General features: G+C 45.4%; 18 protein-coding genes and 2 long non-coding RNA genes across 49 annotated transcripts; 11 read left to right on the top strand and 9 right to left on the bottom strand.

Moving 5' to 3' along the window:
• Positions 1-4,994: 4,994 nt before the first annotated feature.
• mbnl2 (muscleblind-like splicing regulator 2) lies at positions 4,995-68,071 on the top strand. Of its 17 annotated transcripts, XM_084004193.1 has the most exons (11): positions 8,203-8,488; positions 13,395-14,201; positions 31,421-31,585; positions 32,300-32,503; positions 33,564-33,824; positions 36,622-36,675; positions 37,104-37,248; positions 38,493-38,528; positions 39,667-39,719; positions 42,441-42,490; positions 68,062-68,071. In XM_084004193.1, the coding sequence occupies exons 2-10, from the start codon at positions 14,028-14,030 to the stop codon at positions 42,453-42,455; spliced, it is 1,107 nt and encodes a 368-aa protein (XP_083860319.1). In that variant the 5' UTR covers positions 8,203-8,488; positions 13,395-14,027; the 3' UTR covers positions 42,456-42,490; positions 68,062-68,071. The 17 variants fall into 17 exon arrangements, with proteins under 17 accessions (XP_083860326.1, XP_083860327.1, XP_083860329.1 ...); XM_084004202.1 differs by lacking the exons at positions 39,667-39,719; positions 68,062-68,071 and having other exon boundaries at positions 8,202-8,488; positions 13,395-13,581; positions 13,943-14,201; positions 42,441-43,833; XM_084004192.1 differs by lacking the exon at positions 68,062-68,071 and having other exon boundaries at positions 42,441-43,833.
• Positions 47,818-54,541, top strand: LOC311009958 (ras-related protein Rap-2a-like). The gene is made up of 2 exons (XM_084004414.1): positions 47,818-48,216; positions 53,325-54,541. Exons 1-2 carry the CDS (start codon positions 47,903-47,905, stop codon positions 53,560-53,562), a joined length of 552 nt encoding a protein of 183 aa, XP_083860540.1. The 5' UTR covers positions 47,818-47,902; the 3' UTR covers positions 53,563-54,541.
• Positions 55,351-60,085, top strand: mrpl39 (mitochondrial ribosomal protein L39). Its single transcript, XM_084004098.1, has 10 exons — positions 55,351-55,514; positions 56,223-56,429; positions 56,558-56,697; positions 56,778-56,877; positions 56,996-57,063; positions 57,516-57,628; positions 57,754-57,819; positions 57,909-58,062; positions 58,376-58,423; positions 59,945-60,085. The coding sequence occupies exons 1-10, from the start codon at positions 55,478-55,480 to the stop codon at positions 60,017-60,019; spliced, it is 1,008 nt and encodes a 335-aa protein (XP_083860224.1). The 5' UTR covers positions 55,351-55,477; the 3' UTR covers positions 60,020-60,085.
• jam2a (junctional adhesion molecule 2a) lies at positions 62,111-72,286 on the top strand. 3 transcript variants are annotated; one of them, XM_084004209.1, is made up of 11 exons: positions 62,111-62,362; positions 67,463-67,528; positions 67,709-67,819; positions 68,296-68,445; positions 68,560-68,747; positions 68,848-68,947; positions 69,315-69,422; positions 69,549-69,564; positions 70,801-70,872; positions 71,185-71,218; positions 71,311-72,286. In XM_084004209.1, the coding sequence occupies exons 1-11, from the start codon at positions 62,314-62,316 to the stop codon at positions 71,347-71,349; spliced, it is 933 nt and encodes a 310-aa protein (XP_083860335.1). In that variant the 5' UTR covers positions 62,111-62,313; the 3' UTR covers positions 71,350-72,286. The 3 variants fall into 3 exon arrangements, with proteins under 3 accessions (XP_083860335.1, XP_083860336.1, XP_083860337.1); XM_084004210.1 differs by lacking the exon at positions 70,801-70,872 and having other exon boundaries at positions 62,113-62,362; positions 71,311-72,285; XM_084004211.1 differs by lacking the exon at positions 70,801-70,872 and having other exon boundaries at positions 62,113-62,362; positions 69,552-69,564; positions 71,311-72,285.
• Positions 72,287-72,847: 561 nt separating this feature from the next.
• Positions 72,848-73,634, top strand: LOC311009883. The gene is made up of 3 exons (XR_014596704.1): positions 72,848-73,092; positions 73,172-73,342; positions 73,576-73,634. It is a non-coding gene; the product is annotated as an uncharacterized lncRNA (long non-coding RNA).
• Positions 73,635-80,928: 7,294 nt separating this feature from the next.
• LOC311009798 (voltage-dependent L-type calcium channel subunit beta-4-like) lies at positions 80,929-94,106 on the bottom strand. Of its 6 annotated transcripts, none has more exons than XM_084004190.1 (14): positions 93,924-94,106; positions 92,626-92,734; positions 87,751-87,921; positions 87,494-87,616; positions 87,266-87,393; positions 85,690-85,766; positions 85,236-85,255; positions 84,741-84,821; positions 83,963-84,021; positions 83,630-83,739; positions 83,392-83,543; positions 82,534-82,629; positions 82,180-82,365; positions 80,929-82,052 (listed from the first exon to the last, which is right to left on the bottom strand). In XM_084004190.1, exons 1-14 carry the CDS (start codon positions 93,998-94,000, stop codon positions 81,789-81,791), a joined length of 1,653 nt encoding a protein of 550 aa, XP_083860316.1. In that variant the 5' UTR covers positions 94,001-94,106; the 3' UTR covers positions 80,929-81,788. The 6 variants fall into 6 exon arrangements, with proteins under 6 accessions (XP_083860316.1, XP_083860312.1, XP_083860311.1 ...); XM_084004186.1 differs by having other exon boundaries at positions 80,929-82,049; positions 92,626-92,709; positions 93,924-94,103; XM_084004185.1 differs by having other exon boundaries at positions 92,626-92,709; positions 93,924-94,102.
• A 3,820-nt stretch (positions 94,107-97,926) lies between these two features.
• LOC311010112 (semaphorin-5B-like) lies at positions 97,927-114,967 on the bottom strand. Its single transcript, XM_084004627.1, has 22 exons — positions 114,913-114,967; positions 108,967-109,155; positions 107,966-108,065; positions 107,841-107,886; positions 107,681-107,743; positions 107,471-107,569; positions 107,045-107,258; positions 106,667-106,952; positions 106,254-106,389; positions 105,458-105,665; positions 105,161-105,368; positions 104,480-104,597; positions 104,110-104,294; positions 103,880-104,023; positions 103,639-103,786; positions 102,538-102,763; positions 101,623-101,844; positions 101,378-101,548; positions 100,299-100,448; positions 99,952-99,987; positions 99,020-99,231; positions 97,927-98,937 (listed from the first exon to the last, which is right to left on the bottom strand). Exons 2-22 carry the CDS (start codon positions 109,109-109,111, stop codon positions 98,776-98,778), a joined length of 3,279 nt encoding a protein of 1,092 aa, XP_083860753.1. The 5' UTR covers positions 109,112-109,155; positions 114,913-114,967; the 3' UTR covers positions 97,927-98,775.
• Positions 114,968-120,408: 5,441 nt separating this feature from the next.
• On the top strand, positions 120,409-129,766 carry kpnb3 (karyopherin (importin) beta 3). The gene is made up of 25 exons (XM_084004814.1): positions 120,409-120,574; positions 122,443-122,523; positions 123,139-123,331; positions 123,506-123,608; positions 123,716-123,812; positions 123,903-124,007; positions 124,317-124,439; positions 124,581-124,701; positions 124,780-124,867; positions 124,978-125,084; positions 125,191-125,315; positions 125,440-125,529; positions 125,634-125,807; positions 125,896-126,114; positions 126,199-126,282; positions 126,376-126,508; positions 126,592-126,713; positions 126,868-126,964; positions 127,057-127,229; positions 127,317-127,428; positions 127,522-127,700; positions 127,828-128,047; positions 128,137-128,365; positions 128,453-128,594; positions 128,677-129,766. The coding sequence occupies exons 1-25, from the start codon at positions 120,494-120,496 to the stop codon at positions 128,761-128,763; spliced, it is 3,285 nt and encodes a 1,094-aa protein (XP_083860940.1). The 5' UTR covers positions 120,409-120,493; the 3' UTR covers positions 128,764-129,766.
• A 126-nt stretch (positions 129,767-129,892) lies between these two features.
• On the bottom strand, positions 129,893-136,079 carry atg13 (ATG13 autophagy related 13 homolog). 2 transcript variants are annotated; one of them, XM_084004815.1, is made up of 18 exons: positions 135,921-136,079; positions 135,057-135,137; positions 134,829-134,909; positions 134,551-134,670; positions 134,309-134,355; positions 133,869-134,009; positions 133,727-133,767; positions 133,539-133,635; positions 133,314-133,421; positions 133,036-133,129; positions 132,760-132,858; positions 132,349-132,426; positions 132,099-132,211; positions 131,855-131,993; positions 131,680-131,757; positions 131,487-131,594; positions 131,239-131,367; positions 129,893-131,127 (listed from the first exon to the last, which is right to left on the bottom strand). In XM_084004815.1, the coding sequence occupies exons 2-18, from the start codon at positions 135,123-135,125 to the stop codon at positions 131,050-131,052; spliced, it is 1,620 nt and encodes a 539-aa protein (XP_083860941.1). In that variant the 5' UTR covers positions 135,126-135,137; positions 135,921-136,079; the 3' UTR covers positions 129,893-131,049. The 2 variants fall into 2 exon arrangements, with proteins under 2 accessions (XP_083860941.1, XP_083860942.1); XM_084004816.1 differs by lacking the exon at positions 132,760-132,858.
• Positions 136,080-136,290: 211 nt separating this feature from the next.
• harbi1 (harbinger transposase derived 1) lies at positions 136,291-138,846 on the top strand. Its single transcript, XM_084003892.1, has 7 exons — positions 136,291-136,352; positions 136,882-137,047; positions 137,127-137,329; positions 137,408-137,483; positions 137,564-137,771; positions 137,857-138,032; positions 138,128-138,846. The coding sequence occupies exons 2-7, from the start codon at positions 136,883-136,885 to the stop codon at positions 138,326-138,328; spliced, it is 1,029 nt and encodes a 342-aa protein (XP_083860018.1). The 5' UTR covers positions 136,291-136,352; position 136,882; the 3' UTR covers positions 138,329-138,846.
• On the bottom strand, positions 138,421-156,082 carry creb3l1 (cAMP responsive element binding protein 3-like 1). Of its 2 annotated transcripts, XM_084003890.1 has the most exons (13): positions 155,527-156,079; positions 150,281-150,416; positions 149,521-149,607; positions 145,381-145,535; positions 145,195-145,276; positions 144,875-145,080; positions 144,381-144,527; positions 144,229-144,287; positions 143,419-143,487; positions 141,925-142,027; positions 141,670-141,832; positions 141,032-141,191; positions 138,421-140,907 (listed from the first exon to the last, which is right to left on the bottom strand). In XM_084003890.1, exons 1-13 carry the CDS (start codon positions 155,635-155,637, stop codon positions 140,871-140,873), a joined length of 1,515 nt encoding a protein of 504 aa, XP_083860016.1. In that variant the 5' UTR covers positions 155,638-156,079; the 3' UTR covers positions 138,421-140,870. The 2 variants fall into 2 exon arrangements, with proteins under 2 accessions (XP_083860016.1, XP_083860017.1); XM_084003891.1 differs by lacking the exon at positions 149,521-149,607 and having other exon boundaries at positions 155,527-156,082.
• Positions 156,083-159,626: 3,544 nt separating this feature from the next.
• On the bottom strand, positions 159,627-161,828 carry LOC311009607 (ras-related and estrogen-regulated growth inhibitor). The gene is made up of 8 exons (XM_084003893.1): positions 161,773-161,828; positions 161,594-161,674; positions 160,939-160,995; positions 160,774-160,847; positions 160,550-160,688; positions 160,051-160,144; positions 159,856-159,927; positions 159,627-159,748 (listed from the first exon to the last, which is right to left on the bottom strand). Exons 2-8 carry the CDS (start codon positions 161,643-161,645, stop codon positions 159,640-159,642), a joined length of 597 nt encoding a protein of 198 aa, XP_083860019.1. The 5' UTR covers positions 161,646-161,674; positions 161,773-161,828; the 3' UTR covers positions 159,627-159,639.
• Positions 161,829-162,067: 239 nt separating this feature from the next.
• On the bottom strand, positions 162,068-167,083 carry LOC311010189 (NADH-ubiquinone oxidoreductase 75 kDa subunit, mitochondrial-like). The gene is made up of 19 exons (XM_084004775.1): positions 166,996-167,083; positions 166,092-166,168; positions 165,736-165,827; positions 165,520-165,627; positions 165,309-165,385; positions 165,148-165,229; positions 164,940-165,070; positions 164,639-164,824; positions 164,385-164,519; positions 164,192-164,306; positions 163,957-164,102; positions 163,741-163,869; positions 163,525-163,654; positions 163,272-163,432; positions 163,028-163,182; positions 162,771-162,946; positions 162,543-162,677; positions 162,393-162,465; positions 162,068-162,296 (listed from the first exon to the last, which is right to left on the bottom strand). Exons 2-19 carry the CDS (start codon positions 166,162-166,164, stop codon positions 162,205-162,207), a joined length of 2,196 nt encoding a protein of 731 aa, XP_083860901.1. The 5' UTR covers positions 166,165-166,168; positions 166,996-167,083; the 3' UTR covers positions 162,068-162,204.
• A 376-nt stretch (positions 167,084-167,459) lies between these two features.
• On the top strand, positions 167,460-170,085 carry unc50 (unc-50 homolog (C. elegans)). Its single transcript, XM_084004830.1, has 6 exons — positions 167,460-167,564; positions 168,365-168,636; positions 168,720-168,840; positions 168,934-169,073; positions 169,189-169,296; positions 169,411-170,085. Exons 2-6 carry the CDS (start codon positions 168,369-168,371, stop codon positions 169,545-169,547), a joined length of 774 nt encoding a protein of 257 aa, XP_083860956.1. The 5' UTR covers positions 167,460-167,564; positions 168,365-168,368; the 3' UTR covers positions 169,548-170,085.
• A 155-nt stretch (positions 170,086-170,240) lies between these two features.
• On the bottom strand, positions 170,241-171,924 carry LOC311010217 (inosine-uridine preferring nucleoside hydrolase-like). The gene is made up of 7 exons (XM_084004829.1): positions 171,710-171,924; positions 171,457-171,636; positions 171,261-171,372; positions 171,026-171,162; positions 170,856-170,933; positions 170,646-170,762; positions 170,241-170,560 (listed from the first exon to the last, which is right to left on the bottom strand). Exons 1-7 carry the CDS (start codon positions 171,902-171,904, stop codon positions 170,408-170,410), a joined length of 972 nt encoding a protein of 323 aa, XP_083860955.1. The 5' UTR covers positions 171,905-171,924; the 3' UTR covers positions 170,241-170,407.
• Positions 171,925-173,687: 1,763 nt separating this feature from the next.
• On the bottom strand, positions 173,688-180,850 carry LOC311009852 (protein-tyrosine kinase 2-beta-like). 2 transcript variants are annotated; one of them, XM_084004278.1, is made up of 29 exons: positions 180,533-180,850; positions 179,786-179,964; positions 179,613-179,700; positions 179,451-179,530; positions 179,308-179,370; positions 179,165-179,219; positions 178,946-179,086; positions 178,798-178,869; positions 178,613-178,714; positions 178,371-178,488; positions 178,193-178,232; positions 178,093-178,112; positions 177,954-178,001; positions 177,791-177,885; positions 177,507-177,588; positions 176,682-176,782; positions 176,472-176,587; positions 176,276-176,376; positions 176,099-176,188; positions 175,817-176,021; positions 175,619-175,721; positions 175,458-175,505; positions 175,116-175,241; positions 174,875-174,907; positions 174,722-174,746; positions 174,503-174,543; positions 174,283-174,417; positions 174,123-174,203; positions 173,688-174,049 (listed from the first exon to the last, which is right to left on the bottom strand). In XM_084004278.1, exons 1-29 carry the CDS (start codon positions 180,734-180,736, stop codon positions 173,822-173,824), a joined length of 2,820 nt encoding a protein of 939 aa, XP_083860404.1. In that variant the 5' UTR covers positions 180,737-180,850; the 3' UTR covers positions 173,688-173,821. The 2 variants fall into 2 exon arrangements, with proteins under 2 accessions (XP_083860404.1, XP_083860403.1); XM_084004277.1 differs by having other exon boundaries at positions 178,081-178,112.
• Positions 180,851-181,703: 853 nt separating this feature from the next.
• Positions 181,704-189,207, bottom strand: LOC311009910 (protein-tyrosine kinase 2-beta-like). 3 transcript variants are annotated; one of them, XM_084004354.1, is made up of 30 exons: positions 189,022-189,207; positions 188,576-188,931; positions 187,810-187,988; positions 187,637-187,724; positions 187,475-187,554; positions 187,332-187,394; positions 187,190-187,244; positions 186,971-187,111; positions 186,834-186,905; positions 186,649-186,750; positions 186,407-186,524; positions 186,228-186,267; positions 186,128-186,147; positions 185,989-186,036; positions 185,826-185,920; positions 185,555-185,636; positions 184,743-184,843; positions 184,527-184,642; positions 184,335-184,435; positions 184,158-184,247; positions 183,876-184,080; positions 183,678-183,780; positions 183,517-183,564; positions 183,161-183,286; positions 182,914-182,946; positions 182,761-182,785; positions 182,542-182,582; positions 182,330-182,464; positions 182,166-182,246; positions 181,704-182,092 (listed from the first exon to the last, which is right to left on the bottom strand). In XM_084004354.1, exons 2-30 carry the CDS (start codon positions 188,777-188,779, stop codon positions 181,865-181,867), a joined length of 2,820 nt encoding a protein of 939 aa, XP_083860480.1. In that variant the 5' UTR covers positions 188,780-188,931; positions 189,022-189,207; the 3' UTR covers positions 181,704-181,864. The 3 variants fall into 3 exon arrangements, with proteins under 3 accessions (XP_083860480.1, XP_083860478.1, XP_083860479.1); XM_084004352.1 differs by having other exon boundaries at positions 186,116-186,147; XM_084004353.1 differs by having other exon boundaries at positions 186,116-186,147; positions 188,576-189,207.
• Positions 189,208-191,536: 2,329 nt separating this feature from the next.
• On the top strand, positions 191,537-204,206 carry arhgef7b (Rho guanine nucleotide exchange factor (GEF) 7b). 2 transcript variants are annotated; one of them, XM_084004446.1, is made up of 22 exons: positions 191,537-191,863; positions 192,819-192,902; positions 195,684-195,768; positions 195,863-195,987; positions 196,138-196,342; positions 197,311-197,402; positions 198,475-198,569; positions 198,743-198,838; positions 199,253-199,375; positions 199,482-199,620; positions 199,764-199,823; positions 199,966-200,112; positions 200,196-200,282; positions 200,355-200,433; positions 200,661-200,797; positions 200,891-201,115; positions 201,205-201,298; positions 201,494-201,583; positions 202,026-202,184; positions 202,425-202,521; positions 202,744-202,798; positions 203,033-204,206. In XM_084004446.1, exons 1-22 carry the CDS (start codon positions 191,699-191,701, stop codon positions 203,153-203,155), a joined length of 2,562 nt encoding a protein of 853 aa, XP_083860572.1. In that variant the 5' UTR covers positions 191,537-191,698; the 3' UTR covers positions 203,156-204,206. The 2 variants fall into 2 exon arrangements, with proteins under 2 accessions (XP_083860572.1, XP_083860573.1); XM_084004447.1 differs by lacking the exon at positions 202,026-202,184 and having other exon boundaries at positions 191,538-191,863.
• A 45,521-nt stretch (positions 204,207-249,727) lies between these two features.
• On the top strand, positions 249,728-251,041 carry LOC311009743. Its single transcript, XR_014596689.1, has 3 exons — positions 249,728-249,792; positions 250,782-250,840; positions 250,928-251,041. It is a non-coding gene; the product is annotated as an uncharacterized lncRNA (long non-coding RNA).
• A 7,345-nt stretch (positions 251,042-258,386) lies between these two features.
• On the top strand, positions 258,387-260,102 carry sox1b (SRY-box transcription factor 1b). The gene is made up of 2 exons (XM_084004603.1): positions 258,387-259,562; positions 259,758-260,102. The coding sequence occupies exons 1-2, from the start codon at positions 258,543-258,545 to the stop codon at positions 259,758-259,760; spliced, it is 1,023 nt and encodes a 340-aa protein (XP_083860729.1). The 5' UTR covers positions 258,387-258,542; the 3' UTR covers positions 259,761-260,102.
• Positions 260,103-278,838: the final 18,736 nt, after the last annotated feature.

Genomic DNA, 278,838 nt, shown 5'->3' on the forward strand with positions numbered 1-278,838 from the left:
ATAATTAAGTAATTTTTAATATCTACCTATTCGTCTCCATCTGAATCAATACATAGAGATGCTTTTATTGCCAGAAAGAACCAACTTGACCTTCATGGCCCAATGAAAAAGCATTAATATTGTTATTTTACAGCATATTGCATATTCTTTATAGTTCATATGTGATACACTTCTTATCTGGATTATAGTCAGTACTCATCCTATAGCTCAGATGTCATGGTGTGTGTGTGGGTGTACGTGTGTGTGTGTGCACGCGCGCTTGTGAGGTTTGTAATTGATCTACACACACACACACGCACGCTGATCTTCCGCCCACTCCCCTCCATAAATACATTTCCATTGCAAATCACACAGCAAATAAATCACCATGGTTACAGTAATATAATAATTGCCGCACACTCGCAGGAGGCTCTCGCTGATGATGCTTGCAAGGCCACTTAGAAATCAATCATTGCAGAGAAAATACGGCGTTTCACTCGGCAGGAGGATGCATGCTGGGATGCCTGTTTGATCCACCGAGCAGGATGCCGTGAGAACGTAATATTTCCTCATCTTGAGGGCCTGAAACTGTAGGAGGCTCTTTATTATTTCAGTGTTGTTTGTGCAAACACGGTGTATTCTTGCAGAATAAAATGCCTGATTAACCAAAGATGAATGTACACAGGGAGCGGGAGCGACAAACGACCCCCCAAGTGCGTTAATTCAGACGTGAAAATCAAATTGTGCAAAGTTAATCACAATTATGTCAGATATACAAATATATCAAAGGAAGCAAGTAGAGGTGTCATATCGACTGGGGTATTTTTGCATATGTTAATGGAGGATTTGTGTTTGTGTGCATGCGTGACAGTTCAGTGTGAGGTGTGACCCCAAAGGTCAAATTTTCAAATTCGCACACCACCTGAACGCACCATCGGCCTCAAAATAAATGCAAATTCTAACATTCTAACATCATATTCATGAAAAAAAGGGAGACAGACAGGCAGACAGACAGACAGGTCACGCCCAGGCGGAGGCGGGATGTTCACGGTTAAGCTTCGGAGGTCACCATGTCTTTGCTAATGGAGGGGTTGCCTGCCTGCTATGAGGCGTTGGCAGTGTCCTTGTAACCTGCTGCAGCAGCCAGCAGCCTCGCAGCCGACGCATCAATATTTCAACCTGATGGCTCGCCTTGACTTGGGTTATTATCGTCTCGCATGCCCAAACACACAAGAAGTCGTATCCGCCATGCTTTCCTGGAAGTGGAAGACGGCACGCGGCATCACCGGCGGAAAAAAATCCAAACGCTCGCCTTCATTTATCATTCACAGAAAATCCCACCGTCATGGCGGCCAGTCAGAGTGGAAATTGCTTAATTGCTACCTCCAGCTTCAGCCTGCGTGTGTGTGTGTGTGTGTGTAGGAGAGAAACAGAAAGTGTGTGTGTGTGAAGATAATTAGCTGACTTCCCTCAGATCCTTAATGCATTATTGAATATTTCAAAGGAGTCTCAATCCTCTGGGCTAAGCGAGTGCCAAGCCCCGGATCACAGGGCCGGTTCGGTCGTGATGAAGGGCGGTTCAGCCATTAAGGAGTCTGGGCCAGGCTGCTGGCCTTGTGCGAACCCGGGAGCTCATGAATAATATAAATACCTCTACTGTATTTGGAGGCACTTTGGTTTGTGGAGCGGGGCGAGCTGATGACATTGATTTTTTTTGTTGGGGGGGCGTGCAATTTCAGGGAACAATTCAATTTTTAGTGGCAAATCGTGGGTTGTAGACAAATAAGAGGATTTATTGCGATCGCTCCTGGTGGAGAACAACAGTCATTGTCTGCTTCCATTGCAGCGCAACCTTGACAAGAAAATAGCCGAGTTGTCATGGTAATATGCCATTTTTCTCCTGACATTTACGAGATTTTCATCTCCCACAATTACTGCCCGTCCGTTTGCTTTTCCGCACCGCCGCCGTTGGTTTATTGGACGGACTCCGCCGTGGGGCGAGATCTTCTTAAGGTGCTAATAACAATGGGCCACTGTTTGTTCAATCGATGCAGGAAACCAGCCGTGGAAGGTATAGCGAAGGGGGGATCTTCTCACTACACTTACAGCTGCGCTAATCAGTATTTCTATAATGCCTTCATCAACAGGTTGCTAGGCAACCCAGCCTCCACTAAGCCACTGCGCTCGACTGAGACATAGTCCATCATAACCCCCCGATAAAACTACAACTTGTAGCTTTTACTCTTTACTTGGGAGTTATTTCCCAATGTTTCCAGTCTTTACGCTAAGCTAAGCTAAGCTAAGCTAAGCTAACAGGCGATATTGCTCCACCTGGTCGCTTGTCCCATGATTGTGAAATGCAACAGTGCAGTGCGGTAACAGAGTGAGTCATACTCTTTTGATGAAGCTCTCCTGGTACAGCGAGAGCGTTCACACATTTCTGGCGATCGGCTGGTTTGATGATGGCGGGGGCCATCTTCAATCCATCAGCGCTTATCGGCCTCGCGATTAGCAAAATGCTCATCACGGTCCTAGTGGGAGTAAAAATGCCCATGTGATCTCCTCCCCCCCCACAATCAATCAAATTGATGAAAACACAATGAGAGCACACACACACACACACACACACACACACTGTCTACTGAGCTTTGTGTCAGCCATAAGCTTTCCATTAAAACCTGCGCTGCATTAAGCATCTGGGTTAAAAGCTTTCATAATCAGGTGTGTTCTCATTTGAGATTTCCCAAGATCAATACTGTCCTTGACACGAGAGCTTTGCCCACTGTGTGTGTGTGTAGGTGTGTGTGTGTAGGTGTGTGTAGCAGAAGGCCCTCAGAGTCAGAGCTTTGGCCCCTGTGTGTGTGTGTGTGTGTGTGTGTTCACATATTTGCTCTTGTGAGTGTGTGTGTTTACCGTCTTCCGTCCGCGGGGTCCGAGCGGTCTGCTGCCTCTATCCTGTGTTTGAGGGGAGCTGACGGTGCTGCTGCGGTTGTTTTTCTGCCTGACGCCCCCTCAGTTGATCCCAAGTCCACTCCACAGACTGCAACTTCAACAAGCGCGGAGTCAAATCACGCTAATGAGCACGCACGCACAGGCATCTGCTCTGGTTCCTTTTTTTTCTCCTTTTGCTCGGATGTGAATGTTTGAAATAAATGTGCTTTTTCTTTTTTTTTTTTTTTTTTTTAGAAAGATGGTCCAAAATAAGTATGCTGTTTAAATTGTCTCGTACAGAGCGGGGAGGGGAAATGACCCAAATGATTCCACCCTCCGCCTACCTCGATGAACCAATCTCAAAACTTCATTTCAAAAAAAGTCCTGTTAAATTGATATTTCTGTGTGTATTCGTGGGTTTTTCATGAGCCCAGTGTGTGTGTGTTTGTGTGGGCGAAGTATGCCGGCAGCAGCGTTTTTTGGTTCTTTTTTTTTTTTTTTTTTACAAATGCCTCCCCTGCACTGAGATCAATACATCAGGCCTTGGGGGATGAGCTTGACCCATGTGAGCAGTTTTTCATAATCACTTAGGTCTTGAAAAGACAGTTGTTTTTCTCCACTGTGGCCTCGGCTGTGTTGTCTTTGCTGTCTGCGTACTTATTTGGATGGAAAACCCAGCATGCCATGTGGTTAGATAAAAAAAGACTAATGGCTGTGATATTTTTTGCGCAGGCTGGGATAACATCAGCATTCACAGAAAAAAAAAAAGGAGAGACTTATTGGTACTGTTAGTCAGAAGCAAAAACTGAACTACGATGCATCAAACGTCATAATAACGTTATGACACATGGAAGCAACACATGTCAGTGGTTAGCATCACCCGTCTTCAACATGACGGAGTGTCCGTGCTTCAAACAACTGTCGTTTTTCCTCGTGAAATATTGCAGTCAAACATCAAACCACTGCCCGACTAATAACGTCTTCATCCCTGACACCGCCACTGGCCTGTGTCCTGTCAAACAGCGATGCCTTCATCCCCAGTAGCATTCCACTGAAGCAGGCCTTGGACCTGACAGAGCAGTCTGTGATGGCTATGTTCATTGTTCGTGTGCTCAATAGGGCAGCACATGGCGTGGGCAGCAGTCAGTGGGGCTAAATTTGTGCCCCTCTGCTCATTCCGGGGATATTTGTGACTTGCTCCTTGTTGACTCGTCGCGCTTCTTGCTGACAACGGGTCTCTGTGTGTCACGGACCGCTAAAGCCAGCCAGCTGCGTGCAATTAGGCTGCAAAATGCCGGGGATGTGCATGCTCCTCTGCAAAGCATCGCCGTGGTGATGATGTGATGATTTAGAGCCTTTGATCTGCTAATAAATCTCAATGTCTTCGTTTTCTCTTCTCTTAATTATGATGATTATAAGATTTTAGGCATATCATGGATAATGAGGCTAGAAGATTATTTTAGCTAAATCACTTTTTTAAAAATCAACATTAAAATAATATAGAAATAATATAAAATAATATATTGATCTAGGAAATCATGTCTTAGAGGGGATTACTGCACATCAGACAAATGAAAGTGTTATAAATAATGGGAAATAATACATTATCTCACAAAATAAATTGCAATTTGTTTTGTCAAATGTGTGTAATGTTTTCATCTTGTCGATGGAAGGCTATTTTGACAGACAGACAGGCACTGCTACATAAATCTGTGGCCACATCTTTCCCCCCCGAGGGAGATTCACTGTTGTTTCCTAGGTAACAAGCACCCCCTCCCTCCCTCCCTTTACCCTTGGTTCCTCTGGACTGTACCACTCTCACTGTAGGGTGGGGAATGTGTTCGTTGTCGAATAGAAGTAGATTTACGCGTTTAAATCGAACGATATGTAGCAAAACATTATCATTTCAAGTGTATTTATCTCTCAGTCGCAGTTACAGTATGTCTAACCGTTGGAAATAAACGCGTCATTAATATTTAAACCTCACTACTTACCCCCTCGCGGAGCACATTCAACATTTCCTCAACTGTCAAAATCGCTTGTTGCTTCCTTCCCTAGCCTTAAAAGTAGTTAGCGAGCTAGCGTGTAGCATGTAATAGCTCACTTCTGTCACTCTGCTGATACGCCGTATTTCGAAAAGCGGAAAAAAGTTTGCAGCTGGAAAGAAAAAAAAAGGCGAGAACCCCCCCTCCCCGTCGAAGACCAACATTTTTTTTTTTGCCGTCCTGTTGCTACGGTCCGTAGGTCCCGTCACAGCCGAAATAGCGCTCCCGAGAAGCGGCGGCGGCGGTTGAAGTGCAGCTGGATGTGACAGGTTCGTCATCAGGTAAGCTGCAGGTAGTTAGCTTAGCTGCTAGCACCTCTCGCCTCTGGCGGTTCTTTGCGCACTTGTTACGGCGGCACGGGTGGATATAACGGTTCTTTAGACGGCGTGTTGCCGGCTGAAACGGTGGTAACGATGCTACTACAGTGTCATAAACATGCTGCGCTGGTGTCCGGACTGCTATGCTAGCTCAACAATCACTGCCCCAGACAGCTAATGAAAAACAAGTGAAAGCAGCTCCATGAAAAAAACCCCAAAAAATCAAATCAGCATGCACTTCCTGCGTGTCTCTCCTGCGCGGCTCAATGTAAACGCTTTCCGGGACGTGTTGTCTGTTAGTAACCAATGACGTGATGAAGTCACTCGGGAATAGGTTTTATAATAACTAATTTACTATCGATTGCGTTTGAGCAATGACGTCATTGTAAGAAGGTGCAATTCAAATGTGGAAAAAAACGTAATAAACTCAATTAAGGCCCCATTAATGCATTGCTAGATTGTAATTGCTGTGCATTAGAAATGAATAAAACAGGTATAGTGAGACTTAAAAGTGGAGGCTCATTTGAATCTGCTGCAGGTTGGCTTCACTCCACCGGGTTAATAAGTTGTAAATGCAAAGAATTGCACCACTTGAAGCAAATTAATATCAGTATAATAATATTTTTTTTTCATGGAATATAATGTGCATAAACTAAGGCTATTGTAGCACAAGTGTTTTATGATCATTCAGAAATGATCTTCATATAATCAGCAGTATGATTAATGCAATATTTTTCATAGGGTGAAATTAGAATTGGATACACAAAATAGATTATGTTTGATTCAGTTGGAATTCTAATGTAGAGAATGGAGCATTTCCTGGATAATCTTTTGCACACAGCCTTCACTGCTCAGCCTTGACGGTCCAAAACAAACTGGTTTAGCCATTTGCCCACGCATCCATTAGGCACTTGTTTATTCTCCATCATCATGTGGACTTGTGTGACAGACTTACCAGAATGGGTTTCAAGCGGAAGGAAGCACAACTCTCATGCCGCTTGATATTTGATTACGGCTAATAATAGAAAAAGACAGCTGCCTTTTCATTGATCTGTCTTCGGTGCCCTATTTCCGAGCCCTGTTTTTTTTTTTCTCTCTCTCTGTCGTGTTTAACTATCCAGTAGTACCGCCGGATTCAGCGTTCTGCACCGGGAAGCATTTTTCAAGCAGGTTAAAAGGCGTCAATTTGCTGTAATTAGCCACTGTTTGGAAATGCTCCTTTTTGTATTTGAAAACGAAGCAGCTTTGAGCCACAGAATCCTAAATCTGGTTGTGTGTGTGTGTGTGTGAGCCAAGCCGTTTGGGGTCAAACAGGACAGGGATAATAACAGGGGAGGGGATACCATGTGGGAAGGAAGTGGCTCAGCTTGTTTGTCTGCCAGCCCTTTGTTTGTTTTCCTGTCGGACCAATCTGTTTAGACGGTAGGCTATCTGAGGTCCACCGATGGAAAGTAGCTACAAGCAGGCTTGTTTTTCATTTAATGTCAGTTTTTCCAGTAATGTTTGGTATTGAGAAGTCAGCTTGCAGCTTAATGAGACATTGATAAGATTCCAGCTGGCGTCCCTGATAACATATTGAGTTGTGTGATTTTTCTGGACATAACAATCAAGTTTCATCCTGCAGTACTCGACAGTGTATTGCCGCCTAGTAGCATTCCTGCTCCTTCAATCTGCTGCATCTGTGTAAAAGTACAGCGAGACTACATTCATGGAAAGGTGTAAGGTGACACTTCTGCTTTTGACAAAGGCTGACATCCCCCCACCTCCCGGTGCATATAATGGCAGAGCGCTTGTCTGTGTTATTTCATTACAGGTGCTCGGATGCCTGAGATGACGTCAGCGTTCAGTGTCATTTGCTGAGGGAGACAATTTTTCATGCTGGAGAGATTAATACTCCCAACCCCCCATCTCCCCCTAAACCAGTTGACAACTCCGTTTCCTGTGGCGCATCAGACTATGAAAGCGTAATCAGACGGTAAATAGGTTTGTTTATCGTGGAATTGTAAGGCATGTTTAGCCTCATTGATGTCAACGAAACACCCAGGCTGCTGCGTCATTCACAGCCTTTGTTTGAGACAGAGACACACAGAGAGAGAGAGAGAGAGACACACACAGGAGAGAGACAGACGCTACAGCTGTTCTATTGAATCTGGATCGAAAAGTCATGAAGCTGGATCTCTGACTCATCAGTTCTGTGACGCTCCGGCTTCACGGCTCATAGGATGCCAACCGGCGTGTCATCAGCTGGGTGGAGGGGAGAGTACGAGTGCAGGGAGGAAACAGACCCAAGACTTTCACATCTCCCCCCCTCCCAACAGAAACGTACAATTTTCCACTCTGGTGAAATTGAGCTCTGAAAAAGCGGGGAACGTGCACAGGTGAGGGATGGAGATGGGATGTGTGAGGGGAGGGGAGGAGTGTGTGGATCGTGGATGAGTTTAGAGGACGGATGCTGAGGTAGAGGAGAGTCGGGAAGGGGAGGCGGTGCTCCTGTTTCATAGGGGGATGGTGTTAAATTTGATGCTGGAACATAGACAAGGTCATTATGAAACGACTTTGTTTACCGCACCGAGGTTGTTTTCTATTAGAAAGGCTGAAAGGATGGAGAAAAATAAATAATGTAATAGCTGCTTGAGCAGGGCATGAAATTGGGGAAATACCTTACTAGATCAGCATTCAGTGGCTGTTACTGTAAGCACAGTTTTCACCCTATCACTTATTCCACTCTGTTCCAATGGAGAGCCAAGGAAAGCTGTGATTCAGTGCAGCTGTCTTCCTATTGGCTGTAGCTGTGAAGGGGCAGGGCCTTGCCAGAGGCTGGTGGGCAGGAAGGGGCTGGCTTTAGGGGTGTTGGGGGGCGGGGGCGGGGGTTTGGCTGGAAGTGTTTCAGCCAGATAGTTGGAGTAGACACTCTTCTGCTTCCTGCCTGCCTGCCTGCCCGCCTGCCTGCCTCGCTCGCTCGCTTGCTCCCCGGCTGAGAGAGAGAGACACACACACATCGAGAGAAAATCCCTGTCTAGGCATGGACCTCCGGCTGCAGCACTCGGCAGCTCGCGAGGAATGACAACAGTTCACATGGTCATTAACTCCAGTCGCTGAGGCTGAAGGGAAAGCTGTACTGTAGCTCAGTGTCACAGAAGCACCGGGTGCCTCCTATGTTCAGGACAGCAGAGAGACAGAGGCACACGGCAGAGCTACGGGACCCCGTGAAACCAGGTGGGAAACAACCGTCACATTGGCTGGCTTTTTTCTTTTTCTTTTTTTCTCCCAAAGATTTTTTTTTTCAGGAGTTTTGCTGCAGTGTGCTGCATACCGGTCTGGGTGGGGAGGGAGGAGAGGGAATGTTTTCTCTGTGCGAGAGGCTGAAAATGAGGGGAGAGAGGGGGGAAGAAATATAGCGTGTGTGGGATAGATGCACAGTAGTAGTGGGAGCTCGTAGCCACGCAGTCACTAAACGTATTGCAGTTTCCAGCACTGTAATGGACTTTCTCTTCCGACTCCTGAGAGGCATTATCGCAGCAGTTGACTTGTCCCTTTCTCAGTGCAAATGTCAGGAGCGTTTTCTTCTTCTTTGCCACATGGGCTGCATACTTTTAGCTCTCGAGAGAAAAAAACTTGTGTTTTGTGGCATCTGCGCTGCCTTCTGCGGGTTCTCACAAAGTTTTTCTCTCCATATGGTAACTCTTGGTGTGCCAGCTTTCCAAAAACAAGGGCAAAGATTGCTTGTTCAGAACAGGATCCGGTGTTTTGACACTCTTGACACAAATAGCTGCCTGGATAAGCTGGAACTTCACAGTTCTAATAAGGCGCACATGATAATTAACCTTTTGTGTTGGATGAGGCATGGTTGGCGTGTCCCTAGCTTTTCGCTGTCTGTCTAGATTTAGCTTTGTTCTAGACGCTGGGCCTGGAGCAGTTCAGCGGCGGACATCATCGGCTGTATGGAAAAGGCCAGGGTGGTGTCATACATCTGGCTCTGGATCAAGGGGAAGTGGGTGTTTTCTAAAATGGAACATCAGTTCAGCCCTTCCTGTTGAGCAAAGAATGGGATAAGTCTCAGACAAGTACCGCGTCCTTACAGCAGCACCCTGTCAGCCAGAAATCCCCTTTCTCGGAATTGACTCTCATGCAAATTGCACCTCGAGATGGCATTAAACGGATTTAGCGGTTGTTAGGTTTTTCAGACGTTTTCTGCATGACAGAGGGAGGCTTGATTGCTCTGTGACACGAGGGTAAGTTTGCTGAATCATTCTGCACTTATGTGTTCAAGTGCTATAATTTGGAAGCTTAAGATTTCAGCTCGTTTGATGTGCGTTCACTTAATATTTCAAGGTACAAGAGCTTTAATCTAAAGTAGTATTTTTTTATCCTTGACTTCAGGTATAAAAAAAATTATATAGCTACTGTAGGTGCAGTGCTTCTGCAATTTTCCCATCAGGCTTTTACATGAAGTAAGCTCGGGTATCCTGTTAATCATCATGTTTATCTGAATGGCACTGTTCAACTCTGGCTGCCAACTATACTGTAATTAGCTGGTGACTTGCCTCAGTCCGGCAGCTAAGCACGGAGTAGATGGCACTCACACAGTAAACAAGGCCATTAATAGAGTGCAGGGGTTGATATCCATCACAGATGCTCACACTCACTCCTTGTATTAAAAACTTGCTTGGGGAAGGAACATCGTCTGTTGTGTGTTATGAAACGGGCCACCGGTCAGGAGAGGAATGCGCGGTCCCATATCATGAGCAGGGCCATTCGGGTCATTGTGGTTTAGCTAAGGCTATTATGATATGGGGCACATCTATCTGCTGACTCCGTGAAATGCTTCTTGTTGTGTAGCTTAGCGCTGGTACAGCCTCTGCTGAGCTCACTCACCCGTCCTTATCGCTAATGGTTGATGATATTGAACTCAAGCAGCCTTAGCTTATGCCAGAGACAATTTCATAAGCATCATAATGTCCGTAGTATTAAACAGGAATTAGGCTGCAGGGTATAGCCCGTCTCTGATCCTCTGTGGGGGTAAAGGAACGTTTTTGCAAAGCTGGTGATGTCACGTTGAAAAGCTAGGTGAGGTTGGTTCGGGACACTTTGATAAAACCTTTACTGTGAGGCCTCACTCCTTTTCCATTACTCACTGGAAACTGAACATTTTCCCATTTCACTCCAACAATGAGGCTCTCTCTCCACAGCCTTAAACAACATTGACCACTTGTTCCCCTTGGCCATGCAAATGATCACAGGAGTGTGGTTTCGCCAGCATAAAATGGTAATAAATGGAAATGCAGCCGCTCAGGTACCCGGCTCGTGTTTGCTCGTCTGTCACAGCCATTTGTATTTCAACTTTATTTTCGCTGGCAACACCTGGCTGATGCCACAGTAAACGTTGTCGCAAGGCTTACGACCAATGAAAACCCGGTAGCTTATCATCTCTGCTGAACAAATACAAGCGGCCGAGATAAACTGCACCGCCCAGACAGGCCGCAGAGATACCAGACTAATGGGTTACATGCGTGGTATTCAGAGGTCAAGCCAATGACTTTCACTCGAGACGCCCCGGTCCCACTGACTCTCATTCAATTAAGCGGACTGACCAAGATAATGCCCCTGCCAGCTGGCCTTAGTAAGCGTCAGTAATCCATAAAGTCTAGTAGTCTGCAGCGCTTTTCTTCACATCTCCGCTGGGCTTTATCAGGTCACCCTGTCTGTCCACTGTTTGTACTGAGACAACAGAGGGGACAAAGCCTTCTCGCAGGAACTCAGGAACTAAAGATAAACAGGATACACGCTGAGGTGCAGGATTTGGCTCCTTGGCTTTAATGTAATATGTGGTCCTGTATAGCTGAAGCAACACTGTCAGTGTCACTGTCATTATGGTTTCACAACTGTACACCTGTGTCAGTCAAGGTGTACAGGTCAAAATTGGATTGATTAATCACAATCGTCACTGATTGATTGCCTTCTCGATTTAATTGAAGAATTGATTGAGGCCTCCCCTCAATGCAGATTTAGTGCACAACAACAAAGTGCTTGGACAGCTGTTAGATTTGCTTGCCATATTGCACAAACAGAGGAGTCTATAAACAGTCCTGCAGCAGACATGCCGTCATGCTACCGCGTGACCGTTATCATACCGTTTCCCCATGTGACGGCCTTTTTGATCTTCGCTCCTCGCCGTTTATGACAAAGACATTGTTTGAATGTTGCCCGTGAACTTTTCCAACCAACCCTTATCCACACTGTAAGCCCACTCTATTTGATGAAAAGCTTTTTCGCTGCTGTACCACCTCCGCTTTCTCCACAGCAAAAAAAATAAAAAATGGCACGCGGCCGTGCTTCCCTGACCATTTTAGCACATCTCCCTCCATCATTCGAGGCCAAGTCGTTTCACAGAGAAACGGCGCCATCGTTCCTTCGGAAAAAGTAGGTTAGCTTGATCACAGACTTGTTATGGCCTCTAAAAATAAGACGGGATTAATTGTTAAAGGTCAGATCTGACATGATTCTCTTACCTGACTTTCTCTGCTGCAGCGATTGGCTCTCTCCCTCGGGAGATGGTGTGGAATTAAATCCTGCCTTGGAGAGTGGAGCCCGGGCGTCGGGTACCATCGGGCGAGGAAGCTTCTCATCTCATTTCACATGATCAGCACTAAAGTGGGACAATATCATTAGCTAGACAATGGTCCGGATTCATAGGCTTGGAACAGTGGGTGAAGCATCTGAGCGTCTGCCTGCCGCTTGTTGTCTAAGGAAAATCTACCTGTCTTTATGACCGGCGGGGAGGAAAAAATCCATCACAGTCTGGAAAATATTTTATTCATAAGCAAGGGAATATCGTCTTGTCCTTATGGTCTTTTTGAGCTTCTCGCTTTTGATATATCAGACTTCAAAACAAAACCACAAACAGAATTCACAAGTTTCCACTTAGAGACCAACTTTCAGACTTTGACGCAGGAGGATTTACGTGTACAGGACAGCAGGGCAAAAACCCAAATCACCTGAAAGACACCTGCGTGACGGCCGTGTAGCGTTTCTATCTGAAGGGATATTCTTCCCCCCTTAACAGTAGCGTAGATGGTTGAGGTACAAGTCTCAACTTGCCTTCATTAAAACCAAGTATGCCTTTAGAGGTCGTTAAGATATTGTTCTCGTAGTGTTTTGCTCTTGTTGGTTTTCCGTGGACACGTTTATATATTTAGAACAGCAAAAGGGGGAATCTTTTAACCAGAGCTGTGTGTGTGTTTTTTTTTTTTTACAACCCTTCTCCTCCCTCAGTCTGGTGTCCTCAACCCCCCTTTGTCCCGCCCCCAGTTTGCAGAAAAACATTTCCAGATGTGCCAAGAAAGGAGCTCCTTGCGCAGTAGCTTATTAATGGATTTCGTATGCTCAGGCGAAAGGTCACTTCCTCAGATTGTTGCTCCGCCTATTGTCCCCCTTTGTCTCCCCTGACAACAGAGACACAGAGGCCAGTACCTTTACTGGAGGAGACAGCATACACACATTCCCCCCATGAATGTAAATGGACAGGCCGCTGTCAATGAGACTGTATCTAATTTGGATGGTGGGAGACCAGTGAATATTGTGGGACACTGGACAGCGTCATAATCGTGTCTGGCACTCGCGTATGCATCTGTCTCGGTCCCTCTGTGGCTGCTGGACGGCTGCCCGGAATAGTGCTGTGCTTCGCGGTTTTCTATTGGCTGCAGCATCCCGCCGTGCATGGCTCTACATGGTGGGTTGGACCCCGGGGCTTGTTTTTTTTTCTTTTTCGAAATTCTGACTAGATGCTCTTGTCCATCGTCTCATAGCGTGGTCACTTTTGCGTGTATGTTGGAGAGCCGGTGGGCTTGTAGTCACTTCGTACAATAGTGCACAGCAGTGATTTTGGGGACTTAAACTCAAGTGGCTTGTGAATAACCTCACAGCTGCCTTTTCTATGGTTCATCAGCACTGTACTCCTTAGAGCTAGCACCCCTCTGGGCCAGTATGCACACAGATTCAGATTGACATGCATACACAAACACTGTTAACGCCTGCCAAAGCCCATTACGTAAATACTTGCCCATCATCTTTATAAAAGTTTTTTGTCTCACTCTGTTTCCCCTCTTTTTCTTCTCCATTTCAGACAATTGACAGAAAGTGCCTTGTGAGACAACGTTCTTACTTGAAGATCCCTGGGCGTTCCAGATTATCCCCGCCGTCTGCAGTCGTGACCTGTTTGTTTGTCCTCCACTCGTGCTCAGTGTGAGGAAACCTCAAGTGAAGCGGCGGAGCTACTGCACTGCTGGCCAAGGTGCCAAAGCTCCGAGAGAGTAGGTAGTGAAGAAACAACAGAAAGCCACAAACTTTGTGTTCTAAGCTGTGCCATCGCACCTCAGAATAATACCAACATTGCACCCATACAAAGGTTATTTTGGGGGACTCTGAGCATGCCCCCTCTGCCTTGTCAGAGGCCTGCACCTTTCTGATTGATGAACAATTAGCTGTGTGACTGACAATCTCCACAACAGCAGTGCAGTCCCATGCTCCAGTCACAGAGACTTTGCCAGTCCATTACCTCCACTTTCCTGTCCACAAGGACGAACCTAATCCGCTGACCTGACGCACATCATTTATAGCTGCATGGTCCATCAGTTTTAGTTTGTTGTGCGTTTCATTTCTTTACTGGAACAGTGTGAAACGCCTGCCCAGAGGATAGCCTCCTCCTACAACCGAGTGGCTCCACTCCACCCCCGGCTCCACAGCCAGTGCTGCTGACATGGCTCTAAACATTGCCTCCATGCGGGACACAAAATGGCTGACCCTGGAAGTGTGCCGGCAGTTTCAGAGAGGGACTTGTTCACGCAGTGATGAGGAATGCAAATTCGCCCACCCACCCAAAAGCTGCCAGGTGGAAAACGGGAGGGTGATCGCCTGTTTTGACTCGTTAAAGGTAAGGACTTTTAAAACAGCAGGTAACTGCTGTGTTCTTGCTGGGATCTGTCCTTTTATATTTTCCCTCCAGAGTATTATTTACATTACATTAATATGAAACCTCTTCAGTCCTTTTTCATGAGGTTAACCTGTACTTCGTTCTCTGTCAAACAATGCAAAGCAAATGTGGCTAATTGGATCTCATCTCCGCCGCACCAAATATAGTATCTGACATGAAAAAAACGTTTTGTGGTCCCTGATGGTCGGTGGGTGTAGGTTGTCTGCTCAAATTAGCTTGTGTGTCAGGTCTCCATGCTGCGCTGCAGTTAGCAGACCAGCCTGACCTATGAAGCTAAAGGCCAGAGAGGTCTGTTGTCGTGTTCACCGTCACCACAGGTGTGTGCGCCTGTAGTTTCTTTTTAATGCGGTAAGTTCCTCTCGTGTTACCGCGCCGCGTCCATCATCTGTACATGTGGGCCAACATCTGATCGCCGCAAGTCATTCCGGGGCTTCTATTCCTGGGTGCATGTCAGCTGTTACACACAACCAACGTAAACAGCCAGAGCTCATTTTGTGATGTTTGGTTCTCACAGATAGATGGATGGAAATGTTAAAATCGCTTTGATTTATATGGAAATACGTGCCAAGTATTCATTCCTTTTAAATGAAGACCTTTGGTTAATTTGGAGTCTTGCCTACTCAACAGCAACCCTTTATTTTCAAGCTGCGTGGAAGTAAAATAAAATAAGAAAGCCAGCAGTGACAATGATAAATAGCCAAAGAAACTAGAGCAGAACACAGAAACTATCAGGAGTTAGTCTCTTTCTAAGTATGAACTATTGCTTCATATACAGCAGTGCAGTGTGTGGTTTGTGCAATTCCCATTTTTTAAGGTCGTGAATGAGGTCAATGACAAAGGAAACAAGCAACGAGCTGTTCCCCAATCTGATGTGGTACGTTTTTTTTTTCCCCTGTTTCTGAAAACTGCGACCATGTCGTCCTCGAAACGCATGGTAACATTTCAGACTTGAAATCCATTAAGATCTTTGGAGTATGTAAATGATCCTCCGTTTCAAGTCGCTCATGGTCAATTACTTTTTCAACACCATGAAAACCAGCTGTGTTTGCGGTGCCATCAGCTGTTTTCTTGGCTAAAATGGTAAGGCGAGCTAACGCTCACAGCCTGTCATTGACTGACATTCCTCCCTTTCCATTTTGCGAGCCGTTACGCCGTCATGGTCTAACGAGCAAACAGCTGACTCCGGTTGGGATCGATTTGTCGCCGCGCCATGCAGGGGCCGGCCTGACATGATGATTTCGCTGTTCCTTGAGAAACGAAGCTTAATGACCAGAGCACTCAACCTCATATTAGTGCCTCCTTCCATTGAGACAAATGGTGGCTTTGAGGAAATCCACTGAAAAACCGTGCATCATTCTGGACCGTAATATACAGAATGAAGGGAAAGTCTTTCACAGGAAGCCGTAGAGTCACTTATCCCGTGACCCCTGTTCTCTGATTACATGACTCAGGCTTCTTTCAAAACGCCCAAAGCTTCTATGTCAGCACTCCTGTTGTTATTGGCAATCTTTATGCTAGTATCAATAGAACTTCTGCAGGCTAGACATCAGCTGACACTCCTTTTTTTAATCCTTGTATCTTGTATATTAGGCATGGGATGATATGACAATTCGATGTCACGATCATCCTGGATGAGCTCAAATCTTCATGCAGCTGTACCGTAACATGTACGGACAGATCTGGTCTCGTTCTCTGTCACACTCCCTGTCTCCCTCTTTTCACCACACGACCCAGTGACAGGACGAGAATACAGGATTCTCCAACTCCCCCCCCCCCCTTCCCACAAAGACTTTCCTCGTGACAGCTGAGAGAATGAATGCTTTATTATGCATTAGGAAATGTGTTTCGCTCCACGGCGGGCTGATTTCCACCCCATTACGCCGGTATCGTCTTCCTGGTTGTGTGCTGCCAGGCGGGACTTGGCCAATGATCAGAAGGGGTCTTTTTTTTGTTTTTCCCTAAACATGTGAAAGGTCCGGCTCAGGAGAGGAGTAGAGTAGTCGAGTAGTTGTCAGGCAACTGTAGGTGAGCAAATCAGTGGAGGATTTGAAACTGAGTGTTGTTTTCAGAGTTGGGGCTTCATCCTGTTAAACGCTCCTGTATCCAAATCTCAAATTTTGAAAATATAATCATTTGTTTTGACATGAGCGTGTCTGTCTGCTACTGTGTGCCATCCATCCTTATCCTTTGAGATATCAGAGTTCAGGAGTGAGTTCCAGCGACCTAAAAAACCTGATTTTGCATTTTTTTGCGGCGACGAGGCATCGTCCCTGCAGCATCCTTCTCTCAGCGCGTCTATAGTGTCGCCTCTAGGGAATTCTGTTTTGCCCTCCTGCTCTACGCTGTGGGCTTTAGAAATAGTCTCTCTGTGGCACATTTGTCATCTCTCAAAATAGGACAAGCTTCTTCATCCCTGTCCAACTAAACCTCTGTTCACATAGGTTGACATGGCCAGGTATCATTCATCTCCAGTGAGACGTGAACAGTTACGGGAGAAACGCTGGGAAAAGTCTTTTTAAATCCGTATGGTTTGTCCGTCTCAACTTTTGGAATTAGGGAAATCCGTGCAGACGTAACTTGATTTAGTCTGGGGACTGAAATATCATTCAACTTTGACCTTTAATCATTCACCGCAGAAGGCGATGGCCAATCAATAGAGGCAGAACTGCGTCGTGGGTCGAAGCCATTTCCTTGAAGCTCTTTGATACTTGCGGTGTGACCATGGAAACCAAGACATGGCGGTGGCGTCGGGGAGGGAACGGGGGCTGTGGGAAATGAGCGAGAATGTTAATGGAGTAAATGCAATCACACCAGTCATGTGATGATGTCACATTGGCTCTGACAGTAGCCCTTTGTTGGCGCTTATTCCTCTTTTCCATGTTTTTTTGCCTGTGTAGCACTGTCTCTGACCCTGCTAACTGAGTTACATTTTAATTCCTGCACAGTTAAAGAGAGTTTGTATTCATTTATTATTAATTTATTTATGTGTCATTGCACATATGTGACATAATGCACATGGGCTATATTTTAACCTTTATTTTCTAGAGAGAGTGTTCAAGTCTGTTAAGATTCTTTCTTTTTGTACCAGTCAGATTTTACCAGGTGACCTCCATGCCTGACTGAGCTTCAATAGTCTGAGAGGCGCTATCATGTTTCCTCAAGTTGCGGTTGTCATAAAGAAAGTGGCGACGCAGGAGAAACAATAGGGGCTACTTTTAGGGTATTTTTCTCATCTGTGTCACAGACTGGAAGCACTCCCCCTGGGGCTGAGGTGCCCTGGTTTCCCTCACTTTGTAACAACATCTTAATCCGGACTTTGCTTCAAAAGAGCATAAGTGTTTTTTGGGGGGGGGCGTGGGATGGCCGAAGCCTGTAAATAAAGAAGCGAGAGAACAGGGCAAGGTGTGAAATAAGTGACAAGTCTAGCCAGGTGGGAACACGAGCAACATTTTTAAACCGCTTATCAAATATCGCAATCAAGATGGAGGAGGAAAGTTACTCCATCGCTACCAGTCCAGACAGAAACCAGACGGTGAAACTTGAACGCTAATGGATTTATTTTTTTTTACTTTCCAGATTCCTCTGATTTATCTGTAGCTTCCTCCCTCTGGGCTTATTGCATTTGCATGTTTTTGGGAGATCCTTAGGAAGCCTCAGTGAACATGAACTTAATGCCCATGGCCTCGGCTCCCCCCCCCCCCCACTTTCCCTGTCTTGTTTTAAAAGATGGGCTCGGCTGCATTCCTCAGCGTAATCCTCTTGAACCGGGCCACACCCTGGGCAGAGCAAACATGTGGAGGGGAATGCATGCGGCGCAGCAGGAGTTGGTGTTCCCCCACGGTCATTCACACAGACACAATGAGGCACTGACTTGAGCTTAAAGTGGGGCTGCAGCGGACACGGCATGCTTTGATGAGCCCCCCCGGAGACCCCCAGCCGCTGCCGATCCTTAAACAGGCCCCTCCGTACACAGACGCATGCACGCACACTCCCCGTCCTCCCTGGGCTAACCCATGCCAAATTTCATTTGATCCATGTGATTTCACCCACCGAGGCCACAGCCTGGCTGATCTGAAAACAAGCTCCAGAGATAGTAGGAGATGAGAGAGAGGGAGGGAGGCAGTCCCATGACCCAGGTCTGTCCTCCTTCATGTAGTAAAGGTCTCATTATAAAGTTAGGATACGAGTAAGAGACACATTCATTTTGTGTCAATGCATTTGAACCTGAGTTAACCTCAGTAATTTACTTGAGTCACGTTAGAATGGCAACGTTTATAATTAATCTAACGCACCTTTTTGCTGCTAAATTAAATCAGGCTCAAAGTCTGAATCCTGTCTAAACCAACATGTCTAAATCCACCTTTTTCCTCCCCATGATCTTACTGTTTGACTCTTATCTTTTAATGTTCTGTCTGCTAGTCGGTTGTATTTTTCTTTTAACTTTGGGATAAACATTCATAGAGGTTATTGCCGTTACGACCAACTACAGTATTGCACTCTATTGCTGTTGATCAGGGAAGCTGATACAGTAGGGTACATTTTAATTGGGCCACTGCTCTGACCCGTGTGTGTGTGTGTGTGTGTGTGTGTGTGTGTGTGTGTGTGTGTGTGTGTGTGTGTGTGTGTGTGTGTGTGTGTGTGTGTGTGTGTGTGTGTGTGTTGTGTGTGCGTGTGTGTGTGTGTGTGTGTGTGCGTGCGTGTGTGTGTGTGTGTGTGTGTGTGTGTGTGTGTGTGTGTGTGTGTGTGTGTGTGCGTGCGTGTGTGTGTGTGTGTGTGTGTGTGTGTGTGTGCGTGCGTGTGTGTGTGTTTGTGTGTAGCTGCAGAATCAGTAGAATCTCGTATTCTTAGGATATTCAGACATTTCAGGGAATGAATCAAACACTTTTGTGATCATCTTTTTTTAACTCTCTTAAAAATCAGTTATATATTTTTTTATTTCAATGGTTTTATTCAATACTTGATTTCAACCGTGCATTACTGTGGTCTGTTATTTCTCTACGGCAGACCACTGCTATGAATAACAGACTGTTGCCATGGACGCAGTTCTGATCTCAGCGAGCGGACCGTTTTTCTTTCAGCGGAAGCAGTAAAATAATTTGCATCGGGGTCCCGCTCATCCTTCCGGGGCTAATTCCGCAATAACGAGCGACTCGCCGAACATTATCTCTCACTTTGTTTCCTGTTTTTTGAAGCGCTTTATTGTTTGCGTGGAATCACAGTCCATGGTTTACAGCTTTCACTTTTGAAACAGTTTCGCCGTCGACTGTCGAGCCAAATATAATATGAACACCTGAGAATAGTTAGGCGTGAAGGTGTGGGAAAAGCGCATTTGTTATATCATAGGCTGAACTTGATGACAGCATAGCTTCTCCATAAAACAGAAAATGTATGGCAGCGCTGCTGGTCATGTCAGATTGAAGAGTAGGTGTTTGTCACCCAGTGAGCCTCCTGCAATCATGATGGAGAGACTGAGTGCTGAGAATCTGCCCATCTGCTCTACCAGTGTCTCACCTGGTCTCAATCCGCCCACCATCTCTGAGTCATCCTCTTTTCCATCTCTCTCTGCTGCCCACAGTGCTGATAAAGTACTAGATTCTCTGCACTCGTTTTCTCTTTGTGAACCCCCCCAAACTTAAATCAGCGCTGCAGAATCAATGCCATCCTCACATTTGGAGATTTCACAGCCAGCTGGACTCAAACGCGCTTACTGCTGCAGTAGCCGTCGCTGTTGTGAGCGCCGCTGCAGCAAAGCAGGAAGGCAGATCTATGGCGAGTCGGGCAGGAGGCTTGACCTTTAGTATCGGCCGCATTAATTATTGATAGGTAGTTTCACCATCACTCATCAGGGGCAGACTCAGGTTGTCCTCATCTAATTTCTACTGCGAGTCCCGTTTTTTTTTTTGTCTGCTTCATTCCATCGTCTCCCGTCGTACGTGATTCCGTTTAAAAATGCATATCATGCTTGGAAAATCAATAGCTTTTTCCCTAGAAAGACCATAGGTGCTGGCCTCAGTATATTCCTTGTGTTGCCTGCATACAGTACAGAAGCATATGGCATTTTCTCCAGGCTTTTTTTAATTCTCCTCCGATTATAAAATGGGCAAACTTACAAAGACAAAGAGCTCAAGATGCTCCACAACTCCCACCCATCCACCGCCAGCACACACACACACACACACACACACACACACACACACACATGCACCAAGGGAGCTACAAGCAGTTAGACAGACAGCCCCAGCTGTCTCCCAGGGGCCAGCCTTTATAATGAGACAGAGATCTTCTTAATTGGCTCTATCTAATGAGGCAACAGAAATGCGATCTTAAGGGGCGCTCCACTTTTTTGGACTAAATGACTTTTACTCTGTGTCAAACAGGCTGTTGTGGCTTGACATCTTAATCCCATGTGACGAAGATGTCTACCCTTATGTATTGCAAAAATGGATATAAATTGGTGCAGCTTTAAATTCTGACTTGCACCCTCGCCACACCGATAATGAAGAGGCACTTCATTAGACGGAGGCTAAAGATCGAATCAGAGGGATGAAATAGTGTAGGTGTCTGAAAATGGCCGATTACCTCAAAACTATGCTGCTGTTGCAGTCGTTTGGTGCCGTGTGGCTACAGTAGGCGGTTTATTCAGGGCCAATCTGAATCCCCTCAGAGACATCAGGTTTAATAGGCTTGAGCGTAGCTGCTCCAAATTGGGGTAATCTGACAGAGCGTTGCCTGGATGAAAGTCTTGGAGTTGTAAATGGGTCTCGTGTTCGTGAATGAAAGTCTTCCAGCTGTCGAGTGAGAGGGAGTGCCAGGTTTGTAAATGTTTTCATACCAATACGCACTAATTCAGCTTTGATGCCGGTGTCTTAAATGATGCTTTATTGATGCTGAGCTCAGTGTGCGTTCCCACAACAACAATAGAGCTGGAGTTCTATTATTAAAGCATAAATCACAGTTTTCCTATCGGGAACAACATACAAGTTTATTTCTGAGATCCAGGAACGCGGCGATGTCGCCACAGAGAATAAGAACACAAGCTGTCAAAGCTTTGCAATCTTTTGATGCCCCAAAACATGCATGGTAATTTGTACTATTCTGAGTAGGGATTGTTTTTTAATACCCAGTCCAAGCAGGAGGTATTATTTGTATCACACCCTTCTCCCCTCGCCCCTAACCACACAGGGTGGCCATACCATAAAGGTCAACTTTAGGTCACAGCAGCACGTCTGGGCCCATGCATGTGTGTGGACAGACAGTCGGGGGGGGCATGCGAAGTTCACGGGCGAAAGTGAGATGGCACGGTTTCACACCCAGCACATGCCTGCACCAGTGACCCGCAGCGACAGGTGGGGGTCACTAATTGGCAGCGTGCACCTTCGCAGAGGCGGGTGGACCCATGGTGGGTGAGGAAATGAGGGTTGCAAGCCGTCAACGCATCCATGACAGGAAATGCGTCGGGTTTAAGGATCACACACGACGCTGGTAGCAGTTTATTCTTTCTTTTTTTAACCATAGAGAAAACAGTAAAAGAGCAGGGTGATGACACGGGTGACAAGTGAGATTAATATGTTTACCTGCATCCCTACATTTAAGCTCAAATGCTGTTTGAGTCAGCGTACCCTGGTTTATTAATCCAATCTCTTCAACCGAGGGGGCCACTTCATATAAACACTCTCTACCTCGCTGTTCTCAACCTTGTGAGGCTTGTTTTTCATCCTCTCCACTTGGGCGTAGGGTCCCCTCAGCCCATGGGGAGAGAGCGTCCTCGGAGGCCTCATCACCACAACCAACAAACAACATGCCGATCCATATTCCCCCGCGGTCGCACGCGGCAAACACTAAATTGCGTTTGATTGCAAAGACGTTTGTGGGTTTTTTTGCGGGATCTGTTTCAGCGTTAAAACCAGCACACTGTGACGTTTAAATAACTCGATTGTAATCACTCGCTGGCTTCCAGTGGAGTTATGTTTCAGTACGTCAGGGAGAGACGGCATGACTCCTCTTGTGATGTATGCTAGGCTATGAATAACTCAGGCATTTCATCCAAGAAATGATCAAAGACCAGATAAGATTCATAACAGGAATACTAGTGTGCTTCTTAATTCTCACTTGAATAACCGGGCTCTCCAGTTTCTCTCTCTCTCGTATGAATTATAGACCTACACCTCTCAACTTTTGTTTTTTTTTTGTAAGCAAGCAACCAAAGCTTTAATCTCCAAACTGGAGGGTAAGCAGCCACCCAACATTTTTGCCCTTATCTGCTGAGTGTGTTCGAAAGAGGCTTTGATGAATCTGCTCTCTCCCTTCCATCTCATTATCCTCCTTCATCTGTTTTATGGATTTACACAACTCCTCAACGCGCTCTGACACGCGGTCGATGGTGTCACCGGGGGAAGAAGATGTGGGCTCGCCTGTTCCTTTTGTTCCCCCCCGTCATGTTATCTGTTTAATTTTTATTGTCATTAGCGTTTGTCGTGGGTTTGTGTTATTCTTAGAACGCTGCAGCTTTTGATCGCTAAGGGAGTGATTGAATCTGAGGTATCTGTTAGCAAATGTAACATCAGGAAATTAATATAAGGCCCGTTTCCTCTTGGGGCTGTGCCACAGTTCTTCTCGAACTAGGGCATCCGCATCAGATAACCTATTTCTATGAAACCCCTTCGCTAGCATGGCTAGCTTGGGCTCCACACGTGTACAGGACTGCTGTCATACCAGCGCAAAGCTGACGAGATCCGTCTTCTGAGCATAGACAGCTTGTGGAAAGCAGGCTAGTGCCTCAGTCGTTTAGCTGTGACTCACCTGTCAACAGACTGAGAGGTGGCGTTGTCATAGCTGAGCTGTGTGTGTGTTTGTGGCAGAGTGAGAGTTGGGACACTTCCCCCCTTCAGAATGCGCTGTACACATGTGTGTTTGTGTTTGTGTGGCAGATTAGAGGAGCTGGAGAGGGTGGGTTTCATGTCTCAGCAGGTCACAGATGATCAGATTAACTGAAGCAGGGCTCCAGCCTCCTGCCGGATTAGCAGCAGGGACCTGGACTCTGCAGGTGCCTCGCGACGGCAGCCACAGAACAGTCCGAACAGTGGTACACGCCTTAGCCGTCACCTGAACGCCGATAATGGACTTTTAAATTGCCGTTGCCTTTTGTTTCCCTACTGGAAGTTGACATTACAGCTTCTTTGTTCGGATGAAGAAACGTTTTTTTTCATAACCTCCATGAAGTATATATCGCAGCTTTCAGAGGAATATAGTCTCTGCATATTTAGGCACAGCAGTGCAGAGCTGAATAAAGCAAAATAAGTTAATTGATTGCCCTGGACTCTTCAGGGTCCTTCGATTGAGGCTGTGCTGTAAAAAAAAAGAATAAATCTCCCCCGTAACTTTATTTTTCTCTCCCATGTGTAAAATGTACATACAGCCCAATTGGAAAGAATCACTTTGTGTGTCGACACACAGCTTTTTTTAGCTAACTGATCACCAGCTGCACTGCCAGTGCTGCATAGTGTCACAGTAGCATGTGATTTTTCAGCTGATAGCACAACCACTATTTTGAGACACCATAATTGTTTACAAGGTGATGCCAATGTGAGCCAAAGGAACGGCATGAATCTGAATCGATAAAGAGGCACATTCGGCCTTTATACCCCCGTCCCTTCCCAGCCCTCCTCGTCTCTCTCTTCTTGGGTAATCTGAGGTGCGTCAGCAGCAGTGCGACTCCCTCCATCTGTGGGATTACAGCTGGTGAAACAAAGACTCTTAATTACTGCTGAGGCAGCATAGTCTGCATGTGTGCCTATTGTGTCTATATAACCTGGTCTCTGTCCTTTTTATCATCTGCATTCACTCACATTATCACTAGCCAGGTCAAATATACCTGATCGCAGTGTAATCAGTGGTGTTACCTCTGCAGTTCTACATTGAAATTCCCCGCGGTTCCCCATTGATTCGTGCTCTCCATTACCCGCCCAAATGTAGGCAAAAAGCCTTTGGCTATCATTTCATAATGGATTTTCAGTGTTTCCTGGTGTCCCGGAGCCTAACTGCTTCAAACAGATCCATTAGTCCAAACGGATCCATTAGAGCCCCCAAAACAAAACAGGATCCTTAAGAGGGAGCATTCTCTGTGTTTGAGGATGAAGGGAAGCCCTGTCCATGTGCATCCAGCGCCTCGCTACTTTACCGGGTGCTAGGATCATTGGGTCGGCACTTCTGAGCACTGCGGTGCCTGTCCTGATGGTGTCTTATAGCCGGGTGTGGGGGGGTGGGTACTTTCACAAGAGTGGTCTCCTTGTGAACCCATGACCAGCAGTTAGTGCCCCCTGGAAAAACAACAACTCAAAAACAAGTGAACAAGCAGAACGACAGTGTCACTTCCTGGAACTGCTCATTCCAGGATCCGCTCCAGGAAGTTGGTGCAAGCCAAGAAATGCTCTTATTTGGGTATTTCTAGGCACAAACGTGCATATCTGTAAACCAAACATGCTGTCAGAGGATTGAGCGTGTATCTTCACAATGTAAATGAAATGGCATAAAAGGCAGGATGTTAATGCGACACTGAGGGGGGAAAGCAAAGAAAGAGATATGAGGGAACATCCACCCCCCACCTTCAGTGGTCAGTGGGGACACAACAGGTTCTTCGACTATGCTCTAAGGGGATTACACATATCACAGGCTTCATGTCAGAAAAATTAGTGTCAGTTCCTCACAGCGGCCCTCCTCCTCTCACGCTGAGAAGGACAATCGGATGAAGACTCTGCTACAGCGTCTCTGATTGCTGCTTTATTCTCCACCGTTGTGCCACTGTGCTGCTGACCCTACCAAGTTCCCCCCCTGACTGGATTCCAGTCTGCCGATACTGCCAGTCACGCAGCCATCGATCACGTCAGCTAGCGCTGTGCCAGCATCAGATAGACGTCGCGAGGGCTCAGATATGTGAAGTCTACCGAGCTTCTCTAGGGGGGGAAAAAAGTGGGTGGGGCTCAATGGAGAAAGGCATGCACAAAATGCATTCCCAGGACTCGGCACTACGTGATTCATCAATATTGTTATTGAGGTGTGGGAAAGAAAAGCAATGGCTCATTGTGAGTGTATCCATCTTGGACAAGCAGCAAGGCACTAGCCTCCCTATTAAGGGGTGTAGTCTAACGTCACCTTTATGAGGACATTTACAGCTCCTCTGTCGGCTGCAGCCTATAGGCAGCCACTCTCTGTCGCCAGCGGGCCCGGAGGATAGAGCGCCCATTGAGGGCGAAATGCAAATGTTACAGTGGTGAACGGAGGGGCCCACAACTGAAGCGCTATTCTGCAGAGGGGGTGGAAGACTGGCCCTCTGTGTCTGTGCCACCCACAGACACACAACGGTCATCACTCTGACCATTCAGCCCGGCTGATGAAGGAGGTGGGGGGTCTCGGGTTGGGGGGGGAGGGTTTCTGCCACTGACGGAGATGGCAACGTTAAGCCCAGGCAGGGGATGCCAGTTATAAATGGAGCATTTGGGCCTGTGTTATATTCTGGGGGCGCTCATTATGTTTCAGAATCGGGGCCAGTTCCATGAGGGATTGTGGTTTAATAATGGCTCTTGTTTGAATGTATTGACAGTGGTATTAATCATAGGAATGACATTCAAATGCTTTGGATTTTAACAGATTTTTCTTCCTTTAAAGGGAATATCGCAGCTCTATCAACCCCTTAAATAGGCACCGACAGGGTCCTGATGTCTGAGTCTGGTTAACAATATTTATTTATTTTACAGTGCTGGCAGTGGAATGACATCAACACACTGAAAACATTACTAGATGCAAACAAAAAGTACAAGCACGGGGTCACAGGCAGTTCACAATGTATACAGCCAGAGGATGGAGTGTTTTTCTGTCTGCTTAGTTGCCATAGTTGGAGCGCTGCAGCATGATAGTTATGTTGTGTTTGGACAGGAGAAATGCTGCACCGTCCTCAGCACCCTGTCACTGGGTTTGGATGGATTGGGGTTTTTTACTGCTGTGAAAGTTTTTTTTTTACTCTCCCTCTCTCTTTCTGCTAAAGATTTATCCACTGGGATGGCATGCTGAGAGAATATATATGTATGTAACATTAGCGGACTAACCCCGCATTTAGTTCATGGTCATATCCAGTAGAGCTGTACATGCACATGTCATAATAAAAGCATGATTAAATTGCAGAATTAAAGCCTATTTTACAGATACAAAATAAGCAGTGGATTTCCAGAAGTAATTACTAACTAAACACATTGAAAGAATTTCACAGTGTGAAGTGAGTGTAATCCTAATCTGTTTATGAAATTAGCCCTCCTTGAATCAACCCTGATGTGAAACACATTTTAATTTATGTCACCACTTTATGGAAACTGGGAAAACAATAAGTGCTCTCTTGTCGTCTCTGAAACAGCGGATCTATTTCACGTGAAAACGACGGATAATTTATCTCTGATCTCTCCGTCACGGTTTGATTGTTTTTCACTGCGACGCCAGGAGATAATTATCCATTCTGAATCAAAGCAGCTATTAGTGCGTCCCAAAGCATGGATCATCGCATCTCATACGCGGAGGGTGCTACGGCGCAGCCCACAATGAAAGTTGCCATGTGAGAGACCCTCCTGAAAGGTGTAATTTCAGCGTGTAGCCATGGCTACACACACCGGCGGCTGCTGCGCGCATCACAGAGGTGCCTTGGTGCTTTCAAAAGATCCTTTTCATAGACGGCCGCTCGGAGGCAATGCCCCTGATGAATGGATTTCTGCTCCGCTCTGAGTGGGTGGCTTCGACAGAAGGCACAGTATGTGTGTCTTTCCGTGTGGATGCTTTGCGTGTGTCTGCCACCCTCTTAAAAACAAAACGCTCTGAAGCCAGATGATGCCGCTGCATTGTCGTCACGCTGCTTTTTAAGCACCGTCATGGCTGCGCCGGTGGACCAGTTCCCCGCTCAAACCGTCAGCCTCTTTTTTTTTTTTTTTTTTTTTTTAATATGTGATGCAGTGTCGCCTCCCGACGAAGCTTACCTCATCGTATGTGCTTTGAATCCCCGAGCGCGTCGTCCCAGACTGCAGCCGGGGACCTTTCACTGACGACCATTAGTCTTAATCGCTCACACAAAACGTAATTGCTATGTATAACCATCACTGTGCCCTTCTTGAAATTGGCCTTAGTGTGTTTTATTAAAGCAAGAATTGCTTCTGCCATAAAGCAGATGTTAGATTTTCACCCTTACTCAGAGCTAATCAGGGAGAAGTGACGTGGGTGAAAGCTTTTTAACTGCTGTGCACGCTACCAATAAATTAACACCTCCCTGGGTTTTTAATGAAAGCACCATAATACGTGTGTGGGGGCGTGTGTGTTTTTATCAGCACTGTTCCTTGATGACAACTCTGGATGCCAGGATGTCTTTTCAACGATGGGATTAGCCCAGATTATAGCTTTTGGACTACCTGACCTCTTATCTCCAGTCTGAAATTCCTCTAAATGAACCTCTTTTGTGTGCAACCTAATGATCTAACACCCCCCTAAAGGATCTCAGCCATGTTGATGCCCTTTAACCGTATTTATAGAAAATCCATATCCTCTTCACTGTTCGGCGCTGAGACTTCCAGGTGCCTCGGCTAGTAAAAGACACTGTGAATAACGGCGTGCAGGATGTGACATGTTAAAAGAAAGGCTATGTTCACACCGGGTATAGAAATGTACAGTCCAGGTAGTAACATGAGGGGGCAACACTGCTCTTAACCACCAATAATCAAGACTGAAGACAAAAGGATGGTCACTTTCCTCGGTTGTAAAAGTCTGTTTTAGTATTTTACACCAGACTTCCTGGGTCATAGTTCACCGTTTCATGTCTACTTGTAGTAACCATGAATCATGACCCTTGTGTTGCTTTAACGCACTGCTATTTCTAGTCTAACCTTTCACTCATTAATTCTTACCTACTCCACAGTATAATATCTCCCCTAATCCATATCAAATTCATATCAGTACTAACTTTATTGATTGATAGATATGACACAAGGCAAAACATTGTAAATACTGGAGACGTGGATATTTAGTTATTCTTCTTGTATGAGCTTTTGAGGTCATTCGATTTATTGCACTGCACTGATTCCTCTCTTTTTTTAAACAGTGTTGGAAATGTCATTACCATGACAGCCCTCGCAAAGTCGCTGAATTTATTTGCTGCTTCCACCTCCAAACGCGACAAAAAAGGAGACAAACCTGATTTATGCAAAGACCTGGCACGCTGCTGTGGTAGATCGTGAATACATCAGTGAGGAATGGCTCCCCAACTAAGTTTGACGGGATGAAAGGAGGTGGTTTTTTTACGAGTCCGACGCTCGCACTTAGTGCGGCCGCGCCTGCACGTTATGAAGCACTCTCCCAAGTAGCCTCACCGCCGTTTATCTCATCACTTTAAATGGGGAATGATGATGAGCAATTGCGAGAAAAGCGTGTGTCACTCACAGGTTATGGATGAACCGAATGCGGAGCAAAAGGGAAGGTAATGGCTTCGCTCTCGGTCCGCGTGAGTGACAAAGTGAGCGGCGTGGGTCCGCGGCGTGGGTCCGCGCGGGGCCTTTATGTGTGCCCGTCTGTGTCTGTGATCCCTGCGGGGAGCGCTGGTGATGCTGCGCTTCCCTGCAGGACTCGATTTGGGATGCTGTCCAGGGCTCAGCTTCAGCACCGGCTCCCTCTCTCTCTGACACACAGTCACACCCGCCCACACAGTTTCTCCTGCACACACATGCACTGTTACACCTGCCTACGCATTCTCTCTTGTGGATGCACCTTGCTGGTGTCCGCGGCGGTGCATAAGGCTCCAATTAGTTCCAACACCTTTGAGGTTTCAGCGCCGTTCCTCTGGTCCGGACTGGGTTTCACAGAGCCGGGCGCTTTGTGTGCAGCAGTGCATTTGTCTATGCGCTTGTTTGCTGGTGCGTGTGGGCGACGCTTGTTGTGATTCTGTGATTTAGTATGCATATGTGTGGGCAGGTGTGATTCTGCGTGTGTGTGTGTGTGTGTGTGTGTGTGTGTGTGTGTGTGTGTGTGTACCGTTGTGAAGGTATCACTGGGTCGTTGCAGCTATAACACCAAGGAAGCCGGTCCCCGTCAGGCACGTGGCTCCGGGTTCTCTCTGTGAATGTCAAACCCACTATCTGACACGCACCACAAAAGACCTTAAATCTTATCGTTGTATGTTTATTAATGTGAAAACAAAAATTACAAACCGCAGCTCTCTCAGCCGAGAGAAAAGTAACAAGATCAATAATGTGTTTGATGTTCTTTAATATCTGTCCTGAAGAAACGGAGAGCCAGGTTTTATTAGTTTTTTCCCCTTTGATGAGACTGAAGATTATTTGTTATGTACACTGGCAGCCAGGCTAGATTAAAAGTTCTTCTGTGTTTTTCTGCCCACCTTACATACAAAAAAACAAAGCTGTATAGAAGTTGAACTGGTTGCTGCTTCAAATCCCCGTAGCACGGCGAGTGGCACTCAAGCCTTTGTGTGAGCAAAGATAATCCATACCGTGCTTTTATTCACAACCCAAGGGATGCGTGCCAGATCCTAGACTTTACTAAGAATAGTACGAAAATGTATTTATTGTATGTTTTTTCAGGTTCAACTGGCAATGCTGAATAAAAACAAATGTTTTTGCCATTAACGATATTGTGTCAATAAATTAGGGATTATTTCTTCCATATTGATGCATTTGTTGTATTTTATTTACAGCATAATTAGGCAGCACTAATTGTCAAGCAACTGCCTAATGAAAAATAAAATACAATCTATTTAAATAGAATTAAATGTGACACAGAATATATAGCTACAGGGCAGACAGCAGATATATTAGTATGCCTTGGCAACAACAAAAAAGGCCCAGGTGTAATAATAAAAATAGGCAATCAGACAGCATGCACAATACCAGGACCCTGGAGCTGCCACGTCTGAATTTAATACCGCCGTCGTTAATGTTATTGATTCCACCTGCACGTTTCCTGTTATGACGGGAAGAACCGAGCACCTTTAGGATCATCAGAGAGCATCGTGTTGTCTTATTGCAGCCTCTGACTCCATGTACTAGCTGACTGCTCTCTATTTAATAACAAGTGTGTTCTTGTTTCATATTGTCTGGTGGCTTGTTGTCATTCTGAATGTTTTATTCAGGACTTAAACGCTGTTTGAGCACAGCTCTTGAGTAGTTAAACAGCTCGTCATCGCTGCGTCGGCAGAGCTGTCATATTTTTCTTGTGAGGGGGAAATTAGAGGAATAATTGCACAGCATAGCTACGGTGCGGTGGCTCGTTCTTGTACGGGGCGTCCGCATGCTAAACGGAACCTCTGAACCTCCGCCCTGCTTCACATTCACCAAGACGTGCCGTGTCAGGCCGGCCATGTCATCTCCTCTCCCTTTGTCTTCTTGGCCTTTCCCTGTTCTCTCCCCTTTCCCCTCTGTGCTAATTCACATCACTCCACTCTGCCCACATCTTTTCCACCTCACCTCTACTTTCCATCTTCCCCTCCGTCTCTTCTCCCACTACCGTAGTCCGGCCTCCACTATGTCGCTCCCTCCTGACCTCCTCTCCTCCATCCTTCCACCCACTCTCGCCGCAACGAGGCTCCATATTGGTTTATTGCGTTTGCCATTAGCCTCTGGGTTGACAGTGTAATTGCCTTCATCCACCAGGGCATCTGTAAGCCTGACCCCTGCACACCCGCATTTGCATCTCCACAGAGAACGCCGGCTGACCTGTGCGTCAAAAAGCCACAAAGTTATAGTCGCGGTGAATCGCCACTCGAGCCCGGCTGTTGGTCCACCTTTCCTTGTTTCCATGTCAGTGTGTGGACGGTACAGGCGGAGACCTGAGTCTTTCGTAATTATTTTTCTACTCAGAGCCCAGAGCAACTAGCTACACCCACTGGATGAGCACAAACATGTATGTTTCACTCCCTCCAAGTATGAATATGGATGCTGCCTTCAAGCACTCTGCATTCCCCGTCAAAATCTATGCCCACAAAGGCCAAGTCCTCCAGGCAGAGACGCAACCTGTTCTTCGTCTGGTTCATTTTCAAAAAGGGCAGCTTTTTCAGTTCATTCTGTTGATCAGAAGACGTGAAGTCAAGACTGTTAATGACCTCGTTTGTTTGTTTCTCCACCGCTCAGGGCCGTTGCACGCGAGAGAACTGCAAATACCTCCACCCGCCCGCTCACCTGAAGACCCAGCTGGAGATCAACGGGCGAAACAATCTGATCCAGCAGAAGACAGCGGCCGCCATGTTGGCTCAACAGATGCAGTTCATGATCCCCGGCACCACCATGCAACCTGTGGTAAGTGCTGGCATCGCTGCTGTGGGAGTCGACTGCCACGGAGTGACTCACTATGAAAACAGTTTCTTCAAACCTCCATGACATATCAGGTTAATCATTCGGTATGTTTCTCTTTTGAGTGTCACGGTTTTGGCGCCAGCTGTAACTGTGGAGCAGGTTATGATTGAGGAAATGTGCATTCTTTCAGACACGTTGCTGTCATCATCCCTCTCAGATTACCCCCGTATTCAGATAAGATTTGTTCTCACAATAGTTATTGAGAGGGGCTTTGATCGAAGCACAAAACGTCTACTTAAACCGGGCTCTGGGAGCCGCTCTGCAGTCGGAAGTAGACTCCGGCTGCACTGGGCAGCTGCCAGGTGTGTTTAACTGCATCAATGCGCGGCTGGGTGTTGCTGAAAAAGAACATGCTGGCTCAGCAAAATCTTCCCAGGATACATAGAGGTTAAAAAAAAAAAAAAAAAAAACCTGCCTCCTCTTGTTTCTACCCTTGCATCCCTCTCTTGTTCTTTTTATCTGAAACCTATCCTCTCTCTACCTGTCAGACCCGCTCTCCCCCTCCGCCCATCTGTCTCATGTGTCTCTTTCCCCGAACTCTTTTTTTTTTGTATCTGCCTTTCATCCTCCAACGTCCGTCCCTTCATTCCTCATCTTTCATCCCCCCTGACTGCTCAAAGTAAGTGTCTCTGAACCGTCGTTCTCTCCCGTTCGCAGCAGACGTTTCCCATCAGCCAGGGTCTGGGTTCCAGTGCAGGTTTGAGCTACGCCCCCTACCTGACTCCCATGACCCACAGCATGGGCCTGGTGCCCACAGACATCCTGCCCAGCTCCCCCTGCATCGTCCCCGGCAGCCCGCCCATCTCCGTCACCGGCGGCTCTTCCTCCAACCAGAAACTGCTGCGCACTGACAAGCTGGAGGTGACCCACCCAAACACGCTTTCTCACACGGGTGGCTAGTCATACCTATTGTGGTGTCTCGCGGTTGTGAAGTATAATTATGGAAACGCCTTGCTGTGATTATGGGTGTCAAAGCGACGCAAAAGATACATGCTGTTAATAACAAGCTCTGATTTTTGTTTTGATCAAATAGTCACAAATGCATGCGTAATGTTTGAAAATATTTCCCTCATACTGTGCTGCCGGAGAACAACACTCAAAAATACTATCTCCGTGGTTACCACAGTAGTTGGCATAGCAACGAATAAAATACACACACGTATGGACTACATCTTTAGCCTTTGATTGAACCTTTCAGTTGCAGCTGCCTGGTGTATAAATTGCCGGAGACAAGGAGCTGACAGGATAAACAAGTTTTCTGTTTCATAAGCAAGCAATGTATGACTTACATGAATACGTTTTGAAGTTGAATTATTAAAAAGTGCTACTTATAGTGTCACAATGTAATTAAAATGCAGTAGCTGTTTATACCAGCATGTTATATGTAGCTGTTCAGTGTGAATTATTATTATTATTATTATTAATCAGCCTCCTTACTTGACAGTACCTCCATGTTATCCTTGCATATATGTATAAGTCGATGTTGTGAGATAACAGTAATTTAATCTGCAACACTGAATGACAAAAGCTTGGTGATCGACAAGTGTTTTTATTTTTTTCACTACATTTTTTTAAAGATAAACAAAAATCTCCCACCTAGAGGTGATGCGTAGGCGTGTGCCTGTATGTGTTTTTCTCCAGGAGAGCTATCACTTAGCAACCGAATGAAGTTGGCACTAATGAAACAGTATCCCTGTGAGACACGTATACACACCCACGCAGAACTAGCATGTGTGTGTGGAGCGCACCAGTGTTTTGCATACAAGCCGCTCTCCATGTGATCACACGCAAACCTCTGAACTGTTGACTCATCGTCACTCACAATCATTTGGGTTCGGCACACATTGAACGTCGGTGAGAGAAAGGTTTTCACGTCCCCGTGTGTTTTTCCCGTGTGCCCCCGTCCGTGTGCTGTTCCCAGGTCTGCCGTGAGTTCCAGCGGGGCAACTGCGCCCGCGGGGAGACCGACTGCCGCTTCGCTCACCCGAGCGACAGCCCCATGATCGACACCAGCGACAACACGGTCACCGTCTGCATGGACTACATCAAGAGCCGCTGCTCCCGCGAGAAGTGCAAGTACTTCCACCCCCCGGCCCACCTGCAGGCCAAGATCAAGGCCGCCCAACACCAGGCCAACCAGACAGCTGTGGCCGCGCAAGCCGCCGCCACAGCTGCAGCCATGGTGAGAGCACGGCACTACAGCTTACCTACTGTACCCTGATGCAACACAGTGGTAGAGCAGGAAACACACACACACACTTGTCCTTGCAGTAAGCAAACACAGTGCTGATAGTGTCCATCAAGGCCTTACAAGCTCTTAGTTAACTGTAATTGTAATATCCAGGGAGACACCTAATAAACAAGTCATAAATGGAGGTTTAATGGTTGTGGAAGAGCAAGTAAACACAATATATACAGTATTATTCACACTGAATAACCTTCATATTAGCCCCGGAGCTGCATAGGCACTGCTAGGTACTTCCGACAAAGCACAGATTGTTGTATTTCAGAGAAAACATCCTGTTGCTTTTAGTCGTTTTGCGGCAATTAAAACACACGTAACTCACACGTAGGCCTTCACGATATGAAAACACATGCTGTCAACAACGAGACCCACAGTAGCATAAAATGTGGAGCACTGCTTTATTACTGTATAAAACATACCCACCTCTGCTGGTTTATTCTAGTGGACAATAAACAGGGTTTAGGCAGAACTAAATGCATGAGCATAATGCCGCAAGAACAATCCGTTATTATCTCACCGCAGTCCGCCTTTATTTTCCAATGCCCTTGGTTCATACAGAGACAATGTGCTGGCTCACCCTCCATCCCACTCCCCCCCCCTTGCTCTCAATGATAAGTGCGGCTCTCTGCAGATCAGTGTAAATTGAATCGGGGATGGATGAGGATGTAGCCTCGCTGGGTGGGGGGTTTACATTCCTCTGCCTGTAGTTGCTAAAATCCCCCCAACAAGACAGACGGATGGAGATGCAGGCAGACAGACAGCGGGAAGGGTTTGGCAGTGTGTCTTGTCTGTGCCTCACCCTCCCCCAGGCTTTGAGTGGCTTCTTTTGAATGGTCCTTTTGGCTGCTGCACTTGCACACCTTGTTCTGCGCCAGTGTGCCGGCTGACTGTTTTTTTCCCTCCGCGGCATGGGCATGCTCTAGGCGTTGCACAATAGCGCTCTCATTGGCTGGCTCCATCGCTGCTTGCTCTCTTCGCCCTCGCTGCGTGTCGAAGTTCGAGCCGTCGACCGCGAGCTCAGGTTAGTTCGTGAAAACGGCGAGGGGATTGGAACATGTATAAATCACAGAGAGCCCAAGGCGCTATAACCCGATGTTGCCCCGTCAGCGCTGTTCTTCTTACAGGCACGCTGAGTAGCTTAGCTCAACAACCTGCCCCGTCAGGTACACAGTGCTTCGTCAAACAAGAACATTGACTTTATCTTCTTCGTGCATTCTCTTTACAATCTCATACTCCTCCCATGTGCCTCCTATGCCCCAGTTTATCAACTTTATGACCCAATTCCCAATTACCCTCAGCAGTTACAAGCCGTGCTGTAGGTGAGCAGGGTTAACCTTAGGACAATGAGTTGTTTAGTCAGCACCTTTAATCCAATTTTCTTTTAGCCCCTAGCCTAAGCTGAAGCGCTTTTATCGCAGCACCCATAAAACTCGTATTGCTGCACCGCTGCAAATAGGTACTATCATTATCCATAACTCACTTTTTTTTTTCTTTTTTCTTTTTTTTAGCAAAAGCAAATAGGCTTAACTGTACCGTAGACGAGGTTGCACATTAACTGATACAGTAACAGTAACGAGATCCTCTTATTGAGATTATGTTGTTTTTACTGTGCCACATTATGTGTTTGCTTGCCATGCTGCGATCTCCTTCCTCATTGCCAGTCGAATGCGGCCATCTTTGCTTTTCATGTCACTTTAATAGACCATCTTGCATTTTGAACTAACCACAGAGTCTGAGCATCAGCAGTGCCTTGTCCATTATATATTGTTGCACACTGTTAGAGAATCCAAATACGTGAAGCAGGAGGCTTGTGCATGGACCCCTTAACCGCTGTGCTCATCACACCCATGTCATCTTTTTTCCCCCCTCCCAGCAGTGACGTTTTTTAATCAATTAACAAGTGGAAACAAAACGATTTATCATCACCTCGTTAGGTTGGCTTCGCACTAAATAACACATTAGTTAAAGTCCAGGTTTTAAGATATTTGCTGCATCTCGGAGGGATGTGAGAATAAACAGAGCTCCACATTCTGTGATTGAACGATAACACGCATTGTATCACCTCCCCTGTCCCAAGATCTGTAGTTTAAACCTGCAAAGGTGTGCAGTTTTGAGGGCAGAGTTCACTAATTTGAGGGGCTTTGACCAGAGCTCACTCACTTGGTGTTTTTAGACATTTCTCAGGCCCCAAACCACCTCCAGGAGCCCTGTAATTACTGTGTGACTGTAGCACTTCTTAGAAAACTGCAAAGAACCTGTGTTCAGATCTCACATCAAATGTCAGCCCAGTATTTGTAGTCTGAATGTTTGCTGCATTTTTTTCTCTCGTAGAAATTACAACAAAAAAGGATGATTTACTTGTTCAGAAATAGCTGACGTTACTACTAAATGCTTTCCCAGTAGTTATGAAATACATCATAGAATCTTGCTTTTTTTTTTTTAACCAAAGGATAATGTAGATGCTTTTTTTTTTGCTTTTGTACTAATTCAAAAAAACGTAGCAATGTTTCTTTTAAAGTAAACAAAACAGTTTTTTGTTTATGTGCATGCCTATTGTTTTGTATGTGGTATACTTGCATTCAGATTATTTTTGTTTTTGTTTTTTTCCTTCTCACCTATCCACAATGCAATGCTGTCCCCCATGACGCACCTCTGCTTGCTGTTACCTGTATGTTAATACGCTTGAATCCCATTGGCCCACTGCCATCATGTGCTCGCTGCCTGCTAATTAAAGACTCAGTCGACTGCCAAAGCAATGAAGCGACCCCTCGAGGCAACTGTAGACCTGGTACTTTGACCTTTCACCTTTTGCTTTGCATGTAGCTTCTTTAATTGTACTGTAGCCACTCACAAAAATTTAAGTTGGCTCTTTTTGTGTTCTGTGAAACCCTGTAAGAAAGTATAAATATTTATCATTTATGATCACCAGTGGCAATTCTAGATTGTACTGTTCCATTTCTTAAACCGTAATGTTAAGAATAATTCCAGTTATCACTGTTTTTTCTTTAATGTGTTGTTGATTGCCATGGTGTAGTTTCACATTGTCCTTGTGATAGTTACAGCAAGTTTTTTCCATTTTTGTTGTGCTGTGCGTAGACAAGTAACATTTACAAACATGAGTGGTCGTGTGTAAGTACGCGGATCAAATCTACTGTGCTTCTCTGTGTGTGTGTGTCTGTGTGTGTGTGGGTGTGTGTGTGTGTTTTCGGTGTGTAGGCGTTCCCGCACGGCGTCCTCCAGCCCCTACCAAAGAGACAAGCACTTGAGAAGAGCAATGGCTCCCTGTTCAACCACAGTGTTTTGCACTACCAGCAGGCGCTGGCCAACGCACAGCTCCAGCAGCCCGCTTTCTTTCCCACAGGTAAGAGCTGCCAGTCGAACAACACACACACGCACACACACACACCGCTCATAGGTATGCAGAGCATGCAAACACACAGAATGTGCTCAGCTAATCTTCTACTCATCACAAACGTGTCTTCTATTTGGGTGGGGGGGGGGCTCCATGGCTGACGTGACATCGTCAGATTCGTCTTGTAGTTTCTTTTGAAAGGCGAGGCATGTAAGGAGCCCTGCTGCGCCGCTGTTTTCTATTCAATATATCGTTATTAACTATTCACCGTGCCATCCCCAAACTTTGATGTGGCGCCTGCCAACATAAACACGTAATCGCTGCCAGATTGAAGGGCAGCGTGGGGCTTTGATCAGCGCGATGCAGGATATGATATATTAGCAAGCCTCCCTCAACTGTAACGCATACAAAAGAGCCAAACTAGTCCTGTTGTTTCCATCACAAAGGCTGTGTTTAGGCTGCAAAACTATAAAGAGGATGAGAGTCCCATCCTTCACTCTTCTTTTTACCTGCTTGTTTCTTTCCCTGTGGTGTGAGATGCCTGACAGCCTCCCCCCCCCCCCCCCCTCTGTATCTGTGCGTGGGAAGTAACCCCGGATGGGTGGGGTTTAGACGGAAACACCAGCACCCATAAATTTGAAATTGACTTACCTGAGTGGGAACCCATCATCCATCATCACTCTCTTTTTCTAGATATTTAGATTGCTCATTATTCTTTCCTCAAACCCTTTTAGCATAATACCTTAATTAATTGTACTAGTTGCAGCTATTTAGTTGCAGGGGTTTAATTGCAGTGGTTACAAATATTGTCTCCGTCTTCTAACTGAGATACTGATATGGAAACGGACACCATTTTTAAATCAATAGCTGACCGATTATCTATCGTTTCCTTTCTTCATGCCTGCAAACTATTGATTCATTCAGCTTTGCATCACTTTGCCACGATTTCGTAACCTAAACCGAATACGTTTGCTTTGTTGTTTAGCTGCCGCTGTATATAAACGGTATTTTCTCACTAATGCCATAACTGAATAAGGGAGCTCCTCTGCATGCTACTGATAACTGCATTCATAACTGGCTGGCAGCACCACTGTAGCAGTAGTTTGTGTGTTTTGTCGTGTCTAACCTTGTTGTTCTCCTCCCTCTCAATTAACCCATTTATTTCCTCCTCTGTCTCTCTCTCTCTCCCTCTCTGCCTCCCCCCCTCCTCCCTTCTCCCTCCCTCTCTGTCTTTCTCTGCATGACCACAACAGGGTCAGTCTTGTGCATGACTCCTGCTAGCAGTCTTGGTAGGTCCTGACCTTCCCTTTGCTCTCTCACAGACACTATTTCATGTTGAAGATTAGGCCGTATCTGTAGCTCTTGCAGGTTTGATGAAATGTGGTGGAGATGGAGGAACTTGCCATCAAACGATGATATAAAAACACATTTTTACGTCCTTTTTGTGTCACCTGAAAGAGTTTCAGTCTCGAGCCTTCAGTTCCTGTTTCCCGACTGACTTACTGACTAATGAATGTGTGTTTATGATGAAGATGGTAGATTCAGTAGCTCAGACGTATCTGTTCTTAAGCTGTAGGATAGCTCCTGTCTGTTTGCTGTGCTGTGTTGATCAGGACATTTTGAATCTGTTTCCCAGAGAACTGATGTCGGCCACAGAGCTGGAGAGTTTGTCTCTGCTTAAAGGGTATGGGAATTAACAAAAAGTCCCAGTTGGCTAATCAGCAGGTCCCACATTAATGAATGGATAAATAATGATTTTTAAACACGCTATTACAAATATACCTGAGTAGAAGTAGCCACCTGGGTTTTTGGTGTCTTCCTGCTGTTCAACTTGTCAGCCCACTTGAATTTGGAAAAAATGAAATTCCCATCCCTGCTGCCAATGTTACTGATTCTTTGTAATTGGTGTCTCGTGCCTGCCAGCTTCTCTGGGAAAAAAAAAAAAGCAAGCTGATTTTCCGTGTGAATTTCCTTACCTGTGATTGTAATCAGCTTCTCTCCTCTTGTTTTTGTTTTTTTTTTGTTTGTTATTTTTCTCCCATTCTCTCCTTTTTCTTTCTTTCTTTCTGTCTTTCTCTCTTTCTCTCCTTCCTCCGTGCTTTGCATTGTGAATGGTTGCATGCCATCTGCCGGTGTAACCCTAACGATGGCTTGCTGGCTTTCTGTAACATCCACCACCACCACCACCACCATCAACTACTACAACAACAACAACAACAACAACAAACGAAACCGCCGACACACACGCATCACAACCGTTGCCATGGTTACCATAACGCTCCACCTACCTGTCCATCGCTGCCACCTCCTCCCCTCTCCCCCATTCCTCCTCCTCCTCCTCCTCCCCCCTCCCCTCACCTCCCCTTTCCCACCCTCAAAACAAAGTCCCAATGATGTACAGTGCTACGCCTGCTACTGTCTCTGCAGCAACAACTCCTGCCACAAGTGTCCCCTACGCAGCAACAGCACCAGCCAATCAGGTTTGCTCCTTTTAAAGCTTTCTTTCATCAGTCCCCGGAGCTCTGAATAAGTACTGCCGTCTATTAGTGTGCTGCAATAACCGGCAGCTGAGCCTTACTCACGCCCAGCCCCTCCCCATCCATCCATCCGTCTGCACTGGGCCGGCTCACGCTGGCATGAGCGCCTAAGTGGGTATTTTCCATAGAATTTCAAGCAGAGGGGGCACCTGAGCAAGCGGGTGCCAGCGTGCACTGAACCGTAATTCGCTCCGGGACGAGCACTTCTTCAGAGCTCCCACATTTGCAAAGTAGTAATTGTGTTGTGTTGCACTACTTCCTGGTTTTGTTTTTTGCATGTTCTGTTTTATTTTCCACTTTTCTTGTTGTCGTCAAATCAGCCTCTCCATCTGCAACAGGGGGCGTCATCTGTACCGCTTGTGTGCTACGCAAACACACACACACTCCAGCCAAACACATACGTGGACTTTGTGCAGCACTTACAACTGCTGCTGTGTTGGATTTCCTTTCTTTTTTTTCTTGTTTCCACCCATCTCAGTTTCACCTTTTTACCGTCTGGCCGCGGGATAAAAGGGAGAATAACTCCTGTGAGGAAACAGTTAAGGGCCGCACTTGTCAGGGTGGGACGGACACAGGGAAAATGATCGCAGGAGCCGTCTAAAAATGGCCTGCAATCGGCGGCTCTCCTGTTGCTGCGTGTCAGCAGGAGTCGGGGAAGCGGGGCCAGGTTTGAATGCCAGAGTGACGCATGTGTGCCCCATTTTAAACCTGGAAATTTCAGCACAATGCTGGCACTCTGGCCTCGGGCAGATGGTAATCATTTACTAGTCCAGCACAGAATAAGTGTCAGTGCCCTGAGGACACAGCAATTATTGTTCCACAGGTAGAAATGTACTGGAAGTGGAACAATCAATGTTCAGTGGGTTCAAAATCGTCCCCATTATTATTGTTAGAACTAGTTTCTTTTTTCTTGCTGTGCCAATCCACAAAGACAAGGCGTTTACACCAATGTGAGTGAATGGACACCTTCAAATTCGACAATAATACTACACAGTACCTTGTGCTTTATTGCTCCTCGTAGGCCAGGAGTGTGTGCACTTCCTGTGAGTCACCGTCTCTTCCTGTAATTGGCATGCAGCAGCAGTAGCAGCAGGAAGCGGCGCTGCTCTTTAAAGATGCATGTGGAACGAGGAGCCGGAGAAACACTGACGTCAGCCCTCGCTGTCTGTCTCCGTCTGCCCCCCCCCACTCCCCTCCGCCCTGCATGACGATCCCTATAGCCAGGACACAGCTCGCACGTATAACACGCCTTTTTTACCGCAGTCACCCCCGACATCTGGGAGGCCAATGTCTCAGCCCGAAACTGTGAGCTGCATCACCCTCTTTAATGTACATGTGGTTTCCTCAAGACAACGTGGACAGAGCATATTGATAATCATATGCCTGTTGTGTGGGGACTTAAATGATATACACGTGGAGTAATACGCGTGCATGGAGGGACAGGATGCTGCAGACGCTGAGAGGTTCAGAGTCTGGTCATCTCCTGACCGTCTGAACTGTCATTGTGACATGACGAGCAGGAACCAATCACATCGTTCCATGTGACGCCGTGCATTAACCACGTGCTCCCAGCGCTGATGTCTCTGGTAACGTCTCACTGGGAATTGTGAGGTTGCAGCGCCCTCGGCTGCCCGAATACGGCATTACATCACATCCGAGACAGGCTGCCTCAGGATCGAAAGAAAGATAAGTTGTTGTAATTAAATAGAGCTTGTTATATCGAGCACCTCTTCAGCTTATAGCAGGGTTCAAACTCTCACTTCCCCGTGCTATAATTATTATCACACAAATTAACAGACAATCTGATGCAATTACAATAATAATCTATTAATCTGGAGAAAAAGAAACGCCACGATGCTTCTGCAACGCATATTTTATTATCCAACCATCATCATCCGCCAGTCTGCAACATGCTGCCGCTGCTGCTGCTGCAACACAGGACCTGCAAACAACTCTGGGTGTTTGTTTCGCTCGCCCGCGGTGCCAGACAGGTGGGGCGTACCATCCGACATGTGGCTGATCCCACCCGTCTGCCACACGGTAATATTCCTCCACTTTCCTCGTAGCGCGCCGTGGAGCGGCCGGTGCACATCACACGCTCTGTGACCAGTGGCTTCTGTCCTTTGCTGGCTGTCTATTGTATATTAACAAGCACCACGCTGCTTTGTACTGTGTTAGCTTGTTGCCAGTGGCAACCACGTGATGGCAGCCAGCAGCTCTTCTTCTCTTTCTCCCCCTCTCTCCCTCTCTCTCTCTTTCTCTTTGTTGTGTGTCGGATCAGTCTGTATCTCCCGAAGAGAGAACACACACAGAGGAGACCAGATCTGAGTCAAATGCTATTTTGCTGATCATTTGCATGAAACACGAAGCTCAGCCACTAAGACAGGGAAGTGCTATTCAACGTCTCAGAATGGTAGAGCAACATATATATGGGATAAATATATTGTAGACCTTCTTCTTCTTGTGTTTGCTTTCTCCAGAGAACTTGAAGCACATTGACGGCATAATTAGGCGGAAATAAAGGCAAATAGTGTTTGACCCAGATCACACCAAAACGCGATAAATGTTTTTATAATAATTAACACATTTTCTCTCTTCCAGGTCCACTAAATGTGCCTTTTTGTCCTCCCCTTCCTCTCCTCCGCCCCTGTCTCTCTCCTCCAGATCATCCTGAAGTAAGTTTCAGGAAGGAGTCGGAGTGTCACGAAGCTGCACTAGGAAACCCAAAACAGCCCCCGTGTACATACTACCTTTCCTCTCTCATAGAGGTCCAGCAACCTGCATGCTAAGAGTGTAACACTTCAATTTAACGTAAGAACTGCAGTGCCGGTGTATCACACACACACACACACACACACACATTAAAACAAAAAGATATATACTGTATGTATTGCTAGGAAAAAAAACTATTAACAGGAAAAAGTCAGAAATACTCTTATGTATAGTACTACATACACACATAGCAGACACACTATAGAGGTCATTTTAACAACCGTTCTCCCAAAGTACCGTGGATCCCCTCTTTCATATTTATTCTACAAACCGCTGCACAATGTTCATCCCTTTGATTAGTAAAACAAAAACAAAAACAAAAGACGCTTGATTTGCACTGTATGAGACATATAGTGCTTAATGTTTAAGTGGGAAACAGGAAGAGGCGTAGGAGAAGAAAAAACCAGTGCACAACCGCATCGGCACACTCGAGAGCTTTTTCGTCTCGCGGTCTTTTTGCTTTTCGAGGTTGAATGTCCTTGGAGGGGAGGGGGGGGGCAAGCTCATGTGTAGTTAATGTGACTGTTTCTGCGAAGGAGCCTCTGTGACCCCCAGATGCTGTTAAGATCCCCCCCCCCCCTGCCAACATTTCATCTCTGGAAACATCTTGCCAAAGCGGAAGAGGTCGGTGGATTCAACCTGCCAGAAAGCAGAGCCACATTCTGAGAAACACCTCTTTTTCTCTCTCTCTCTCTCTCTTTTGCCATTTGCGAAAGTTGCTCACAGCGCACCCTTTATTTGTTCCCGCCGCCGGGTTCAGTTCTACGTTCGGAATAAGATTGTGCACGGTTTTTTTTCGCATGCAGTCCGGACAGGGGAGGACAGCGCCCCCGTGTTGACAGGTGACAGTCGTGGCCATTACCGAAAAAAAGCCTAAAGGCTCGAGTCCGAGTGCCAAGGGCTTAACGGAGCTCGGGGGTTCAGACGCACCGAGCCTTGCATGCGTGTTCGTATCTGGAGACTGATGGTCTGCCGGCAGACTGGGACTTGAAGCGAGGTCTAGCAGGTGATGACAACACCAGGTTGGAGAGAGGGTTTTTTGGGGGGGGGTGGGGGGTGAGGGACTAAAGTGCTAAGACTAAACAAAAACAAAAAAAAAACGGTGCATTTGACGACGCTCGTCACGCAAAAGATGACTTGAACTTGGACCGGAGGGCTATCTGTGACCGTCGGTTGTCCTGTCCAACCCTACTATCACCGATAATCCTGTTCCATTTTAGAAAAACTGTAGAAGTGCCTAAAAAATGCTCATCAACAACCAATTCATCCAGAGTGTATCACTAAAAAGTCACAGACACCACGCACCGGCTGTCAGGAGCTAAAATGGGACTTTTTCGGGAAAGACATCGCATTTCACCGAGCGTTACCGGGAACTATGGTAACCGTTCATCGACATCACAAGTGACTTTATCGAGACAAAAAGAAGTTAAAGAAACGACAAATCAAAAAAAAAAAAAAAAAAGAATAGCTTTGTAGAATGTTTGGTGACTTTCACGGCGTCCCATCGTTTCTTACCGTGGTTTGAGTAGTTTACATGAGGAACGTGAGTGAGGGGGGAAAATGTATTGTAAACTGTGTAATGTATGTAAAGTGTCTCTTATTTTGAGAGTTTCTATTCATGGTTCTAGAAATGTTTTCAAAGTTATTTAAAAAAAAAAACAGAATTTGTGTTGTTGTCTACTATCAAGGTGTTTTTGAACCCCTCCCAAACCCTCCACCGTCTCCACCCACAACAATCATTTGTCTTATTTTTAGACCAACCCTCTCATTCATTCTTTTTATTTGTTGGCATATTTTTAATAGCGCGTTTTTAAGTTCAGACTAAATCTTATTCCTCCATATGTCCAACATTCTGATGTAATTGCATGGTGCTTGATTAACATTGGCAATCCACAATCATACCAACGAGCTCCACTCTGGTTTCACCTTTCTGGTCTCATTCACTCTGATTGTCTCCATATGCATTATGATTTGTGTGTAATATTTGTGGAAGGTGGTTTTTTCTTTCTGTTGTAATTTATCTTATGTTACTCTCGGTCAAATTTTAGTCAGAAACAATGTCTGTTAACTATTCTATTTTGAAAAATGAATGTAATTTATTGAGCTGTGCTACGTTCTGCACGGTTGGTCATTTCAAGGTTTCGCCTGTCAGCTCAGCGAATGAGAAGTCAGAGGGGCGGGGTTTTAAACGCCAGCCCACCAATGGAAAGCTACAGGATCTTTCTTGCCTTCTCATCGATTGAAAAAAAGATTTGTCGCAGTAACAAGCGTAGTTGTAGAGTTGCCTGTGTTGTTGGGGGGGGGGGAGGGGGGGATGTTTATTGTATAGATGAAATTTTACCAAAAAAAAAAAAACGAAGAAAATTTCAAAAAAGATGTACTTTTCACTCTAGTATAATAGTATTTCATAACAATATTAAGTTGTTGCTGTGGCAACCAAATGTTGCGATTACTAAAGTTGGGTATTTTTGTAAATGACATTAAGTTGATTTTTTGTTTTTGTTTTGTTTCTTTTTGCTAGTACACTGTACACAAGGTAGATTGTAAAGGAGATATGAACATTTCTTATTCTTCACTGAGATTATGACAATGACCTAATATTTTCATTAGCAAATAACAGCCCGTATAGCGCTGTGACTGTAACACTTAACTAGATTTAAAGTCATCAATGTTACATAGATTATATATATAAATATATAAAAATATATATATATAAGATCTAAATAATCTATAAATGAATAAGTTCAGATGTACAACTCTTTCCCCCGACAAAGGACCTTTAGGTTCCACACTGAGACGTTTTATTCGAGGCGTATGTATCACTAGAGTTAAGGATTGCACTTTTCGTATCGTTTAAAGTCTTTCATTCCCCTTTAAGGGTTTTAGAGGTTTCCCCCCATGTTGCATGAGAAAACAATATTTTCTTTTCTTACTAAAAATGTATTGAATGTTTCTAGAGGAACAAAAAAAGAAAAAAGTCTGTACACAAAATGTCCTCATTCAGTGACCCACGATGCCCCTGTGTATGGATCCTCTTGAGGTGTGTTTTTTTTGTTTGTTTTTAAACGTGTTGGCAATGATTGACTGATGGGGTGGGGAGGGGAGGGGGGTGTAAGCACTTTCTGAGCAGTTGGTCAACTGAGCAGACTCAGCTTATCCAAACACTTTGCCTTATCTTGAGTCCATCGTGCTTAAGGTTTTATGTTTTTCAGAGCTCTTATACAAATTTTATGAAGGAGACTTGACCGGGTCTCTTTCCTCAAAATCCCTTCTCAGTTTCATTTCAAATATGTATCTTTATACCTTTTAAAACAATATTTTTTAGGGTTTTAATGTGCACATCACACGGCCAAACGGTGGGGGCTGCAACCAACAGTCACTGATTTATTTTTTTCTTCTTCTTCTGGCCTCCCAAATCTGTACCGAGCTCTTTTTGTCCCATTACAATGGGACTGTTTGGAGCTTGTAATACACCGCTTTAGCCAGCAGAGGGCACTACACTGGAGGATAACGACCGACTGTGCCATCATTGTTGCAGTGTGCCCCGCCAACAAAGACATAAAGACAAATTGACAGGAAGACCCTCATTGGATTTATAGTTTCGATGTAATCATTTTTTTAAATGTATTATTTTTTTCTTTTTCTTTTTTCTTTTTTTTTGCATATATTTTGTGCTATTTTATGTTTCTATAGTCAAACGTTTCTTTGATTCCGGCAAGATAGTGTAAAATCTATTGAAAGAAAGAAATAAAGAAAATCAAAGAAATGCTTCGTCTGGATCTCTTATTCGTGTCATGTGAAGGTCCAGAACCGGGACCTCTCAAAGACCGCCTGCTGGTCCCTGAAGTCCACTTTGGGGGGACGACGGCCATAGAAGGCAGAGCACAGGCTCAGTTGAAGAACACTGAAGGTAATGCTGCTTTCATTGAACCGGGGCGAGGAGCCCAGAAATCTAACCGTGTTGCCAAAGGTGATGAACGTAGCGTTGAGGCCTTCGACCAAGCAGACTCTTTCATTTGTTTCCTGTGTCGTTTCCTGTTGCTGCAGTGGAGTAAAGAAAAACAGATCCGTATGAGAGGTCGATAATACCACTATTTTAGTGACTTAGTCTAGAAGCTAACTTTGTGTCTGACGGCGGGGAGACTCGACGGACTCAAGGTGAGTGTCATGTGACCGACGGAGGAAGCTGAAGGCGTCCAGAGTTTAAAACGGAGGACATGTTGTTACTGTGGCAACCCCCGGTTCTGAAAAGTGAAGCTGAAGTGCCTTAAACTTGCATTCTCTCTGCTGGCCATCAGGGGGCGACTCCTGTGGTTGCAAAAAGTAGTCGGATTGTATTAAAGTCTGAGGAAATGACCCCACTTCTCACTTGATTTAATACCTTATGCTCTCAATCTCTAGTTTCAAGTCTTCAATAGAGAATGATTTAGTCAATTATAGTCCATTTAAAGTAGCCATTAAGCAGGATATGCTTTAAGGCGGGGAACCTTGTGATTGACAGGTCGCTACCACTGCCGATTGTATTCCTCAGAATAATTTGCTCACTTCCTTCACGGGTTGCGAAAAGACGCCAAAGGCCAAAATGCAAGATGGTGAACTTGAGGCTTCAAAACCATGATTGTGACCAGGTCTTACACCAGGGGTCTCCAATCTTGTCCCAGAGGGGCCGGCGTGGCTTGGATAAGTGTCTTACTACTAGTTTGGCTCCCAAACATTCTTCACATTAGTTTTATTTTGATGAAACATGAGTGTCATTTCCAAAAGAAGCTTTTTTTTGGGGACAGCCTATCAAAAATTCCGCACATCTTCCCGCTCTCCTTCCGCTGTTGCTATGTGGCACTGATCACCTCCCATACCTTCCAGGAAGCAGCAACATCCAGTGATGCACCGACTCCAGAGGCGTGGATTCCCAGCAGGACCGTCGCCTTCCTCGGGATAAAAAAGGGGGCTCTTCGCCTTTCACTGAGCGGGGGGAGAAATGTAGTGTTAGCCTGCTGTTTTTTTTTATCGGCACACGCAGAAGATGTGCCATCTCCTCGCGTCTAATAATAGCCGAGCCTTTTTTGGGGGGGTTGTTGCCACGCCGACGCCTTATTGCATTATGGATGCGTCTGGAGATAGCGTGGGAATCCGCCAGTAGAGAGCTGCTCCTCCCGGGGCTGAATGCTCCAGCATCCCGCGTCAGGATCCTGCTAAACCCCCGTGTCATGGTGGTGCGAGTCTAGACTGCTGTGCGCGCTGAGGAGGGGTGGTGGTGCTGGTGGTGGAGGTGGAGGAGGGGGGGGATGCGCTTCTCGTGTCCGCTGCTGTTCACTTTATTCTCTGCATGCCGGATCTAAACCCGCAGGAGCGCGATGCGGGAGTATAAGGTGGTGGTGCTCGGCAGCGGCGGGGTGGGGAAGTCCGCCCTCACGGTCCAGTTCGTCACCGGGACCTTCATAGAGAAGTACGACCCGACCATCGAGGATTTCTACAGGAAGGAGATCGAGGTGGACTCGTCCCCGTCGGTGCTGGAGATCCTGGACACGGCCGGGACCGAGCAGTTCGCCTCCATGAGGGACCTCTACATCAGGAACGGCCAGGGCTTCATCCTGGTCTACAGTCTGGTCAACCAGCAAAGTTTTCAGGACATCAAGCCCATGAGAGACCAGATCATCAGGGTGAAAAGGTGAGACCCTCTATTATATTATTATACTGCAGATTGAGGTCATTCATCCTGTTTTAGGCCCCTTTATTCAGGAAAAAGTTGTGTTTGGGAGGGGGCACTCATTCCTGGACATCCCCTCCTTCATAAATCAATTTAAACAATCCCTCATCTCCTGAGTACCCCCCCCCCTACAGGAATCCCCCGAGGGCCCCTGAATCCCATAATGTTCGATCATTCCGCCCCCCTCCTCTTCCTCCCCGCCTGGATCCATCTCCGGCTCATATGGTCCTCATAAGAGGCCCCAGCTGCGGCTCACCTGTCATACATCAACCCGCTGAACCCTCACCATCGGGTTTAGATGTCCTCCGCCCCCCCCCCCCCCCCAACACACACACAAAACTGACTCTGGATGGCTTTGATCAGTCCAGTCCATTACTCAACAAATCCACTGAGCTCATCCAGCTTCCGGTGGTGACACATCGTTTGGGGTTTTTGTAGGTCTTCCAGCTTAAAGGCGGCGACATGCGAGTTCACAAAAGTGTATCATGTATAAATAACCCCCAACAAAGGTGGAATGTAAGAATGAAAGAGGCCTGTATGGGGACCTATGGGGGGGCCCTAAACTCGAGGGCCGCTCTCACGTCTAAATGCTAATCTTAGCTTAGCATAAGGACTGGTAAAAATGTTTATGTACTCACACTTTATTGCATCTAATCTGACGGAAATGGGAGGAGTTGTGCGCTAGATTATTTCCTAGTGGCGCCGATGGAATCTTGTCATCATCACGAGTTGCCAGGCAACCAGCTGACACTTCAGGAAGTCACTGCTCAGGCCCAAGAACTAGTCCAGCACAAAGCCCCCTCCCAAAAAAACCCAACTTTGTGTGTTTTTTTTGCAGATTAAAACGTGATAAAAGCCACAGAGGCAACCAAACCCGTGCTAGTGTCTCATCACAATCACATGTATTTCTGTGACTGCATGTTGTGTCATTCATAATTCAACCTGCATGGTTTGGTGCAGTCCTTGTCACCTTCACCCCCCCCCTCCTCCACGAACCCGATGCTCCCGTGGAACAGACGTCACAGGCCGAGTGGAAGCGTCGGAGGGGGAACAGCACCGACGAGGGAACTCCTCCAGAAATGAAAAATAAAATGGATAAGCCGCTGCTGCCTCCGCTGTCCTCAAGTGTATGCCTATAAATATTTCAGACTTTTATTTCACACTGCTCTGGCTTTGAAGCAGGGATTTGTGTCTTATTTCTGAGCATGCAATGGGACACATTTATATATCGTAGATACATTTCTATCAGTTCGTAAGTGTCCACATTTAAAACAGCAGCACAATAAGCTCACGGCCCTCATTAGCTGGGAGATCCTCCTCCTCCCTCCTCCCAACCTTCCTGCTGAGCCAGCAGCAACAGCGAGCACGGAGATACAGTGCGTGCCCACTCACCAGAACTTAATGGGATTGTGTTGGGTTGGAAGCCAAGAAGACATCAGGCCTCCATTAGGGAGACATATAAACCATCAGGGGGGGGGGGGGGGGGGGGGATCTTCTATGTTATGTGCTCCATGGGGTCCAGGTGTGGTGAGGCCCCCTGCTGTCCACGTATGGCCTCCGAGGTGCAGCAAGCAGGAAATACTTTATTCTTTTGTTTCCACAAGTGAAGTGAGAAGATGTGTCAAAATGTACACTTTTTATGCTAAGCTACGCTAGCATGCTGCAGTTACCTAAGTGGTGCTTTTTTTCCCCTTCCCAGCACAAAGGCTATTTAAGGGAATCAGTACGAGACGCTCCGCCATGATTAAATCATGTGCTTTTCATTACATATGTGCAGGATTGATGCATATTTCAGCCGGGACGCGCCGTCTCTGGCACACTTTGTGGAGTCCAGCGCCGCGTGGGCTAAGCAAATAAACAACATCTGGGTGCAGCCCTCCTCCTCCTCCTCCTCCTCCCCGGCTAATGATCCCCTCGCTTGCATGTGAAGGTTTGTTGTCGTGTCGGCCCCAGGAGGAGGAGGAGGAGGAGGAGGAGGAGGCGCGTTCAAAGGGCCCGGGCTGCGTTTTCACGCTGCACTGATGCTGTGTCTAATAGCAGGAGGTGATGAGCATCGTGCGTCGCCGAGTGGGACCACAACTACATCTCCCAGGGGGCACTTTGGTGAAGGTACAAAGTGACTTCCTGACCTCAGGTTTTTTTAGTGGGAGAGAGTCGGAGAGTGCTCGTTGTCGCTCTGCTTTCACCATTTTCAACCTTAGACTGTTTTTAAGCAAATAGTGTAATTAATAGCAGAAATATGCAACATTTGTGCAGCAGATTGTGTTTTTTCTTTCTTACTTCCTTCCTGTTAGTCATCGTTTGGCCCCCTGAGGAAAACAGCACATTGCTTTGAGTTGGGATTTCCCACATTTAGATGATTATCGCTTTTTTAAACCAGACGGACAGAAACCAGAGATGAATTGTGATAGCAATGTTTACAAAGTGACAAAACCAGTGTGTTTTTTTGTTGTTGTCGGTATAACAGGAAGTTGACAAGGGGCTGGGTCCTCTGTAGCCGTTACAGGCTGATCCCAGACCCTCTGAAACGCACCTTTATTTCTCACTCTATGATAATAAAAGGAATTAGTGCCTTCTAGAGGAGCTGAGGCACTAACGATGGAAATGAAAGAGCGTCTCCATCTGCTGTGCAGGCTCTTCTCTTTGTCTCAGGAATGTTTTGCGTGTTTGTTGCATCCTTGCTTTCCTTCGCCGCGTGGCGAGGTGGATCTTTGTTCTCCGTGGACGCCACAGGTTCTGTGACTCTCCTCTCCCGAGCGGCGGGTCGGCTGTCACCGTGGCGGAGCTGCCCCGGCTGCTAATTAACAGCAGATGCAGAGAGAAAAAAGGGGCGGGCTGCGGGGGCGGAGATGCCTGACTGTAATTTGTATTGTGTGTTTGCCGCCGTGGGGCTTGTGAAACAGGTAAGTGAAGTCACTGGCTATTTAGCACAGCAGGTAGCCTTAATAAGGCTGTTGTAGCCCTGAGGCTAAGTGGAAACAGTGCATCTTATTTTAATAAACACTGATCCTCTGTGTGTGGGAGGGCTCATGTGTTTGCATTTATCCCCCCCCCCAAAAAGTGGGAACTTTCTGTGCATCTGAGCATCTTTTCATGCAGAGCTCAGCACTTTTCCTGTGTGAACGCCAGTCTTGGAGCGATCAATCCACATTCAAACGTCCCCGTGTGATTTCATTAGGCGCCTTTAATCCGACTGTGTTTTCTCCACAGACGGAGGAATCAATTTAAAATCTCATTATATATAATTTACTATTATTGTATGATCAGCATTAAAGCTGTCATTTTTGGCCACTTGGGGGCAGCAGAGCAAGCTGAAACCCCAACACTGACATATTACCTTCTTTTTCAATCGATTTGGTACAAGTGTCGGCAAACAGTTGCCTGTTTATGAACTCCAGATAGTTGCAGGACACGTCACGGCTGATGATATCAGCCCGTAAACCCCCACGAGGCAACTTCTGCTGTTGCTGCACATCGAGCGGTCGGGAGTTTCTCGAGGAGGGAGCGGCAATGTCGATGCTGCAACAAACAATCTCCATGCAGACCCCCCCCCCCCCTGCAGAAGCTGGCTCTCCCTGTGTCTTTGTGGTTATATATAGTTTCTCCTGCGAGGCTGTCAGATTGCATTTGTCTGCGTGGTGCTCTCCTTGTTCACACTTCACACCCTCTAGACTCAGGCATCCCAAACACACCAGGCCGGGCGAGATGCTTGTCCTGCTGAGGTCAGCTGCTGTGTGTGTGTGTGTGTGTGTGTGTGTGTGTGTGTGTGTGTGTGTGTGTGTGTGTGTGAGGGAAAATGCCACACCGCAGGGAAGTCTTTGACATTTGAATTTTTCCGAGCAGAGTTTTCCTCCCGCTTCACAGCAGTTTTTTTCTGTCGTTCGATCCGGACCACTCTCACCCGTTTGCTGTCTGATTTCCATCTGCGAGGTCAGAGGTCGAGCCTCATCCTCGGACCCCCAGCGAGGCGTTCCCGAGGACTCTTCAGCGGGGGCTCACGCTCCGGCTCTTCTCCTCTCCCAGCTGAGCAACGTGGCAGCAGGCCACCAATTTGGATATAAGAGCCCATTTCTGCACAGCACCAGTGGATCAATAAGCCGGGCTTCTGAACGCACTTAGGAATGACTGATTGGTCGAGGCTATTAGGTGGTGGGTGCCATTGTTGTGAGAATACATACGCTTTCCTAATTGACATTCTGCAGTTATTCCATCGGAGAAAACATGAAGGACATCTTGCTGAAATAAAATACTGAGCACCTGAACAAAACACCCTTCAGTGGACGAACACAAGTATGTTTACATATGTTTATACATAAGTCGCCCTCATGCTAGTCACATATTATTTCCTGTAAAACACTCCATGGTAATACGGCGACGTGCTGTTTTAAATGAAGGGGCACACAAGAGCTAAAGCTAAATCGAAAAATAGTTATTTTCCACGGAAGGAAGCTGACGTCGCCCCCCCTCCAATGTGAGAGCAGCACATTAGCGTCATTCAATTATTCAATAACCTACACCATTACTCTCCCCCAGCCTGGTTTCCTCGTATTGATGGATGCAAGAGGGCCGCGATCGTCAGCCGCACGCTGGGGGGAAGAAAGCTTTTGATCCGCTAAGACGTGCTTAGTGCACGATGGAGATGATGCAAAGTGGAGAGCTAACGATTTTAAACAAGAAACAAGCCATTAAATGTAGCGCTTGCATGCCACACTACTGCATATATATATATATATATATGTTCTGAATCCAGGAACAAATGGAGCTCACACCGTTGAAACGAGGCAGTTATTTTTTCCTGTTGACAGTTTTCTAATGGGACCCCCCACTGATATCAGACACCCAGGGCGGGATGGAGGCCTCCTGGGAAGCTGGAACCTAACGTAGCCGTGTTTATCCCTCTCCTCTTGTGCATTGTATAAACCCCTTATTGTTTAGGCATCTAACAAATACGGTATGTAGGCCAACGACACACACACAGTTTGGTCTCCCTCTCCCACATCTCCCTTTGGTATCCTGTCGTAGAACCCATTCCAGATGTACGCTGATGTTCAATCCTCTCTGGTTTCCAGGTATCAGCAGGTGCCGGTGGTGCTGGTGGGCAACAAGGTGGACCTGGAGGAGGAGAGGGAAGTGTCCCCCAGCGAGGGCCAGGCTCTGGCCGAGGACTGGGGCTGCCCCTTCATGGAGACGTCGGCCAAGAGCAAGACCATGGTGGACGAGCTCTTCGCCGAGATCGTGAGGCAGATGGACTTCTGCCCTCTGCCGGACCGGAGAGAGGCCTGCTGCCCCGCCTGCAGCGTACAGTAGCAGCCTGCCGGAGGGGTGATGGACGGGAGGGGGTTAGAAATTAGGATGCAAATGAATTTTGTCTTAGATAGATTGATGGAGGGATTTAAAGGGAAAATCCACTCTTTCTACAGCTGTTTCTACTCGCTTTCTGTACCTAGCAGTTTAGGCCTGTGCTTTGATTGAGACGGCATTGTGGGAAATGTAGGCAGGAGTAGACAAATTAATTTTTCAGCATACATCACTCCTCGGACACAGGGTGGATTTTTCCCTTGAGAGAGAAAGAAACAACAACACTTGACCTCCCGCGTTCATCGGCGTCCTCCTGATGAAGAGGAGCAAATGTTCAGGGTTTTCCCAAAGGCAGCACGGTGCCAAAACCATCTTAAAAGCCATCCACAAAAGAGGATCATAGTGCTGAACGCTTATTCGGGGAAACCAGCCCAAAACGGGGATGGCAGTTTTTGTCGGTCCTCTTTTCTTCTGCTTGTGGTTTTTTGTTTTTTTTGGCACTTTCGGGACCTTTTTTTGAGCGCAAAGACCGAATCACCGAGTATCCCAACGGATGTCAAGTAACACCACTGTGAAGGAGTCATACTGGACGTTAATCTCACAGCAGGCCCGCCTGAACTAGGATGAATGGACTGATGAGTGAATGTTTAAGAACAAAAAAAAAAAAAGCAACCGCACCTTTGGGGAAATTCGTTCGGAAGATCCCAAATGTTGACAATACTGTGGATGACGTGTGCATGACGTCGTGCTGTCACACCGACATTGAGTACAATCAACCTCACCCAAAGAGACAATAATCAATCGATCGACCGATCAAATCAATCAATCGGACACTTGTCTTTACAACTTACAGATGATACAAATGCCTTGTTACATTGTGAACATCGGTGTCAGTGTATAGTTCATTTATCTTATGGTCACATCGGATATGTTTGTGGTTCAACGTGAGAAACACTTATTTTCAACAAAGAAAAAAATAAATCTTTATGCACAATCGTGTCACGTTTTAATTGTATTCTTATATACTTTGAAGTTCTCTCCTCTTTAACTTTAAACCCTCCAGAGGTCATTGGATTTCTCTCTGTGAAAATGTCCTTTCAGTTTGGTTTATTTGGCGGTGATCTGGCTCCCTTTCGTCCTGCGTCGAGTTGATTTACGATGTGTTGGTCCTGCGGCTGCGTTCCCTGGCCGGGAGTCTTTGCTGCTCCAGCTGCTGCCATTAGTGCCAGCGCGTATACTGCTGATTCTGGCCCTGAAAAGAATCCAAACATTTGTCAAATCTGAATACCATTAGAGTCCATTAGAGGATGAAGTTGGGGACATGTGAGGCTAGAGACTGGAGCCAAGATCATAACTTTGGATTCCATCCATTCAGCGTGAGAGGAATAGTCCTTCATCACTTAGGAGAGAAACAAATTGTTGAGGGATGTCATGAATATCAAAACTATTGTACAAATGCCCACAGGAATAACAAATAAGAATTATTATTATTATTATTAATATGTTGTTGTTGTTGTTGTTGTTGTTAGGGTCTGTTGGTAAATTATGTATCTCTCTGAATATATATATATATATATATATATATAAACACACACAATATTATATAAACTGTATATATCAATATATCATACAGTTTATATAATTCAAAACAAGTATTGCAGGGTGTCCTTTACATAAGCCGCATTGAAACGATTGCCAACAGCGACACCTGCTGTCGCAAACCATAACAGCACTTAGTCCTCCAGCTCACGCGGACCTTACCGGCGTCCGACTTCAGTTCCTACCCGGACCTCTATGTTTGATGGACACGAAACAGACATGGCGTCCTTCAGTCAGCGGCGCAAGTGACATACGTTTATCCATTTGTCCTTTCGTACACATTTGACCTTTGTCTTTTTATGTGGATGTGTAAAAACTATCCAAAATGGTGACCGGAGCTGCGCGTCAAGTTCTACAGCGCGGTGAGTAACGTCAACTGGTAGCTAGCGTTAATAGCATTAGCATGCGAGCTAGCTAGGTTGAAACGCTAGTTTCTCGCTGTTCCAGGTAGCCAGCCACCCCCCCTCCAAATTGAAGGACAGCCATAATTAATATGATTGACATGCTATAATATCTTCCGTTAAAAGTGGGTCTACTACCAAGCTTTTGTACAACACGGTTATCATACAGCTTCAATGCCGCAAAGTTAGCAGCAGACACCTTATTGTAGGTTAGCAAGTGGGATGCTCTGAAGACACCGGTGCCTACATTTCCCACAATGCAACTCAGTTTTGTTCGGTTCATGTTGATGGTCTATGTGAGTGCAGAAGCAACCAGGAGACTGTAGAGCATGTAATGCGACACTGTTCCCTTAATCACCAGCAAAGAAGAATATTTATATCACAGTTAAAGAAAGAAAAGCTCTCCTTACATGTTAAAGAAATCCTACAAAGGGATTCTGGTCACATTTGTTTTGGTTTTGTTTTTCCAGTTCCTAAAATCTATGGGTTTATTTGTTAGAATGTAGCTCTAGTTAATTCAGACTCACACTCCAGTTCAGTAGGTGGCGGTAATGCACCACAAGTTGTTTGCCAACCGCCAATAAAAAGAAGAAGAAGAAGAACCAAGGCTTCCTATTAGGAATTGTAGTCTGAATTTTCAAGTTAATTCATCCCCTCTCCCCTCCGTAGGCTTTGCATCCGCCGCAGCGGCTCCACGTCTACCGGCCGCCGAGGTCCGCAGCCAGCGCAGCGCCGTGTTCTCCAGAGAGCAGGCCCGACAGAGAGCCCTGTACCCCCGCGTCGAGAAGGTCGAGGTGACCGTGCAGGGCCCGGGGCTCGATGGCACGCTGCTCGTCATGAACAGAGGGATGTCCACTCCCTTGAGCTGTGCCAGACGTGAGTGTGATTGAAATTCCCATGTTTTGTATGTTATACAAACTGTGAGAATGTAAACGGCTTAATTTGTATCCCTACATGTTTCTCTATAAATAAATGCTTCTTTTTTGTGCTCTGTTTCCTGACAGACCTGACGGAGCATCATGTGACCAACTCGGCTCTGGCCCTGGTGGACGGGGAACCGTGGTCCCTCCACCGGCCCCTCACCCACTCCTGTTCACTCACTCTGCTCACGTTCAAAGACAGTGATCCAACACTGGTCAACCAGGTACTTAAACAACAAAAAAACGTTGTATTTATCCTTTAAATAGCAACTTAATAGTAAGGCGTCCTCTCGTTCCCCCTCAGGCCTATTGGCGTTCCTGCGCTGCCTTGCTCGGCGAGGTGCTGGAGACCGCGTTCAAAGACGATTTTGCCGTGGAGCTCCTCAGCCTGCCAGAAGTGCCAGGTAGAGTGTTTTCTTCATGTCTGCTCACGTGACTCGCCGACAGAGACCTGTAGAATGTGAACTCTGGTGAGAGGTCGTGTTGTGCTCATTTGTTTCACTGTCGTTCGTTTCCATGTAGTCACTTCAGGGGCTTTCTGCTGTGATGTGGTGCTCGACCCTCAGCTGGACTCATGGACTCCCTCTGAGGTGTGTGTGTTTGTTTCTAAGCAAACATGTCCCGGCATCCTTATAAGATGTAAATGTATTTGATGTGTTTTGCTGGTGTCCTTTTGTAACTTAATGCAAGGCTGCAAGCCGTTATTTCTGTTGCATCTGTAAGCATCAACATCACTGCAGCAGGATGATCACTTTAACCATTAGAGGTCAGCAAAAACAACAAATTCCAGCTGATAAGTTAAGTTTCAACCCTAACCCTCCTTTAATAATAATATATAGCCTTGCTGAGTGTTTACAGTATCTCTTAAGGGTTTGTCTTTATTTAATCATCTGTTTGTGTGTGAGGTAAATAGACTAGAGCACTATTATTTTACTTTTTGAAGTGAAGTCTCTATTTCTCCGGTTGCAGGGGAGGAATGATTTTTTTTCTTCTTATTTTTTGCTTAATGCCTTGGATTTAAAAACTCTTATGTCTCTTCCAGGAGTCGCTGCGGTCTCTGACCCGAAGGGCCCAGCAGCTGATCCACCAGGACCTGGCCTGGGAGCCTCTAGAGGTGACGCCCCCTGTGGCGCTGGAGGTCTTCTCGCACAGCAGGTAGATTGAGCAGAAGTACTTCATACCTTCGTCCTTTTTATCTCCTTTTTTTATTGTCTTTCTTTCTTTCCTAAACATTGTCAAACATTCAACATGTGATGACCTGCTTTTTGTCTGTCTTCCAGGTGTAAACAGGAAGAGGTGGAACAGAAGGCAGCACAGAATCCCAAAGGCACGGTGATGCTACACAGGTGACTTTTCATGCACACATTTTGGTGTTTCTGTTTTTTGTGCGCTTGCTAATGTCACATAATCATTTCCCTTTTTTCTTTATTTGTAGGTGTGGTGATCATGTACTGCTGAGTGCGGGCCCCCTGGTGGCCAGGACAGGTCTGTGCTCCCAATACGAGGTGACGGCCCTCCACAGTCTGGGACAGGGACCCTGGGGCCTCCACCGTAGAGCACAGGGCCTCTCCCTGCCTCTGCAGCTGCAGGTAGGGATGCATAAACAGGGACATAATTAAACACTTCCAAGACAGATGTTTTCATATTTTTACTTATTTTTTTACTCTACATCCAACCCACTTAAAAATGTGTGAAAAATGATTATGCCTACATTTTTGTTGCATAGAAATGTCATCTGTTGCCACCTTTTGCTTTAGATAATCACAGGTTTTAATTACAGTGTCCCTCAAGATTATGAATAAAACCACTGTGCCATCGAAGCTTGTCCTCTGTACAGCGCAGTAAGAGTGCTTTAACTGTGTCCACTTGTGTCTGCTAGTCATGGTGTCTTCCTCTCTGCAGGCTCATCACACAGTCTGGAGGAAACTGAGGCAGCGGGCAGAGAATCTGGTAAGAACAACAAATATATATGTGATTTTATTTTAACCTCACGCAGCAGTGACTTGAAAGCTGAAGCTCTGAGGCCAAATCTGAGACAGCGGTCTGTCCTAGATGATGGATTCTTGGCCACATAAATGCTTGTTCCACATTCAGCCAACCCCATCCCTGGCTGCGGCCATCATTTCAGATTTCACAAAGTAGCCAGGGGTTAGGATTTAACATGGCTATTTTTATTGCTTCTGCATTTATATTTTGGCCACAAAAAGAAGCGGCGAGGCAGAGTGGGCGGAAAGCAGGTCTCATCCTCCTCATGAAGGACAAACTGCTTTTTCTTTTCTGAACTCGGCATCAAAGACACAGACGCTAACACAAGATCCAAGAAGGAAGTATTTATAAATCTCTCCAGGTTCAAGGCTCCTTTTCTAGACGTCGTACAACGTGACACTCGGGTTGATACGAAGTAGAATCGGCTCCAAGTTTGACTCTAAAAGAGCTGCATAAATTCTTCAAATTCAAACTAGGCTACGAGTTAATTTTGGATGGAGCCATCTAGGCGAAATACATTTTGCTGCAGCCTTTCTGGCGTTCTCTGTGCATCACCGGTTGCGTAATGAAGGGAAAAAAAAGTGTTCTCATTAATAGACACACTTGATTTGGCAACCGATGACATACTGTGCTCCGTGGCCTACATTTTATTTTCACACGTGGTTAAATATCTTTATTAAAGACGGAGGATGTTTGTCTTTCTGGTGTTTTTACAAGCCGGGGATTAGCATGCAGACACATCACTCTTGTTGTGTTGGAGGACGACACGTAATTCGCCGTGCGTGCTCGTGACGTGTCCAGAGAGCACGCCGTCCTGTCCTCTTTGTCCCGCGCGTTAACAGAGAATCACTACCGCTAATCAGCGGAGGAGCTATAAACTCCAGCGGCTCCTCGACGTCTCTGAAGGACATTTCTGCTGCAGTATTTTGGCGTGTGTAGGCAAACAGAGGCCGAAGCACATCCTCCTCTTCAGCCGCTCACACTGTGGCAGAGGAAGGTCATCATGTGGATGTTTTCACTCCTTTAAAACCACAGGAACACCAGCTCTCGTCCTGCAGTCGAAATGCTTAAGTCTCTGCTGTTAAATGAATGTATTTAGAAGAAGAGGAAGAGGGTACATTTGTGTGCCGTGCAGCCTCCCTGCAGGAATGTACAAGATAAACCTCATATGGAAAAGCTGGCTTCATATCAGGTATTCAAACACCACATTGACATAGTTTAATGCTGCAGATTACAGCCAGTTACAGTGTAGTCGTACTTTTCTGGGAGGAAGTTCACGTTGTCGGTCAGGTTGTAAACAAGCCGACAGTTTAGCCAGATTATCTTATAATATTAACTTGGCTTAATAAGTTTCTTTTCCTCTAACATCCTGTAGAAGTGTCCTTTTTAAAGATTATTTGTAGGCTCCTCCAGGAATAAAGGGGGTTATAGATGGGATGTTTAAATTATTAACATCATTACGTGTTTTGTTTTTGGTTTGAACAGGTTGAGGTGCCAACACTCAAAGAAGTGGCTCCGCCGTCTCCTCCTGATTCAACTCCGCCTCCGACCAGCCAGTAACGGCCTCCACACCCCCCTCCACACGTTCACATGTCTCCCGTTGTAGTATTTGTTCAATAAATGTGTAAAAATACGTGACGAATCCCGTTTGTCTCGTTCTTATGTGAAGTGAATAACTTCCCTCGAGGGAGGGAAGGTGCTTTACTTTTGAGAGTGGAAATGGATAGGCGTGGATGTGCCCTTCCGTGTGTGTCAGCAGTTTGCGTAACAACAAAAGTGAAGCGTGTGTGTGTGTGTCTGTGTGTGTGTCTGACTGAAGGTCAGGCAGCAGTGCAGCTGTTGCGTCCATCACTCGTCAAACAGGTGGCTCTCAATCCTCAGAGTGTGTTCGGAGGCAATTGTGAGAAAGTGTGAGCGAGCCTGATGATCGGAGCCATGAGGCACGTTCTCTTTGCTTTCTCTTTTTTTTTTTTTTTACCCAGGATTCCAGGCGTTTTGACACATTAGACACTCCAATAACCCCCGCTCTTCATCCGCCAAAATCTGCGTGATAGAAATGCTGTAATGTGACATATTTGTAATCTTTGCACACTGTTATCAGGACTCGATACGATCCATATTAATGGCTTCTAGCTCATCTAGAATTAGCAAATCGGTCATTAAAGGAATAATTCAACATTTTTGGGAATTTGCAAGCCCATTTCCCTCAAACTGTTCCTTGAATGTTTTATTAAACGGCCTGAAAGTGATTCCCATCGTTTTTAAAATCGAGTGAATGACAGTTTGCATTATTTATGTTCAGACTATCAAAGTGTTTTGGAACTTTTTATGACCACCCCCCCCTCAACTGTATCAATCCCCGTCAGGAGACTGCTGGAGGGGATTGAGCAAAGCCTCAAGCCGGGAAACTTAGCCGCTGAGCAGCTGTTGCTCCCACTCAAGCATTCTCCTGCCCCCCCCCCCCCTGCACCAACACACACTGACAACGTGTGAGACACACCCAAGGACATATGCCTCGGCCTCGGAGCACAGTCGCACCATCGGCACCGATCTGAGATGTTTGAACGTGTGCCCTGAATTCCTGCTGCCTGAGAGACGTTTAAGATTAAGAGCTGCTCAAGCATTAAAGTTGAAGAGCTACTAAAAGGAATGCATTCCTAGAAAAATGAATTGATAATGTGTTGATGTTCTCCCATTTTGTGCCGAAAGAGGTCAAGGACTGGAAAGCAGTGGAAGTGTCGCCTTCCACTCCACACTGAGATCGCTTTTCTCATCTCCAATGTTGAAAAACGCAAATAAAACATCCCATAATTAAGCTGTAACAGATGAGGAAGGTGGAGGGAAAGTAGCAGCAATAAGAAGCAAACAATTATTCAGGGAATAATCATGACTCCCATCACTTTTGCTTATGAGCTCAGCGTCTGGATCCACTTGTTTTGATCATCTCTCTCCTCCCCGAGATTGAAGTCAATCTTTAATTTCATAAGGGAAGGCTGTTATTGGATGATTTGATTTAATTTACAGAAGCTTGTCCAGACGCTATGGTCCATATATCAAACGCATCATCCTCACAACCTGGCAACCCAAAAGTTGTTTTATGAATGCCATGTAATTGATCCATAAGTTGTCAATTGTTTGACTAAAGCCATTAATTCTAAGCTATAAAGCCTGGAGAGGGTTCATTATAACTAGAATGACATTAATGGACTGTAATATTCAGCAGGCCACCTTAATTATTAGGAAAGGGGCGTTTAATATTTATTATGCCTTTCAAATCCACCAATATTAACAGGTCCCTTTCGGGTCAAACCGGGTCGCTGGTCTGATGCGCGCCACACCTTGTTGCCATGCCCAGTTGCCACAGTCCGCCGGTGCAGTGCGCGTCTTGGACACGGCGCTGCGCTCTCGGCGCGCCGCCGCTCCAGTCGTCTGAAAGCACACACACCCCGCCTCCCCTCCTCCTCCTCCTCCTCCCCCCACCTCCATCTCCACCTCCACCAGCGCCGAAACCGCACAACAAGAGCGAGGACGTCCATCCGCGTCGCTCATAGTAACCGAGGCACCGCGTCCCCCATCCCAGCACGACTTCTCCGCCAGGGCGCCGGCGTCTCCCACCGATCAGCCCCCGGAGGTGCGTCCCGCTCCTCCGCAGCCGCTCCGCGCCCCCGTTCCGTTCCGCTCCGCGCCAGGCCGGTCCGATCGCTTCCCCCCTGGAGAGCGGCTGATCCCCCCCCTGGAAGCTGGATGAATTATTGGAGAGTTGCGAACAAGTGCGTGAAGAAAGCTGAGGCTCGAGATCCGCGTCGTCGCTCCGTCCAGCGAAGACGAGACTCCGCCGGAGTTAGACGCGGAGAATGGAGGGGACGTCCCTGTATCTGCCCTTTGTGATTTTACTGATGCAATGTAAGTGAGTCATGTGTTCATTAGGACTGTAACTCATCTGCTTACTTCCTATTCAGGATCATGGAGTTTTTATTCTTACGGTGCTTAAAATTAATTTAAATTCTTAAAACTTAATCCTTTCAAAAGTGGAGAGATGCTTATTATTATTTATTTAAATTACAATCAACAAATCTTATTATTTCAGTTTTCTGAATAAAAATTTAAATTTTAGTGCATGAATTTAAAAAAAATATAGTTTTTTTCTCTTGTTTATATCTAAATATATTGTTTTTCCTCAGGTTTTGTTGTTTCGTGATATCCCTCGTGTTTGTCCACCTCAGATTAAAGTCCCTCTGTGTGAGTGGGCCGTGGCCACAGTCCAGCCAGGCTGGGGGTCCCTGAAAGTTGGCCCTACAGTTGTATTTGGCGTGGTGCCACCTCGGGGTGTGGGCGGGCACGGCGGCGGCAGGTGGGCACCCGTGTTGGCAGAGGAGGTGGTGGATCCGTGGGTGAGGTCAACCGTTGGACCGCCACCAGAGACTCGAGGCAATGAGGCGTTCTCTTACTTCCTGTTTATGTCCAGGAAAACACAAAGTGGAGATGTTTGTTTAAATGGCAAAAAGGCCCCAACTTTATCCTGATGGGGGGGGGGAATGGAAAGCAGTGCAAGAAGTCCAGGGGAGCCGTGTGACATAGATGTGAGGAGACAGTGAGAGTGACGCAGATTATAGTCTGTGTTGTCCACATTTTGCCACCTGTCAGGTCACAAGTTCAGAGGTGTGTGTGTGTGTGTGTGTGTGTGTGTCGTGTCACGCTGTGGAGACAATCTGACAGAAATCACTCATCGTCCAGGCGCTCAGATAGATGTCAACGTTTCAAACAAAGCAGCTTCAGGTCCAGCGAACGCCTGTGGAGTGTTTTTGTTAAAAAGAAAGGAAATGTTTTGGGTGTGTTTCAGTGGTCACCCCCCCTTTCCTCCCACACACACACACACACACACACACACACACACACACACACACACACACACACACACACCGTGTCTGTCCGAGACAGCTGTTGCTCACAGGGCAACAGTCATACAGAGAGGCTTTGTTCAATGAAGAACACACACGGCCGGTCCTCCCTGCTCCCCCACAGCCTTGAGACGCTGTTTATCTACAGGTGCTGGTCAACGAATTAGAATAATTTGAAATAGTGCAATCATTAAATTCTTTGAATGCATTTTTTGTGCAGAAAGCAAATCAGGTGTTCACCGCACCTGTCCTACTCGTTAGACTAATCACAGAACTCGTTACCTGTAAAAAATTTGCTCAGCTGAGCTTTCCAAAAGGCCCATTTAGGCCATTTAACTGTGACACTGTTGTTTTATTGAATTAGAATAATGGAGAAACCGTTTCATTGAATTAGAATAAATGCTCGAATTTTTGTTTTCTGTGAAGAGTGTTCACTGTGCAGTATAAAGTCAGGGTTGAGTAGAATTTCTAAGTTGTAAAATCAATCATGGGTAAGCAGCGCGACCTCTCAACCGGAATAGTGGCTCAAATTCAAGCCCTTCGCCAACAAGGCTTGACCCAAACTAAAATTGCTGAGCAGCTCGGCATCAGCCAGTCTTCCGTCTGCAAAGCTCTCAAGAAAAACTGCAGCAAGCGCACCAACTGTTCCGGCGTCCGAAAAACTTCTGCTCGCGACAACAAGCAGCTGAGAAAGATCGCAGTCAGCAACCGGTTCAAGTCCACTTCCGAGCTCACCGACTTGTGGAACAAGCAGACCGGCGCTGACGTCTCCAGATCAACCACTTACCGTCGTCTGCGCGAACTCGGCTTCAAATCTCGCGTTCCAGCAGTAAAACCGATGCTGAACAAGAAACAAATGGAGAAACGGCTGAAGTGGGCCAAAGAACACGTCGAGTGGACTGCTGAAGACTGGCAGAAAGTGGTCTTCAGTGACGAATCACGCTTCTGCATCTCCTTCGGTGACCAAGGTCCTCGTGTCTGGCGTCGTGGTGGCGAAACCTACAACCACGAGTGCATGAAAAGATCCGTCAAGTTTCCCCAGAGCGTTATGGTCTGGGGATGCATGTCCGCTCGAGGTGTAGGGAGACTCTGCTTCCTCAAGACGACTGTCAATGCTGCCGTATATCAAGATGTTCTGGAAACGTTCCTGATTCCGACTGTTGAGGAACAGTTCGGCGAAGAAGACTTCATATTTCAACAGGATCTTGCACCGGCTCATGCGGCAAAGTCGACCAAAGATTGGTTCACTAAAAAACAGCTTGAAGTTTTGGCATGGCCGGCCAACTCGCCTGACCTCAATGTCATTGAAAACCTTTGGGCCATCGTCAAGCGGAAAATTCGCGACAGAAAGCCTACTACGCTGGACCAACTGAAGCAGAACATCGCCACTGCCTGGGAAGCTGTGAGTGCGGAAACTTGCGACAAGCTGGTCAAATCGATGCCGCGGAGACTTCAGGCAGTCCTACAAGCCAAGGGGGCAGCCACAAAATACTGAGAAAGTGATGATTCTAATTATAATAAAAATTATTCTAATTCAATGAAACGGTTTCTCCATTATTCTAATTCAATAAAACAACAGTGTCACAGTTAAATGGCCTAAATGGGCCTTTTGGAAAGCTCAGCTGAGCAAAATTTTTACAGGTAACGAGTTCTGTGATTAGTCTAACGAGTAGGACAGGTGCGGTGAACACCTGATTTGCTTTCTGCACAAAAAATGCATTCAAAGAATTTAATGATTGCACTATTTCAAATTATTCTAATTCGTTGACCAGCACCTGTATATCACAATACGTCTCGGAGCTCCGTCTCCCGTCGTCCGTCTTTGTTAATTCGAACAAGTGCCTTGATAACCGCCGCGCCCCACTTCCTGATGACCTCGCCGCCGCCCTGGCAACACCCGCCTCCCGCCCCTGTAACACTCTGCACGGACGCCGTAATGAGAGGGCCGCCGCGTGCCAAGGAGCGAGCGTGCCATCTTTTTCTATTTTTTGCTCAGGCGAGAGGATGGCTGTCGCAGTTGATGTCGATGCCACGCAGTGTGTGTGTGTGTGTGTGTGTGTGTGTGTGTGTGTGTGTGTGTGTGTGTGTGTGGGCGCCTTTTGTCTCGATGTTTCTCTGCATCATGTCCCTCAGTGGCCGTCTCTGATGCCATGTTGGAGGAGCATCAGAGACCCGCTGCTACAGAGACTCCTCTCAACACTCGGCAGTTTCAGTTTGTGCTTCGTACTCGTTAGAGTGATTATATTTTCGGTGCTGTAAAACGCTGTTAGAGCACTGATTTCTGGGAGATACTCGGGGGGTCAAAGGTTGCTGGACTCACTTCTGAGAGTGACGTCTAACCAGACTCTTATTTATTCTCATTGATTTCCTGGACAGTCTGCCTTTTATTTAAGAAGCAGCCTCGCCCGTTACCCACCATGCAGTTGTGAAACCATCTGAAACCAGCCATGTGTTCGCCGTCCGCCTCGCCGCCTCCCTGGTTAATTGAGGCCATTGAAGCCGACAGCGTTCATAGCAGTGGAGTACAGCGGAGCGGCGGGGCCTCACAAAGCGGAGCCCCGTTGCTCACTTCCTGGAAGCGTGTCTTCCTCGCGTGTCGTCGTGTGAAGTGCGGCCTCGTTGTCGGCTACGTTTGTGTTTTTTTTTTTTTCTCAAAGAGGCCTCTTGTCTGGACCGGGCCTGGTCTCACACTGTGACAAGACCGTCTCCCGTTCACGGCGCTACTGTCTGGGAGGATCTCCCTCGCCTTCAATCCCACGCTCTCTGTTATTCATGCTTCTGCGGGTCCCCACCACCACCAGGGCCCTGTCTCCCCCCTCTCACCTCCACCCTTCATCCACTTCATTTGTATGCTATTCTTAGGGACGCTCATCTCTCCTTTGTGGCGCCCCCTCGTCCCTTTTTTAATCTCATTGTATCTCCCTCCTCCGCCTCGTTCATCCTTCAGCGAGACGACTCCTCGGAGGGTGTCGAGGCAACGCGGGGCGGAGGGAGGGGAGAGGTGGGAGCGTTTTAATTCACTTAGCCCAATGTAAGTGAAGCCGGGGTAAACGGAGCCAGCTTTTTAAAAAAAAAAAACCTTTCTGCTGCATTTGGCAGATGACATTATTATTGTATAGGCTCATTTAAAAATAGCTGTTGTCGTGTAAATAAGAACGAGAGAGAACGTCGAGTCTGACGATGAACGCTGGTTCTTTTCCTCACTTCCTGTCTTTTGTCTTGGTTCTCCCGAGTCACCGCCCCCCCCCTCTCTCTTTCCTAGCTCATGGTATTCCAGTAACAATGGGCGCAGCACAGGAAGTGACTGACCAACAGGAAACAGGCCGCCATAATTTCAGTATCATGTCTGATGCCATTTGCAGAAACAATGGCAGGAAAAGTGTGTGTTTTGTGGAAAGTAATGACCTCATTACACCACATTAAAAGTTTGTTTTTAAGGCCCCGTGGTTCTGGCTAAGTACTCCTGAAAGCCATCCAACATTTATCATGTAATTTCAAAAATGCATGTCCTCCGGTCCGAGATATATATATATTTTTTTCTCTTAAATCTCAGACTTTTTGGGGAGATGTTAAAAGCTTTTCAGAGTGTTTGCTGTTGTCGGGTAACCTTCACCGACCTGTATTTAGCAACAGGATGACCAGAGAGTAATCCGCGCCGGTAAACCAATCAGCACACAGGAAGGGGAGCCGCTTCCTCTTCCTGTTTGGACGCAGAGAATCAAACAAACACGGGGCGGTCCGCCGTCCGCCTCTTCGTTAATGCCACCATTCATCAGGTTAATCAGCTTAATCTCCACCGCCCTTCTCTCAACCTGCGCGTTGGTCAACATATGGCGGGCTGCACTTTGACCCCGCTGGATTACAGTAGAAGGGGGGGGGGGGGGGGGGGATAATCCTGCCGTTACCTCAGATCTCCTGGAGGGAGAAAGTGTTCTCCTCAGACAGTCGACCAAAGACGGCCATTAAGCATTCTCCTCTCGCAGTTGGCGAAGCACTTTACGCGATTCACCTTGCCCCCTAATGGATGACGAGCGATATTGCCTTCTGAAAATGTTCTGACCCCTCTTTATTTTTTTTAATCTCTCTCCCTCTCCACCCCCACCAGGTTCCCCCTCCGTCCCCGTCACCGTGACGACCGACAAACCCAAGGTGGAGGTGCGGGAGTTCTTAGGTAAGGCAGCGAAAGCAGCCGTCATTCTCCCCCCCTCAAGAGCTGCTGCTTTATTAGACTCTCTGACAGAATAAATCATGAGGCTATAAATAGACAGTTTAAAAAAAAAAAAAAAGAGAGAAAACATCTGATTGAAGGCTTCTCTTCTTCTGCCATAAATATCTCATTCTCCCCCTCCAGACGCGGTGCTGTCCTGCACGTTCCGCACAGAGAAGGACCACAGCCCACGCATCGAGTGGAAGAAGAGGGGGAAGGACGTGTCCTTCGTGTACTTCGACGGACACTTCAAAGGTGACGAGGCAGCCGGTTTGCCGTTGATCCCCCCCGAGTGACAAAGAGGGCATTTGTTTTAATCAGCTTGCAGCACCAGCTGGAAGGAGTTTGCCTCGTGGGAGGAGGAGGAAACACCAGCTGGGGACTGAGAGATGGGAGTCATCATAAACTAGGGGAGAGATATTGCTGTGGGTTGTAGGCAGGCTTCCTCCAAGTTACCTGGTTCCTGGAGGTCTGTGGTGCTGTTGTCTTTGGCCTAGAACCCAAAACGCTGCACTTCCTCCAGCTGATTCAGAGTAAAAGACAACCACGTCTCTTAGTTGGAGGGCTTTAATGTATATGTTTAATAAGCACATATGTTGTTTTAAAGAATTCACTTTTATTGCCAGTTAATTGTTGTTTTATTGTGTTTTGATATGAATGTAGTCTCATATTGACGAGAGCGTAATGTGGATTTAAATGCAGACATTCCTTCTTTCCGTCCGTTCTCTCAGGTCCCTTTGAGGGCCGGGCGACCATTGAAGGGGCCACCGTGACGCTGCGAAGGGTCACCCAGGACGACGCCGGCGAGTACCGCTGCGAGATCAGCGCTCCCCACGACTCCGTCAACCTGGGCGAGACCAACATCACGCTCAAAGTCCTCGGTACGACGAGGAAGGAAATCAATGATTCAGAAAGCAAAAGGAGAAAAGCGCTGAGATGTCGTCCAGGGTTTCCGCCTTATGTTTCTTTAATGCTTCCCGTGTCCCGTCCTGCAGTGCCCCCGCAAACCCCGGCCTGCGAGATCCCCAGCGGGGCGGTGACGGGCTCCGTGGTGCAGCTGCGCTGTAGGGACCAGCAGAGCATCCCGCCCGCGACGTACTCCTGGTTCAAGGACGACGAGGCCATCAGCCCGCCGCGGCACGCCAACGCCACCTATCTGATCAACCCACACACGGGCGTGCTGGTGCGTGTGTGTGTGTGTGTGTGTGTGTGTGTGTGTCTCCTTGCATTATCTTCCTGAAGAAAGAGGACTCTGCTGAAGTCTCCTTCCGTCTCTCCTGCAGGAGTTTAAAGCCGTGGCCAAAGAGGACAGCGGTCGATACAGCTGCCAGGCCTCCAACAGGGTGGGATCCAAGATGTGCCAGGGGAAGCACATGACCATAGGTGTGTGTGTGTGTGTGTGTGTGTGTTTCCACATTCCTTCCTGCCTCTGGCCCACACCTTTCAGCACAGGAGACCATCAGGGGTGCAGTGGAGGGGAAAAGCCCTCTCTCTCACCCTGCTTCTCAAACCTGAAACCCCTTTAGGAAGCAGCCAAACGCCACGCCGCTTTCTTCTGATGTTACAGCAAACAACCATTCCATGCACTTAATAAATCACAGGAAACCTTCCTGTTTACGCGTGCAGATTTAACGTCCACCACCGTTCATATATTTCCCCCCCGTCTCAATTAAACGGATAGCTTTTCCCTCCGTCCACTCACGTATGGAAAGCAGACCATAACTCTCGGGTGCTTTTCTCGCCTCCCCAGAGGACGTCAACGTGACGGCGGTGGTGGCGGCCGTGCTGGTGGTCTGCCTGCTCTTCCTGGTCTGTGGATGCGGGGGGTTCCTCTTGCACCGCAACGGGTTCTTCAGCCGTGAGTTTTTGTCTCTTTTAGAGTTGAGTCGCTGACCGCTTCGTCTGCGTGCGTCGGAATGAAAACGTTCTCTTCTCCCCCCCCCCACCCTTTTTTCTCTTGCATGACTCCCGACTCGTCCGTCAGCAGGACACAGAGGAAGGTAAGAGCTCTGTGATTGCATTAACATTGATGTGAACCAACACGGGCTAATACCCTGCACACTTCAGAGGAGGGGGAGGGGGTTTGTTGTTGCACTTAGACTGTGTGTGAGTGTGCTGAGTCAGGACTGGAGTGACAGCTGTGTGTGTGTGTGTGTGTGTTTCTACTCATCTCCTGATTGGCAACAACAGAAGTGTGTTGTGTATTATCCGTTGAACATGTGTGAAAACACCCTAAAACTGCAGAGATTAAACAGTGGGAAGAAGCGATCAGCGCAGCATAATGATGGACTAATTAACGAGGAGGCGGTGGAAAGATTTCCAAGCAGTTAAACAGTAAATTGGAGTATTTCTAGTGAAGAGGGACACTGAGAGGCCTCTTCTGATGGTTGACTGGCTGCTCAGTGAATTAGGCCACGTGGACATGCATCCATGTCTCCGTGGTTTGTGGTTATTTGATTACCGGCTTGGAGCTGGTTGTGATGGAGAGTCATGGCGGAGCTCTCCTTGAGGCCCGACGCGAAGGCCTCTTTGTCTGGGTTAAAGTCTGATGCTTATCCCAGCGAGCTAAACGGAGCTGTCAGTGTGAACGCCCTATTTATAGACGCGGCCGCCTCACAAAGACTCCGAGACAATGTGACACGGGTTTCTGACGCACCAATGGCAGCGCGTGCTAACGAGGCGGGGGGACGCGGATCCGGAGCGTGGAGCCGCGTTTCAGGGGAGAAAATGAACGTATCGTTAGAGATATTTATAGTGACGTTTGGATCCAAATCCTGTCGTAGGAAAGCAAATAAATTAGAAAATCGTTAAAAAAATCAAAATAAAATAGTATATAAGGGTGTTGGATTGCTGCATGTGACTGGCTCACCACTCGACCGGCTCACACCAGCGTTTCTCTCACGACCTTGTGTCAGTAAAGGGTCGCCACGGTAACCCCAGTTGTGTAAACCCTTCGCATACAATTTCTATATGGATTTGTGTATCATAACCATTATAATTAAACACTATTTTATATTTTATTTTATTTTATTTTATACTGACACATTACCATTACAGAAATTATATGCACAAGTTTACACAACACATCAATGAGTTCATACTAATGAACCCCCCCCCACCCACTCACCCATTACAGCATGGTGTGTAGCGTCCCTCCCAAATGCCCCCTCCTGTGAACCCTTTCTAAAGCCAACACGATGCCCCCCCCCCCCCCCCCCCATCCCCATCCCCAACAGGTCATTTTGGATCTCCCAGTGTCCCGGTGCGGCCCACATCAGCAGCCAAACCCTGCACCGAAGCGAGGACACGTGAGTGTGAGCCCCGAGGCCGAACACGCCGCAGAGAGCAGCCGTTTGAATCCACACTTTAACCACAAATGTAAAGTTAGACACTTCCTGAAAGTCAGCTTTATCGCAGGATTCGACACTTCCGATCCCATAATATGCTGCTTTGTCGCCGAGAGTCTTCCCTTTGACCCAGTGGGAGGGTTGCCATGCATGATGTGCATTATTAATGCAGGCGGATATGACTCAGAATCCAGCTGTCCGCCCCGGGTCTCGTCTCGTCTCTGTGACTGTGTCAAACTGTCCAATGTGCTTACCCACGTCTTTGTCTTTCAGGTCCAATGTCAACTACATCCCCCCGCCCCAAGAAGTAAGTGTTTTAATCCCGTCCTCCTCCTCCCTACCGAACGCTGCCGTGGTTTCCTGATTGACACGCCTCTCTCCCCCTGTGTCCCCCCCCAGCCCCAGGACTTCAAACACACCCAGTCATTCATGCTCTGAGAAGCTGGACTTCCCTTTTTGAGACCTCATCGCCTTCGTGACAAGGTGCCAAACACTGGATCCCGATGTGTTTCCTGTCTGAAGGAGATCCCGATCGTCCTGAACACGCTCATTTACAATCTTCCCCCTCACACTTTCTGTTTGACGGCAGGAACATTTGAAAGCTTTTCCTGTTGCTCTCTTGCTTTTGCACTGTGTGGCTCGCCTCCCGTCGTCGATGTTGTACATTTTCATGGCGCTCTGCCGCCCTCTGGTGGGCAGATGTTGAAATTCCAATTGATCTTTTCTGAATGATCCAGGGACTTTCTTTTTTTTACCAAAGACTGTTTAATTTAAGCTTTAAAATATTAAACCACCACAAGGGAATTCTGCTTAAAGCCATAGAGAAAGCATTGACTTCAATCTACTCAGTTTACCGCAGCGTCTGCCAATGTCATGTCTCCTGTGTCTCCGGGTCCCAGAGCCACAGGAGACAGACAGGATCTTAGTAAGACCATGAAACCATATATCATACATACATGATTAAAACCAGACAAAGCCAGGCTGAACAGGAAGCAACTCCAGCCAATTATATAGAGACCAACCCCATTCCATCCTAATGTGCCTGCATGGTCTTTTTATACACACACACATATATAGATATATAAATATATATATATATATATACCTTGTGCCTTTTTAATTTGTCATATTTATCTATGGATCACACTTTTTTGTAAAGAACTTGCCTTACTCTTTCTGTCTTATATTTTTGTGCCACTGATTATTCAACGTTTCTCAAAGAACGGCGTGTCTGGTTTTAGACTGTGTGTGTGTGTGTGTGTGTGTGTGTGTGTGTGTGTGTGTGTGTGTGTGTGTGTGAGAATGGATTGTTGAGAGTTTTATTTGAATGGTGTCTGTGTAATAAAATGTTTTTCTATTCAAACCCCCTACTGGATGATATTATTGTGATCAGACCAGCGTGGATGGAACAGGAAGTACATTCAGAGAGGTAACATGTTCATACAGAAACCCCTTCAAATGGCAAAGCAATGTGTGTTTTTATATTTATTAAAAGGGAAAACCTGAAGGATCAAACATAGGTTTTCAGACCTTTTGCTGAGACAAACATTGTTCTCTTCTTTTCCCCCAAAAAAGATGGTAATTCAACATATTTATTGGTGATTGTTTTGGAACGCCCTCTAGTGGACAGGAAGTAAAACAGCCACATTTTCTGATAATGAATGATGTAATAAAATAGTGTAGTAAAGTAAATAATAACTTTGAGGTGTAAATATGAAACATAATACTTTAGATTGAGGTGCCATCCCACAGGAGCACCCTAAGGTGTCATTTATGTGGTTTATGAAATCATATTAATCACATCAGAAAGCAACATGAGCTGCAACACAGAAATGCCCTTAAATATCTCTCTCATGCTCTGAAATGAGAGGGAAAACCGTCTATGACGTCATCACACGAGGCTGCCTCCATACTGATTGGCCGCAGCTGGTCAGGAAAAGGGGCGGAGATAGGTTCAATGGAGGTCGCGCGCACCTGGCAACCAATTAAGCAATCAGGCCGCGCGCTCGTTGCCATTGGTGGACGCTCCACGTGGTTTGGTTTAAATAGGGTGTGTGTGTTGTCCTTGCTCTTCCGTTCCTGACTCATTTCCGGTTCAGACTGGACCCTCGTCGGCCAAATGTTTGCTGCAGACCAGAACCTGGTCCTCTGTTCGGAGCTTCCCGCCGCCAGCAGCTGAAGGTTTGTCTCTGCTGTGTAATATAGTTCTGTTTAAAATGGCGTTTCCTTGATTTAACACAACCTTGTTGTTTGGATGCAGATGGTGGTCGGAGTGCATCGGCCTCGTGCTCGGAGCTGCACGAGGACATCAGCTGAGGATCGTTCATCTGTCGCCGTTTGTTTGCGTGGATTTAATGTTTGTTTCATTGATTCAGGAGGAGTCGCTGCTTGGATGTTTAATCTCTAAGACTGAGATTAAACTCATCCAAAGGTGAGACGCTTTGACTAATGTGTATTTTCAACACTATTTAGCCTTTTATCTCGTGAGTTGATTAGGTTTTTTTTATGTTTTATTTTGTAGGAGCCACGTATCCTGGGACTGGAGGAGCTAGTTTAATCTCCAACACTGAGATGAAATGCTTTGACTGTATTTTCAACAATATTTTTAGCCATTTTATGGTGTGAGGTGATTTTATTTTTTTGACAGTTTGTTTTATTTTGTAGGAGCTTTGTTTGGTGAAACCACGTGTCTGTGCTGAGGAGCCTGGACTAAGATGGTGACCTGCTTTGTGGTAGAGTTGACTCATTCCTCTGGACATGTTTGAATGTAGGTTAATGTTCCACATTGTGATCCAAGACTCTGCTCTTTCTCCCCATGCAGACCCAGACCTGATGTCCCTGAGGAGGCTGCATTGACTAGTTATACCTGGATGTCTTGTTTAATAAAAGTACTGAAGTATTTCATAGTTAGTGTCTTCTATTGTGAGCATGTTGTAGAGAGCTGTCCAGGTTTATAAGGACCTCAAATATCTTCCAGCCACTTGGTTTTTGAAACTTATCTTTAATAATGTGATGCATGTCTCTATCTGGAAAACTAAGCTTGTTGGACCTGAAAATCTAATGTGGACTTATTTATTGAAACCACTGTTTTCTAATGTCACCCCCCCTGAAAATAATTCAATAAGGTGAAAAGTTTTACCTAGAAATTTGAAGCTTCATTACAAATTAGTTGTGTTTTGGAAAAAAAAGTGTGAAATTTTGAGGTGTCCCCCTGTTTTTGGATGTGTATCACAGTGTAATGGCCATGTTGTAAATGCTTAGGTAAGCTTTAAATTGTACATGAAAGCAAAAAAGGTTTCCAGCTGTCCCACTATATGAGGTTACCACTTAGGTAATATTTAAAATTGTACTTATTCATGAATTGAAAAAAGTTTTAGCTGGGTCCCACTGTAGGGTGAGAATTTGCTGAAGTACAGCTGGAAAATGCTACCCTCTTCTGCATAACCCCTTGTATTCTCCTGTTTGGTCCCCCGTAGGCAGGCTGAGAGAAGTGCCTGCTTCCAGGGAGTTCTGACACTGGGTCCGGACATGGTGTGATGAGTGCTTGTCCATCTGTGGGATTTGAAGTCATGCCTTGTCTGTGGCCCTCTGTCACCTTCAGAGACATTCTTCAATTCTCTCTCTGATACCTTCTCCTTGGCCCTCCAATACCTGCTGGACTCGAACCCTCGACCTCTCTGATACCTTGTCTGTGGCCCTCCGATACCTGCGGGAACGTTACCATCACACCACCAGTGCCTCTCACACACGTTAGTGTTTGGAACTCCTATTTATCCTCGTCGTGTGGGAACGTCGGGCTTTAAAATCCAGAGTGCCGGCCCGGATTTGAACAGGAGACCTTCTGGTCTCGAGACCTGCACTCATCTCACTGGGCTACCTGGTGACACGCAATAATGTGTTGATTTGTTCCCTTTGACATCAGGACTCAGCACAGCACCATAGGAGGAACGACCAAGAGCAGCCGGGACTTGAACCCTGCTGCTCTCGACACCTTGTTGTCGGGTTCATTGCCTCCGCTCCACCAGCCGGCACGTCAGAAACAGTGGGAAACTTCTATTTATCCTCTTCGTTTGGAAATAACCACCTCAAAATTCACTGAGCAGGCTACTGAGACAGCTGGGACTCAAACCTACAACCTTCAGGTCTGCAGCCCTTTGTTCACCCAGCTGAGCTACACAGAGACACTTTAAATAAAGCTGGTTTGTCCAGTTTGACATCATCATTACAGTTTTTAGACCAAAAGAAAAAAAAATAGATAGATAGATAGATAGTTTTTTTTGTGGTATATATATATATATATATATATATGTATTCCAGCTGCAGGTTGACTTTCCACCTCAAAATGATGACACGATACTACGTTACAGTTCCACACACTTTATTTGAAAACCACGCTGCTGGATCTGGACAGGGAAGAAAACACGTTTACTTTGTGGATCCTGATTTTCACCAAACCGCTGCATTGAGTGGAACGTGTACGTTTCAGTGGAAAGCTTTGTTTCTACGCTCCTTTAACGGGTGAATACGTCACCTGTGGATCAGCTGATCACTCCACTGGTGATCTCTTGCCTCTTTCTCACAGACCGGGACCATCGGTTAGAGATCAGGCCAGAAAGCTGAGGATGCGTTTGGGAACGTTGGACCAGATGTTTCCAGGAGGAGCTTCATTTGGTGAAGATGGCAGAGCGTCCGGTGTTGCTGGATTCACTGGGACAAGCGAAGAGAAGGGAGACTGGTTCCTGGATCTGTCTGTTCATTTAGTTTCTTCCATGTTTGTTTACGTCCCCTCATGTCTGCTTCTTCTTCTTCCTGCCACATTTTAAAACATGTCTGTAGAGAGTTCTCTCATTATTATTTGGATTCTATCATTACGTTGATTTTTGAGTCATACGCCTATGAACTGACTGTCAATATGTCTGTTAACTCAATGTAGAATTACTGTTTTGTTGCATCGTCTTGGCTCTAATATTAGACCACAGACAGCTAGAGGAGACCACGGACAGCTAGAGGAGACCACAGACAGACAGCTACAGAGACCACGGACAGCTAGAGGAGACCACAGACAGCTACAGAGACCACAGACAGCTAGAGGAGACCACGGACAGCTAGAGGAGACCACAGACAGCTACAGAGACCACAGACAGCTAGAGGAGACCACGGACAGCTAGAGGAGACCACAGACAGCTACAGAGACCACAGACAGACAGCTAGAGGAGACCACAGACAGCTAGAGGAGACCACGGACAGCGAGAGGAGACCACAGACAGCTAGAGGAGACCACAGACAGCTAGAGGAGACCACAGACAGACAGCTACAGAGACCACAGACAGCTAGAGGAGACCACGGACAGCTAGAGGAGACCACAGACAGCTACAGAGACCACAGACAGCTAGAGGAGACCACGGACAGCTAGAGGAGACCACGGACAGCTAGAGGAGACCACAGACAGCTACAGAGACCACGGACAGCTAGAGGAGACCACAGACAGACAGCTACAGAGACCACAGACAGACAGCTACAGAGACCACGGACAGCTAGAGGAGACCACAGACAGCTAGAGGAGACCACAGACAGCTACAGAGACCACGGACAGCTGGAGGAGACCACAGACAGCTAGAGGAGACCACAGACAGCTAGAGGAGACCACAGACAGCTACAGAGACCACAGACAGCTAGAGGAGACCACGGACAGCTAGAGGAGACCACAGACAGCTACAGAGACCACAGACAGCTAGAGGAGACCACAGACAGCTACAGAGACCACAGACAGCTAGAGGAGACCACAGACAGCTAGAGGAGACCACGGACAGCTAGAGGAGACGACAGACAGCTACAGAGACCACGGACAGCTACCACAGACCCCTACAAAGACCACAGATACATCTGTGATAAAAAGGGGACTGGCAGTGAATTTTACTATTAAACAAAAATACAAATAATGCAGATAAAATGCTTGGTTTTATTTTTAAAAACAACAATCAGTTTAAAACCTAGACATCAGAGTTATGTAGGGGGGTTCGGGTATCTGATCCTCTGTATATTAATATGACTCCAATTATCAATTAGCTAAACGGTTTTACCGTCGTTAATAGAACTGTTTAACTTAACGGAAAAGACCAGGATGTAAAGATAACGTCTTCCTTACCTCCCGCTACTTCCGGTCCGTTAGCTAGCGTCCCAGGCCTCTGGACGTTTCCCCTAAGATGATAAATGCACTTCGTTTGTCAGAAACGAATAAAAGACAGCGTCGGTGCTCGTAGATGAAGAGTTTACCTGGTTAGACGTCGCTCTCTGTTGTATCCGCCGGAATTCAACCTGAAACGAATCAAAACATTGCCCTAATAATGACTCTACGCTGTCCTCCGGTGGACACGGCGCGTAATTACACCGTGTTCTCTTTTATTTTGAAGGATTTAACCGGAGGTAGTGCTTGTATGTAATTTATCTACCTTGGTCATACCGCTGCTGTACTTAATGCCTGTGGCCGCCAGAGGGCGTTAAAACAAACTCATGACTCTACACTGCCCTCCGGTGGACATGGTGCGTAATTACACCTCGCTGACTTCTTTTTCAGATGATTCACCCGGAGGTAGTGCTTGTAGGTAATTCTCGACCTTGAGAATACCGCGGGTGTACTTAATGGCTGTGTTCACCACAGGGCGTTACAGCCAACGACTCGACACTGCCCTCCGGTGGATACGGTGCGTAATTACACCATGTTGACCTTTCTTTTCAATTATTCAACCAGAGGTCGCCTACGGTCCGTGTACGTTGCTGTTGCTGATGTCGACAAAAAGAAAACTGATAACGAGTCGTTTCCCGTTTTTCACTTCAAAATAAAAGGACAAAAAAAAGGGAAAAATGACTCGTATCCCATTATTCGTTTTAAAAACGAGAAACGGAAAACGACTCGTTAATCATCGTTTATCATCCAGTGATAGTAAACTGTTAACATGAACTGTCAATAGCTCATCCGGCTTACTTTTTATGGCGTCAATTTGCCCACATTTAAATAAATTAAACTACAGAGCTGACTCCAACAAGAGGTAGCAGTACCTGCTTTTCAACGCTAGAGGTCAGACTTTACACAGGTTTGATGTGATTCTGCCAAAATGCTCCCAACATTTCTGTCCATTTCCTCATCGATGAGTTGAAACTCAAGCCAATAAAAACTGTAAAAAAAAGTAAATACTGTTTACAACTTTAGAACGACTCTTTTATTTTGAAAAAGAAATGTTTTAAGTCACTTGTAGCTTTGCCTTAAACACAATCACCTCCATTTTCATGTATTTTTTCTTTAATTCCTTTTTATAAATTAGAATGGAATATTATGCATGCAATACCGCATTAGCCGCTTAGGTTTTCATCTTCCACAGAAAAAAAAAAAGAGGTAAAACACAAAAAATCCCTTAAAAGTCCAGATGAAGCTGCTTGGAAAAGGGTGGTTGGAGAAGCCACAGCATGAAGCGATGTACACAGTTTGCGGTTGCATAGTACAGTACATGAAGTTCCTCATAAAACAGCATGCCGTTTTGTATTGCACATCACTGAAACTTTGTATTCTGGACCTTGCTGTTGTTCCCACGTGGGTCGTCGTCTCATTTTCAGCACATGTATACAGCAAATAGCATCTCTCAAAGACATTATGTACATTTATTTGTTATAAAAATAATCGCCAGCAAATATTCATCTATTACTTTTCTACTGGAATACATAGTTGTTCTTTTGCTTAATTGTTTCCCCTCTTTTGTTTTACACTTTACCAAATAAAATCCTCCCTATAAAGTCTGTTTTTTTGTGGTCAACTATGGAGATTTAATCTGTGAAAAATAAAATTAGTTATTTCAGTAAGTTAAAGAAAGCCAGGACAGACTTTTTTTCTTTTTTTTTGTTGAATGAGCATTATTTTTGTTCTGATCCAAATCCATGACTCAAAAGGGCAAAGATCTCTCATCATTTCAGGGCGATCACAACGATGAGGATGGCGGGATGCTGGTCTGGAAATCCCCTTTCTGATTGTCTCAAGCAGCCCAGCTCAACATTGGTTGGTTTGATATTAAATGGAAAATGGCTCCCTGTCCAATCAACCAATGGGACTCATGCTACGGGGCAGAATGAGACAAATAAGCATGCTTGTAAACAGTTGCATTACGCACTTTAAAACAGGTTCTTTTTTTCATTTTGCAGTCCGTTAACAAACGAGTGTGAAACACGGAGAATGTGGGCAAAGGAAAGTTGTAAAACACCAGATTCACATTGTGGGAACAGTTGCTGAAAAACACCTTCTTTTTTGTTTTTTTTTTGCTTATTCTTTTGTGCTATACAAGATTTTCCCTTTAATCCAGATCTATACAAACCCTAACCCTTACACCTTATTTAGCTTAATATTTGCTCAGTATTTAATGGGGTATAAAAAGGAGCAGCGTGGGGTTCGGCTGTGTTCTCCTTTGAAAGTTGCTCTAATTAAGACTCGTAAAGTAGGTCCCATGAAACTGTGTCAGGTTGTACATTTTGGAGACGACTTTATATGGGGCAGAAATTTGGGTCCACTTTCAATACAGAATTTGTTACACGGCGAGACTTGCTCTTTCAGGAAGTTCCTTGAACTGAAGAACACACGATGAAGACTAAAAAAACAAATCATTACAGCTCATTTATATGCGAGGGAATGGATCCTCCAAGGAGTCGGTGCATTTCTGTTTCACTCGCTGTTTGTCATGTGGTGCGGCGGCGGTCACTACTGTACATCGTGGTCGTGGAGGAAGAAGGAAAAGGGGTTTCAACGTCGTCTAAACATGCCGAAGGGAACTCTTCTGGTGGTCCGTTTTACTGTACAATTCTGATATCGGAGAGCAAATCAGGAAAATGCTTTCCCTTTAAACGTATGACTCCCTGGCAGTGTGCTTTGGATGCGTCTTCTTGGCGAAGGCCTGAATATAAAGGATCAAACATGGCTAGAAAACACATGGATTGATCGATGGGATCAATTATCCTACATGTTGTCCTTCTCGTCAAACAAAGACACACTGCCAGGTTCACTTAGTCTCAGTCTCTCCAGAAGGATCTCCCTTCTAAAAACCACGAGCATCCAAAAAGCCCACCTTATTATTATCTCCTTTCATAATTACAACGCTTCTGTAAGTAACAACTTAACTATCTAATTATGTCAAGATAACAAATGTTGCTTACTCTCAACGAAAGGCGAGGTGGAACGACGTACGGAAGACCTTTGCCCTGTGATTCTGAGACAAAAAAACAAAAACAAGCGCTCTTTTAAATCGTTCCATTTAGCCCAATGTATTACTAATTTAAAATTGGCTTTATTTATCGTAATCACAAGATGATTTGGTATCTTAAGGAATAAGATATGTACATAATAAGATAACTCGCCTCCATGGTATCTTTAATTACATCTGGTTGTGAAGGCTGGGAGACATTTGTGTCACTTTCTACCCTTCAAACATAATTCAGAATTAAGACAAACCGTCACCGTAATCCGCCGAATCTCTCGACACAAACTTAAAGTTTTCCGTTTAGCCGTTTCAGTGCACCGAGTTCCAAACCGTAAGGGATCCAGAGATATCAGTTCTCTTCTTTTTTTCCTGGAGAGACGCGCCCTGTTCTTCTACAAACATCGACTTGCTCACAGCAGGGCTCTAGTTTACGTCTGGAGGGAACATGCTCTGCAGTCAGGACAACATGCCGGCGACACAGAGGATGAACACGATGCAACCGATCCTTCCATGTCGCATTTTTAACGCTTTAAAACCACAGGAAGTTAACTTCAACGACTTAACCAGCATACCTTTTGTTTAAAACGCTGTACGACTCCGAACAACCTCATTTAGGTCTGTCAAAACTAAAAAACAGTCCTATTCTTCCCGCCGAAACGGCTCAAAAAGGTTCTCGCAGCATTGGTTTTTCTGCTGGTTCTACTTTGCCATCGTATTCAACTACACTATCTGACAGACGGCCACAGCTATCGCCTTCTCTAACTGTCTAAGTGCTAGCTTGCCTTCTCCTACAGCGCCACCGGGATCTGATCCCAGCACCATCAGGACCTGCTCCGCCTACGACGGCGAGGGTCTTCACCCGAATGAAACCCTAAAGCTATGCTACAGAAAAGCTGGCCTTGCTCAAAAGTGACTCTCAAATAGCAAAATAGTTTGGGAATGTGAAGCACCAGTTTTCAAAACTAGCCGCCGGGATACCATGTGCACGCCGCCAACGCCTCCCCACACGATCGGGTGATTTAGAAAAGTGGACCTCCGTATCTACACCTCGTTATGAGAGGATCCACAATGCTAGGTACAAAATATCAATGAAGTGGATGCGGAGGTTGATCATCTACCAGCATGCAATAAGCTAAATGGTGAGAGGATTTATACATGGCCCAGGGTGTGGGTCAGCGGCCTTCAGCAGTCCGAGTGCCGTGGACTTCCCCTCCGGCCTGGTGCGACGTCCCGGGGCGCTTCGAGGCCCGTTCACCGTCACCATCTGACCACTATCCGTAATTAGCCTGCCGACACAGGCAACGAGCACAATCTGCGCTGCACAACTGCCGAGCTCTGTGTGAGGACAATCCCAGAAAAGGTCCCAGTGACGTAAATTAGAGGAATTCATTCTACGGCATCGGTTAACGTCGGCACCCTGAACCTCGGGACTACTGTGGATTGACGGGGGTTGCCCTGGCAGCTTGATTAAAAACTAACACCTGAACGTGATTTTGTTGGACTTCTGAAGAGGAAAAATAGCCAGGTAGACAAAACAAATTAACGCAAAACCCAAAACAAAAAAAAAGGTACAATTTGGGACCGTCTTGGCTCTGTTGCAGCGTTTGTTTTGGAATCTGGGCCGTTTGGGCCCCCGGTGATGACTCAGAGCCGGTGCCGGGAGTCATGGCTGTAGCTGCCCGGTGAGCCGCGGTTGCGATGTGGCTTGTATGCATCCTGATAGGGGTCCTGGTAGTCCTGGTAGGGGTCCTGCTGCTCTCGGCTATGCTGTGATCCAGAGGACATGCGGTTGCGTCCTTTGTGCGCCCGCTCGTTGTGGTAGTTCTCGTCCGATGTCATCAGGTTGCGTCGCTCGTTCGGGGTGGAGTGGTCTCCGGTGTGGTTGCTCTGTCGCATCCTTTGGCTCTGCTGATCACATGAACAGACCAACTTAACAGCCTGGACATCAACGCAGAAGATTAGGCAAGCATTTATATATATTGCATTCATTGAAATGATGATGGCGTCTACTGGACCCTGCCTGGTTGGGGGGTACCTGCAGTCCAGAGATGCTGGTGGGGTAGGGGGTGAGGGTGGTGGGGCCCAGGTTGCGTCCCAGCAGGGGGTTCAGAGGCGTCGCCATCGAGGTGTGGGTCGCCTTCCAGTAGGCCTCGAGGTATTCGGCGAGATGCTCGCAGGCGTCCTCCAGCTGGTTCTCGTCCAGGATGATGTCGAACATTTCCTGTTTGCAGCAGATGGTCGGAGGGAGGAAGGTTACGGAGCTACCGGTGAAACGTGAACGACCTCCAAACTGACAGTGTATAGTGAGGTCCTGCTGTCTTACTGTGGAAAGACCGTTTACTGAAAATATTAGTTAATATAAACATATACGCCATTCTGAGCCACTTACTGGAGGACACTGGGCCAACTTATCTGCCGCCACCAGCTGGACATTCAGGTGTTTGCTCTGGGACTTCCCTCTGGACTTGACTAGCCTCTGCAGGACCTGGATCACATGGTGGGAAAAGTACACGATGCTCCAGTTACACAGGTCCCAACGTCGGGCAGCTTTGGGTGCGCTTGTTTCAGGTCACCCCAGAACTCATCACATGACCGTGACACCAAAAGGAGTGAGACATACGACGACATTTTTATTGTGAGATTTAATGATGTTTGTCAGCGTAAATGTAGAGACAGAAAGTATCTTTTATTAACTTCGGGTCTGACGGGAACTATTTCTAATAGTCTCCTGGTTTTACAGCTGATGCTGCTGCTTCCTGATTTAACATCTTGCATGCTGGGAGAGGTGTGGCGTGTGTGCACCATTTCAACCAAACCGTAACATCTGTACTGATCTGTGGTGGCCCCTGCCGTCGCCCCAGTGTGGAGGGACGGACTCTTCCATGCAAACGTGCCACAGTGCAGATTAGCTCTACTGAAGCCTTGCATGTTACTTTTAAGTTGAGTATTTCATGCTGCTTTCGGAGGGAACGTTGTGTTTTGTGCTGAGCTGCAACAACAGTGGAGCGTAAATATCAACCTGACATCCAGACTGTTACCTTCAACACGTCTAGGTGTTCTTGTTGTTGGTCTCCATCAACTGACTCTGTGGGATAGCAGCTGTGGAGATTATATCACATGCAGAATCTTCTTATGCCAGGTTTTGTTTGGTCCAGACTTGACATTACAATGAGGCTGATTAGTCCACTAAATAGAAAGCTGCTGCTACTGATCATGTGTGGCGACGGCCTACGAACACTCTACCTACCTTTGGCGAGGAGACTTTGACGTGAACTATTATGGGGGCCAGGGAGGTCTTGAGGAGCTGGGCCGGGTGGTTGATGGTGTCGGCGTCCAGCACCACCAGCTGCAGGGAGCGGGCCAACTCAAAGATCCTCTCGATCTCACTCTGCACCTCAGCTGAGGACCAAACACACGGACATGTTTGAGTTGCAACATGAGTGAAAGTGAAGACAGCGCGAGCACAGAGGGAGTCGGAGTCGTACCTAAGCTGGAGCGAGTGTTGGATCGTTCTATGATGGCCCTCTTACTGGGGTTGTTGAGAACAGACCTCTTGGCTAACGATATGTCTGCCGTGACTCGTGTGATAGATATCCTGTAAAACGGGGACCAAGAATAAGCATTTTTAAAACCTAAAACATTCACAAGGATGAATTTTTTCTTTAGAAAATGTATTTTGTCTGACATGAACAGAATAAATCACAATACTCAGGGATGCATGGCGTCTACTAGCCTTGAGTATTTCTGAGTGGTCGGACAATAACATTTCTTCAAGTATTGCTGTAAAAATAACCCCATAACCCCCATATCTGCCTTACCTGCCATCAAATCTGTGTTTGAGGAAGTCGAACAGAGCTTTCTGCATCATGTCTGTGACCTGCAAAAAGAATATATATATATATATATATATTATATATATGCAAAATATGAATAAAAATGGATCAATAGTATTTTATGCCAGCTCACACCAGAGGGGTAACTGTATTCTTTTCTGTATTTAACATAAAAATGCTGTTGCAGTGTATTTTATTTTCATTCTTTAAAAGCTTTAATATTTAAAGCGGCACTCATCAATATTTTTTTATATTATATAACAATTAATCATGCATGTAATGTAAAATGCAGACCAACACTTGATTTTGTTTTACCCCTCTTAGCCTAATCAACATCTTTATTATCTAACCCGTCCACATTATTTAAACCTCATCCAACAATTAATAGCTCTAGTTTTTTTCCTCATCACGATATTTATAGTACTCGTTATATTTTGTACACGTTTCTGAGCAGTAGTGAAAGCAATGAGACCGTTAAAAAACGAAATCTGCCAATTACACGACATATTTCCATGTGACCTCTCAGTCTCCTCGTTAGGCCGCGGACACACTCGCAATTAACCGCGCCAACAGCGAGCTATTTTTGGGGGACATCTCCTTTCAGTAATCTTGTCCTTCTTGCACTGGTAAACATCACATTAATAATCGTTTTTTTTGTGGGTGCTGAATCAGTGCTATTTATAGTGTTTCAACCACATCATCAGTGACTAAACTCAAAGGATATTTTTGATTTTCTGTCCAGCCGTGAGGATTTGCAGCTCACCTCGTAACCCTTGAGCGATGGTCCCACCAGCACCACAGGCCTCATGGAGGGAACCACGTCATAGGGGGGGATGTGCTCCGTCTGTTCACACAAACACGTTTTTAATCGGCCCGCAGTAGATTCATCACAAAAAGAGAGACAATGGACCAAAATAACTTTCAATATTCAGCTGCAATGGCCTGCTGAGTCAGCTGACCTTGGATCACAATCAGATGAGTTAAATGGTGCACTGCCGTGTGGAGGCGTGGAGCAAACCATAACGTAACTTGTCGAAAAAGTAGTGGAAATAATGTATATATTGATGCAATTCATTCCTAAATCTATAACATTATAAGTGACTTGCAGGAATGTTGCTGACTTGGCGGTGCATACTTGAGTAGGGGCTGAAGTATTATGTGCCCTAGGACGTGACACTGGTTCCTGTCATTTCATGATGGCGGTCAACAAAACGTCTGGTGGATGGTGAATGAGTGCGTTTTACCGTCACCAACTTACCACTTTCTGTTTCTGCTTTCCTGTAGGAAGGGGAGAGAAGACGGCCGTCAGTAGCTGCTGCTAGAGGAGGCGTCGCCGCGTGCAAACATGCCTCACATAAAGCAACTTTTCATCAGAATTCTTAGCAAAATGAAACCTAACATGATGAACATATACACAAGTATCTCTATATCCTAAGGTTATATTCACAAAGTCACATGAGTGCAGTTCAGGGGGGGTTCATAGTCTTGTCGTTGGGTTCACACTGTGGTAAGCCCCAGTCTCAGAACGCCTGCAGTCCTCAACTGGAGGAAGAGGAGGATCATGGGAAAATGTACCAACAACTCTACGCAGTGAACTTATGCTCTACGCAGAGACATGGGAAGGGTTTGTGGTCTTATTCTCTCTACGGTGTGGTTCAGGAAGCTTGGCTCTAAGCTAGTAACAGCCCTCTCCCCCTATCCCATGTCCTCACCTGCCGAGGATATGAGGGGGCGGATAGAGGCAGAAACCTCATCCTCTACACTGGAAGAAGAGTTCCCTCCAGACTTACTGGAAAAGACAAGAGGGGATAAAGAAAGACAGAAACACACCGTGGTATTAATGTGGAAAATGTAAAAAAAAGGTGCAAAACAAGGGAGGAATATATCTTAACACTACAAAAATATATATATGTGTATTTCTTTGGTGCAGGATAGAAAGAAAATCATGGTGCATTCAAGTGTCCTACCAGTAAATGTGACATATCAACTCCAGATTTCATTGTAGTCACCTTTTTTTAAGCATCACAAATTGTAAAAGTAATCCTGTATGGTCCATGACTAAGTGAGACCTGAGCTGGCTCGACACAGGATGAGGAAACATGAGCAGCATGCGGTGAAAAGACCAGATGTGAGGCTGAGTTCCATTCAGAAGTTGGAAGTCTGAAAGTTCACAGATTATTCATATTTTAACTCAAATCCGTCTGGTAGACATGACGTGGGAGCTGCATACGATCAACATCAAGTACATCAGCAATGATGAGTAATAAGTAAAAAAACAAAACACATTTTTCTGCATAATGCGGCTAAAAATACATTTTAAAAAGCAAAAAGGATTAAAAAACTTGGAAATCTATTATCAAAATATGTTTTTACATTATTATTATCTATCTTTTTCTTGACTTTCAGACTTCCCAACATCTCTGGAAGGCAGCGTGCTTCACGTAGGACTCCTGGTTTTTCAGTTAGGATAGGATCCAAACTCTGGATGACAGGATGGTCGCTGCACATTACACACACACGGAGACTCTGGGGCCGATAGGGCCGCTAATTACAGCTATTGAAACCGTTTCACTGGTGCAGTCGGCGTGAGTAGAAGTGATGGAGGAAATAGTCATGAGCAGACCTGGGTCCAAATAAATCACAGAGATTTACAGAGAGCGTTATACCTTTTACCAAGGAGGTACTGGACAGACTCTCTGCCACCGTATCAGATTAGATTAGTTCACTGTCTGTATCATGTAACCCGGGTCTGCTCAGGAGCTGCATGGACAAACGCCAACTCAAAAAAAGGGCGTCCATTGTGTTTGTTCTGCATCACGATGTAGGAAAATGAGAAATTAAAACAAGTTGGGTTTCATATAGTTTTTAAAGATCTTTTTTCCCAACTTCGGAATATTAAATAATCAGCTTTTTAAAACTCCATGAGTGCAGTTTTCTGGATGGAGATGAAAATAACAGGAAATGAAAGGAATGGTTGGATGATATTTTTGACCAACTGCAAAGAGCCGGAGAAGGTCAAGTTCAGCCAGCAGGCGGTTCAGTTGTTATTTAAGGGCCGCTCGTAAGCAAGCAAAGCACAAATCTGTCTCTTTTCCACAGAAGAGTTCTCTTCAAAGCATTTGCAATCCATTTTCTTTCTTGCTGTGATTTGGATTTTAACTTTTTCCACATATATGCACAGTAATTACCTTTAATACAATTTGTCTGTGTTATGATTAACTGTTGTGTGAAAATATAACACCAGTTTATGGGACAAACAGGTCAAACAAGTGTTTTTCTGTTACTTACCCTTGGACTCGTCCTCTCTTTTGCTCCTGCTGGAGCCGGATGTTCTCGAGCTTCAGAGGGCTGGGGATGAAGCCGATCTCACAGCCCTCCTTCACTAACCGACCGATCCACCAGTCATTGTTGAACTTCTGGACGCCACAAAAACACAAGGGGAAAGCTTTGAAATCAAATCCATCAACCGAAACATTCACATAAGCAGTATAATAATATATATTAGTACATATGTACCTCTTTTATGTGGAGGAAATCCTTGGCGTCGAAGGAGATGGCCGTGGCTGGAACTGGAACATCCTCATCCAGAGCGCCACAATAGCTGACGTTGGTCCTCACAGCAAACGCCACAGGTTTAGTCTGGAGGACGGAAACGCACTCGTGAGCGTTTAAGAACACAAAGCCAGCCAGCATGCGTATTCCCAGACTTTTAGGACCACAAAAACCATTAACTAGCAGTAGATTTATTTGGCCAAGCATCACAGGTTAGCCACCTTGGCTCGATCCAGTTGAGTGGCGGCCTGCTGCTCCCTCTCCTGGCGGCTCTGTCCCGGTCCTTGGCTCTGGCTTGGGCTCTGACTCTGGACCTGGGCCTGCACCTCCCGCTCTTCCTCCAGAGAGACATCTGAGTCTGATGGTCTGCTAGTATATGAATCAGCTGAGCCCTGCAAAATAAAATCACATAGGTTTACGGGAACTGTGCAGCTGAAATGCAAGCTTGCATTGCTTTAGCTGTGCTTCATCTTTAGCTACTGGCAATATAAACTTGGTGAGATTAGATCTTGAAGGGTGTACTGGGAGCGTTTGGTTACCACTCAAGTCTCTCACGTTTCAGACACCAGTCAAGTACTACAGTCCGGCAAAGGGCAGGTATAGTCTTGATCTTCTTGTCAGGCAGAGTTGCTGTAAAATGTGCAGTGGGCAACGCTACGTTTAGAGCAACGGGAAATGGCCACAGTACTGAAAAAGCTTCTTGATGGGACCTAAGTTTTGGTTTGCATTGCCAAGGTGAAATGGATGATGTAGAAAAGAGCCGCCTGCCAGCAGCGTCTCAGGCAAAGTGGAATTCTTCTTCCCGTGCTGTCAGCAGTTTGTATGACCACACACGGCTGATCAAACTTCCAGACCATTCTGGATCGTGATGACTTGGATCACCAATCCCCCCCCCCCTACTGTCTCATGCAATCATTCCATCTGGCCAGGATACATGAGCCTGACACACATTGCAGCATATTCACACCTTGTGCACATTTTCCATGCTTTACCTCGTACATTATCAATCGCCAATTAACGGCAAAGTCTGCAACGTGGAAAAATCAAACAGTGTAAAAAGGACACAAAATGACAATATTATATTATAACAAAAACTGTAAAATAATAATCATTGGATTACATGTCTCTGCATTAACCCTACACCATCATGGCCAACAAAGGAAGTAAGAGAGGCACCCACAGCGTTTATGGTGTTTTCTTCGTTTCCTTGCCGTCAGGGATTTTTGTAAATCACTTTAGTGCCTGAAGACATGCTAGACTTGCAGTCATCCTGCCACACAGTGAGAATTCGGGTAATGCAACTTGTTTTCTTTTTCTGGGACGTGACCAGACCAAGTGCTTCTTTCTGCTGTGTTAATCTAAACAATCAGCCACTAATGATGATTCAATTAAAGAAGACCATTAGTCTCAAGAAGATCAATCAAGCTGGTCATCACAGCTAAGCACTTTTTTTTTTTTTTTTTACAAGCTAGCAGCAGCAAGGTCTGACTTCAGCAGACTCCTCGTCTTGGATCGAGGGCATCCAATCCCAAAGTGTCACATTTGCGGAACTTAAATGGTTTTAGAAAATAAATCTTATTTGATATCCAAGAATGATCAGATTTCAGTGTGATGGAATTTTATAATAAAGTTCAAATGTTTCTGCAGGACTGATGTTTTAATTATTAAAAAGGGGCATTCTACTAATTTTACACATCAAGATCATCAGAAGTATTGCTGGTCTGTAGAAACTGTTTAATGCTATTGTGGCTCACTACCACGTCCAAGAAATGATGATGATATCATAGTGATGTCATCAGGGTTATCTAAGCTTTTTTTAACAAAAGGCCTGCGTAACAAACGGGATGTGGAGTTGGAAAGATGTGGGTATTTACCAGGCAGGGAGGGTGTTAAGGAAAATGATCTTCAGGGGCATTATGGGAATTGTAGGATCCATTATTTAGGTCGGTTTAACCTATAATTGAGATTAAAAGAGAGGGCGTCTCAGCCTCTGCTGCTTCCAATGCGAGCTATTTTTTTTATCCGCCTCTCACAAGTCCAACAACTTCATGGAATTGTAACATTAAATAGCTGGACTACTACTTTTACTGTCACAAATTCATGTCACAGATTCCTTTGTGTGACATTACATAAGCACATGCAAGCATAAAAATGTGTTAACTCCATATACCCTATAATAGTTAACGTACCCCCCCTCCTCAAGAACATTTTGCCTCCATTTTTATAATAAACGATCGTTTCATGCATCTGTGTGGAAGCCTTGAGGTTGAGCTGTAGCATCCGAGCTACTATCCAATGGAGTAGCTTCAGCATGTGACTCATCAACATCAGAATCCACTTAATGACATCACGATGCATGTTTCTGCGAGCCTTGGCAGAGCCTGTACATCACGCAGTCGCAGGGTCAAATCCCCCCAAAAAATACTCTGCTGCATTTTTTTTTAAATGCAGAAATGTGACACACGAAAATCATTTCAACACGACCGTGTCATTCGGTCCATCCCTGAGAGGTAGAGTGCCATTAACACTAAATGGCTCCTCCTGGCTCTGGTGGTCTCCTGACGTCCGATCTTACAGGCTTATAGGCAGAGATCACATATAAAAGCACATAAAGAACCACACGCACATACAGATATAGAAAGACACACACATATCTGTGTGAATGTCACACATCAGAGGCCATCTGCCTAATGTGCACCCCCCCCTTCACACACTACCAACACCCACCCACCCAACCCCCTTCCAGCCAAGCATAGCCCACCATCAGGCTATGCTGTACCGTTGGCTAACCCATCAAAGGCCTCTAATGTGTGTGTGTGTGTGCACAGCTGAGCTACTTTCATCAGTAAACATACAGCAAGAGAGAGCTCAATCACACTCACGCATCCAAACACTCACCGCCTCCGAGTCTTCAAATCCATGCAGGTACAAATTGTCATACATGGAGGTTTGATATTCCAACGAGCGCCTCTAGAAGAATGAGGGGGAAAAAATGAGAGTGGAGGCGAAGGAGGAAGGAGGGGGCACCACAGAGAAAAAAAGGATGGATGGGGGGGATGACGACAATCCCTTCTCTCCACGGCAGAGAATAATAAAAAAAATTTTCCTCCAAATTTCCCCTCCCGTTGGATCACGCCTGGTCCTCCGGAGGCCTGTCGCTAGATGGATGCAGCTTCTCCTGGATCTCACAGCAGCGGCTGGCTTGCTCACATTATAGGATGGAGAGGCTCTCCCTGGAAGTAGCCCAATCCTGGCATTTCATTTCATCAGGCTCCCACGCACACACACACAGACACACACATATACATATACACAGCGAGCAGCAGAGGCGGCAGCGGCAGCAGCAGCGGAGCGGTGGATCCTTCCTCAATATCCAAGCCTGATGACAGAGCCAATGTGCAAGGAGCTGATTGGCTGGCTGGCTGTCCACTCAGCTTGGATGAGCGCTCTCCTTGATTTTCCTTTTTGTGTGTGTGTGTGTGTGCGTGTGTGTGTGTGTGTGGAGAGGTAGCGGGAATCGGGGGAGGGGGATGGAGGAGTAAAAGAGGGGAGCAGCATCCTCCATTTCCCTGTTAAAGCTCATCCTCACTCTGCTTATTTATTCTCTAGAGAACAGAGAAAGACATTCATTCTGGTTCTGATGATTCAAGGAGGACTTTTGCGTTCATACACCGGATCCTTACATTTAAAAAAAAATGGCAGATACATTTCTATACTGCTAAATAAAAAAATAAAAATAAAAAGAGGCATCACATGCTTTGGTCTTAATACATGTATTTATGTGTTTTAGGGATATTTAATGTAACACTTTGGTCCAGGGCCATACCCGGGATTTTAGAATTAATACTTTTACATAAAATACTAAATCTTTCATAGTGCTGGATATCAACTATATTAGTTAGTGAAAGCTGGTATAGACAGTGAGATTCTTAGACTTGTTGATTTACTCTTTAATCCAGTAGTTTCTAATCAAAATCAGAAAATATACGGCACCATCAAACAGGCAGCCACAGCAACTAAAAACATCCTCAAACCCAATAATGTCCATTAGCATCCGGTAAAACTTCAATGGAACCCTAAAAACGTGTAAAGTTTGAACATCAACAGCACACTACTTATATATATATATATATATATATAAAAAAAACAAAACAAAAAACAGTATCTTCCCAGGGAGAATGCACTCAACTTCTGTAATACTTATCGAAACTTGCCATAAATGGACATTAAAACCTGTAAAAAAAAAAAATACTACATCTTATATAAGATTACCGGTATGTTACAATTGAAGTTATGCAGCTCTGTTGCATGTATCATAAATACTACACACTATCACTCTATCAAACATCCCCTTTACTCCTCATCCTTTGGTAAAATGAAGCACCCAATGTCATCAGTGGTCAGTTGCAGAGCGAAGGGGGGACAGTCTGCATATGAGCTGGGTGTTTGAAATAAAATGCACTAAAAATAGGAAAAAAATCTGATTTGTTTACAGACACTTATCTATGCGTTCCTAATTTATCATGAAAGGAAATAATAAAAGGCCAATCTGTGATGTTTTCGGTGAGGTGTTGAATTAAAACAGTAATTTATTTAACTGCATGTAATTCAAAGTATACTGAAGATAACAACAGATGTATCTTTGGGCTTGCAGTCTTCTCTGTCTCATTTTACTTGCACATTGGGATCATCTACCGACAGCGACTCACCGCCCACTGCAGTCAACAGCGATGTGCATCACGTCACCCCCGTGGTCACGCGTCACGCACATGCGTTCTTGATGCATGCCCGAGTAGAAAACACATGCATCTCTGAAACATGCCCATGTACACATTGCTGCACAGCGCCACAGGTGGCCGCTAACTCCACGGGGGTGCCTTCAACCTTAAACATTGTGCACTAATGGTAAATTATAAATAACTGAGTCTATAATCTTGTGATGGTAACATGGCCATACCACTTAACACTTTCAGGTCTCCCAGAATTGCTGTGATGTTATATAAAAATTATATAAAACTGAAATCAAAGCTTTGGTAACCAGTGACAGTCCCTGTTTCTTTATTCTACATCTCAGGCCTTTCTTTGTATCCCAGTACCTGTCTGAGGATGAAACTGGTGGAGGTGGTGCTGCCATCTGACCTCTTGAGTCGGCTCCTCCTGGAATAAGTCCCTCGATTCACCTGTATGGAATAAAAAAAACAAGATCTGAACCAGCAGAAGCACTTTCTTTCTTTTATCTAAATGTGTCTCTGAATGCTTCTTCCATTACATCACTATATTTGATATTATGCACATCATGCTAATGCACAATGCAAGGTGAACATCTGAAGACACCTGTAACACAGCCAAATGTGGCTTATAGTGGATGTTTTTGCATTAAATGTTTGCCTACTTACCTCTCTTTTTCCTCTTACAAAAAGTCCAAATATAACCAGCGGAGTTCATCCCTGGGGAGCTGAATTAATTATCTGCCAGTGATTTGCCCCATTTATGTGCAAGTCTCCAGAGTTAATGACAGTGACACTGTTAGAAAGTAAGCCTACTTCCCTGAATTTATAAAAAAAGAAAACGGGGCCATTAATCTGGGTCACCATCACTCTTCTGTCTCTCAATTCAAGCCAACAGCCAAAAGCCAAGAAGATATGTTGATGGTTGATCTACGAACACAATGCTATTAATATCAGCATCCAATGATCAATCAAGCCGAAGAAGAACATAGTTATTAGTTATCTACGTTCCCGTCTCTTTACATACAGAAGCTCCTTACAGGTTTACACATTTAACACCTGAAACAACATGTTAATCCTTAAAGAAACATGTTTAATTAATCTGCTAAATGCAGTTTAAACTGTGGTCCACCTAGCAGCATGTCCTTTAAAAGCACATCACAGTGATGTTGCTGATGGAGGAGACTGTGACTGATTGTTAAAACATAAAATTCAAAAACCAAATATCGTATTTCCAGAAATATTTTCGAACTGAAAGATTATTTCAACACCTTCACTTGTAGCTAGTAAAAATGGCAGTCCTCCTCTCTGCTCTGCACCAATTTAATGGCAGAGTGAATGACTATTTTTACAGGTTTAGTGTGAAACAGTCCATGACCCGGCCACAGTAAAGGTCACGGTTAAGTTGTCACAGTGAGTCATGGCGTCGTTTCTTCTTCTTTTTGTAAACTGTGTTGAATTGTAAATAGGTACCGGCTTCTACGAACTTTCTCTTTGTCAAGAATATGTGTGAAAAACACGGTTAAACAGTGTTAATTTAATAAGTATTTTGTTGTGTGAATGTGAAACTGACTTCTTTTTTAAAGTAGTTAGCCTCGACGCGTAGCTAGCTAGAAACAACTTTAATGCTACCTGAAAGATGGGCGTCTGAAACAACTTTAAGCTACCTGAAAGATGGGCGCCTGGATGCCCTCGCCGATCTTGTTCCGTATGTAGATGTGTCGGGACATCTCGGCCAGGACATCGGTCCAGAGGGCTGGCTGCTCCGGTCCAGACCAGCGGAGGGGCGGCGGGTTCCGGGCTGCGTGCTCCAGCTTCACGCTGCACAGCAGAACATGAGCGCTCGCGAGCCGCCCGCGTTCTCAACGGTCCACCTCGAGACAGGTGTCGGTGATTGTGCTCTGTCGCTTGGCGCGCGCGCTGGGAGGTTGGTCTCTCGCACACTGGCGCCGCACGAGCCACTCAGAACCAGATGCGCCTGAGTGATGGACGGAACTATTTTAGAAACCCGGGGGGGGTGAGGGGGGATACGTCAAATTACACCGAGGAGAGGTAACTATGTTAGACACGGGGAGGCATTATTTTAGGCTCAAACCAACAACAATGAGTAATTTAACACTTGTTAACTATAATTTATTGTAAAACTAAAAACGTAACCAACATTTAAAATGGTACAGGTCTAAGTTGTGTTGCTTTGTTGACGGTCCAAGTTGTTAATGCTCTTTATTTTTAGTACCCGAAACAAAGCATGTATATCTATAGTATAAATATATAAATAAATACATTAAATTAAATTAGTTATATATATATTATTATATTTATAATATGTATATCCTACAAAAAAAGAAATTTGGGCTCTTGAAACAGCTCACCTGCAGAAGCCATTTTCAGCAGAATAATATTACTCCTCTATTACTTCTTCCTGTGCCATTGGCACACATACAAACGCGTAATAGATCCACCCCCATGTTTAATAGAAGCCAAGAAGTTATTTTTATTTAAAGCTTTGTTCAAATCCTATTTTTCCCCAGACACGCCGTTGGCCGGTGTGGCCAGAAATACTGTTGTTTCATCACTGTTCAAACACTTACCAGCTCTTGCTTGTTTTTGTTTGCATTGACGTCACTGGTTAAACTCATGTCTGATGATGCAGATTGTGCTGTGTGGACAGAAGGCTTTAGTAGCTAATCCAGCATGTTCATCCTGTCAGGAACGCAGCCTCTCTCTTTGTCCAGCAGATGGCAGCATTGTCAACACAAACAATAAACGCGACACTGAAAGCAGCAGAGGATGTTTGGAGGGCCCCTCCCTGCTTTGTTCAGGCTGAGGTGTGTGACGCTGCTGCAGGATCTAGAGGGTCCAGTCTGTGAATTGGAGCACACACATGGAAGCCCATAATCCATTGTGGGTGCTCACATAAACGGGAAATAACATTATTGTTGTATACTTTGCAGTACAGAAGCAGGAATTAAGCTAGACGCAATTTTTACATCTGCCTTTTAATAGGAGCAATTTGCAGCCCTGGCTTTTATTTTTTTCACCCTTCCGGTGGACGAGAATATCCAAGAACACCATCAGGCAGCATCTCCACCACTCATTCAGACAAAGTTGAGTGCTTCCTGCGTCTGCAGGTTGTTGTCGTCGTCTCTGCACTCACCTGGCTGACAAAGCAGTAAGATGGACAGTCTCGAAATATCGCAGTCACCATGCTTTAAATAGCTGTCTGTCCTCCCGTTGAACACCGAAGAAAGGATCCACTTATGAACCACTTTGTTTGCAGGCTCTGGATGGATCCCTGCAGACAACCTCGTAGTCAGGTAGCACAGCGAGTAAAACGCAAATACAACTTTCACGGCTTGTACTGAAGGAGCATGTGATGGAGACCCAGGAGCTACTAATGTCACGGTAACAGCATATGACCCACTTTGTTTCATGGACTTATGTCTTCACATATTCAGGGGATCTTTGATCAGACAAATCTGCTATGAGTGGACGTGGTGGATTAACTGAGTTTAAGGCGGAAGGATTAAGTTGTTTTTCTCTTTTTTTTTATTCTACACCGCCACAAAATATCAAATCCTTATACTTTGAAGTTCAGAATGGGTATAATTAGGAATTTGATTTGTAAACAAGCCCCCCAAAAAACTCCAGGAGTCAAATTTATAGGAAAACAGATTTTCTTGAGTGCTTCGTCCATGTTATGTGTAATGTTGATGGACCTTTGCCCCAATTTTATCTAGAATTCCAGTCAGTCGGAGACCATGAGTACAACATTTGCATCAGAAATCACCATGTGGCTCCATGGCTGCCTATTTGGGGCCCGAGAAGAGCCAAGTGGGAGTCTATGTGGGCACGCAAATAGCATGGATCTGTGGGCTTGTGTGCAAATTTACATAATAAATCAGTTGAGGGTTTTTTTCCATTTTAGCTCCAATCCCAGCCCAACAGCTGATCAACTAACTTAAATGATATATAAATAACTGCTCTGGTAACTTTGATTTTCTGGTTACAACATCCAATCTGCCCTTCCTTCGCTCCACCGCGGTGCTTCTATTATTCATCAGTGAAGATCTCTTGACCTGCCCACATGAAAAATAGAAACATAATCATGTGAAGAGGACAAAATAGTGGACCTCACCTGCACGCCTGTGTACTCTCACGCAACATTAATTATTAAAGACGGCCGAGGACGATAAGTCACTAAAAAGAGCACCTTGTATTCCTGCCTGTGCATCAGTCAAACCACTTAGAAGACCGAAACTTAAACAAAAACAACAGAACTATCCATGAATATTTTAGTTTTAGTCTTTGGCATAGCATCATTTAGTAGTCCATATCCAATATTTAATGCAAAGATTATTAAGAGAGTTAAAAGCTGTTCAATGTTCAAACGCGGTCCAAGCTTTTAGCATGGATAATCAAAAATATTGGCACCAAAATGTATTTATTCACCTTTTTTTCTTCTTTTTTTTTTACAGTGCATTATACAAAAATATAGAGTACCAAAAGTTCACAGTGTCCAAAAGGCAGTGTTAAGTCATCGATCGCATTATAATAGCAGAAGTGTCTTTTGGGAGCAAAACAAATCCATTTTTAAATCCACTGACGAAGGTCTTTAAATACAACACACAACATTTTCTGTCATGCCCCTTTAAAAAAAATGAATATTTCCATCGTCTCCAGGCCAAATACATACAAATATATTTGTACAGTTACACAAACGTGTACCGCGTATTCATGTGAGAGTGTCATGCAATCGTTCGTACGCTCAAACGGGAACACAATCAGGGCTGTTTGTTTCATGCTACATAACACTGCAGGCGGTGAGAAACACCGGCATTCATTTCTTGGTATTTACAATTTAGAAACACAAGATATGCAATGTACATTTTACAGCACGGAGTAGCTTCAATATTAGCGATACTCTCTTGTTTTTATAGCCTACTACTTTGGGCTTTTCTTTTCTTTTTTTTAGCAGAAGAACGGGTGAAAAGGCGTCTGTAATTTCAGAATAATTTCCTGTGAAGAACTGTGTCGTTTAGTTGTAGAAAAACAGAGATGGTGTCCAAATTAAATTGGTAGATTTTAGTCAAATGTATCTACGGTCGTGTATCCATCATCAATAATAAAGACGAATTAAACCAATTTACTTTGCTTTAAATGAAGCGCATTCCCCTTCGCACATTGTGTTGTTTTTAGGACACTTCTTGGTAATTATTCTGAAATTACTGGACTTTAAAAAAAAAGGCATTGCAGGATTTATAAATCACAGGAAGCATGTAACACACTTGCAAGCATAATGCCTTCATAATCCACAGAAATGTGAAAAAAAAAATATTTATACAAGCACCAGTAATGTTGCCTCATATGCAACACGTCTAAACAGGCAGCCATTCACACTCTCAGAGGCACCTGCATGTTTTTGGAGTGTGGGGCCCAAATTATGTGTTTGCACATTTTATTTGTGTCAGAAATCTAAATTAAAAACACACTTGTAGTCCGCCATGCTTTCCTCGACTGCCAAAAACAGTGTTTAGCTGTTATATTTGGCGTTTTTTGAACAATAACCATAATGTAAAAACGAGTTTCAGCAGATTCAGATAACAACAGCTGTGAACACAGCTAAAATAACTCATATCATCTGCTGACAGTCACAAAACTTTCGTTTAAAAGAAAAAAAAAGGACATTGTGAGTCATAAATGTCCTCGTCAGTGTTTTGTTTCCAGGTGTGGAATCTGTTAAACGTCAGAATTAAAGCAAATAAGACGCTCCATTCAACACACGCAGTGAAGTTTGGGGACGTTTCAGTCGTCTGGTTCTTACTGACCCAAACTTGTGTGTCCGAGGAAATATTTTACACGATTACGGAGTCCTGGATGGATGAGGCTCTTCTGAGTCCAGTGCATACACACAGTCTAGTGTACCTGAAGGCCTGGAGCTCTGAGTCCTACCTTGCTCTCACACGGCCCTGAGCATAAACAGAGCACCTCAGGGTGGGGGAAGAGAGAGGATGGGGGCGAGGGGGTCACCTGTGGCGCTGGTTTCATCGACAGAATGAATGGAAACATGGTGGAGGAAAAGGCCGCTGCGTACCTCTGGCATTAAGTGTCTCCCACGTGGTAAAAATAATCTTAATCTTAAATGATTTCGTTGGATAACAAACCATTTCTCCAGCTAAAGTGTTGGAACGCAATGACGAATCCTGCGAGGATAGCATGCACGAGTAATTGGTTGTATAAAGTGCACAATAATATAATAATTGTGTGATGTTAAAGTGACAGTTTCTTTGATTTTAAATGTCATTTCTGGGCAAATAAAACTGAAACAATCTGTACGGCCAGACATCATAAAAGAGCCTTTCAGATCTACTTTGACTGGAACATGAGAGGGATTTTGGTGTTTACTTCGATCTAAGCCAACAGGATAATCGATCAAAATCTTGGTGTATTTTTTTTTTGAATGAGGAAAGACTTTGTGGCGTTGTTTGGGTGAGTGGAGGAGGTGGGTTTGTTTGTTCCTCAGCTGTGCCTGTATGTCCTGCAGGGGGAGTCTGGGTGGAAGTCATACTTGCTCAGGCTGGGAGGGTAGTAGGTGGTGGTGAACATGTTGCTGGAGGGCAGCGGGGAGGGGAAGTGGTTGCACGTCTCGTCATTCACGTGGAGATTGTTCTTGTTCAGCGTCTGTAGTTGGGAGACATAAAGGAAAAGCGATCACCTTTCAAATACGGACTCTGAAGACTCGATAAAGGTGACAGGAGCCCACCTTAAACTCCATGGGGATGTACTTCTCGTTCTTTGGTGTGGCGTTGCCCTGCTTGTTGTAGGTGAGGTGGTTGGGCGTGCTGGGGTGGATGACGGCGGACTCGGCCGACGGCTGGTTCAGCTGGTGGCAGTAGGTGTAGGCCAGCGCCGACAGCAACGCTGCTGCAAAGAAACTGGCCGAGCCCACGGCTACTAGCTGGAACAAAGTAAAGGCTGGGAACAGAAGGGGGGTAAAAGAGAGAGGATGAGACGACCGCCAGCCCTCCCTTTACACTTCTTGTGGACAGTGGAAGCAGAAATGGGTACATCCAGGAACGGAGTAAACACTCTAATTCCTCGACTGCCCACAGCAAATGTCTTGGCAACCAGGTTTGTAGTTTTCACAGGTGTCAAGTCGAGGGAAAATTTGGCCCGACGGTGGCTCAAGCTCGAAACGTGGTGAGACTTTGATTAAAACCATCACTGGGGAGCGATGAACGCACCAAATATGATTGCAGTCCGGCATGTAAATGATCCGATTTCATGCCTTGGACTAAAGTCTAGGAAGGACAGACTGAACGACAGGCTTCATGTGTTTGTTAGGAGCAAGCTTGAATATTGTTGGTCTTCCAAACTAAATAATCCATAAATCACAACTGACCAGCACGACTTCTAACCGGGACAAAAAGAACATCAGACCGTATAACTCCAGCCTTCCGAAACCATCATTTGTTGCCTTGTTGCTTTGAGAATACAAATTCAAAAACATGCTCGGTCCAGTGTCGAAGTGTGAAAAACCACAAAAAAATGATGCTGTCAACTGTGTGGTACAAATGATTATTGTTCCAGGGAACTGAAGCGACATAGATTTTTTTTGTGTGTAGACGTAAAAAAGGACAATGAAGGTTCTAATCGTTTTTGGGAGACTGAAAAGAGAGACTTATTTTCACTCACTTCCACAGCTCTGGTCCTCCTGTCCGGGTAAAATAACTGGAGAGAGACAGACAAACAGAAATAAAAACTGAGAGGAAGGATGTAGTGAAGTAAAGTCGTCACGGCTCCAAAAGATCAAACGTCCAAAAAGACAAAGGCTTCACGCTTCTCGAGGCAGGAAGAACGCTGACATCTCCATTAATTCATCTTTTTAATTTCTACACAGAGGGAACACGTCAGCACTTACTGCGTCTGATTAAACTTTTGTGGAGCTCAGTTTTTTCGGCTTGTATCAGCAACAGTCCACAGCAATTTACAATATGCAGCACATTTGTGCTCGCAATGTATTAACAAAAGTATGTGCTTACCTGGCACCTCGTGAGGCTGACACGGCCTGGACTGGGTGATGTTCCCCTGGCAGAGGCCGGCGGACGCCTGCTGGTCCTCGCCACAGCGACGAGTGCGGCGCTGCAGACCCTCCTCGTCGCAGTCCCCCCACTCCGTCCATTCAACCCAGTCTGATGAAGAGCGGACGGAAAAAAATGCAATCATGAGATTGAAAAGAGGAAACCGAAAAACAAGGACAATAGTTGTTTTCCTGTCAAATAGATTACACAGTTGTGAAAACAAATTGATTGCATTGTGTTGCCGGTGGTTGCTTAGCTGCAAATCCAGGAGGCTGATTCAAATTAATCGTCTCATTCAGTGTCAATAGATGTGTGTTCAACCTTTTTTTTTTGTAAAACTGCACATTCTGTACAAAAAACAAAGCCTCAATCGAAACTGCCTGAAAATGGTGATGTTTTTGAGATTCAGTGTCCACTGCAAATCAAATCCCGAGCAGCCGGTAAACGGCAGTCACCAAAAGGTGCCGGTTGGGAAACGCTGGCGACAGCGCAGTGATCATCATCAGTCAACAGCCAGTCACGGCTCAGCCTCCGTGTGTGGCCACTAGGGCCCCTTTGTTCACTGAACAAAAGCTTAAAATAGACGAGAAGTTGATTACACCAATTTGTTTTGCCATGTTTCTACTTCTTTTTTTTTTAAAAGACAAAAGGAATAAAGGTGAATGTCAAATGGTAAGAATAATCAATAATTCCCCTGAAATAAATTAAAATGTAGTAGAAAGAACAGATATTTGTTTGAAATGTCAGGAGTAAAACTAAAAAATAACAACATATTCGTACTTGGTTATTTCCCACCTCTGTCTGACTTTCATCCAATGCATGCTGGGAAAAGCTCCAAACAACCTCAACACAAATATTGATTCACCACTTGCTGCGAGGGGGAGATTTCCCATCAGTGTCCATACAGACACCATTATTTAATCTAGGGAGACACGGCGAATCCCAGGGCTGTATTTATAGTGAAGTTATGATGAATGACAAAACACATGTAGAGCACTTTTGTAGTACTTTGTAGACGGTGAGGTATCTAGAAGACTTACCTTCACAGGCATGTGTATGACAGAGCGCCTCTTCAGTGTGCAGGCCGATACAGATGTCTCCTCCACTGGAAGGGGGCGGGTTGCTGCACGTCCGAGTCCGCTGGTAGTGTCCGCCCCCGCAGCTGGCCGAACACTGGGACCAGGAGGACCAGCAAGACCAGGCTCCACTCACTGGAACATCAGGAACTTTATTGCACACATTCTGCTGCTGAAAGTACAGCGAGCGGCCAGAACCTCCCCGTTACCTGGACACGGTTGAGTGTTGCAGTCCTGGTACTCCACCGGGGATCCCACGCAGGCGTTGGGGCTCGTCCTGCCCTCCGCCGTCGAGCAGCTACGCTTCCGGGTCCGGAAGCCTCTGGAGCACAGCTGAGTGCAGCTGGACCACGTCTCCCACAATCCCCAGCGCACACCTTGCGGCTGGGACAGAGTTCGCCCGCTAGTCTTCACCAAGTCTTCAACCAGAGCTGGAAATACACAGATTTTATTTGCTTTATTAGGATCCAAATCCCCTCAACCGTAACGTGTGACGTTAAGAAAATCCCTTTCACATGAGAAGCGATGGAGCGGTGGGAAAAGAGTGAAAGTTGATCCCAACATCTTTTGATCCACCAAGTGAATTGTTAAAATAAATCTTCAAAATTCATGAACCACGTGATTTTATCTTGCCGTTGCCAAGCCCAGCAGACAGACAAGCCTGTTATGAAACGTTAATTAATGGGGTGAAATTTGGGTCACGGTGAAAAATGAGCCAGTTCTCCGCTACACACTCAGGCAACCACAATTAGAAATTATTTACATATGAATGAGGTGTACTTACTGAGGCGGATATGTGAAACAATAAAACGACGTTTTCACCATGTCAGCGTTACCTGTTTTGGAACATTATTTCACTGGTTTTTCTATGAAAATATACGGACATGTCTTCGCCCGCGACGGTTCAATGATGTTTAATCAATCTGCTGATTCGTGTCTGCATACAGTTTGGCTACATCCTGCTTTTGATTGGACCAGCTGTGTTTACTGGGAGCTCTGCCACCGGCAGCACTGAAGCCCAATCAGATGCAGCTCTCCAGGTTGTTTGTAAACCGGTATAATCAAAAACCTTGAGTTTCCATGACATGACCCCCCCCCCACCCCTGTTCATTCCCAGTGCTCACAGTCAGTCGTGCAGGCTCCAGAACCGTCGTTGGGGCAGAACCGCGTCTCCAACTTCTTCTTGCCCAGCTGGAGCTGCTGGGGGTCGGGGAGCAGCGCGCGGCAGGTGTACCTGAACCTCTGCTCCTGCCTCGACCCGTCTTGACTGACGTTGACCGGCATCCAGGGGGTCCAGGGGGTGTTGCGGCGTACCTCAGGGCACGCCTCCAAGTTACAAGCTTTATACTCCTGGAAAACAGGATGGAGAATTCTTACCATCATGAATGCAGATGAAACAGCGACGTCCGTCCGTCCCGCTGCAGGTTTTCTCCATCTCTCAAAGCCCACTGTTTCACTAATTCATCATAAGCAGCATTTTCTTTCTGTATGGACTCTATTATGCAGCTAATTACTGTGTTAAATGGGACTTCTGGTGTTTGTAAAGAGGCAAAGCCTAAGGCGCCATGGAGGGCTGCACCTCGCTGCAGACACACAATGACTTCTTCTGGCTCGGTCGCAGGTTTCAAAGAAACACAACTGGCATTGTTGGTGGGCGGGAAGCCTTCTTTTTGCTTGTTGATCGTGGTGAACCTCCGAGCAAGAAGCAGCTGTTGTGCTCTACAGAAGGAGCTGGCAGGGCCATGGCACGACAAAAATATCCATAAAATGAGGGTGTGAAAAAAAGGAAAAATCCCATAATCCAGCTGGTTACACTTTACTGAGCACATTCAAGCTCTTCAGGGGATTAATCTTTTATTTTAAAAACCCAATAATTCATCCAGCAAGTAAAGCATCTATGATTCCAAATATAACTTGTAAATAATTATCTGCAGAGAAACACAAATGCAAGGTCTGTAAATAACTGTGACTAATCTAATTTATCCTGTTTGAAAAGGCCATGACTCATTGGTGTCTGTTATGACTTGTAATCAAGCACAAGACAATATTTAGTAGGTTTATATTAAATGTATAAAGGGGGAGGTATAACTGCAAATAGCACTTTGATGAAATATGTAATTAATGTTGTGTCCGACAGCCGGCTGTCTTTAGAGTGAAAGCCAATAAATTAAATGTGGTTCTGAACCCTTTAGCCTGATTAATTGAATAAATAAGCACTGCAGTACCATGGAGCATCCGGGACAGCTGTTGCCATTTTCACAGGTTCTGGTCCTGGAGTGGACCCCGCCTCCACATTCAGCACTGCACTGAGCCCAGGAACCCCACGTGGTCCAGGTCACTGGGAGGGGACAGGGCTTCTTCTCGTTGCACAGCCTGGAAAGCACACCAAAGTCATTCCTGTCCACAGTGTGCATGTTTGCATCGCAGAGGGCAACGTTTCCACCTCCCGAACATATTCCTTCTCACCTCTCCTCTCGACCCTGGCCGACACAGACTCGCCCGCCGTGGCGAGGCGAGGGGTTGTTGCAGGACCGCTGCCTCACTTCGAATCCGATACCACAACTGCTGCTGCACTGGCCCCACGAGGACCAGGGAGTCCAGCCGCCGTTCCTGGGGAAGTACGGTTGTATTGATTTGACTGTTTTCAGATCAGCGTAGAGTAACTGATCTGTGAAATCTGAACAAAGAGAGCGTACCTGGAGCAGTTCGCCACCTGGATGGTCGGCCCTTTGCATTCGATGCCACCACACCGGGCCAGAGGTCCGTCACACGAGCGGGACCGACACAGGCAGCTGCTTGTGGAGCCCTCGCCGTCGTTTTGGTTACAAGGTTGCCATGGCGCCCAAGAACCAAACGCGCCGTCCTGTGTCAGGTTCCTCACCTACGAAGATAATTCAAGGGGATTAAAGTCTATGATAAACGCACACGACAACGCCACACTTGCATAATGCATAAAATTACATTCTAAGATTGCTGGCAATAACCTCAATAACCCGAACCCTAAAAAGCTCAGCATTTATTTACAGTAGAGACCAATACACCCTTGTGTTTGTGTGCGAGACTTACTGGGCACTCAGTTATGTTTTGGGTCCACTGGTTCATGTTGGAGCTCTCCTCGATGGTGGTGCAGCGCTTCTGTTTGTGATCCCAGCCGCAGTAAGGGTCCCGAGCCTCCATGCACTGCCTAACATGAGGGCAGACAACCAGTCAGTGATTGGTTCTCTGCGGTACAGTCCTGTAGTCTGCACATCTCTCCACTGGGCAGCAGATAATTATTGTTTTCTCTGTATTAAAGGACTGCTAGTGTGTTTCCAGGAGGAGGGAGGCTAGTGGGACGGATACTGAGACATCATACAATGTGTTCTAAGGTCGTCAGTAAACTTGTCCGCCCTTGCCAGTTTCTTTACAGAGAAAATAAACCAAGCTCTTAATATAATCATCTTTGTCAGCGGCTTTCAGACTTGGCCACCAGCACATGTTTGTGTCTTTAATGGCACTAAGTTCATCAATCAATTTAAGTATTTTTCAAGTTGCGATAGTATATTTCCCGCCAGGAGCAGCAGCAGCAGCAAAACTTCAAACCGAGCCAGCTCCCAGAATAAAATAAACTGCAACTTTTACTGAATGATCAACAGCAAGAAGTATATTTTCATTTGCTTTATACTTTAGACTTGTATGTTGGTATAGCCCTGCATCAAATATAAAGCACAATTAACCATCCTCATCATCAGGTCTGTTGGATCATACCGTTCAGCTGGATAAGTGGAGCAGCGCTCCAATGGGATCTTCACCAGTCTGTCGTCAAGCCCAACAATCAAAGACCTGTCACTATGGAGGATTTGCAGGCTCTTGATTGGTCCGATTTGCCCTTGAGGGAGGAGCCTGAGCTCCTCCAGGTAGCAGCCTTGAAGGCTTTTATTGGTTGTGGAGAGAGCCTTCAGGATGGTGCCGTATTCTGATTGGACAAGATGAACGAAGAGTAAAGTTCTACTCTCTCTGACTGTGTTAATATTCATTTTAAACCAGTAATGGAGTTTTGCCCACCGGTGCCGATGTACATGACATGGTAGAGGGTGTCTCGGCCCTGCACGATGTCCACCACCAGCTTGGAGAAGCGCACGTTGTCCTGGGTGAGCAGAGGGTTGATGGTGAGCGGCTGGACCACGTCGTTCATGAGGAAGAGTCGCTGGGCGTCCTGGAGGCTGCGCTCTGTCAGGTTCCCACCATGGCCTCCCTCCTCCAGCGTGCCACACTGAGGGATTGGTGTCAAATGTTAAGGCTGGTGGTTTTCAAACTCTGTCTCTGAGTTCCTTTTTATGAAAACACTTCATCCATTTAAAACTGGGAGCACGAGCTACAAACGTCAACGGATACATTTGCATAATGTTTTACTTGTGGGTTCTTTTCTTGGTTTTTTTTTTGCTTAAAGTCAAACTTCCTTCCAAGAGAAAGATCAATATGAGCTGCAGAAGGTCATCATTTCTGACAGCATAAGTATATGTTAAATAAATGCAAATCTGAAATTAAAAGCAACAAAACGATTGCATATGAACTGCGGAGATTACATGAATTGAAATGTCCCTGCGGCCCGATTTGGGCAGCATTTTGTAAATGCGTCGGGAAACTTGCCAAGCACTTATTGTTGGAGGTATATTTGATGGAGCTGAGCCAGATTTTTCTGTGTGCGATGCTGTAATAAGCTATCTCTCTACTCGGCACAGCAAGATGAAATGAGTGGCGGTGCTTTGAAGAACTTCTTGGAGGAGAAGGCTGGGGAATTATGGAGGGACAAACTTTCAAACGACTGTGTGGATCCAGTCTGTTTAAATGTAGGACTTACCTGAAAATTGGGTATGGGGTTTGGGGTGGAGAGCCAAGCGGTGCGGGGGTTCTCCTGGTAACGAAAGGGTCCGTTGAAGGCCTGAGTGATGGAGCTCAGGTTGAAGGCGCAGACAGCAGAAGCTGATATACTGTTCCTAAAGGAGGGGAGGGATATTGTTGATACTGTGGCTGATGAAAAACTAGACAAAAAACCTTTAAATTGTCACATAATTTGGAGGTGATCTGAGTCTGAACTGGTCCTCGGAGCAGATTTTAGCACTTAAATACATTTTGCTCAGGAATTTCTTCAATATGCATGAGTGTAATATAAGAAGTTCCCACGATGTTATCAAGGACGCTGCGCCCTGCAAGAATAAATGCTTGTTTCAAGCATCTCCACTTTAAATCCTGCTTTTCGTGAACATTACTCACACGTTGGTGGTGAAGATGCCGTAGATCAGGTCCTGCTCGGGCAAGTAAAAGGTGCTCTGCAGCTCGTTGTAGTAAAAGGGGATTTCTCCCGAGCGCGAGCAGTTGAGTCGCGCCTTCATGAAGGTGGTCCAGGTGTCCTCCAACAGGAAACGGCCGCCCACGTCGTTCTTACAGACCCGGGCCACGCGAGAGAACACTATCTTCCCACAGTCGTTTTCGACGGCGGTTTCTCTCAGGAAGAAGTAGGCGAAGCGACCGATGTCATAAACAGACACGAAATTAGGCTCTAAAAGACACACGAGGGGAGGAAAGAGAACATTTGGAGGGTTTGACAGCCACAAACTGAGACACGGGTCGGATATAAGGCGCTGCGTTTACCGTTGAGCCACTTGGAGTTGTACTGGGCGGTGCGCAGCGGCGGCACGTTCCCCAGGCTCCGGTAGATGACGGGGTCGCGTCCCGAGAAGTCGATCACCGTGGCCGCATACAACTCGCCCTTCTCGGTTACCATGGCGGTGGAGTTGTGGCGCGGGTCGTAGGGACAGCGGGCAACGCCGTTCACTGTGTCCAACACCTGACTGGTGTTACCGATCTGACAGACAGCGTAAACACAACTGAATTCACAAGTTTTTAGAGCCAACAAATCCAATTATCTATGAGCAAAGAAGGGCTGGAATTTGAGGATTTATATATTGTACTTTTATAGTGGAAAAAGCAGTTCATTGATCAATAAGAATTAATCCAGAATGAAAATAGAATATCAGTTTCTTCTCCGGGATGCTGATGATGAACTGTTGTACCGACCTGCCTGGTTATGCAGACCGGAGTAAAAGCATTGGTCCCACATGTGAACAGCGTCCTCCCACTTATCAACAAAACCCGGATGTAGTTTTGACACTCCTCCTGCAGACAAACACAACACAAATGAGTCCCATCAATAAAACGTGAACACTTCAGTCAACCACATTTTAAATAAAGCTAATAAAGACTGTGTTATGTGACACCAGGCACTACCTCAGACTTCCCCTTGCTCTGACATGAGCGCTTCGTGTCTTCATCGGGGGTCCATTCTGTCGCCTGGGGAATAAAACAAGAAATATATTAGCGTGTTTAAAATGATACTAATAAGAACATATTACATTAAAAACATGTGCTTTTTCTTGGTTCACGTTACCTGTATGAGTGAGGCGTTGCTCAAACTCAGTCTGAAGACAAAGTTTCTGTAACAGACAGAGTTGAAGCCTTTAACAACATCGTATACTGGCAGAATATGTCGACGGGGCTTGAGCTGTTTGTTACCTTGCTCCCACAATGAGCTGGTTCCTGCTCAGGTCCACAGCCAGCTGGGAGAAATCCTTGACTCCGGGATGGGAGAACTCCCACATCCACGGCCTCAACGCTGGACAGAAGAAAGGGGATGAGGAGACGTGCAAGGGCGGGAAAAGGAGCCGCAACATGAAGTGTGTAGGAACCCTCCTCAACCAAACGCTACCTGGCTATATAAGCCCTCAAGTGTTTTTACAGATGTGTCACATTTCTCTCCACTGAATCAGCCCAAGGCTTCAACTTTACAAAGGATGTAGATTCTATTTAGTTTTTTAAACTGGGCAGAATATAATTAGACTCAGGAGGTCTGGTGGCAAAATGTTGTAAAGGGACACAATCCATAAAATACTATTAAACATAATATTAATAGGAGCAAACACATTACATTACATTTTATTTGATTTCATACTTTTATTTGCCTGCTTTTTTTATTTGCAATGCATTTGTTACCTTGTAAAGGACATTGTGAGAGGTGCTGTGTGAATAAAGTTTATTACTAGAATCAATTCAATTAAACGGTCTTGATTTAAAGCCTCCACCCGGGCAGGATGACAGGCAACCTGAACGGAACAATAAATAAGTCCCTGGCTGTTTTGCATCATCCGCGGCCAGCAGCAAATGAATCCTACCCGCTGTGTTTCAGAGCAAATTTCTGCTGTTTAAATTAACGCCGGGTCCCTTTATTGGACGGCCGAGCTTTGTGGGACAAATGTATCCAAAACAATAACAGCATGGTTTGCCAGATGAATACTTTGAGCTGAATGGAAGCTGACATCCTGTCAAAAATAATATCATCAAAGCCCCTTTCACAGTTGTTGGACAGCTGAAGAGGAACATATAACGAGGCCATACTGGAGACATTCAAAACATCTATTAATTTCCGATAAATGTACAAGCACAGTTCCAAGAATATAAAGATGGAAAGAGGGCAACAATGCCACCGCTTCAACAGCCGGTGTAGATGAGGCACTCACCTTGATGAGAGACAACGGGATGCTCCTTTCTACTACATTCTGCTGGTTTGATGTGAAGCTGCTGGGACAGACACGCAGACGAACAGATCACCAGCACAAGGCCACAGGGGGAGAGGGCCCAAGACCCCCACCCTGACGTAACCATAGCTACAACCACATCCAGTCTTCTATCAGGTCCTCTTGAAACACCTGGAACGGAGGAGACGTCTTTAAATTTCAGCAAACCGACAAACCAAACTATGTAAAATCTAAACATCTGGATGAGATTTTGAACATTAAAGAGCACACTTGTGTGCACCCTCCATCGCTCTCTGTCCGCCCGTCCATCCATCTGAATTAGTTCTGCCAGCCCCCCCCTCCCCAGCTCGCCGGTGCTTCTGCTGGCTCCGGCTCTCTGCTCTGGGTGTCCGGCCCCTCGGTGTCAGCGGGACTCGGTCATGGCTGATTCACCTCAAAAAGGCCAGCGCCGCCAATCCCTCTAATGCCCACTCTCAAACCGAGGGTGCCATCAACAGTGATCTTCATGACTGAGGAGAGCTATTCAAAGACGAGCCTCGGGCCCGGAGCCAAAACAGGCGGTGTGAACTTTGAACTGCGAGCCACATGGTGGGGCTTTGTGTCAACATCAAAATCCATTTAAGTACATCAAATCTGCTCAAAGACGGTGATCTGATGATGACTGCAGAGTGTCAAATGGGATAAAAATAAAAAAAACATGAGCTGATCATTTAGGCTGTAAGCCCTTTGTGGACTTGCAGGGTTTACTAGACTGAGAAATTCCCTCGGTGATGCCAAATAACTTAAACAAAAGGGCCAACAGGTAGCATCCAGCTGACAAATGGAGCTCTTTTCTCACCACTTTGTGAACATACGGACATCCAGGTCAAACGGATGATGTCAACTTTACTGTTATAGATATTTATACTATGAGATACAGACAGTAGGGGGACAATATTGCAATATGTTTAATACACTTGTGGACAAACTAAAGATACCATTGTTCACATTTTAAAACCTCTTTTGATTATAAATCTGACCATAAATTAGAAAAAGGTTAAGACTTTAGGTGCACCGCAAGAACGTTTTAAATGCTTGCTGCAGTGACAGGGTTTGAAAATGAAAAGAATCGGACAGAACCGTTGGCGGTCGCGTTGCTTTGTGGGTAATGTAGGCACCAGGTTTGGGCAAGGAAGAAGAAGTTCCCTCGCTGGAGATTGGAGGCGGTGAATGTCTGCATGTCTGCTGCTCACCAGGAGCCCTGAATGTGTGGCGGAGGCAGAGGTTTTTCCAACCTGCTGGGCCTGACATTGCTGCTTAATGAAGCGACAGGAGCAGAGCCGTCACCGCTGGCCTCACTTTTGTTCCGTGGCTATGCTCCTCTCGCGGTGCAAAAGGAGGCCTAGTGTTCGGGGTTCTTGTCTATTCAGCGGGACGAGGGGGAGCAGCAGCAGACGTCGGTCAGATTCTTCAGGGGCAGGAGGAAATGTTCAGATGCAGATTCCCACTCTGTGATCAGCCCTCGCTAAAGACTGCATGCTTGTCACTGAGCCGCACGAGCGTTTTCAGATCCTCTGTTGAGGTTTGGTTAAGTTTAATCAACTGGAAGTACTTTGTACCCACCATAAAGAGAAAGACAAATCCATTTCTTTGTATTTTTAATATCTGTTTTTTAAGTGCTTACATCAGCTAGAACCAACCAATTACAGCCAGCAACATCATGACATCCATCCAATGTGCAGCTTCGGCTCAGCACAGAGCTACAGAGGGTGAGCCAAACATTGTCCCGCCTGCCTTCCCTGTTTCCCTCGCGTTTTGTATCGATGAGTCAGACCACGTGAAGTGTATTATGTACTCGGCAGTGATCAAAATTGTCCTTGTCGGAGGCTTTCGGTTGGCCTGTTGGCCTCGCAGTTTGAGCAATCGGATCACGATGCGTCTTGGTGGTCGTTGACACTCGTATTTAGATCTGTCCGCTTTCCAGTTGACCGAGCCGCATGTTAATCCCAGGTGTAAACAAGGGCCTGTTGGAGAACGCCTTTGTTTATGAGAGAGGACAGCCATTATTAAGAATGACCGCAAGAGGTCACTTGTCAGGTCAATGCAAGAATTTGAGCCAACAACCAATGTTGTCGACTGTATAGGCAATACTGTAAAGTTGACCAAGTCATCTCCTTCCAACTGGGTACTTTAAAGATGTTTTGAGATTTGGAAGGTAAACCCGCGTCGATGGAAAAGTAGGAAGTGAAGGCGGGCACACATTCAGGCTCGTGAGCGTGTCAGAGCACTCATTCATTCATTCATGTGGTTGAAAAACACCATTAAGCCTGAACAAGCTGCGAGGAGCTTAGTAGCACAGAGTCTCTCTGATTCATGTGACCTGTAATGTGTTTGGACGGCGGGCGGAGAACCACAGGAACATGGAGGGAACATGTGACCTCCACGCAGAGAGCAACACTGCCAAGGCTTCTCATACAGCCGCAATGCAAGACTTCACTAGATCAATAAAGCAAAATATGACAGGTGTAAGAGAGTTTGCAGCACTGACAAGAATTCAAAGCACATCCTGCATTTGCAATCATTTCCACAATAATAAATCAGAGTAGCAGGCATACATTGGCAATAAACAGTGGCCTATTTGAAAGGATTAAACAGAGGATATTAACACCACGCTTCTCTGCCTCTCGCAACACTGGACTGATTATACCCAATAAGATGTTTTCACAGCACTGTAATAATAGAATAATTACTTTGCTAATGTTTGCACATTCAAACATGCATCCGCAGACCTTCTGAATGTCTTGAGTATGAATGTCTGCAGACACAAAAACAGCTCACTTCTTTTTTTAAAGCCTATGCCCATAAATAGATAGTTTACCTGACCTCTTATTTCACTTTGACATTTGATTTGTTGCAGTGTCTTCAGTTAAGATATATATTTATGCCCTTTATGGTGAAAAGGTTAAACTGTCCACCTATGCATATCCATCAAATCACACCCTCCCCGCCCATAGAGAGTTTATTAAACTGTCTTTATCATTTCTCACAATCAAGACTAGAACCTAACTAATACTGGATTCAAACCAGTCCTGCAACTTTAAAAGAATTCACGAGCAAAAGGTAAAGAATCCAAAAAAAATAAAGTCTCCGGTGAAAATGCCGTAATGCATTCTACAAGTGTTTGGACAGCCGTGTTCCTGCAACACTTCATCACGGTTGCACAAAGTAAACACGCCGCAGAGGTTTTCCTCATTTTTCAAGTGTAGCGAGGTATTGAACTTTAGAGGTGTGAGGGGGGGAAACAAAATGAAAATCTGCTGCTTATTTATTTATTTTTTTTGTGTGTGTCTGCAAGCTTTTCAAGCGCTCTTGGCTTTGTCTTCAGACAAACTGAAGCGGTCGAAACGTTTCAGTCTTTTCGGGAGCCAGAGGGATGGCCCTCCCATGGTGTGTGTCACTTGGACGCCTTCAACCGCCTGCTTATATATGAATGAGTTGATTTGATGGAGTGCAGAGTGAAGCTCCTTTGTGGCTGTGTGACCACTAAGCTTCCTAAGTTTCTATATGCCGACTGTGCCGCCATACTGACACTGTGAAGGTGCTATTTTCTTACTGTCAAATTGAATAAAACCTCTTCAGTTATTTCTTACAAAAGAGGCTATTAAAGGCAATTATATGTCACGATCTGACGACAAAAGACGCAAAAAAAAGACCTTGAAAATTGTGAATAACACCTCCGCCGGGATTACACAGGCTACAAAATGAGCATGCTGAGACACATGTTAAGTGAGCTTCATTAAAATCCTGACAAATCCTCTTTACTGAGGTGATATATGACAGGGAAATTAATTATAAGTAATTATTTCCTCATTCAGAAGCCTCCTAATTTGTCCCTCCGTGGCATCAAAAATAAAAGAAGGGAGTCCGGCATTTGACCTTTGTATATCAGCCTCTTGTCTAAACTCCCTTGTACTTGGACTTCATCCAAATATCATTAAAAGAAAACAGTGAACCTCCCTACACTGAAGAACCTGCTCCAAATTCCTCCTTGAATAAAGAGGGCTCACAAAAAACACAGCTGCTACCAAAAAGCAAATCTCTAAAAAGAAATCACAGCAGCTACTTGACTGCAGCCCATGTCTAGAAAGTAGTAATATTGATTACAAATGGAGTCAGTTCAGTTGGAGCAAACAGACACTGAGAGGGCATCCAGAGTCTCTCCATCAAAATATTCAGAGAGGACCATTTCCGAGGCAGTGTTCTCAGCTCCTTCCTACCGGGGTGAATGGCCTCTCTGTGCAACCTGCCAACTATCTGCCAATGGCCGCTCTCTTTTACAAGTGAATAGACTGAGTTTAGCCACAGTTAAAAAGACACACTAACGTGCCATGGCTGTGCCACAATGGCCGCTCGGGTAATTTGCCAAACCTAATGATGCCGGTTTGGCCCCGGCTAGAGGAGGTAGAGAGCAGGAATCCTAAAGAGGCACACAGCTGCACTGATCCCTCTCTTCCTATCTCCCCCGCTCTCATCTCGCGCTCTCATCATGAACTCCATCTCTTTTGACACATTCGGGGGACGAGCTGGTGAACATAGTGCAGCATTTAGCGACTAAAAAATCCAGATATTTCCCTCGGGAAAACAGAGCTGAAAGGAGAATCACATTCATCAGGTGGCCAGAAAAAACATACAAAGCCACAATAAGGAAGGACAGAAGGTGTTTTTTTAACAACTAAGACACATTTTTCCCATAATCAATATTAATTTACTCACTTATGGATTACAATTCTCTCTAGTAGGGGGTGGTGCAACCTTTAAAGTTGTGAATTTAATCTAATAACCGCAGAGAAGAAGAACCTCGCTCTGATTGGTTGGGAAGATAAAGGAAGAAGCTTACTTTTACCCTTATCTCCATTAACGGATGCCTGCATTCCTTCACATCCATTTGCAGGCACACAAATGTTATCACTTGTAATGTCTCGGTCACGTGAGGACAACGGAGCCAAACTCTACCCAGTGAGGAAGACCATGGGATGAGGTTCAAAACTCAAAAACTAGAAATATACCATAATGAGATTTTGTTTTCTCAGTATAATGAGTTGTTTGTGTCCTCGCGTTTATTCTTAAATGTACCTTTGAGTGGATATTCTGCTTTTAGTTCTGCAAGTACAACATGTGCAGACACAGTGTGAACTAATATATAAAAAAAGAATAACCAATTACAGATTTGTAACCTTGATCCTATTAGTTGTGCAATCAACTTAGAGGGGTGCCCTTTTTTACCAGCAAGTATTTGTGGGAGGAAGGAGAGAATTATTGCATGTTTTTATCAAAAAATATTCCCCATTAGTCCAGGATTGTGCCTGGGGTAACAATCAGTGCAACACGTGGATCTCGCTTGACAAATGGCCGATTGCTCATTTGTTGAATGGTGAAAAATAAAGAAAATACACTCGTCATTTTAGAATCCAGACTGAGGCTATTGATTCAGGCTTTTCCTCTGTCTCCCCTCTGCTTTTATCTCCTAAACCATCCTGATGCCAATTACAGCACTCATGCCTCAGACAGAACAAAGGAAATATCCACTACCCCAATACCTGAACAGCCCACCAACATTTACTATCCATGCTACGTGTAGTCTCTGCAGGGAGAGACAGCGCTATATATATACGCTGAGGATGTGAACGAAAAGGGGGGAGGAAGAGGTCGGGGGTCATGTTCTAGATCATTTAGGGGAGAAATTAGCCTGCGGAGAGGAAAAGAAAGACAAACTGGGAGAAAAAACACCCACATAAAGTGGGCGACTTAGACACAAAGACAGAAAGGACAACACAAAAGAATAAGTAATTGCACTGAATCAGCCAAAAAAACAGGATATATATAAATATAATAATGTGCACGAATACACACACACACAGCACGCAGATAAGTATGAGAAAATAAACTTACTTGTTCACCATCACCAAACTGATCTGGAGAGACAAACGCAGATCCTTCACATGTTGAGAGGGAAAGAGGGAGAGGGAGAGAGAACTTGTTACACATCGACACACAGTGGCACGCTGACCAGAGTGTGTGCAGGGAGGTGGAGGGGGGAGGAAAGGGGTGTGTGTGTGTGTGAGGGGGAGAAAGTGAAAAGTGTGTGTGTGTGTGTGGGGGCATTCCTGTTTGTGCAGAGCAAACTTAACTCTCTGCGTGAGGTTGTATTGTTATCAAAGGTCTTTGATGAAACGGATTCAGATGCTGTTTTTCAGATTTTCAACGACGTCTATTTGCCCTGCACACATAGTCGGCATGTATCGGCGTGCGCTTTTAAGTTCTCCACACGCTTGCACACATTCTCCTCTTGGATTCATGTGTATTTTCATACAGAATGTTAAAGTTTTTGCATGGGATTGTGAGACAGAATTTATTTGACACCTTTTGTTGTTCCAATTCAAGCACTGTTTTGTTAAAATATGAAAATCTACTTTGCATTCTAAGTAAAAACACTTGGAATTCACTTTATTTTAGTCTAGTGTTGTGTTGTAAAATGCACTGAGCAACTGAAGACTGTTGGCTAACTTTCTGCAAGCTGCCGGCATCTAAATCAGTGCACACGAACTGATCCACGGTCAGCTTTGAGTCGTTAAGATGCAAAAATGAGCGCGGCGTTGGTGGAGCACAGCTGCAGTATCATCAATGTGCGAATTAATGAGGAGACGAGAGTCGAGAGCAAATGCAATTAGCTCGGACAAACATTGCGTTTGCCTAAACAAAGTCTGGCCTCCAGAGTCAGCTGATGGCCAACAGAGAGTCACTTTGTTTACCGGTGAATTTGATTGAATGTGACCCGTGAATGACACAAAAAAATAAAGTGTATGTGTTGACTTTAGGTTTGATGATCTCGGGTTATATGAGGTTCGTTCAAATTAAGAGTGAAAAAGAGTGAAAAGAGTGAATCCTGCAAACAAACCAACTCGAAACACTTTCAAATCTGTTGTCTTAGTGAAGACATGCGCCGTGTCAACAAGAAGGAGATATGACAGGTTTTTTTTGTGTGCTGTTGACCAAGTTAGGTATGGCTACAGAAGTGCCAATCCAAGGAGGCGAAGCGGTGACCTCCCATTCAGGAAATAATGGCACCAATAAATCATATCCACTGAAAGCCGACAGGATCGTTTAGCTTCCCGTGTGCCCAGCGAAGCATAAGAGACAAATAACACTTCCCGGCCTCATCCCCAACCTTTACAGAGCGGGACATTCATCTCTCTCAGCCTCAGTCTCACCACAGCAGAGTCCCAAAACCCCCTGAGAGGATGAATGGCTCATTCCTGTGCAAATTTTCGGGATGAACTCCTCCGGCTCTGCTTTTACAGCCGTCCTGTCACTGCTGAGGCTGAATGATTACAAGCACAGTGAGACGCAGAGGAGGGGGGGGGGGGGTGCTGAGCAAAAAACCAAGCCAGGATCAGTGAAAGATGGCCATTACAGAGAGCAGTGGACTTCAGGGGAACTAAAAACAACAACAACAAAAAACTGTCAACTTAACAAGTGAATAGGATAGTGACTTCCATATCGTTGATTGTGCGATTCTGATCTGCAAGCACCTCTTTGTACCATCTACATTTCACGTATTTGATTGCCTGTCCGTAGCAATCATTTCACTCTCAGAATAGTCTCGTATTAAAACCTCAGTGCATCTGCGAATCAACCCTCCTCCCTCCATTTAGTCGTGGTGCTATCAAAGTCATTACGTGTGTAAGTGAGGCATGCCCAGTATTAATAGAAAAGATATACATCGGGCGTGACAGTTTGTTATTCATATAAAATATATAATTTCTGCAGCTTCCACTCCTCTAACGTTTTGGGAAAGATAACTCTGTCATGAGGTCACTGTTGTTGCTTTGGAGACAGCGCCGATGAGAGCGGGGAGAGGGAGACAAAACGTTGTGACCGAAAGGCGCTAAAAGCCTCTGGAGAGCTAAATAATTTTTTTTTTTAAATATTATTATCTACAGTGATTTCAATTAATCCACAACCAGCTGCAATTGAGGCCTACAGTGGTTACCCAACAACTCTTAAGCCCCAAAACCAGTAGTGGACCCCAACACACCCAACACACCCCCCGCACGTCACAGCCCTCAATGGATGCCTTGTCCAGCACATAGCGCTCCACTGTGAAACAGCTCCGTGGGTCACAAAGAAATATTGACTTTTAATGCTTCAAACCTCCAGCTCCCTCCGTTTTAAACAAACCTGGCTGTGTTGATTTTTTTTTTTTTAAACCCAGCAGTCACTGAGGTTTAACTTTCTGCTGGAGCAATAAAACAGTGCTTAGAGGAGCGACACACACACACACACACACACAAGTAGAAGTGTAGATTAGAGGTGAGACAAGCTGCCCAGTGAGGACACGTAAAAAAAAGCCTATACATCTTAAACCGACAGATGCTGGGAAATATGCCAATGTGAAAAGTCATAAGAAACATGCAAAAATAGCAAATACACATTGCTGTCCAATGGGTGTCCAAATGAGTTATTTACACTTCCTATCATGTTTATTTACTAATGTAGAAATAGAAATGTGAAAACGAGAGATTGTCATTTCAGGAATAATTAGCCTTCAAGCTATTTCTTGACCACGGGTAAAGGCTAGCATCTCAAAACCGTCAGTCCCTTGTGATTGAACGGTTGTTGGTTTAAATTCCACAACCGGCCGCCTGTCCATCAGCCCCTCAGCACCAAAGTCACTCTTTCTCTCCTCTCATCCATCTTGCCCTCCTTTTCCACTTCAGCCTGACCTCATGTGAAACTGTGGAGGTCTGTGGGTATAACACTCAGGCATCCAGTTTAATGATTTAACGCCACTTCCATTTGGGGGGGGGGGGGTTATATATAAGCGGCAGGATAAGTTCAGGTATGGATTCATGACTTAGCAGCTCGATTTCCATTCAGACTGTTTAAAAAAATAACAGAATACATAAATCTACTGTATATTAATGTCTTTTACCATAAAATAAACATATCAATAAATAAACATGTCTGATATTTTCTACATTGTGGATCCTTTTATGAGGTTATCATAGAGTTTTACATCTCTGAATGTGTTTTTCCATGAATTTTTACTGCAGTATGCACATCTACAGTAGCACAGCAAGGAAACCTGATCAAATAAAGTTGATTAAAGCTGGTAGTAATCAGCATTTTCAGCTCAGAAGTTATTATGACACAAGAAATGAGTGTATTTTCAAATACACTGTAAGGGAGCCTAGTTTTTAGAACATTGATAAGTTAATATGATATAACAAAGTAAGATACAGAAACCAGAATGTATTTCATATAACAGATTTAAATACATCTAAGAATGTATGATATGAAGTATGATAAGCATCAGACTATTAAATGTGCTTTGGGTTTATGAATAATAATGAAGCCTAGCTCAATATAAACAGCAGCAGAATTGTTTGCGCAAGCGCTTAACTTTTAATATTGGAAGTGTATATTTCAGCATGCATTACGTTGTTTCCCCCCCCCCCCAGAAATGTGACGTTTGGTGCATGGTCGACGAATTGGAGAGCGGACACTAACTAAAGCTTTTTTAAACGTTTAAAGTTAAAATATGTTTTCCAGAAAGCTCGGCGACAATAATAAGTCAATTTTTGAATGAAGTTCGGTGTGAATGCTTTCAACGCCGGATCTAAAATCTAAAAACAACAAAAAACAGATAATAAGTGGGCTACTATCTTTCAAAAGACACTCCCGAAATTAAATTAGAATCTCAAGCTTACCTTTCAGCTGTGGTTCATCCCGTTGCTGGTTGAAATCGTCCGGTTTCAGAGGCGGAGACGGCGCAGGAGGATCACGGCAGCCCGAGGTCTGGACTCTGCAGCTGCAGCTCCATGTCAACGGGAGCACGTTGCAGGTTTAATTCGGACCAGTGGGGGCGCTGTCGACAGCCAGACTGGACAAAATGTGGAATTAACTGCAGTGATGAATGAGTATCATGTGTCTGAAAAGTAAGCAGCCATCATATTAAGTAAGAGTGTGGGGGTGACATCAGCCTGTATGTGTTGTGGCATCATTAATGTTAAAATAATACAAATAACCCTTTGGAAGGCAACTAAATAAGCTAATTTAACTTGTTTTTTTATGTTGGGACAGAACAATAACATGATATAACCAAAATAAGACACCAATGACAAACATCTACTCAAGCTTGTCTGTCCACCAAATCTGTTGCAGCCTGCAAACACATGTTAATCCAGTGGCAGAGGTTTGCTGGGTTCATTGGCAAAAATCACTGAAAAAAAATCTTGGCTGCCACCTACTGGGACACTGTCTGGTTGAGCTGAAAAACACAAACACTTTTATTCATATACATCATGGGTGTAATAATGAAACAGAACGTTTTGGAACAGGCAGATACATATCAAAATATAATATTGTTAGAAAAGAAAGAGAACATACTAAGGAACCTTATATTTAATCCAGTCTGAACTACTATTTTTATTATTTTATTTTGAGTTTAAAACTACCACTAAACAGCCTATTGCTTCTGAGCAGATTTACTGTGTAGAAAGTGTGTGCATCTACACTCTCATTTAAAACTTATAGCGGGTAGTTTATTGGCTGTTCTCAGTATTTCAAACTTAATACAACATATTTACCTCCTATCATCACTTTTTAATTGTGAAATTATGTTTTACGGTCAATTTTAATTCTGTATTTCTCCCATTCACTGTTAGTGGTGGGATATAACTTAATAAATGAAATATGGCTTATCAATATGATTCACAATATGATATATAACGACTACACTTTTAGTGTAATTAAGTAATTTTAGCTAACTACAATTTTTCCTATGACGTCATTAACAATATAGCATCACAGATATGTGGTACTTTCAGATACTTAAATTGATCAATTCCACAAAATATTACAAATGAAATCCCTTAATTCAATGGCAACTTAATTAAAAGTGTCCCAGATAAGTAATTTAATACGGTTTACTGCGTTAAAATTAAAAAAACTTTTCCTGTAGCAAACCTGTGAGTGTCTTAATCTGAAAAGTAATTAGGTTAGCAACATTAACTGTCAAATATAAAATTAGTGGAGCAAAAAGTTCAATACTTTCCTTTTAAATGTGGTGAAGCAGACGTGTAAAGTAGTAAAAAAAAAAGTAAAGTACAATAACCGTACTTGAGTACATGTACTTAGTTACTTTCCATCACCGGTAATCATGCTGCTAATAGCATTGCTTCTCTTTTGCTAGCGCTGGTGAAGTCATTTTTCCCGCGCTTTGGTAATTCATTATTAGCTAACAGGAACGACGCACTCACTTTTCTGTGTCGATTCGGTCCAATGGGAGCGAGGGAACCCATGTGAGCCAATGGCGTGCGACCGACACAGGTCTCTGGTCCAATGAACGGCGGGTAGAGTTGATAAAGCGAGCCAATGGAACGGTAGCAGCATTGTGTGACCAAAGCAGGGACTACCGGGCTCATTTCGCCGCTTCTCCACCCGGCTGGTCTTTTTGGATCTCACTGCAATGGCGGAACAGCAGCAGCAGTTCTACCTCTTGCTGGGCAACCTGATGAGCCCTGACAACACCATCAGGAAGCAAGCAGAGGTGAGAGAGCGACACGTAGCCGTTTTAACGAGTGACAAGCCTCGGCGAGTGTAGAAATACAGCGCGATCGCGTTAGCAGAAGCTAACCGCCCTAGCCCAACGGATCTGGCCGCGCGCGCAGCGAGCTTTCACTTCAGGCTCGGTAGCCCACGTGCACCATGAAGCCGACAGAGTTACCAGCCGAGCTAAAGGCTAACTGCCTCTACCGTGTTGCGTAGTTGTGTGAACATAACGTAGATCGTGCCGACACGAACCACAAGCCGCCACGCCGCGTCCTCGTGGCCCGCTTGTGTCAACCTCGAGTCTGTTTGATCCACGGTGAAATGTTCCATTTGTTAGAGGAGGGGGGGGAATCAATCCCAAATTCTCCAGCTGACAGTGAAGCTAGTCACTTAGCTGGGAGAGTACAGGAAGTAGCACAAAGCTAAGGAGTGTTGCTAGTTTCATTAGCTAGCAAGCTAGCCCTGAACAGAGTGGGGATGCTAACAGATCACAGAAGGGGGGTTATTCAGAAATTAAATGACCACATAACGTTACATATCATAGCTGTAACGGTCAATGCCGTGGGTCTGGTTGTAGATTGGTGTTGGGGGACAGATTCAGAGTGAGCTATGCTAGCAGTGATTATGCCATGGCCTAAAGTCAACCTGGAAGTCAGTTTAACACTAACGGTTTTTAAAAACGTGCTGCAATTCCTCCTCCTGGTCCGTGACACGAACCATCTCGGTTTGTCATGTCACTGATTTAAGTCTCTGTTCATCCCCCTCGCATTGGATTAGTTTCTCCAGGGGATTTGTTTGGGCTGAGTCTAGCTGGCCTATTCACCCCCCTCAACCCAACCACCGCGATTAGCCTCTCGTCGCGCCACAGCATTGTTACCACAGTTCACCTCTTCAGCACGTCGACTTTTTTGGATGAGGTGGTCGACTCTTATCACACTCATCCCTCAGCCGGCAGTCAGCGTTTTTCATTCTGACCCACAGACTGTGTGTCGAGATACTAAGCTCATTGGAATTCATCCTTTTATAGGAACTCTCCCTTTCTGTCTTACGCACACAATAGGAATTGATCCATCTGTAGAGTACTTTAACACCATATATTAACAGCTAAAGACTACAGCTACTGCACATTTGGAGGTGTCCACATCCCCCTAATAACAGATTGTGAGATATGGTTGCATACCTTCCCATTTTAGTGCATTTAGCCAGTAATCTGGTTTCTCTACCACAACACTTGCAACAATGCTGCCCCAACTCCCCAGTCCTGTTTTTGTCCTGTGAAATGTGTGCTGGCTGCAAGCAAACAAAGTTCTTTGTTTACCACTAGTGCCACTTGCACATGATCATCTTGATGTTGTCTTGACTGACTACATTCTAGCTCTTCATAGCGAGGCAAAGTATGATAGAGACTAAACCACAAACCATCGATTCCCACAAATGCAGATGATGAATTGCCCGTCTTGTGAATTCAAACCACTGTCCTACATAATTGCCATTATGATACATCTCCCATAACTGGACATGTGTCTTGCTTATTCTTTTAACAGTGAATGGACTTTCTGGCCTAAACGATGTTACTGTACAATCCTGTGAGGCAATCAAATCCCAGTGCTTAAAACCCAGTGCTTTTGAATAACCACACCCACGTTGCTACTTCATCCACCAAGCTTAATTTAATTATGAAGCAACCTCCAGCATCTGTTTCTGCGTGACATTACAAGCATGTGCAAAATGCCGTTTACTTGTGACGGCAACAAAAGTGAACATGACACTCTCCCGCTGGTGGAGATTAATTTCTCGCAGGGCTAAAAACTGTGCATCTGTAAGGCATGCCTCAACCATACCACTGTCCATTCATTTCCTTTGCAGGAGACCTATGACACGATCCTGGGCCAGAACAAGATCACATTCTTGCTGCAGGCCATCAGAGATGCATCTGCTACGGAGGAGGTTTGTACACTCGGCGCTGACGTACGTGGCACGACATGTTTAGTTCCAACTTTCAGCCTGATTCTGGGGAAAAGCTCCACAACGTCATGCTCTTCGTTTATCACATAATATACATGCTTTAATGTGTACCACATTCAAAACAGACACCTGTAGGCCAATTGGAAACCAGTCTTATCGCTGGCCTTTCTGCTGGCAAGGATGAACATTTTAGGTCGAAAGGTCATCTGATTTAGCATCATGTACACAATGAGGGGGAAAAAATGTTTTGGCATTTAGGCAATCATGTTCACCAGCTGCTTGGCCCCTAATACTCCCTCTCCTTTTCTTTACTTCAAGGCTGATATTTTTAGAGTCTTGAAACGGGAGCAGGCACTAGGTGCTCAGCCCGGGGAGAGTGACTCTGCCTTTATGACATGCTGCAGGTTCAGTCAGTGTTGTTGTTGTCCAGTGAAATCTGTAGTATGAACTGTTATTGGGATCAAACAAAAGACAGAAAAGCCACTCTGCCTCACCGAACCGGAAATGAACGGTCCAGTTTGTTTAAAATGAGAGCGTTTTATGTTGCAGGTCTCCGGTGAGAAACGGCGGTGTAACCAGCTGTTTTTGCCCCCTCAGGTCAAACAGATGGCAGCAGTTCTGCTGCGGCGGCTGCTGTCGTCGTCCTTCGAGGAGATCTACCCGGGCCTGACCCTGGAGATGCAGACGGCCATCAAGACCGAGCTGCTGACCAGCATCCAGCAGGAGACCTCGCCGAACATCCGCAAGAAGGTCTGCGACATTGCAGCTGAGCTTACCCGCAATCTCATAGGTAATCCTCCTTTAACTCCTTTTCCCCCCAAAACTGGTCAGGTGTGGCAGTTATTTGTCATCCTCTTACTATATATTTATTTGTAACAAAACTGTCAAATGTAGGGTATTCCTTATAAAAGTGTTATTGCTGTTAGGATGAACATAGTCTTTGATTGTGATGTCTTTCATCCAGATGATGATGGGAATAACCAGTGGCCAGAGGTGCTCAAGTTTCTGTTTGACTCTGTTAACTCTGACAGCGTTACCCTGCGTGAATCCGCCCTGCACATATTCTGGTGAGCCCCCTCATATTTGATTTAGGCCATGTAGTTACACGATGATGTCTGCTTGTGTGGTGAGACAGAAGAACTGGTGGCTGACAGCTGTGTGTCGCTCTCTTTAGGAACTTCCCAGGAATCTTCGGCAACCAGCAGCAGCATTATATGGAGGTCATTAAGCGCATGCTGGTTCAGTGCATGCAGGACCAGGCAAACCCACAGGTAAGAGCTCCACTATTTTTGTTTTGTTTTAGCTGTTCATATCCCGATTCGAATGCCTTCATCATTTTATATTTTCACATTCTCCTTCAGATTCGCACCCTGGCAGCTCGGGCTGCAGCTGCCTTCGTTCTGTCAAACGAAAGCAACACGGCGCTGCTGAAGCACTTCTCTGACCTGCTGCCAGGAATCCTGCAGGTAAGACGGCAGGAGCCTCCTCTGGTCTGATACGTTGGCTTGGATCATTCAGTAAAAGGTCTGGGTGGAATTGACGACCCGTTAGGCTTGAAGAGCTGTTTTTGTGGGGCTCTTGTTATACTCTGCATCGTGTGCACAACTATATAAAGCTCATATGTGGAAAGTAAATAAGGAAATGCATTTGCAAATGGAAGATGGAGGTCGACAGGAAGGCGGTCTGCTATTTAGAGATGAGTGTTTGCTTGGGAAGAATAACGACGTAATGTTGGCAAACAGCTGAGCTCTTAACATCCTTCTGTTTTTATTCAGGCGGTGAACGAGTCTTGCTACCAGGGAGACGACTCTGTGCTCAAGTCTTTAGTGGAAATTGCGGACACCGCACCCAAATACCTGAGGCCCAACCTGGAGGCCACGCTGCAGCTCTGTCTGAAGGTGAGTCAGAGAGCAAAACGGGACATCACTAATGTGAATGACTCATGCTTGTGAAGGTTCAGTTTGGGGAAACAAATTTGCATTAAGACACACAGAACATCCCTTCTTTTTGTTGACCATGTGACCAACATGTCTCTCCAGATGTGTGGCGACACCAACCTGACAAACATGCAGAGGCAGTTGTCGCTGGAGGTCATCGTCACCCTATCCGAGACGGCGGCAGCCATGCTGAGGAAACACACGGCCATCGTGGCTCAGAGTGGTGAGGATCTGACTCGACCGTTCCCCGTTTGGGTGGAATAGTTTGGACAGTTGTTAAATGTATGTGTTCTGTCTTCAGTGCCCCAGATGCTGACTATGATGGTGGACCTGGAGGATGATGACGAGTGGGCCATGGCCGACGAGCTGGAGGATGATGACTTCGATAGGTAGGCCCTGTTTCCACGGCAGCAAGACACAAATCCACTGTTATATACAAGGTTGCGTCAAATTTAGAGTGGTTTTTAAAATGTGATTGTTGTTTCTTGGCGTCCACCAGTAATGCCGTGGCCGGGGAGAGCGCCCTCGACAGAATTGCCTGCGGTCTGGGAGGGAAGATAATTTTGCCGATGATCAAGCAGCACATCATGCAGATGCTGCAGAACCGTAAGTGGAACTGCCGATAGTTGATGATATTTTCCACTCGCGAGGTTTTTTTTTTCTAAATTGGGTCGGCGTCAACATGAGATCAACCAAGTGCGTTTGTCGCCAGCTGACTGGAAGTACCGCCACGCCGGGTTGATGGCGCTGTCGGCCATCGGCGAGGGCTGCCACCAGCAGATGGAGGCCATCCTCCAAGAGATCGTCAGCTTTGTCCTCCTCTTCTGCGCCGATCCTGTAAGAAGCAACGTGATGCAAATATGCAGCGCGTGGTCATTTAGGGGTTTCCCCTTCACCAGATTCTGAACTTGCTCAGCAGCTGTATGGTGGTAATGAGCTTGGCTTCCTTCTCCCTCCTCAGCACCCACGGGTACGCTATGCTGCCTGCAATGCTATTGGACAAATGGCCACAGACTTCGCCCCGACCTTCCAAAAGAAATTCCATGACAAGGTAACGAATAATCCCTTCGATCTGCTGGTTAGAGAGGAACTATAATTCAGGTTTCCCACTGTGGACGAAGCAGACTCTGACCCTCATCCTCCCCCTGCTTCCAGGTGATCTCCGCCCTGCTGCAGACCATGAAGGACCAGAGTAACCCTCGGGTGCAGGCACATGCTGCCGCCGCCCTCATCAACTTCACAGAGGACTGTCCCAAATCACTGCTGATCCCATATCTGGACAGCTTGGTGGAGCACCTCCATGTCATCATGGTAGCAAAGCTGCAGGAGGTACATCTTCATACATCAGATTACGGCTCCTGCGAACACACTAGAAGGCTGTCTGGTGTCCTAACCGTGTCCTCTTCCCTCCTCCCAGTTGATACAGAAGGGCACCAAACTGGTCCTGGAGCAGGTGGTGACGTCGATCGCCTCGGTGGCCGACACGGCCGAGGAGAAGTTTGTGCCGTACTATGACCTGTTCATGCCCTCGCTCAAACACATCGTGGAAAATGCGGTGCAGAAGGAGCTCCGGCTGCTCCGCGGCAAGACCATCGAGTGCATCAGCCTGATCGGCCTGGCCGTCGGCAAGGAGAAGGTACGCCTGCTGAACTATCCACTGAGGTCTTTTAGGTTAAGGATCTCTGCCGTCTTCACATCCCTCTTTCTCTTCTCTCACTAGTTCATGCCAGACGCCTCCGCCGTCATGCAGCTCCTCCTCAAAACGCAGACGGACTTTAACGACATGGAGGACGACGACCCTCAGGTGGGAAGACTTGGAACGGAGCTTTGAACAGTCTTCACTTTCTCGATTCACCGTCGCAACCTTTCATCCCGCGTTTGTGTGCTTGTGGTTTAGATCTCGTACATGATCTCGGCCTGGGCCCGGATGTGTAAGATCCTGGGGAAGGAGTTCCAGCAGTACCTGCCCGTGGTGATGGGTCCCCTGATGAAGACGGCCTCCATCAAGCCCGAGGTGGCCCTGCTCGATAGTAAGTGCAGGTTTTCAGCTATAAGAGTGCTTTCCTGTTAAGATGCAAGCTGCAGTATTTGAATGCGTGTCTCGGTCTTGCAGCCCAGGACATGGAGAACATATCGGAGGATGACGGTTGGGAGTTTGTCAACCTGGGAGACCAGCAGAGTTTTGGCATCAAGACGGCCGGCCTGGAGGAGAAGGCCACTGCCTGCCAGATGCTGGTGAGTCCAGCCAGACTGTCCTGTTGCCCTATCAGGATCCCGAGGGGGTCTGAGGCCCATTTGGCAGAGCCCCAGATGTTGTTTATCTCTGTCTTGATATTGAGGTCATTGCTAGTGGTTCAGTCCTGTGGGTTCAACCCTCTGTCGTTAACAGGTTTGTTACGCCAAAGAGCTGAAAGAGGGCTTCGTGGAGTACACGGAGCAGGTGGTGAAGCTGATGGTTCCCCTCCTCAAGTTCTACTTCCACGATGATATCCTTTCTTTATTATTATTATTATTATTAAACATGCTGGCGTATGAAAGAAGGCGGCGCTTGTTGATGGTGTTTCCTTAACCGTCTCACGTGTGCGGGTGGCTGCAGCCGAGTCCATGCCCCTGCTGCTGGAGTGTGCGCGGGTCCGAGGACCGGAGTACCTCACCCAGATGTGGCACTTCATGTGCGACGCTCTCATCAAGGCCATCGGCACCGAGCCAGACTCCGACGTCCTGTCGGAGATCATGCACTCTTTTGCGAAGGTAGCTTCGTTTAGCATTCTAATAAAAATGGATGAATTGCGTCTGTGTCTGACCTGACTGATCACAGGGTTTGTTTTTGGTCTAAAGTGCATAGAGTTGATGGGCGATGGCTGCCTGAACAACGAGCATTTTGAGGAGCTGGGCGGCATCTTGAAAGGAAAACTGGAGGAGCACTTTAAGAACCAGGAGCTCAGACAGGGTGAGAGGTCACAGCAGTTGATTTTTAAATTCTTCTCTAAGAGGAAACCTGTTTATGCAGAAGCCTCACAGAGCACCTCTTTGTCCTTTCCAGCCAAGAGACAGGATGAAGACTATGATGAGCAGGTGGAGGAGTCGTTACAAGACGAGGATGAGAACGACGTGTACATTTTGACCAAAGTGTCCGACATCCTGCACTCAGTGTTCAGTAGTTACAAAGAGAAGGTGCTGCCTTGGTTTGAACAGCTGCTGCAGCTCATCGTCCAGCTAATAGTAAGTACTTCCTGTTTTCAGATCGTCTCCGAATGAATCCGTATATGAATCCCATCATATTTTGCACTTCAGTATTTATTCTCTAAAAGCCGCTCGCTGGTGTTGAACGCGTCTTGCTCGTCTTCAGTGTACCAACAGGCCGTGGGCGGACAGACAGTGGGGTCTGTGCATCTTCGACGACGTGGTGGAGCACTGCAGCCCCTCCTCCTTCAAATACGCCGAGGTCTTCCTGCGGCCGATGCTGCAGTCGCTGTGTGACACGAGCCCCGAGGTCCGGCAGGCGGCCGCTTACGGCGTCGGAGTCATGGCTCAGTATGGAGGAGAGAACTACCGCCCTTTCTGTACAGGTGCGTCCTGGCGCTGGTCCTCACCCGTCTTGTTGCTGTTGTTGGTGGCGGTGGTCAGTTAACTAGATGTCTCCGTTTGTGTGATCCAGAGGCCATCCCCCTTCTGGTCAGAGTCATCCAGGCAGCCGACTCCCGCGCCAAGGAGAACGTCAACGCCACAGAGAACTGCATCTCCGCCGTAGGGAAGGTCATGAGGTTTCGGCCGGAGTGCGTAAACGTCAACGAGATCCTTCCCCATTGGCTCAGCTGGCTGCCACTCAACGAGGACAAAGAGGAGGCCGTCCACACGTTTGACTTCCTGTGTGACCTCATTGAAAGGTAGGGCGGCCTCTGTGGAAATACAGCGGTGTAGTTTATTTAAAAGCAGGGATGCAGAAACTCCTAATCCCCGTCATCTCTCAACAGCAACAACCCGATTGTTCTCGGACCCGACAACGCAAACCTTCCCAAGATTTTCCTCATCATCGCAGACGGAGTCGCCAACGAGTCGGTCAAGAGTGAAGACGCGTGCAGCAAACGGCTGGCGAACGTCATCCGTCAAGTACAGGTGAGCCGCAAAGTTCATGGGATCAAAAACTACTAATTGTCTCCGTGTGAATCGAGGTTGACCCTTCTGTCGTGTCCTCCAGGTGTCGGCAGGTTTATGGACACAGTGTGTATCGACACTGAACGAGACGCAGCAGAAAGCCATTCAGGACCTACTGAATACCGCCTGAGCCCGGACCCCCGGTCACCTCCCCGCTCTTTAAAAAATAAAAATAAAAAATGCCCATGAAGAAAAGTTGAGCTCCTGGATCTCCTCCATACACTCCCTCTTCTTCCTCCTGCTCTGATCTGTAGTGTGTATGGATGCTGGCTTCACCCCCGCCCCCCTCCACCCTGACACCGCTCTCAAACACCCCCACCTACATTCAGCCTACTGGGGAAGCAGGTTGGATATTTGACAATGGAGGACATTGGCCATCCACCTCAAAGACTTTCACCCTGTATCCGAGGAAGCGGGAACCCGAGTAACGTGTCAGTCGTCCCCGTCTTCTATCTGGACCTTTTTTGTTTCCAACCATTCCCTGATGTTTGCCCATAGGGACTCATTCTCCACGTCGCCCAACACAAACTCATTGGACAGCCAGGCTCAGGGGGGGCCACAGTGGTGGGAGGGGGGGGAAAGGGGACAAGACATTCTAGTGGACTGAGCGATTGAATGATGTGGAAATGCACACTGGGCGATCACTGCCTGTCTCCTGTGAATTTACTTTTTTTTTTTTTTGTATTTTTTCTCGTTCCGTGTTCCCAGCGTTACCTGGGGAAGCGGCCCGTCTGCCACTGCTCAGAGGGTGCGTTTCAAAAAAAAGTAACGGCATGTTAAGTGGCTAACTCTTTAGGAAACATAGTTAGGATATTTACATCATCGTTGTCTGGGAGAGTCAATTCAAGCAGCTTTCTTCCGTAGCTTTCCAGATAGCTGTTCACAGGAAATGAGTGTGAAGATGAAATGTCGGCTTAACGGTTTCTCGGCCCTTTAGGTAGCAGCGCAAGAGGAAGGGACTCTCAGAGACGAAGGGCAATAATCTTTAGTTGGTCGCGGCAAAGTTGGAGCAATTGTAGAGTATTTGTAAAATGTGTGTTACCATACTCTTTATGGTTTTGATCCTTTGCAGCCCTGCAGGTTTGTGATGGAATTCCATAAACTACAACAATAAAATTCCATTTGAGAAGTTCTTTCAGTTGCTTTATTGACATTAAAGAAAAAGTTGTAAAATGTGTTGCCCTTACCATTAAGAGTGTAAGCAAACGGACTCTACCTCTTAAGCTCATTAAACAAACTGCATGTTTTATTGGAACAAAAGCAAAGACATTGTGATTTTTAAAATAAGCCTTGCAAATATCTTTTTCTATATCTCTGGGACATTAATAGACATCACCTTGCACCAATCTGTAAACTAAGGTGCCCACCACTTAGTGTTACATGCTTGTTGTGTGTGTTCAGGTATTTGACAGACATCAGTTGTTTCAACAGAGCAGCCATGCTTTTATTAGGACATCTAAACGAACAACGAGGAAAAAGTTTAAATTAAAGCTTTCAAACAGTCGTGGATAGTGAACCCTTCTGTGGCCAGCTGGAAATGCATTTATCCCACTTTAAATAAAACACCCCAAAATAATCCTGTTGTACCGCCTACAGTAAATACCCTCCGTTGCCGGTCTATTAGGGAGCTAAAACTAACGTAACTGGCAACGGGATGAAGTTCAACGAGTTGCGTCAGCGTGGTTTCATCTGTACACGTTGGGATGCCGTTTAATTCACTTTGAATTCCACTGGGGTCGCTTGCTAACATTGAAGTTGGCAGTTCAAATCCCCAGACCAGCTGGGAACACTTGGCTATGGTGAATGAACGACTGGCTCGTCACCTCAGTGCCTTTGAGCAACCCTCAACTGCTCGTGACACAAGACTGTCCAGTGTGAGAGTGTAAAATGGGACTTTTATATATATTTTTTTAATTAGCTAGTATCCTCCAAGTGCAATGTATTTGCCAAGACCAGCTTTTCAATATTTCAGGTTTCTCATAATCAGAAAGGCCATGATGATGGGAAACCGTCGATGGCTGGTAGAGATCCGCGGGGAGGATCAATGAACATCACAAGTGCAGGAAGTCTGTCTAAAGTGACAGAATTAATTGAAATCCTGATTAAACACGGACGACATAGAAAATAAAGATTTTGAATCACCACTACCAGACCAGGTGTGTGTGTGCGTGTGCCAGTGTTGGAGGAGATAAAACTGTATATACAGTGATCTGTACGCGTTGAGGTGAAACGTGCCTGACGGTCGGTCAAAGGGGAAAATGTCAGAAATGATGACCTTCACATTAAAATATAATCTAGTCTGGAGTGACTCACAGGACAAACCTCCAGTCTGCTTCTCCCTCTCATTCCTTTTCCAGCATTTCATTTGCCGCCACCCATTTAGTCTTTTCTCACACTTCGTCCCATACGTCCTCTTCTATTGGAGCATGTCCACAAAAGCGTCAAACTCGTCGATGTTTTTCTCGTAAACCGCCAGTTTCTCCGGCAGCGAGTCCTGCGGACAAGAAGACACAAATGGCTGCTGTGACTAACGGACATTAAGTATTTTTACAGTGAGACGTTATGGTGTTTAAATGTGAGTTTAGAGCGGGTAAGGAGGTGTTACCAGGTCGTCGGCCATCGACTGGGAGCTGATGTGTAGCGAGAGGCTGGCCAGTTGCGGCGGGTTTTGAAACTCTCTGTAGAAAGTTCCCAGATCCATCGGCAACAAGTCATCTTTAGAGAAGGCTGGACGCTACAAGGAAAAAAAATGTTTGTATTGCGACATATTGTGCTAATAAACCGTCATGGCGCCCACAGAAAGCTTGGAGGGTTTGGAGCAGGCGGAAGAGAACTAGAGGAATCGTTACGTACAAAGTCGACCATCACAAAGTCGTCCTGCTGCCCCGATCCCTCGGAGCCCTGAGAATGGAGGCTGGCCTGCAGAGGTGACGGGCAGAGAGGAGAGTCTGGAGGCTGCACCTGAACACACACACACACAGACCTGGATTAAGACAAAGTATCCTGCTGTGAGTAATGGGTTTCTGGTCTTCGTCATTATAGTTACCATGGGATCATTCTCCTCTGGGTCCAGGCCTCGAGGAGCAAATGCAGCAAATGGCAGGTCCAGACTGCCTGCTGTTATCTACATACACACACAAAACAAAAAGCAGGAAATAAACAACCAGGTTCACATGTTTCAAGTCATGAAGTCGCCGTCTCAGCGGTCATGTGTGATTTACCTGTGTGGCGGGTTTGTTGACGAAGGCTCCGATCTTCCTCGTGAAGGCGTTGAGAGACTCCACGGGGTCGTACGGGGAAGCACACCTCCCTTCATCCTTCCTCCTTTCTCCACTGTGCGTCAGGGCTTCATCGTCACCACTGGGGAACAGAGACGACCAAGTTACGCTTTCACAATCCAATATGTGCCAGGTTTCATGGGACGGGGAAAAAATATCTATTATTTTGAGATTTAGAGAGATTTACCTGCTGCCAGGTGTGTTGGCGGCTTTCTCTACTGTCAGATGAGCATCCGCCCCATGAGAAGGCTGGGCAGGAACTAACACAACCCCTCCATGCTCCTTCCCAGCATGCAACACCTGAGGAGGAAGAACAGAGCAGATTTTAAATTATTACATATACTTTCGGATTTCCATCATATCATCATTGGAGTTTCTGCTCAGGTTTTTTGACAATCAGTGTACGTGGATCTACTGGTAACGGACGGGTGAATCACCTGGGTTGCAGGAGGGTGACAGAGCTCAGCAGCTCCTGCGAGAGCTGGATGATGATATGATAGCCTGGAGGCGTACAGCTGCAGAGGTAGGAGAGGGAACATTACACACAAAACACTGCAGTGTAGTTTACATCAGAACGTCAGAGCTGTGCTCTTGAGATGGATCAGGATGAACGGGGGTTTACGACTGAGGTACAGACGATAAAACGTCACGATGAAACTGTTGTGCAGTGCGTCAAGCTCTGGGCTGAGGTGAACGATGGAACTTTACCCACAGTTAAAAGGGATGATGGTGAAAATGGTGCAACACACACACACACAATAAATGAGAATTTTAGGGTGTTTTTTCAGTGCGTTTTTCGAGGTGAATCACACACAGTCCCACTCTCACTGTGGCCAGCATAGACTCACAGTGTGAGTGACAAGTCCAGGAGCCAATGGAAGCGGCAGACTGTCCAGCGGGAGGGGCTTAGACAGTTTGGAGGGCGAAGGACTCAGTGTGCACACACACTGAGATAGCACGCACGCACAAAAAGGGTAAACGTAGAATTAAAAGACAAGGGGGAAGGAAAACAGACAGAGAGAGAAAGGAGAAAAGGAAACAAAAACAGGTGTGAAAAAAAGCAGAAGAAGTCACCGGATAAAGAAAGGGGCAGTGAAGAGGAGGGAGTGAGCGTGTGCTCTTACCTGCGAGGGAGGGGAGGTGGAGAAGGAGGTGGTGCAGACCTCCTGTGAATCCTGAACCCCTGCATACGGCCCTCCTTCGTCGTCATCTGGAGCTCTGAACAAACACACGCATGTTATATTTTAGATGAATCGAGGTATTACATTCTACTTGGTCCAGCAAGTGATTTAATCAGAGTCTTTCAGACATAAGTCACCTCCAAAGGAGGACTTAAGTCACCTAAAGGTCTCGATTGTTTGCGGCAAGGCTGAGCTGCATCTCCACAGCTTTATGTAGCTACCTGTAGTTGCAGGGATGTCCCATGTTTGCGGGACGCTGGCTTCCGCAGGGAGGATCCACAAAGTGATCCACGATGATCCCCATGATCGGAGCCGAACGCTCAAACTGTCTGCAGGAGACGGCGTTTCAACAGTTGGTCAGTTACGCTCATTTGGACTTTAAAATGTGAACGATCATTGTTCTTTGGAGGGAGATCGTCTTGTTTGACAGGTCGTGTGTGAGTTACCTGCTGGACATGAACGCCAGGTTGGTGCGATAAGCACATGAGAGTGTGACTGTGCCGACAGGGGTGCCGACAACACCGACACGCACCGTCTGAAAACCTTCAAAACAAACAGACCGGTTCAATGTAAGACAGGAATTTGAATACATATTTTACAGCAATTTGAGTGGAGAAGCCGATTTCACAGTTACCTTCTCCTAGTCCACTCAGCTGGACCTCGCCGAAGTAAATCCTACACACGAGAGACGCAGAAGCCGTTCGTGACATATGTCATAAATTCATTCAAAGCAACAGGAGACAGAGCTGTTTAAAAGGACAGGTAGGTCCACTCACCTGTATAATATGACGTAGTCGTGTCCCTGCTTTCTGGAGAGTTTGTAGGCGGGTGTTACTCTGGTGATGGCCAGCAGAGACTTCAGGAGGACAGACAGACGGTTGTAGACCGTATATGACACCTTGATGTCCTTATCGCACCTACAGTAGAGAAAGACAACACATTGACTCATTACAATTCAGCGGCGTGGCAGCATATCAAGAAGGTGTCAAATATAATAGGGGGAGAGTGGGCCTGCATTCAAATTAGTCATTTCTGTGAGAAGAAATCACAAATGCTGCGGTGAAGCGACCATTACTATTGAGGTCCATAACGTTAGATACAGATCTGTGGTCCTCCAAGATAATCATGTGCAACCAGTCCAGATAAAACTTATTTTCATGAATATTCCTTAACAGTTTGGCCACTAAAACAATCATAGTAAGCTAAATCCACTCACTTTTCATTCATCTCCAGGCACCAAGTCTCTAACTCCATTGAGTCGCCCTGAGTGAGACAGAGACACAGAATGTAAACGTTAAAGTGGACTGAAAAATAAACATACATGAGCAGCCTAATGTATAAAAGACCGGTGACACTAACGTGCAGGGATCATTATTTTATGGCTCACAGTTTGGGGTCCTGTGTGTGTGAAATGTAATTTTACAGAAGAAGAAAAGGAACAGCTGAGAGAGGTTTTACCTCTGACGTCTTCAGGGAGATCTCAACACACATAGAGCGCCCGATGCCTGGAAGCTGGCCAGCCAATGCCCTTTTGGCTTCATGGGTGACCTCTGGGATGTCTTTGATGGCCAAATTAAACTAGAAGAAATAATAACAACGAACCAAAATGATTTAATTTACACTAAAATATCTTTACAGAGGAAAATCAACAAGCAAGCTACATAGATGTGAAGATTTATAGAGAACTACAAATATGATCATTTGAATAACAAAAGGTAACATATCAACTATTTTACCCAATCAGAGCCAGTAGGCGATGAAGACGAGCGAGTGCATATCTTCTCTCCAAGACGAGCTTGAACAATCACCTGAACAGTCTACAAACAGGACATAAAAATACCTTTATTAGTTACAGGTAAAAGAGGATCCAGAGTAGAACACATGTTGCTGTTGCATATGTTTAAATGTCATTTTTAACATTCCCATCCTCTGCTGTTAACGCGAGCATCAGCTCTGCTTCTTACCTTCAATGCAAAGAACTTAATGAACTTGTCCAAGTCTTTTTTGTCCTGGGGACTCAGGCCACCGTCCATGTTGTCACAACCCTGCAATCAAACAGTCAAACTCAAAATAAAAATGATTGTAATCCATTTTTTTAAGGGGTTAAAAACGCTTTTGGAGACAATGTGTTCACATTAAATTGAAAGTGAGTAACTATGGTTAGTTCTGAAATATACCATGGGGGAAAAAAACATGAATATTGCCTCTGCATCCAAAATTATAATTCATTTAAAAAATTTAAGGGGAAGTCTGGGGTCGCCTGCTGGAGCTGTTGCCCTGGCGACCAGACCCCGGATTGAGCGGTTGACTATGATGATGATGACAAAAATACATACACTAAAACAAATGTGAATATTGACACAACACATCCACTCCTTACAATATATATATACTGTACTTTGCTAACAAGCGATTAAACGATTACTTACTGGAAGGCAATGTACAACACAACTTTTGGTATTCACATGAAAGTGCTGTGTTTATCTCCCACACAGCATCTGATTATGGTACAAGTTAGCAAGTGAGGCCTCCAGTCCACGTTGACACGTACGTTAAGTGTCCCAACAATATATGGAGGTCGTGTTAAACTCGAATATTGACAACCACCTCCCACGGTGGCTTATTAAAAAAATAAATGTGTGTGATAGCTTACTTTTATCGATATTTACCTAACGTTTACGTGTCAAAAGAAGGGGGAGGCACAGGGACCTGGATCGGTGACTCACTGGTCAGTTAGCGTTAGCATGTGGCTAATGTTAGTTAGCTAGCTAGCTAGGTAGCCGAGCACCACGCACTTTCTAACTTAATCAGAAAACATAGAAACTTACATTAGCTTTTCCCTTAGCAATGCAGCTTCAGTAACATACACATTGGTTTAGCAAAGAGGGCAGGCGACGCTGTGTCCCACGTACATTCACACGCCCAGGTCGGATGTACACAACGTCAACAGCGACCGTCGTGCTACTTTTCTGTTTATCTTCTCCATGTCGACGTGTTTGGGTAGCAGCACTTTCACAAACGCACTTTCGCTATTTTTTTATTTTTTTATTTTTAACGTCTGTAAAAAAAATGTACAGTCAACACGAGGCAGCGTTATGATAATATTAGTAAGACGAAAGTTGATTGTTTTCACCATAAACAAATAAACAGTAAATAAAACTGTTAACGCCACTTCCGGTGGCGAATCTGCCGATGTGCTTCGCGAGCTGGGTTTGCCTGTGGTTTGTTTTGGTTGACACATCTGCGCGACTTCTCTAAAGGTGAGTGTAATTTCCTCAGCAATATACACGACATTAATTATCATTTAATATTTGATGTACAGATATTCAGCCGCGCCTGTTAGTAGAGTGTCTCCACGGGCCACGAATAGCTGGAACTAGGAAAGCTCAGATGCTAGCTGGCTAGCTGGCTAGCTGGCTAGTTAGCACGTTCGGTTGAATTGAATCAGATATAACTTCTTAACGGTTATAAAAAAAAAAAGCTAACGTTTACTTTAAAGCCTGATGACGCGCTTTACTGCGCTGATAAGTCTTTTTTTCTTTCCATTTTTTTTGCACTGTAATAACAATAAAAGTGCAATAATTTCTATATTATAACAAACACATCACAAAATACAATGCGTTAATTCATTTAAAGTAATGTATAAAACATGTGTATCCATTGGATTTAAAATCCATGCAAACATATCAGATTAAGTCTAAATAAATGATTGTGGTTGCTGCATATGTACAGAATGGGAATATGCCAATATAAATGTAATAATTATTTATTATGTCTTATTGCCCACAGCATGGCGATCCCCATAGCCATTTTGGACTGTGATCTACTCTTACACGGCCGAGGCCACAAGACCATGGACCGCTTTGACCTGAGCTCGGTCCCGGACTCTGTGCTCCTCTCGCAATTCGGCTTCCCGAGAGAGTTCATTCTGTATCTGGTGGAATTACTCAGAGAGGTGAGCGTGCGCTGATGCTGGATTTTGAATAATCTCATCCAACTAATCGTTCATTAAAATGTGTTCATCTGTGTGGCAGGCTCTCTGTCGACGCACCCAGCGGTCCAGAGCCATCAGTGCCGAGGTCCAGGTGTTGGCTGCTTTGGGCTTCTACACATCTGGCTCATTCCAGACCTCCATGGGAGACACTATCGGGATCAGCCAGGCGTCAATGTCCAGATGCGTGTCGAACGTGACCAGAGCTCTGGTGGAGAAGGCTCCTCAGTTCATCACGTTCAACAGGTGTGACCCCATGCTGGCAAACATAATATATGCAAAATATTAAATACAATAACAGCAATATGAATGTTTCCCATACAGAGATGCCTCCAGCACAGAGCAGTTTCAGAGAGTGGCAGGATTCCCAGGAGTTCTGGGGGTGCTGGACTGTGTTCAGGTTTACTGCATCATAATGTAGTAGCACTTTTTTTTAAAACACATTGTGCACAAGTGACAACTGAACCGATATTTTTTTAGGTCACCATCAAAGCTCCCAACAGCGAGGACTCGTCATACGTGAACAAGAAGGGGTTTCACTCTGTCGGCTGTCAGCTGGTTTGCGACGCCAGAGGCTTGTTACTCAGCGCAGAAACACACTGGCCGGGAGGACTCCGAGACACCGACGTTCTAGAACGATCCTCTCTCCACAAACAGCTACAGGACACGGAGGAGGGCTGGCTGCTGGGTGAGACCTGGATTTCAGGCTTCAGATAATTCTGAAAAGATTCAGAAAAGGGGATTAAGTCATTTTCCTGATTTCTGTTGTCTAGGCGACTGTCGTTACCCTCTCAGGAAGTGGTTGATGACCCCGGTGGACTGCCCGGAGTCCCCTGCAGAGTTTCAATACAATCTGGCCCACACTGCAACACACGAGATAGTGGACAGAACCTTCAGAGCCATCCAGACCAGATTCAGATGTTTGGACGGCACCAAAGGATACCTACAGGTATTCTATACTATGCTAAGCGTATATATATATAGCATATATGCTCTCCTAAAGAATGACTCAGCGACTATGTCGTCTCCTCTCCTGTGCTGCAGTATTCCCCAGAGAGGAGTTCCTCCATCCTGCTGGCCTGCTGTGTCCTCCACAACGCCTCCCTGCAGTCTGGATTAGACGCCTGGACCCTGGAGAGAACCGACCCTCTGGAGCAGCCCGAGAGCCTCGAGCAGAGGCCCGAGGACCGCGACAGCCAGGCAGAGGACCTCCGACGACAGCTCATACTCAAACACTTCAGCTGAACTGCAGTAGACTGGGACCAGACGGAACCGTTCTTCTTTTAACAAATGACACAACAGTCGCATTTGAAGCAAGAAAGTCCACAGACGCAGTGTTGCTGATGCAGGTTTTTTATATTTTGCTGGTTTCTACTCTACTGACTATACTAAGATAACATAGTTGTATATGGAGGAACATGCAAGACGCTTTACAACAAACCAAGACAACATCATACCCAAACACATTTTGAAACAACGTGGAAAGTGCTCAGTTATTTCCCCTGACACATTCACAGAGAGTTTGGAATAACCGAGCACTCCCCGGTGTTTTACAACGATTCGAACTGTGTTCAGCTGCTGTGTTATCAAGGTTTCTTTACAAGTGGAAAAAGTCACCCTCCCCTTTTTTTTTAATCCCTCCCCACTTTACATCTTCATTCCCCCCCCAAAAAATCCAACAATTTCTTTCCTTTCCCATGATTCCACAGGTGAAAATCTTGGACTATGTCACAATACAAAACGAAGGCCCTTATTTACAACAACTACACATTGGGTTGTCATTATTTATGTACACTGGTGGTTTAAGACTGTTATGGGTGAGAATGAGGGGAAGTCTGTGCAACGGGCTGCAGTCACGTGATGTTTTTGTGTACACACTGTATGAGGGACACAAAATGAAACGGATAGAGATGAATAAGACAAAAAAACAGGAAGAAAATAGGATTTCTGAGCAATTCATGGCTCAGAATTGTAATTATTTCCTCAAGGATTTGGAATGGACTATTTTTATAGCTTTTAATTTGAAGGAATACTGTGGCATTTAATTGTTCATTCATTGTTTGTTTGTTTTTATCTCACATTGTCAGAATAGTGGTGAAGAAATAAAGACTTTGTTTTTTGTAAATGCCCAGGTGTTCCTTCAAATTGCAGAGATTACAAAGCTAGTGGTGTTTTACTTCCTGGAATGTATTAGTCCCCTGATTGGCGTCATCAATATATACACACTTTCTACAAACAGGAATAAATACAACATACACTGCTGTCGCATGAGCATCATTGATGTTGAGATGTTTCCACTGCTACTTGGTTTGAGGTCACAGGATGAAATTGAACATTATTGTTGACGTTTTTTGATTATTTAAGAATTCTGCAGTTGATTTGTCATGAATTTCTTTGGCTTTTTAGGTAAAGAAACTTTAGTTTGAGGGTAAAAATGAGCTTTAACGGTTCAGGATTTTTAAATCACGGGAGAACAAAAAAAAAAACCCTGGCGGTTTTCATGCGACAGCAGTGAAACGTAAACACTGTATTACAGTTAAGACACAAACAGATCATGTCAAAGTTTTACACTCCACGAAACGGCATGTAAACCACACACCATGGTGTAAAACTTCATCATCCTAAATGCCAAAACACAACATACAATCCCTTTTTTTTTCTTGCATAAAATAAATATGCTCTTTTTTGATGCTCGGAATATATTATAAGTTGTATTTTGTTTTTTTTTGTAAACATTATTTAGAAAAACAAAACAAGACAACATAAACTAACGTTAAAAACACGTTCAGTATTTCTTTTTTTTTTGGTCGCATAAATTAAATATGCTCTTTTTTCAATGCTGCAAATATATTACATATACAACTTTCTAATTCCATAAAAATACTTTTATGTCATGTTTCCCAACCTCTTGTTGAACGGTCCCTTGATGTGAAGATACGCTTCCCCCCACAAAGTGATACAGAATTTAGACGTGATAAAACTGACGGACTTAAAAAGTGGAAAAGTAAAACATAGTATGTTTAGTTGTAACTCTCAGTGCGTAATCTGTTTAGAGTTCCAGGTTGCTAGCTGCGGCGTGCGTGGGCTTTTAAGTGTAAGGCCAAGTTGGTCATGTTTGACTAAAATAAGTGGAAGGCACTTTTAAATTGGCACATCTCCCTTTTTAAAAAAAAAAGGATGTGTTCACTTTCAGGATTCATGTTAGCAGCACAGTTGCTAACGTAGAGCTGGAGCCATCATTCGATTAGTTGATTGACAGAATTTCCAACTAATTGTTAGCTGCAGCCCTTAATCAACGAACATATGTGATTGGTTGGAACTTAAAGCACTTGATGTCCCACAGTGGAGGTCTGTCAAGTATATATATATATATATATATATATATCCCATAATGCTCTCTGCTTATTCTTACTTTTGCTTTCCATTTAAATGGCACAATCCTCCGACTTTGTGACGGTTTTAAAAAAATATTCTTCCATGATTGTTTGGACTAAATATGTGTTAGTTGGGTATTTAAAACGATACTATATTTGTAGTAGAAATTCAATAAGGTGGTCCCTTTGAAATCAAGTATATTCAGGTGTGGAGCACCGCTGGTACTCTGGCTGTGGAGGATGGAGGAAGGAAGTCTCGTCGCGAGGCTCAATAAGAGGGACGATGGTGGACTGAGATGTTTGGTCCGACTGGACGCTGATGTGAAGACCGCTGAGTTCAGGATCCTGGAGGTTTCTGGCTTTTTTTTTAGGGGTCAGAGGTTAGAGGTCATGGGAGGAATGGTCGGGCTGTGTCAGAAAACCTCGGAGACTCCCTCTGGTTTGGTTTCTCTGCGGAGCAGAGAGGCATTCGGTTAATATTTAGAGGACAATGACACAAAAAGATCATATATATATGTATATATATATATATATATATATATATATATATATATATAAAAATATAAAGTTGTACCTCAGGTCTAACTCGGGCCCAGTTGTCTGGTTGCTGCTGTCAGCTGTGTATCGGCTTGTCTGGATGTGGCTGTCTGACGGCAGCCTCTCCCCTTCTGATGTCACCAAACTCTCCTCCAATGGAGCCCCTTCGTTGTAGAAGAGAAGGCTGCGGGAACGGACTGCAACACACACACACACACACACACACACACACACCCATGATGTCAATTTTTACATTGTAATGAACTCAGCAGCCTCTAGGGGGCCCTGCTGGGTCCAGTCAAGCAGACGCTCCCTCAGCAGTCAGTGGATGACTTCTAGCCGAGAAGGAGCGGCACTCAACATGATGGCAGCCTAACCTATGATTACAGAAGGGGTTTCCCAGGGGTAAGTGGCTGAAGGAAGTTAATTTGTAAGGAAGTGGAATGCAGCGAGAAATGAAAGCTCCTTCACGAGACCAGACCTCTGGGATCTTCGTCTATCTTCCTCCTTCATGTGCGTTTATTTTGAGATCATATTTTCAGTTCCAGTTTTTGCTCTCCATCTAAGCCCGAAAGTTCATTCTCATTCCCCTAGTGTTGTTGCAAGGCACTCTGGGAAATGTATTACACTGTAAACTAGAAGTATGGACACAAAAAAAGGTATTTGTAGACCTACCCTGACTGGTGGTGTAGAGGTCCGCTGAGGGAAGAGGAGGAGAGGAGGAGGGTTGAGAGGAAGAGGAGGATGAGGACAAAGAGGAGGTGTGAGTGAGGAAGGAGAGGGGGGAGAGGCAGGGAGAGAAGGAGCCCAAGACCAGGACGAAGCACACGGCCACCATCTGCACAGAGAGAGAGACGCTCGCATGAACTGAATGTAACCTTTGATTATACACAGTCCAGAGGTGCATGAAGTCACTCCCACAACATTTACCATGAGGCATGTCCCCGTTTGAGTTGAGGCCATTTTACATGAGCGGGGGATAATCTTTCCTGAAACCAAGGACTGAAGCTTCTGGAGCTGCTGTAGGAGAGACCTGGAGAGGGAGAGAGAGAGGCAGAGGAAGGTCACGGAGAGAGGAAAAGATTTTTATCTGCACTACTGTCGCTGTCACCAGTGGGACCAGTAGAACACAGACCATCAGTGGGATCTGGAGAGCAGGGTTCTGATGGTATGAGCCGTCAGTGGCTGCGAGGACCCACTCTGACCACTAAGTGGCGCCAGAGAACCAGCTGCTGCTGTGAACCAGCCGTCAGCGGGTCAGACAAGTCTTTTAACACATTTAAGGGACTAAATGAAGGGAACCACTGGGTCACATAGGCAGGTGGTGGAATAAACGGCGAGTCGCTGATGTTACAAATCTCCGTGGCGACGTCCGTCCCATGCAGCAACAGGCTGCAGCGCTGCCAGCTGCAATAAACTTATACTGGATGATGCTGAGCAGCATCACTCACACAGCACTTTGATGTAAAACCACAGTGATTTTCTCTTAAAGTTGTAGTGGCTTTAAATATACAGCGCTCCTGAAGGTCATGCTGGTTGACTTGGCGATGCGTAAAGATAAAGAATCATTCTATTCATATTCAATTATCAGCTAAAAAGGGAAAATTCCAATTTCTTATAGTAATGTACTTTTAGGGGAGTAAGGCTAGCAGTTTCCCTCTGCTTCCAGTGTTTGTGCTAAGCTACGTGCAGATGAAATTATCATCAATCTGACTCTGGAAAAAGAACAACAGATAAACATTCTCTGGAAAGTCCACGTTTGAGTGTGCTGAATTCATATTTAATGCGACCTGGAAGTGGAGTTATTTCTGTGCAAAAACGTGCATGGAACAAAACAACCACTAATAACTGCATTTGGGGGCATTTTTAGGTACAAGGAGCTTAAATTTAGCTCATTGGTTTAAAAACGTTCTTTTTTTGTTTGGGAAACCTGCACATATTCTGGCCTTTATGTGAGAGTGAGCGTGCTGACTCATGTCGTCCAGTAAGTGCCAACTCATTGTTCCTCTGTGGGGAGGTTTCACATCAGTGTGTGTGTGTGTGTGTGTGTGTGTGTGTGTGTGGTGGGAAGGGAGGGGGTTGCCTTCCATGATGAAAGCTACCGTTAACTCGCAGCTTTAATGACAGGCTCGGGGCCGCCACAGACGGGCAGACATAGAGGCAGACCCCCCCTCAACCCTCAGCCCTCAAACGCACCACACCCACCCACCCATCTACCCACTCACTCCCGGATAATAGCAAGATCGGTTTCATATTGTTATAATCACAGAGGAGCTGGGCGAGGCTACACTCTGCTTACGGAGCAGACACATTTCTGCTTCGGCTCCTGTAATTATCTCGGGGGCTGCAGGAGGTTTTTTACATATAGAGCACAAACAAATACTTTATTCATCCAAGAAAGATGAAACGAAAGCTGGGCCTCACCTGTTGGCGGTCTCCAGGTTTTCTACTTTCCTCCACAGGTCGCTGTTTTCTGACGTGTAGCTCTCCACCCTGATGCACAAACACAAACCTATCAGCACCAATATGCACATAATATCATATAATACACATAATATCACTCGTGCGACAGGTGGTGCCATCTTCTGATCTTTAAAAACAACGAATGAATGAAGTTTCTCTCTCCCTCCAGCATCTCCCACTAATCCTACATCTAATATCAACTCAAGATCTTGTCCATTCTGCGCTCCGTTACCCATAATCCTCCTGATCTCCTCCTATATGTTTGGTTTGAATACAGCTCATTCACACAGATTCCTTTCAGCGAGCCGTCCTGCTGTTCTCTCTCTGCAGGGATCGTCCCGGTAATCCCGTCCTCGTGTCCACAGAAGAAACAGCAACACAAAGAACGTTTTTACCTTCCTTCCTCTTCATAGCGAGGAAGATTAGGAAAGGAAGAGGAGTTTCTGTTCACCTTTAGTGATGCAGTACCTCCTAAATACGGATTCTGTCCATCTGCACATTTACACTTCGCCCCAGAAGGGAGTTGGTGTTTGCTGATGTGCTGCTTCCAATTTATTCCACTGCGAAACCTCGACATACAAAATCGGCCTCTCGACCTAACTACGGCGACCAGGTTCGGCTCCGCATCAGACGAATCTATCTTTCCTCTCTTCCGTCAGTTGCATAAAAGGTGGTTTATAAATCGCACAAAGACAGCCAGATGCAAAGGTAAACCAAACAGGAGTGGAAAGGGAAACATGTGGACTATGATTGTTTTTTTCCAAGTCTTACTTTTTCTCCAGACATTCCACATACTCCTTCTTCTTCCGCCGACTCTCCTGAGCCGAGATCTGAGCAGAAACACAAATATCAGCATGATTTTTTTTAAGTTTCAGATTCTGTGAACAGCAGAGGTTTTTTGGTAAATCAGCTGTGTGTTTTACCTTGTTTTTAATCTTCCGTCGGACCCTCTTCAGTGCCTTCTCTTCACCCTTGGTGAGAGGAAGTTTGTTAGGTACCGGGTAACCCTCGGCAACCAGGGTCCTCTTCTCTTCTTCCGTCAGCAGGAGGGGTCCTGAACCCTGCAGCTTCTGCACACAGAAACACAGCATTTCATCCATACGTCCAAAAGCATTATCAACTATTTATGTTGAAAAAAAAAAAAGACTGACTCATCAGCCTTTTCCCCTACAGAGCAACAGTACGGCTTCAGCCAATGAGTCATTAACCAAACCTGATGCGTTACTTTATGGCATTCGGACAAACGTGAATCATGTGTGATTCACGCAAACGAAGCCAGACACCGAATCGATCGCTTTAATTGATTGGAGGCATTTTGTCGGCAGATTATCGGACTGATTCAACCTCATAAAGACATAAATGCACCCGTTTTGCACAGCTGTGTGGATCGTTGAATCAGCGGCGTTCTTCAACTCACGTGCGGCGCGGTAAGGAGAGGTGAAGAGGAGATGGCTGTGGAGGAGGAGGAGGAGGAGGAAGAGGAGGAGGCGCGACCTCCTGGCCTCTGCTGTGGCTGAGGGGAAGACGGTGGCAGAGGGAGGTGTGGGGAGGAGGGAGGGAGGGAGCCGTCGCTGTCGCCGTGGTTACTGCTGGGAGGGGTGGGCGGGAGCTGGAGAGCGTCGTCTAAAAAAGGAGAGGAGGACGTTGAACGAGTGCTTCTACTTTAAATGTCTCTGCTTTGTGGGAGCTGGATGTGTGTGTGTGTGTGTGTGTGTGTGTGTGTGTGTGTGTGTGTACCGCTGGGCAGGCTCAGGTACTGTCCCATCTCTCTGGGCTCATCTTTGATGGCGACCGGCTTCACGCCGTCTTCACTGGGCTCCTGCAGAGAAACACACAAGCAAGTGAGCGCTCGAACGAAAACCCGCCGACATCGTCAACAACGTCTCTGTCCGTAGCGTCTCGGCCGCCCGGTCGGATGCTAACCGTTTGTCTCCATGGCGACCCTCTGTGCGGCGGGGCAGGGCTTAATATGAGAGGTGGGCCTTCGAGAGGCTGAGGATCTAACCTTTGACCCACATCAGGCTCCTCCTGTTTCACCAAGATGGCTGAAAGGTCCTGGCTGAAGCTCCATTCAAATTCTGCGGGAAAAAACAAAATACCAACAAAAAAAATAATTAACAAATTGCTGAATAACTTTATTTAAACTACTTCTACAGACGTGTCAGTGGGCCTGGTTTGTATTTGTGTCTATTCCAAGGTCAAGAATAAGCATAAACCTGACTGTGTTTCTCTTCCTGGACCTTCAGGGAGGTCTCCCAATGGGAAGTAGCCGGTAGCTTATAAATCACACTCTAAGAGAGAGCTTCCCCCAAAAACATTTGACTTTCTGACAAAACTGGTTATTACAGACTGCTGGACGTCTGTGGTGCGTAATTTGCCTCCAGCGAGTTTGATTCTACCCTGAAATAAAAGATGGGCTGAATCAACAAGTCTTCTTCAGGATCCTTCCTGAGATAGAAGAAAAAACGCTTGCTGGTGAAAATACACATAATCGAGTGACCCAACGATGAGGTCTCTGAAAGGTCCACCATTTATTATAACAATTTATCTCTACAGTGCACAGAAACTAAAACTCTTTATTGCTGATTAAGAGTTTCTCCGGTTTCCAGCTTAACCCATACTGGGGACTAAGATGTGGGAGTTTAGAATGAGAGGCCTCCTGATGGGTCGACCATAGTTGCAGGCTAACTATGTATGTGCTTTCCATTAAGGCCCCTACCGAGGTGAGCTGATGAGGCACTGCTACAAGGAAGCTTCATGAGGAAAAAGTCCTGCGAAAAGTCATTCATTTTCAGTCTATATGAATATTTATAACTTTAATAAATCAGTTTTAGAGAGAAAATTAGTTGCATGTAGAGAAGGAGGGACACTTTGATGTTTGTCACAACACACACACACACACACACACACACACACACACACACACACACACACACAAGAAGCCCCCGTGGTGTATGGAAAGAGAGTAACAGCAGTTTAACAAGACCGTGCTGCTGCTGCTGTGTGAACGTCATTATAATCACCTCCTGGTTCCCTAGCAACATGTCTGCTGGTAAAATGCTCTGAAGTTTACAAGCTGAGTGTGCTGGGTGGAAGCAGAGGGGGGGCTGGAGGTGTGTGTGTGTGTGTATGCAGAGCTTTAACCTGTCCGTCACTACAGCACAGGGAGCGTCCATCATAAAAACCCACCCTTCCTTTCTGGCGTCTTTCCGCAGCCAATTATCGGTGCAAACTCACCGCTGCGTCCAAAAAGATTGATTCGATTAAATTGGAGTTGTTTGTTTCCGCTCAGCTCCCGGATCAGTGGTGCACGGTGATTCGTTTCCTCTATCGCATGTCAGAAAAATGCCAATTCTAATTTCCCATAAGCCTCAGGTGGCGTCGTCAAACGTTTCTGCAACTACAATCCAAACAAAACCGAGGGGAGTCCTCGTGTTAGAGGAAAAAAGTGTAAAAAAAAAAAAGTAGTAGCTCCAATACAGTGATGGAAAGTGTTAAAAGTTATGTAACATGCTAAACTGGCTTAAGGGACGTGTGTCACCGTATGACAAACACAGCTGTGGATAATAAAATGGTAATGAGCAGCCGAGTCACGTCATTATTATTATTAATTAAATAATGAAATCTCACATATTCAAAGGCATGGGGAGTAAGATGTGCGCTGGGTTTTGTTGGGGCGGATCCACCGGTTACGTATATACACCCCCCCACTTGCTCGCTGTGAGCAGAAGCCTCCCCTAATGAGGCCGGTCCTGCTGCTGCGGAGCCTCGTTAAGTCCTCGACCAACGTTTCTTTAATGAATCCCAGAGGCTGCATAGGAAGCTCGTCCTGTACATTTGTGTGGATATCACACAGAAGTGGGGTACTTCGTCTGAGAGCTCAATTTTGATGGCAAGCTATTCTGTTCTTGCCACTGTTCCCAAACCCCCTTATTTGCATTATACCAAGGGAAAGGCATCCACCCTCTGAATGTCCTCGGCCTCTAGTTTGTGGTCGTAACGTTTCCTGAGGCTGTGATTATCTTAGAGGTCACCACAGGTCATTTTATACAGTGATGTCAACTTAGAAAAAATGGGTCTCACTGCGACGAACTGGCTACGAGTGGGACGAACGTCATCACACATTAATACAGTTGAGCTCATTGGATCCATGAGCCAAAATGTACTTTGGATCCGTCGATTCCTTAAGTTTTCTGGTTTCATAGGATACTAAAACTGAGCTTACAAGCCTCCTAAGACATAAAGAAGGCAGGAAGTTCTTTCATCAAGCCCTCAAAGTATGTGCAGGAGGTTAAAAGGTCATTTCAGACATGGCGTTTCGTATTTTTTGTCCTTTCAGTAAAATGTACGAGATGCTGCGGATGGAAGTAATAAAGTAAAACCCGATCCTCTCCTCCAGCTACTTTACGGGATCTTTTTGGATGCTGTTCATAAAAGACAGTCTGCCAATGAGGCTAGTAAACTCGGGAGATCCCATCATGGAGTAAATGGCTAACGACCGAGGCTCCTGGAAGTCCCAGGGGGCTCACAGCAGAAGAGGTGGCAACCGTGTTTGATCTCAGTGGGACGGAAGCAGCATTAAAACAATAGATGGAGCAGCGCGGCGGGTGGGGGGGTGGGAGGGTGTGTAAAAATCCACCGCTCCTCCTGGATACAAGACCACAGGCTGAGAGGGAAGGAGAGACGGGAAAAAGGGAAAGTTGCATTTTTAAATGTGCATTTTGGCCATATAGGGCTAAAAACTAAGATGTTAGATGCACTTAATATGAAAATCCTGCAGGTTAAATGCCAGGAACTGAGATCCAGTATTTATAGAGGGTTCCTGTCTGGACCTGCTGCTGTTCTAAACATGTGCGCGTTACGCCTACATTGTGCAGAATTAACACTGGACTGCAGCACTTTTCAGGACACAAATATGCATTCGTTTCATCATCTGAGATGCAACACTGCAGGCGAAGAGCTTGTAGCAGATGCAGGTTTCCACATTTATTCGGGATGGAGTTCAACGTCAAATAGGCTGGAACAGATTTGAATCCACATGATGGGGCGAGCGTGCGCTCCATATGTGAGACAAGACAGCGCACAAGCGACAGATGGAGGCAATGAACACGAGAAAAATACATAAAAACGGCCTTGAACTCGAGGCTGTCTAAATGTTTTGTTTCATGAGCTAATATATTATGTGGATGGCTCATTTCTAGTTTTTGTTTTTTCCATAACATCCTGTTTGGCACGACTGGAGCATATATGTTTGGTTTGGATCGATTGGGCGTGATTCTAACTATAGTCTGGCATTATTTTAGTCTCTAAAGAGCAAAATATGAGCTGAGAAAATATGGTGAAATTGTTTTTAGATGTCAGCTAGACTTTTTGTTGTTTTTGCTCAATGTGGTATTTTGGCAATCCAAGGAATCTGATCTCCGTAACCAAGCGGATTTAATTGGATTAAGACCGAAAGCAAAGGAGAGGAGGAGTGAGAGAGAGAGAGAGAGAGAGAGAGAGAGAGAGACATAGACAGATAACCTGACAGAAGAGAGAAAGGGATTTTTTCCGCTGGCTTCGGCGAAAGCTGCGGACTCAAAACCATGTGCTTGTCATAGCGTTGTGTGAGTCCATGTGTGTGTGTGTTAGGTGGGCAGGGCTTAGCTGGAGGAAAAACTGCTCAGACTGGGATCCTGCTGCTCAGACAGCAGGATCCCCGGGACAAACGGAGAACAGACAGGGGGGGGGAAGACAGGTAGAGGCAGACACAGACAGGTGGAGATAAGACAGATGTTTTTATATCGCGCTGCAGCAGACACTTGTTCCTACAGGCACGTCTGACATGAAATATAATAGATCACAGATTAAGCCAGTCATTATACGACAGGCGGTGGTCTCAGCCAATCAGACCGTATACTTTTTGACAGACCGCATGCTGAGTATTACATCATACAGACCCCGAGCCAACCAGATCCCCCTTGGGGGGGGGGGGACGATAAAGAGCCAGACTAAACATCAGCTGCAGACTTTAGGTTGGCGGCGCACGGAGATAAGGTTGCTTTAATGAACAGGATGACCTACCAGACTCATGGTCCATTTTGATTGACAGGGCGGGACTCTGGGGGGCGGAGTCCTCACTTAAAGAGTAGCTGTGCTCCGCTTGAATATCTGTGAGATTCAAAAGCCCCTTTTCAGACATGGAAAACGTAACAATGGTGCCTGCGTCAGTCTGTCGGAGCGTGACGACACGCAGGGTCGGAGGCGGAGATGAAGCGTGCGTGACATGCAATGGCGTGGATCTGACAGCTCCAACAGACTGAGAGGAGCAACAGTACAAGAAGCGTGAGCGGGGACGCCGAGGACCAGCACGGACTCGGCACCTGCTAGGTGAGGCCCCCGTCCCGAAGCAGCGTTTTTTTGGAAGAGACGTTTGGCAACGGGAAAGCGGCTCTCATATGGTGAGAAGGCTGAGTTTTAGCTTTTCTGAATCCAACCAAATAATTGGATTTGGGGTCGTTTCTGCCCAGACGTTGGCTGCTGAGTGGAACAACTGGCTGCTGCGCTGCTGGAGGTCATCCGGGGAAACAAGGAGCTCGTCCAAACGAGACTATTAGTTACAGAGTGGGACACTTTGATGTTTCTGGGCCTAAAAAGCTCTGCGGTCGCCGACTGGAAACCAACATTTACCTGCTGTGATATGTTATCCTTAAGTTACGGAGAAATATCATAGCATTGGGCTTTTTGTGCATTTCTTACATCGTGTTCTTTTATTTTAAGGCTGCACGGAGCCGTGAGGAGAGTGGGCGTGTGCAGTCTTTATGAATAAAAGGGAGGGGCTGACCTGGGCTGCTGTCCTCCATGTCCATGTGCAGAGGTGAAGGTCTGTCTGCCAGAAGCGGCCGCTCTAATAGATGGTCGTCAAAGAAACTGCTGAATAATTCACTGCTGAAGTCGTCCATCTGGTCACCTGAGAAAGGCTGGGGAACACGACAGGGACAAACATGGAGAAGATTTACGTCAGCAATATGTTTATAATGACAATCTGCTGTTTGTGGGTACAATCATCCATCAATAATCTGTTTTTTTCCTTCTTCAGACCAGGAAATAACCATAAAAAAAACATTTTTTGCTTGAAAAAGGGAAACTCATGGACTAATGGTCAGGTTCTCTGTTTGGACGATCTGTCACAGACAGAAAGCTGACGACCCAGACGCCGTTAACGGCATGAAGAGTCAGTCAGTGGGGGGAAAGCATTGATAGATTCATCCTCAGTCTGGTTGAGATGAGTCACTGAGCTGAGAGATGATGTTCTGGGAGCCTGGGACAGCATGGTGCTCTGATTTCACTGGTTTTCACTCATATACAAACACACACACACACACAATATGAGTCATCCTGCTCTTGAGCAAACATGCACAAAGTACACACACACACACACACACACAGCTGGGTTGAAACTAACTGTATACACAAGTAAACTCTGCTTGGCTTCTCAGACAGACGCGGCCACAGCAATAACTCGATTTAATTTAACAACTAATACAAAAATAGATTTACACGTCTTTTCCCTGGAAATTTAGCTTGAACTCGTCTCCGAAGTATCGCAGCAGATTCAATCGGGTTGAAGCAACAAAGACACGACCGGGATAATAAACTCCGACTTCAAAAGGCTTCTCGGCCTCTTTGCTGCGCTACCTTCCAAGCACCTCACATAAAACCTGATGAGGTTTAGCTCAGGCTTCGTTAGGCCTCGCGTCACCACATGTCCATCAGTGCAGCCGAGGAAGAGGAGCAGAGAGGAAACAGACCAGGAGGAAGGTGCAGGGCCGCGCTGAGTCGGCACGAGTGGAAGTTGTGAGTGTGTTTGGGAGGTCAAGCAACTCTGGGACGCACGCAGCTGTCTAATGCAACCACACACACACACACACATGCAGATGGTAAACACGGTGTCAAGCAACAGTATCAGTATTTGTGTTTGCACAAGATCTCAAGGCTCAGCGGAGCTCGACAACGTGTGTGTGTGTGAACGCAGCCTCGTCCTCCACGTGCACGAGCGTCTTCAGGATGCCAGAAAACGATTCAGGAAGTCCCGACACAATGTTTGTCGAATGCATCGGACCGTAAAACACCAGGATGTCCGACTGCATCCGGTCTGCTTTTCATGCCCACGCTGACGCTCCACACGGCTGGCGCATGAGGGTCAAAGGTGAAATGTTTTTAAGAAGCAGTACGTGCAAATATCCCTTTAAATAATCCCGAAAGTGCCCCTTTAACTCCATCAGGGAATATAGGTCACGTCTAAACTGGGTCACGCAAACGCTTTGAATGTCAATACCGTTTGTTTAGGTGTGAAGTTATCATTAAAGCGATGTCTCTGAGCCTTATTATGTAGATAATGGGATTTTATTTCCGATGGGAGAAAAGGTCACCATCGCCGAATCGAGCGCTGCACCTGCATCACCTGACCTTCTGTTAAAGTTCATTTTTTGACTTCTCGCAGCGGTTATTGCTGTCGTCGCCGTCATTAGGACAGGAAGCTTCAGTATTAGACAGCTGGCGGAGGAACAGCTGCTGTGAAGCGATGGAACGCGGGTCCGAAACCTTTCATTACCTGAACCCGCTCCGCTGGGAGCAAGAATCACATTAGGGGAGGGGGGAAAAAACGGTGTCAAAACGCATTTGAAAGTTTTGATAGGTTATTTTGGTGTTGGCGTGTCATTAAGGGGGACGGTGCTGAGATGTGAAACCACACAGAGAGAGAGAGAGAGAGAGACCTGGGGAAGACAGTAATTATAAAAGCACAGGGCGACGCTGTTCTGCCTGTAATTAACAGTGTTGCCTCAACATATCTCTTCCCTCCCGTCTGGATGGTTCAGGTGAAACAGGCAGAAGGATCTGAACCAGATTTGCTCTCCTTGATGCAGCGATGTGAAGGAAGGCACAGGGATAAACTGGTCTGAGAGCCGGGGCCAAGGATTTGATGTCATTTTGGCCTGAAGGCTGCAGTGGAAACCATCGTAAAGTCCTCAGAACATCATGTAAAACCAAAAGGGAAATACACTGTAAATAATACAACGTTTTTATTCTCCCTCAACAAGTCATGTGGTCTCACATTCAGGCTTCGGGAGCCAACTGTAGTGGCTCCGGTTGTTCATATTCCATTTGTTAATATCTTAGTTTCCCCCATTCTTGGCACCGTGAAGCTTTTTTGATTGGCTGCTATTTTCAGAGCCTTCGTTAGTTGAATAAAGCTCCTGCACTCACGTTAGCTCGTTCCTAATTCAATTATTACTCAGGTCAAATCATGTCGAAAGCATGATTTCACCATGATTTGATTACTAACAGTTGCTATGGCGACACCCTTACGCCAGGCTGCTGGAAACATATCATCCATCACGATAGACAAGACTTCCTGATTTTAACATTTCACTGCATCATTGCCCTCCAAGCCACATTCTTGAGGGGAAGCTTCATTGTCACATTGTCATTGTGCAGAACTATAAATCCTATAAATGCACATATTTGCAGGTTGTAGCCTTGTAATAAACTCACACCATCGTCATCGACTGCTTCCTTAAAGATCAGCATGCAGTCAATCATTGATCAGACTACTGTTTCCATGGGGAGATTATCAGAAGAAGAGCTGCCATGATTATCGGCTGATGGATTGTTGGATCGGCTGGAAAATAAACCTGCAAATATTTAGATTTTCAAGAATATCTTTGTGTTTTGGACCTGAAAATAAAAAATATATTATTCTGTTGTTGTTTTTTTACATGCAAACATCTGAAATCGCCTGAATCCATTGGCAGACTTTTTTAAATAAGTCAATAAAAGAATGCATGGCCGGTTGAAGACGGAGACTTTGTGTGAAATTAATATGCGAGCGACCTGAAAACATGGCGTGATTATACGGTGGCACCGGCTGCCACAGATAAGGGAATGGCAATGTTCTCTACTGTATTTGGCTTCGTGCGGTGGTGTGTGGCCGCAGTGGGTTGGCTGTGTTTGGGCGCTTTCAGCTGAGAGAGAGGAACAGAGGTTACAGCGTGCGTGTGTGTGTGTGTGTGTGTGTGTGTGTGTGTGTGTGTGTGTGTGTGTGTGTGTGTGTGTGTGTGTGTGTTGGGACTGAAGTGGAGCTATAGTCCCCACTAAAACAGTAGAAGAAGTATTTTCCTTCACACACACACACACACACACACACTGCTGCATGCCTGCTCACATTCCATCTGGCAGCTCAGCAGCCAATCAGCAACGGGCATGCAAATGAGATGGGTGTGTCCTTTTAAAGCTGGAGTACAGGGTCTGAACGGAGAGTAGAATAGAACAGAATAGAAAGGAGAGAAGGGAGGGAATAGAATATGAAATGTAGAGGAAAAACATAGCAAAGGACAGAATGTTTTTCTCTCTCGATTGGAATCAAATAAAAGACCCGACTTTGTGCATGTGTGTGAATGTCTGTCTGTCCACCGAATATATATATATACACAAAAGAAATCATCTAGTGAAGTAAACATCTGATTTTAAGAGTCAGAGAGTCACAATATTTTGTCCAAAAAATATTCAATTTGCATTTACGAACCAGAGAAAAAGCAGGAAATCATCTGAGAAGCTGGAGCAGGAATATTTTTGCATGACAAACTACTTCAATGAAAACAGTTGAATTGTACGCCAATCGTCAGACTAATGATGAATGCTTAATGGTTACAGTTTTGTTCCATGTTTTGAAAATTGGCTCTCAGGTGCGTTGCCACGGCGTTCACATCTGTATTTATCCAGCATGATAAAGTGCCAATTAAAATTAAATGATTGATGCTTCATGCGAGTAATGATGTCGTCCATGTGTGAGGGTTCGGTGCACATGATGCACAACCTGTGCCCAAGGCTCCTTTCTGTATTGTAGAAACTATTATGCACGAAAAATATGGACATGAAAAGAGCTCAGCCCATGTGTGAAGGAGGCTTAAGTGTGTCTTGAGGTTGGAGGAGAAATACAGAGATAAATATGGGATCCTTTTCATCAGGTGGGGAGGTGAACCGGTGCCAGGACAACAAAGCCAGATCCCTTCAACAGGGCTGGAAGTTAGAGGGAAAACTTTTGGGCCTAAAAAGCTGAATTTCCTGAGAATATCTTCACTATATTCAAAGAAAATAGGTTGTAATGTTCCATTAAAGCATTAAAGCTGCTATAATCAATATTTGTATATAACGTCTGAGCCGTCCTGCGACTCTGCACTTTATAGCGTCTTTCTGCTCCTTGTTTTGGTTTTCAAATATGCATAAGCCTTTCCCATGTCCTCAGTGGTCCAGCCCAGCCTAGTGGCTTCACAGCAGAGTGGACTACTTTATTTAGAACAGGGACGGGGGGGGGGGGTTAAACCACAAGCAGACTGCTGGGCTGACTCACTGACTAGAATAGAGGTCTGCTTAAAAAAAAAAGAAAGAAAAGAAAAGAAAAGAGGGAATGACACAGAGACGGGGAACGATGGAGCAGAAATAAAGAAAGAGTGCTTCCTGCTGATAATGTAGCGTTAAAGTGCAGCAGTCCGGTCTGCTGGGTCAAGCGTGGCGTGCACGGCGGCGGTGCACTTTTGGGCATTTTGTGCACCCGGGGGACATGCAGCACACTTGGGATGAGGAGGGAGAAAAGAAACCTGGTGTTAAAAGAGGAGAACGGTGGTGCTGACTCATGTGAACCTGTTGCTTCTGGATGGGGAGGAGAGAGAGAGCATCAGGGACAACAGGTGGGTTTAAAGGGGCTCGGTGATGTCACCATCATCAGATTTCCATTGCAACACTCTGACATGTGTGCATTTGGATGCTGATTGGACAATATTTGATTATAAAGTATCCACAATTTACTCATAATGAGCGTTTCATTGAGACAAACAGTGGAAGAAGTTAACCAGCGTGCACTCTCATCTGCACAATTACAGTAAGCACACATACGCACGCAGCCCCGGATGTCAGTCAGGATCTTAGCAGCTGCACCGCCCTCCCGAGGTCCGGCTCCGGGCGGAACAGGCGGAATGGGGTGCGTTTGATTTCACCGGACTTTAAATCCTGACAGCGGCTCGTTTAACTCACCACGTTCGTGAGGAAGTCTCCGTCGCTGAGCTCCTCCAGGTCCAACAGGTTGGTCCCGCCGGACGGATAGAGTTTCTCCGCCGTCAAACTGTCTAATATTGACTCCATCATGATTGTCTGCCTGCAGCTCCGCGGACGGACGCTCGCGCACTCACTCGCAGATGTCGCCAATTAACTCATTTAAAAACGAAAAAGGGTTCGTTTTTCCGAGTCGAGCCCGAGTCCGAATCTCCGAGTCTCCGCGTGACGAACTTGAGAAATGTGGGGAAACTATCACATCTTCTTCCTGCCGCTGCGGAGACGCCGCTATCCATCCAGCTGTGCGCGCGCGGTTCAGCCTCTGTCCTCGCGTGCGCTGGCGCTGCCTCTCCCACGCGCCGATGAATATTCAGAGAAGCCACGCCCCCGTGTAGTCACATTACCAGCACGCCCTAAACACACAAATAATATTACTTTAATACTTGTACTTCGTCATATTTTACTGTTGTACTTTATACTCTATAGTTACTAATGACTTTACAGATAAATATTATGTATATAAACTATTATGATGATGACTAAAATGCAGTAACTTGACCAACTATACATTGCATACAATTATAATAATGATATTAATAATGGTGATGATGATAAATAAATAATAATAATGAAGTTGATGATACTAATAATAATCATCATCATAATTATAATAAAAATTATGTAATTTAATGATAGTATACTATAATAATTGTACCTGTGTCCATTTTAAGTGTCCATTTTATGGCCAATACTTGTGTTCTTTTAGTTAAATGAAATTTTAATGCAATGTCAAATAATACATTTCCATTCGTCTCACAGTAACAGTTTTATTGGCGTGTGTTTTACTTTCATGGGAGGATTTGGAGAATGACTGTTGCATTTAATGTCCTGCATGTATGGATTGGTTAGTTTGTCACAGCTGTATCTTCTTATCATGTGATTAGTGCTACCTCTACCTGATCAGAGCTCTAATCAGCCAGACTAAGTGGCCTTTAAGAGGCCATGTTTGGTCCATTTGTTTGATTTGTGATGTGCGTGGTGGCTCACCGGTACGACTTCCTGAGACAATAAAAGGGAACGGAGCCCTCGTTAATGTTATTAGTTCCACCTGGACTTGTCTTGCCCTGACAAGTCCAAATGTCAATGAAAAGGTCTAACAGCGGGAAGTGCAGGAGGGTGTGATGTGACCCCCTTTATGGCCGAGGGACTCGCTGACTTGAGCTATTTTCGTATATTTGTAATAGAACGGACATAAGACGATCAATAGCAGACGAATGTGTGATAAATAAAACAGAAAGGGAGGGCTTCACACTGTTCAGGCTCACCCGACTCATCCCTCATCCTGTCCCAGATAGTTTCTCCTGCAAGACATACAGAGATTGAAACTCTGTCCGTTGTGTTGCAGGAGTCCGAGGTCATGTTTTTGTGTGTGTGTGTGTGTGTGTGTGTGTGTGTGTGTGTGTTACATAATCTGGGTAGATTTCAGTCAAAGAGGCTTTTTCCAACCCCTCTTCGCTTACTTATGAAATATCTCAGCAACCGTTTGAATGGATTGTCATGAAATCTAGTAGGCATTCGTGTTTCCCAGAGGATGAACCCCAATGTCAGTGATTATCATGTGTTTGTGTGTAGTCAGCAATAGTTACTTACTTGATCTCCTGTCATTCTTCCTGGTTGTTCAGTTTTTTTCCTTATCGCCCATCATTCCTCCTCTCTTGTTCCTTCTCCTTTCTCCTGGCGGGTATCCGTTTACGGAGGTGTCCCACCTCGAGGGACAGGGCGTCTCTGTCTTTTGTCTCTCACACACATCGGTGTTGCGTAACTGCGGTGACCTCCTGTTGACGACAATAAACCGATTTAATCCTAATTCAAATGTAAAGGTAGCCCACTGTGTTTGTGACCACCGGGGGAGCTGTGGAGCAATGTCTTCAACGAGACGACCCCTATTTTGTTTGTATATGTAATTCTGCTGATAATAATGCATATTGACAGTAATATTTCAAAACAAAGGTCAGATGGAGGTCAATATTGATCATCAGATCTGAACAGAGGATCCACCGACACTACATAACTCACTTACTCTGAACCAATTCACGATTAGAGCAATACATTCATTTCATAATTCAAAATGAAGAAGCCATCCGAAGGCTTTCTGATTGGTCGCTTATCTCTTGATGCAGGTTGTGACAGTCAGCTCCCCGATTGGCTCCTGTTGTCATGATGCAGGTATGACTCATCTTCTATTCTGAGCCAAAGAGGTGACTCCGGGTTCTGACCTTTTGTCTCCTTGGGGACGGCTGTGATGTCATCGTCCCCCCCCACCCCTCCGCACATTCATTGTCTGCGTCTGGCCGTCTCTCTCGAATCCAATCAGGTCCTTCGGCATCACAGACGAGCATCAAGCCGCCGAGGCGGAGAGCACATCATTCACGCCGTTTGTTTGAGAAAATGATAGGTTCCCTCTCCATCACACAATCGCTTCGAGCATCTCTCTCCTCGCCGCCTGACCTTGTTAACAGGCTTGGGCGTATTCACCGTGACAACCACTCATGCTGGTGAATATTAATTCAAACTTTGATATTAATGACTTCTAAACCGGTTGTCAGGGCCGGCTCAAGACCCCCTTTAACCACCCGACTCACCAGATAACTACAGCCGTTAGGCTTGAAATATAAAACCAACAGACCCAAATTTAGTTTTTGCTTTTGCAGGGAATCCAAATGAAGAATAACTATAAAAAAAACAGCCAGTTTTATGGTCAATAAATGGTCAAAGCCTTGTTGTAACTTTAAGTCATCCGTCATGGTTGATTTAGTGACCCCTATGGTGACTGGTGGTAACTGCAGGTGTATTTTTGTTTTAATGGGGAAAGGCGGACCCTGCCAGTAACAATAAAAAACTACTATGTTGCGGTTACAATGTGCCATAAAGAGTATTAGACAATGTGCACTTTAAAGCCAAACTCTGTAACTATCTGCACATTTCCATCTCTCCGGCGTTGGTACGCGGAGCCCGGTGGGGTTCTGTGGCCGGTGACTTGGGTGGAGTAGTTGCCGGTTGTGGGGGTGGACAGAGTTGGTGGGGATGGAGAGTGAGCAATTTTCCCATAATGCCTTTACAAGTGGCAGGAGCTCTTCTTTCTTTCTCACAAACAAGGACGCCAAAGGAGGCCGATGTTTGGGCCTCCTCCCGTTACAGCCTCCCCTACTTTCTCTGTGTCTCTTTTTTTCCAAAGTCTCTGGCTGATGGTGGAGTTCAGAAGTTCAGAGTGAGAGATGAGGCGAGAGAGAGCGATACATGGAGAGAAACATAAAGCCAAGACTGTAATCAAAGCCAGCCTCATTCCTTACACACTGTTATGTCACCTACACACCCATGCAACACGAACAAACACACAGGATGTATATGAATCATATATATTATACATTTTTAAAAAATGACAGCCTGGCCAAAACTTTGTGGACGCTCCAAAGTTACACGTGTGATTCTGAATCATCTTATTCCAACACTTCTTCCTCCACAAACAGGACAGAGGTCTCCATATGGACCAAAATAGTGTATTTGACACCCTGTGGTGAGTCTGCAACAGATGAAACGACTGCACCGCCCTCTACTGGAGAACGAAAGGCACGACAAACCAGGACAAAAAGTCATCTTCTGTCATATAAATAGCAGCTCTCTGTTTATACAACCCTGCTTCTGCAGTAGTGGGATCACTGTGCTGCATGGTGAGAGTCTAATACACCGTCATGCATGAACAGGAGTGCAGCTGTTGAGTGCAGGAAGAGAAAATACGTATTTGTAAATGTATTTTTGCTCTAACTGCACAGATATTTAATGTCATGACTTCAAATGGGAACGCCGTCTGTCCTTGAATGTGTATTTGGGCCAAAAGGAGCAGTTCTGGACTCTCATCCAGGCCTATTAACGGTCTGCTGCTTTTAAAGGATACACTTCTCATATCCAACCTTACTAAGCCTTGAACACCGTCAGAGTTCATAATGTCTCCTCCATGCGGGATTCAGTGCATCTGTACGTTCCGTAGAGAGCTGATGTCAGGAAATCCGTCAAGCTGCAGTGTTGGAAGTGAGACGGTCACCACTGCATGGTCTTGGATCGGGTCAGCTTCCTGGTGAGAGCGTGGCGGACAGTCAGCATGTAGGAGCGGCGGTCGGGCAGAGGAGGCTGCTGGTCCAGAACCAGCCTGTCGGACACCAGAACGAAAGACAACTTAACAGCACCGTATCATCAACACGACATCAGCATCGCGGTTATGGTCAGAACCGCTGTATCGCCACGCCGAGTTCTAACCTGATGAGCTGAAACACGGCTGCTTCCACGGACAGGACGGCTTCTGCCACCGACAGCTCCCTGAATCCACACCTACACACACACACACACACACACACACACACACACACACACACACACACACACACACACACACACACACGAGTATTAGATGCACACTTTTAAATTTGAGAAATTAAAACAACAAACACACACCGTAAATCTTTGGCCAGCCTCTGTCCTTCCTCCGTCGTCACCTCCCTGCCGAGCTCCAAGTCTGCCTTATTGGCTACCAGTACTGTAGGGACAACTGGCACACACACACACACGCACACACACACACACACACACACACACAGTGAGATAGGTAGTAAACTAGACAGTAAACCAGGCATGCAGGCATTTCCTGCAGATCACAGGATGGCCTACCAAACATGGAGCGTGTGTGTGTGTGTGTGTGTGTGTGTGTGTGTGTCAGACAGAGTTAGAGCAGACTGGACTGGACTTTAAGAGCAAACACAGTGAACACACTGTTCCCGTGTGGAGGTCAGTCGGTTCACTAGAATGTCATCTTCACACAAACACTTCACACATTTTTATCTTCACGCCACCAAACGACGTTAAAGACCCCGTGTGCAGGATTCGCCGTTGAGGTGTGACGTCAGTGACCCCTACAGGATCATGCAATGAGGATGCCCGCCCCCCCCCCCCCTACCCAGACTCTGCTTGGTTTGGTCAATGAGCTCCTTGAGGCGAGGGACCTCCAGGAAGCTGCGGCGCTGCGTGATGGAGTAGAGCAGCAGGAAGCCGTCCGCCCAGCGGATGGAGGACTCCAGAGAAGCCATGGAGCTCTCCTGGTGGTGGTGGGGGGGGGCGGGGGTTAGTGTGGGTTTAATCAGGTGTCTTCACAAACTTACTTCAACAGGAGCCCATGTTTACCTTGCAAGCCACATCCAGGATCTCCAGGTCCACGGCTTCCTGGTCCACGGCCCGACTGCACCTGTAGGTCACCTCTGTGGGGGGGAGGGGAAACCATGTGACCTGTTTAATCCCGGCTGTGATGCGTTTCCTGTGTGTCAGTGAAGCCTGCGGATGGACATTTACCCTTTTTGCGGTCGTACTCGCCGATGAAGCGCTTGGTCATGAAGCGAACGCACAACGCTGGAGACACAAAACAGACACAAACAGAGTGACCTGCCAGAAACTAATATTCCTCACACACACACACACACACACACCTGATCCGTCCCCTTGCTGTGAGGATGATCCTCTTGGTGACGCTACCTGGCTTGTTTAAACAAGTGCTCTCTCCGTGTTTGGGTGGAAGGAGTCTGTTTGACGTCTGAGTCTGTGTTTCCTTTCTGGCAGGGCTCATTAAAAGCTTACTTAGACCCGTTCAAAGATGTTATTCGAGACTTTACAGCTGGAAAAAAGCAAAGGATGCGTCGTCACATCTCTGTCTCGAGACATTTTGGATGTTATTTAAGAATAATCTGTCCTGTTCCTGCAGAAAAACAACTTATAAAGACTGCTCTTCTTGAATTACACAATGAGCACAAGGAGATTTCTAACACAGACTTTTGTTTGACCACTAAAGACTTGAAGGTTAGGAGGAGGAGTCCGGACACATTCACACTCACTCAGTGAGAAGGTGAGCTTCCCATATTTAGAAAAGCTGTCACCCTTTTTATTCACTCGGACTGAAAAAGAAGCTACTGTTACATAACCCAAAATGTGACCCTCTTCCCATCATGTCTACCTGTCTTTCCAGTGTTCGTCGCTCCTAAAATGAGGAGTTTAACTGGAACCATTTTCCTCTTTGCCCGTCCGATGTCTGTCCCTGCATTAAAAACAACAGAAAACCTGCAGAGAGGAGGAATAAACTGACTTCATGCTACAACATCTACATGCAAAAATACACTTTACGATAATACTGACCGTTATGTTGAAATAAATTCCAGGTATGGAGAGGAGTAAAATAATAAGTGTGTTCAGTCTGAGACACGAAGCAGAGGGAATGAAGAGATGGGACTGTCTCTCTCTGTTTGGTTACAAGAGCTCTCTCTCCCTCCCTCTCTCTCTCTGAGTATATGACAAGAGCTATTTGTCTGGAGCAGCTGGGTCCAACACCACCAGGACCAGGACCAGGACCTACTCACATGTAAACACTGTTTCTTTAATGGAATGATAGGTGACACAAGGAATGAATGAAAACCACTCAGACGGAAGCAAAGACATTTGGAATATTTTATTCATATTTTCATATACGCTTTATTAAACAAAGCTTGTTCACGGGAGTGAAGACCATTTAACTGTATAAGCACAGGCATCGGAGACAACTTTAAATTAAGGAGCGACACAAGGAGGCGTTCAGCAAACGGACGGCTCTTCGACGGCGGCGGCTCCTTCCGTCACCGCTTTGACACATTTGGCCATCGTCTGGGACGCCCTGCTGATGGAGTCTGAACACGGAGAAAAAGGGACGCAGTGTAAAAAGATTATTATATTATTACGTATTATTTACGTTTTTTAATTAAAAAAAAAAAACAGCCACTTGCCTGTCATGTAGAAGTCCTTTGCTGTTAGCTGAGGTGGCACCAGAGGAGCTGCTACGAGGTCCTGGTTCACAGCCTGGAACACAGAGACGGGTCATTTTATCAGTCTGTGTGTGTGCGTGTGTGTGTGTGTGTGTGTGTGTGTGTGTATACCTGGGCAAGTTCGTTGGCCTGTTTGAAGTAGTTTGCCTCCTCGACGTCGTTGTAGCGGACCAGGTTGGGAGACACCTCTGCCAGTCTGCACCGGACCGCCTCCAGAGAGTCGTAGGGCAGCGCCACGCCGGCCAGCTGCAAACGCACGACAAAAAGGCATCGCTTTTAATGACGGCGCCTTTCGGGGTCGAATTAAAAACATCGGCACGTGAGCGACTTCCTGCGTACTTCGGACACGGCCCTGATGATCTTCCAGTCCTCTCTCGCCATCCCCGGAGCGGTGACGGCCACCCGGGTGTGCTGGCTCCGGCCTTCCGTGTTGACGTACGTGGCGTTCTTCTCCGTGTAGGCAGCGCCGGGCAGGATGATGTCGGCAATCGGCGCTCCGACGTCCCCATGGTGACCTGGAGGGGTTGAACAGTATCCTTAATGCTCTTCCAACATCGTGGTTACCGCCCAGTGTGTGTGTGTGTGTGTGTGTGTACCCTGGTAGACGATGAAGCTGTCTTTAGGAAGGTCGGCCCTGGTGATGCAGCCGGCGTCGGCTCCCAGCAGGAAGAGCACTTTGGGAGGGTTCGCCCTGATGGCGTCCACGCCAGCCTTGTAGCCCAGATCCAACGCAGCCACCTGACTGGCCACTCTGCACACAGGAAGTATGAAAAAAAAAACATTCAACGGATTTCTCTTGACAGCTTCAAATGAGTCGGCCCTCATGAGTACGAGTCGGACCTGTGCAGGACGTTGAGGACTTTCCACCCCTCTTCCACGCCGCTGCTGGTTCTGGCGTTCTGAGCGATGGTGGAGACGGTGCTCAGAATGGCGGCGCCGTCTTCTCTCTGCAGAGCGCTGCTACCAACGAGCACCACCGGGCGCTTGGCAGCCGACAGCACCTGGAGAGGAACACGCAAGTCAAAGTTACAGAGGAAAGTTCAGAAATCAGCAGCGAAGCGTCGTCGAGGAAACGGGTGCGTGAGCTGATTACCTGGCAGAAGGCGTGTGAGCCGTCAGCGAGCGCCTTCAGGACTGAAGTCTCCTCCCCCAGATGGTCGTATGAGTAACTCAGATCAACATTGTGACCCACCACGGCGACACGCAGCTCATTATGTAGCCAACTGACGGAGGAGAGGAGAAAGATTACACGACTCTGATATTATCCAGTAACATTTTTAAAGAAAAGGGTTTCCAAGAGGAGGTTTACCTCTTTCGGATTCTGGCGTTGAACAGCGGCGCTTCGTAGCGCGGGTTGGTTCCTACGAGCAGCAGCAGGTCACAGTCCTCGATGCCGGCGATGCGAGAGTTCAGCAGGTAGTTGGAGCGCAGGTCGGTGCTGCAGAGAGAACAGGAAGTTGTGGGAACCTGCACATTATTTATATATATATACGTACATTTAAAATCCAGACGGACGTGGTCTTACCCGGCCCCCGCCATCGGGAAGAGCTCCTCGGTGCAGAGGTTTTCTGAGTCGAGGTGGTTGAGGAGGTCTTTGAGGGCGACCAGAGATTCAGCGTCAGCCATCCCTCCTGCAATGGCGGCTACCTCACTGCCCTGCACACTTTGCAGCTACACACACACACACACATTTATTCATACAAACTCAAATAGGATTACGCATCCAAAATGTCTCCTAGCAACAAGAAGAACAAGCTTACCGCTCCAGCAACACGGGTGAGAGCGTCCTCCCAGGTCGTCGGGGTCAGCTGACCTGCCTCATTCTTTACCATTGGCTGGGTCAACCTCTGCCTCTTCAGACCATCGTAGGCAAACCTGAGGACACGGGATCTTCTCAGTATAGCGACATAGATGCGTATCTGAAGTTTGCTTGGGTTTGTTAGCGTTTTTCACCTCGTCTTGTCAGAGATCCATTCTTCGTTGACGTCTTCGTTCAGCCTGGGCATCACCCTCATCACCTCCCCTCCTCTGGTGCTCACCACGATGTTGCTGCCCACAGCGTCCAACACATCAATCGACTCCGTTTTCCTGCAAAGACAGCAGGAGACCAGGTTAAAGGAAACAGTCTGACAGAATCAGGCACATAACTTAAAATGTAAGCGACAGTAACATTTTTGTACAGTGATCGTATCGGATGCTGTTGCTACCTGGTCTCCCACGGTCGTGCGGTGAAAGCGTAAGGTTTGGAGGTGAGCGCTCCGACGGGACAGACGTCGATAACGTTGCCCGACAGCTCCGACATGAACATCTTCTCCACGTACGTCCCGATCTGCAGGTCGTTTCCTCGTCCTGTCGTTCCCAGGTCTTCAACACCTGCAATCTCACTCGCAAAACTACAACAAACAAAAAAACCAGAAAGGAATGACTGTGCTGTTGGAGGATCTCACATATTTCACCACTTACAATATCAGTGAACACTGTGGTGAATATAAATACGGACGCACTTACCGGACGCAGCGGGTGCACTGGATGCAGCGGGTCATGATGGTTTTGATGAGGGGCCCGATGTTCTTGTCCTCCACTGCTCTCTTCCCTTCCATGAAACGACTGCGGTCCGAACCAAACTGCATGGACTGATCCTGAGAACGCAGCAGCGTTAGCGCAGTTGGAAATAGCGATCGTCATTTTAATGAAGGTTAAGTGTAAAAACAGTTACCTGGAGGTCACACTCTCCTCCCTGATCGCAAATGGGACAGTCCAGTGGGTGATTGGCCAACAGGAACTCCATCACTCCCTCTCTGATCGGACACACGAGTCAGTTTTAACAGTTTATTCACTTTTGGTGACATAATCCCGTTTGAATATTTAAGCTTGTACCTGGCTTTGCGTGTCTTCTCTGAGTTGGTGAGGATGTTCCAGCCCTTCATGACGGGCATGGCACATGCTGCCACGGGCTGAGGAGCACACACACACATACACACACATCAATTAGATTAATTTACAGCCCTTTCAGTGTCTAGTCTAATGTTTCTGTTTCTAATATTTTGTCTAAAGTTATCGACCTGACCAATTACGTGCACTCGGTTACCTTTGGTGCTTTCTCGATCTCCACCAGACACATACGACAGTTTCCCGCCACTGAGAGGCGCTCATGGTAACAGAACCTGGGGATCTGGACTCCTGCCTTCTCACAGGCCTGATGGTGAAAAAGAGAAGATTAGGTGGGAAAATAAAAAAATGTATACAATAATACAAATACAAACTACAACACACAGACAGTATGAAACATCTGTATTGGTCTTACCTGCAGCACAGTAGTTCCAGGCTCCACCTCCAGCGATTTCCCATCTATAAACACTTCCACCATGTTGCTGGCAGCGCGCACTGGAGTACGCACTACGTGGATACACAAAGGTCAGATTAACTGAGATGAAATGACACCTGAGAAACCAAATTAATCTAAAAAAACGATCCTCTTTCCCCAATTGTGAGACAATTCATGCCAGGGGAATGAATCATAGGAGAGATAGGATGCAAATACATACGTTTGTACCTGAAAACTAATAAAAACGCACTGAACCCATTTAAAAGGAAACTATTCATGGGATGCTTGTGAAAATTATATAAGACAGGTAAATATTGCCTGATAAAGAGTCTTACCAGTATTGGAGGGAGCCAGGCTGCTCTTGGCAGCCCCGGCGAGAGCCCGACCGACATTTGGCAGTCGCAACATGACTCTGTGACAAGAAGACAGAAAGAATATGAGTTAACCTTATTTTGAGATGACATGTAGCCAATTATTTATATTCTCACAGATTAATTTAGCGTTAATCACCTAAAATGTGCTGCTTCTTTCACCTCAATATAGAGCCCTCTCATAAAGTTTGTACATCTATTGAGGTTTCTGCACATTATGGATCTATAGTATGTTTCTATCAACATAACATAATATTTTAAATCAAGAAAATCCCAATAAATGAGAAGTATTCAGCCTTTTTCATCAGTGTTATAGATTCACATTGTAAACATTGTAAATGTTCAATATATTTTGGGTTGAAGTCTTGGATTCTACAACAAAATTATGAAATATTGCCCTCATATCCCAAACAATTATATTGGGACACCTCCCCTGGAGGTTGTTTTTCAGATAACCTTACAGGACAATCTAAAAAAAAATGCCTTCAAGTTGAACCAGAGCCACGATAGCTAATGCTAACTAGCCCGATAGCAGTCACTGTCAACAACAACAACAGATGATGTGTCACTCAACCGCGTAGTTACTAGGAGGAAGAGCCCGATATCTGGATTATCACAATGTTAAGGACGTTATTACGGTTTTAAAGCGGAGGGAGAAGAAGCATGTAGCATGGAGCTCCCAATGCTCACTGCTGGCTTCAGGCTAACAGCGTTAGCTCGGAGTACTCAAGGACACGGGCATTGCAATGTTGTAAATGGCGTTACAGCGGGTATTAAGGTCAAGCACATACTTTTCAACTGGATTTGCAATTAAAAAAATAACGCATTCACATATTCATAATTGCATGGTACGTTTTAAGATTCTTACCTTTCGCTATTTGGCCTTCTTGACCAGAACAGCGGTGATCTTAGTTGTTCTCTACCAGGCAAATACAGCCAGGGCGAAATTACCGGAAATGGCAAGGTGTCCTACTTCCGTTTGAAATGACGTCTCAAATTTCAAAATAAAAGTATATCGTCACATATTTAATATAACTACTCTATAGCATACACCGAAGTAAATATAATGTATATCTAATGTGTTATAGTGCTAACCACAGTCAATGCTGCAGTTATTGAGTGAAACGTATGCAACATTATTTCTGTCGTTATTTATTTATTTATTTATTTATTTATTTTTTACTTATCTACCCCAAAATAGGTTTGCGTCACAGGTATAGATTCTCTTTTTATTTATTTATTTATTTATTTATTTATTTATTCATGAGGAGATTCCCTCTCGACTACATTTCCCGTGACGCACCGACGTACACCGGAAGTAGCTACGTGTTCATTTTCGCGACAGTTCAGGAAGCGTCTCTACAACAAAAAAAAAACAGCCTCAGAAAACGAGCAGGAGTTGGTGCTTTCTCCTGTGAAGGAGTACAGCAGAAACAGGTGAATATGATTCAGAGTAAAGAGACGTTTAGTGGGCTAGCTAATACATGTACTGAGTCTACTACGAATAAGACTGGACAGCTCCCCTCCATTTTATTACACTGGTTAGCAGCAAGCTAACAGTGTCTGCTAGCAAACACGGTGTCAACTGACAGAAACAGAATATATATTTGTTGGGGGGGGTTTCTGTGTTGTCATTATTTTTTAATCTGTTTGCCAAGCACACTTTGAAACTGTTCACTCATAGTACGGTTTGTAGCAATATTTGTATTGGTGTATTATAAGTTGACATATTGGACTGGTATGTTTTTGCAAACCTGTCATAACTAATGCACAGGAATTGGTTTCGTGTAACTTCCCTAAGTGTTTGTAGGACTTGGTACCCTCTATACTATGGGTTTATTCTTAATTTTATAAAATACCTTGAAAAGTGGCAGAATAGCACCCTAACCCTGATATAATCAGAATACAAGATACGCGACAGGATAAACTAAAGATCACCACATCTCAATCTAATACATTCATTTCAGTTTGGAAAGAAATGTGCAATATTGACTGATTGTGCTTTGCTCGAAGTGTGTGTTTGAATGCATTTATACCTTTTTTGGAGGATGTTTTAATAACATAACATGCAGCAACAGGAAGGAAGTTTAGGTCAAAAAGTTTCTTCCTGACCACAACAAAATACACAATGTATGAAGAGTAGGTTCACATCAGTTAATTGTACAAATCAAGTTTAGTTTCTTAAACACATAGTTTCCAGTGCTCATCTCCTTACCTCCCCTCTCTCTGATATCCAGCACCATGTTGCCGACCGTCTCGCCGCCCGGCAATGGCGCTCTTGGTTCTAGGGACGCAGCACGTCACACGGCAGGCGCCAAGCGGTACAAGTACCTGCGGCGGCTGCTCCATTTCAAACAGATGGACTTTGAATTCGCCCTGTGGCAGATGCTCTACTTGTTCACGTCACCTCAGAGAGTCTACCGCAACTTCCACTACAGGAAACAGACCAAGGACCAGTGGGCCAGGGACGACCCGGGTTTCCTGGTGCTGCTCAGCATCTGGCTGTGTGGTAAGTCCGTAACCAGTGAAATGTCCAGTCCTGATGTTGTCCCTGTACCACGATGACTGAGCGCTCCCTCGACTCCTCTGCAGTGTCAACGATAGGCTTCGGTCTGGTGCTGGACATGGGAGTCGTAGAGACGCTGAAGCTGCTGCTGTGGGTGGTCTTTGTGGACTGTATAGGAGTTGGACTTCTCATATCAACCCTCATGTGGTGAGCCGTGGATTTGTCTAGTTGTGATTGTTATTGAGCGTTTTTTTAACTCTAAAATGGACCCTTGACTACATTTATTCTGTCACTTTTCAGGATTATCAGCAACAAGTATCTGCTGAAACATCCCAGCAAGAATTTTGATGTGGAGTGGGGCTACGCATTTGACGTTCACCTCAACGCCTTCTACCCACTTTTAGTCATCCTGCATTTCCTGCAGCTCTTCTTCATCAATCGTGAGTAGAACACATCTCTATCATATGTGGCCTTAACTTGTGTGTTTTTGTCTGAATGACTAAGATTAAGTATTTTATCACCACATGAATTAACAGGTTGCTTTGTGTGTTTCAGACATCGTGGTAATAAACGCAGACTGGTTCATAGGATACTTTGTCGGGAACACTTTGTGGCTGATCGCCATCGGTTACTATCTCTACATCACTTTCCTAGGATACAACGGTGAGATTTCTTTCGCCCTTAAAAACATTGCAGTGAATAGATCAGGTTCATTAGTTCTGGTTATATTTAGTTCTCAGTATCCGCTGATGTTTTGGTCTTGTTGTCTCCACACAGCTCTTCCCTTCCTGAAGAACACGGTGGTGCTGCTCTACCCCTTCGCGCTGCTCGTGCTCATCTACGTCCTCTCTGTCTCTCTGGGCTGGAACTTCACTCGGGGTCTCTGCTGGTTTTACAAGTACAGAGTCCAGTAGGACCAGTTTGCCTCCGTGGCTGGACACTTGTTGGCTCTGGGCCGACGCTGCTTCAGCACACATCTTGGTAACCAATCCATTTCCAGCTTCTGTCGGTCCACATCTGCTCGGGAAGGACTCTCCGTAAACCGGGACGCTGGGCTGGTCGACGCTGAGCAGGTCGACTGGACTCTCGATGGACTGTTGATTTTCTGTTTAGCTCTTTTGTTGAGCTGGAGCTCCGAAGTGAGCGATGTGTTTGGACTAGTTGCAGAAACGGAAGCTACGGCTTTTATTGTTCTTTGTTTGTATGATTTGTAAATATTCTGGCAGGTTGTAATATATATATATACTCACACGGATGATTGTGTCTGAAGATGATCATTAGTTTCTCTCAGTTTTCTTATTAAAAAAAAAAAAAAGAAAAGAAATCCTGCTTATTGAAGAGAAAAAAGGAAAGTGGTGAAACCTGGGATGGACACTATTTTTTCCCCCTTTTCTGTTTTTTCTTAAAAGTGTACATTCCAAAGCACTTTCAATAAAAGGTTTTATTAACTTAGTTTGCCTCAGTTTTGCTTTCTGGACGACTAAATGGATTGTAAACTTAATATACTCTTAAAGAGGCCGTGTCATGCTTTTCTGCTGCAGAAACTCTGCTCCTGAACTGATTCAAACAACTCAATTCAAATCTTTTATTTTGTAAAGGTGTGATGTCACCAAGTTACACATTTGCATGAAATCTCCCAAGCCACTTGTTTGTCCCGCCCTCAAACAAAGCTAGTCAGAGTTAAGCTTTATGCGTTCCCATGGTGAACCCAAGGAACTTATGAAAAGCCGACAAAACCGCTGCTTTATTTGTGTTTGACGACCTTATTATGTTTCTACTTCAGTGCATTGGTCAGCATCTGCTTGAACATCTCTGTGTCGATGTTCTTCATGATGAACGCCTTGTGTTTCTTGTTGAGCAGCTCCATGTAGTCCAGCACCATCATGCCTCGGGTGTAGGTCCCCTCCAGCTCCACCGACACCGCCACCTGCCGGAGGAACAACACATAACCGTTGGGAGCGCTGCGTGAGCGGACGCGTTTTGTACTTGAAAGAGGAGGAGCGTGCTCTCACCTCTTCCCACTCGGTGATGACCTTCTCGTTGAGGGCGGCGGCCATGGCGTACGTGTCGCAGGCGTTGAACCCTCCTCCCTCTGTGATCTCCTTTTGATATTCTGCTGACCGAGCTCTCTGCGGAGATATGAAACAAACACCACGTTGTGTGTCTTTGACCCCCTAACTCACAGGATGTTAGACCCCCCCCCACATCCTGCACCTTCTCACCTTCATGGAGAGCTCCGTGATGCTTTTCATGAAGGCGGCCTTCTCGGTGTTTTGGGCCAGCCACGTGTCGCAGAAAGACTGAGGGAGGAAAACCAACAGCGGTCATCGACGTGTCAAACAGATTTGTCCCATATTTTTTTTGTCTTGGGGTCGTGTGCTCGGCTGCTCACCCAGGGGAGGCTGGTCCTGCAGGTGAACTCCCAGGGGGCGATGTAGGTGGGACAGGTGAAGCGGTCCAGCACCACGTGGGCGGCCTCAGGGTCGGCCACGAAGTTAAACTCCCCGCAGACCGTGGTGTTGCCTCTGGCTACACACACACACACACACACACAGAGAGAGTCATCGTTCTCAGTCCCCTGAGGTTGAATCACACGAGGTGAATTGGGTCTGAGATGGATAACGTACAGTCGGTGTTTCCTCCCATGATGTAGAGCGCCTTCAGCTTCTCTGGGAAGGAGGGGTCCAGCTGGACGGCGACTGCCAGGTTAGTCAGGGGCGCCACGGCAACCAGAGTCACCTGAACAAAACCAAAAATGTCTTCTAAGAATCCAACATGAATCAATCATGCAATGAAAGCCCCTTTTTTATGCGTTTGTCTCACTTCTCCAGGGTGTTTGTTGACAAGCTCGATCATGGCCACCACGCCTCCTTTCTTCTGGAGCAGATCCAGACCCGGAGCATCTGGATCCGGGACGTCCCCCAGCCCGTCCTTCCCGTGGTAATCACCCGCGTGGCGTTTACGGGCCAGCAGTGGCTTTGAACATCCGCGGTACACGGGGATCTGTGGTCCAAACCCAGCTGTATTAGTACCGTGTATGTGTATGTGTATATAAGAAAGTGTCACAGAGACTTACATCCAGCCTTTTGCAGACTTTCAGGACGCGCAGCGTGTTCTTGAGGACGTTCTCCAGGGGGGTGTTGCCATGGCAGCAGACGATCCCCAAAATCTCCACATTGGGGTCAGCGATGGCCACCATGAGGGCCTGAGCATCGTCCACCCCGATGTCTGCATCAAAGATCACCTTCTTCTTCATCCTGCAGGCAAACATCCGTACGTGTGATAGAGTGTCTTTCAGCTTGTTGTTTTGGATTTACGGCCCAAAACGTTGCGCAGAAATGAAGAGACTTTGAGGCGACTTTGAAACTCTTGTTTTTATCTTAAATGACTGCTCTGATTCTAAAACCTCGACTCGACAGCTGCTGCCTGATTCCCTATAAAACCGAAGAGGAGGAACGTTTTCTTCTGACTTCCTTTGTGGCGAAGAATTTGCTTAATAAAAGGGCGCCATCGTAATATGAAGCTGTAACTAAAACCTTCACGTGAAGGAGTGGCGTTTCAGTGCTGCACATATCTGCGTCACAGTCCAACAAAGCCTTTTATTCAGATGAAATTATGAAGCCATTTAAAAGTTATTCTGAGCAAAACATTGCAAACATGCTGACATTATTATAAAAAAGAAAACGTGAAATAACTCACCTGTTGGAAGGAGCTTGACTGATGTTTACCGCCTTCTGCATCGACTGCCTGCTGACTGCCTTCACCAGAGGAGCCGCCTTTTAAAAGCCTGGGGGGGAGAGACGACCCACCAATGGGTGATCTCCTGCAGGAATGCTCTTAAAACTTGTTTTTTTTTAAAGTTAGAGCGGTGTTCTTCCAAGGAAGACGGATAAAGGATCTATCTGTTATGCAGATTGATCACTTTGCGTTAGAGGAACACCGAAGTGTATTGTTGTTTTGGGAGTGTCATGTGGTTAAAACGGAATTAGATTTTCTTTAATTTTTACAGTTGACTGTTCCAAAGAGTCTGACATTCAGGAGACTAAATGTCGCAACAAGACACAAAAGTACTCAGTGTTCAGCCAAGTGGAAATATCCAAAACATCTGCAAGTAATCCGAAACATACAGTAATTCGATACAGATTTATCTGCTTTTTAATGCATCAATAAAATGTGAAAGAGGCGGATCCAACTTTAGAAAGTCAACAGGCTCACATGTGGGCCCAGCTGTGGCTGGGTCGAGGAGCTTTGAGGAGTCAAACAAAATGTTCTGAAAGTCAAATGTCGAGAGAATGAACCGTCCAAAACTGAAGCCAACAAACACACAAGTGCTGGTGGGAATGAGGTCAAATCCCACCTGAGGTGTTGTTACTCCACCTAGACACACCTAAACGAGCTTCTTCTTGTTTACTTTTCGCTTCCTTTCAAAGAGGCTTTTTAATTAAATGAAACGCTGCAACAAGACTCAACTGTAACATGCAAATATTAGGACTATTGAGGGAGGCGGGAGCATTAGAACAAATTGATGTGTGTTTTAAGATAAGGATGTCATTCAACCTTAAAGACAAAGACATTCATTCTAAACGGACCAGCAAGCTGTTTGAGACTGAAAACAAGTTTTTCAACATTTTGGGGGCGGTGCTTCTGAGGTGAACATGATGTTATATAACATATTATTTGGGACCAGATGCAGAGTTCCATTCAAACCCTCCTAGAATGTCCTGTTTCGTGGCTCTATACGTGACTCGACAGCGACGCCCTGCAGGCTTGAAACAGGTTCACCCTGACGATGAGGTGAAAACAGACCCAAGTGTAACGTCTGCTGGCACATTCCTGGCACCCACTATCTCTTATGTGCGAGAAGCTGAGCTCTAACCTTCAATCAAACCGTGGGTGACCTCAGGGGTTCCAGATGATGCATCTGGCAGGACAGAGTGTCCCGCCGGGGGAACGCCATGTGTGCTGTTTGCACAAAGAGTGTGAGAACAGTGTTTAAAGTCTAATTACACACAAAAACACACAAAACAGGCAGAATGACGTTCTTTAATCGCACGTTTATAAAAGGAAATGCATCGCGGTAGTTTGATTGGTCCACCTTCAAGAAACGCTCAGTTTAACCGGATCTTATTTTTCTTCAGAGAAAATACAAACATCTCATCTCTCTTAAACCAGAGTCCATTGGAGCACTTCATTCCCCAGACTCCTCGGGTCTGGGCTTGGCCAGGTTGGCCCTGACCCGGGCCTGGTCCACGGCGTCCAGCAGGTTCTTGGAGTCCAGCGCCAGCGTGTGAGCGGCCGCCAACATCTGCCGCTGGCACTCCTCCTTCAGCGTCGTCACCGAGTTCTGCTGGGCCAGTCGCATCTTGGTGATCAGCTCCCCCAAGTCCTTGTTCAGCAGCTTCTTGGTGCCCTCGATCTGAGACGGTCACATGACACATGATGAGCACTTTCCCGGTTTCCAGGCAGCGGCGTGTGAAGGTGAGGCCTACCTCCGTTGTGACTGAGCTGTGCAGAGAGGGAAGGATCTCGTCGACGCTTTGGATCAGGCTGCGGAGAGTGATGCCCGCCGCCTGGATGAGGGAGGGAGGGAGGGATCCACCATCATCTCAGCCCAAAACTCAAACATGTGACCTGTGAGGGATGACCCACCTTGACGGCGTTGGGATACTCGGAGGCGGGCAGTGTGTTGACGTCATTCTTCAGCTTGACCACCTGTTTGACCATCGCCATGACGCCGGTGTAGACCTGGTCACCCGATCGGTCCAGCTCGGCTGTGGGCCGAGGCTGCAGCACAAGACCTACTTTTAAATTTTTATGGCATTTTTATGGCCATTTAAAATACGACTAATAATAATCCTTTTATTTGTACCTGTGTGACTGCGGGAGGCATCGGGGGCTTCTCTGGAGGACCTGATGGGGACAGAAAAAGATGCACATTTTCTGCACATGAATACATAAATAATGCATTTAAAAAAAATCTTAAATCTGCTGTACGAGCTGCAACTTTTAAACAAAAAAACATCTATGTTGTTCATCTCTGCACATACAATCGAGTGAATCTGGTAAAGCTTGTTTTGAGGAAGCTCACCGTTTTCTGGGGGGTTTTCAGGAGGCTGCAAGAAAACAGGATGTGAATTCATCACTTTAATACCTTTCAAAAGGTCAGAGATCAAGTAACTAAACATGTATCACTGTGTTTCTGCCCCCTAGTGGTCAAACATGAAAAGGAGATAATAAGCACCTTGACGTGTGAATCTACTCGCACAGCCGGATCCTGCAGAGAAAAAAAGAAAAACGAGAAGCAGATGTCAGTGAATGCACCACGGTTGCTTAATGTGGATAGTGTGGTCATTTCTGTTTTTCACGCCTCACATACTCGCTGAAGATCTTCCGCTTTCAAGCTGCATCACTCTGTCTCTCTGCTATGACGTGAGACGGGAGTGTGTGCGTGTGCGTGTGTGTGTGTGTGTGTGATCGCTCACCAGCTGTCTCTCCTCCTGCTCCAGCCACTGTTTATCCATCTGCATCTCTCTTCTTTGTCTTTGTAGAGTGTCCTCCACTTGCTCCTTCTCTTTCTCCCATTGTGGCCTGGTGTCCCTGTCTCTCCCCTACACACACACACACACACACACACACACACACAACCACACGTTGCATTATTTAGTTTTAGATCATTTGCAGGCTCTCTCTTATCTCTCTATACTGGAACAGGAAGTCACAGCGAGGAATTGAAATTGCTCAGTTAAATGTATTTCTGGCCATATGTGTGTGTGTGTGTGTGTGTGTGTGTGTGTGTGTGTGTGTGTGTGTGTGTGTGTGGACACCTGTGTGTTTGTCGCTCGAGGAAGGGTGTTGCCGTGTATTCTGGATGGCTGTTGAGAGAGAGAAAGTGATTATTTCCCTTTCACTTAACACAAGATGATTAAATATGGCGTCTCTTAAATGGAACAAGTCGACCGACCGACCGACCGACTGACCCACTGACCTTGGGCGGAGGCTCTGTGGCGTGTTTGGGGTCACACGTTGATTTGATGGAGCGCGGTCTGTCCCGCCTCACCTGCTGCTCCGACTCCGTCCTGTGGATGTCGCTATGGTGAAAACAATCAGATGATATCCTGTGACTTCCTGTGTGTTCTTACTTGCTCACATTGATTCCCAGCATGCAAAGCTGAAACAAACAAACCTCAGGGAGCAGACGAGCTGGCTGAAGCGCGGCCGGCCGTGCGGCTCGTAAGCCCAGCAGCGGGTGAGCAGGGCGTAGACGGCCGGCGGGCACTGCTGCGGCTTCGGGAGTCGAACCCCCAACTCCAGCTGGTTGACCACCTGTCCGTTCTCCAGCCAGAAGAAGGGCTGCTGGGCCGTGGAGAAGATCTCCCACACACACACGCCTGCTTGAACAGAAACACTTTCACTAATCCTGCCGATCAGCTGACGTTCAGCCTCGCTGGGACGCCGCGGTCCTCACCAAACATCCAGACGTCGCTGGCCGTGGTGAAGCGTCTGAAGTTGATGGACTCGGGGGCCATCCATTTGATCGGCAGTCGACTTACTGAGGCTGAGATAAGAAATGTGTTTTTTACATATCTATTAAGATTGTGAATGCTGGAGGTGAATAACGCAGCTCTTTAAAGGGCGAGTTTACCTTTATAGTACTCCTGATCGTCAACGTAGCGCGACAGACCAAAGTCGCCGAGCTTGACACATTTAGGCGACGCCACCAAGACATTCCTCACTGCGATGTCCCTGCAGCACACACACACACACACACACACACACACACATCCATCTTTAAAAGCCCGGGTGTTAGAGACAGCGGAGGGCCTGTTTCTGATGACTACCTGTGCACCATGTTGAGTCCCTCCAGGTAAGCCAAGGCTTTGCAGATCTGCAGACAGTAGAGCATCAGCGTGGCGACGGTCAGAATGTACTGCTCCTGCTGGAGATAACTCCCCAGCTGCCGGGACGCAGGAAAAAAAGAGGTTTTTACACCACAAAAGTGAGCTCAAACATCATCAGTCATTATTATTGTTATTATTATTATTATTAACCTCTCCGTGTTCAATGAGCTCCATGACGATCCAGACCGGATCCACCTCGATGACGCCGATGAGACGCACGATGTGGGGATGATCCAGATTCTTCATCAGGCCTGCAGCGGGCAATAAGATACTGACTGTAGAATACTGATCCGCCAGGACATCGACCTCAAGCTTCCTGTTTTACTTGACTTGAATCGAACTTAGCTTTTAGCTGCCGCACAAACATAGTAGGTGTTTGTGTGGCAGCTAAAAGCTAAGTTAGAAACCAGCTGGTGAACATAACAGAGCATTTAGCAACTAAACGGACACATATTTCCCCCCTCGGGAGCTGGTGGAGACCAAAATGGAGCAGAAAGGAGGCTGAACATTGGATTGGCGTCTGTCTGATGGAGGCAAACGCTAAACGAGACGCTTTGTCAGCCTCAACACAACTGTATGAATGAAATGAATGCAGCTTTAAGAACAAGAATCAAATCAAAGGTCTCTCGTTCCCCCGAGGACACCACAACAGCATCGAGTCGCAGCGTTCTCACAAAGCCACAAGCAGCCAACAGGAAGTCGACGACAGCCGCCGCCTCTTCCCTGACGAAACGTGTGAAAAACCCTGAAATGTTCCAACCAGAGAAACGCCGCTCGCCCCGTCACTTCGGTTACATTTTAACTCTGCCAGTTAAAATGTAACTCAGTTTACTGCCGTTGAAAGATTCCACCAGCAAAAGTGATTTCAGGTTCGCTGACGGAACGTGGCCCACTTCCTGTTGTGGGCAGTTTTGCAGTTGAATCACAAATCTCTTCTCAAACCCGGGGAGCCAGTAACCACGGCGACGTGCTCACCAGCCTCGCTGAGGAACTTCTCCTTTACTTCAGCCGAGCAGTCCTTGCAGGTTTTGACGGCCACGCAGATCCTCTCTCCTGTCTGCAACACACACACACACACACACACACACACACACACACACACACACACACACACACACACACACACACACACACACACACACACACACACACACACACACACACACACACACACACACACACACACACACACACACACTTTCGTCATCTCACTGCAGCCGCGTGGCGTCCGGCAGCGGCTGCGTTTCACTGAAACTCACCGGGCTTTTGTAGACGCCGTCGTGAACCTCCCCGAAGAATCCCTCACCCAGGATCCGACCCATGGCGACGTCGTCTCTGCAGATCCTGCGCCTCTCTGAACACACAGACGGGACCTTTTATCGGGGGCTTTGAACAGGAAACGTCCAGAGAAACTCTACTCACCGTCCGAGTCTGCGTTGGCCTCCGGGATCTCGGCATAAATGTCCGAACCTGAGGTCGAAGGAACACGTTGGAATCAAAGTTTCTCCACATCTGCTGTGTAACGTGTTAATTAGTCTAGTAGACTCACTGAGACCTCTACCTGGACCACTGGGACCACCGCTGGAAGAGAGAGGGAGACGTTTGAGCTTTAAATGACTTCTTTAAAGCGGGAGGAAGGTGTGACTTTTAATCCCACTCACCTTTTGGGGATGTCGGGTAACTTCGGCCTCGCGTCTCTCCCTGAAAGAATTTGAGGTTCAGAAAATGAAAGAACATTTAAAGGTTTAATCCTATTTAAATCAGTTGTTTGACCTGAAAAACATCTGTTGAGCAAAAGAACAAATCTCAGGTTGGAAGATAGTAGAAACTCCAGTGTACCTTTGCCGGGTCGGATGATGAGCGAGCTCTCAGAGTGGCCTTGCAGCCGACAGTAGCCGTCGATAAGGTCGGCCATGTTTTCTGCCACAGCCAGTGAGGAAGTGTTCACCGCCAGCGGCTGGAGGGGGCAAAGATACAAGAATATCCACTCATACTTCACACCTACGGAGCGTATTTCAGTTTGTGTGAAGCAGCCGGCCCGGCCCCTGCTGATCTGGGTCCTTCAGGGGTTCAGGGTTTACCTGCTGGGCTCCCTCCACGTGCACGGTGAGCAGCGCACGGCCGTCGCTCTCGGCGGAGCACCAGATGCTGCGCACCTGTCCGAACGTGGCCAAACAGATGGGCTGCAGGAGAGACACGCCGCGTTTATGAAGATACAGATGTGAGCGCTCATTATGTCACGTGAGAAAGGGAGTCGGGCGCTCACCGTGGAGTTTTCAGTTTGCTGACTGATGCCCTCGGGCCCGATCACCAGGTCGATGGTTAGATTCCAGCCGTGCTGCAGACACATGCACATCTTAGACAAACCCACACCACAGCAGAACATTCAGCTGCATATAAAGCCTCCAACTCACCACCAGGCTGCAGGCGAAGCTCTCCTGTGTGTAGCTGTGGCACTGAGCCAGCGTGGTGAAGAACCGGGTCATGCACTGGTCCTGGTTCAGGGTGGAGTAGCCCTGGAAGGTCTGCTGGACCAGCCGACGCAGCTGTTTCGGCTGAGACGCAAACGGTAAATCACTGAGACGGGAACGTGATGGACATCGTGTGATAATGTGCCGCAGAGCGGTTGTCACCTTCATGCTGTCGATCAGCTCCCTGGGGAAGAAGAGGTGCAGGCCCACGTCCTTCCTGGCGCAGCGACGCCGCGGACACAGAGCACAAGAGGTCAGAACCTTGCAAACAGGGGAACTCCTCACTCATACTGATGATGACTTACTCCAACAGCTCAAAGTTGGACTTCTTCTCCAGTCCGTTTGGATTCATGTCTTTGTAGAATCTCCTGCAAACACGACGGATGAACGCAATTAGTGACCTGGAACACAGACGTGTTGTTTTTGGCAGCTTCTAGCTGTATAGTACCTGATCTCCAGACAGCCGAGCTGTAGAGCCATCCCATCGCTGACTTTAGAGGCGTACTGCTGCATGTAGTCACTTCGTACCTGGATAAACACACACACATTGACGATTGATCTAAACCTCATCCTTTGCAAGCATCCCCAAACACAAACCCATGTGACCCACCTGCTGGTAAAAGTAGATCAGCGTGGTCCTGTCGTCTTTGAACTCCTCCACGAAGTCCGGCGGGATGTAGCGGATCCTCAGGTCGTACCTGTGCAAAACAAGCGTCACCCCGTTAGCCCAGCCGAGTCCCGCCATGCACGAGACTTTAAACGGGGGCGACCTCTCTGTCTGACCTCCACTCGGCCTCCAGGTGCTGCTGCTCGTAGCGCTGCGTGAGCTCGCGCACCGTCAGCTCCGGGTGCAGCCAGTGCATCGCCGACGACTTCAGGTGTTTGAGGAGGAGGCAGTAGCAGAGCGGGTGCGTTATGTCTGGACCCACGCAGCCGCTGGACAGCACCACGCCCACCACGTCCTGGGGGAGGAGTGTGAGAAGAGTGAGAACAGCAGAGTGCAGCGGGGTGATGTAGCGTGTTATCTGGTGTTAGTGTGGCTTCCTCCCACAGTCCAAAAACACATGCAGATGAGGTTAACAGATCTAGAAAGGGTTAGGTGTGAATGTCAGCAGATGAGGGCCGGATAGAAACCAGTAGAGAACAGTAAAGAACAATAGAGACCAGTAAAGAACAGTACAGACTAGTAAAGAACAGTAGAGACCAAAGAACAGGAAAGATCAGTAGAGAACAGTAGAGACCAGTAAAGAACAGTAATGAACAGTAGAGACCAGTAGAGAACAGGAAAGATCAGTAGAGAACAGTAGAGACCAGCAAAGAACAGTACAGACTAGTAAAGAACAGTAGAGACCAGTAAAGAACAGGAAAGATCAGTAGAGAACAGTAGAGACCAGCAAAGAACAGTACAGACTAGTAAAGAACAGTAGAGACCAGTAGAGACCGGTAGAGAACAGCCGAGTAAGTAGACCAGCAAAGTAGTGTAGAGTGGAGTGGAATAACTAGAGTCCAGTAGAGTCCAGTAGAGTTTACCCTGACAGTCCAGCCCTCCTCACAGCGGACCAGTTTGAAGTTCTTGCCCAGGTTGGAGCTGTTGCTAAGGAAACACACTTTGATGATCTTCACCGGGAAGATGCTGTCCCTGGCGACGGTCGTCATGGGAGACATGTCCGCGGAATTTGACGGGCTGGTGGGAGACATGCTCCTCCAGGACAGGGTGCTAGTGTCACCCGACATCACACACACACACACACACACACACAGTGTGTATGCTACTGCATAGAGACACACATCGCTGTCACACCAACATGCATCATTCCTCTCTGTGCCTTCTGTGTCACACAGTCAGACGAAGCGCACACCTGAAGGGACGCATCGAAGCTGGGGACAGACACACAACGCTGGTTACACCACGATGCTGCTGGACTCGAAGGAACGCTTCAACTCCTGCTGGGATCCGTCCGTACTCACCGGCCTCGCACCACAAACCTCTCGTCAGCCTCTGAAGGTGAAGGGGAGCCAGTGCCAGCGGCCGGCGGCCCTCATGGTACCGTACCCTTTCAAAGAGGCTTTTTAATTAAATGAAACGCTGCAACGAGACTCAACTGTAACAGGAAAAACCGAATGCAACTATTAGGACTATTGAGGGAGGCGGGAGCATTATAACAAATTAATGTGTGTTTTGAGATAAGGCTGTCATTCAGCCTTAAAAAAAAAAGACAAAGACATTCATTCTAAATGGACCAGCAAGCTGTTTGAGACTGAAAACAAGTTTTTCAACATTTTGGGAGCGTGTCTCCTAAGTAGGCGCGGTGCTTCTGAGGTGAACATGATGTTATATAACATATTATTTGGGACCAGATGCAGAGTTCCATTCAAACCCTCCTAGAATGTCCTGTTTCGTGGCTCTATACGTGACTCGACAGCGACGCCCTGCAGGCTTGAAACAGGTTCGCCCTGACGATGAGGTGAAAACAGACCCAAGTGTAACGTCTGCTGGCACATTCCTGGCACCCACTATCTCTTATGTGCGAGAAGCTGAGCTCTAACCTTCAATCAAACCGTGGGTGACCTCAGGGGTTCCAGATGATGCATCTGGCAGGACAGAGTGTCCCGCCGGGGGAACGCCATGTGTGCTGTTTGCACAAAGACAAGTGTGAGAACAGTGTTTAAAGTCTAATTACACACAAAAACACACAAAACAGGCAGAATGACGTTCTTTAATCGCACATTTATAAAAGGAAATGCATCGCGGTAGTTTGATTGGTCCACCTTCAAGAAACGCTCAGTTTAACCGGATCTTATTTTTCTTCAGAGAAAATACAAACATCTCATCTCTCTTAAACCAGAGTCCATTGGAGCACTTCATTCCCCAGACTCCTCGGGTCTGGGCTTGGCCAGGTTGGCCCTGACCCGGGCCTGGTCCACGGCGTCCAGCAGGTTCTTGGAGTCCAGCGCCAGCGTGTGAGCGGCCGCCAACATCTGCCGCTGGCACTCCTCCTTCAGCGTCGTCACCGAGTTCTGCTGGGCCAGTCGCATCTTGGTGATCAGCTCCCCCAAGTCCTTGTTCAGCAGCTTCTTGGTGCCCTCGATCTGAGACGGTCACATGACACATGATGAGCACTTTCCCGGTTACTAGGCAGCGGCGTGTGAAGGTGAGGCCTACCTCCGTTGTGACTGAGCTGTGCAGAGAGGGAAGGATCTCGTCGACGCTTTGGATCAGGCTGCGGAGAGTGATGCCCGCCGCCTGGATGAGGGAGGAAGGGAGGGATCCACCATCATCTCAGCCCAAAACTCAAACAGTCATGTGACTTGTGATGGATGACCCACCTTGACGGCGTTGGGATACTCGGAGGCGGGCAGTGTGTTGACGTCATTCTTCAGCTTGACCACCTGTTTGACCATCGCCATGACGCCGGTGTAGACCTGGTCACCCGATCGGTCCAGCTCGGCTGTGGGCCGAGGCTGCAGCACAGGACTTACTTTTAAATGGGACGTTTTATGGCCATTTCAAATACGACTAATAATCCTTTTATTTGTACCTGTGTGACTGCGGGAGGCATCGGGGGCTTCTCTGGAGGACCTGATGGGGACAGAAAAAGATGCACACTTTCTGCACGTGAATACATAAATAATGCATTTAAAAAAAATCTTAAATCTGCTGTACGAGCTGCAACTTTTAAACAAAAAAACATCTATGTTGTTCATCTCTGCACATACAATCGAGTGAATCTGGTAAAGCTTGTTTTGAGGAAGCTCACCGTTTTCTGGGGGGTTTTCAGGAGGCTGCAAGAAAACAGGATGTGAATTCATCACTTTAATACCTTTCAAAAGGTCAGAGATCAAGTAACTAAACATGTATCACTGTGTTTCTGCCCCCTAGTGGTCAAACATGAAAAGGAGATAATAAGCACCTTGACGTGTGAATCTACTCGCACAGCCGGATCCTGCAGAGAAAAAAAGAAAAACGAGAAGCAGATGTCAGTGAATGCACCACGGTTGCTTAATGTGGATAGTGTGGTCATTTCTGTTTTTCACGCCTCACATACTCGCTGAAGATCTTCCGCTTTCAAGCTGCATCACTCTGTCTCTCTGCTATGACGTGAGACGGGAGTGTGTGCGTGTGCGTGTGTGTGTGTGTGTGTGTGTGTGATCGCTCACCAGCTGTCTCTCCTCCTGCTCCAGCCACTGTTTATCCATCTGCATCTCTCTTCTTTGTCTTTGTAGAGTGTCCTCCACTTGCTCCTTCTCTTTCTCCCATTGTGGCCTGGTGTCCCTGTCTCTCCCCTACACACACACACACACACACACACACACACACACACACACACAACCACACGTTGCATTATTTAGTTTTAGATCATTTGCAGGCTCTCTCTTATCTCTCTATACTGGAACAGGAAGTCACAGCGAGGAATTGAAATTGCTCAGTTAAATGTATTTCTGGCCATATGTGTGTGTGTGTGTGTGTGTGTGTGTGTGTGTGTGTGTGTGTGTGTGTGTGTGTGTGTGGACACCTGTGTGTTTGTCGCTCGAGGAAGGGTGTTGCCGTGTATTCTGGATGGCTGTTGAGAGAGAGAAAGTGATTATTTCCCTTTCACTTAACACAAGATGATTAAATATGGCGTCTCTTAAATGGAACAAGTCGACCGACCGACCGACCGACTGACCCACTGACCTTGGGCGGAGGCTCTGTGGCGTGTTTGGGGTCACACGTTGATTTGATGGAGCGCGGCCTGTCCCGCCTCACCTGCTGCTCCGACTCCGTCCTGTGGATGTCGCTATGGTGAAAACAATCAGATGATATCCTGTGACTTCCTGTGTGTTCTTACTTGCTCACATTGATTCCCAGCATGCAAAGCTGAAACAAACAAACCTCAGGGAGCAGACGAGCTGGCTGAAGCGCGGCCGGCCGTGCGGCTCGTAAGCCCAGCAGCGGGTGAGCAGGGCGTAGACGGCCGGCGGGCACTGCTGCGGCTTCGGGAGTCGAACCCCCAACTCCAGCTGGTTGACCACCTGTCCGTTCTCCAGCCAGAAGAAGGGCTGCTGGGCCGTGGAGAAGATCTCCCACACACACACGCCTGCTTGAACAGAAACACTTTCACTAATCCTGCCGATCAGCTGACGTTCAGCCTCGCTGGGACGCCGCGGTCCTCACCAAACATCCAGACATCGCTGGCCGTGGTGAAGCGTCTGAAGTTGATGGACTCGGGGGCCATCCATTTGATCGGCAGTCGACTTACTGAGGCTGAGATAAGAAATGTGTTTTTTACATATCTATTAAGATTGTGAATGCTGGAGGTGAATAACGCAGCTCTTTAAAGGGCGAGTTTACCTTTATAGTACTCCTGATCGTCAACGTAGCGCGACAGACCAAAGTCGCCGAGCTTGACACATTTAGGCGACGCCACCAAGACATTCCTCACTGCGATGTCCCTGCAGCACACACACACACACACACACACACACATCCATCTTTAAAAGCCCGGGTGTTAGAGACAGCGGAGTGCCTGTTTCTGATGACTACCTGTGCACCATGTTGAGTCCCTCCAGGTAAGCCAAGGCTTTGCAGATCTGCAGACAGTAGAGCATCAGCGTGGCGACGGTCAGAATGTACTGTTCCTGCTGGAGATAACTCCCCAGCTGCCGGGACGCAGGAAAAAAAGAGGTTTTTACACCACAAAAGTGAGCTCAAACGTCATCGTGTGATTTCATTATTATTATTATTATTATTATTATGAACCTCTCCGTGCTCAATGAGCTCCATGACGATCCAGACCGGATCCACCTCGATGACGCCGATGAGACGCACGATGTGGGGATGATCCAGATTCTTCATCAGGCCTGCGACGGGCAATAAGATACTGACTGTAGAATACTGATCCGCCAGAACACCAACCTCAAGCTTCCTGTTTTACTTGACTTGAATCGAACTTAGCTTTTAGCTGCCGCACAAACATAGTAGGTGTTTGTGTGGCAGCTAGAAGCTAAGTTAGAAACCAGCTGGTGAACATAACAGAGCATTTAGCAACTAAACGGACACATATTTCCCCCCTCGGGAGCTGGTGGAGACCAAAATGGAGCAGAAAGGAGGCTGAACATTGGATTGGCGTCTGTCTGATGGAGGCAAACGCTAAACGAGACGCTTTGTCAGCCTCAACACAACTGTATGAATGAAATGAATGCAGCTTTAAGAACAAGAATCAAATCAAAGGTCTCTCGTTCCCCCGAGGACACCACAACAGCATCGAGTCGCAGCGTTCTCACAAAGCCACAAGCAGCCAACAGGAAGTCGACGACAGCCGCCGCCTCTTCCCTGACGAAACGTGTGAAAAACCCTGAAATGTTCCAACCTAAGAAACGCCGCTCGCCCCGTCACTTCGGTTACATTTTAACTCTGCAATCAGTTTACTGCCGTTGAAAGATTCCACCAGCAAAAGTGATTTCAGGTTCGCTGACGGAACGTGGCCCACTTCCTGTTGTGGGCAGTTTTGCAGTTGAATCACAAATCTCTTCTCAAACCCGAGGAGCCAGTAACCACGGCGACGTGCTCACCAGCCTCGCTGAGGAACTTCTCCTTTACTTCAGCCGAGCAGTCCTTGCAGGTTTTGACGGCCACGCAGATCCTCTCTCCTGTCTGCAAACACACACACACACACACACACACACACACACACACACACAAACACACACACACACACACACACACACACACACACACACACACACACACACACACACACACACACACACACACACACACATTTTCGTCATCTCACTGCAGCCGCGTGGCGTCCGGCAGCGGCTGCGTTTCACTGAAACTCACCGGGCTTTTGTAGACGCCATCGTGAACCTCCCCGAAGAATCCCTCACCCAGGATCCGACCCATGGCGACGTCGTCTCTGCAGATCCTGCGCCTCTCTGAACACACAGACGGGACCTTTTATCGGGGGCTTTGAACAGGAAACGTCCAGAGAAACTCTACTCACCGTCCGAGTCTGCGTTGGCCTCCGGGATCTCGGCATAAATGTCCGAACCTGAGGTCGAAGGAACACGTTGGAATCAAAGTTTCTCCACATCTGCTGTGTAACGTGTTAATTAGTCTAGTAGACTCACTGAGACCTCTACCTGGACCACTGGGACCACCGCTGGAAGAGAGAGGGAGACGTTTGAGCTTTAAATGTCTTCTTTAAAGCGGGAGGAAGGTGTGACTTTTAATCCCACTCACCTTTTGGGGATGTCGGGTAACTTCGGCCTCGCGTCTCTCCCTGAAAGAATTTGAGGTTTCGGAAAATTAAAGAACATTTAAAGGTTTAATCCTATTTAAATCAGTTGTTTGACCTGAAAAACATCTGTTGAGCAAAAGAACAAATCTCAGGTTGGAAGATAGTAGAAACTCCAGTGTACCTTTGCCGGGTCGGATGATGAGCGAGCTCTCAGAGTGGCCTTGCAGCCGACAGTAGCCGTCGATCAGGTCGGCCATGTTTTCTGCCACAGCCAGCGAGGAAGTGTTCACCGCCAGCGGCTGGAGAGGGCGAAGATACAAGAATATTCACTCGTACTTCACACCTACGTAGCGTATTTCAGTTTGTGTGAAGCAGCCGGCCCGGCCCCTGCTGATCTGGGTCCTTCAGGGGTTCAGGGTTTACCTGCTGGGCTCCCTCCACGTGCACGGTGAGCAGCGCACGGCCGTCGCTCTCGGCGGAGCACCAGATGCTGCGCACCTGTCCGAACGTGGCCAAACAGATGGGCTGCAGGAGAGACACGCCGCGTTTATGAAGATACAGATGTGAGCGCTCATTATGTCACGTGAGAAAGGGAGTCGGGCGCTCACCGTGGAGTTTTCAGTTTGCTGACTGATGCCCTCGGGCCCGATCACCAGGTCGATGGTTAGATTCCAGCCGTGCTGCAGACATGCACATCTTAGACAAACCCCCACCACAACAGCTGCATATAGAGCCTCCAACTCACCACCAGGCTGCAGGCGAAGCTCTCCTGTGTGTAGCTGTGGCACTGAGCCAGCGTGGTGAAGAACCGGGTCATGCACTGGTCCTGGTTCAGGGTGGAGTAGCCCTGGAAGGTCTGCTGGACCAGCCGACGCAGCTGTTTCGGCTGAGACGCAAACGGTAAATCACTGAGACGGGAACGTGATGGACATCGTGTGATAATGTGCCGCAGAGCGGTTGTCACCTTCATGCTGTCGATCAGCTCCCTGGGGAAGAAGAGGTGCAGGCCCACGTCCTTCCTGGCGCAGCGACGCCGCGGACACAGAGCACAAGAGGTCAGAACCTGCAAACAGGGGAACTCCTCACTCATACTGATGATGACTTACTCCAACAGCTCAAAGTTGGACTTCTTCTCCAGTCCGTTTGGATTCATGTCTTTGTAGAATCTCCTGCAAACACGACGGATGAACGCAATTAGTGACCTGGAACACAGACGTGTTGTTTTTGGCAGCTTCTAGCTGTATAGTACCTGATCTCCAGACAGCCGAGCTGTAGAGCCATCCCATCGCTGACTTTAGAGGCGTACTGCTGCATGTAGTCACTTCGTACCTGGATAAACACACACACATTGACGATTGATCTAAACCTCATCCTTTGCAAGCATCCCCAAACACAAACCCATGTGACCCACCTGCTGGTAAAAGTAGATCAGCGTGGTCCTGTCGTCTTTGAACTCCTCCACGAAGTCCGGCGGGATGTAGCGGATCCTCAGGTCGTACCTGTGCAAAACAAGCGTCACCCCGTTAGCCCAGCCGAGTCCCGCCACGCACGAGACTTTAAACGGGGCCGACCTCTCTGTCTGACCTCCACTCGGCCTCCAGGTGCTGCTGCTCGTAGCGCTGCGTGAGCTCGCGCACCGTCAGCTCCGGGTGCAGCCAGTGCATCGCCGACGACTTCAGGTGTTTGAGGAGGAGGCAGTAGCAGAGCGGGTGCGTTATGTCTGGACCCACGCAGCCGCTGGACAGCACCACGCCCACCACGTCCTGGGGGAGGAGTGTGAGAAGAGTGAGAACAGCAGAGTGCAGCGGGGTGATGGAGCACGTTATCTGGTGTTAGTGTGGCTTCCTCCCACAGTCCAAAAACACATGCAGATGAGGTTAACAGATCTAGAAAGGGTTAGGTGTGAATGTGAGCAGATGAGGGCCGGATAGAAACCAGTAGAGAACAGTAGAGCCAGCAGAGACCAGTAAAGAACAATAGAGACCAGTAAAGAACAGTACAGACTAGTAAAGAACAGTAGAGACCAAAGAACAGGAAAGATCAGTAGAGAACAGTAGAGACCAGTAAAGAACAGTAATGAACAGTAGAGACCAGTAGAGAACAGGAAAGATCAGTAGAGAACAGTAGAGACCAGCAAAGAACAGTACAGACTAGTAAAGAACAGTAGAGACCAGTAAAGAACAGGAAAGATCAGTAGAGAACAGTAGAGACCAGCAAAGAACAGTACAGACTAGTAAAGAACAGTAGAGACCAGTAGAGACCAGTAGAGAACAGCCGAGTAAGTAGACCAGCAAAGTAGTGTACAGTGGAGTGGAATAACTAGAGTCCAGTAGAGTCCAGTAGAGTTTACCCTGACAGTCCAGCCCTCCTCACAGCGGACCAGTTTGAAGTTCTTGCCCAGGTTGGAGCTGTTGCTAAGGAAACACACTTTGATGATCTTCACCGGGAAGATGCTGTCCCTGGCGACGGTCGTCATGGGAGACATGTCCGCGGAATTTGACGGGCTGGTGGGAGACATGCTCCTCCAGGACAGGGTGCTAGTGTCACCCGACATCACACACACACACACACACACACACAGTGTGTATGCTACTGCATAGAGACACACATCGCTGTCACACCAACATGCATCATTCCTCTCTGTGCCTTCTGTGTCTCACACACACACAGTCAGACGAAGCGCACACCTGAAGGGACGCATCGAAGCTGTGGACAGACACACAACGCTGGTTACACCACGATGCAGCTGGACTCGAAGGAACGCTTCAACTCCTGCTGGGATCCGTCCGTACTCACCGGCCTCGCACCACAAACCTCTCGTCAGCCTCTGAAGGTGAAGGGGATCCAGTGCCAGCGGCCGGCGGCCCTCATGGTACTCTGTAAGGTAACAGATCTGGTCTTTCTCGGGCCGGTTAACGGAGAGGACTTGTGCGACGCCGTGCCCTGATGAAGAGCTGCATCAGTGAGCGAAAGAGGAAACGGCACTCAAACGAGGAAGTGGAGGAGCGAACTAACAGACTGATGAAACCGCCGCGTCACCCCATCACCCCCGCCCCCATTTCACATGCAGTGGCATGACCACTGCCGCCAAAACCACCACCCAGCTGTGCAAAAGGGGAACTCACCGCCTCCTCCAAAAAGGTTCTGATGAGCAAAAGCAAGTGAAAACTGGGGATTGTGGCCTGAAGGAAATATGGTTGCAATGTCTTTACAACACGCACAATAGGAGCTCTTCACAACAACACTGTCATGTATATGTGGTACGGACATTCGTGGTCCTCAGAGGCTGAACCCCCGTACTTCAGCGGTTGAGTTTGGCACATATATTTAAGCCTTCCTGTCAAAGCACTGCCGTGCCCAAACACAGGTATATGGAAAGCCTCATTGGACACATCCTGTTATTCATATTTTTTACACAACCCAGCTCACTTCTGAACGTGCACCAACTTTTGCAGATCGATGGCCGTATGTGACCTTTGAACCCTGCTCTCGTCTTTGCTTCTCGTCAGTGAAAATGGAGGCGTTTTAAAGACTATACATACACAACTGGTGAACAACCAAAAATAAAAGCCTGCATTTTATTATATATAAATAAAAAAGTATAACAGGTGATTAACATTCAGTATTTCAGTGTTGTATTCACTATATGTGACTGACTATTTTAGGTTATATTACTGGCATTGTGGGTATTTATAAGTAAAACTACTGTAAAATTGGAAACTATCAGAAAAACATAACTCAAAGTGTCCACCAGAGGGCGGTGTAGCCCGGTTTGACGGTCGATAAAAGGCTTTCAATCAGCGAAGTAATCTTAATGACCTGCAGGCATTAGCACAATTTAGCTCCACTAGCTTCTCTTCCTGAATTCAGCATCATCTTAATTGTGGATAAATCAGCCATTTTTTAAATTTTTAAATAAACTCGTATCGAACATATTGAAGTAGAGGGGAACTTGCCCGGTTTAATTAGCCCGTTAGTCATCACCGGGACAGTCCTGCGACGTGCTGCGTCAAACTACTCAACGAGAACGGCCGTTAAAACGGAAGTGAGACTGTTCCGTCTTCAAAGTAAAAGTGCAAAATAATCGATATTAAAATAAAAGCGCTCTGGTATTGCAGTGCCGAGTAGCAGACCATGCTCCTTGCTTGTGAATAGTGACAATGCTGGCTACCTACCGACTTACAAGGAAATGCACAATTAAGAATGACTTCCTGTTGCTACAAGTGTGTGTGAGACAGAGCAGCAGTGAAGACCAATATGCAAATAAATCAATGGAGGTCACCACCTGGGGAATTGCACCCCAGGAAATATGCATTATTTAATAGATTAGCAGTAACGGTTCAGTCACTTGAGGGACAGAGACATGATCCAAAGGAAAGTAAACAATTTTTATTTATATCAAAAACACAAGTCGCGCTGAAAGAGAAATGGTTAAAACAAAGAACACAATAAAATTAGTATTGATGACGTAGCTAAAAACCAAACTGTAGGAGGGCCGAGTCTGCAGCAGTAGGCTATGCTAGGATGTGCTCAGGGCTGCTACCGCATACTCACCAGAAGTGCAGCCACAGACACAAACACACGCAGCAACCGAGGTGAATCACACGTCTCCCAATGCCACCATCACAGCAAACAATAAAAAGGAGACTTCACTCAAAGTGACAGGCCCCTCCAGATGACTGGTGCTCAGTTCCTCCTAAAATAAGAGGAACAAACGAACTACAACAAAATAGTTAAACTAAATAAGGATACCAGTTGGTATACAATACACAAAATGTAAAAACAGCAGCAGGTTTATTTTCTGATTCAGAAAAATAAAAGATGCATGGATTTGATGACACAATATATATATAAACATACAATATGGCACTTCAATTATTTAATTTACAATCAGCAATGACACCCACTAAATGTCCTGTGTGTAGCCTTCTTGTGTTTTTTGTAATTAAATAATATACCTTATAATAGATTAGTCTGTGTCATTGCACGTGGAGATATGTGTGTTGCCGAAACATGCTAGATTAAAAAGAGCAGACAATGTTGATTGCTGTCAGCGGTGAACAAACTTCCTACAAAGCCGTGCTTTTATTTTGAAAGCTGCCAGAGGAAGTGGTGTCTCGCAGTCGCTCTCCTGACACTCGTGCTGCTGCTACAGTTGTGCACACAAACCAAGGTGATGCCAACATCCGCTGAGAGAGAGAGAGAGAGAGAGAGAGAGAGAGAGAGAGAGAGAGAGAGAGAGAGAGAGAGAGAGAGAGAGAAGAAGGAACCCCCTTCCTTATTTCCACATCTATTTTTGTTCTATCTTGGAACAACAGCTTGTGTGATCCAACCAGTGACTGTAATGGTCAAGCGAGGCGGGGCTATCTGACCCTACTGTCTTTTTTATTTGGACGGTCCACAAGTAGGAGTGCTGCTGCTGCTGCTGCTGCTGCTGCTGCTGCTGCTGTTTCAGGACATTAGACATCCAGTCATGAATTCGGCTGAACAGACCGTGACGTGGCTCATAACGCTGGGGGTCCTGGAGTCTCCCAAGAAAAGCATCGCGGATCCAGAGGCTTTCCTCCAGGCGTCTCTGCAGGATGGAGCGGTGCTGTGCAGGCTGCTGGAGCGGCTCAGACCCGGGACGGTGGACAAAGTAAGTGGCCCATATACCCACTAATTAGCCCTTGAACATCATGCGGAAAAAACAGGAAAATATTCTCGAGGAGTATTCACAAACCACTGCTAAAAAGAAAAGGGGAATTAAGGACATGTTTTTGTCCTGTTTGCTGTCAATTTGAGGTCAAATGGGACCTAGACTATAATAATACACTCATAAACAGGCATTGTGTTATCCTCACTTTTATTTTCATGCCCTTTGTTTTTGTTTTTGGGGGGTTATTTATATTTATTTCAGGGGGGTATGATATGTAAATCTGAGATTCTAAAAAAAATGTGCTCTAATACTAATATGCTAATCAAAGTTATGTGCTAATTATATTGGATTTATGTATGTATTTAGGCTAATTCTGCCTAGTTAATTGTTCACCAGAACTAATAGGAATTAGTACTGTTAGTGCCACGCACACGCACACGCACACACACGATGGACCATGACCTGTCTACGTCATATCCTTCTTTGGCTTATCCAATTTCCCCGTGTGTTCTGTGGCTCTCCATCAAAGTAGCTTCTGTTTGCTACAACTCAACGCAGGAGGCGCATCTTTCAAAATAAAGACACGAAACGTCTCAACAGCCACGGGTCACCGCCCATACTATTTATTTTGCCACCACAGTTAGTCCTCTTTACATATATAATGCATTAAAAAATAACTGTAAGTGTAACTTTGATCGAAAGTCCAATTTTAAACACAAAATCTACAGAAAGTCTGCAATGAATGTTTTAGTTTGAAAGTTGAAACCGGAAGTTAGCGTATTTGTTTAGCTAGCTTGATTGCTGGTAAGCAGCAGGTGACAAGTGCACAAGCGACGCCTGGAATACGATTGTTTTTATGCTGACCTGAACTTTAACAGCTTCGCTAAGTGTTTATTAATATTATTATTAATATTGTGACTGCTCGAAGCTAACTAAGTTACTTTTTTGCGCGTAGTTTTTCCAGGAACCGAGGGGCGACAGCGAGAGTCAGAGGAACGTCAGCGAGTTTATTAAAGGCTGCGGGGCGTTCGGTGTCGAGGTGAGTAAACGTGTTATTAATGCACTTACACGCTATGAACCTTATAAAAACCCACACACACCTACAAAAACATTTTTTATTGTTCATACAGCCATTTAAAACGTTTGTATCCGGCTTTTTATCAGTGACGTCTGTTAATGTTTAGCCGTTACTCCCGTTAACGGCACGAGCAACAGGTATTGCACTCGCGCGCACCCCGGAAAGACGTCATATATGATGAATATGTGTGTTGGAGGTAATTTAATTGAGGGATATTCCTTGAAAATTAGCAATCCAACTAAAAAATCTGTTGTCTCTGTGTACTTTTAAAAATGATTAATTAAGTGTTTATTTCTGAAGCCATTCAAACATAAAACCACATTGACATACATGCAATGAGTGATTTTTAAAGACACATTAACACGAATAACTGTTTGGTTATAAGTGTGTAACATTCCTATCAAGAAAAAATCTTGACTATATTATTGATTAATAAAGCAACTTAAGTCACACTAAAGTGTTTGGTTGTTTGGAGTTATCTTGACTTCTTGGTTCTCATATGAGGTTTTTTTTTTAATTTTGTCAAAAAGGCAGACTTATTTCGGAGATGCTAATTTTATTAGTAGCCTTCTACAATGGCAGCAATCAAGCAACCACTCAATTTACTTAATTTAGTTTGGTGATGCAAGGTTGCAGGGAATGGACCAGTTCGCCTCTGTCGTTGATTGCTTGTGTTGCAAGCAAAATCACAGCTGATTCTTCATATCAGGATGGAGATCTCTACCGCAGAGGGCCACGTGATCACATGGAAGTTGTTAGTGTCGGTGTGGTGTGTTCGCTGTCGGCTTGTTTATCTTAAAAATGGTCTGTATTGATATCAGAGGTCTGAAACGTGAAGTAGGGTGTGTGCATGTGTCTGTGTGTTTGCACAACAGTGGGCTGCGCCAGGCTACATCCTGGGTGTGTGAGAGAGGACTAGTGAGTAGTCACTCACACACACACACACACACACACACACGTGCACAAACACACTATTGATCTTAGCGATGGAAAAAGCAATGTGATCAAAATGGAAAAGAGGAGATTATGCAATGCAGGAGTCCTGGCCGGAAGACCGATAACAAGGTTTTGCTCCAGACTTGGAAACCTTTTTTTTATTATTTTTTTTATGGTGTGCTGACGAAGTGCAACACGTCAGGCAACCAGTAGATTTTCCAATCAGGCTGATGGGAGGCACGTCAGCCGTGCTGCTGGAGCCAAGGCCTCCATTACCAGCAGGCTGACTGACATCAGCGTAGTAATTCTCCCAGACGCTCGTCGGACGGGCGTAGGGACCAGCCAGACCGCCGGTCCAACAGAGCAGGATTACAGTGGCTGACAAGTGCCAGTATGAGCGTGGTCCAGTTCTCACTACGTGATTAACCAAGGATCCACAATTAAACAGATCATAAATTTGGCCTCTGCGTTTAATTAAACGTAATCGCGGAGGATATTGATTCTGTCCCTGAAGAGTGCCGTCTCTGCCGCATTAAATCAAGTGCTCCCTGTTATCAGGTAAGCTGTTTGACCAATCAGGCGTTCGTTTTAAGCATGCTTGCATTCACCTGCAATATGAACCGAACGGGAATTACTATGTTGTTATTAATATCTGTTATTTGTTTATGTCGTGTGAAATTAAATGTATGTTTTCATGAAAACAAGTCAAAGCAGGATTTGCTTGATTGAGTACAGCTGGACAGTAAAGATACTGCTCTGTTGAAATAAACATTCTCAAGTGTTTCCTAAAGATGAACAAATCATCTTCAGCAGCTCCTGTAATTGAAATTCATGCATAGTATGAGATGTCCCGTTCAGCCCGTTGAGGTCATTGCCTGCTTCATGACAATTAACAAAATTCCTTCGGGGATCAATAAAGTGCTATCTATTTCTCCAGTTGTGAGGAACACCACCCTGCTGCATTTCAGTATTGATCATTTCCATCGATAAGTATAATATCTAAATACCTTAAAAATGCCTTAAAACGGTGCATTTCTACTGCCGAAATGCAGAGAAAGCCTCACGTCGTATCCTGGCCCAGTGCCAGCGGCAGAGATGAAAGTGTGTATTAACTGTTAGCTCCAAACTGCCATGACTACTAATCAGCCCGCGTCCATAAATCAGTCCAAGTGGGTTCCTAAAAGGAGGGCTGCATTATAGAACGGCATAGTTTCATCCTTAGATTAAAGAGACCAGACCTGTGAAGTACAATTAGCATCTAGGAAATCTCATGTTCTCATGTTCAGCTCTCAGCTTTTACTGTTTATTTGAATTTACAATAATTTTAAATAAAGTTTTTAAATCAGGATGATGTCAGCGTGGATTTTCACGCCTCCACCTTCCACCTTCATGCCTCGGGAATGTAGAAGTCAGTCAGTGTGTGCTATACACAAGATTAGGGGCTTCAGAGGTCTTCTGATTATGGCTGTGTGTGTGTGTGTTGGGGGGATTACAAGGGGAAGCTCAGACTTTGAGTAATCCCGCTCCAGACTGCAGTTGGAGCAGAGTTGTAACCCCCCACTAAACTTTGCATTTCTCCATTTGCAGGCTGACGTATGTTTTCATTGCATTCATTCTTAATGGGAACTGATGCTAATAAGGACATTCTAAAGGAAAAACTAGTAATTTCCAAAATATGTTCTCAGCCATAATATCAAAATATTTATTACGAATGTCTGTTTTTCTGTTCTTTGTCTCCTCTCTCAAACTGCTCTTCATTGCTGTTTTTAATATTCATATTCCTTATTTGGTTTTCATCCTTTGAAGCCCTTTGAGGTCAATGACCTCCTGCAGGGACTGAACTTCTCCAAGGTCCTCAACGTCTTGGTTGCCCTCAATAAAGCTACTGAAGGTGAGATTGTTGTGTCTGTGTGCATGCATGTGTGTGTATGTTTGCAGACTTTTGATCACCTTTCACGTTTAACTCGACCATTTCTTCTGTGCAGAGGTGGATACTTCTGAGGACAGCGTGTGCGTGCCGCACCCATCGCACTTGAGGATCAAGTCATTTGACTCCCTGAACACTCAGAGTCGCTCCTCCAAAGCTCTGCAGCCTCAGTACCGCAGCCTGGTGAGTTACCATGACAACGGCAACAACACATCTCACGGGTAATGATAGTAGACTGATGGACTCGTCTGCTCTTGTACAGTGCGGCTCCCTCTCTCTCCACTCATGTAATGCTCAGATTCAATCAGCTCCGTCTCCTTTGTTCCTCCTCAGGACATGTCAGAGGGCAACGGGTGTGGCCACGTGCTCTGCAAGGCGCGCTTTGACTTCCAGCAGACCAATGAGGACGAACTGTCTTTCTCCAAGGGTGACATCATCAGCGTGAGCCGGCAGGAGGACGGGGGCTGGTGGGAAGGCTCGATCAACGGCAACTCTGGCTGGTTCCCTAGTAACTATGTGCGGGAGCTGAAAGGAAGCGGTGGGTGCAGCCCTTATTGGACCTTCCCAATATGAATTTCAAGTGTGCAACATTTTGTCAAAGCCTTGATGCAGACCAAACGCACATATACACACAAACGAACAGACATTCTGCAGGTGTATTTTTACCGACAACACGGTGACCTACTACCTCTTTTAGACTCATTATCCCTGACATTCTGTTACTGAAAGCTAACTTGTGTGTAGCTCTCTTGTGAAATGAGTGATTAAGGGGTTTAATAATTTTAGGTTTGAAGAGAGAAGGTGAATCATTCCAACTGCATCATCAACAAGAGCCAAAATATCTCTAAAGCTTTCAACTTTTTTTGTCTTTTTCGGTCAAAAATGTGAGATAATTTCTGTGTTTTTTTCTTGGTGTAAAGACTGGTTTTGATTGTGTTGCCTCGTGAGGAGAGAAGGCAGGAAAGAAGGAAGGAAGCTCCACAAGCACACAAAGACAGGAAGTGCCTGAGCTGCTGTACAGAAAGGAACTTCCTGTCTTAAAGCCAACAGAAGAAAACAAAGACCATGCAGTAAATGCATATAGCCTGTTCAAAAAACGTGAGATAGACCCAAAGTTTGATTGGTCATACAATCGGAAGGAAATCGAAGCAAAGAATACCTCTTTTGTGTCCTTCATAGCAGCCATTATTCGGCCAGTAAGTGACGCCACAATAAAGTGTATTCACGTAGTTGTTTTCGCTGTTGGCCTAAAATAATCTCATGGTGAACATTTTCTATTTGTCAGACCTGCAGTCTATTTGTTGGTCTCGTTTTTATATTCCCGTCAACGTAGAGAGCTTTGACGTTTCTTTGAAACCACACAGTTTCGTTGTTAAAGTTAGATATATAGCACGCTGTTTTTGGCTGTGTTGCTTGTCACTTCTCACAGTTTAATCTTATCTTTAAGTGTAACTTGTATGCTTCAACCTCGCACTGCTCAGTGACTTGTTCTGTCTTGCTTCATAGACAAGACGTCAGACAAGCCGAAGTCTGGGACACTGAAAAGCCCCCCCAAAGGTTTCGACGCCACCATCATCAGTAAGACCTACTACAACGTGGTGAGCATCAGACTGTCCTCGTTCCTCTGCCATGACAGAATGTTCTCCCAATCATGGCAAGAGGGGAAGGACATCTACCCACTCTCACTTCCACCGGAATAGTTGAGGGTTAAAGCAGTAATTAAGATTCTGAATTTGAATTAGTTCCTTTCAGGGTAATGAATTCTGAAGATATCATTAACCAGAAACGTTGTTGCACATCTCTTCTTTTAGACTGATGAACCGGATTAACAGACGTGTGCGTGTGCATTCGATAAATTAAACTAATTAATGATTGTGTGTCTGTGTGTGTGTCTGTGTGTGTGTGTGTGGAGCCCCTGTGTGAGAGTGCAGCAGATGTAATGTAGGTTATTTCTTCCATCCCAGTGGTTTCTGGGGCAGCCTTGCCCGAGGGTGTGTGTGTGTGTGTGTGTGTGTGTGTTTAATAATGCAGCGAGCAGCAGCAGTCTCTTTATACGGTCTGTCTTCGGCCGGCGTACCAAAGCCTCTCACTCACGGACGCTGCCTGAAGTCAAAGCTGTTCCCAGACAGACACACAAAAACAAGAATAAGACATAAATAAACAAGTTTTTCTTCTAATGGACAGTGGAGAGGCTTATATAAGCAAAAGATGCAGGCTTTGGGCTATTTACTTTGTCTGCAACATTTTCTCCATATTCTTATTGTCAAAGCCTGCACATGCATCCTCTGTGTCCTCTCACACACTTTTCTAATAACTAAAATCCATTCTAGGTAAATAATTGGGGCTGCCGCAGCGGCTCATTTTGACGAGGCTGCAACATGTGTCCGAACATTTCATTAGCTGAAGCCTCCCTCCTGAGAGGCTGCGAGGTTGTGAGGAGATCATCCGTTTAGCCGGTGGAGTCAGAGCTGCTTGAGCTGGTGTTACAGCTCCCACAGGGTCTGATATCTCTCTCCAATAGCTTACCAGGAAATGCATCTCCCTACTCATAACAGCACAGCTTCGGGAGTCATTTTGCCTTAGCGGGGGATCTTGTCTGACATTAAAGGAAGACAATTCAACACTTTCTATCACACTTTTCTTCACTAACAGATGGATTGTTTGGTCTAGGTCCTGCAGAACATCCTGGAAGCAGAGAGTGAATACTCGAGGGAGCTGCAGAGTCTCCTGGGCTCATATCTGCGCTCACTTCACCCCACGGACAGGTCGAGTTATTTTCAACTCTTTTCGTTGTTTTATTCAACAGATTTCAGAGGCATATAATCTGTCATATTCTACAGATTCTAAGAAGACAGACTCCATTATATATATCTTATGTCTGTTTTGATATGATAATGTATATTAATTGTGACTCCTCTTCCTCTCCTCTGTGTTGCAGACTCAGCAGCGTTGACATCTCTCACATTCAGGGAAATCTGGAGGAGATCTCGACCTTCCAGCAGCTCTTGGTTCAGTCCTTGGAGGAGCATACAAAGTCAGTGCACCAAAGAATGTCTTTGTTATTGGATTTAATGCCACTTCAAGGTGGGAATAAAAGCTCCCATAGAGTCTTTAACCTTAGCTAACTCTCTCAGACCTGCAGAAAATAATACATCCTCTGGCTGGAGGAGAGATGCCAAACTCAGACCTGATATTAGCCTGAGTGGAGCTTCATGCAGGCAGTTATTAAAGCTACAGAGCCATCTAGTGGTAGACTCAAGTAAATGTTTTTTTTTTTTAAGAGATAAAGAAAAGTTTGTTGATAGTATAATTAAAATCTAACCCAACAAACTGACCAACTATTATTTGGTTGGTACGTTTAGTTAATTGATGCACGAAATTAGAGAAACCTTAATTATGGTGTGAATAAATGTTGCTGTCCAGTCTAACTTGTCATTTGTCTGCGTAGACTCCCAGACAACCAGCAGAGGATCGGGGGCTTCTTTCTCAATCTGATGCCCCAGATAAAGATCATCTATGTGGCCTACTGCTCCAACCACCCATCAGCTGTCAACTTACTCATACAACACAGGTACAGTCAGCAATATATTTATGTATATAGTGTTTTATATAGTGTTTTCTTGTGTGTAAGGTCCAAAAGGTTGTGAATATATGTTGTCTGTGTCTGTGCATCACAGTGAGGAACTGGGGGAGTACATGGAGTCAAAGGGGGCGTCCCCTCCCGGGATCCTGACCCTGACCACTAGTCTGAGTAAACCCTTCACCAGACTGGAGAGGTACCCAATGCTGCTGAAAGAACTGGACAGACACATGGAGGTTAGCCAGTGATTCGCTCTCTGTTTTTTTACTTACAAATATAACGAGTGAAACGTGTTATTTTTCTTCTAAGCAAGAACTCGCCAGGATGTTAATCTTCATGCTATTAATTTCAATGTGTTTCCATCTTTTCCTTGTTTTAGGACCAGCACCCTGACAGAGCTGACCTCATTGCTGCCATGATGGACTTTAAAAGCTTTGCAGTAAGATACAAACACACACACACATGCATACATGAGCCTGTTGCAGCAGTGTTTGCCTGCATGTCTGTTGTTTGGCAATGAGAGTAATTAAAGTAGTTTTGTGCATTAATGTGAATGCTTGTGTGTGTGTGTGTGTGTTCAGGCCCAGTGCACGGAGGTGAGGAAGAAGAAGGACCTGGAGTTGCAGATTTTAACTGAGCCAATCAGAAACTGGGAGGGGGATGACATCAGAACTCTGGGCCCTGTTCTCCACATGTCCCTGTCCACGGTCCACACGCAGGACTGCCAGGTACACACTGACCTACTGACCTAAACAGGTGTCATGTGAATTAAAACCACTAAAGAGTGTTTGTTTTTGTGTTTTTTTTTCAGGAGTCAAATGAACGCTACCTTGTCCTCTTCCCTCACACTCTGCTTGTGCTCTCTGCCAGTATTAGGATGAGCGGATTCATCTACCAGGTATGTTTGGATTAAGCACACGAACGTGGTTTGGTCTCTGGTCCTCTGATTTGTGCACATCTCTCTCTCCAGGGAAGGGCGCCACTGTCGGGAATGCTAATCTCAAGAATAGAAGACGGAGAAACCCTGAAGAATGCTTTTGAAATATCCGGTCAGTCCTTTCTCTCATTTAGCTAGTGGACCTTTCTCATTTTAATTGTTTAAGACAGGATCCACAGATTTTTACACTGGATACCAGAAAGGTAAAACGTAATAAATAATGTAATCGTGTAACATCTTCTAAAAGCCACAGACTCAAATATGAAAAACTCCTGTTTACTGTGGAATAAAAAGGTTTGGTAGCAGAAAAACAACTCTGTGTGTGTTGCTGTCGTTCAGGTGGCCAGTGTGATCGGATGCAGGTTTCATGTAACAGCCAGCACGATCTACAGGAGTGGCTGGACCTTCTCACCAAACACACACACACCACGGCCGCGCACACACTCTCACACAAGCCTCAGTCCGTCTGTCACACAGTAAGTCTCAGATCACCACTTTGATCCACTTCACTGCCCTCGTAGAGGGTCTGTTTTTTTTTATTTATATAACCTCCCTTCTGCTCCTCCCAGTTGCCCTCTCAACCCGCCACGCCCTCCCGCCACTTGGAGACCCGTGGAGGGAGCATCGGGAACAACTGCCACACCCTTCCCCATCTCTCTTCGTATGGCACGGCCCTCGGCGGCGGCCCTATGTGTGGGCCCCTGGAGCCACCGTGTGTCCCTAAACCCTGGAGCCTGAGCTGCCTTCGGCCCGCACCTCCACTCCGGCCTTCGGCTGCTCTCTGCATAAAGGAGGTGCTGTACACATCTACGCATCTTAAATTATTGCAAAAATAGTAAAAGCATGTGCAGCACAAACACTAAATGCATGCTTTTGTTTGTAGGATTTGAGTAAGAGTCCTAAGAACATGAAGAAGCTGCTCCCGAAGAGGAAGCCAGAGAGGAAACCTTCAGAAGAGGACTTCACAGTCAGAAAGAGTAAGCGACTGAAATACACCACGGTGAAGGAAAAAACCCGTTAAAAAAAGCAAAACATCCTACACAGGTGTCTCTATTTCCTCTGCACAGACTTTTGGCTCTTTAAAATGATCTAAAACATAAGAAATATATGGATCTCACGTCCACTCCATGCGTATTTGTTTATTCCTGCTCTCACATGTCCTCGTCCCTCAGGTACGGCAGCCCTCGAGGAGGACGCTCAGATACTGAAAGTGATTGAAGCCTACTGTACCAGCGCCAAGACGCGACAGACTCTCAACTCCAGTGAGTACACACACACACACACACGTGCTCACACACTGTCTTATCGCTCACCACCGTTTGTTCTCTGCCGTCAGCTCTAACAATGTTTTTCTCTCTCTCCTCTCTCTTTTTATGTCTTCCCTGCGCTCCTCTGCTTTTTTTCATTAACTCCTCCGTCCTCATGTGTTGGTGTTTGATCATCGTCCTTTTATTCTGAATGGTGTCTTACTATGGTTTCCTTCATTTTAACATGATTTTACCCATTTTCCTTTTTTTCCTTTTATTTCTGGTTGCATTTCGTACAAACCTCATATTCATGTTTTTGTTTTTTAAATTAAAAATATATATTTTCCCCCAACCCCTCCTCCTTTATCCAACATGGTTTATGTTCCTCCCCTCATCTCCCCGACATCCAACGTGGTTTGTTAAAACCCCACCTATTGCTGGTTACTTTATGGTACAGCCTGGCAAGGGACTGACCTCATGCACAACCATGTGCTCGCTGACACCAGCCTCACCGTCGCCGGTCTCCCCGGCAACCTGCCTTGTTCTGACCAGTCAGAGGACTCGGATTATGACAGTCTCTGGACCGCCCATAGTTATAGGACTGCCTCATTTTCCCGTAAGATAACAGCCATGCTAGCGAACCAGCTGGATTTCAACTAGACATATATATATATCGTCCCAAACCTTTCACCTGCTGTGTGTGTGTGTGTGTGTGTGTGTGTGTATGGGCCTATGTGAATCCTCATGAGTTAGCAGTAGCTTCAGTAAGCATAGTAAAGTCAGTGTTTGTTTGTTTTGAAGTTAAAATGTCGGTTTGCATGTAACAACTTTAACACTGTTGTCCCCGTTTGCTCAGGCTCCAGCAGGAAGGACGTGCACATGTTGTTCCCAGAGGAGGAGAAGATCATAGTGGAGGAGACCAGGAGCAACGGACAAACTGTGGTGGAGGAGCGGTAAGAGAGGAGGAGTCAGGCCTCGATAATCGTCCCTGCAGCGAGTAAAATGATGCAGCATCAAAAGACACAACACACTGAAAACATATTCACAGCAAAATAAGTAAAAGAAATATTAGTTTAAGACTGAGAGATGATGATGTGTGGGTCAGTGGTATGTCACGGTCTGCATCCGGCTGCAGTCATATAGTGTGTTGGAGTAAAGCTGTTGTGTTCCTGCAGGAGTCTGGTGGACACCGTGTACAGTCTGAAAGATGAGGTTCAGGGACTCAAACAGGTGAGTCCACATGTGTTTCCCGGACTTCTCACCATCAATAGTTTCCTGTCAAGATTAACAAAAACATGTATAAAGATTATCAATAAGACATAAAGAGTTGAAGCCACGATAACTATCAATGCTGGAGCTAAATACTGTTTGGTTCATTCCAAACTAAAAATGACCTCATATGATGCCTCCACTCTTTCCACTTGATCGTCCTCCTCCCATCCGTCTCCTCCTTTGCTTCTCCAGGACAACAAGAGGATGAAGAGGACGCTGGAGGAGGAGCAGCGAGCGAGGAAGGAGCTGGAGAGGGTCGTCAGGAGAGTTCTGAAGAACATGAACGACCCCACCTGGGACGAGACCAACCTCTGAGGTCGACGCGGATCCGATGGACTGTTGCTCAACCTGTGTGGCCGGAAGCTGCCAATCCTTCATTCCACATTTCCTCACCGTCTCCACTTGCTCCGACCGTCGCGGTGATCGATGACCAAACTGTGGACCAAGAGAAAAGATGCCCGCCACCTATCAGCGAAGCCATCCCAATCGACCGTAAAGCTGTGAAGCCAAATTAGCTGGTGGGCACGATGACATCACTTCCTGTCAGGCTCCTTCACTTTTTCAAACAGCCTTGTTTGGAGCGCTGACAAAAAAAAAAAATCACTTTTTCCTCATCTACCTGTGTATTCACCTCTCATTCCTCCGTGTGAAGTTTCACCTCACGCCAGGACGGTATTTCATTGGCTGGCCTCGTGCCCGAAGTTGCTTTAAACATTTCAGAGACACTCCTCACTTCATTGGCAGCAATCTTTCATTTGATATTGCGATATATTTTTCTTGATTCTCACAAAATACTAAAATATTTGCTTTGTTATACCGAATGCAAAGTGTAGTCGTGGCTGCATTTGAAAGTAAACCGAAATTTACCAGCACTTAAAATTGACGGGTTGAGATGAAAGTGATTATTGCAGCTGCTATCCGTATTATTTTATGGAGCCACCGCTTTATGGGATATATGCAAATGTTTTGATTATTATCAAGGTTATAATATTTTTGTTGTGTTTTACTGACATTGTTGAAACACAAAATCAGATAAAGTCGTTGATTTATTTCTCAGTTCACAAATAAATTGACGTTTGACAGCGATCCGCTTTAATTAACTGAAGGGCAGATTACAGAATGTGAGCTCATGAAATCAAAAACAACCCAAAAATGTGTAAAAACAGTTACTGGGAAATAATCCTGTTATTGTTAAAAGGAAGCCGGAGGGAGATTTTCTCAGGGATTAACTCGACCATCAGGGAGTTTCAGATTAACTTCTCATCCAAATGTCATCTTGCAGATAGACAGTCCAAAACAAACACTGCACTGAACTGATACTGAGGCGTTGATTTGCTTATAAAAGAGCTGAGTGTCACACGGACTCCATCACACTTCATCTTTAGTTTGAGTCAGCTCGCTGCTCTTTCCGTTTCAACACCAAAGTCCAAGCAAAACAACACTGTTTCATTTTTACGAGGTCAATATTCAACTTACTGCGGAGTGATTTCTTTTTTTATATGTGATTGCGTTTTTACTCTGGTTTTGATTTGTAACACTACTTGTTTCTACTTGACCCATTTTGATCACACTAAAGAGGATTTGTACCGAGAAGCAGCGTATTTGTCACGAACGTCAGGAGACGTGCCTTTGGGGAGAAGAACATGAAGTTATGAAGGATGAACTAAAGTTGTGAAGCAAAAAAACTTCACCTACAAGTGAAATGCTCCTGAAATAAGACACCGCACTAATGCAAGCTATGTTATACAGTATGCCATTTATTGGCTCTAACTTATGTATTTAACTGAAATGACTGATATAAATGTATTGTGTTCAAATGTTGTGGTGATGAAGGTTATTACAGTAGTTACTATGACAACAATCATCCCCCCCCCCCCCTCTTATTTATTTCACCCATTTGTCTGTGAATAAAATGTTGAATCAAACGCTTGGATGTCATATCTCTTTCTATAAACATTCAGATGACATGAATGAAAGGTTGTGGTTGCACTTTTATAAGTAGAGTTGCCACCTCAACAGATCACACACAGCAACAGCATTTTCGTAATAGTGGAAATAGTGTATAGTCCAACTCAGGACCTATATAAATAAATTAAGTAATAAAAAAAAATATACGATTCAACTTTAGTTCCTCTAAATGTGTCAAACTGTCTTATTTAAAATGTCCTCATCATATTCAGTTACCTATAAAAAATGGAGTGGTCAAAATCGGCATTACATCCTTAATGAAATCTAAACAATCGAAAAGTTATTAAAAAAATGGCGTCCTAACGTCTTTTCCTTGACCGCGGAGGAAGACGTCATGAGGTCAAGGGAAGGTGGTAGGAGAACTCATCCGCTCATTAGAAAAATAGTTCCCTAAATATTGAGTGAAACAGCGCCCCCCAATCTGTGGTCAAAAATAATATTGCAGGCACTGAAGTCTACCGCACCTGTTGAGAACTAATTAGGTGGAAGTATCGAAACAATCTAACGGACGCGTTGAGAGAAACTGGACTTATATTTACATTTTAAAACGCCGACTACGCGATACACGACGGGAAGTAAATTCAATTCAAAAGAAACAACCGTGTAGCTGTTCCGGTGGCGGCGGCGTTAGCTCGTTAGTTAGCCGGCGTTGCTAGCTAATGCTATCGGCTAATGGGCGTTGGTGCGCTGTTTAGCTAGCAGCGACGGAGACTTTTGTCAACATACAAACAAACGACCAAAGGGGAAGAAGACGACTGTCAACAAACAAACAAACGGCCAAAGGGGAAGAAGACAACTGTCAACATACAAACAAACGGCCAAAGGGGAAGAAGACGACTGTCAACAAACAAACAAACGGCCAAAGGGGAAGAAGACAACTGTCAACAAACAAACAAACGGCCAAAGGGGAAGAAGACGACTGTCAACAAACAAACAAACGGCCAAAGGGGAAGAAGACAACTGTCAACAAACAAACAAACAGCCAAAGGGGAAGAAGACAACTGTCAACAAACAAACAAACGGCCAAAGAGGAAGAAGACGACTGTCAACAAACAAACAAACAAACGGCCAAAGGGGAAGAAGACGACTGTCAACAAACAAACAAACGGTCAAAGAGGAAGAAGACTTCTGTCAACAAACAAACAAACGGTCAAAGAGGAAGACTTCTGTCAACAAACAAACAAACGGTCAAAGAGGAAGACTTCTGTCAACAAACAAACAAACGGTCAAAGAGGAAGACTTCTGTCAACAAACGTTCAAAGAGGAAGAAGACTTCTGTCAACAAACAGTCAAAGAGGAAGAAGACTTCTGTCAACAAACAAACAAACGGTCAAAGAGGAAGACTTCTGTCAACAAACAAACAAACGGTCAAAGAGGAAGACTTCTGTCAACAAACAAACAAACGGTCAAAGAGGAAGACTTCTGTCAACAAACGTTCAAAGAGGAAGAAGACTTCTGTCAACAAACAGTCAAAGAGGAAGAAGACTTCTGTCAACAAACAAACAAACGGTCAAAGAGGAAGACTTCTGTCAACAAACGTTCAAAGAGGAAGAAGACTTCTGTCAACAAACAAACCAAGTGACTGTCCAACCAGCATCCCTCCATGAAAGGAAGGAAGACCATGGCGAATGTGAGTAAGACACTTTCTTTCTGTCTGACTGTCTCTTTGCTGATGTTTAAATGGCTGCCTGCGTGTGTTTTAACTGCTTGCTGTGTTATGTTATGAAGGCTGATGTGGGAAGTAACGAAGTACACATACTTTTTCAGGTATCTGTACTTCTGGAGTTGAATATTTATTTTTTTCTGACTTTTTAAAAAACTTTTACACCATATATTTTAAAACTGTAATTACTACTCCTTACATACTTTAGTTTTAATGCCAGTAGTCCTTCATAGGGATACTTGTACTTTAAGTACATTAAATTTACTGTACTTTTTCCACTTTTACTTGAGTAAAGATTTTGAATCAGTACTTCTACTTTTACCATAGTATCTGTGCTTCCACTTGAGTATAAATGTGCTTTGGACGCCTCTGTGTAAGCCATGTATCTCTGATATGTGCATTATTGATATGAGCTTTGCGTTGCCTGTTTTCTTTGCTCCCTGTCTTACTGCCGGGTCTTTGTTGTGTGCAGAGAAGAGAACAGAAACAGTTGTGACATTTCAACACAGTTGTGTCAGGCAGCGTTTTTGTCTTGAATCTGATCACCACGCGTACGTTTCTGATGTTTCACGGCGCCTCACAGACAGTTTGACGGCTCCCATATTAGATGTCTGTTATCAATGAAATCAATAAACGGCTAAATTGCCAATTGCTGAAAAGCATTCTTCCCGTAACAACAGAGGAGAAAGGAGTCTTTGTGGAGTTGTCCTTACTAAATTGACAAGGCCTTTTTACAGCCTTTGATGCAGGGCTGGCACACAATGGAAGGCATATAAATTTGCAGATGTCGTCTGGAAAGCTCAAATGTCAACGCTTTTCAGAGCAGCACCAAAGGCCCCTGCAAGAGGAATAATTGATTGGTTTCACCTTTTGTCTCGAGCCAAATATTCATCCAAGAGGATGCAAACAGGAGCCAAAGCAAAAGATGAAAGAGCATCTTCTGCCGTCAGCGTGTGCTGAGTGACACTATTCATCTTTTCTTTTTTAAGAATAATAGTCCCCCTCCCCCCTTGTATTTGTATGTGTAATACAGCTTTATTCAGCTCATCAATGCCCCTCCCTACAGAGGGTGTAAATTAGTCAGCACACTTTTAGGGATTTAGATATTAATATGAGGCGTAACTGACCATGAGGTGATGATTGGGTGACTTGAAGCGGTGATGTCCTATAGTGGTAGTTTTTACATTTGGGATATGCAGCCTTGTCTGTACCATAACGCATCATGTTTTATTGCTCATTAATTCAACTTTCCACGTGTAAGAGTTTGTGTTATTGAAAAAAATCCACGATGCATGCTCGTATTAAGCAGCTGGCGGCGCACGAAAGGAGGTGAACTCTTCACCTCTAAATCAAGTCAATCACTGCTTCATTTAATTGCCACCGCTGAAAGATAAACTCCGATTTCAACGGGTTGAAGGCAGAGTTTTTGACCTAAAAGAAAGCTGATAAGTTCCAGCAGAATATAAATCTTTAAACACAAAGAAAGGGTAAAATGTTAAAGTACTTATGTGAAGATCATAGATTTGACGAGCGCTCATAAATCCTGCCAGCATCTCCACACACACACACCTCGATATCGACAGCCCCATTGTAGATGAAATGACAGTGAGTCACGGGTTGTATTGTTTTTGGCCTGAACCCAACTGGTGTCACACAAAAAAACATGCACATCCAAACTCCTCTGGCATACAGTACCTTTCTGTCTCTTCAGTGTGCTCAATAGCTGGTGATAATTTAGATTTGACTTGTATTGTTGCATTGTTGCTCCCTCTTCTTTCTCTCTCTTTCCCTTCAAAGCCTTGCCATGAATTTTCATCCTCTGCAATTTTCCTCTCCGATCACAGAAAGAAACGAGAAAGCAAGATGACAAAGACGACACAGGGCCCCTCTCTTCTCCCGGCCCTGTTATTGTACAAAATAGCCAAGCAATAGTTTTTTTTTTTTGTCATTGGTTTACTCCTAAAAGCCCATTTGACGTCGGCCCTGAAAAGAAAGCAATAAAGAAACCTTTTCAGTGGCGTTGAATGAGCGAGAGAAGGAGGAATGAATCCCTTTGGGACGTCGAGCCCGGAGAGGCCTTTTTTCATTGTCTTTGCTCTGGTAATCAAATGGAGCTGAAATGAAAATGGAGTTTTCTATGAAAATAGGGGCCTTTGTTGGCTTTGGGAGGCTAGTAATTCATAAACAATAAGCCGGGTCCTTTTGTTTGGGTTATAATATATTCCTGCTGCTCTGAAAGAGGTCTCTCTGTCTCAGCGCGCACACACACTTGCACACTTCCACGCACACACATTGAAGCGAGGGTAAAAGCCAAAGCGAGGCAGCAGGGGAAGAGAGAATATAAAAGGAGGCAGAGAGGCAGGCTTTTCATTCATCCTCCTGGCTGAGAGACGACAGGATGCTCGTGTCCTCAACTCTCCACCCTTCACTTCCTTCTCTCCGTTCTCTCCATCCTCTGTCACGACTCACTGCCCTCTCACACCTCCTTTTGAGTCTTTATCTCGCTGCAAAAGTCAAACTTCATCAGCATTGTCTTGGCCAGCCAACAGGTGTGTATGGATCAGTTTCCTTCTCTCCCGAGGATTATCTTCCATATTCAGAAGACTACGGATTATGTGAAAGGATCAAAGCATCTCCTGATGATTTATCTTCTTCTTTTTTTCTCTCCGGTTTTTGATTTTGTCACTAATTATTGGTGGAAGAGACGGAGAAAGTGATGCAGGTTGTGGAGCAGCATGATGGGATGACACTGTCCTGTGATAGCGTGGACAACTCACTGATGTAACTTCAGTGAAGCAGCACTTCAGGATGCCGGGACTCCTGCGTGGTTTAGTCCTTTAAACCCAGAGAGAGGATGATATTACTGGCTTATCCACGGCATTTACTCCACAGAAAAGGGAATATAACTTACTATTTACACCTGTGTGAGGTTGTTGTGCTGATGGGCGGACCTGTAAACAACAGCATCCTCCCCTGCTGTCTTACAATGAATCTGTAGCCACAGCGTTCCCTCAGAAGACACTTTGCACCCTCTGGACCAAACGAAGCGGGCGGATGAGAGCTGTGCAAATTTATAATGCACAGAGATACAGATGTTTACGTAAACGTGATGTAAGTGCAGCCTTTTGCAGGTTTGATTTCAGCATTTCTTCGCTTGGATTCCAGTGTTTCGTCACCAGAGAGAGCTAAAGGCTGTAGTTGAAGTTCATCACGGGACGCTGCTCGAGTGTTTTCGATCGGCCTTTAAAAGCCAGTATCGGCCCGTGTGCAAGGTGATGAATTATACAGCCCATTCATGTTCACTGAATGTTTCATTTTGCCAAATATGTTTTGGAGGAAATGTAATTGTAGTAAAGTCGGCGTTGAGTCATTTTAGCAGATACATTTCAGAATGAACTGTTGTAAATTAGTTCTGGCAGAGCCGTGTGCAGCTTTTTGCTTCCTCATCCAGTCATGTGACATGCGGCGCTATGTGGGTGTCTATCAGTGAATATGCACCAGGCCGTTGGACTCTTTATTAATACAGAAGTGATCGGCAGAGATGTTTCCTCCGCTGCCTCCACCCCTCTCCTCATTTATCCACCAATAGTCATGTGATTGAGTCGTAACAAGCTGCTGGGGTGTTGGAGCTAACGGAAAAGTTAACCAGTAGTTTTCCAGGGTTTGATAAGAGACACTGCATGAGTGAGAAGCATGTTAATGACACTTTTTACTCAATTACAAATCTCACTCTCCTAATTCTTTATTAATTCTTCAGTCATCTATTGTCATCTTTCCACAGCACCACTGACGTAGTCATGGTCACAGTTGGTTGAGCAGCTATACTTGTAAATGTAAAAGCTGTCTGTTGTCGTCAGTTGCTCTTTTTGAAGCTGTTGATCAGAGGCGGAGTTAGGTGGAAGTTTTTGCCGTTGCATTGTGTGGAATAAAGATGTTGGCTCACCGTGTTAAATGGGCTTAGATCTCACTTAATGGCCGGTTCGGTTGGTAGTGGAGTCGCTGGAGAGGTTATCATCTGACAAAGTGATGGGACACATGTGCTGGTAAAGATGAAGAAAAATGCTGTATTTCCTGATTGAACCACTAGAGGGCAGCATAGTATAACGAACAGAAACTCAAGTCACTTTTGAGTTCTCTTTCATGCAAATTTGGGGTGCAACAGGTTAATCCATAGAAACAGATATGTTTTTCATTTAATCTGGTGTATTTAAATTAAATCCACAAGTTTGATTCATTCATCGAGTACCTGAAAATCTTTTTTTTATTTAATTTCAGTAGCTTGTGCCTCCGAGCAAAGATAGGATGCAGAATTCATGATTGACACACAGACTTGAAACATAGCACCCATGGAAAATGTCATCAACCTGAAATAGAACCACTTATTTCACACTTTTCTTCAAAACTGACAGTTGAGATGCAAAGACCATCGGCATCGCAAGCACAAGTAAAGTTAAGTAAATGACAGACCTCCATAGTTGAGCTTACAACCTTACAACATCATAGTACCACAACTTTATCAGAGCCAAATATACCTTATCTGTGCTCAAGATTGTACTTGGATAAAAAGCTCTGCTTCTTCAACTTTTAAGGTGTCTTGATAGCGTGTGTTCAGTGCTCGAATCCTCGTGGACTCCTCCTTTCTTGAGTGTGGCCCTGAAGAGTGTAGGATCTCTCCACTAGAGGGAGCTAGACATCCACCTTAATACTGTTCCCTTAAACCTCAGGGAGGACTTGACAACCGTCTACAATCTCTTGTGTCTGTAACACATGAAATCGGCTGTTTTCCAGTCACTTACTGACTGTGTGCAGACAAATCTGTTGTAATAACTTCGATATATGCTTTTATAAGAAAAATCATCACAATTTTATATTTATATATAGTTTATATTCAAAGTTCCTCATTAGATATGTGTAGAAAATTCAAAAGTAGAGAATGGTAATATAAATTATATATTGATAACATGCAGGAAATTAAATTCTTAATGTGACCTGATTGATATTGTAATGTCGGCTAATTTTGAGGTAAACAAAATTACGTCTGCAAACCCTTTTTTTGACCAAGAAACCCACAAACACAATAAACCCACAACGGTGCATGTTGGTGGATTCAGGTCGCACACTGTAACTCTGTGTTTGTCCTGAAGCGCAGAGATTAAAATATGAATAGGCACATTTCACATCGCGCACTACGAGCGTGCATTATGCCACTTCTTCAGCTGTTATTTCGACTCACTGTCCCATAAGGACCAAACAAGCGTGAGGAGAGTAAAGACCTGTTGGATGTGCCGTCCCTGACCAAGATTAACTGGGCATTTGACAGCAAATTGCATAAAATCAGCGCTACAGAAATCTTTACATTACCCCCACCTTGACGAGCCGTGAATAAACACTTAATTAATTCTTAATAGCACACTTTTATGTGGTTGTCATCACATTTAAATCATCAGAAATCCTTCACAGGCAGCTTCAAAACCGCACACGTGTTGAGCCTTGACTGCAGATCCAAGTGCTCCACAAATAAGAGGAACGCTATTGCTTTTGACGCAGTGTTAAGCGCATTGAAGGAAATGTTAATTGCATCATGATTCCAACGATGTCCACGCCGGCAGAATATCATACAATGTGCACATCTTCATTTACCTTTGCAGGGGAGAGAAACACGTGGGATTTGTAATCAGCCCGGACAGCGATTTTAAACATGAGCCGACCCTGCTTTCTAAGCCCAAGTTGATATGTCGCTAAGGGAGGTCGGGGCAAAAAACAGCTTTACTGTAGATTCCAATGAAACGGCAAAATCTATCACCAGCACGACTACGCCGGAATTATTCTTAAGTGGCGCGCAGCGTTTGCGAGCCATTTGCAGAAAAAGCCGGGACCAGTGGGATACAAGAGCCTGCCTGTGAACTGAATTACCTAAAGTGCCAAGCTGCTATCAAACCGCATTAATGTGATGGATATCTGGCATTCTGCATCCATTCTCCATGTGGTAAATGTGGGAGCTGACAAACGGAGCCTGGTGAGAGAGCCTCCAGTGCAGACGCTGGCGCTCAGGCGCTCTCTGCCTCTAATGCATCGACATTATATAGCCCAGGTTCGAGTGTGTCTTATGTCAAATTCGCACAAATAGACACACTTTTCCTCAACTTAGTTCTTTTGCCCATTCCTCCTTCTGTGTGTTCTGGTTTGTGAAGGCCAGGCTTGTGTTCTTTGCTCTCTGGCACAGTGGGAAAGGGGACTTTATTACATTTTTCATCACAATCAGAGCTTGTAAAGAAGGCACTGACCTTGATGCACATGCTCAGTTTTGCTTTTTAATTTTCCCATCTTCCCATCTATTTTATTCTGTTGTGACACCATCCAAACATCGTGTAAACTCAATGACATTTATTCATAAAAACCTGGATTGTTCCTCCCCGTAGAGCGCACCTTAGAATAAAGAGAAGCGCTTGGACGACACGTCACCGCCCAGCTCACGAGCATCACCGATGCAAATCTTCCCCCTGTATATATTTTAATAGATTCCCCAGCAAATGTGAGTGCACGTCCCATTATCTGGAGCCCAAGGAAGTGCGCCGCTCTCATCATATGAGCGCAAGTGTCGGCGCAAAGATATTCATTCAAGCTTAAATGGTGCAGCCAATTACATTGATTTTAGAGGAGCTGTGTTGTTTGCATTAGCGGAGGAAAATGGACTGCTATTTTCTATGTTGTTGGATGGAAATTGAGCTCTCTTCAGGATGTATAATGGATAGAATGCCAATTAAGTCTGCACGCTGCACTCTCTGGCCACGCATCACATCCTGTACTTACACCATTAGAAAGTCTCCTCGATACATTTCTAATTACATGAGCAAATGTAGTTTCTAGTCCCGAGTGCGCCGGGCTGTAGAGTCGGCTCGAACCCGCTTATAACACGGTGGCGGTTTATCAAGACCCCTTTAACCAGTTTAACCACGACGTTCAACTCGGTGACGGTTAAATCCCAAAAATCTCCACACCCTAGATTAAAATAAGAAAGTAACTATGAGGATAACACGCTACGAGGGCGGACAGACTCATTGTGCTAATTTAATTATACATTTGACTGGTAATACGCTGCGCTGAAGCACAGAATCTACACTAGGGCCGGGCGATAATTCAATATGATGATTTATCGTCTTTCAATGGAATCATGTTATATATTACACCCTAACTCAAACTTCTCAGAAAATCTGGGTGTAAATCGTCAGTATTTTTCAATTGCCAAGCATTTAATTCATAGAGTAGTATCAAAAAAATAAGCTTGACCATGTCTCATATAGATTATTTATTTATTTGAATAAGTATTTTTGTGTATTTATACGCGATTGCATGTAAGAAGTTGCTTTTATGAGTTAATATGTACGTTTTGAGAGCACAAAGACTTCTACATCACTGCACTAAATCATCTTTGATTCTAATTGGTAGACGTCACCTTATTTTCCGTCATTTTTAATGTCACTGAAATCAGGTCTTAGTGTGAACAATTAGCTTATGATTATGTGTCCAAAATGTGATTTCATACACAACAAACATTGTGCACACCTGAGACACACATACACTCGTACGCACGCTTTAAGTGGAGTACCACTAAGTAAGAAATCAAATGTCATTCTCGGAGCCAGGTCGATTTCAATCTCTATTTTCATCTTTTTCCAAAATCTATAAACGCATCTCTAAACGCAGGACTGGGAGCTGGGTGAGCAGGGGGTTAAAGGGGGGTCCGGGGTTTCTGCAGGGCTCGGGTTAACTGCCGTGTCAAAGTGGCTTTTTGTCCTCCGAACAGCGCTTAGATGGTGATGATGATGGTGATGGTGATGATGATGATGGCGGACAGACTGTTGCTGGTTTGAATCTGCTCAGCACTGCTGCTCAAGCCTCAGATAGGTGTTTTACATCCTTTTTAGAGGAAGAAAGTTATTTTTCCGTTGCTTGTAACGGAACGGGGGGGTGTTTTCTAGGCCTTGTCACTCCGTAAAGACAAATATCTGGTTGTATACATCGACTGTCGAATGATCAAAATGCATTCGGTTCTTATAGCTGGCAATAACCACAACAGAAATGCCTCTCCAGCCACGTATCATAGCTGTCTCACAACAAGCCTCGCCTCAAAATAATTTCTTAATCCATTAATTGGCGTGGAGCGGCGTTCAGGGCAGGGCTTTTTGTTCAATATGTTTTTCAGAGATGCATACTAATCATATAAAGTGATCCTTTGTACTCAGGTTGACAGCAGCGACGAGGGCTTTTAGACGCGCGCACACACACACACACACACACACACACACACACACACACACACACACAAGGCATGTGTCTGGGAGCGCCGACGGCAGAATGAGTGTATTATTTTCCCTGAAGAGTGTTATTTTCCTGTCAAGGCTTGATGGCAACGTGCCAACAGATGTGACAGGGAGCGATCATCCCTCCTTCATACTGTACAGAGGGAGAGAGGGAGAGAGAGGGAGGAAGCGAGGAGGGAAGGGTGAGGACGGAGCGAGTGTGAGAGAGACACGCTGGGTTTCCATTCAGACACTTTTTTTTTTTATGCAAATTGCGACGTATCGAATTTGAAAAAGCATCACGGAAACGGCTAATTCCAATGAAATCTTCTGGCAAAGTTTTCCACTCAAGGCTGGATGTTTGATTTGAGGAAAGTCTGCCTGCCATCGCACATCAGTGGCTTTTTGCTTCAGATATTAAAGCATATCTCAATAACTCATCGATCAGCCTCTCTTTGGAAAGGATGTGGGATGCTTCCCATGTCACTCTGCACTTTTTCTTAATTGTCGAGTTTTTTTCAAAGTTGACCATCATCTATTCCAGCATCTGCATCAATCCAATCCCATTTTTAGCTGCATTTTTTTATTATTATGAAGCGTGTGTGTGAGAAATGTTTGTCGTGGGCACACAATATTTGAAGTTGACCTTCGAGTACCACATGTGCAAGCCCAAACATTTTGTATTAATGTATTAACTGCTAATTACACAGTGCAGCGATACATAATTAAGGCGGCTTTTAGTTTGCAGCAAAAACAATTTGATAACTGCAAAAAAATTTGTGGTTGAAAAATGATTTCCCCTTTAGTAGGCGCCGCTTATTTCCTTTCCCTGAAGTGTTTGTGTGGACTACAAATATGGAGGGTAAGGGATAAAACTTGGACGTTAACTAACCTGTTGTTAGGAGTCAGTGGGACTTCAAAATAAAAGGACGTTCCTCCTGCAGACTACATGTGGATTTCCACTCCAGATCCTGCCTCAGTTATCTGATCTACTGGGAGACAAACGGCATCCCGCAGAGATCAGCACCGCTATTCAGAGCTACCTGATAAATAACAGCAGATTAGATGGTATGGTGTATACGTGTGTGTGTGTTAATGGTGCTGTTCTCCTTTGTCATCCGGTGAAGACAGTAAGTAAACTGATTCTCCCCGTTGTCTCCGCGCTCCTCAATCTCTGGCTGCTTCTTTACCCTCTTCATTTACGTCTCCTCTGACTAAAAACAAAGAAAAGGCAAAACAAAGCAGACGAAAACAAAAGGAAAGCAAGAGGAACATGTCATTACTGGGGGTTTTTTTAAACAGCGGCACAATACCCTGACCACCCTCATCAAATGATAGAGAGAGATTGCGTGCATGCAGGCGAGAGAGAGAGAGAGAGCGATAGAGCCCACGTGTGACGAAAGGCAGTTTAATTTAGATAATTATCTTGCAAATTAACCACAAACTCCTTCCCTGTTAATTACCTGTCTTGGGGAGCGGTGCAGGGAAAACAAAAAGCAGAGCCCAGGAGGTCTTTGTTCAGATCTTCTTGGGGGGTGGGGGGGGTCATAAATTGGTTTACGCCCCCGCTGAAAGGCCAGATAACCCCTTTGAGAGAACAACCACTAAGGCATTTGATAGGCTAATGGGGAATACTGTTAGCATCCGCGTTTGTAATTGGACGTCATAAATCTGGAACCGGCGATGAGGGGGAACAAAAGAGGGGTTTTGTTTGGGTGTCGAGGCCACGGCGCGACTTGTAAATCCTTCCCCCCCCCCCCCCCCCCCCCCCCCCCTGCTGAATGGCGTTATCTGATGGTCCACGCGCGGCAACTGGATCTCCCACATCGATCCTCCGCGTGAGTGTGTAGAGCATTAAATATGTGCTGGGAAAACACAACCACATGCACATGTGTGTGTGCGAGTGTGTCTCTGCCCCAGCAGTGCTAATAAAAAGACCTTTTTCTTATCTTGGTGTCTGCTGAAGGTGATTCTGTCAGCAGCTATTAACCTTGCCTTTATAATGACAGCTTGCCTGATTAGTTTCAACACTTAAAGACCTGGCATTTTCAATTTCACTCTGGTATTTTTCTTTGTCACTGTATGAAATACATTCTGTACACCTTAATCTTCCCTAATAATGACTTATTAGTGTTGTTGGCGCACTTCATTAAAGCTTTGTTGTTTGAGACCAAACTTAAACTTTAATGAGTAACAGTAAACTTATTTTCAATGTGCTTCAAAGACGGAAATCAAAAGGTTAAAATGAATGTTTCATTAAATTTGAAAGTGTCTTTTTTTTTTATTTAATGCGAGGACACAGTAGGTGGTCGAACCACTTAACTAAATCTGGGAAATAGATTATATTTGAGCTTTGACAAGGTTAGCGGTTTAACAAAACTTCCTCCGCTTATTTTTCCCTTTATGTCTGATCTGAAGTGCTAATAAGAATAACTATATTTATCTGTGGTCAGTGACAGGGAAGTATTTTGTTATCGCCTGATTTCAATGGTTTTGGAGTCAGCATTGAATACCATCAAGAAGCTGAACCCCCTCCAACTCTTTAAGCTGGAAGGACACATTTCATGTCACCCTTTTATTACACCTGCACGAGGTCAGTGGCTCTGTCTAGTGAAATGTGTTCATGTTTCCACGCTCCTCTGTGGGCTGAACCATTTGGACTCCCTTTGAAAAGCCCTCAAACAAACAGAAAGTTAAGATGAAGGCTGATTTCTTCCCATAAAAGCTGACATTTCTGATATCCAAGGTGTCCACCTTAAGAGGGCATTGTTGTTTTTCTTGGAGGAGGGGAGGGCGGGGGGGGGTTCACCTCATTAGCTATGAACTGTTAAAATTAAATACATCTTTGTGTGGTTTTGTGTGTGCGAGGACTCGGTTTAACTAGATCGCTGTGGTGTTTCTGCTCTCTACCTCTTCACCTGGCGGATCACATGGGGTGACGTTACAGACATGAACCGAAAATCGAGCGCTGATGTAGCATTTGCCCTGCGACGCTCTGTCATTCATCTCATTGTATTCGATTTTCTTTTGCTGCAGTTTGAAGGTTAGGTTTTGGCACAAAAACAACTAGGAACTAAAAAGCCTATATTTCTACGAGGATTATTCTAACCTGATTATTATTCTGCGTAGCCTCCACCATCACGAGGGGACGTACATCGCCCTTTTGAAGGGAGGCTCTGTTTCATAAATTATGAGCGTGATGAGGTTGTTGGTTATAGTATGGTGTTATTAAGCCTCTGTTTAGTTGGCAGACATGGTCTTTAGAATTTGGCAAGCGTAGCACAACCATCTGACGATTTGAGGACCACTCTTGCCGCAAACATCCATGTGCATGTGATTAACTCTTGATATCGGCCAAATTAATCATCTTTTCCTCCCGCGCCAAACTATCGTATCAGTCGACCTCTAATTTGAACATGTACGTCGACCTTGAACATCAGCGAAACAAGCCGCGCTCCACCAAATTCTCCTCATGGGGGGGACATTTTGGTGAAAACCACACATCAACGCACACACCGCTGTGACGGTGACGCTGCCGGGGTTGCTAAGCTGTAAGCACGATCTCCAAACCCAGGTGTGAGAGACATGCACACACACACACACACACACACACACACACACACACACACACACACACACACACACACACACACACACTACTCATACTTAACACACACCGCGAGGGGAACATCGGAGCTGCACCAATATTTGTGTTTTGCTGCCGTCACGTATTTGTCCAAGTCCTTGTCGCTGCTCTCCACATCTACCGGCAGCAGGTGTGAACAACTCTCGTGCTGAGAGGGACGCACTCTACTGCCACCCTGTCAGAGAGAGAGAGAGGGAGAGAGAGAGGGAGAGAGAGAGGGGGACATGGACGCAGGGCCGGGGGAGGAGAGGGGGGAGGGACAGGGAGAGATCAATAGTAGTGAGTGTGGAGTTTGGATAATTACAGTTGTTAACAGGGAGAGGAGAGCAGCTATAGTGGCCTCTCCACTCAGAGTCTCTTATCACTCTCTGGCCTGTCATTACAGCTTTAAATGCTGCTGTAGCAAAGTGGCAACTGTGTGTGCGTCTCTTTCTCCCCTCCTCTCCTCCTCTTTTACCTCCTCTCTCCCCCTCTCCATATCTCCTCTCCTTTCCTTGTCTCCTGCCCTCTTTATGTGTCCTTTCCTTTCCTTTCCCTCACCCCTTACTTAGCCTCTTCACCTCCTCTCATCCTCCTATAATCTCTCTTCATCTATTCTCTTCCTCCACTGTTCTGCTTCGTTTCCTCTCTCCTAGTTTGGTCCTCCTCTCCTCTCTTATATTTCCTTCCCTGCACTAAAACTTCCACTTTTCCAAAGTGTCAAATAAAGTGTGTCTGGGTGAGCCTAGTGTGTTTGAACCAGGTTCGTCTCCCTGGCGGAGCCGGAGGTCTCTGTTCAGGCCCCCCATAGAGAAATGCTCCTCCAGTCCGCATGCCGAAGCATCCCGATGTGCAGGCGGCTCCTCTGCCATCAGTGTGTGAATGTGTGTGAATGGGTAAATGTAGACTGAATGTACCTTTTTTTTCCTCCTTCATCTAATAATCTCACTTCTTGAGGATGTCTTCTTTGTCTCTCCTGTGCTATTTATCTCTGCTCCTCATCTCTCCCTCCAGTCTTCCCATCACCTCCTCTCTTACGTCTGCTCCTTCATCCAATAATCTCTCTTTTCCCCAACTTGCTCTCTCCACTCTTCTGTTTTCTTTGACTCTCATCTCCTCACATCCTCTTGTACATCTCCTCTCTCATCCGCTAATCTCTTCATCTCCTATCTCCTCCTTACCGCTCCTCTTCATTCTTTGTCTCTTACCCCCCCCGTTCTCCTCCTCCCTCTTTTTCTGACACCACCGGCGGTGCCAAGAAGGGGAATTTGTTCTGGAGATCCACGCTCTTAATTTCTCAGAAAGAGACACAGGAGAGGTTTTGACTGTCCAGCCAGACAGGATTTCCTTAGTTGTTGAGTGTTGACACGCGACACCGAAATAGGCCTGGAGAAACTGGAGTTAAATCCCCTTTGGATGGCTGTGGATGTTTCACCATCCTCTCTCTCCACACACACACACACACACACACACACACACACACACACACACACACACACACACACACACACACAGTTTTGTTGATCTCTGATGTTGAGGAGCCTTGTCAGACATAAGAAGGAGATGAGAATGATGGAGAGAAGGATTAGATGTGCCCAAAAACAACGGCGGTTTGTCCCCCCCGGGCTGTTTGCTCTGATTAAGATGGAGCAGGATTAGCTGAGGATGAGGAGATCAGAGTAGAGTGTGTGTGTGTGTGTGTCTGTGTGTGTGTGTGTATTTGTGTGAGAGTGAGAGAAGTGGGCTGGAGATACGTAGACGCTTGAGGCAAAGCTGTCAGATATTCGACCAATTTTCTTGTTGTGTTCTGTAGGTGGTGCATGGCACACCATGAAGGTTACACACACACACACACACACACACCGATCATGCACTACATCGAGCTCTGCAAACAAAAATAAAGTTGCAAACATCCAACTCTACTGACATGTTTAAGTTTAAACTCTTCTTTTACTGTAAAAACGGGACAAAGTGAGAATTTCTTGGCTTTACTTTCCATGATGTTCTTGTGTATATTCAACGCCAGCGCGCTCGCAGCCGGTCTGTAAATGGCGCGCGTGTTATTGAAGCCGATCGGGAAACGGAACTACACTGTGTGAATACGGTTTTGATCGTCAGGAAGCGCTAACATGGCAGACAGACTGTCAGCTGTCTCTCAAACCCCGCTGCGTTGGTGTGTGTGTGTGTGTGTGTGTGTTAGGAGTATTGAGTCGAGTATCACAATGAGACAGGAAATCACTTGCGAGGATGAAAATTCTCTCCCTCCATTCTCATACAAAACGCTCACAAATAACCCGCTAATCTCTGCCTCTGCCTGCGTGCCATTCAAGGCTTCCTCCAATTAAAAAGCATCAGGGAGTCGAACCCGCCATCTTATTTATCATATTAATTAGAAACTCCCCCGACAACAAAGAGAGTCCTACAGCTGTGGAGCAGAGGAGAGGCCTGGGAAATGAAGGACGATTTGATTTGTTGTCTTGCTAATGTGACACCTATTATACAGGTTAGGCCTCAAACACAAAGACGCCTCAACAGCATATGGTAATAGTGAGTGTGCACGTGCGTGTGCAGGTGTGTGCGGTAACTACGCCATCATCAAAGCATCTGCTTTGACTAAGTAGTTTTTGTATTAAACGACGGCGTGCTGTATTTCACAGCGGTAACCCATCGGTCACGGTCAAACCGTCGCACTTTACCTGAATGGCTCCGCGAGGTGACAGAGAATCACAGAACGTGTGAACTTTCCGTCTTTAATAAATGCCATAATTCAGTACTTACTACTTAATTAATTGGTTTGAATTGTAAAAAAATACTATTTATTAAATACTTAATGTCCAGGATACATCATATCATAATTGGATAATGTGTTGATTGAATAAACATTGATTTGTAATGAGCCAAAGAGCCATATCCTCCTCCACCTTTATGAAGTTATAGGCTTTGCTGCTGCATCACCACATTCCCTTGTTGGTTACCTGTTATGTATTTGTTTGTGTTTTAATATTAGGTGTAAAGTCGAATGTCTTCTGTATCACATTTGCTGCAGGGTTTACGTTTCAAATCTACCAGCAGCAGTCAGTTAGCTTCGTTTGTCTTCGTCTTTGCTGAGGTAACCAGCTACTCCTGGTGACGTGAAGAGCGAGGGCCAAGAGGTAAAGAGGTGTAAGACTGATAGACAGAGAGCGGTGGGGTGATGTGCTCTGCAATTATGGGTCTATTAGCCTACTCTCTATATGGCCATGATGGCCCTGGAGCACTGCCCTATAGAAGATAGATGCTCATTATATTTAACAGGTGTGTCATCATTACAGGATGTCTTTCTGAGTATGTGTGCTGATCCTAAAAGTCGTTTAATGCTCAAACCTTCTACTTCCACCGGTGGCCTCAAATGTACTTTTGGACTGATTAAGGGGACCTTTGAGGTGTTGCATATGACGCGGTTCAACTGATTAACATATTTATTTGAATGCGATTGAGCAGAACCACTCTGGTTTCCTGGTGCCGATGAATATAATGTTCTTGCTATTAGTCTGTTTAAATGGAAACCTCAAGGTTTATTATGCAGCTTGAGTGGCCTTTACACCCAGAGTTTCTGTGGAAAATCTAGTATTAAATGTTGGTATTGAAACTGCTCTAGAGTTTTCTTACTGAGACACTTTATGTTGTTTTTCTGTCTCTCATTTGTACAGAAGTAAGTAGCACAGCGACTGAGAAGAAGCTTGTATATATCGTTTACAAGTTAGACTACCTAAACGTTGGCCTTGGAGTGGCACTGGAGTGATTCAGATTTCTTCATGGTCATGCAACACAGAGGGAGTCTGGGACTTCTATAATACATTCATACACATGTCACAGTATTAAAAGCTGTAATACTTCCACTGCTTAGGTTAGATTTTGCCTCAAATGGAGAAGGCAGCAGCGCCGCTGACCGTGGTGCTGAAGTGGAGACTGTCAGCGGTGAGGGAGCTGTCCGCAGTGCTGAAACAGTGGCATCTCAAGGCTTGTGAGTCTGAGTCGCCTCTCTCGCTGACGGGAAAGAGAAGGAGATAAAGAAATGGAGGGAGGAAGAAGACGGTGTTGAATGGATGGAGGTGCAGACGGGTGTTTGGATATCTGGAAAGAGACGATAATAAATGAGTTGAGGATATCTCAGCTTTAAAACAGGCCTCTCATTCTGTCGCTCCCTACGATATTTTTCTTTTGAGCCACCAGCTATTGAGATTTGATAGGCACTGTAAAATGTGTGTGTGTGTTTGTGTGTGTGTGTGTGTGTGTGTGTGTGTGTGTGTGTGTGTGTGTGTGTGTGTGTGTGTGTGTGTGTGTGTGTGTCAGTCCAGCCATCTGGTTACCAGGGCATTGTTTACTCTGTCACAGCTCAATATTTGCCCATCCATCTCTCATCTCACTGCAACACCGTGAGTGTATGTGCTTGTAGTAAACTCTGTGTGTGTGTGTGTGTGTGTGTGTGTGTGTGTGTGTGTGTGTGTGTGGGGGGTGGCTGCCTTGTGTTTTGTTGTGTAGCACAGGTGAGGTAGGGGAAGTATTGAGAGAGGAACTTGTTCAATCACTTTTGGTCTTCCCGTGATACACACACACACACACACACACACACACACACACACACACACACACACACACACACACACACACACAGCGTCAGCATGGAGGTCCTTCCTATTATGTATCTTTCATGTGTTTGTCTGACCAGATAGCCCACTTCCAGACTGCTTTGACACAGACCAATAGCAGTGCACTTAACACAGGAAGGGAGAATAGATGTTTTTGCTGCGGCGGATCTCCATCTCCGTCTTTCTCCTGCTGGAATACCTACTCTCCTTCCATCTACGTCTCCTTTCTCTCATGTCTCTTTGCAATATGACGTTGCTCTTCTCTCCGTTCCCTTTCTCCATCCACCCGACTCTCTGATCTCCTGCTGCCGTCTGAGCATCAAAGGTATTGAAGAGGTCTGCCATCTCACCTTCCTCCCCAGAGATCCCTTCATCTTCTTCAAACAGCGAAGTGCAAAGGCTAACTGTGGGTTTCAGACATCTTCTGTTCGGCCACGGCCTGCGCTATAAGCCAAGTATCTTGATTTGGAATGACCCTAGTGCTCAGATCTACAGTCTCCATTTGTGGTTGCCAGATATATATATTTTCCGTATTTTGGTGTGTGTGTAAGTGAGTGACTAGTGATCGTGACAGCTGCTCTTCGCTGTTTAAACACACACACACCAATTATGAATGTAGGAGCAGTCCAGTGTGTTTGCTGACTGTACAGTATGAGCACCTGTCTGCACAGCGATGGACAAACACTTTTATCATTGTGCTGGAAGTGGAAATCCTTCAGATCCCCCGCGGTGTACTCGGTGTACTCGGTGTACTACTTGTGGCCGTGTTGCGTCTGAGCTGGCCCACCAGGAGATCAGTTGTCAATCAATCAGTGTAACAGTTTAACATGCGATCAATACCCCGTCTATCTGTTACGTCTGAGAAACTGAATATTGATTGGAAGAATGAGGGGAAAAAATGGATACATTTACATAATTAGTACATTTATTTATGTATTTGTGTAGGATTATATGGGATTATAGGACATTTGGCCATGCTAAACCCCTTGGGTATGATGCTCCAGAGGACCCAAAGGACCCCCCCCCCCACACACACACACACACACACACACACACACACACACACACACACACACACCCATTCCTCATCTCTGCGAAAGCAGACTCTGAGTGAATGGCCTTGCTAAAGGCTTTTTAATGGACTGCTTTGTGTGGGGAAAACTCTGGGTGACAAGGGTGAGTCCCAAGGGAGACATAGGGGGAGGGGGGGGGGGGGAGAGAAACTGGGAGATGGGATGAGAATGGCTCATTGAAAAACTAACAGAGCAGAGAGAGAAAAATGTTTGCTCTCCTGATCCTTAAACACCTTATTTGAATCCAGTAAGTCACAATTACATCTGTGACATGTCATTAGAATAATCAGTTCTGACTACCTAATAGTGTGTATGAAATACACTGTAACCTTCTGAGATATACATTTTAGAGCAACTAACCCCTCGCAAACATCTGATAATCATGACAGCCATAAAATCTTTCCCACTTGCTGCTACTCTTTACGTCAAACCTTAATAGTTCCTCTAAAAAGCAAATAAGCTGATATTTGTTTGCAGTGAAAGCGTCAAAAGGTGTCCAAATTTAAAATAACTCAAAAAACTTTGTTGAAATTCCTTAATGCATATGTTTAATCCACAGAACCTTTCAACGTGATCTTAACACAAAAAGTGCAGGGAGCTATCTATCATGATAAAGTTGAACAAACAAATAAATGAAATAGTTTCCTGAAGTTTTATTATTAAGTTAGAATAAATAAAATAAAGATCAGAAAGCAGTGACTATTTCGTAGAAAAGGCGTCGACTGGTCCGAGAGGGACGCCGCAATTTTGGGTCAATGCAAGGTGACATGTTTGACTGCATCATCCTTGGGAAAGGCCGTCGCCGTGTATTCCTGCCGCCTCTCTGCCGCGGAGTGAGTGAATGAAGACATTTATTACAACAGAGACACGGAGGATTAGCAGAGGGCTTAAACCATTCTCATGGTAATGCACAGAGCTGGGAGCGCGCAGATAAACACAAACACTCACCTTATCAAAACACCCAGACCTGAAAGACTACTCCTTAACAGCACCGGCAGACTGGCTGAGAGACACTGACGGGAAGCAGAGAGAGAGAGAGAGAGAGAGGAAGATGTTGGTTAGCCGTGGCAGATTATGGCCTCATTCAGAAATAATGTTTGGACAATGAAATCATTCAGAGGTACACACACAAACACTTAAATGCAAAAGGTATGACGCCATTGTACAACTTAATGCAAGAAAAAAAACACTGTCATTTTTCATATAAACCTCGGTGGGGTGATGCAAAAAGCACCATTTAAAGAAGTAGCAGCCATTTATGTCGTTTTAGATATGTAATCCATATATAAAATAATAAAATGTGGAAAACGTGAACATCAGTTATTTTATTTGTATTTTTTATAGGAATTTGAGTCGAGAGTTTGACTTTTTTGGCACTTTTGCTGCATTTTTTGACATAATTTGTGTCCTTTTGCTTTGGTTGACTTGTGAAGCTTTTGAGAAGAAATCCTGCATCCTGAGCTCATTCGAATGAATCGACAGGAAATCAGTAAATAAATCAGTGGATTATGGGTCACACGATGACTGATCGTGAATTTCTGGACACAATCGGAGCTGAAACTGTTCTCCGTTTCAGCTTCCCGATCGACTGATTGATTTCTCAAGTTATAATAATCCGGCGTGTGCACACGTGAAAGGCAGCGTCCTTAAGCTCTCTGGCGCCGTAATCCACAGCATCCCCTCTGCCGCAGGCGATCCACTGTGTTCACTCGCATCTCCTCAACATTGTAGTCAAGACAACAATCTCAGCCACCAAATCCACGTCGCTCCAAATCTTCTCTTTTGGCGTGAGCTTTGTTTTTTGGCTCCTTCAAGAGAAGACGGCGAGTAAGCTGAGATCTGAGGATTTTTATATCCCTCTTTTCAGTAGACTCTTGAACGTCACGGTGTTGGAGCGCGTCGTGGGGAGAGCGAGACTCCGAGATTCTTTCAGCCGTCGTATTCGGATAAAGGAGCAGCAAAGCCCGTTCGCGTAGACGTCCACGCTTATGGTTTAAGCGAACGATGTTTTGGTGTTTTACCGTCACAAAAGTGCTCCTAAAAGAGTCCGTTGTTGTCGGTGATTGTATTTGCAGCTTGAGCTGTTCTTGAGGGGCAAGTCCAAGACAAGTCTCAAGACTTGTGGGAAAAGTCCAAATCAAGTCCTTTGGGGCGTCTCTTAGTCAAGTGCAAGTCTCGAGTGAAGACCTTTGGGTCAATTCACGTCTTTTAGACGAGGCCAAGTCGAGCCCCAAGGCATTCATCATGTCTCGAGTAAAGTTTTTCATGTCATGTCTCAGGTCGTCAGGTCAAGTCCGAGTCAAAGTTGTTGTTGTTGTTGTTGTTATTTTGTCTTGGCTTCAAAGATACAGAAAGATAAAGTCATTTTCTTCAGACAAGGGAAGGTGCTGTTTGGTGTTATAATCTTATTTACCACTGGCCTCGTCATAATGTACTGTAACACAGATTAGGAGGCCTCTGGCCTTCCTGCCGCCATCAGTAGGACTTCTTTGTACCGGCGCTCAGTCCAGTCCACAGGGGACGTATTCCTGTAACCTTTCCAGTATCCATGCCAGCACCGGCAGGATATACATGGCCACATCCGACTGCTCGTCTTCCCCACAGTGACAGAGATGTAGCTTCCAGATCTCTCCCCTGCCACCTCTGATTAAGGCCGACGTGGGCGAGACACACCTGTACAGCTGATGGGAGACAATGCCGCCGCTTCCTCCCCGAGATTGATTTTCTCCATTAAAACGGGCCCTTTGTCTAAAAACCCTGCACCCCTTTTGTTATGCTAAAGAGAAGATGGAAGATTTCCAATTCAATTTGGGCAGAGCCGAGGCCCGGTCAGCTATATGGGCCTCCATTGTTCTGGCTGAGCCCGCTGGGACGACACTAGCGTCTCCCAAACGCCAATTAAGCCGGACGGAGAGACGGACCCTGGGATAATTGACAGGCAGGAGAAAGGCAGCCTTCTCCCTCCCCGTCTCATCATTGAAAAAGAAAATCAAAGAGAACGAGCAGCGGAGAGGAGGAGAAGTGAGGGATGAGAGGGAGGACAAGGAGGAGAGGACCTGTAATACGTTGCCCAGAGAAAATTCAGATTACATGAAGTGTTCAGCTCACATACACGACTTTGGCCCGACCAGACCTCGAAAAGACAACGAGAGACACGATAAAGAGCCAAGAGGAAGCTCTGATGTGGCTTATTATTGGTTAATGTTCATCATCCTCATCATTAGCCACAAATGGGTACGCTCATGTGTTTATTACCTGAAGATGTGTCTAATAGAAGCAAATAATAATTAAATTAATTAGTTCCTACTGCTTTCCTGGTGTCTCAGCAGGATTACAGAAAAACTACAGGTTCATGAAAGTCTTTGGAAGGGTGTAGCTCGGACCATGGGGGAAGTATTATATTTGAATTATGGAAACGGCCTTGCCGGAGGTCTCTCCAAGTGCCTTGCTAGTTATTTGTATTCTTGGTCAAACGCCCTCTGCTGCACCACAAGATCAACTACTTCAGTGGGTTGCACTTTGATTTAATGTAATATTTCATTGCAGTTTGATTTTTTTGTTTGAATCACACAACTGTGTGATAAATTCCCAGCATATAGAATGAATGGACAAGTAATGTAATCATTTTGTAATAATTTGTAATATAATTAATAGTTGAGTAAAAAGAGCATCTCTTTCATCACTTTTTTTCATCCAAACAATTCTCAGTTTACCTCGCTGTTTCTCCATTCCTCAAATCATAATGTCTCTCCCTCCCTCCCTCCCTCCCTTCTTTTCTCTCTCCCTCTCTCTGCTGCCTTGTGACAGACGGCCTAATAGGATTTAATAAGCCCCATTTGCATGTCAGCCTTTTAGATTTCTGTAAGAAAGAAAGGCGATAGGAGAGATGGGGGTGGACAGGGAGGGAGGGATGGAGTGAAGGAATAGAAAGGAGGAGAGGAAGGAAGGAGGGAGGGAGGTAGGGAGGGATAGGGGTGAGCTTGGCGATGGATTGATTCATTTAAGGACCCATTTCTTTTTTTATAAAAGTAGAAAAGCATTGCTTCACCTGATTTTAAAAATACACTGGAGTCAATATTGGCTTTTCTTCAAAAAATATTTTATCAGTCGTGTGAGCAGAGCACAAATTCCAGTTTGCATTCTGAGTGATAATTGTTCATTATTGTGGTTTTCAGTCTGATTTATGGTCTAAAATGTTGTTTCAGAGGTGACTCCACACTGACAAATATCAGATTTTGGTGGTAAATCTATATTCAGCTGCAGCCAGCGGCTTCATGTCACCTCCACCGAGTGGCTTGTGTGCTTTTGTTTGGCTTTTGTTTGTTGTTTAGAGCAAATGTGAAGGACAGAGTGCAAAGTCAAGATCCTCAGACAATTGATTAGTAGACAATGAGCTATCCATTATTACATGGCAATCAAATGTCGTCATGTTGCAAGAGCTTATTGTTCACGTCAACACTGCAGCAGCCAAACACCATTTTCAATTTCTTCCACTTTACACACATTTGTTTTATATCTGGTGATTGAAATGGCCGACCGTCGTCGCTGGGGAAAAATGTCAACAGTCTTTTTTATTTGGAATGCTTTAAACTATATGTGTTGAAGTTTTTAAACTTTAACCTTTAAAGTTCAGAAAACAGTTACACGAATCAGTTTTGTTGGTTTCAGGTGAACATACTGATAGCTGGGCTATGGGTGTCATTCCAGTGTGAATGATTAATTCTATTAATTATGTATTTGATGGGATGGTTGTCTAGTTGGAATTCGGCTTGTGGATGTGAAGTTCCCGTGAATAGTTCAACTGGTGTAACTGGGCATTAACTCTAAACTCCTGATGGATGAGGGGCAAGCTCTCTAATAAATCATAAAGATCCATAACCATCACTAACTGACCGTCAATTGGGTTATAGTTGATCAATATGTGATACTTTTTCTGTAGTTGGAAAAAAGGTGAATCAGTGAGGATGGGAGGCTAAAAGATGATGCTTCTCCAGTCCTCACATGGGTAGTCATGCAAACCAAGGATATATTATTAATATATATATATATATATATATATATATATGAAATGTGTGTGTGTATGCGTGCGTGCGATAGAGGGAGAAGAGGATAAAAGGTCCAGCCAAAAACCCTGAGTGTTGCACACATCTCCACACACACACACTCACACACTCGGTAATCCCCATGTTGGTAGCTGATGTTTATTGCCGTGTAATAGGATCAGGATGAGGCAGCGTAAATATCAGAGCAAACATCTCTCTCACACAAGCACACGCACACACACACACACGCACACACACACACACACACACACACACACACACACACACACACACAATTGCTGATCAAACATAGCCCAGGAAACATTGTGATCCAGGAGAGATGAGAGGACTAATCCTTTTAGCCTTCTCAGAAGACTCTCCTCCTCCTCCTCCTCCTCCTCCTCCTCCTCCTCTCTCTTCTCTTCCGGGCTTGCTTCCTTAATCATTCTTCTTCGTTTGACTCTCTCTCCCTTTCTCTTTTCTCTGTTGCTCGACAACATTGTTTCCCGATCTCACCTCCTTCGACTTCTGCTCACGGGGACGAGGCTAAAGAGAGCGTAGATTAATCCGCTTGGTTTGATGAGATATTAGACCTGATAAATCCTCCTTTTCACAATGGACTCTCCGTCCATCCGTGTGTGCACATTCCTTCAGGTTTGCACAATGATTTCCCCCGTCAAATGTTTGCAGCTCGAGCTCTTCAAGGTCTCAGGGGTGCAACCATTTTTGGACCAAAGCATCTCAGAGCTGATATTTGTTTCTCGCCAGAGGAAGAGGTATTGGTCACTTAGCAATTAGAAACCGAGTTAAGACATTTCTACAGCTTTAAGTTGGATATCTGTGGTCTCCAATGATTGTGGTGACCTCCTGACCTTTTGCCTAGCACCGCCATCAGGTCAAAATGACCAATCCTTGTAAATTCAAATTGCAGGCGAACCCCAATAGGGAGCAAACAAAATCCCTTTTCTCTCGTTTTATTATCATCTGTGTAAAAAAAAGTAATTGCACTGCGTTCACATCATTTTACAGTACTTTCTATATGTCATAGTCCATATATATGTATCGTTTCTCTTCTTTTTCTATTTGGATTTTCTTTTTTGCTTCCCGTTCAAAGTCGTCCCATTCTGTGACGTGCGTTTTCTATACAAGGTGATTTGTTGTGCTTCTTTCTTCTCCTGTGAAACCCAGACTTTATTTTATTTACTCCGAGTGCAGCCGTGCCACTGAAAACAAATATATCTCTCCAGAAACATGACACAGTGGTATTAGTCCATATCACGTTCATAGGTGGAGGTAAACGCTCGCTGCTGCGTGCAGCACATGGCCTGCGAATGTGTGCCGTCTTCAAACAGAGCTGTGAGTGCTTAATGAATTACTTTGCTCTGATTGGAAATTAATTAAAACCACCTCAAACAGGCAGCCGCCCACAGGGAGCCACAGGCAACACACTGACAGACAGATTACTGCTCTGTGGAGGGAGGGAGGGAGCCGAGAGTTTACAACTATCCCATGCACTCCACAAGACCCCGCATGTCATGGATTGTGGCAACGACAGCCTCGTTATTGCTGTAAGATCTGGTTAAACAGCAGCAGTCTGGATCAGAGACGGGTTCTCATTTCACTGAGCAATGCAGGAGGAAGATTTGCATAAATGGTATTGGTGCAGTCGAAGAAGTCGAACATATCATCATATTTGCCTAAACTGTTGGTTTGACTTTTTTCAGATATAACCAATTTCGAGTTGTGCACGATTGTTTCCAACGATTAAATCAAATTCCTCCCATCGTTATCTCCTGCCTGCTGGGAAACGCGTCACAATACAGAAGCTAGATACTCTTGAAAATGCCTTTTTCAGCTCGACTTGAAGAGTCATCCCGCCCTGGTATCCATCTTTAAATACCACTCTGGGTAAAACAGCAATCAAATGTATTTATTTCCTTCAAGTTTAAAATATTCACTGGTTTTCCTCAACAAACAGGAGTGACTATGTAGTGTTAATACAGTTTATTAATCTCTAAATGCAAATACATTTTTTTAAAAGTGTTTGATTGAGACACGTCAGTGAATGATTCCCCAGCAACCCCTCAGGCAGCGTGTCAAACACAAAAGGCATAGAGGAATAAGACACACTGTATTCTTAGACAAACAACAGACGTATGGGAGTGAAAGACTTCATCAAGACATGTCAGCCTCTGTGACTGATTTCAAACCGTCTTAGATTGGAACAATCTGGCTTTCTACTGTTTATCGTCGCAGCCGAATTTAAAATTTCCATGAGCCAAATTATTAAACAAGAATTAACTTTCCATCGTAACTTTCTAACACGTCGGGAATTCCTGAAAGTTCTTACTTACGAGTAAAACAAAGGGAGTAAATTAGGTATGAAGGCCTCTTTAGTTGAGGTAAATAAACAGTGTGTCTGCTGCAGTAGATACAGTATATTCCCAAAAAATAGGAGCCGGACCCCGACTGTCGACGCGTCTGAACCTCTCCGCTCTGCCTCTGGTTCAGGAAATGTTAACCGGTCCGGCTCCCTTAGGCAGACAATGAGTTAGAGACTAATTGACGAGCACTTTAAATAAGTCCTAATTAGAGCACAGCTGGTAATAATTGGGCAGACGGTCTGAGCACTAATCAGCGTAAAAAAAAAAAAAGAGAGAGAAAAAAAGAAGCCCACTGTGTGTGTGTGTGTGTGTGTGTGTGTGTGTGTGTGGATGAGTGATCTCTACAGGGGGGCTGATGAAGCCCATACTTTCAAGAAGCAGACGGAGAGAGCGAGTGGACGAGAGAGGAAGAGGGAGAGTGGAGTAGAGAGAAAGAGGGGGCCTCGCTCTTTTGTGGCGTAGGGTTTGTGGGTGGCCGTCTCTGCATGGGACGGGGTGGAGAAGGTGTGTGTGTGTGTGTGTGTGTGTGTGTGTGTGTGTGTGTGTGTGCTGAACTTCCTCCTAACAAGAATAATTGATTCTGTAGCCTTTCTTCATCCTTCCCTGTCTTCCCCCTGTTTTTTTTCTCTCCCCCCTCTCAGCCTCTAATAGTTTGCGCTGAGAGGTGTCTTGAAAACAGCAGTAATGGATTTCCCACCTGCTGCAGAGACATTAGTAACACACTCAAACGGCTTGTTTGCCTCTCGCTGTCTCCCCGCTGTCGTCTGTTCGTTGTTTACCGCTGGTCCTTTCAGCCGGCGACCCAGGTGTACCGACCCCCCCCCCCCCCCCCCGACCCCCAGCCAGGCTGCATATTTAAGATACAACCACGGTGTCCGTTTTCTCAATATTTCTGATTTTTGTTTGATTGGTGTCACATAGTTCTATAATTAGGGTTTGAATCCAGCATATTATATGCCTTGCAACGCGTATAGACTTTCATGTTGAAGCTTCCTGGTCAAACTCTGGGTTCAACTTTGGGTGTTTTTGAACTTTGTTCCCAGTGGTTGGGGTGGTGCTTCTCCTTTTATGGCTGCTGTAAAAAAAAAACAGGAGCTTAAAGTAGCGTCCTACCGGCCCCAGCAGGATTCATCGCTCAGACAGATTCATAATTGAAAGTTACTTCAAATCCTTAATTAATGGCGGAGCCAATTAAAAACATTCTGTCTGGCGTGAACATGCCAGCTGTACTTTCGTTGGCCTCTAATTGCTGGTTAATTAATTAAATATCCAGCGGATTAGAGGAATTATGAGCAATTGTCCCCTTAAAGAGGTCTTGATTAATGTCTTCAGTCATATCCTGTGGCTAAAATTATCCTTCAATTAGCGAGGAAAGCTCACGAAGAGAGAGCGCTGGTGGATGAGAGAGCTCTAATCTGCGGCTCATTGTACAACTTTTTGCCAACAGCGCCATGGGCCGAAAAGCACTCTCGACATGCGTCAGCGCCGGCGGAGACCGGGTGCCTCCAGCTGCGCGGTATTTGAAGGCATCCATGTATGCCTAGAACCGGGCTGTGAAGGTGCCCAGTATTTCTCCAGTCTGACACAGTGACGGGATGATTTCCCAGGCCTCTGCAGCCTTGTCAGACAGATAAATGTTGTAGATCTCCCATCATGCACACACACACACACACACATGTACACTGGCTGCATGGAGATAGGAAGGTGGCTGACATTTGTGGTGCCTCGGTGAGGACATGGCCTTTTCTCCTCATTCCTCTTGGCCAATCACCCAGACTGAAAGGAGAAATGAAGATAAGACCTTTTGTTTGGCCTGACAATGTCCTACTGATACTGCCATGGACGACCATTCAGTGTGTGACGCTGTGTGTGTGTGTGCATACATGTGTGTGTGGGTCTCTCCCACCCCTTTAAGACGGGGAAGCCCATGGAGAAGTCATTATTACAGGACATTTACCATAGGAGAGTCAGAAACATGCAAGGCTGCACACTAAACTAATGTACGCAGATCATCACAGAGTGTAACAAGATGTTGATGAGAACGATTTCATTTTGTCTCGTCTTCACCCACATTTAATCAAAAATGGTCACCACCAAAACAACCCAGAAAACTAACTTAGCTTGTTACAAATAATCAAAATTGCAGGAAAAAAAAGTTAATTTTTGCAAACCGCGGTTTTCCTGCCTGAGCACTTTCTTTCATCGTATATCAGATTATCTTAAGGTCGGAGCATCTGCTGTAAACTGTAAACAAGGTGACAGGTTGGGCTCTCTGCCTCAGACCAGAGCCTCACGTCCTCGGTACGCCACGCCAGGCGGATGTCGTCCCATATGATACGAGATAGCTGGATATTACCTTGTTACCAGTAAACGGTGTTAAGATCGTGTCGGGTGAGAAAGGGGAATGCACTCATTTTGATGCTATCGCGCCCGGAAAAAAAAAAATGGGGGCAGCAGCCAAATGCAGGAGTGTTGATAATTTTGTTAAATTGCCTGGAGCACTTTGAGGGCTTGCCGTCGGCTGCTGAACATCTCAAAGAAGATCCCGGTATAATATATGAAGCCATCTTCATAATGCATCAAAATTGAATGGCTGGAATGCCACTTAAGGTAGTGGTGGTGTAATTGGTACTCCAAAAAAAAAAAAAAAAAATCGTGATAGTATCATATATCTTGAGCTGGGCTTTTAAAAGGATCTATTGTGAGATCTTTCCTTGATCTCTCTCTCTCTCTCTCCTATTCTCTCTCTCACACACACACACACACACACACACACACACACACACACACACACACACACACACACACAGGGGGATAATGCATTCAAGGCATCACTTCATCTCAGAATTCCCGAGCGTATTGGGACACCACATGCTATAATGATCCTCTGTAAATGACTGGGTTGGACTGGTAACTTGTGTAAATAGTGCAGGCAGAGACTAATGTACTGTCTTGAAATAGGGGGAAATGACTTGCCTATTACAGGTAGACCCTCCGAGAGGAGGGAGGAGTGGGAGGATGAGGAGATTGATGAGGAAGATGAAAGGAAAGCTGGGAAGCAGCAGATAATGAAAAGTTTCTTTTGTGAATCGGGAAACTTTTGATCTCGTGGCTGCAGTTTAATGGTCTTGAAATAATGACGAATAGAACATCCATGCACTAAAATATCACGTAATTCAAGGAATGTGTTTTCTTTTTATCATCACCTCAGGTTGTTTTGTTTTTCCACATTCTGCATTCTTATATGTACATATATATATATATATTGTATTGTGGTAGACTTTGTGATATCATCCAAAGAATCGATGGATCATATCTGGTAATCTAAATAAAAGCCTCATCAGTGTTAATAAACAGTTGCAAAGGGCCATTCATGGTGTTTTTTGGATCATTTAAATTGCATTCTAAACAAAATATGAAGCTTCATAAATCTCCTTTTCAAATCAGGATTTTCGATCGCTGACAAAAATTCCGGCTTTACAACGCGCCACCGTGTTTTGTCACGCTTGTTCAAGGAAATTAATTGAACATCTCTGCGGCGCCGGTTTTTAATGCACGCTAATTTCCCTCAGCTATTGGCGAAGCGCAAATTGGCAAACGCTTGCATTATGTGTTCGTGTGCACAGACAGTTTAGATCGCTGGTTGTTAACAATATTTGTTTGCTCAGTTGTCGTATTCATGGAGACGAATATGAAGCACGTCTTTTTACGCCGCTTCATTTCTTGTTAGTTGTTTGCTATTATGATAACAAGGATCCATTTGATGTCAGCAGGCCTTTTATCTTCAAATGAGCCATTTAAATGTCATTACTGTAGGGATGTGTGTGTGTGTGTGTGTGTGTGTGTGTGAGAGAGCATTACATATACAAGGCCCATTCATGTCATTTTTCCCTACAATGAGAAATTACCGACATTTACTCGCTCCGATGCTGCAGCCGTGACATTATTCCGTTTTTAATAGTTATTGTTTTGTGTGGCGGTCCTGAGTTGTTTACTATTTAAGCAACAGGCTATATAGTACAATGACACCAGAAATTAGGGTTTTGTGGGGGTTTTTTTTAAAGTGGGATATGATATGAGGTCTGGAGAGTCACTTTTTCACAGCCTCCTAATATAAAGGATTGTTCAGTCTGCCAGTTTAAAAGCTAAAAACTAGAAATGAATGTATGCATATACATTTAATATCCTCCTCAGAAATACGATAAAGTAGCATAAAAGTCAACTTATGTAACAGTACTTGAGTGTGTATACTTCCCAGCACTGTGATGTTCCGGAGGGATTGTGAGGAAATAACATGCTGACTGGATGAGATGGGCTTTTTAAAGAAAACTGATGTCGGCTCCGTGTCCTGTCTAACCTTCATGGAGAGAGAGAGAGACAGTCTCTTTGCTGGAGTGGCAGATAAGCTATAGGGCAGCCCTCCCAGTGCACTACTTGTAATTTAGGAAATCCTTACTGGCAGCTTGAGATGACAAGGCCACTGTGTTTGTGGCAGGAGTCTGTAATTTGCTTGTTTTCCACTCCGCCATAGAGCTGACGCACTGCAGGAGCGGGGCGAGCCAAAGAGCATTTTCTCGCTCTCTCGCTTCCTCTCTCCCTATGTCCTTCTCTTGCTCGCTCGCCCGTCTGCTCTGGGTATGCTCTCTCTCTCTCTCCCCTCTATTGTTGTCATTGTGTTATTCAGCGCAGCTCCGTGGCCTCCGAGTTAAAAAGAAAAACACAGGCTGCAACCGCCACAGAAATCAGAGCCTAATCTCTCACAGCAGTGAAAGCCACTGCAGGAACTTGTGCAGGCGGAAAATATATAGATATAAATACGTCCAGGTGTTCACCATAAAGCTTCAAAAATGACTAGATCAATACCACTTTAATGAATACAGGTTAAGAACGTTTTCCAAATCCTGAAAAAATCCCTTGTGATCATTCTTTTGATTAAAATGCAATTTAAAAAGCATCTAAATATGAAGATAGTGTAGTGCATCAGTGCAGCTGATGATTAACAGTTCTGTCACTTTTTGTATAATTTCCATTCCCTTAAAATGCTCACATAGCAGTCGCTATAGTGTTTATTTGTGTAAATATGGACACGCTCTTAGCTGTCATAACTAATCTGTTGTCACTTTTTATGTCATTTTCCTCAAAATGCTCATATAAGACCAAAAGGAGAGGGTGTGCATTTTAATATCAATATGGCTACAGTTTTTTCCTCTTTATCTCTGCACATTAGTCTCTGAATAAAACCATTCAGGTTGAATTGTAATTGTTTCCTGAGTAAAAGCAGCGTCGGACACAGACCACACTTGTGTATGTACAGTGTGTGTGTGTGTGTGTGTGTGTGTGTGTGTGTGTGTGTCAAAAGAACTTTGACAAACAGCTCCCCTGTTTACCATGGCGACGCTATGGCCTGTGTTCTCTTGTCTCTACGGTAACCGAGGCCCTGAGCTCTTATTGGCTCAGCCATTGAACTCCCAGCTAGAGACAAAAGAGAAGGACCCGGCGCTGGTAATTTCTTATCACCAAATCCCATTAGGCTCAGGGTTTTTCAGGGTTTTTTTTTCATTAACCCACACAAAAGTAAAGTGGAAATCACCATACCAGTCAGCTCAGCCCCGACCGTGAGGCTGACTAGGCCCCCTAATAACATCACTCGTGCTCGTGCTGGATTAATACTAAGAGATACTTGCAAAAAAAGAAAAAGTACATTAATAGATATAATATGAAAAGAATTATGAAAAGCTCAGGTTGTGTTTTTAAAAGCGCAATAGTTCATTATCACATTAATCCTGATACCTTTGTGGGGAAAAATCACTGTGAAACAAATGAGACGGTGGCAGAAAAGCTGACAGCCTCTATAGTATGTCAGTGATACTGTTAATTAATAATACATTTGTTCCAAATGGATAGATAAGGGTATGTTATTTGGGGAAATTGCACTCTAAAGAGGTAGAAATAAGTGCTAGAAACTGTATCATAAATGCAGTTGTTCTCTCAGTCTTGTCCTTTTTTATTTTTGCAATCCTTTTTTTTTTTCTCCTAACATCTCAAAAATTTAATGAGGTAATTACTTGTTAAAAGCGTGTATCACCTCTGAGGAGTGCGCGGACTTAAGTGCTGTTACCGCGTCTCAAAATAATCTCGTCAGAGGGGAAAAAAAGAGCAGCAAGCACATTCAATAAGTGGCTTAATATACTGCCTTAACTTTGGTGTTGCAATAATAAATAAATAAATAAATTAAATAAATCAACGACTGTGGTAATACCAGTAAATGTCTGAATACAGTGGTGTTGTTATTTTGGCCTCCAGGCGTCGTTTCAGACGGTAACTCCATGAATGGGCCCGGTGTTCCCGCGGCCGTTACCGCGGCGCTTTCTGCACGAGTGTGTGTCGAGGTGTATCTCCTCGCGCTCGTGCGTTAAACGCCTCCATGAAGTCGGATTGACAGACAAAAGCCAAATTGCTCCTCGGCTCCAGCAGCCAAACAGCTCAGAGGGAGCATTGACCCAAAAGCACCGTAATCCCCTTCACCTAACGCAGGCAATTTCATGTAATACCTGTAATAACACGCATTTAGCTCCAAGTAGTTATCAAAGGAGCTGCACGCATTTTGAGAGGTGAGCTGTTTGAATAAGAGGGACCTGAGGAGTATATCAGTCTGTAATAACAACTTCGTGGCCCCGACTCGCTTTTCTTTTCTTTTTTCCTGAGCGCCGCTCCTCCACATCACTTTCAGTCGTGTTCCCCCGCTCGCTTTGTCTCCCTCTGTCCAAATGTGTCGTTCACGCCGCTTTCACGCTTTCAGCGTTTTGGAGTTGTTTTAAAAGAATCGTACAATGTCTTGCACGGTAAAGAAAAAGCCGTGTCAAGTAGGGTGTTTGATTTTCTGCCTTATATTTGACATTTGAAATGCTTTACGTACGTTGTTGTTTTTATGTTGTCAGTAAAGGTCTTGTAGCAGCGTTCAAACATCATGTTGTTAATGCAGCAACAATGTGGACGTCACTCCAGAAGTCCTTAAGAGCTACGGTATGGTCACCCCGACAAAGTGTGTTCTTCTCTACTAGTGACCCCCGCATACGAACCCATTGGATCCATAAATGTATGTCTGTGAGTAGAGTGATTTGTCTTTTCACAGACTGACTGTGAATCATCTTTAGAAGCCTGGGGAGGTAAAGCTATATTTCACAAGAAAGCAACTTCCAGCTTTATGGAGCAGAAATGTATTTTACTACATTTTTCATGTTGAAAAGACATCAGTTTAAACTTTATAGGAGTAAAAACAGGGAAGCACAGGCGTGCACCGAATACCTTACATTTAGTTTTACTCAGATAAACAGGAAACACACAATTCACTTTTTCAGTTGTTGGTGGCTGAATGCCACTAAAATATGCTTTTTTTTTGCTCAAAACTCATCCAACCTCTTGGCTGAGATTTTTTCTTTTTTTGTCACTGGTGTGTTTTGCTGCTGCACACATAGTGTGTATAATGTGTGTGTGTATAATGTGAGGCTTAGTGAGGAGAAGTGGTGCACATGATGGAGCATGTGGTATTTTATGTTTGTGTGGGGCGAAAGTAAAGAAAATAATGTTTGGGAAACATAACTAACAGATACACAGAGGTACGCTCTGTGTTCTGGAGAGTTTATTGGTGTGGAGAGCATTTATCTCACTGACCAAATACTTTATATATATATATATAGCCTCTAAAGATATATATAAAATACACCATCATCATTTGATATTCATGTCACAGAGATTAATCAACCTGCTCATCCCTTCACTGTTACACACTGATACACACACTACAGTCAGACACTGTACCTGCATCCTGTGTGTGTGTGTGTGTGTGTGTGTGTGTGTGTGTGTGTGTGTGTGTGTGTGTGTGTGTGTGTGTGTGTGTCCCTCTATCACCAATCTGCATATCTGCATATTAGCGCTGGACCATCCCTTTAATTTCCTACAGCGGCTGATAACCATCGCCTTCTCTCTGCCTCTTAGTCGCTCCCACGCGGCGCTCTGAGATTTCATACGAGTGTGTGTTTGTGTGTGTGTGTGTGAGAGTGTGTGTGGCTGTTGACTAATACCATCACACGCACACACACACGCACAGGCATTGACTTCATATTGATTTATTCTCATTTTAATAAGTAAAATGATTTGTGAGATATTAAAAGGAATAATGCGGGGAGCATAAATGTGGTCAAAGACGCTGCGTTCAGGGTCCAGGCCAAGACGTCTGTACATTCGAGTACCGTCGGTCGACACCGAGAAGATAAAGAGCGTGCACATTGTGTGCTACGTATATGTGCCTGACGGCTTCGCAGTAATAATTGCTTCACCTTAATCAACTCTTTGAGGTCCAGGGAAGAGGCCTTGAAGCAGCCTGTGTGTGTGTGTGTGTGTGTGTGTGTGTGTGTGTGTGTGTGTGTGTGTGTGTGTGTGTGTGTGTGTGTGTGTGTGTGTGTGTGTGTGTGTGTGTGAACTAAGTCACATCGTCAGGAGGCGAATGCTAATCTGTTGTTTGCTATTATTCCGAGGGACCTTGGGTGAGACGAGAGGATGGAGGTAGAGACGGGGGGGATATGAAGACTGTGAATGAAACCTTTGTGTGTGTGTGTGTGTGTGTGTGTGTGTGTGTGTGTGTGTGTGTGTTGGTCGTGCAAATGAGAGGTGTGAGAGGAGAACGAGCACCTGCATTGCAAGAAAGAAGTGAGAAAGTGAGAGGCATCATTTGTCCGGCGCCCATCATGTACTTCAGCACCTCGCCAAGGTCGCCGTGACGGAGTCGAAGAAGTCCGTTAAAGTCTTCCTCCCGAGCAGAAATGTACTTTATGATGACTGATGGTGAAGTTCTGACCCATTGTGACATTTGGGGAAAGTTCCCTGAACCAATCAGAGAGGCAGGCAGTGGTTAAAGCTTGTGAGGAATCAGTAGCACCAGTTCTGTTGTTTTAATTCTGTACATACAGACAATAATCTGCATATTGATGAGGCACAGTTCAATATTGTTGATCAACTATTCAAGTCCATGAATAGCAGATGGCAAACATCTGGATATCCTCAAAATAAATGTGCCTTTCACCAAGAAGTCGTACTCGAGGCCAAAAAGTTCCTTGAAATTGCTTCATCCTTTGTAAACCGAATTAACTGAATGTGCTTTTCCGTTTGTGTTTTCCAGGACGTGCATCGTGCAGGGAAGTTGACAACGGAGACACAGAACACTGTCCTTCCACGGAGGTAAGAGAGAGTGGAGGTTTCTCCTGATGTGTCTGTTGGTTCCATCTCACATGTGACTCTGTGGCCTACAGTGGATATATTTGTGTGAGTCTCTAAGTTGCTCCAGTTTGAGGTGATGCACTCAGATACTTTTATTGATTGCAGAAAGAGTATTAGTCTTGTATGAATCCCAGGTTTCAGTGCAGCTTTGGTGCACATGTTTTTCAACCTTTCCAAGGCTGGTGTGTGTGTAAATGTATGTATGTGCGTGCATGCATGTGTGTGTGTGTGTGTGCAAGGAGCTTTCAATGAGATGAACACTTGAGCTTCAGATTCTGTGCAGAGGGAAATGTAGTATTTGTTGGCTCCTCTGTGATGAAAAGTTTCCAATCAAACCTGCAGCGTGGATGAGGTGGAGCATCGGCAGCTAATTATCAGAGCCTTTGAATGACGGCTTCTCTTAGAAATACAGGGGAAAAAGGCTGAAATGTGTTTGGATGACTAAGAATAAAGGACTTCTGCTGAAGTCAGTTTAGCCCCAGTACTTTACTTTGCAAACACTCACAGGCTCCAAAATATTTCTAGATTTTTGTTACTTTTTATTCCTTATCCTTATTCGTCTTGGTCACCAAAAAAATATTGAAATAGATGACAAGAAGATGATTTGTATTATCAAATAATCTGTGTGATATTTTCTGGCTTTGGGCTGTAAAATGTCTGAAAACAAACACGGTGACATCTTCTATTAAATTTGAGATAGAACAGAAATAAATCCCCACATTGTGGAGGAAATGGTTGGCATTTAGTTTCTTGGAAAAAAAAGTACACATCAGTTAATCGAGTGTCCTATTTCAGCTCAACAACATGTTGTTTAATGTGTGAAAGTAGAGAATCTTACATTTGTATTAATAATAATAATTATTATTATTATGCAACCTGCAGTTTTGATTGTGTGAAAGAAGTTTTGGTGCAAAAATGACCTCAGCATGAAATAAGATGCAGGATGAGAGAGAGGGTCAGCGAGCGTTGATGGGCGTGAGCCGGGATGGTAATTGTTCCTCTGGGAGGCTCCGCGGTCACGAGGTGGTAGTTTGTGTGATTTGATGTTGTCCGCCGGGCTGAAGGAAGCGTAATGGACGTCTTGTCAGCATGTGTGTGAGCCTGCGGACAGCACAGTGATGAGATGATAGAGCATGTTCTTCACAAAGACAGACGGCTGTCCTCTCTTATCCTGATCATCCGGCCCGGCCTCACCTAAATACCTGGCTGACACAGACCAAGGGGATTCTGTAAAATACTAAATAGCTGTTTTTCACGTCTCCGTGGCGATTCACTAACAAGCTGGATAGTCGAGCCGAGCTGAACGCAGTCACCCCCCCCCCTCCCGTTGTCCTCCTGTCACGCTCTTGATCCCTCCTTTGCTGTCATGTCGCTGCTTTTATCTCGAGCAACCTCTCCATCTTATTGTCCGGCGCTGCTATCTGCCTCTTTGTCGCTCTGATGAGGGTCAGCAGGTCAGCTGGAGGGCTCGTCATTAGCGGCGAGCGTGCTGCGCGGTACATGTGCACACATGTGAAGTGTGTACACAAGGTAATAAGGTCCATTAACGACCGCGGAGAGGAAAGTACGTGGCTTTTAAAGTAGAAAAATATGAATGTATGTAGAAATTGAAAATGACAACATACATTAAATATCTAAAGATGCTTTGATTAATACGACATCATGTCATAGTATTTAATATTGGCCTCAATGCGAGCACAAAAAGTTGATCCAGATGACATTTAAGGTGTTGTGATGTAGTTGTGCTGGCAGACGGGGTTGCAGTCTGCCCACGGGCCCGGACTAATCCCTCACCCCCGAGAGTAGACGTGGGAGACTCACGGGAGTGAGAAGTGATTGTAATGTTATTACAGACGAGCACAAAAGCACACCGCGAGGAGCATTTAGCAGGAAAAGTGGGAAGAAAACGGCAAATAAATGGAGATATTTATAGTCTGTGTTTCTCCCTGACACATGGAGTAACACTGGCAGGCTTTTCCTCTGTTCTGTGGCTTTCTATGCTGACCAGTAGCTAGCTCTCTCTCTCTATGCTTTATCTACGTCAGGCCAACAATAGGCCCCAATAGGAAACTGCTGATATGGTAAACAAACAGCATCCAGAGCTGTCCACCAGCCTCCCATTTTATCGCTTCCCCTTCTCCTCTCAGCCTACGTTGTCGCACATTTTCTATCTGCAGCCTTTTTCCAAGTAAAAAAAATGAAAAGCTATTTATAGATATGAATTTTAAGGGCTGTATTATACACTGTATTGAACAAACTAATGGTAAAGGAGAGAGAGCATGTGTGTGTGTGTGTGTGTGTGTGCTGCTACCATCGCTGGGCCGGTTTGTTTAGGTACTGAGGCTCTGCGCGTGCGTATTTACATACGTGTGTGTGTGTGTGTGTGTGTGTGGATGCGGATGCCACTATTTGTTCAGCTTCGCCTGCTTTCTCAAGGTTGCCTCATCAAAGCCAGGAGACGAGCATAATAGGGGGTGTGTGTGTGTCTGTGTGAGAGTGTCTGTGTGTGTGAGAGTGTCTGTGTGTGTGTGTGTGTGTGTGTGTGTCTGTGTGTTTGGCTCGGGGAATAGAATCCAGAGTAAACACACATGTCCGTCTATTACCCAGGTGGAGTTGGACAAATGAATGGGTCGACAGTGATATTGACAAGCTAACCACTGCTTGCTTGCGTGTGTGTGTGTGTGTGTGTGTGTGTGTGTGTGTGTGTGTGTGTGTGTGTGTGTGTGTGTGTGTGTGTGTGTGTAGCAGCTTGTACACACTGTTCTTTATTGCTTTTAGAGATCCAACAATCAGAGTTTTGATGACATTTCAGGTGTGATCTTAAAAAGTGAGACTTGCAACATAACTGCACTGTTAACTCCAGTATATCCAAGCATCAAAACCATCTGTGTCAATACCATAACAAGTCATACTGGGCCAGAAATAACTTCATAAAGGCAGTGTTTTATGACTTATCCTTTAGATTATTGATGATGCGTTCACCTGATGAATCATAAAACACTGCCTTTAAGAAGTTATATAAGCCACGTATGATAAGGCCCAGTATGACTTGTTATGGTACTGACATCAAGCCCTAATGACCAGTAGCTCATAGCAGCTTATGTTAGCTAATGTTATTATATTGTGATTATTCTAAATTGGTGCTGTTAATCACATGACGACGGAAATAGTGAAAAAAAACATCATTAGAATGAAGTTTTTCGAGTGGAATTAACAGCATGTTTGGCTCTAAAGTGAATAAAACAAGTTGTTGTTTTTTGAATATTACTCTACCTTCATTTGATCATATGGGAAACATTTTAGTGGTTTTGTAAACTGTTTGGAAGCTGTCCTGGTTTTATTATCATTCTAGAAATAGTTGTAATATTCTGGAAGACTCTTTTTACGTTGACCGTGAGTAGAAGTAGTGTGATCTGTTTGTGGTCAGCATGGTTATTTCCAGGCTGTGCTAGAGTGTTGAAGGCAATGATGCGTTTGTGGTGCGGTCCGTCTCCCCCCGGGCTAAACGGGGACACGGCAGACATGTTGCATCGAGCTGCTGTGATAACGTCTCTCTCTCTCTGCCGCCCTAAAAAGAAAGGGATAAAAGGTCTTTTCTCCATTCCACATGCCAGGCAACTCCCAGCGGCCTCTTTGTTGACATAGCCGCCACAATGGGAACTAAAGGCCTCCCAATGCCTCCCATTATGAGCCTAACCCAGGGCCCAGTCGCTGCGCTGCTGGGTTATCCAGTACAGGCCGGCCAGCATTGGCCAAAGCCCCCTTGAATATTAGCCTGGATATATAAGACTACCCCCCCGCCCCCCGCTGCATTGTTCAGCGTTATTCTGCTCCCACAATGGGACACCACACTTTGGAAGTAATTTTCAAAAAGGGGAAGCCAATCAAAAATAATGGCACTTATTGTTACTCTTTTGACACACATTGCTGAGCGGCCTGCCCCTCCCTCGGCTTTCTCTGCCTGTGTAGCCCTAAACCCCGGGGTTCATTCACGTCTATTATACGGGCAAATTAAATAAAACCCAGTATGGGTCGGAGGGGAGCGGAGAGCCACGCCGGCTGCCGGCGGCGGCGGCGTTAGTGGCGAGAGTCGGGGATCGGAGGGAACAGTGAGTTCTGCAGGAGCGTAACCAAAGACGCGATGCTATTGGACCGTCTCTGAGGCCGAGCATCCCGGTGGGAAAGCAGTGGAGGATAAACGCTGGGAACAGTGAGAACGTATGGAGGCATACTTTCTTCTGCGATGAGGGACCAGACAGAGAAGAGTGTAGAAATGTGCCCTCATCCTGGATGGATGGATTTCTCTGCTTTCTCCCGTGGATAGATGGACGCCTGGTAAAAGGAGGGAAGGTATGTTGCTACCTATCAAAGAGGGGAGGGCCCGCCGGGGCACGGAGGGATGTGTGAGACAGGTGGGTCATTGGCGAACCATCGGCTGCATTTACATGAAGTTAGATGAAATGTCTCAGTGAGTCATAGCTGCTGCTTTTGACCGTGACACAGAGACGTTCACTATTCTGCACAGAAACTCTAAAGTTGGGTATCATGTGAACGGCTTGGAGCTGCTGCACAGCAGCTGAAGAGATGTTGTTGCTGCCGTCAGCTGGAGGTGGAGTTGGAAAAACGCCGGTCAGGTTTAGGTGCGTGACCTTTTGTGACTCGTGTGTGGATGCACACGAGTGTGTGTAGTTGTCATTCTCCTGGTTTCAGTGGAGAGTTTGAACATCCCAATGTTGGTTCAGAAGCTGTTTGACCCTTTGTACTGTTTGTAGTCAGCGGTGGTTTGTAGGTTCAAAGATGGGAGACTCGTCTCCCATCTTTGTAGTGAGCCCTCGTGACCGGCTGCACGTGTCACGAGGGCTGTATGAGCAGTCAGGTGGCTTCATGTCCAGAGATCAAACTCTCCTGCATTTGTCAAAAAACAATCTTTTGTGCAGCAGAATATTTGTTGTACTATCTTCTTTGCGACTTAGCGATTAAGCGGCACAGTTCCAATATATGCAGCAACAGTTTCATGTAACCGAGACGGGGAGAAACTTTCCAACAAACGCCTTCACGTCTGCTGCAGCGGCGAACAAGTGTGCCGCCTGATGAATGAGCAGGAAGCAGTGGAGGTGAGATGAGTGCAGCTGCAGGACAGAGAGGGGGGAGGATGGAGGAGGGAGGTGAACGGAGAGAAAGGATGCAGAAAAGGTTATTGAGGGAGGGGGGGGGGGGAAGGGCAGGCGAGGAGAGCTCGTCTGCAGGGTCTTTGAAAGCAGCAGGTCTCACTGGGAGCTCGATCCCATTTAGGATGGGCGAGAGACATGGAGAAGTGTGAGGGAGAGAGAGGGAGCGACTCCTCAGCCGCTCACTTAAAGGTCCTCCCCAGGAAGTCCTCATTCTTCCCGAGCCTGCCGGCCCCCCTCATTTTGGATGACCCCCATCCTCCTCTTGGGGGGGGGGGTCAGAACTTCCCCTCAGCGGGGCAGAGAGAAATGTCAGCCAGAAGGAAAGGTTTAGCGTCTTTCATCAGTTCATTTCGATCTGCGTGTGCAAAGCTCGTAAGAAACCCGTTTGACCTTTTCTGCGACGTGTCCAAATGGAGCGAGCTGTTGTCTGTGACCGATCGACGTGATCCGTGTTTATTTTCCAAGTACGACGAAGTAAAAACAGGGGTCACGACCTCCCGGACGAGGCAATGAGCAGAATGTCGCTGAGCTCTTTTAACGTCGGCTTTCGGAGGAAAATGTTAGCGGTCACAGCTGTTTATGTGTCGATGCAACTTTGGTGGTTGTTTCCTTTGTAGATTTTAGATCCAGACCATCGGCTCATCTTCTAGGATATCACATGAAACCACAGTGTCCAACAGTATAGAGCAGGCCCAATATGCTAGCATGCCTATTAGTTGTAACATTCGAACATTACAAAGTTAATCAGACAACTGGTTTTACTGCATTTTGGAGAAAGTGTGAGTTAAAATGTCAGGACTCTGAACCTTCTGGCCTGCAGACTAACGTTCAGATGTGTCGGTGCGAGTCAGCGGTGCTGATGCCGGTTGAATGGGACACAGCTGTCAGGCCGGCACGGCGAACCCAGTCGACAGTCAGCTGTTTTCTCTGCTGCTGTTAGCACAATGGTGGCGTTGTGTTTGTTTCAGAGACGTGAAAAAGCTCCCAGTCAGGAGAACGCCGGTGAAACGCGAGCGATGGCATGATGTTTGCCTGTGTTCACTTTACTGCAGCCGGCGTCCGTCTGTCCGTCCACGGCGTTTCATTAGACGTTGGTGCTGTGGCTGACAGGGTTGTGCTTGTTGGTAGTAAGTTTGGTCTGTTGGAAGTGAAATGAGGATCTTAGTGGATGTGAGGTCATGCCAAATATTCTTCACTTTTTTTTGTCCTTCCCAGCAGTTGTTTGGCAAATTGAACTGTAGACCTTCAAGTATTTTATTTCCACACATTATAAAACCCTCTCTAACAGCGGCGGTAAACATCAGCCGAAAAATGCGAGTCTCCAAAGGTAAAGTGCTTATTGCAAAGAATTGCTCCTCAATGAAATATGTCAAACACAAATATGTCTTTCCTAGGTGAAGCAGACTCACTCAGGGGGGTCACACTGTCTCAAGGGCCCCCCACATGTTTAAAATGATCCCATTCAATATGTTATTTTCTAACATACATTACATTCCCCCCTGCCTTGTATTTTAGTGTCATCATTCAGTTTAGTTTTGAAAGCAAGGATGATAAATCGCTGCATTAGAAGTGACATTTTTTATGTGACATTCAGCAAAAACAAGCTAAGACCAGCTTCCCTGTCAAATCTAACGTGTCCTTCCAAACCTGGACCAACAGGCGGAGCGTAAACAACATATCGCATCAACAATAAGGAGATGAAATAAGTGTGGTAAAAAGGTGAGAGGTTGTAACAGTAGGTCAGATCTAAACCAACAAAGTTTCAAGTGAGCTGAACTTTGACGTGACTCGCCTGCTCAGCTGGTTTGTCTTTGTACTGAACGTGTGTGTGAGGACAGAAAGGTTGTTGGTGAGTCTAACATCCAAACAGCCGTCCTCCTCTTTGGGACATATTAGTCATCATAGTGTAAACCTCTACTGTGTAAATGTCTATGTGTTGGATGTGTGTGTGTTAGCTGGACAGGCTGGACTGATGCTGATCATGTCTGATGTGTTCATTGTGTGTGTTTGTGTTGGCTGGGACTGGCTGCTCCCTCAGAGGGACTATCATTGCTAGTAATCCTCTTCATGGTTGACTAATCTGTTTTCGCTGGGGTCACTCCCTCCCCCCCCCCCAGCTCACCTCCCCTCCCTTTCTTTTCACCACTCCTCGGTGGGTGCCTCCTTCTCAGCTTACCTCACCCTGCAAAGGTCACCTCTTGCCCCCCCCCAAGCTGCCCGTCTCTTGTTAAAACTCCTTATCCTGTCACACAGAGACTCTGAGCATCCAGCTTGTTTCTTAGTATGATGATACATGCAGTGTTTGGATAGATGGGGAGATAACAGTACTTTACAGGTGTTCCCAAAGTGTGTGAAAGATGTGAATTAACTGAACACTTGATGATTTCTGATACGCTAGTGAGTTTGTAGCAGCTAGGCTAACCACGTCCAGACTGCAGCTGCGGCTAATATACATTTTGTCATCACCCCCAATATGTTGAAGCCATATTTTGGCACTGACCATTGTTATTGGAAAATTGATGCTTTCAAGTAATTGATGTATCAGTTCATGCTTCCTTCCTCCATCTCCTCTACTATCCGTATCCCATCTCCTCCTCCTCCTCCTCTTCACCACGAACCAAACCACAATCAGATGTCTTCCACCTCCCTCCCACACACACCACACGTAAACAGGCAACACGTGGTCGATCATATTTCTTCCTATCTAGAAGCAATCAGTGATATAGTGTCGGCTGCTCCCGGGCGCTTTGACAAGAGCAGCAGAGGCTGCACACGCTCTGATGAAATTAAATGTGTGTGAGGTACAAGTAAAAGCTGCCTGTAGCAGATGGAAGAATGATGGGAAACAAAGGTTTAACGTGAAAAGCAGAGTAAGAAAGGTCAAAGCGGCGTGGTGATCAGCCGCTCCATATTAACAGCTGTTTGTTTGTGTAATCATGTTTGAGCATTTGTTAGACAGTTTGTCTTTTCACCCAAACATCCACTAATGAATTTGATTCAGCAGCAAGGCCGTATAAAGGGATTTACATCCAGCCTGGAAACATGCGTTGGCCTTTATGGCCAATAGCTTGTGTCAGTACTTCCACTCTGAATAACGTGGTAGCAATAGTAGTGGTTGGTATAGTTGTGGTGTAGGAAGTCCTCTTACACCATACCATGGTTCATAAAGTCGTGTTAGCTCCTGAAATGGCTGTGCAGTCATGGAAACTTGTGTACTTGTGTACATGGAAGTGTTGTTTGTGTTCTCCCCAGACGGACATGGTGTACACGCTCCCTGCTGGACCCGGACGGCCCACTTTGGAGAGGATGGAAGCCGGTTTGTCGCCTCCTAACTGAGAACTTCATAACCACCGTCTGACGTGAGGACATGAGGTCTGCCGCCGAGCCACAGCTCCCCGTGCAATCACGGTAAGCACTGTGTGACTTAAAGGGCCGTAAAAGTAATAAAATATAGGCAGACCAGGCACATGACACAGTAAGAGGTCACTGGTCTGTGTTTTGTGTTGTTCAAGGCTTTGAGCATTAGTGATGAGGCTAGTTGTCCACATGTAAGATAATCATTGATGCTTATTACAGAGCCGTTTATGGACCCAACAACAAGTTTGTAGTCCGTCGTGGTAGTCTTGCAGCAGCAGAAGCATGCAGGCATCAGCCTAACGACGCAGCGTAGCTAGAGTGCAGGTGGAGCCTCTGATGCAGTGTCATGTTGCCACCGCAGCTTCTATGTTGTCTAAAAGTTGTGTTTGATTGTTCCTGTCCAGACGGCTGAGCAAAGAGACTTGGAGAGCCGGGAGGAGAAGGATGGAGCGCAAGAAGAAACAATTGGTGAGCCTCAAATCAACTATTCATTGTATTTCTAGGTGATGTAGTAGTAGTAGTAGTAGTAGTAGCAGCAATAAACATGTATTAGCATGCCACAACTACCACACTATGCATGGAAATAGCAAGTAGTGATGGTAAATGTAATCTGGAAGCGAAATGGAGCCCAAAACATATATATATATATGTATCTGTGTTTATATATATTAGAGGTGTAACGATTAATTGGATGAATCGATTGTCAGTCCTATAGATTCAAGTAAATAGATCTGCTAAAAGAAATAAATAGAATGAATCGTTTTGGCTTCACCAATAATCAATATAAATGCATTTAATGGGATGAATGGTGATTCTTACTTATGATTAATGTTTTAATACGTTTAAGACGCTCGCTCCCCTGCCAGCATGTTCAAAATAACTGAGCAATGTTTAATTACATTTTTGTATTCAGCATAAAATATTATGCAGGACTACTTTTTAATAGAATAAATATGTTATTTTTTCCACCTTTCAGAAGAATACAGATAGTCTGACTCGCATTCTAGCATCTATTTCATAGATATCGAATTTTGCTTACAAGTTACTGAATCGAAACGCCAACTACTGTATCGTTAATGGAATCGCATCTCTCATATCGTGTATATGTATGTGTGTATATATATATATATATATAGCTCTAGACATATCTATGTATATCTAAGGTTTTTGGTCCATTTAGCTTCTACATTATATTTGCCATCGCTAGTTGCTATTTGGATGCATAGAGTGGGAGTTCTGCAATGCTAATACATGTTTATGGCTGCACCAACAACCAGACCTCGAAAATATGTGTGTGTGTCAAGAAAGCATAGACTAGCATTGCAAAAAGCATGGTGGAATTTCAGAGTGTTCCTAGAATGTAGTTTAAAAGCTAAGGTGTAGTTGAGAGTAGAGGGCATTTAATGAGAAGTATTTATTGTATCAGAGTTGTTGAAGGCTGGCCTTTGATCCTGCAGGCGCTTGCGACCCCGACGATCACCCGGTAACCCGTGGCGACGAGAGGCTCAGCACATGGGTCAGCAGAATGAGTATACATTAATCCCAAAGAACGTAGAGAGATGTTTGATCAGAGTGTGAGCATAGTGTATTTTTGGTGTTTCAGGTGGCCGAGTAATGACCCCCAGCTGGTGCAATTGATGGGAGTCAGCCATTGGCTGCGGCCCGGCAGACAATCGGGGCGCCCCAGGTGTTTGCAGTTGTCGGGATGGGAAGGCGGAGCACTTGAAGCCATCGGGGGCAAGCGTCAGCGTAGCGTCAGACCGAGGGTCAGACGGGAGCGTCAGCGTAGCGGAAGCCCTAGCACACGAAGACCCGGTCACACAAAGACAAGGGAGTCGCTCTGCGGGAGTCCCTCCAGGGAGGCGCCGAGGTAGGCCACGGGACTATCTGCGGGCGAGCCTCCCTTTTCTCTGCCGCTACTGACTCTGCTTTGTCCCTTCAGGCGCTGCTGCTGCTGCGGTTGTGCTGCACCAAAGACTGCTTCTTCCCACGTTGGCTCAAGGCTTGCCTGCGTTGCCTTGGACCTCCTGCTGCGAGTGCCTTCCCATGTGGAGGACAACCATGTTACCCTCATGCCCTTCTGCAGTCCCGGCCACCGCCTGCGGGGGCGGCTTGGACTCCTGCCGGAGTCACCACGGTGGCTGCCTTGCTGCTGGTTGAAGGTGCCAGGGTAACCCATGAGCCAATGCGGCACCATGTCAAAGGGACAATAAACAGGCTTCACAATGGTAGACCATTTATTTACAACTACACACCTGCTACAGACAACACCAACAACACAAGCACTGGAGACACACAGACAGTTAGAGAGAGAGAGACATAGTTACATAGTTAGAGAGAGAGACTGCCTGTAACTTACCAGTCTTGTCTCCCGTCTCCAAGTCGTCTTGCTGGGTCCAAGTCCCCAGGTGTGGAGAGTCCAGGGAGGGGGAAGACAGAGCGGACATAAATTAGACAGTAGGACTTTTCCCCACATGCTGCCTGTCTACTGTCCTCCATGTTTACAGGTGGCTGAGTGCACACACCCACATTGCAGGTACCTGCAGCATCAAAGGCCAACCTCCACCATTGTGCATAATGTATGCTTGCATATTTTGTTGCTTTGATTAGGAAATCCGATCCAATAAAACATTTTAAATGATTGCCATACGCTGTGTCGGCTCTCGCATTTGTCATGTCTTGACAGCCAGTTCATGACGGACTACAGAATGATTGGTTTGCCCCAAAAAACAATTGGCCTTATAGGACTGCTTTGCACATACTGTACTCTGCGTTCTTTGACCCGTTTTTGCACAACACTACAATAGAGTTGCACGATACCCACGGTAGCCACGGTAACCCGCGGTGCCAAAACGTAACGGTTCCTACTATACTAGAAATTCTACACGACGGTACTACCGTGGATTACTACTACCGGTGCCAGTTTCCGCTACGTAGCAGCCGCCTCTCCTCTCCTCCCGGCTTCTCACTGCATGTAAACAGACCCACATGGCAACTACTGCAACCTAACTACACAGCTGCTGAATGATTGGCTGTTTGCCTGTTACTGTGACGTCCTGGGATATGATAGGCTGTTTCCGTACGCTGGGTCCGCCCGTCTGTTATCTGATTGGCTGTTCGTGTGTTTCTGCCGGGAAGACGAACTCAAGACAGCTCCGCTTCACAACAAGTTCTGTCTCGCCCAGACGCGCGCCCGGCTTATTAACAGTCACAATCAACACAACACAACACACTCACAAACAACACAACACAATACAACACACGCACCATGGCAGAAGCACCGGGCCCGAGCGGCGAGTCTGCCGCGGCGGCGTTGTCGTCGTCAGTGGCACCGCTAATTTCGCTAAAAAAAACGAACTCCAAAAGCCACATATGGAGCTATTTTGGCTTAAAACAAGGGGCAGACGGTAAAGCCATTGACGATGCCCGTCCACTGTGCAGGCGCTGCCACCAAGCAATAGGAGCAAAAATTTAACTTTTTAATAAATGTTATTCATAAAAATATTTGTTCCAGTCTAATTCTTACTTCACCAGTATTATGTTTATCATGCACCAAACATTCTAAGTAATTAATAAGTATTTATTTTATTTTTTTATTATTTAACTTGTACAAATACATTGCAGTTCATAAAAACAATAATTTTAAAAAAAGGCCGCAGTATCGTGATATTACCCGGAACCGTGATACTTTGTCTGGTATAGTATCGTGGTTACTCATTTTGGTATCGTGACAACTCTACACTACAATGTGACATTTTCAGAATTACTACCAATTGCTTTGATACTCACCAAATGATTATCCCGTGTTCTCCTCTCGTTCAAGCCTTCACGTGCCTGTTCATTCAGCAGTCTGGACTAAAGCAGACAAAAGAAGACATTTACACCAACATTTTGCCACACATAGAAAGTCTCTCCTGCTCCAATAACACACCATGGCATCAGCGTTTGGACACTTTGTGTATAGATCAAATGGCTCACACATAGAGACTCTCATTGATAGTCACAATGAATGACTCAGTGATGGACATCTTGGATTAAATAAGGAGAATTTCCATAGTACAGCATAGTCAACACTCAGGCTGACTACTATTAGCGACTTTGGTGGCCAAACTACAATCCACCACTGACCCCAATGAACTACAAATCACAGGTTTTAACAATATACAAAAATACACTGAGAGAGGCAGAAAGACTGGTGCTTACCAACTTCCTCCCGGCCCAGTTTCACCTCGTTGTCCCATTCAGTTCCACCGGGCCGATCCACTGGAAGGGAAACGGGGACAACAGCCAGATGAGATATTAATTAATGTGTACTAATGTAGCCCTTTAGTTTGCTGCGTCGCTGCACTGTTTTTGGACACAGCACTGACTGCCTGCCTGCCACAAGGTTCAGCACAGAATATGAATTGCTGGTTTGGTCCATTCAGTGTGTTAGATCTGCGTGAGGACATGATAGAATAAATGCTCTTGGGGGCGCGGCGTGAACGCACACGCGTCCCTGCTGAAGCCCGGCTGTCTGGCAGACAGGCAAAAGCCATTAGCGAGCTCTGTTAGCGATCGTCTTGTGCACGGAGACCCCGGCATTCATTAGGCATCAATCAAAGGATGAGGTGCGATGATTAAATGATGAGTGCAAATGCTTAACAGTGTTCAGGGCACCGGCCCACTTTACTCTGACACTTGAAAGTAGGGGAGGGGGGGGTGGAAGAAAGATGATGTTCATCTCCATGTAGATGGCTGCAGCTAGCTAATTTATTCACAGAAGTTTGGGAGGCCTAGGCCAAGATTATCTCCTTATATTGAGACCTGTCATTGGATATTACGCCGTATAAAACGCCATGACAACATACCGTCCAGGTTCTCCTCGGCGCTCTGCCTGGGGTCGCGGAGGAAGTTGGGGAGCGCTTCATCCGTCGGTGTGTTTCCTCCACCTGCAGACGACACAGAGGCAGCCATGTTTGAGCTAAAGGATGCGTACAAACACTTATTGTGACTGGAATTAACAGGAGCATCATCGGATGTTTACAGTTCAGCACAAAAGCACTGCAGTCCCGTTAATTACTAGTTTCATTCATTCTATTAGATTCAGGCTGCACTTACCATGACATTTGTCATAGCTGACTGTTGTGTATGTAAAGCTGTGTTCAAAATAACAGCAGTCCAACATTGCTAACCAGATACATCATTTTTTTCCTGCTTCATATTTCAACATGACAAATAAATTACTGGTAGGTTGTAGGACAATAATAGACAACAAACAGGGCCAACAGTCATGACATGCAGGCTGCTGATTATGGGAAATTGAATCATTCATTGAAATGTTCTAGTGCATTTGTCTCTGATGAGTATGATTTAACATGGCAATCCAAACCACAAAGACATGGAAGAAACCACAAACTACCATCAATGGATCGAAGGAGAGCCGACCTGACAAACACTCAGCCAATGATCGGCTCCAGAGACAGAAGGTCTGAAGTGACCTGTGAGTACTGCAACAATGACACAGCGCCCATGTGAAGCCACCCTATCGGGAAGAAGCCCCCGCAGAGTCCCACTGTTGAGAAACCGCCATGTACCACATCACTAATATTTTTCTCCATCTTGATCTGGAATACAATGTTCCCAATGCATTTGCGTGTATTGAAATAAAAGTTATGAGAAGGATTTTGGTGCTTTACTCACTTTTTGCGTCCCTCTTTGGACCACAGCTGTAGATATGTGTACTGTATGCATGGATGTGTTAGTGGGCTAGTGTGTCTGTGAGGCTGAGCTCCAGTCGACCTGACAGCTTGCTGTGACAGCGAGCCTTAAACCAACCCACCGGGTCGGCTGCTGCACCGGAGAAATGCCTTTGATTCTGTGAGGCCTGTGTGCGTCTGTGGCCTGTTGGCTTAGAGATTTCAGGCCTAATAGCTGCATGCAGATGTGAAGGACAGCTGTGTTTTATCCCCCAGGCACTCTTTGATCCTCCTGCTCGGTCCAGGAGTGTGTGTGTGTCACCAACAAGGAGTGGCCATATTTTCACCACAATTATATGAAACGATCATCGACGACCGTTTGAGTTCTCAGACTGTTTGTGTCGCCTTAGTGGCTTTTGTTGGACAAGAGCTTCTATTAATAACATCTGTCCTTCGTTTCTTTCCAATACAATTCTTCTACCCTCCTTTGCTGAATTAAAAAACTGTTCAAAAAGATCAAGAGTGATTCTCCACATAGAAATGATTCCTTTGACCATTTTAGTGCCAGCAGCTAGAAGTATACATAACTATATATATTAGACCAGAAAGTCATCAATAACTTGCATGCTGGTGGATAAGCGAGGCTACAGGACATTGATGCTGTCCATACTTTGGCTACTTAATGTCCCGTTTGGCCACCTAGTTGACGAGGTGGTCCCAAATTGAGGGCGTCGCCATTCAATACAACACACGGAGTGCAAACACCAGCAATTAGACCCCTCCGAGGCAGAGGGACGCAAACCATGACACCTTCAACACACCTCGGCGGGCCGTCTAACATTTGAACAGGACTCATACGAATTACAAATTGACTAACAACAATACATAATGGTTAATTATGTGTATAATATATTATTTTAAATAGATTCCGTTTGCAGCTCACAGGTTTGAAATCTCAATTAGTGATTTAATTTAGATTGTTATGTAAATCAGACAATTAATCCTAAACTATTGCTGGTCACACTGATCAAAATAATTGACTTGTTCTCTGCATTTAGAGCAAAGTGCTGGTGTGTGTGTGTGTGTGTGTGTGTGGGGGGGGGGGGGGGGGGATCTGCAGCCAGTGTTTCCAGCATCGTCCCATTGCTCCACTGGCTGCTGACCAGTTTCAAACAATACCTGCTCCAGGACTCTCTGGGGATTTCCTGTTCACCCACGCTGGCTCAACACTGCTGCATGCCCAATATATACACCTTAATTAGTCTTACCACTCTAAAAGCTAAATATTTGTGAAAAGTGGAAACAAATAAACCCCCAAATATCCCAATAACCACATCAGATATGAGACTTTTTAATGACTGCACTGCTCATGCATTCCTGGACATTATTTGTCTGCATCGCCGCCTCAATCGCTAAGCAACACTTAATTGTGCACATGAAATCAATAGCTGAACGGCCACTGAGACTGCTCACAAGATATTATTATTGTTCTGTCAGTGGTCTGATTTCATTTACGACTTCTTCATCATATATTCTACATTTCAAAGATCTATGTATGTCAGCGCTGGATGCAAAAATAAAACACAAAAAACAAAGCGAGGTGCTTGTCACGGTGTGTGTAAAACCAGATCATACAAGCCACTTAGCAGCACTATAGTCCAAGTGGTCCAAGGCAGCGAGAGGAAAATCCCGCCGTGCCAGCGTCGTTTACCAGCGCTGAGAGGCGGCAGCACCTGACAGATGCCACTCGGGAGTCTAATCCCAGAGGGCTGAAAAGATCCTCCACATGACGGGAAGCCAGCGGAGCGGGAGGAGACCGGAATACCAAACGGCAAACTGCAACCGTCCATGTAACATATACTCCTTCAGCTGCGGAGTGGCAAAAGAAATGAACACATTTCTACAAGGCTGACAAAAAGACCAGAGCTGCAAAGACTAACGGGTCCAGAAAAAGAGAAAGTCGCCGGTTATTCACTCTGACATCTTCACGTTTTACACAAGTTGGAGGTTTACAAATATATAATATAGTGTACTGACAAACATTTGGAGAAAATAATCATTGCACATCTAAAGATAGATAAAGTGTTTGATTATCATTATTATTATGTTTATTGGCAGGAGGAGAAATAGCAACATTTTGGTTAATTTACTGCCTAATTAAATTGGACATGCTTTTGTCCCTCCTTTTATAATATTACAGGCTTGCCCACGTTATAAGACGAGCAGCAGAGCGAGGCTGGGCCTGTTGCAGCAGGCCTGTGATGGCCACATCATATTTCATTAGTTTAATAAAATGTTATCATCCCACATCTATATTTCTAACATTTGTTATAGGATTACAGTCTTTTTTTTTTTTTACAGGGGGAGGGGGGGGTCTCTCCCCCTTTCTCTCGTGCTCTCCTGCAGCTTTGGTGAAACAAACAAAAGAGGCGCTTTGAATGGCACGTGCTCCCGGCGTCAGTCACCTGTTTCCTAGCAACAGGCACAACAGAAAAGCACCTGTGGCTCTGAATAGGAGGCGGCGTAGCCCTTAGTTCGACAAAAAAAAGCCCCCCAAAACCGGGGACAAATTAAACGATATAGGCTTTTTCCTCTCTCTCTTACGCCACAGGTCCTGATGTATGGAGTCATGTGCCCCTAATAATTACATTTCTACATCACAGAGCCTATTTCTCATTCAGTAAGACCTCTAATAAGCTTAAGAGGCTACTTCAGTGTTTTGAATTACTACGCTCCAAATCAGCCCTAAAAGTACACTATTCATTGTGATTAATTTTTTAAATCACACTATGCTTCACCCACTGTGCTACTTTTGTGCTTATGAAAGGATTATTAATTCTGTGATGAATCATTCTGCCATTTTAAATGGCCGCCACATTAACTTTATTTACATGTTCAGCTAAATTGGATTGGTTTTACCCCGTTTTCTGTCGCTTCTTTAGTTGTGATCGTTATCAGGTTTGTTTGCAACGTGCATAATTTCCCCCCCTCTTCAATATTTCACAATGTGATGTGAAAAAAATAACGTGCAGGAATCAGAGGGCACGCGCAAAATGATGGGAATCAAACTGTTTCCGCGTGTGTGTGTGTGTGTGTGTGAGCGACACACCAGCTACACACACAAAACAGATGACAGAGGGAGTAATTTTAGGTCTCGCGCTCCGACGTCACCAGAACCTCGAGCCCCTGCATGCAAATCACGTCTCCACTCGAGCCTCTCCATTGGCCGTCTCTCGCTCATTTAGCTGCTGTCAAAGCGCGCGGCCCGGGCACGCTCCGGTAACTTTTCCCAGCACGGCTCCAACCAAAGTAAGCTCAAACAGCCGGTTTCTATTCTGCTCGGCGCTTTGCGGATGACAGGGACGAGGCGACGCGGGGGAAGTGCGGAGCAAGTTTCCCTCTGAGTGGATTTCCTCCCGAGAGCGCAGCTCCCTCCGGTCCTCCCGACGCTCCCCATCACTCTTCGCCACTCGGAGCTTTAGCAGCCTGAATGTGTGCGCGTGTTTGACGGAGAAGCGTCGTCCTACCAAGACCAGGTGAATGTACAGCATCATGATGGAAACGGACTTACATTCCCCCGTGGTGCCCCAGACCAACCCGTCCAACCCGGGGGGACACGCGGGAGGAGGGGGGCCCGGCGGCAAAGTCCCCCAGGACAGAATCAAGAGACCCATGAACGCCTTCATGGTCTGGTCCCGGGGCCAGCGGAGGAAAATGGCACAGGAGAACCCCAAGATGCACAACTCCGAGATCAGCAAGCGGCTGGGCGCCGAGTGGAAGGTGATGACCGAGGCGGAGAAGAGACCGTTCATCGACGAGGCCAAGCGGCTCCGGGCCATGCACATGAAGGAGCACCCGGACTACAAGTACCGGCCGCGGAGGAAGACCAAGACGCTGCTCAAGAAGGACAAGTACTCGCTGGCCGGCGGGCTCCTGGGCTCACCCATGGGTGTCGGGATGGGCGGCGGGCAGCGACTGGAGAGCCCCGGAGGGCTCCACGCGGGGGCCAACGCTGGCTACGCCGCGCACGTCAACGGCTGGGCCAACGGCACCTACTCGGGCCAGGTGGCGGCCGCGGCGGCTGCGGCTCACGCCATGATGCAGGAGGCGCAGCTGGCGTACACGCAGCACCCGGGCACCGGGGCTCACCCGCACCACCCGCACCATCACCCGCACCACCACCCGCACAACCCGCAGCCCGTGCACAGGTACGACATGAGCGCCTTATCTTACAGCCCCATCTCAAACTCTCAGAGCTACATGAGCGCCTCTCCGCCGGGCTACGGCGGCATCACCGGCTACACTCACCAGCACCAAAGCTCCGGCGTGTCCCCGGTGTCCGGGGCCATCGGAGGGACCTTGGGGTGCCTTGTGAAATCGGAGCCGAGCGTGAGCCCCCCGGTTTCCTCGGCGCGCGCGCCACCGCCGTGCCCCACGGGGGACCTGCGGGACATGATCAGCATGTATCTGCCGACCGGCGAGGCGGCGGGAGACGCCTCCGTTCACAGCAGACTGCACGTGCTCCACCCGCAGCACTACCAGAGCAACGGCTCCACTCCGGTAAACGGGACGGTCCCCCTGACTCACATTTAAATCTACATGTACTAGAAGCACTACAAACCACAACCAAATATTTAAGAACTAGATGTGGGCGCAGGCTGCTGATGAATTGTAAATTATAGGCGGTTATAGCCATCAAAATGCAATCACTTTGAACAAACTTTTTTATTGTTATTATTTCTATTTTTCTTTCAGTGATGGATTCTTGTCTGTCCGAGCTAAAGGAAAGCGCATCCGATTTTACTTTCGCTCTCTGGAACAGAGCATGCCAAGTTTTGACACGATTTAAATTATAATCCGTGAAGGCTGGTGCATTTTGAAGGTTATTTTTATTTCCCCCCCGACTTTTCTGTGGAATTAAAGGCACCAGCTGTGTGTTTGAGGGACCCTGAAAACATGTTTAAACAGGGACCCGTATAATCAATGGAGGGCGGTGTGGACGATGTGTTTTAAATAAATAAAAAAGAAGAAAAGTTTCTAGGCTGCAATTTAAAAATGATTTCAATGCTTGTAAACATGTGAGTCAGTCGGTGTAATTTGAATTTGTTTCTGTTGTTGTAAAATCTTGTAAATTGTGAATAAATAGGCCTACTGGAAACACTTTTGTGCATAATTTGGAAAATGCCGAGCCTCATTTTCGGGGTGTGAAGACGAAACGATTTTCGCGCTGAATTTAACACATTTCATTTGTTGGAGGAGTATTTATTTATTTATTTGCAGGGGATCTCAGACGGTACCTCCATTAATTTAACGTTTAGTCACATTTATTCACTCTCGAAATATATACATTTAAATTAAATCGCTGAAAAGCTTATTGTTGCATATAAACGAGGGTTTTAATGACGTCCCGGCAAACGGTGAAAAAACTGGTGAAAATTTAAATGTAAACAAAAACAATACAATATTTCCTCGCGATGACGTCGAAAAAATCATTCATGATCATTATTAGAATTAAAACAAACAATTGACACAATAATTGATATGCTTTTTTTTGGAAAATGGAAAAATCAGTTCAGCTTTCTAGTTCGTTTCAGCTGTGAGAAATCCTGAATCTGAATTGCATCAATATAAATAATAGGAGACCTGTGAGAATATACAACAGAAAAATAGGCCTGCATTTTTTCAGAAATTATGTGTTTGTTTGTATTTTGTTATTTACATCTGAGTTTCTGTCCTACGCTTTCATATCTAATTGTCAAATTATGTTTAAAATAGTATTTTATGCTGATATTTGATCTAAGACTCATATTTGACACCTACAAAAAAAAGACAGAACGCGTGTTTGGAATTGATATAAGCCTTATATTGTCCTAATTTCCACTTTCCATTTGGCCACATTTTAAGCACATTTCATTTTTATAATTTATTGATACCAGAACAAACAAAAAGTAGGGATATAATCCTTTTTATTTATGGGTTTCTTGCATTCTTGCAAGTTGTGAAAAAGCAGGAGATTTTGTTAAAAAGGTTACAGTTAAATCCAGCCTTACTCTACTCTTGATTAATCACCTGCATCTAAAATTCTCCAGAGGACAAGAAGGCCTCGCTGCTTTTTTTGCACAAATTCTGTCAGTTATTCTTCAACTTGAACATGCGTTTTGTCTGAAATCTTTCCACCCACTTCTTCTATCTGTTCCTATAATCTAGGCCAAGCAAAACCTGCCCCAGGGTCAGGACCTCAGTCATCCAGATCTCAAGCAAAAGGAAATCCAACAACTAATAGTATCTGCTGGTTAAAAAAAACGCCAGAATCTTAATTGGGCCCACTTCAGCCCCGCCTCCACCTGCCGTCCCTCACAGCATCAAATTCTCCTGATTGCTAAATGATTTCCTTCTTTAAATCTGGTGGCTGAATCACTGGAGGCCTGAAGGGTGGGATGGGGGAGAGAGGGAGGAATGAATGAGCGGAGGGCAGAGAGGAGGAGGAGGAGGGAGAAGGCGAGGAGAGGAGGTTTTTGTGTTGGAGGAGAATGGGGATTAGTCCCGGTGTAAGCCGGGGGCAGCCCGGGGGTCACCCCCGACAAAAAGCCCGGCAAACAACACCCCTGGTTTTATCAGGCTAATTCCCACTCGGGTCTGGACTTAAAAACAAGAGGGCAACGTGGATGCAGATCACAAAAGTAAAGCTGTTACCACGGACGCCAGCGGTTTGAACCGACGGTATTAATTAGTCCTGAAGGATGCGATTTATTTTACGAGCATTCAGATTGATTCACATTTTTTTGGGATTGTCTCAGCTCTTAAAAGTATCTCCAGAAAGTAAATGTTTTATCAGTTTACTACCTTAATACATAAAACTATACATTTAAATAAAAGCCACCAAACCTGAATAAATAGGAGGATTACAAGGAAGAATGTATTTTTCTGACACATTTTTATTTGCACCACAGACTGATGACTAAAAGATGTGAATTCTTGTTTTCACTACACATAAACACACATCCAAAGTAACAGCGATCATTTAAAGAGCAACTAAAGCGGTTGTCGGTATTCCCCAGATCCATTCGACATTTATAGTGATCCATACTTCTACAAAACTGAGGATTTCTTGTTCAGTCGTCATGAACTGACACTACAGAGTCAAAGACAAACAGGGAGTAAAGAAAAAAATAATATGAGTAGGAGATGAAAGTTATTTGACCATTCGATAACTCATTACGAGATAAAATTAATTACTTCCTCTACTCTAGTGGACTTTGTCATGAGTGATGATGAAACGAAGATGGGAGATAAAAGACGGATTTTGCCACAAAAAAAACACAAAAAAAACAAAAGCATGTGGAGCATCAATTCTCTAATCCTCAAGGTATGTCAAGAGAGTTTCCTCCAAATATACTGAATGTTAAATCTATTAACGGCATTAGATTGAGGAGTTTGAGGTGAGAAGTGGTCCAGGATGCTCTCACGGAGGCCCAGCACTGATGCTGGACTCTCATCCTGTCTCGGTGCTGCTTGGCACATGCTTGGCCAGGCTGCTCTGGCACTTCCCACTTCACATAACCCTGCGTGCCCCCCCCCCCCATCCCGCGTGCTCCCGGTGTCCTAAACGTGGCTAATCGGCATCAGTTTATCACGCCCTCGCATATTTCCCTCCCTCTCCTCCAATAAAAACCCTCACCTCCGACGTTGGACCCGGTTCTGTCATGGGAGATTACGGGGGACCGATTGCACAAGACCGAATGTGGCGCGAGGAGATTAGCCGGGACGCCATAGCAAATAGCAACGGGGCCAACGGATTCCTCGCGAGGGGGCCTTATCGTGCAATTACACGTTGACACGTTTTAACCATTTTTCAGCCTCTTAATCCGAGGGCCCCCTCCTCCCCCCTTCCCTCCCCCTTTCCTCTCCAAAAGCAGACCTATTGGTGCTGAGGGAGCCCGACTCTCTCCATCACTCTGCTGCTGCTGCTGTCTGAAAAGTCATTGCTCTCGCCCCCCCCCCTCTCTTTATCAGTCACTGTTCAAATTAAAAAAACATTTAAAAAGAGTTTGTGTCTGTCTGTCTCCATTTCAAGAACTTTGAAAGCTACAAAAATAAATCAATAAATACTAGAACGCTTACAAAGTCATTGAGGAACACTGATAACTTAATAAAGGACACATTTAAATCGATTAGAATCAAATTAAGTGTAAGAAAATCTGACTTGGATCGTCTTATTTTATGTTTTTTTTTTAGCATTGTAATATATTTGCAAAAGTGAGAGCAATTCTACAAACAACAGGACTAAAATACATTTTGTTGTGAGGTTGTGTATCAGTATCATTATGGAGCACTTAACGACGTCTAAGCGGTAACCTGACGATGTTTACTTTAGTACGATTACTTGGTTCTGCATTAGCTGCAGCTGATGTAAAAACTTTTACCACATAAATCTCAATGAAGACTTGAGGTTGTTTTTTTTTTTTTTACGTTGGGCATCAAACGGACAGCATGGTGTGTCGTTCCACCATGCTGCTCAATTCAATTAGGGCCTTTCATGACAATCAATTAGGGAGTACCCCCTGGATCTCCCCGGGGGCCTATAATCATCACACACCGTCTGCTCAGATGGGCGCTGGGGAGCCCCGCCCATCAGCAGCAAGGGCGCCTCATGTGCAACATAACAGGGCCACTGGGAGCCACGAGGAGACAGTTTGTGTTTTATTTCAAGGCATTTCACTTCAGATTATGTTCTTTTTTTCTTCTTTACTGGCTGCGTGTTGAATGCAGATTTTCCCCTTTAAGTTTTGCTCATCTGCAGCATTTTCCTGCACATGAGGGATTTCACCAGGAAGCTTCCTCTGCCTGTATTTTCTATGCTTCGGGTTTTGTGATAATTGGTAATCGCGTCCAGAGATTAAAGCTTTGTTTTCTGAAGCGTCGCTGACTGAAACCACACTGATCAGGGGAGCATTAACTGGAATATTTAGGTGTAATAATCCCTTTACTGTAGGTTTCCTACTGGTGGAAAATAACTAAATACATGTACTTAAGTACTGTACAATTGTGAGGTACTTGTACCTGATTACATTCATTTGCTACGACTTGATACTTTTTACATTCAAAACATTTATTTCACAGCTCTAGTTACTAGTTATTTTGGAGATAAATATTTAACATACACTGTCAATCAGCTTCTTAAATATGAGGGATTATTATACAGATTAAACTACCAGACAATATATAACGCAGTTCTAATTATCTCCACCTCCACATTTTAGTGGACCTCCACCTATTTGTCAAGTCTGAAAAAACCCTGAAGGTCACATTTTTTTCTGAAACACTTGTATTGCATTATCAATACGTATATCATAACAAGTCAGTTTGTTTTCACTGGAAATTTATATTTATCACACATCATAAAAAATGATTATTGGTGGACAACATACATTAAATGTCTATCCAGGTAACAAAATTAACAGGTTTTAATAGCCCAGAAGGTAATAAGTCTACAATTTTCTGATCCTCACAGAATCATTCACTTCTACCTTTAAATTATGTTTCACAAATTCTCATTTTCATTTAGCCGTACATTTTTAAAATGTTCAGGATTTTCAAACAAATGAGGAACTTCTGAACACAACCAGCACGTCAGAGCTTTAACATCCCCTGCTGGGCTAAAGACCGTGACAGGAAGAACACTATTTACATAATTTCAATGTCAACTTCCAAAGAAAATGGCAACGGTCAGCTTCAGGTCATAACGTCAGCAGCAGGAACAAAAGTGAGGCCAATTACATTCAACGGCGTGGTACTTTTTCTGGAGGGTAAAGGCACTTTGGAGAAGAAAGAAAGGCAAGTAAAAAGGGGGAGCAGGAAGAGGAAATAATGGAGGAGAAGAAGAAACACTAACGTGATTACAACTGTAGCTCTGGCGATGACGGGAGTTAAAAGGTCTGCTCCCAGGCCAGAGGCCAACGCTCTGCTTTCTCCATGTCATTTGCAGATTGCAGGTGAATTTGGTTCACGTCCCTCCAGGCTCTCACCAAAAACACTGTTCAATTAGTGCCACTCATCAGTAATGGTGAAGAAAAAAGCTCTTTTAAAATTCAAATTTAAAGATTGGGAATTGTCACATGGTGGATGCGAACACAAGAAGACAAAGTTAGGGGCTGATCTTTCACGGGCGCTGTAATTAAGATGGAGGAAAAGGAGAAGGTCAGGTGATGTCGTATAGAGAGTGATGGGTGGAGTCAAACAAACACAGGACTTTCACCAAGAAGAAGTACGTAACTTCCGTACGCAAGAAGCAAACAAGACGTATTTTGACCTCAATGCTGATCTTTCCCTAAATCTCACCTTTGCTTGCATTCACAACGTTAACCAGGTGTTTCAAAGCTGCAACCATTTCCCTGTCACGGTGTGTGGGTGCACTATAGGTGCAGTTTGTGAGCACTTTGTAATCATTATTAGAAACGTGCTACACAAGGTGCATCAGCGTTTGTGCGGCTGCGCCCACTCAAAGCACACGTTGCCCCAGAGAACACACTTCAGCTAAAAATAACTACCAGGAAAGTATTTGAGACAGAGGCCCAACAATGTGCTGCATGTTATGATCATGATCAAGTGTTCTAATAGATTTTCTAAATGTTAAAAGTCATTTCTGCAGTGCTGCTGTTACGCTAACGTAACGTCCCACCCTGCGTCATCTATTGTTGTTATGTATCTGCTGTTTACTGTCATATGAAACATCACAGTCTGTAAAACGTTTCAATGAAGTGACAAATATTAATTCTCTCTTTCAGGGAACGTTAGTTAAGTTAAGTTCATTTAATTTGTGTAAATCAATTGTTATATTAATCAGGAATTTTAAATATTCTCAGAAGAATCAATAAATTAGACATGAATCGACTTATTAAAAAAATAAGCGTTAGATGATTTGATGAAAGCATTTTGTGTGAAACTCAAGAAGAAACGGAGAAGAACGAACGCAGGTCTTTTTCTCACTCAGACATTTTTTCTATTAAGTTTAAATTCATAAATTTAAAAGAGGAAATATTTCCCACCAATGACCGACACCGATTCCAGATTTTCAATTGGGCCATGCAGCTTTGGATGTTCATATCTGGAGCGTGTGTGTGTGTGTGTGTGTGTGTGTGTATGCATTTTTGGGTAAAACAATATGCTAATCTCTGCCGTGGAGTAGAAGGATTTGCTGTATAAAGGAGAGAGAGGGGCATGCTTGTTAGCGATAGCCTGGCTGAAGATTCCTACACACACCCACCTCCCTGATCCACTTCCATAGGCTGTCTAGTGTGTGTGTGTGTGTGTGTGTGTGTGTGCGTGTGCGCGCGAGAATGATCTGTCGGAATATATGGTTTTATCTATAGATTTCCTGTTTCTGTATCATTTGCAGATGTTGCATATTGAACAATGATTATACACGTCTGCATGTGTGTGTGTGTGTGTGTGTGTGTGTGTGTGTGAGTACAGGAGGATGATCTGTTGGCAGCCAGTAGTTGTGGACTCAGATTAAACATGGAGAGGGATTCAGTCTGAGGGTATTTACAGATTCTCATTATAGCCTCAGAATATGAGTGCAAACACACACACACACACACACACACACACACACACACACACACACACACACACACACACACACACACACACACTAATCGTATGTATCACCTATATAGCTTAATCTGTTTATTGCGAAGAGCAACATTTTATTTGGCCATTTTTAACCTGGTTTCTTTGCTGAAGTTGAACACTAAATTCAGAAGGTAAAAACATAATCGTAAAGGTATTAACTGGTTGCTGTGCGGTGCATGCTGGGATATGCTCCTGTGCCCCGGGGCACTGAACAAAAAAGGCAGGTAAAGACAAGGAATGAAAGACTTCCCTGCGTCCCTATATGTGTTCCCAATCCTCTTCCATACACATTTTTACTAGTTTAATGCCATTTATTCATTTAACAATCAATTAAATTCTAAAAGATGAATTACTCACTTAAATACATAATTTCTCTTTCAATCCCAGTTGACAGTCAAATTATAGTTTAGCCATGAGGGTCTGACTGACGCACATTCGTCAACGGCCATGATGTACATGGGGAACACCTACGCGTCTACCTTTACAGACGCGCCATGCAGTCTGAAAAGAACTGCCGTCATATCTGTTGTCGGCGTTTCTTTGGAGTAACTCAAGGCCAGAGGAACGGTCAGCAGCAGACTATGAACACGCCACGACAACAGTGGAGGAACCTTGCAAGGCAATGCTTTCACATTGCACACACACTGCCCTTGACGAAGCCACTATTTAAATGCCGGCGTACATCTAATAAGGAAAACACTCTCTGAGCCGCCGAACAGAAGCAGCAGATGAAACCGGCTTGGCGCTCGTGTCAAACAACCTCAGGAGGAAACTTTACACAATGCAGCCGTTGTTTGGACACAAACTTTTACTTGTTTTCTTAAAGTAGACAACTTGGTTGGTGGAGAGGAGTGAGGGGGGGCGATGGCAAGGGATGTGGAAGGATGAGAAAAAACCAGAGGGAGGGTAAAGCGGCGCTGAAACACAACGGGAGCATCCATCCTTTAACCGGTGGGGAGTTATCGCCCGACGACAGAGCCTTTCCAAACGCTTTAAAAAGCACATTTGAAGATGTATTAGTGCATCCCTGAATCCACTTGCTGCCAATAGGGGGCTGTTCGCTGGGCTTTGTGCACGTATACATATATATTTATTTATATATGTGTGTGTGTGTGCGTGTGATTTTTTTTTTTTTGTAGCTCCCTCCAAATTCCCTTAGCGAGCGTTGCTAAGGTGCTTTAGGGATGGGATTAGCTGGAGGCTCATCACACATTCCATAACAGAAAGAAAAAGTACGGAGAGAGAGAGAGAGAGAGAGAGAGAGAGAGAGAGAGAGAGAGAGAGGGAGAATTAAAAGGAAGAAAGCAAGAAAGAGGAAGGAGGGAAGGAAAGAAGGAAGGAAGGAAAGGCCGATGAAAAAGAAACAATAGAAAGACTGCAAGCAATGATGGAAGGAAGCAAGAAAGAGGAAAGGAGTGTTGAAAAAGAAACAGTAAAAAGAAAGAGTACTGCACTGTCACTGATTTTTGTCATCTAAACAGTATTTTGCTATGATATGTGCAGTAAAATTCTGGTGTATGCACAATGTTACTGTAAACAGCAAAGGATTATGGGAAAATAGCCATTGGCTACTGTAATTCTCATCTACCGTAAATCCATTAAGCGTAGTTTTTTTTCCAATGCTCCTCAGCATGAAAAAGTTCACATTTTAGCCATTTTTGATGAAACATTCATGTTTTACTCATTAATAATAATAATTATCATTTTGGACCAACAATAATTAATAATTAATTAAAGTTATGTACTTTAAATATTTAAAGTAAATGAAATTAAACTGTATTTCCATTTATTTTATTAAATACTGCAATTTAAAAAATACAGTACTCTGGTCTGGTGTAAGATGTAATATAAGTGTACAGTGGTTGAAAATACAGTTAGATTAGAAACACATAATTAGTCATGAAGGGAAGACAGGTTGCGGTGTCAATGCCAAATGTGTCTGCAGTGAACCACTTCATGCACAAGGCACAGTGACTGGCTGGCTGGTGAGTAACTGTTTCACAGCAGCTTTGTACAGCGTGAATAACAGAAAAAAAGGGAGGAAAGAAAGCAACAAAGAAAGTAAAGTAATAATGAACAGTGTGGTAGAGAGAAGAGACGGAGGAAGGGGATATGGGAGAAGAAAGGGGAGGAAAAAGAAGGAGGGAATGGAGGAAGAAGAAGGAAGAGTAGGGGAGTAACGTGAGTGAGCTTGCCGACTGTTGCATCAGCATGTTAACCGAGGGCAATATGGTGAGAATAAGCTGCATAACGAAGCGTGGAAGCTGGAGAAATGTGACCAGGAAGCCACCTTGTCTCTGCTGTGATGTTTAAAAAAACCTCATCACAGAAGAAGTCTGGCAGGTTTGACATCCTGGTCCGCACGACGCCGGAGATCAGAGACACGCAGGCAGATGAAACGTGCTAATCTTCAAGATCCGCCGTTTATTTTTGGTGTGACGTCTCTGCACTTTCCTGGAGATCAGCTGTCAGTGGAAACGCCGTGGGCGGCGCTGTGACGTTAAAAAGTACTCCACCGATTTAGCATTGCTCACCTATAAATTGACTGTGGAGCATCTCTGCAGTGTCATAAAACCATGCAGAGGAGTATATCTGGGTGGATGTTGGTTGCCATGGCCACAATCTTTACCACATCTTAACACAACCGAGTACTTTCCCATCACTACATCCTCATTTACCATCAAAATGAGACATTATTATAAGTCAAGATGGAAGTCTGTCATGGTTCATCAATAGTCGTGCAAATGTACACCGATGAGGAAAACAAACCTTATGGATCTGAATGAGTTTAAAATGAACACACAACAGCTACGCGCTTGCAAGTGTGTTGCATGTGAAGCGGGAGGATACGGCTAATACCTGTTGCATATAGGTGTGGCCCGCTGGATCTCCTGTTACCTGGTCCGCCACTGCAACCTAAGCCTCCTCTGTTTGGACAAATTGACACAGTGAACCAAGCTGACGGGCTTCCTGATTTCCCTCTCTGTTCACCTCCATCGCTCGCTTTCTCTCTATCCGACGATGCATATCCACCAACGTCGGAACAGAAATAGTGAAGATATTAATTAATGAAGTTGTGATTGTTTCTCTTTTTTTAATCATAGATAAATGTTCTCTAAAACTTCCTAATAGTCCCCCCCCCCCTCCTCTCTCCATCCGTTTAGGGTTTCCATGATCTCATTATGCGTCTATGAAAAGGGACAGGTAACGCAATCTGGCATGGCGTGCCACGACTTTGTGTGTGTGTTGATTACCTGAACAACAGTCAACAGAGTCTCTATTTCACCCACTTATCTCGTCTAGAAATAATCATCTAATCAGGCCCGCACACACACATGCACACACACACATGCACGTAATGTTTATTAATGTGTATGTCCTAACCTATTTTGCATTACATTAATTAACAATAGAAATATATATATATAAAGCTGCTGGCTTTAACGTGCACTGCTGAACTTTCATACTTTCTTTTATAAATATTGAGATTACATTTTCAAACCACATACTGTTGTGAACGACTGCCAACTAATTTCTCAATGTGCAGGAAGACTAAACAACGCAGGAGAAGCAGAACAAAACTGGTCGACGTGAAGGTGAAACGGCGAAGCTACACAGTGGGGCTGAAAATATAACCCCGTGAGAAAACATCTAAAGACCTTCCTTCTACAATGACTTCTTCACAGACAACCATGCAAACAAAATCGCCGCCATAGAAACCTCACAAAATCAAGTTACAGAGAGTGAGGCGTAGCATGCACTGCTACGTCCTGCAAAACCACAGCAGGGTGAAAGGTCAAGTTTAACGGAGTACCGCTAGTTCACACCTGCTCAATATGAGCCACAACAGCCCTCCACAATGTGAGATTTTACATTCACTGCACTAATGCTAATACAGTAGATGGATCATATTATATTACATCAAACTACAGAAGATTAGATTTTCCCTGAAAGGTTCACTTGTGTCAACTATTTAGTTTTTTTTCTGTTTATTCTGCTGAAGGGGACGGGAGTGAGGAAGGGGCTGCATGATGCATCATTATGTTAAAATCTAATAAAACTGTTTTTAGAAAACTGACAGCTAGAGAACCGAAAAATAAATCAATTGCATCAATGGGAGAGAGAGAGAGAAAAAGAAACGATGAAAAGAAAGGGAGGAAGAGGGAGGGAGGCCGATCGACTGTAGCTTTGACCTCTCGGTGCACACAAAGCCCCCCCTCCCTCAAAAAAAAAAAAAAAAGCCTCTGCCACAGCCAGGGCATTTTACTGTATCAACTGCCCTCCCCCCTCTCTGCGCCCGCTCAGCCACCCGCCCCACATGGTTGGACAGCCGATAAGTTGGAGCTGAGGACTAAAAGCTCCTGCCGTGCAAGCGACAATAGGCCTCCTACAGTCAAGGAAAGGAAAGTGCTCTCTCTCTCTCTCTCTCCCCTCACTTTCTACCACTCTCTCTCTCTCACTCACTTTCTCTCTCTCTCTCTCTCTCCATCTCACCCCACAAATTATGGAAGTCATTATTCTGGCCCTGCAACTTGCTACAGAAGCGGCTTTGGTGCTTTGACCTGGTCATGTGTGTGTGTGTGTGTGTGTGTGTGTGTGTGTGTGTGTGTGTGTGTGTGTGTGTGTGGGCGTACACCCTGCAGGATGTCCTCCAGCCCCACAGAGTGTGAGATGAGGAGAATTATGAGTAATTTTTCATCACAGAGTCCTGACCGCGGAGCAATGTGACACATTTTACATTTCCACTGGACACACTTTGCAAAATCACTCTCCTTCTCTCACACACACACACACACACACACACACACACACACACACACACACACACACACACACACACACACACACACACACACACACACACACACACTAAATAACTACTACATTTCAAAATGACGACCAACATAAAGCCATGTTTTGGACGGCAGAATCACAGCAAAGAATGTTGCTACAGTGGCAGATTTCTGAATAATTATGCATCCCGATCAATAGCCAATCAACATCATATTGACTGTCGTTGGAGGTGAAAAAAACCTGAAGAAAACAGCGGCTGAGAATGAGCACCTTTGCTGCGATGATGCTCATTACACACATTATCACACCGCTGCAGAGGGAAAGGCATGCGAGGTTCATCCAGGTCAGGTCTACGGAAAGCTGACGTTCCTTTGCAAAAAAACAACAACTGCATAAACCCCAGTTGGTGCAAATTAACGGGCAGCGTTCAAGCCGTGAATTTTTAATACACAGGATTTGACGCGGAAATCATGGCGCCATAATCCGAGGCGAGACCAATTCAGATGTCATGAAGAATGATGTACCGGCTGTGGAAAGGCCTGGCTTTGCCGTGATAAATTTCGTGGCAGTACCGATTACAGCCACCTAATCTAAATGTTACAGCACAAGCCAGCCGAGGCTGCCACCAAACCAAACTGCACAGACGAGCAGGGTTTGCACGTTTGCCAGACAATTTATACAATTATACATCTCCCCACAAATGACGTGGCTTCTCCATTTTGAATTTGAAGTGGAGCAAACTCAGAAGGACTATGCTGTGAGGATGCACCGTTACCACAATGTGGTATGAAGCCTAGTTTGCGTTTTACTTTACTGAACTGAACTGAAACGCCATTTTGACTTTTGTCTGCAAAAAAAGTAACTATCGCTGTTCAACTAGACACAAAATGATTGTTCTATTTGTCATATTAAACATCGTCATCAGAGGTTTCATATTGCCATTATCAACTCTGCACCTTTATTGTCACCCTCATCATCACCAGCTGTTGTGACCCCCCCCTTCATCATCCTGACCACGGCTTCCTTTCCTCTTTCAGGCCTTTGATTGTTCTGGCCCTCTCGTCTCCTCTAGCCGAGGTCTGGAGAGGGCCTTTAGCTTTTAGGCTGAGCGGCTGATGGTTAAGAGAGAAAAGGGGTTACAAAATAAAAAAAAGAGGTAAGAGGAAAGGTGGGAAGAAAGAGAGGAATCAGGCTGTAATAGGAGACACGCAGTAGGAGGGCTGTTTACTGTCACTGAAGGAGGAGGAGAGACAGGTGGGGGGGTGAGACGCAGGGTTACGGACAATAAAAGGGAACGAGGGAAGATGAATAAAGAAAGGTGACGCTGAGGGGAAAAGACAAACTGTACAGGTTCTATACGGGAACAGAAAATGTTTCTTGAGGTTCACAGAATCCTTCTACACTCAAGAAGCCACTGTACAGCAACAAAGAGCCTTTATGTAACTTCCCCCCAAAAAAAGTTGCCAAGTTTTTAAGCAGACGTTCAGCTGGCACCCCCACGGCACATTACGTGCTGCACCTTCGCTTTCAACGACAGCTCAGGCTGCCAACTTCGCAGGATTGGTTGGATGACGACGACTTTGTTCGTTTTGGTAACAGCTGCTCGTCGACACATGGAAAGGTTTCTGCATACGTGGGCTGCCAGCTAATCAAGAGTCATTATTATTATTATTTAACATCATATTTAATTCCTTCTTTCACCAGCGGTTCCTTTTGTAATAATTCTATCCATCCATTTCCTGCTGCTTATCCTACACGCACCAAGTCCACCATGTGAGCAGAAGCTTACTGTAATCACCTTTTGGAGGGTTTTGGACCTGTCTCCTGCACCTCCTGACATGTGGCTGCATTTCCTATGTAGACGCAACTATTGTACCACAAGGTGATCCGATATTCAGCCAAGTAACTAATGAGGAACTGTAGGTTCAAAGACATGTCTGTTAATTGCTTACTTACTGAATATTTGCCCGTTAAGTGACCAATCAAATATCGTGTCTCCGTCGTTCAAGGCTCCAGAGAAAGAAATTAAAACACTTTGAACTGATTTCCTGACTTGTGTACAGACGCTCTTAAGACAACGTCTTCGTGCTGCATCACCCACAAACGCACACCTGGAGTGTGTCTTCCCGATGCTGGGAACACTCACGCGCTAACACTAAGGTACGCTGCTGCTTTGAAGATAGCTGAGCAGAAGAGTTGGAGGGAAGAGGCGGGGAAATAGGCGAGTGTCTTACAGAGCTTTTTAGCAATCAATGACAAAAGTCTGAGAGGAGATGTTGCTTCTCAGTTCAAAAAACTTCAACTTCAAATTCAACATTGTCCTTTAAAATTTGGTGAAATGATGTTAATCCTCCCCACTTCTTTCTACGTGTTAAAGGAGACATTTATGAGATTCAGAGCATTAATATTCAGGTAGTTAAGGTATCAGTTTTAGGCTGATGCCTTAAAAAAAACATAATTCATCTTGGCAAACTACCACAACAATCTGATGTGACTTGACTCTTCTAAATCTTTTTGATTTAATATCGTAAATATTTTTCAGGAATGACAAAAACACTGCCAAATTAAAACTATTTAAAGATTCACCGCCCCAAAATACAAACATTCACATAGACCAGGATTCAGCCAGGACTAAAATAACGCCATTGTCCAATCACTCACTTCATACCACTGGAAGATGATGAGGGATTTAGCTTTTATTGTTGCATTCCTTGTCTGTGAAAGTCCTATTTGAATCTGTGTTTGAGGGAGGCCTGTACCAGCCTAAAGTACATCCACCATAGGTCAAAAGGTCAGCAAGAAGGACAGCCGGGGGGAAGTGGTGAGTGCAAACTCAGAGAAAAGGTAAGAAAATACTGGAAAATAAAAAGCTGTGCTTTCGAGAGGTAAAGTTAACATTTGTGCAGTTAGCACTGACCTCCAAAACTAAGCATAAAAGACTGCATCACATTTATATAAACTATCATAAAAAAAGAGATCTGGTCAATAAAGATGAAGTGCGGGTTACCAATTTAAATGGTCAGCATTACTCACGCTGGGTTTAAAAACTCTCAAACTGTTTGGAGGTTTTACAAGAATAAAATAAGAACACTAAGAAGGAACAGACTGCCTTGAAAGTCCTCCATGTATAACGAATAGCACACATCTCATTCAGAGGTCAGGGAACATTATGTTCAAATGACTGTGAGAACAAAGTGCCTCCACACACATTTAGACTGCCAAGAAAAAACCTTTGTGTGTGATGATTTTGGAAAAACTTGACTGTCGATGTCGATTATGTTTGAACACTTCAAGTTTAATTCCAAGCAAAGTTTATATATGATTACCGAATGTAAGGTTATATTATTTGGTGGTAAGTGATTCCAGTATGTTTTAGGGTTATTTTTTTAAAGAGTTTTAATAATATTTTGAAGATTATCGGGATAATATCGTAATTGCATTACAGGGTAATCGTGACAGTACATTCTGATATCGTCCCATTGTATTGAGGTAAACGGTTGCTGCGTCTGTAGCGTACAAACCAAACATGAGTGGTGTCGGTCCCCTCATCTAACTCTCAGGGTGTTCCTGAAAAGACGCTCTTGGAAGGGTGCTTTTAGTAAACACTCCAGATGCTCTTAAAACAAAATGACGGTACCCTAGATTAACTTCACACGAAAACTCGACGAGATTCATTGTCATGAGATAACGCAGCCCCGCACTGTATCCAGGTCTCACACAAATACATCCACTCGACCTCTCACCTGCCGAGCTCTTCCTCAGCGCTCTCTACCTGCCACTGGGCCCGGCTCCAACTACTGTCAATTATCAGTAAACCAATCCCACAAGCGATTGACGAGCCAGTAGAGCCAGGGATCGAGTTCAGTCTCTTGGGGATCTGTGTGTGTCTGTGTGTGTGTGTGTGTGTGTGGAATCAACGAGCGACACTACTAAGCTCTGACTTCAAGCAGCTCAGGTTGACTAGAAGTCGATGGGCTGATAAAACAGCCAAGTGTGTGTGTGTGAGTGATATAGGCCTTGTTGTCTGAAGACAGAGGTCATGGGAACACATGGACGCCACTAATCCTTTAACTACCATCGAGAGAAACCACATAAAACACACACACACAAGTACAAGTCCCTACAGACAGTCACATGGGTCGTTTTAGAAGGTGCTGTACTTCTACTACATTTCTTAATGGTGTTATAAATGCATGCAAAGACCAAGGACTGGATGAAGAGACAGATAATTAAATAAAGCAATGCATCCTTGTGTTGAAAACTATCCAAAGTCAGACTTAAAGTCAGGCAGATACCTAGAAGCCTCTATACTACCACATAATCTACTACCACACACCTGTTGCAGGTACTGTTTATGAAGGAAACGGATCAATTACAACAACAACAGCAGTGTCAGTTCTTCCTTGGATTCCCTCGGTGAAATCACAGAAAGATCTGACAATATGCAGCTGAAAAGACAGGAAACACAAACACTAATTTGGATAAATATTCAGCCTCTGAATGTTCCGATTGCAATTTCATGCATCGAGGCTTGGAACAACGATATCGCTGGAATGACGCCAATAACAGGACAATGTGGACCTGAGGAAAGGTTCGAGGATGGTTTTAACCATGTAGGGCGTGGGGACGTATCAATAACGCTGTATTATTCTCCTTTATTGTTCTCATAATACAGGCCCATCAATCAGAACCTGACTGAATGCCCAATCAAAGAGGCAACTTTCAGCTCGGATGACTGCTGAGGGAGGAGGACGGAGGAGAGGTGGAGGAAAAGGGATATGGGAGACTATTTTCGTTCTCTGCAGGTGGAAGTGGAATAAAAAAGCCTACAAATAAAATCTTGGTGCAACCTGACACAATATATCGGACATATCTGGCACGTCGTCATGTGAACGCATCAACCAGATTACTGGGATGAAAAATGTTTGGGTCCTCTTTTTTATCATTCAATTTAATTCAATAAAAAATGCTTTTCAGTTTGATAACCTATCAAGTCACCTATTGAAGTGTAATACAGGAGTGTTGCGGGCTAAATACAATCTTTGCTAGCTTGTCCATCTTTGACATTTGCACTACAGTCCATTTTAAATAAAGGAAACACAACATATCCTGATGCATTAAGGTTTTTTTCTCCACTGTACCAAACTTGCACCCAACCATGACTCCTATACCGAGGTATGAAGCGAGTCAACAACAGCTCATTACAGAGCAAAAACTTGTTTTGAGCTCAACATTAGCTCATTGGAGTTGACTGACATATATTTAATCCAAATAACCCCCAAAAAGTTGATTTTACAGTGCATCAGGCATCAAGTCATTACATTTTATGGCCTTAGCACCTGGCTCACACCTTTATTATTCTCCGTTTAACCTTATATGAAATGCTTATACATTAATCGTAAACCTAACGGCCTCTGCGTATCAACCCAGCCTGCAACAAAACTGTTTTCATCTCCGCAATCCTTGAAAACTCCCAAAGGTTAGAAAACTTCACCAAGTACCACAGATTCCCAGACATCTGCTATTGTCAACAGAATAGCGGCTCTCAGAAGCATCCAAGGTTGGAGGAGAAGAAGAAGAAGAAGAGAAAAAAAAACAGAGCTGGAGAGGCAGCGAGTGGAGAAAACAAGAGAGACATGGAAGAAAGACGAGAATGAATGCAAACAAAAGTGAATACAGTTTTCCAAGGCTGCTCAGATTGGATCAATTCAGCGGTGATGGAGGACTGTGGAGAGAGGTAAACATGTTAGATGGTGTGCGTGTGGATGGAGTTTAGTTGCATGTTTGAGAGAATCAAGAGTGGAGGAGTTTCAATTCAGTCCGCCGGGTCTTTGTCTTCAAGTGAACCCGGTTAAATGAAAGGACGCGGAGAAATGAGAATCCTCGGCCTGAACCTATTGGACGAGGTTAGCTATGTTTACAATGCCACGTTACCTAAGACAAGAAAAAAAAAACAATGATATCAAGACACAAAATTCTCTGGCCTTGCCGTCCGTCACATCTTTTATTTCTCAGTCGTGGACCAGCGTGAATAAGGAAGTCAAATTCCACTGAATTCACAGGAGAGAAAAAATTAATTAAACCTATTTTAGGTGTTTTTATGGCACAGATAAGTCTAGAAAGTTATTTTTTGGCAAACCCCATCATGGCTCTCTGAGATCATGACGCTGTATATTCACATTCAGAATATCAGGACCTACTTACATTATGTCACAAGTTTGACTTCTAAAGAATCTTTTCCTTCAAAGACGATAACAGGATGTCTCTACTTTCAGGTCAGGTTCAGCCACATCCAGGCTTTAACTTTTAAAAAAAGATAACCTGGCTAATAATATTGTAGGTTTTAGGAGGTTTTTGTTTTACAGCAATTCTGACATTTGAAGACTTTAATGGGATTTTTTTCACAATCACCATTTTATAGACTAAATAATAACAAAGACGATTGTTACTTGTGTGAGTTTGGGGTCTGAAGTGGTGACGATAGTGCATTAAGTCCTCAAGGGCGCAGCTTCATTGACAATATCCTGAGAAGGACACAATTAATAATTCTAGCTATTCAAGTGTTTCCATCCAGGACACTAAATAGCATCAATGCTGAACCCCCTTGGCCAAAACATTGATTGAAAGGCAAAAATGATTATATCTTTATTGGGTTGAACGTTTTTTGTGGTAAATTATATTCATCAGCCTGCAAGAGCTTTTCAGAACGAGGTCAATACTATAATTGTGTTATATCGAAGGAGGACATTTTCCTTTTGAAGTGCATTCGGGTACCTCTTCATTCACGAATTGAGACAGTGACAAACCAAACAGAAAACAGAAAAGAGACTCGTCCCTTTCACTTATTCTGTGTGTGCGTTTACATACACTTTTCAAAAACTTCTTCCACCTACGAAACAATGCACATCTCCATCCTTCACCGGCTCCAAATACAATATCACATTCATTTCATGATCCTGCCCATCACCTACAAAGTCCTCAATAACCTCACCCCTCAAACCTCACAGACCTCTTCCAACATCACTCCTCAGATGCAAACTTTCTGCAACGCCTGACCCCCATCACCAGGACTAAACACTGCACCTTGGGGGGGACAGAGTCTTTGCCATTGTTGCCCCAGCCCTCTGGAAATCCCGCCCTCCATCCAGACTTAGACTTACTCCACTCCATTAAATCTCAGCACAAACCCACCTCTTCAAAAAAAAAGCCACTGCCTCTCCAATCCTGCACTTTCAAACCCCTACATGTTGCATTTCATTCTGTATTTGTCCAGCATCTAATGATTAGTGTCATTGATTCACTAAAAAAAGCACTCTGTAAGTCTAATTAATTATTTTAATGTATTATTATTATTATGATTATTAATAAGACTGGTCCTCTTGAGTTGACTGGAATTGCCTTGTTGCTG

This window comes from Eutrigla gurnardus (genome assembly GCF_963514095.1).
Source record: "Eutrigla gurnardus genome assembly, chromosome: 24".
Classification (NCBI taxonomy): Eukaryota; Metazoa; Chordata; class Actinopteri; order Perciformes; family Triglidae; genus Eutrigla; species Eutrigla gurnardus.

What these genes read in the sequence shown, in the direction of transcription:
- LOC311010189 (XM_084004775.1), bottom strand. Translation starts at nt 166,164, where the DNA reads ATGTTGCGACTGCCAAATGTCGGTCGGGCTCTCGCCGGGGCTGCCAAG. An exon ending in TTCCCGATGGCGGGGGCCGG is followed by an intron (nt 163,870 to 163,956) that starts GTAAGACCACGT and finishes TTCTCTCTGCAG; the next exon opens with CACCGACCTGCGCTCCAACT. An exon ending in AAAGGACTTCTACATGACAG is followed by an intron (nt 162,297 to 162,392) that starts GCAAGTGGCTGT and finishes CTCCGTGTTCAG; the next exon opens with ACTCCATCAGCAGGGCGTCC.
- LOC311010112 (XM_084004627.1), bottom strand. Translation starts at nt 109,111, where the DNA reads ATGGTTACGTCAGGGTGGGGGTCTTGGGCCCTCTCCCCCTGTGGCCTT. An exon ending in GGCATCTTCACCACCAACGT is followed by an intron (nt 106,390 to 106,666) that starts GTGAGTAATGTT and finishes CCCCTCCTTTAG; the next exon opens with GAACAGTATATCAGCTTCTG. An exon ending in TGGAGCCTGCACGACTGACT is followed by an intron (nt 101,845 to 102,537) that starts GTGAGCACTGGG and finishes GTGTATTTCCAG; the next exon opens with CTCTGGTTGAAGACTTGGTG.
- LOC311009607 (XM_084003893.1), bottom strand. Translation starts at nt 161,645, where the DNA reads ATGGTTCCAGTTAAACTCCTCATTTTAGGAGCGACGAACACTGGAAAG. An exon ending in CGAGTACGACCGCAAAAAGG is followed by an intron (nt 160,848 to 160,938) that starts GTAAATGTCCAT and finishes TCCCCCCCACAG; the next exon opens with AGGTGACCTACAGGTGCAGT. An exon ending in GCCGTGTTTCAGCTCATCAG is followed by an intron (nt 159,749 to 159,855) that starts GTTAGAACTCGG and finishes GGTGTCCGACAG; the next exon opens with GCTGGTTCTGGACCAGCAGC.
- sox1b (XM_084004603.1), top strand. Translation starts at nt 258,543, where the DNA reads ATGTACAGCATCATGATGGAAACGGACTTACATTCCCCCGTGGTGCCC.
- unc50 (XM_084004830.1), top strand. Translation starts at nt 168,369, where the DNA reads ATGTTGCCGACCGTCTCGCCGCCCGGCAATGGCGCTCTTGGTTCTAGG. An exon ending in CTCATATCAACCCTCATGTG is followed by an intron (nt 168,841 to 168,933) that starts GTGAGCCGTGGA and finishes GTCACTTTTCAG; the next exon opens with GATTATCAGCAACAAGTATC. An exon ending in CACTTTCCTAGGATACAACG is followed by an intron (nt 169,297 to 169,410) that starts GTGAGATTTCTT and finishes GTCTCCACACAG; the next exon opens with CTCTTCCCTTCCTGAAGAAC.
- harbi1 (XM_084003892.1), top strand. Translation starts at nt 136,883, where the DNA reads ATGGCGATCCCCATAGCCATTTTGGACTGTGATCTACTCTTACACGGC. An exon ending in CAGTTCATCACGTTCAACAG is followed by an intron (nt 137,330 to 137,407) that starts GTGTGACCCCAT and finishes TTTCCCATACAG; the next exon opens with AGATGCCTCCAGCACAGAGC. An exon ending in GCACCAAAGGATACCTACAG is followed by an intron (nt 138,033 to 138,127) that starts GTATTCTATACT and finishes CCTGTGCTGCAG; the next exon opens with TATTCCCCAGAGAGGAGTTC.
- arhgef7b (XM_084004446.1), top strand. Translation starts at nt 191,699, where the DNA reads ATGAATTCGGCTGAACAGACCGTGACGTGGCTCATAACGCTGGGGGTC. An exon ending in TGGACTTTAAAAGCTTTGCA is followed by an intron (nt 199,824 to 199,965) that starts GTAAGATACAAA and finishes GTGTGTGTTCAG; the next exon opens with GCCCAGTGCACGGAGGTGAG. An exon ending in CTGCTCTCTGCATAAAGGAG is followed by an intron (nt 201,116 to 201,204) that starts GTGCTGTACACA and finishes TTTTGTTTGTAG; the next exon opens with GATTTGAGTAAGAGTCCTAA.
- LOC311010217 (XM_084004829.1), bottom strand. Translation starts at nt 171,904, where the DNA reads ATGTTTGCCTGCAGGATGAAGAAGAAGGTGATCTTTGATGCAGACATC. An exon ending in TCACGGAGCTCTCCATGAAG is followed by an intron (nt 170,763 to 170,855) that starts GTGAGAAGGTGC and finishes ATATCTCCGCAG; the next exon opens with AGAGCTCGGTCAGCAGAATA. An exon ending in TCATCACCGAGTGGGAAGAG is followed by an intron (nt 170,561 to 170,645) that starts GTGAGAGCACGC and finishes TTCCTCCGGCAG; the next exon opens with GTGGCGGTGTCGGTGGAGCT.
- mbnl2 (XM_084004200.1), top strand. Translation starts at nt 14,028, where the DNA reads ATGGCTCTAAACATTGCCTCCATGCGGGACACAAAATGGCTGACCCTG. An exon ending in TGCGCACTGACAAGCTGGAG is followed by an intron (nt 32,504 to 33,563) that starts GTGACCCACCCA and finishes TGCTGTTCCCAG; the next exon opens with GTCTGCCGTGAGTTCCAGCG. An exon ending in CCGCCACAGCTGCAGCCATG is followed by an intron (nt 33,825 to 36,621) that starts GTGAGAGCACGG and finishes TGCTAATTAAAG; the next exon opens with ACTCAGTCGACTGCCAAAGC.
- LOC311009958 (XM_084004414.1), top strand. Translation starts at nt 47,903, where the DNA reads ATGCGGGAGTATAAGGTGGTGGTGCTCGGCAGCGGCGGGGTGGGGAAG. An exon ending in CAGATCATCAGGGTGAAAAG is followed by an intron (nt 48,217 to 53,324) that starts GTGAGACCCTCT and finishes TCTGGTTTCCAG; the next exon opens with GTATCAGCAGGTGCCGGTGG.
- LOC311009852 (XM_084004277.1), bottom strand. Translation starts at nt 180,736, where the DNA reads ATGTCGGGTGACACTAGCACCCTGTCCTGGAGGAGCATGTCTCCCACC. An exon ending in GGCCAACGCAGACTCGGACG is followed by an intron (nt 177,886 to 177,953) that starts GTGAGTAGAGTT and finishes CTGTGTGTTCAG; the next exon opens with AGAGGCGCAGGATCTGCAGA. An exon ending in GAGTAGATTCACACGTCAAG is followed by an intron (nt 174,747 to 174,874) that starts GTGCTTATTATC and finishes GTTTTCTTGCAG; the next exon opens with CCTCCTGAAAACCCCCCAGA.
- LOC311009798 (XM_084004190.1), bottom strand. Translation starts at nt 94,000, where the DNA reads ATGTCCTGGCCGAGATGTCCCGACACATCTACATACGGAACAAGATCG. An exon ending in CAACACTCGCTCCAGCTTAG is followed by an intron (nt 83,544 to 83,629) that starts GTACGACTCCGA and finishes TTTGGTCCTCAG; the next exon opens with CTGAGGTGCAGAGTGAGATC. An exon ending in TCAAAGTCTCCTCGCCAAAG is followed by an intron (nt 82,630 to 83,391) that starts GTAGGTAGAGTG and finishes CATGTGATCCAG; the next exon opens with GTCCTGCAGAGGCTAGTCAA.
- jam2a (XM_084004209.1), top strand. Translation starts at nt 62,314, where the DNA reads ATGGAGGGGACGTCCCTGTATCTGCCCTTTGTGATTTTACTGATGCAA. An exon ending in ACCCACACACGGGCGTGCTG is followed by an intron (nt 68,748 to 68,847) that starts GTGCGTGTGTGT and finishes TCTCTCCTGCAG; the next exon opens with GAGTTTAAAGCCGTGGCCAA. An exon ending in ACATCCCCCCGCCCCAAGAA is followed by an intron (nt 71,219 to 71,310) that starts GTAAGTGTTTTA and finishes GTCCCCCCCCAG; the next exon opens with CCCCAGGACTTCAAACACAC.
- kpnb3 (XM_084004814.1), top strand. Translation starts at nt 120,494, where the DNA reads ATGGCGGAACAGCAGCAGCAGTTCTACCTCTTGCTGGGCAACCTGATG. An exon ending in TGGTAGCAAAGCTGCAGGAG is followed by an intron (nt 125,808 to 125,895) that starts GTACATCTTCAT and finishes CCCTCCTCCCAG; the next exon opens with TTGATACAGAAGGGCACCAA. An exon ending in CTACCGCCCTTTCTGTACAG is followed by an intron (nt 128,048 to 128,136) that starts GTGCGTCCTGGC and finishes TGTGTGATCCAG; the next exon opens with AGGCCATCCCCCTTCTGGTC.
- mrpl39 (XM_084004098.1), top strand. Translation starts at nt 55,478, where the DNA reads ATGGTGACCGGAGCTGCGCGTCAAGTTCTACAGCGCG. An exon ending in ACTCATGGACTCCCTCTGAG is followed by an intron (nt 57,064 to 57,515) that starts GTGTGTGTGTTT and finishes TGTCTCTTCCAG; the next exon opens with GAGTCGCTGCGGTCTCTGAC. An exon ending in GGCACGGTGATGCTACACAG is followed by an intron (nt 57,820 to 57,908) that starts GTGACTTTTCAT and finishes CTTTATTTGTAG; the next exon opens with GTGTGGTGATCATGTACTGC.
- atg13 (XM_084004815.1), bottom strand. Translation starts at nt 135,125, where the DNA reads ATGGACGGTGGCCTGAGTCCCCAGGACAAAAAAGACTTGGACAAGTTC. An exon ending in TTAAGTTCTTTGCATTGAAG is followed by an intron (nt 134,910 to 135,056) that starts GTAAGAAGCAGA and finishes TCCTGTTTGTAG; the next exon opens with ACTGTTCAGGTGATTGTTCA. An exon ending in CCACCTCCCCTCCCTCGCAG is followed by an intron (nt 132,859 to 133,035) that starts GTAAGAGCACAC and finishes GTGCTATCTCAG; the next exon opens with TGTGTGTGCACACTGAGTCC.
- creb3l1 (XM_084003890.1), bottom strand. Translation starts at nt 155,637, where the DNA reads ATGATGGAGTCAATATTAGACAGTTTGACGGCGGAGAAACTCTATCCG. An exon ending in GTACCTGAGCCTGCCCAGCG is followed by an intron (nt 145,081 to 145,194) that starts GTACACACACAC and finishes CTCCTTTTTTAG; the next exon opens with ACGACGCTCTCCAGCTCCCG. An exon ending in GACGGAAGATTAAAAACAAG is followed by an intron (nt 144,288 to 144,380) that starts GTAAAACACACA and finishes GTTTCTGCTCAG; the next exon opens with ATCTCGGCTCAGGAGAGTCG.
- LOC311009910 (XM_084004352.1), bottom strand. Translation starts at nt 188,779, where the DNA reads ATGTCGGGTGACACTAGCACCCTGTCCTGGAGGAGCATGTCTCCCACC. An exon ending in CAGCGATGTCTGGATGTTTG is followed by an intron (nt 184,081 to 184,157) that starts GTGAGGACCGCG and finishes CTGTTCAAGCAG; the next exon opens with GCGTGTGTGTGTGGGAGATC. An exon ending in CAGCTCGTCTGCTCCCTGAG is followed by an intron (nt 183,781 to 183,875) that starts GTTTGTTTGTTT and finishes TTTTCACCATAG; the next exon opens with CGACATCCACAGGACGGAGT.